We start from the raw sequence: 288,358 nt of genomic DNA, 5'->3' as shown, positions 1-288,358 counted from the left end.
CCCACCCCCATCAGTGTGACTTAATCATGGTGTGTGATCAGGGGCAGGGTATGGCGGCACAGGCCACACTGCTGCCCTGTTACAGGGCTAAACAGAGAGATGGCTAGCCAGAGGCATGTGTGTTGCGGGCATTTCGCTGACTGTAGCTGTATCTAAAGATGCAGTAGCATTGATACAACACCATGTTCAGACGGAGAAATTACACCTGCCATAGGGCTGGTGTAAGTTTCGATGTTGTGGCCGATGGTGCACGAATGATGCACCAAAACTGATTAACGCTGCTGCCAATGGGCATCACAGTAGGAAGATCATCAGTCGTGGCATTATCATAAAGATGCAGGTGCAGCTGCGGCACCTCAAAATAAGCCCCTAAGTGTAGAAGCACATAATGCCAAAGGAGTCCACTGAGAGTTTTAATACTGTGCAAGCACTAAGCAGAGTACTGTGTGTATTACAAAAGCATACAAGCAGACGTTATGCAGCAATAGTACAATAAACAATGGAAAAACACGGCACACCATAATAATAAAAACAGGAGAGTCTTTCAGCACAGGAAAATAGAGGACACAGATAAGTGCTCTACAATGAATATGCACAGGATATATGAAGAGAAATCTGCAGTTAGAATGATACATAAAAATCAATGGGTAAGGGAAACACAATACAACACTTGCTCCATTAAACCTGCTTTTCACCGCAATTTATTCATAATTTATCACCGGGGCAACTCCAGCCACACTGGCCGTGTTATCTATCATTTCAAAGGGTCGGTCTACTACACATGCGTGGGTTGGATTGCTGGTCCATGTATGCATAGTGAAGCTGAGAAAGTTTGTAATAAAAATAAAATCAATACCTAGCAAATAATGTGGTAGATATTATTATATAAATTATATTATAATATTGATATCTACCAATTGAAATAGTATTTTTTCTGTGTGAGGATCAGGGCAAAATCCCTAATTATTTTAAACAAATGACCACTAAAACTGAATGTATTGTTTTCTGGTAGCATCGTCCTGAGATTGTACAGATTGTTGCAGCTTCTTATGCATTACACTTGGACATACTGCTAACCACTGTGTTAAATGTATTAACGAGCTGTCTATGGGGCCTATTCATCAACACTAAAATAACTGTTTTAAGGATATTTTCCTCAATTACCGTTATTTTAGTATTCATGAAGACACTTAACATAGGAGATATCACCGATATCTTCTGGTTAAGTCCACCTGCATTAATTTCCACACTCCCAATACATTAGTATGGGGATATGGAAATTATGCTATTCATCAAATTCCAAAAATTATGTATTTTCGGAATTTGATGGAGTTACTATACGCCACTGTCAGGTGGCATATAGCAGGTTACACTTACCTGCTGTCAGCATGGGCAGGTCCTCTGCCGGCTCCCACCGTCACTCTGGTCGCTTCTCGGGCTCCCTCTGCTGTGATGACACTGTGTTCTCCCGGCAGAACACAGTAAAGTTTAGGGGGAAAAAAAATTTTTTTTTTTTCTTTAAACTTACTGTGCTCTGCAGTACTGCTTAGCTCCTAGAAGAAAAACTTGGCTTATACTTAATACCTGATATAAAGATGTTACAGCATTCTGCATGGCTACTCATTTGCAACATACACTGAGTGGCTGGTGAGTTCTATAGAACCCCCGTTTTGCTCCATTACATGTATCAGTGAATACGGCTGTACCTGCTATCTTTCAATAAACCAACACCACTGGTTAAATAACTGGGCTGTTCATAGTTTGATACATCCACCGCTTTGTGCCTAAATAACTCTGAATAAACAGGGAGTTTTGTTTTTGCAAGGGAGCAAAAACCATGTAGAAAACCTCTTTGTGGGTGCACTCTTTTAATTATCACCTCACCGAATCCTGCATTTGCCCCTTTGCGGTAATGAATACTGCACAGCATTCTGTATTAACCAATCAGTGCATCTGGAAATAGACTTATACCCTGCTTAATAAGTATACCCCTTAAAATGCATTGACATGGAATATCACTAAAAATTATCCTACTGTACAATAAATGTAAATGAAAAAAAAGCTGCTGGTATAAATCAGGGTTGTGGATTTATTTAATTTGATAGAGCATCTAAGCTTTCTATGACCACAGGTAGACCTATCTGCAAGAACAGGCGAGTATGGTTATGGGAACTCTTAAATTATCTCTGATCTAGCAGATTTTGGGAAATAATGTGTGTTTTAACAGGAATTCATATGTGAGTGGGAACAGACTTTAAACTGGGCTGTGGAAATGTAACTGATATCTATTGTTACATTTTTAATATCCCATTTCTTCTAAACTCCTACATTTCTCCTATCAGCAACTGTTCACCAAATTAAACAGAGTTACTTCACCCCCAACCCAATTCCTCTGAAATGTTTATATTGGCAAGTGTCCACTGCTTGGATTTTCCCCTATTAATCTGCAGAACACTACATTTCCTCTGTTGTTTTTTAAACTGAGCCAAAAGAGAGTTCTTGTTTAACTATATAATAAGTGTGTGAGTGTGTGTGTGTGTGTGTCTATCTGTCTATCTGTCTGTCAGTCTTTTATGCACGCCCAGAGTTTTGTACCTAGCTCCACTAAATTTGGCAAGGTGGTGTAGTTTGACTAGGATTAGGTTTTTGGCAATGTTTGAAGTTCATCAGGGCCTGGAGGTCTACATGGTGCCCATCAATTAGGTTGTGGAGTCACTGGTTTTAAATTTTTGTTTAAGCAAGTTCGCTCAGGATGGCTTCCAGTGCCTAAAACTGCACTGATCTGAAGGCACAGACTCATATGACTGATATGTACCAGTGGGGGGCAGGCAGAGCTCCAACGGAAGACCAGTGAGTCAGAGGATCAACTGTCGCCCTGTACCTGCACTGACAGTTACTAATTTCCTCCAATCACATTTTCATATGTCATGGTCTCCAATGTTGGTCTGCAGAGAATTCTGCTCGGCAATGATTTCTGTTCTGCACTGATTTCTGTTCTGCAGTGATTTTTGAAACCGCAGTGATTTGGGAGCTATACTGATTTCTGTACCAATTGTACCAATTGCACGGGTTGGTGCAATAATTTATCTGAAAAACAGGCGAATATGTCAGGACATCTAGGAAAAGATGTCTGTACCCCAAAAAAAGGCTAACGTCCATAGGAAATTAATTTAGAAGTGTATTAGTGGTCGTAATAAAAGTATTTAGGGTACTTAAATTGCGTCGGTTGGCTGCAATTTGTGTTTATGGAAATGTAGAAAAATTACAGAACACTTTTTTTTCAGGTAATTACTGCTGCACATAACTTGGGGGTACGTAAAAATGGGTGCAAGTATATTTGGTGTCGTAAACGAGAACTATTACAAAAAGTTTTAAAAAACACCTGCTGCGGCCACGTGCAATTTTTAAATTACTTGTCGCATCCATACAGGCCCCCGAAATACCAGACCCAATATGTTAAACCCATTTCCATTTTTGTTTTACCCAAAACTTGACAGATAATTTTTGGTCAAATTACGCAAATTACAAATACCTTTTGGGGTAATTTATCATTAACAGTGGGTGTCCAAATGGTTCTGAAAGAAATTCCCACATTTTTAGCCAAAGTAGGGATTTTGCTTTTTTTTTCACCTACTCTGAGATGAGGAAAACTTTTTGCCTGTTTCAGTTTATCCAATTATCGAGGGTTTGATAATATGGCGAAAAATTAATCGATAATTGGTCGCTATTATCGCCAGCGATATCATCGCCGCAAATTGAATATGGCCATTAAACTAAGGGCCTTATTTAGAGATTTACGCAAAGCCAATATTTTTACAGATCAAGCTATTGTTTGCAAATGCGCAGGCACAAAAGCCACACTGCGCACGTGCTGCGATTGCATTGAGATCACATCCGTACATAGGAATAATTTGCAAAGTGAGTGACAGGTAGTCAGCGTTTGCGGGTGGTATGGGGGGGTTGGTTAGAAGAATGCAGGCGTGTCTGACCATTTAAACGCCGTTTTGTGAGCGAGCATAAATTAGGCATTGTGATCTCCTGTGCAGCATGAAAGCTCTCTGCGCTGCATGTCAGGAGAGCTGCAGTGTTTGCGGCTGGTCAGACTTGCCGCATGTGCGATGATGGTACCAATGTTTACACTGTTGCACATCGTCCTATGGATATGAGAAGGCAGCAGTGGGCATCCCTATGCTCGGCTGTGCTTTGGAGGGCGTTAGCAACTGTTATGCATGAGAGAATGAGGTTGCAATTGCATTACTGTCCGTCTCTGATATTTTTTCTTATAACTGTTACCATTGACTCTGCAGGCGCACCACCTCTGTTTATTTGAACTGCTTGTACATTATTATGATATTCATTAGGTGGTTTCTATGAAAATACATTCTAACATACTCATCCAGGGGCAGATGTAATAAGCTCTGGAAAGTGATAAATTGGAGTGATAAACTACCATCCAATCAGCTCCTAACTGTCATTTTTCAAACACAACCTGTAACATGACAGTTAGGAGCTGAGTGGCTGGTAGTTTATCACTTTCCAATTTATCATTTTCCAGAGCTTAGTACATCTACCCCCTCCCCCCCCGTGCGGTAAACAAAACCACCCCTTTTATACCACTAACAGCTATTGTCTGGTAATCACCACAACATATTACCCTGCGCTACCCATACTTGGAATGGGAAATACAATCTGCTTCATATTTACTAATATACAATTGCAAATTGCCTGTCAAATGGCTTTATTCAAGGTTCCCTGACTCCTTCTCTGCTCTGCTCTGCCTGACATCTGACTGGCAGAGCAAAGCCCAGAGCCTATCAGTCTAGTGTGTATAGTCTGATCGTAGAGGTGTAGGACAGAAAAGAATAAACCTGCACCAAATGGCTGATCAGTAATCTCCTCTCTGTTACCCAATCATCTTATGTGCAATGCCCTCATTACCCCCATTTTTTTTTTACTGCAGTTGTTACTCTTGCTGACATGCCCAATGTTATCTGGAACTGTAGTTCAGCAAATTTTGTATTGTGGAAAGTGGGTGGCACATTTATGTAATAATAAGTGTTACCGGAGAATATTATTAGGATTTGCCACAAGCTGACATAAGCAGCCAACCTAGGGCCTGGCGGGTCCCAAGAGGCCCACGGCCACCCCCCACAAAACTAGATGGCACGAATCCATTCCTGTGCCTCTGTAAATATTCCCCAGAGGAGTACAGCATGCACTGTGTGTCTGTGTCAGTAAGTGTGTCTGTATCAGTGTCAGTAAGGGGTCTGTGTCAGAAAGTGGTATCTGTCAGTAAGCGGTGTCCATGTTAGTAAGGCAATGCGTGTGTGTGAATGCAGCTACTGTATGGGGGCAGTGTGGGTGTTTGGCTATAAGGGCAATGTGTGTGTGTGTGCTGTTATGGGGGCAATGTGTGTGTGTGCGGCTATGGGGTCCCAAACTGATATCTTGCTTAGTGCCCCATGAGGTCTAAATCTGGCTGTTAGCATGACATTATAAATATCAGACACCGCGGCACTCAAACACTGGGGAAGTTCCCGTCCGATTACAGGACAATGGTGACTGACAAGCTAGTCCTTACGTGAAACAAAACTCCCATGAAGTGAAGTAAACCTACAATCCTAAAGAATTTTTCTTGTAAGTATACCTTTGTCCGGGAATTCCCAAAGCACTGCATACCGGCATCACAGTTATTATCAGAGCCACATAGAAATAACCTCTATTTATTAAACAGTTTGAAACAATAGAAAAGTTAAAAACTATGTTAGGTTTCAGTAAAGCTTAGTTCAGAAGCACTGATAAGGATATTCTTGTCTGTTATTACATCCAAAAAAAACAATGAATCAGCATTATAAATCAGAATATTCTAACTATAGATATATATACAAAAATATCTGTTCTGACAAACAAAAAATAATTCAAATACGTGTGGTGTGCAATAGGTTTCTGGTTGTGAATGTCTGGTTGTCACAACTGTCACAACTGTTTGGTTGTGAACTGTAATCTCTGACTAAAGATCAGTGCACAGAACCATATATATAAGCAGCACTGCACACTGGAGAAATCAGCTTGTTCACATCCTTCAAGAAACCTGTTATGGAACTCAACAGAGGCCACTGGAGAGCCATGATCTTCTATGACTACAAGAGTGGCCGGTAACAGCAGGGAGTTTTGACCAACTGTGAGCTGCTTTTGGGGAGAAATCACCATCCCTAACCACTGTGTTTGAGTTGTTTGTATAATTTTGGCACAGTAGATGGCCCTTGGAAGATGAGGAGTGCTGCAGCCGACCTGTGTCCACCATAACTGAGGACAACGTTGTTGCCATGCAGGCCATAGTTGAGGTGGGGGCCATGGTAACAGTGGCACAGTTAGAGAAGGAGATAGGTATCTCATTGGGATCCATCCGCTGGATACTCCATGAAGTGCTTGGGCTGAGCAAGGTTTCTGCATGCTGGGTGCCCCATCAGCTGACTCAAGAGCAGAAGGAGGCTTGGGTGACTTGGAGCCGCAATATGCTGGCCACTGCTTAAACTCTGTCTGGGAGTTCATCAGTGAAGATGAATCCTGGATCTACAGTTTCGACTCCAAGACCAAACAACAGTCAGCCCAGTGGATCCCAGTTGGAAGTTGCAGCGTGAGCGCAGCGTCGCCAAGCAGATTGTAACTGTTTTTTTGGCTAAGACTGGTCATGTAGCTACCATACAACTCATGCAGCAGCGCAACATTACTGGGGACTGATACACTAACCAATGCCTGCCGCATGTGCTGGAAGCCATTTCCAGGTGCCATCCAAGAACTTGCATTTGTGGTGCCCTACTCTTAGAAACATAGAATTTGACGGCAGATAAAAACCACTTGGCCCATCTAGTCTGCCATTTTTTACCTTTTGGTAACCTCAACCCTATGTGATCCTCAGTTCTTTGTAAGGATAGTCTTATGCCTATCCCAAACATGTTTAAATTGCTCTGTCTTAGCCTCTACCAGCTCTGATGGGAGGCTATTCCACTTATCTACTATCCTTTCTATGAAGTAATTGTTCCGCAAATTTCCTTTGAATCTACCTCCCTCCAGTTTCAGTGCATGTCCTCGTGTTTTAGTACTTCTCTTCTTTTGAAGAATGTCTCCCTCCTGCAACTTATAAAAACCTGATATATTTGAAAGTTTTCCCTTTTCCTTCTCTGCTCCAAACTATACATATTAAGATCTTTTAGTCTTTCCTGGTAAGCTTTGTGATGTAGGCCATGCACCATTTTAGTTGCCCTTCTTTGTACAGTCTCTAATGTATGTATATCCTACTGGAGATGTGGCATCCAGAACTGAATACAGTGTTTTAGATGAGGCCATATCAATGACCTATACAGTGGCATTATTACTTCTTTCTTCCTACTACTGATTCCTCTCCCTATGCAACCAAGCATCTGACTTGCCTTTCTCATTGCTTTGTTACAATGCTTACCTGCCTTTAAGTAACCTGAAATAGTGACTCCTAGATCCCTTTCCTCCTCTGCAGTTTCCGTTAGAGTACCCTTAATACTATCTTTAGCTTTTGGGTTATTGAGACCCAGGTGCATGATTTAGCTTTAAACTATTGCCATGTTCTTGACCATTCCTCTAGTCTACCTAGATCCTCCATCATTTGTCTTACCCCACCAAGTACAATAGAAAAATGTGTAATTCACCTACTAGCTCTCCCCCAACACCAAATGCTCATAGGTAATAGGGCAAAAGGGATAATCACCATAAATCCACTCCACTTGTTATAAGATTATATAACCATGTAGATAAATCTTGCGTTCTTTAGTGGTATCAAAGCATGGATTTTCTTATCCTCCAATATTTTAAACGCTGGTCACAGCAAGTCTCACATATGGGGATATAGAGAAAATACAAACAGTGTAGATCCAAATAAAGTAAGATATATTTTAATCATAAGTTACACTCACAAGTTATAGATAAAAATCAAGCATGTAAAAATCCATTCAACATGGCACAGCAGCAGCATGTACGTGAACTCCCTCCTTGGATTCCTTAGATGGTAAAAGGGGGGCAAAGATACCTGTTCCGGATGCAGTAATATGCCCAAGGTGAAGCAGGTACAGCCAGACCTCTGCCAGTGATGGATATCGCCCTTAGAGCCCACGCTTAACGCGTTTCAGACCTCTTGGTCCTTCCTCACAAGCGTGTTTAAGGCTCATTCTTGCAGCATATATAAACCCTTCCTAATCAACCTTACACAGCAACACATTTACCGCTAATCGGCACTCATTAGTATAGGCACATGTGCATTCGCATACATATCCCGGAAGTAAAATGGCCGTGCGTTCCACACAGCAGGAAACGGTCATGTTATGCGTTCCACAGCCTCTGCGAACACGGAAGTAACAGTCTTATTGCGTTCCAGGCTGCCTTTGAATTAGCCCTTCAAGCGGAGACCAAGTTTGTGCATTCCATAACCTCCATATAGCCAGAAATAATGAGCGTCATGCATTCCAGAATCATTAGATATGAAATTAATGTTCCTCCTGATTGCCACATCTCACAGTCAGGATGACCTCTATAATACATTCAGTCCATCCTCACTCATCAATCCCATCAGGGAGATGATATTGGGTCCATAAATAACGTCCATACATGGATGAGATAAGTATAAATATATAAAAAAAGAAGAAATATATGTTAAAAAAGATAAAAATTAATAAAATATCATCTCCCTGATGGGATTGATGAGTGAGGATGGACTGAATGTATTATAGAGGTCATCCTGACTGTGAGATGCGGCAATCAGGATGAACATTAATTTCATATCTAATGATTCTGGAATGCATGACGCTCATTATTTCTGGCTATATGGAGGTTATGGAATGCACAAACTTGGTCTCCGCTTGAAGGGCTAATTCAAAGGCAGCCTGGAACGCAATAAGACTGTTACTTCCGCGTTCGCGGAGGCTGTGGAACGCATAACATGACCGTTTCCTGCTGTGTGGAACGCACGGCCATTTTACTTCCGGGATATGTATGCGAATGCGCATGTGCCTATACTAATGAGTGCCGATTAGCGGTAAATGTGTTGCTGTGTAAGGTTGATTAGGAAGGGTTTATATATGCTGCAAGAATGAGCCTTAAACACGCTTCTGAGGAAGGACCAAGAGGTCTGAAACGCGTTAAGCGTGGGCTCTGAGGACGATATCCATCACTGGCAGAGGTCTGGCTGTACCTGCTTCACCTTGGGCATATTACTGTATCCGGAACAGGTATCTTTGCCCCCCTTTTACCATCTAAGGAATCCAAGGATGGAGTTCACGTACATGCTGCTGCTGTGCCATGTTGAATGGATTTTTACATGCTTGATTTTTATCTATAACTTGTGAGTGTAACTTATGATTAAAATATATCTTACTTTATTTGGATCTACACTATGTTTGTATTTTTTCTATATCCCCATATGTGAGACTTGCTGTGACCAGCGCTTAAAATATTGGAGTATAAGAAAATCCATGCTTTGATACCACTAAAGAACGCAAGATTTATCTACATGGTTATATGATCTTATATCAAGTCGAGTGGATTTATGGTGATTATCCCTTTTGCCTTATTACCTATGTGCATTTGGTGTTGGGGGAGCGCTAGTAAGTGAATTACACCTTTTTCTATTGTGCATGTTCTATTGAGTAGTGGGTGGTTACTCGATTGTACTTTCAACCTTGCTGCACCCCTGATTTTATTGCGCACTTATTATCAATATTTTTGTCTATATTTTACCCCACCAGGTGCCTCTACCCTGTTGCATATTTTTGTGTCATCTGCAAAAAGGCATACTTTCCCTTTAATACCATTTGCAATATCACCAACAAAGATATTAAAAAGTACTAGCCCAAGTAAAGAACCTTGGGGTACACCACTGGTAACCTTTCCCTCCTGAGACTGCACTCCATTTACTACAACTCTCTGTTTCCTATTCTGCAACCAAGTTTTTATCCATTTAACCATCTTAGAATCCAGTCCCAAGTTTTTAAGTTTATTTATCAGTCTGCGATGTGGGACCGTGTCAAAAGCTTTACTAATGTCCAGATAAGCTACATCTACGGCCCCCCTTGATCTATTACTTTAGACAACCAGTCTAAAGATAAGATTTGTTTGGCATGACCAATGCACCTGCTCACCAGTCCAGGAAAGTGGTGGATTTTCTGGCCTATGAACGTATCCAGGAGCTTGGTCATCCGCCATACAGTCCAGGCCTGGCTTCTTTGGCATGTTTCCGTTAGCTTATCTACCAGCTTTGGTGGTAGACAAGGCAACAGTAGGATGTTTACTGCAGCTGATGGCTGAGCCTGCCAATGCAAACAGGTATCCAGTATAGGAATGTCTATTGTTCTAAACTGTTTCCCAATCAGCATCACAGAGAGCTTGTAAATCCAAACTCTTGGTTATTACAAACTTTAGCTTCAAGAAACTTGTACCCTTTAGTCATCTCAGAATAAGCATAACATCAGTCCAATGCTCTCCTTCAGAATCGATTGCAAATTGGCTAACATGACTGACTATGTAATGTCTGGACGTGTGCCAAAACTTGCATACATTAAAGTTCCAATGGCATTTTCATAAGTAACTCTGCTCATTTCCTCTATCTCTGCTGTTTGACACATAGCTTTTGTTATTTTTGTACTTTTATCATTTAGTGAACTGACTGGTTTGGTGTCCACCATTACCAATTTGATGAGCATTGCCTCAATGTATCATTGCTGGTCAATAGTAACAGTTCTGGCTCTCAAATTTACATAATTTTTAGATCCAGCAGTTGATGCGCCAGTTCAAGGCCTTTTAGTCTGAGCTTGTCATTCAACAACAATATTACTTCGCTATCTGGCTTTCTTGGCCTGCAAGCAATAGATCCTCTACATACACCACTATGATGAACAAACTTTTCTCTTTCCACTTATAGTACAGTGATCAGTTTTAGAATGTACAAAGTACATTTTTGACAATGCACTATGAAGCTTGATGTGCCAGCAGAGACCACTTTGTTTTTGTCCATACAATGATTTCTTCAACGGACATACTTTTCCTTCTGGAAATGCATTAATATTGTAATGTTCCGGGTGGCTCCATGTAAATCTTCACAGCTTTCTCACCATTTAAGAAGGCTGAATTAAAGCCTAGTTGGTACAGCGAACTGACAACAGCAGTAGACTCCGGACACTAGAGTGTGTCCAGAGTCTACTGCGCATGCGCAGTTCACTGGGAAAATGGAGCGGCAGCTATTTTCCCGGTGATTTCCTACTGTGCATGCGCAAAACGCCGGGAAGACGACGTGGAGGCCATTTTCAAGATGATTTGAGCAGTGCTACTCTGTGGGACATCAAAGAGGTAAGTATGAAAAAAGTATGGGTGCAGGGTGCGCGGTGTGGGCCCCCCCTGGACCTAGGGGCCATGTGCACTACACACCCTGCACCCATTATAAATATGCCCCTGGGTGTGTAAGCAAAGTTTGCAAGCCTGAGGAGACCTGTTGACATGTGAATAGATGCTTCCCTGACCAGGAATCGAACCCGGTCTCGGCAGAGAGATGCCGGATCGTACCCACTAGACCACCAGGGACGTCATTGTTGATAATGGTATTATGTGTGCAGCAGAGAAGAGTGTAGCAGTAGATAAATAAGCCTGTTACTTAATAATAATAAAAGCACTTTTCTTACTTGGTTATGTAGTCCAGAACACTTGCGTGGAAGATCTTGGCAGAAGTATTTACTAGGCTTGTAGTAGGTTTTCTCTGTAGTCTGGGAGCTCCCTAATGATGACAGGACTGGACACAGAGCAAATTACCTGTGTAACTTGAGATGCTGATTACACAAGAGTAGAATGTCAAAGAAGGCTAGTGCAGCATACACAATCAGAACTGCACCAGCAGGATAACAATTGATTGTGTCTGGAGCACAGTGAGGTTCACTCAGTAGGGACTGAGTTAGACATTGTACTGGTGACTAATGAGAGTCAGAAACTGAATAATATACACCGGGGTTAGCCAGGATTGGATGAGCAGCATCAGATGTTCCCAGCTGAGTCAGGCTGGCTAGTGATTGTCCGGTTCAATCCAGCAGTACTCTGGGGCTGGCTGGATGTGAGCTGCGGCCTAGCAGGCCAGAAACACTGAAGGCTGCATCTCACAGGGATGACAGTGGATGCATGAACTGAGCTCAGGGAGCGAGCTGGCTGGCCACAGGAGCGGTAAGTGACCCAGTAGCAGGGGTAACAAGCCCGGGTTGTGACACAGAAGATCCACTTGTTTTTGACAGTTTTACGATCACTCTGCCTGTCCGCAATGGTCAATGTGTCATTGTTGTTCAGACCTGCAAGCTCCTTGTGTATGGCTGATTTCCATTCTTCCTAGTTGCAAATTGAATTATTTTATAGTTTGAGGTTCACAGCAGACAAGGGGCCTCATTCAGACCCACTCGCAAGCGGCTGTCCGCTCGGAAGTGGGTCGATGGTGTGCACTGCGCATGCGCACGACGGAGGGAGCTCCGTCGTGCGCATGCGCCAGACGCGACGAGCGAAGGACTTTCCTTCGCTCGTTGTGTCTGATCAAAGGGGGCGTGCTGTCGATGTTGATTGACAGCACGCCCCCTTTGGTGGGCGTGCCGGGGGCGTGCCTGCCAGACGGAGGCGTTCCCAAGGGAACGCCTACCGTCAGAAGCCGGCCCCACTGACATCACTAGTGATGTCAGTGGGAGTGATTTTGGCTCTGATAGAGCCAAAATCACTCCAGGGCTTGTGGTCGAAAAACCCGGCCACAGGCTTCTGGTCGCACTGGCGATGGTCGCGATGGTCAAGACCATCGCGACCATCATCCTGCACGCTCGTATGTGCTGTGGGTGGTGACCCACAGCTATACGAGTGTCCAGGAGGACACTCCATTTTTATGGAGGACGGCCCTCATTCAGAGCGAGCGCTCTGCTCAGAGCGTCCGGCTCTGAATGAGGGCCAAAGTTAGCAAATTCGCTATATTTCTTAGACAGTGTCACGTACCCGGGCTGACTCTCAGATACAGTAATCTGGACCAGCTGGTTGTGGACAATGGTGCACCTGGGTCACTTGCTAAATTCATCCTGCCACCACGAAAGGGAATAATGGACCATTTGCGTTTAACAAACAAATTAGTAATATTTCACCATCAATTACACACGGTATGTAGCATGGGTCACACAAGCTCAGAGGTTTAAAAAGAATCATGGACAATATGCTACATTAAATGTGTTTAATCCAAAAAATGTTTTCAAGGCTTAGTTTTAAAAAAGACTGAATAAAATGACACACAGATTAACATGAAAATAATTTCAGAAATAAAAAAAAGAAAAACACAGAGTTCTAGGACACTTACGTCAGAGACTTTAGGACGTCTTTTGTGGAGGGGTTTCACAAATAAGAGATTTTGGTGCATTCACAGCAGTTTTGCTGCTCCCCAATGAATGGACATTGAATTTCGGATAGCATGTCTTTTTATGGACATCCAATTCTTTTGTTCCTGCTTAATCACGGTCTCCCTGTCCGGGTAACAGACCCTAAGATCAATGGAAGACCCCTGGGTCTTCCAATACAGGATTACCTGGTCAAACATAAGGGTCCCTGTCATAATGAAATGTGAGTGACTTATCCTTATGGCTGGATATATTTCAGATTCAGTGTTCTGCAAGATCATATAACCTTCTCTCTCTGAGGAATGCAAGCCAGTCATTGACTTCACAAGCTGTGTTACCCCTGCCAGACTCCTAGACTGGATACAATACTAGGTGAGATATCTTCCTGGCTCATGCATGCCCTGACACCCCTCCCCCCCTCCCACTGTGAAGAATCCACACATTCTGTTTACAGTCTGAGAGGTTTTAAGACCACATCCAGATGTCTTTTGGCTTAGTTCAATGACTAGGACTGATAATTACATACTTGCAATTGACATACAGTTTTAAAATAATATATTTTCCATAGAGAATATACATGGATACAACATACAGTTTGCACAATCCCATGTTTTGGGATCAGATACAGTGGGTGATCACGACAGGCAGTCTACCTTTGTTGCTGCTCATAGAGCTGCTTTGTGCTTGATCGCTTGCATTTATAGTCTCAGTTTCTGACATGCTTCCAGCGGTTGGCATATCTAGCATTACAGCTTGATACAATCTGTATCCTTTTCTCTCTTGACAATATCCAAGCATATTATATGAGATGGACTTGGGATCGTACATGCGTCTTCTCTCGTTAGGGATATGGGCAAATGCTTTACACCCAATGACATGTAGATGACTTATGTTTGGCTTTTTAATGGACCACAACTGCAAATGGTGTTTTACTTTTGACTGTGGCTGTAGGTGCTTGGTTCTTGAAATACACTGCAGTTATCACTGCTTCTGCCAGAATCATCTATCCAGTCCCACATAACTTAGCATAGTCCGTGCTTTCTCAACAATTGTTCTGTTTTCCTTTTTACTCACACCATTCTGCTTTGGTGAGTAGACATTCATCAATTAGTGCTGTATGCTATTCCCCTTGAGAAAAGACCACTGTTCTCATATTCTCCACCCTTGTCATACCTCAGCACTTTTATTTTTAGTCCTGTTTGAGTGTCCACTAAACACTTGTATTTAGCAACTTTGCTAGTTATATCACTTTTAGCTTTCTGGAAGTATACATTTGTAATCTTTGTAAGATCATCTATGAGTGTCATGAAGTAAAGGTTCCCACTCATTGACTCCAGTGGTGGCACCAGAGTCAGTGACCTCGCAGGAAGGGGTATGGCCTCATGGGAATGCTGTTATATTCTTCAATTAAAGGGTGTGACTTTGCTGGAAGTCCCATTTTACATCACTCTGGGGGCGTGCCTAGCAATCCCGGTGATGCTGGGCTTTCCTAGGGGACTGTACCTGCACCGTCAGCTCCTCCCCAGTGACAGGAGCTGTATGGTGCACAATAATGTAGTCCAGCACCTGGCTACCTGTCACTGTGGAGGATCTGGAATTTTGATGTCACCCCCTGGAATGGTGACACTGGGGGTGGTCCGCACTCTACGCACCTGTCTTGTGATGCCACTCATTGACTCCACCTCCACTGGTCCACACACATCTGTGTGCACTAGTTCCTATGGTGCCTTTGCTCTGGATGCTGTCTTTGGAAAGATGCAATGGTGTTTGCTTACCCTTCAAACAACTTTCACACACTGTCCTCTCTGATTTGTTCACAGATTTCTAGAAACTTCCATATGTTGTCATACCTTAGATGACCCAGTCTCCTATGCCATAGTTCCATAGACTAGTACTAATTTGAAAACCACCATCAAACAGCACTCCTCAGTGTCTAGGATATACTGTACAGTTGTTGGCACCCGGTTGCTGTTGCAATTACATTTCCTCTTTTATTATACACAACACACTGTCCCTCTATAGATTGGACCTTGTATCGCTTCTTCTTCAGTACACAGATAGCAATCAGATTGTTCCTAGATCTGGCACAAATAGTACATCTATGTCTGCGACAACTGTTTTGCCTTTCATTCTCAAGTGCACAGTAATTGTCCCGACGTTCATTGCATTTAGAATTGTATCTACTGTTTCCCTGATGTTTACAGGATCACATGACTTTAGTGACTTGAACCAACTTTACAGCTGAAGTGCCTTGTGGCTCTTGAGTACCAACAATCTTTGGGGGGACTTTCGACTACATTTAATTTTAACTCATTCTTTCTTATGAAGTTCCATTTGGTTCAATTGCTCTACATTCTGAGGCCTAATGTCCCACTTTGTGACACTTGATGCACTTGTAATTAAGCCAGTTGGGTTTCACACCCTTTGACAGTGGAATGGAATTCACAGCATGGTCTCAACAGGAAAGCACTTTTCAACCTGCAGTATTTTGGCCTGTACAATCTCCATTGATAGCTTAGTAGTGAATGACTCCAAACCTACTACTAGAAAATCTTACTCTGGTGTAAGGTTTTCCAGCAACCTCCTTGTTTTTTACTTAGATGACTACTGATGTCAATTGCAGCAATTGCTGAGAAATAGCCAGCATCCTATATATTCAATCATGTATTAGCATGCACTTAACTTAGTGTGCCTAAGGTCGATTCTTATCATTAAGCCTTTGTCTTCGTAAGATGTCTTCAATGCTACCTACATTTCAGATTGTGTAGTCATCTTCTTGTAAATGATGGAATATAAATGCTGCTCTACAGCTAAGCCTATGTTCCCAATGGCTCTATCCACATCATCTGTGTTTGGGTTATCCTGGGGATCGCTAGTGACATTCCAGTTTTTCCAGTTATACTGCATCTGCATGGCGAATTTCCATGTAACGTAATTCTCTTAACCAACAAACTTGGCAAAGTTCATGCTTGCTCCTGCACTGCACATTTTCACCCTTAGTATGAATAAAGGACTTTTATGTACTCACTCTTATCCTTTGATTCTGTGGTAATACAGCTTCTTTCTGTGTACCATTATTTTTCACACACTGGTGGTCTGGGAACCTTTTGGACTTGTCCCATAACCTATTGGCAGATATTAGTTGATATAGAGTAGGTGGCAGTGGTGTGAGATGGAGGTTAGTCCACAAGGTAGATAACTTAACCAGGATTGGTTTATTAACCAGGTATAATGAGTTGCAATATAACACAGAGTTAATGTGGTAGATATAGCATAGGCATATTTATAATGTGTGGAGGGTGTGCAATGCACTTGGGCCCCTGGGTCCCACACCATACACACTGCATCCAAGGCATACTGTACTTATATTGCTTCAACAGGTGGGTCAATCCTTCTCCTCAATGCAATCTTCCCAGAAATATCTTTGGGAAGATGACAATGTGCCAGAGCCTTTGCTCTCTTGTGCACATACACAGTGTAACTAGGGATTGTGGTGTTTAGCAGGGTCTCAAAGAGTCTCTGTCCCGAGACACTCGGGGACATGGTCTCTTCTATGGAGGACAGCACTGGAAAATTCATGGACAGCATCACATTGGGGTTAGAGATAATATTGTAACACAGCTCCTGCACTACAGGGTTCTGGCAGCAACAAATGAGGAGACACCACAGAACACCAGTCTATGGTACATGTCCAGTCACATCTGTGTGCACCCCACACTGCCATCAGACAGAGGAGCTGGCCACAGCACAAAGAGGACAGCTGCAGCCAGAAGACACAAGAGAATGCAAGTGTCTGTGTGCTGCGGGTGCAGGATGTGGGGGAAGGGGGGGGGGCTGGAGCTGGAAAGACGGAAGGGGGTGCTGGATGGTGAGAGCGAAGGGGGCTGGCTGGTGAGACAGAAGGAGGTGCTGGCTGGTGAGACAGAAGGTGGTGCTGGTTGGTGAGACAAGGGGATGCTGGCTGGGGAGACAGAAGGTATGCTGGCTGGTGAGACAGAAGGGGGATGGCTGGAGAGACAGAAGGGGGGTTGTCTGGTGAGACAGAAGGGATGCTGGCTGGTGAGACAAAGGGGTGCTGGCTGGAGAGACAGAAGGTATGCTGGCTGGTGAGACAGGAGGAGGGCAAGCTGGTGAGACAGAAGGGGGGATGTCTGGATCTGGAGAGAAACTGGGGGGTTGGAGAGACAGAAGGGGACTGGCTGGGGCTGTATAGACACTGTGGGGCTTAAACTGCAGAAACGCGGGGATGAGACTGAATAAAAGTGGTTGGAGATTATTCTGAACTGGCAGGATTACTGGCACATTATTAATTCCTTTGCTCCCCTAGCTGTGCAGGGTTGACATTAGCAGCAGCAACTTGGAATTGGAAGGAAGGCCCCTGGGGAAACCAACTGGGAGATGCAGGAAAAAGATTAGTGTGTTTTATTAATATTATTATTAGATCCATCATAAAATATTTTTTAATATGAAATTAATCTCTATTTTAAGTTTTTTTGTTTTTAACGTAATAAGTACATAAGTACAGTGTGTAATTATTCAGAAACATGGGGGGGGAGGGGGGGCACCCGTGCCTTACTTTGCCAGGGGCTCCTAGATACACCCCTGGTATTCTTAATCTGGTTTGTACCCCACAGATTTATTTTTTTATCTTGATACATGCATTTTTGTTTCACTCCGTTTGTTGCTATTTTGCTGCAGTATGAGTTGTGATATTTTGTACAGTGTTAACATTTGTAATAAAAACAGGATATGCCATATAATAATAATTGGATTTCCCATTCATATTTCCACCAGGTGCAATTCAACATCTATTTATTTATTTAACTTTATTTAATCTATTTGTGTATTGCTCCCAATGGTAGTAAACAGGAATTTCATATCAGATATGAAGCATTTAAAAGCGGAGCGAAAGTATAAAGAATATCTAGGGAGCTAAAGTATTTAATAAAGGCAGAAAGTTTCAGTGGTTACAAAATGCTGAACCTTATCTGCTATGATCTGATTTTAGTATTTGTTATGGCTAATGGATGAACGCAAAAAAAATGTTCGAGCCGGATTTTAGAATCCTTGTATTTGCCTTGTAACCTCCATAAAACATTTTGGTAATATTTGGAGTTTCCATGTCCTGACCCACATGTAGCAGTCAGCCACAGTCTCTGTCCTAGAACATTGACCAAAGCCTGATGCTAGATTACTCTGTGTATCAATAACCAGTCACTGTTGTTTACAGAGAAAAGGACTCAAGCATCTATGATTACATGCTAACTCATTAGGAGAATGCTGCACCTGATCAGACAGTTCACTTCCTCATTCTGGTGGTGCTTTAACGGTGGACACAGTTGCAGTAGCATATTTATGCTAATACCTCTGGCCGTCCTACTGACTGCGGCATGAATACGCCAATATGCATACAAAGACACACCATCAGGGCAACATTATCATCATTACCATCATCGGACATTGCATTTGCTTTTGGGTGCAGAATGTCCAAGTGACCATGGCCACTGGTGTCAGTGCACAGTTACTGACGCCAACATGCCTACTACTGTTACCCACCACCCAGTTACCACCCAGAAATGCCCATCTCCATGCAATTACGATCTGTGTCTTCCAGCAGAAAACATCAGAATGCATGCGCAGTGTGTCTCGGAGGTAACCAATGCTTTACCTGTGTCCACCTCTGAATCACCCCCCCTAAAACAGTTTATGAAAGTTGAAATTTATATAATATCTGTTATGGTATGATTCAGCCACTTTAGGGGAGAAGGCCCATTTAGGTGCACTAGCATTACCGGGTCTGACTCAGCAGTGCTAGTGCACCTGCGTGAACTAGGTTTCTCGCAGACATACAAATTACCCAGCATCCTGCGGAAGGAGACGGACAGGGGTGGAGAGATCTGAAAGTTCCTCTTCAGCCTTTTTGTTCCAATTTTCCCATCCTCCCTTCCTTTTTGTTTGAGTGGTTGGTTTGTGTTTGTGATTGGCAGTAGTTTTTACTTTTTTAAGTTGATAGTTTTAGTCTTAGTGGAGTATGTCGTCAACCAATTGTCCTGAACGGGTAATGGTTACACCACCTGAATGGGTGGGTATGAAATAAAAGGAGATTTGACCACCAACGCTTGGTTTGTGGGTGTTTGGTTTGATTGTTTGGCTGTCCTGTCAGTTGTTTTGGTGCCTCCACCATTGTTAATCATAATAAAAATTATAAATTTGTCAAGAATAAAATGTACAAAATTTTAAACGCCAGCACTGTTGTCTGTGTTTTTATTGTTACAGGCTTAAGTTTAAATAACACATTTAAGAAAGGTTACATTATAGGGTAACACAAGAATACACCATTAGTGAGGTTAGGGTGTGGGAGCAAAAGCTGCCGCATAGTACAGCTGAGCAGAGCCCTAGAGGACATCACCGGAGCACCGATCAGTGGAGGTAAGTGTAATTAGAGCGGGAGGGGGAACAGCAAAGGGAGGTTGCGGTAGCGCATGCGCAGACACATTCTTCCTGGAATTTTTCCAAAAATACAGGGAGAAGTGTACGGACGGGATTCGCATCGAAAGAGCTCTACCTGAAGCTCTGATAAATTCCAGATATTTCCTAAATTCGCAATGTGAATTTAGTCGGAAATATCACACCACAACCACATTTTAAATGCGGATTGTAGTAAATAGGGCCCTTAGGATGAAGAGTAAATCATCTGAGTAATAATTTATGCATGTGAGAGAGACAAGCTATCTGTGGCAGCAGCAGATGCATAATTAGTACCAACATAATTTTTAGGGACTCATTTTTGCTGGTAGACCGTAGATATCACAATAAGTACCTTGTATAATTGACATCTTTACTGAACTTGATTAAACAGGTTTTTTTTAGTTTCTTTTTAAATGAACCTTTATTGTATTGTACCTTAGAGAATAGGAACAGATAATGGCACAAATATGCAGACTGCATTATGAAAGATTTATAGTTTTCAATTTTTTGGTTTTATAGAATATAAATAATTTCTAGGGAGGATCATTTCAAATCTTTAAAACCAGCACTGTTGGATGGCATATTGGGACTTGTATAAGTCAACATCAAAATGGCACAGAATACTATTATTCAGCTAAAGGTGGCACAAATATAATATATTAGACTAAAGAGGGCAGAGTGCTGTGTCTGTGATCTGAGACTGCATAATATTATTCCATGTCTGTTGTAAAATGGCCACACACCTCCAGCTGTGGCCAAACCCACCCAATGGACAATCACACCTCTTCAGCGAGCACCTGTTATTGCATTTCCTTGGTGGACCTTCATGCTTCAGACTGACACTGATCACTGGAACAGCATATATAGTATGTCAGGGAAATCACTTGATAAACAGATGCAAGCAGCAAAGAGTTGAATCACAGTGTGAACAGTCCAGAATTTGTTACACATACATAAGCTTACCATACCATTCCTTTAAACTGGGACACTCATGAATTACACAGGTTCTGTGGCTGGCTGACTTCAAACCTAAATTCAACTGGTTTTAATCAGCTACAGAAGCTGTGCAATTCATGAGTGTCCCGGTTTAAAGGGATGATATGGCAAGCCTACATATACAGGAAGATATAATGATAAAGCAATATTGTAGGAAAGTCCTTTTTCTGGCTCTGGTACACAGATGTTCAATATCTAGGGCTAATGTGGGGAGTTTGTGCTTCTGTAAGTGAAAACCCATGCCGCAGTGACGTACCTCCCCACGGTGACACCCGGTGCGGGTTGTAGTGTGCTCGATGAAGCCACAGCCAGCAAAAAGGGGGCATGGCCTTGCAGGCAGGGAGTGTGGCCTCTCACCCCAAACACCTATTTCAGTCACTCCGGGGGTCACGGATGTGTGGACTGCCCCCAAAGACCACTCTGTGTTCAGTGCAGGCTCCCTCGCTGTGTCAGGAGCAGAGTTCTGCATGTATTGCTACAGGGCAGCACCCAGCATCAGTCACTGAGGAGTTTGCACTTTGGTGTCACCCCTCAACGGGTGGCACCCGGGTGCGGTTTGCACCCCCCTTGTAATGCCACTGCCATTCCGTCCATTAATTTTCACAACTATCATCAATAGTATCAGCACTTGCACTAGCCACATGCATAGTGCAAGTGATCCATTAGAAACAGGCTTCCCTTCACCATATGCACACATCAGAACAACACAAAGCATTAGATTCACGTTAACTACCAGTGCCAGCCAAAGAATCTTGGGGCCCAGTACAATGATGTCTCTGGGGGCCCCCCCATGAAACCCCCTCTACCCCAACACCATTCCCCTCAGCCTAAATACACTGATCCCCCAAACTGCAAGGTATATTAGATAGACTCACATAAATTCCAAGTTGATGTTTAGGGACATGTATCCTCTATACCCTGTTGCTGTGATTTGAAACGTCTTGATAAAGACTGAAGTACGGGCCGAAATGAGGACATTAGTTTATCTGAATCTTACAAATACACCTTTCTGGACTTGGTGAGTGCCCACAATGCTTCTTGTAGCCGTCTTGAAATATATTTATATATATATATATATATATACATATATATATATATATATATTGTATATACATTCTATATATATTTATATCCATACTATATATATATATATATAGTATATAAATTCTATATGTATTTTTATCTATATACTGTGTATATATATATATATATATTATAATAGAAGCACTGGTAAAGTGGTCAATGGCAGATACGTTTGTCCTAGATTTTTGGCCTATGTGTTCTAAAAACCCCAGGAGAAGTCTATTGTGCTAACAGACCAGAGTGTCGGCTTTTGATAAAAGCCGGATTGGGTCCTGGGGGTGTGGATGTGAGGAGAGGGAGGGCTCCATCCACAGGCCACTCCAGGTGTTGGGTCTTTCAGCCTGACAGCAGGCTCCTAAGGGCTTGCACCTGAACATGGCTAATATAAGCTGGGTTTGTTTGTGACTGAGTGTCTCACACCTGGGAGAGCAGGCAGACTAGCCTGTTCAGAGACACTTGGTTATAATCCTTGTAAGTACTGTGCACGTGTTTTGTTGATGGTGAGGGCAATAGGCCCTACCATTATTATAGAGAGGGAATCTGCTGTGTAGCTAGTGCCCAGTCGGGCTAGGACTTATGTTTTGTTTATGTTTATGTATTATGTATTTTGCCACACTAAAGACTGGTTCCGACCAGCTTGCACAAGAACCCCGGACTGATGTGCTGTTTCCTGGCTGCTGTGAAAAGAGGGAGTCTGTCTACCCCAAGAGAGGGACCCCTATCCCGGCCTTATCACAATTGGTGGAGAATGCGGGCAATCACACACTGAAGTTTGCAGCAAGAAAAAAATTTCCTTTAAAGTTTAAAGGGACAGACACTAAGTTGTGAAATCCATGAAGGTGGCATCAGCAGATGCTTAGAGAGGCCAGGTTCTGCTTTCAGCCTACACCTAAAGACAACATGGAGGACATTGCTAAAGCCTTGTTCCAAGCTATGGCAGCTCAGCAGGAAGCTACCAGGGCTCAGCAGGAAATGAACAAAATCCAGCAGAAATAAACCAGGGTGCAACTACTGGCCTTGGAGACCGCCCAGAGGCAACAACAAGTCACCATCGAGGAAACCCACCAGGCCTTAGCGGAAAACCGCCAGGCTTTAGTGGAAAACAGCCAGGCCATAAAAGAGGTGGTACAACACCTAGTAGCCCGGTCTGGAGATGCATCCGCTGACCCTCCAACCCACACTCGCTCCATACGCGCCAGTAATTTTTTACAGAAGATTACTTCAAGTGATGATGTGGAGGTGTATGTCACGGCGTTTGAGAGAACCGCAGAAAGGGAGAGTTGGCCCGAGGAACAGTGGGCAAGTCGTGTGGCACCCTTCCTGTCTGGAGAACCACAAAAGGCATACTATGATTTGTGCCTGGCTGATGCAAAGGACTATGTAAAACTAAAATGGGAGATCCTAACTCGCTTGGGAGTCACCTCATTTGTTTGTGCCCAACGAGTCCACAGCTGGGAGTTCCAAATGGAAAAGCCTCCACTCTCACAGATTCATGACCTTGTCCCTCTAACCACAAAATGGCTACAGTCCGAGACGCTGACAGGACCACAGATCATGGAAAGAGTCATGATGGACCGGTATCTGCAATCGCTACCTGCAACTCTGCGCAAGTGGGTGAGCCATGCAGACCCTAAGTCCGCAGACCAGTTAGTTGAACTGATGGAGAGGTACGTGGCGGCTGAGGAGCTGATGAGTGTGCCCCACCAAGCCCCGATGGTGCATCGGCGAACTCCCATTGACACTGGTAAGACTGTTCCAGGGGAGAAGGGTGCTGGGTGGTGGTATGCACTCAAGACTGGGGGTGTGGAACCTGGAGATGGGCCAGCCAGGTCAGGAAGGTTCCTACCCCGTAAAAGACTAGATATTAATGTGATTCAATGTTTCCGATGTGGTAGTTTCGGCCATATTGCGGCTAATTGTTCACTTACCTCTGAACCTATGCAATTTGATACTGCTCATGTCAACCGCAGGGTGTCTTTCTTTGCACAGCCACCCTGTACTGATGACCGGCAGGCTGAGACAGATAAGCACATGTGTGTACTCACTGTGGAGGACAACCGAGTAGAGGCTTTGTTAGATTCTGGTAGCCTGGTTACACTTGTGAAAGCTGAATTGGTGAACCCCTTGAAGCGTAAGGGGAGAACTGTTAGTGTGACCTGCATACATGGGTATAATCGGTATTATGTTACTGCAGAAGTGAACATCAAAACACCATGTGGTTCCGCGATAGTCTCTGTGGGTTTGGTACATGGCTTAATGTATGATGCAATATTGGGGAGAGACTTTGCTCACTTCTGGAAGTTGTGGGAAAGCCGATTTTGCACAGACGTAAATTACCCTGACCCATTTGAGAAAGTTACTGATGTAGTAGCAAAGGAAGTTTCTTCAGAGTCGGAGATGTTCCCTTTTTCTAGTATGATTGGCGAACTAGAGAATGCGGAGGGTGATGGTGGCTCACCAAGTGATGTACCTTTAACTGAGGTGGGAAGTGTTGTTGAGCTGGTTGATCGTCTGCCTGATTTAGAGGTCAGAAAAGAGGACTTTGCCATGGAGCGGTTAAATGATCCTATTCTGGTAAAAGCCAGGGAAAATGTCAAAGTAATCGATGGTAAACCCATAGACCCTGATAGTCCTTTGTCATATCCTCACATGACAGTAAGTCAAGATTTTTTGAATCAGGTGACTAAGAAAGGGGAAGGTGTTGTGGAACAATTAATAGTTCCCAAAGCATAAAGAAGAACAGTGTTAGATCTGGCCCATGGTCATATAACGGCAGGCCACCTAGGGGTAGAGAAAACCACTGAGCGAATTTTGCAGAGGTTTTTCTGGCCTGGGTCCATAAAGAGGTATCTGACTATTGTGCGTCCGTCCCTGAATGTCAGTATCATGCTCCAAGACCACATTTTAAAAGACCACTAGTCCCATTACCCATTATTGAGGTGCCATTTGAAAGAATAGCTATGGACTCGGTTGAACCCTTAATGAAGTCTGCCCAGGGCCATCAATATATTCTGGTGATAATGGATTATGCTACCAGGTACCCAGAAGCGGTACCATTGTGCAATATGTCAACCAAGACCATTGCTAGAGAGTTAGTCCATGTCTTTAGCAGGTTGGGAATACCTAAGGAAATATTGACTGACCAAGGAACCCAATTTATGTCTAAAGTCATGAAAGAGTTCTGCCGCCTGTTCAAAATTGAACAGTTAAGAACCTCAGTCTATCACCCCCAAACCGATGGGTTGATGGAGAGGTTTAACAAGATGTTAAAACATATGCTAAGAAAAGTAGTCGACAAAGATGGTAGAGATTGGGATTACTTGTTGCCTTATTTGTTGTTAGCCATAAAAGAAGTTCTGCAATCCTCCACCGAGTTTTCACCTTTCGATTTGCTGTATGGGAGACACCCAAGGGGGTTACTTGACATTGCCAAAGAGACATGGGAGGGGCAGCCCAGTCCATATAAAACCATTATTGAACATGTTTCCCAAATGCAAAAAAGAATTGCTGCTGTGGTGCCGATGATGAGAGAGCACTTGGAACAGGCCCAACAGGCACAGCAGAGGGTATACAACCGCAATGCTCGGTTACGCGTCTTTGCTCCTGGGGACAGAGTGTTGATATTGGTTCCCACAGTGGAAAGTAAAGTTCTGGCAAAATAGCAAGGGCCCTTTGAAATTTTAGAAAAAGTGGGGCAGGTTAATTATAAAGTTCACCAGCCCGGGAAAAGAAATCCAGAACAGATATACCACGTAAATCTTATAAAACCCTGGAAGGATAGAGCAGCTCTGTTAGCCGTCCGAGTCCCTCCAGTCAGCCCAGGACCCTCGGTTCCCAAAGTGATAGTAGCAAAAACCATGTCAGCAGTTCAACAGCAGGAAGTCAAGGAATTTCTTATCAGAAACAGGGGTTGTTTTCTGACATACCTGGAAAAACCACAGTCATTAAACATGACATAATCACTGACCCAGGGGTTACAAGAAGCCCAAAGGGAGTCTGTATCTAAAGAAATTTAAAAAATGTTAGAATTGTGTGTAATTGAAGAGTCGTATAGTGAGTGGTCAAGCCCCATCGTGCCTATTCCAAAGCCCGATGAGAGTGTGCATTTCTGCAATGACTTCCGGAAATCGAACAGTGTGTCAAAGTTTGATGCCTACCCAATGCCTAGGGTTGATGAACTAATTGAAAGGCTAGGATATTTAACCACTCTTGACTTAACCAAAGGGTATTGGCAAGTGCCATTAACTGAGAATGCCAAAGAAAAGATGTATTTTTTGGCACCAGAAGGGTTGTTTCAATACAAGATGTTGCTCTTTGGGTTACATGGGGCACCTGCTACCTTTCAAAGAATGATGGATAGGATTCTAAGGCCCCATAGACAGTATGCTGCTGCTTATCTAGATGATGTCATCATTCATAGTCCTGATTGGTAATCACTTGCCCAGAGTACAAGCAGTGTAGGGATGGAAGAGGTGAAATATCTTGGATACACCATAGGCAGAGGTTTGATAAAGCCACAGCTTATTAAAATTGAGGCAATACAAAACTGGCCAAGACCCCTGAATAAGAAGCAGGTGAGATCCTTCTTAGGGATTACTGGGTATTATAGGAGGTTTATACCCAATTTTGCCACCATTGCAGTTCCACTGACTGACCTTACCAAAGGCAAACAGAAAGTCATGGTGGAGTGGAGTCCTGAAGCAGAGAAGGCTTTTCAGGTGTTAAAAACAGCATTGTGTACCAAACCAGTTCTGGTAACTCCTGATTTTGACAGGGAGTTAGAGGTGCAAACTGATGCATCAGAAGTAGGTATAGGGGCGGTTTTGTCCCAGAGCAAGGAAGCTGAAGAACACCCTATTTTTTACTTAATTAGGAAATTAAATGTACATGAGAGAAACTATGCTACAGTCGAGAAGGAGGCGTTGGCCATAAAATGGGCATTAGAAACTCTCAGGTACTATATGGTGGGAAGGAAATTCAGGCTGATCACTGACAATGCCCCTTTGAAGTGGATGTCAGAGAACAAAGAGAGCAATGGGAGAATATCGAGGTGGTTCTTGGCATTGCAAAACTTTAAGTTTTCGGTAGAACACAGGCCAGGAAGCCAGCTGGCCAATACAGACGCTTTGTTGCACGTGTATTGTTTCGGGGTTGCAGTTGTTCCGCCCCACAGGTCGAAACAAAGGGGGGGATATGTGATAGAAGCACTGGTAAAGTGGTCAATGGCAGATACGTTTGTCCTAGATTTTTGGCCTATGTATTCTAAAACCCCCAGGAGAAGTCTATTGTGCTAACAGACCAGAGTGTCTGCTTTTTATAAAAGCCAGATTGGGTCCTCGGGGTGTGGATGTGAGGAGAGTGAGGGCTCCATCCACAGGCCACTCCAGGTGTTGGGTCTTTTAGCCTGACAGCAGGCTCCTAAGGGCTTGCACAGAAACAGACAAATCTCAGGTGCACAACTCCAAATTATTAATAATATATATATAAATACAATAAAATTTTGCAATCAATAGAGGTTTTTAGCATAATCATGGCCAAGGTTATGGGCCCACCCACCATATCCAAGTAACCTCTTTCGAGTGGGTCCCTAACATACTAGGGTTCAAATCCAGAGTGCAGGACCCCCCAAAACTGGCCCAGCCAAGCCACCCCAGGGCACCACCATAGTAAGAAAAGTGCAGTGTAAAGAGATAGTTAGGAGCAGCTGCATATAAAGAATGAAAATAAAAAAGTGAAGTACATATATATATATAAACACACACAGTGAAGGGTTAAAATGTGTTATAAAGGAAAATGTGTTATAATGCGGTGCCCTGAGACAGATTAACCAACGCTATCCAAGGGGACCCACATCCCAAAAATGAACCAAAGTTGCACTACAGTATATAACTTGTAGGACTTATCTAAAATTGTGCCTAATACAGTGTGCATATATATTACCATACTCCATGCTTTTAAACCAATAAGGAAGGGTGCTAGTCCAGAATGAGGGCGTCTCTTTTCCCTCAGAAGTGCAATAAAGCACATTAAATGGAGCATATGGGAAAGATTTCTGGACTGCAAAACCTGACTATATATATGATGGGAGATGCTACCTGATTAGACTAATTGCAGGCACAGAAACAGACAAATCTCAGGTGCACAACTCCAAATTATTAATAATATATATAAATGCATAATGCATAAGGACGCCCCTTATGTTTATGTTTTGTTTATGTTTATGTATTCTGGCACAATAAAGACTGGTTCCGACCAGCTTGCACTAGAACCCCGGACTGGTGTGCTGTTTCCTGGCTGCTGTGTGTGGAAAAGAGGGACTCCTCCTACCCCAGTAGAGGGAACCCTATCCTGGCCTTATCACACTTTATATATATATATAAATATATATATATATATATATATATATATACACACACAATAGGTGGCACTCAGGCAAACATGAAGAAATAATGACACGGAAGCCCCGCAGTCATCATTTTAATACATCAACGGTATTTTCATCAGGATGAGTACTTGGATCTATATATATATTTATATATATATACATCCACAGTTCTGCCGGCACTCAATGTATTCCATACAGCGTGGTCCTGTGCCAGAATATACCAAACGAATACCTCCAAAAGAGAAACGGCACTAGGACACCATATAAATGTAGAAAGATTCTTGTATTAGAAGACAACAGTTTCGGAGCAGCCGCCCCTTCGTATGGTACTGACGAAGGGGCGGCTGCTCCAAAACTGTTGTCTTCTAATACAAGAATCTTTCTACATTTATATGGTGTCCTAGTGCCATTTCTCTTTTGGAGGTATATATATAGATGTGATTTAACTGCAGACTTTCAGATTTAATTTGAGGGTAATTACATCCAAATCAGGTGAACGGTGTAGGAATTACAACGGTTTCTATATGTGCCTCCCACTTTTTAAGGGGCCAAAAGTAATGGGACAAACTAAACAATCCTAAATCTAACTTTCACTTTTTAATACTTTGTTGCAAATCCTTTGCAGGCAATTACAGCCTGAAGTCTGGAACGCATAGACGTCACCAGACGCTGGGTTTCATCCCTGGTGATGCTCTGCCAGGCCTCTACTGCAAATGTCTTCAGTTCCTGCTTGTTCTTGGGGCATTTTCCCTTCAGTTTTGTCTTCATCAAGTGAAATGCATGCTCAATCGGATTCAGGTCAGGGGATTGACTTGGCCATTGCATAACATTCCACTTTTTAGCCTTAAAAAACTCTTTGGTTGCTTTTGCAGTATGCTTTGGGTCATTGTTCATCTGCACTATGAAGCGCCGTCCAATGAGTTCTGAAGCATTTGACTGAATATGAGCATATCATATTGCCCGAAACACTTCAGAATTCATTCTGCTGCTTTTGTCAGCAGTCACATCATCAATAAATACAAGGGAACCAGTTCCATTGGCAGCCATACATGCCCACGCCATGACACTACCACCACCATGCTTCATTGATGAGGTGGTATGTTTTGGATCATGAGTAGTTCCTTTCCTTCTCTTCTCTTCCCATCAATCTGGTACAAGTTGATCTTTGTCTCATCTGTCCATAGGATGTTGTTCCAGAACTGTAATGGCTTTTTTAGATGTTGTTTAATCTGGTCTTCCTGTTTTTGTGGCTCACCAATGGTTTGCATCTTGTGGTGAACCCTCTATATTCACTCTTGTGAAGTCTTCTCTTGATTGTTGACTTTGACACATATACATCTACCTCCTGGAGAGTGTTCTTGATTTGGCCAACTGTTGTGAAGGGGTTTTTCTTCACCAGGGAAATAATTCTTCTGTCATCCACCACAGTTGTTTTCCGTGGTCTTCCAGGTCTTTTGGTGTTGCTGAGATCTCCGGTGCATTCTTTCTTTTTAAGAATGTTCCAAACAGTTGATTTGGCCACACCTAATGTTTTTGCTATCTCTCTGATGGGTTTGTTTTGATTTTTCAGCCTAATGATGGCTTGCTTCACTGATAGTGACATCTCTTTGGATCTCATATTGAGAGTCGACAGCAACTGATTCCAAATGCAAATGTCACACCTAGAATCAACTCCAGACCTTTTACCTGCTTAATTGATAATTAAATAACGAGGGAATAGCCCACACCTGTCCATGAAATAGCTTTTGAGTTGATAGTCCCATTACTTTTGGCCCCTTAAAAAGTGGGAGGCACATATTCAAACTGTTGTAATTCCTACACTGTTCACCCGATTTGGATGTAATTACACTCAAATTAAATCTGAAAGTCTGCAGTTAAAGCACATCTTGTTTGTTTCATTTCAAAACCATTGTGGTGGTGAATAGAGGCCAAAATCTGAAAATTCTGTCAATGTCCCAATAGTTATGGACCTGACTGTATATATATATATATATATATATATACATACTGTACTTACATACATGCACTTACACATATACACTGTTTATACACACACACACACACACATATATATATATATATATACATACACACACAACATAGCCAGACAATGTGTAGAACCTGCCTCTTGAAGTTTAGAAGTTCTTGGGAATGACAGTGCTGCCTATGGCCTGGGGAGGGTGTGTCATCAGAGCAGAGAGGAACTTCTGCTAGTGGAGCTGTCTGCTGGAGTTTGTCTCCGTTGTGGCAAAGATGGAGGCAGGGATAAAAGGGCTAGCACGGGCGCAACATCATACATAATGACGCGGAAGCGTCATTCATTATTATGCCACATCATTCATTTTACATACTATGCCGCATGCGCAGTGCACTGCACTGAACACTCCAGATGGGGAAGGTGTCTCAGGGGATCTAGCTGCGCCATGCCACGCAGACGGACAGCACACTCTGTATGTACTTAAAAGTCAAATTTAGCTTCAGTGGCCCCTTCTGTACCTTGGGGCCTGGGACAGGGGTACCCTTTGTACCCCCCTGTCGCCGGGCCTGTCCACAACACTACCAGGACACTACCATGAGGCTCCCACGCATCAGGGTGGTTCCATGTGCTCGGATTGTTGCCACCCAGTTGCCTCCCTGAAAAGTTTCATTTCACAGAAAGACAGTTCCGTATGACTTAGAATAGGAAGTAGATATGCAAAAATGCTTCAATTCACATCTGCACATGCACTTGCGCCCATGCGCTGAGAGCCATCCAACTCAGAATCAGCTCCTATGTAAAGTTACTACATCTGCAGCCCCACATACTCACAGAATCTTTGTACTGAAAAATCTCATAACCCACAAACTCCTCAGATACCTGTTCCCACAACCATCCAGAAACTTATGGGTATATTTACCAATTTACACTGATGATAAATATGGTAGCGATAGAAAATTTTGTTGAAGATAGGGATGCCAATCCTGGGATCAGTATCGGTGGGAACCCGGGATTTAGGGCAAAAAACAGCCGGAATTGGTGCCTCCAATCCTGGGATTTTCTGGATTAAAATATGCTGCTTTGTTGGCTTGTATTCAACTGGGAGCAGCACTGAGCACCAGTTCTGTCAATTTAGATGCTGCCCTCAGGCCTCCTGCAGCTGTGTGGCTGAGTGTGAGATCATAAAGATCATACTGCGCAGCCACACACCAGCCAACCCCCTTGTAGAGCCACACCTGCTAACACTGGAGTCTGTGTGCTGCGGGCAGCCAGCACTGATTAACTCAATCCTGGGTATCCCGGGAATCCCGGGATTGAGATTTGTCAATCCCGGGATTTAAAAAATAAGCATGGATTGGCCTTCCTAGTTGGAGAGGTGTGTTCCAGTGCAGTCTCCATCTCCACTTTAGTGAAGCCATTGAGCATCCTTTACCGAGATGAGCACAAAGGATGCTTCTGTGCATGTGCTGTGCCTTCTTGTCAATGGTCTGAGGACTGCACGGCAGGACCTCATTGTTTGTACCTGTTACCGCTGTTACCACAAGACCAGATGGTCATCTGCTGATTGACATTATCTACCTGTTACTGTGAGTACCGTTGTACCGCTGGATACTTCAATAAACATACAGTATATCAGAAGCGCAACATGTGAAGTCAAACAGTGAATCCTGTATTTACTTCAGCACACAGTATGTACATAGCAGCTGCATCCAACATGATTTTCATTAGACTCAGAGGTTCAGAAAACTAAACCACATGGAAGTTGCAATGGAGATGCAACTTAAGAGTGAGGGGCAATGGAAAATCACTATTAACCCAGGTTACAATCCTAATCCTGATGATGTATACAAAACCATGAAAACCATAGGCTTAAGTGTGGAACAACAAGTTTATTCCAGCACATAGCATGTGGATAGCCCTGTAAACAGCATACAAGGACAAACGTCTCATAAGGAGAATTAATCTGAGGTGAATATTGAATAATATCAAGTTGAGTGGATGCAAAAGTATGAGTGACTCAATAAGATAATGTCAGAAGTTAACATCTGTAGGAGTCCAAGTCAATGAAAAAAAGATTGTTTTGGTTATGCTGCAGACCAAACTGCTACAGTTCCAAGAACACAATTGGGCGCAAGGTTTAGTAATTACCTCACGCCCAATTTTGGAATACCGTGGGTATGCGCGCTCCCGCAGTATCCAATTTAAAAAAGTGGTCGCAGGGTTTTCAGGTCTGAAAACCATGCACAGTGTAAACAAAATTATAAGAATTCTGCAGTTACCTACCCAGTGGTCTCCGCAGCTCCCGGTGGCCTCCCCTCTATCTTTCTGGAGGGTTCACTGGGGTAGGCACACAAACCTGAGGTCACACACACACTCACTCATACACACTTACAAAAAATAATAAACACTCACACACACACTGACATACTCATCATGCTGCAGAAGACCCGGCTCCCGACGCTGGATGCAGAAGACAGCACTGCAGAAGGTAAGTAATTAAGGACAAATTAAGCTAATTGGTAACTTCCAGTTGCTTAATTAGTCCTCAGGGGGGGTACCGCCAGGGTGTTAGAGCAAGTCCCGGTGATTTTTCCTAAAATTACCGATTTTAGGAAAAATCACACTTGCTCTGGAGGTGTGTGAGAAAAAACCTCCAGGCACGTACAAAAATAAAAAAAATGCAGCTAATTGAATAGCAAAAAAAATGCACCTTCAGGAAAAACCTTGCAGGTGCGGGTTTTTTGCTATTCTCACACCCAATTGAATATGTCCCAAAGAGTATTAAGCCAAGAAAGTTTAAGTATAAGTGGTTTGTATGTCATAAAGTTGGACACAAAGCTTCTGAATGTTACCTGAAAGACGTGAATGTTACACTGATAAAAGAAGTGTAACAGTAAAAAGGAGTCGACTTTAACTGTCACAGATGCAGAAGAGATTGCTAGTATACAGACTCAGGAGCCACAAGACACCAGTTGCAATCAAGAATGGTTCACAACATTAAGCATGTGTAACACAGTAAAAGTCAAAGGAATAGGAAACAAAAGTCTTACAGCCACAAAAGTTGGGACAATCACAGCATGCCTAAATATAAGTCGTGAAACCAAAGTCACAGAACCTCATTGCCATAAGTGTCCTAGAGCAGAATGGATTCAAAGTTGAGTTTACAAAAGGAAAATGTGTTGTGCAGAATGAAAGAGGGACTGTGATAGAGGGCCTGACTCATTACGAATCACAACTGCGATTGCAATAGCAATTATGCATGCTAATCCATCCATTGCGATCACTATGCTGTCGCAGCACAACATAGGGACGCCCAATTTACCTTACACACTGCAAGACTGCGAAGCCATTGATAGCATTGATTATAATCGCAGCCTCATGCACACTTGCACAAGCTCTGACCTTACTTAGGAATTGCTATGAGTATTGAAGCTGCTTTCGGCATCGCAGTGGATAATTTATACACGCCCATGCAATGGCGTTCATATGCCCTGGTATGCCTGTCTTTCGCCAACCACTCCCTGTCACCTCCCATAAATGCCACTTTGTGTCAATCACTCTGCGATGGGTATGCGTAGTCACTATGACCGCAGTTCTGATCGCAGTGGCTGGTTCGCACACGTGCACTGTGATGCATACGCATGTGCAGAATGCAACAATTGGCTGATTGCTTGCGTAATCGCAGTCGCAATCGGTAGTGAATCAGGCCCAGATTCAGGAACCCAATACTGACAACTATATGTTCTAGACACAGAGGAGGGCTATGCGATAATGACTTCTGACTCATAATCTATTGAACTCTGGCACAGGGGCTAGACTACCTAGGATATGATAACATCCAGGAACTTATCAATGGACTGGTGATGGGAATAACCATAAAAGTGACACCTAGGAACTGATATGTAAAAGTTGTATAGTAGGCAGTGGCATAACTACCGTAGGTGCAGGGGGTGGAGCTGCTATGGGGCCCAGACTGACCCAAGGCATGGCCCTCCCCCTGCACCTACGGTGCCAGGCCTTGGTCTGCGGCCCCTCCCATCCTCACCCTCCTCACTCCCCTTTCCTTGAGTCGACTTACCTGCTCCATGGTCGCCCCCCTCCCCCATGGTCGCATCCTCCCATTCAGCTCCGCCTCTGGCTCTCCTGTCTTCTCATTGACTGATACTGGGAGGAGGCGTGACCACCTCCTCCAAGCATCAATCAGTGAGGACTGAGCAGATTGAGTCGACCGGGAGAGGAAGTGTTCCTGCCCAGTGCAGCGTGACCATGGAGCAGGTAAGTCTACTGTCGAGGAGAGGGGAGTGATGAGTGTGCCGGGGGAAGGTGTCCCGGACCTAGGGGGGCCCGGAAAAATTTTGCTATGGGGCCCCCCTAGGTCGTTATGCCCCTGATAGTAGACAAACAAGCCCATTACCCTTTTCTTAGATCTACGACCAGAGCTGAAGCACTGAAGCTTTACATTGGTACATACAGAAGTATCTGGTCCAATGAAAGTGAAGTGATACTGATACTTCATACCATTCATCGATGGCTATACAAATTTATTTCAACAGAGTAAAGAATATAGAATTGAGCAAGATTGCAGAATACAAAAGATCAATAGAATCTTAAATTTGTCACAAGCTGAAAAGCCTAAAACCTTATAATAGTGGAGAATATGAGAACAAAGATGTTACAGCCTTCCTAAGTAGCATGGCATTAAACACCAATTTACCATTGCATACATGCCAGAACAGAATGGTGTAAGTGAACATGCCGGCCAGCACATGATGCTGGAGGGAGGCAGCACAGGAGAGATCTCCTTCCAACTTCCCGCTCTTCAAAAACCAGCCTCAGACCTCTCAGCCTGGGCTGGTATTGCAAAATAGGCGGAAAAAAATGCGTAGGGTCCCCCCTATTTTCCAACAACCAGCACCGTTCTGAACCAGCAAAGGGCGATAATGCCATAGCAGGGGGTCGCTGATTTAAAAATGAACTATTTCTAGGCTTTTACACCTAACAAACTCTGCACAGATCATAGCAATCTGGACCTCATTCAGAGGCGGTCGTTAGTTGCAAGCGGTCGCTCTGAATCAGGACGGCCGCTTGTATCCTGAACGGCCGCCTCCTTGCCGATCGTTAAGCTGTGGGTTACCACCCACAGCTTAATGACCGACCAGGTTGATGGTCGCGATGGTGATCACCATTGCGACCATCGGGGCTTATGACCAGACCCTAAGGTTGGGTCTGGGCACTCGTAAGCCCCAGGGAGCTTTCTGGTCTGATGGAGCAGGAAGCTCCCCACTGACATCACTGATGATGTCAGTGCGGCCGCCCACAAAATGGTAGACGTTCGTAAAGGAACGCCTCCGTTTTGGAAACCACCCTCCTGGCACACCTACCAAACGGGGGCAGCTGTCGATCAACATCGACAGCCGCCCCTTTGGTAACGAACTCCGAAGCAACAGAGTTTCTCTGTCGCTCCGGGGCTTGCGCACGCGTAGTGCGGCCGCTGCGCGTGCGCAGGCCAAACCATCGAGTAGGTTACGAGCGCATCGGCGCTCGCAACTGACTCTGAATGAGGTCCTCTGTGCTGGGTTTTTGTTTGGGTGGGTTTGCCATAGTTTTTTCACATCTACTTGCAATCAGTTTTGAACTGAAAGTTCAAAACAAACAGACTTTAGAGCTGCGTAAAACGACTGCCATCGATGTCAGGTTTTAATTGAATCTGAAACCTGACATATTAGTAATTTTTTTAGACAGCTAAATGCAGTTAATGTTCATTGGTAACTTGTTGGTTTTGGTTTAGAACCAAAACTGACAGTGAGTAAATTTACAGTACACCCAAGGCTTGTGTGTCCATCTGCAAAGTAAAGAAGTAGAAGAAAACGTGCAGGGGCTTGTGGTACTAATTGTGATTTAAATATGTTTTGTTCAGTGAGGGCCATCAACATTACTACTGAAGATCACTTTATCAGGGCTTTGATGGGGAATACTTTAGTCAGTGCAGGTTATGTTTTCAGTGAAATGTTGAGTGAATGTTTGATTTCTTGTGCTCACATTTTTGCCTTACTGGAATGTGGACTGGAATGTGCTCAAAATGTTGATGCTTTGTTTTGCAAAATGTATTTGCCTAACCCTCAAAGTCTTCCATTGCAGGAAAAAGACATCAGGGGGCTTATGTAATATGGTGCGATCTGCAGCCACTTCGGGAACTCTTGCGAGCCTTCCAGTATTTTTAAAGCGGCAATCATTTGAAAGACAAAGCCAAGCTGGTTTGATTGGCGCTTTAAAAATACAAGCAGACTCGCAGGAGTTCCCGCAGAGGGTGCAGATCGCAACGTATTACATAAGTCCCAAAATGTGTCCTGTGATGGATGCCAGTCTTGAGCAAGGAGCGCTGCCTCACTCCAGCATCCTGTTAGTTACACTGAGCCAGCAATAACTAGGACCCACCGGAGCTCAGTCAGAAGGGGTCCAACCTCTGACATGCACTACTGTGCTTGTGCAGCATCTCAGCACATCTTTACTCCGTTGGGTCAATGAGCACAGGAAGAACTATGAGACTATCACGACGGCCAGGACCATTTCAGTGTCCAAACATAACAACGAGTATCCTATACCACCATTGATATACAGTAGGATACCAGGGCTAACATCCACCGGTGCATTAGCCCTGCTCTCACCAGGCGCACTACAATGCCCAGCATTAACCTAAACTCCAGGCTGCTATATTCCACGCAGATTGCCTACTGCTGTTACACCTGTGATATCCCTGTGTCATTTGTTACTTGCTGTTCTACCAGATTACAATAAATCTAAGAACTGGGTAAGCATACAACGTGTGGCCTAACTGCCACCAGCACCAACACCTACACAGACAGGGCCTGATTCAGAGCCGCTCGTTTGCTCTGAGCGATGTTCGCACAACTGCGCATGCGTATGGGTCGTAATGCACATGCGCAAAACAGTCATTGCGGTCGGAAATCGTGCGATCGTAAAACAGTGAGGGCTGCTAATTTGATTGACAAGAATGTACCGTTTGTGGGTGGTAACAGGGGAAGGTGCTTGAAAACGGGGGAGTGGAGATCCGAACGCAGTCGTGCCTAACGGTCAAAAGGGCGTTTAATGGGAGTGCATAATTAGTAAAGGAGCATCATCGACCACGTCACTTGGTTGTCTTTTAGCCTGAACTGCTCGCAGTGATAGCGGGAAGAAACTCCTACCACAAGCACTGCGAGCAGTTCAGATGCCTTTCGATGTTCCCGATTAATCTAATAAATACCGGAGATGACGTGTGATGCGAACGGCAAAGGGGCGTCTTTACAAAATAGTGAGCGCATTTTTCGGACGCTCGCTCAGGCATAGAGGCGTCATCACACTGCAAAGAGCGAGTGCTCAATTTAAATATCCGGCCCCTTTTTTAGAACGAGCATCCGCTAATAGCGTCCGGTTCTGAATCAGGCCCACAGTACGATCAGAACCTTGGCCAATACATGTGTACCTGGGTTTAATTTCTTATCTGGAGGACTACTGTATTAAGCACATTCCACTATGCATATGTAACAGCTTTACTCTGCTACTGCTACCTGCTGTCGCCATATTACTCTGCTAACATGTTGAACATTGCCAAGCCACTCCACCTGCAGGCTGCAGTAAGAGGTTGGGAGCAGGGGCATATCTATAATGGGTGCAGGGTGTACGGGGCAGGGGGGCCCACACCGCACACCCTGCACCCATAGGTAATTATACTTACCTCTCTGCCGATTCCTGAAGTGCTGCTCCGCAGCACAGAACCGGCGCTGTAGAGCAGCAAACACTCACTGGGAAAATGGCGGCAGCCATTTTCCCAGTGATCTACGCATGCGCAGAAAAGATGTCCCCGGGAAAGTAGGCACGGGCGCCATTTTCCCGGAGACCTGCGCATGTGCTGTAGATTCTGGCTTGAAGCTAGAATCTACAGCGCTCAGTGCAGCTGAGCCGCCGGCAGAGAGGAGGGGGCCCAAATGGAGGCTGCACACGGGCCACCTCCTCTCTTAAAACGCCCCTGGTTGGGAGGGCATTTGCAAGGCATCCAAACAGTACAGAGAGAAGCCGTGGCAGCCCAGCAGCCTAGGAAGTATTAGGCACGCTCCCAATGTGATAAAATATGGGTGTGTGATGCACGGCCACGTCCTCTAATGTGAAGACTCCAATGTGACACTTCCTCTTTACAAGGTGAGTGCATGATATCCCGTCCACACTATGGAGAAGACAAGTATGCATTAGAAGTTATGGGGCTCTGGCCCATACCAAGGTAACATAACAGCATACTGTGCTTAGGGCCCGATTCAGACCCGCTCGCTAGATGCATTCGCATGCAGCGAAAGTATGCAAATCAGCGATCGCATGGCAAGCCATTAGCACGCTCACTATGTCTTGGCGTGTGATCGCGGTGTGTATGCAGATGCCCACCAGCCTGTCTACTTATGCACGTCATCTCCAGGAAGTGTATGCAACTATCAGTAACATTCAGTACCATCAGAAGCGTTCGCAGCACTTGTGGTTGACCATACCCTACCGCAAGCCCTGCGAGTGTTTCAGTGTGTAAAACAACCAGGTGACATGTACTATGACGCTGCCTGTTAATTATGCACGCCTCTGTAACAGCGTTAAGATGCTCAGGCACGCCTGCGTTTGCACCACCACTCCCTCGTTTCCAGCGACTATCTCCTGTCACCACCCACTAACGGCTTCTCCTGTCACTCATTCAAGCGAGGTGTCTATGTGCAGCGAGCGAACACTTCGCGACCGAATGGACTGGTTTGCGGACGTGCACTGCGATGCGTACGCATGCGCAGACTGCAAACATCTGCAGGCTGAGTGCAAACACATTCTAGCGAGCAGGTCTGAATCAGGCCCTTAATGCCATGTGAACAATACATGTTCCCCGAAGTGCATCACAATACTGGAAAACATTACTCTTCTGATAACACAGTGTCCGCTTGTCTTGGAACAGATAATTTTGTTGATTGTGTTGTTTCCACCACTACAATGTTTTAATGTAGCAATGAGTAAAAATGAAATGGGTAGTTAGTTAGATGTAAATAGGACTGTGATTAAAAACATTTCCTCCCACCTGTAGAGTTATGGGAAGAGAATGTGCTGAGTTAGCAGTTGTAGCATGTGGGCTTTGGCAACTGATATTTCCAATCGTACTACAGTAGAGCCAGATGAGTGAAGACAGCACTTCCTGAGGAATGCCACAACAAGATGTTGGGGCTATTTGTTGAGAGCTAACCAGGATGGGGCTTGCTTATCTGTACACTTAGTTTATCATTTATAAAAGAAAAGGGAGACATTGGCAGCGCTAGGAACTGCACACTAAATAATCTGGAATATGTTTGCATGTACAGTATATAAACAATCATATGTATAAAGTGTATAGAAGAGCAGGAGCCAGGTGTTAGAAACCAGCAAAGGAATGTCTGATTACAGCTCCGCATGAAAACTTTGATGTTAAAGACTATTTTATTTATTTCACACTGAGACATTCTCATTCTTGGGGAGCTGTGATTGGACCTTCCTTTGCTCAATTTCTAACACTTGCTTCCTGCTATTCTGTATGTTTTATATATGTATTTATATGTATGTTTGGTTATATACATTCCAACATTTTTTTGTTTATTTAGAGTGCAGTTTTACAGTGCTGCCAATATATTGAAGTATCTCTTTGGCCAGTAGCTGTTAATTTCCATACTAAGCACAAACAGTATATTTATATTTGTATTTATACTTTATTTAGCATTTAAGGTTTTCTTCCCTATACCCATAAGCGTCAGAATGGGGAGAGGGGCAAGGGGGCATCTCGCTCCCCACTAACATATGAAAGGTGCTGGGCCGGCAGCGGGCGGTCATGGGCTGTGCTTTACAGCAATAGGCTGCACAGCCCCTGCACTGTAAGAAGGAGGAGGAGGCGTAATGTGCGGTCTTTAAGTTAAAAGATCGCACATTACACCTCCTCCACTGTGCGGTGCAGGGGAGCACAGCCCCTGACCGTTCGCAGCCGTTGCTCTCCAGACCTGACCCGGGCCTGACGTGACGGGGTTTTATGCCCACAGATCTCTGTCGAACAGGTGAGTTGAGGTTGATGTTGGGGGAAGGGGGGGCAGCAAGGGGAGAAATGATTTTATGTTTCCCCCCCAACATAAAATCGTTCCGACGCTTCTGCCTGTACCTGAATTTGTTATTTGTACACTTAGTAATGTAGAATGAAGTCACCTACATGTGCTAAGCATAGTTTTATGCCGAAAGGAGGTAATAAGAATATGGAGGGGCCTATTTTGCAAATAATATTTGTAGGAATTCCCCAGAAAACACCTGTTTTCAGAATGTACAAACAAATATTAAGTATCCCTCAAATGTAACATGGAGGGACCGCAGCAGAAACAGCCCCCATAGGTTTCTATGGGGGCAACTAGGTTGTCTGATTTACCAAGCTGCTGAATGTAAAGATGTCGCAAACCACTGCAGCCTACGGGGTACAATTTTCTGAAATTACCAGGATAATTGACATATTTGCTCCTTAAACTTTAGATTTTGGCAGAAAAGTCCAGATTTTCAAAGGGACTGGATCTGCCTATTTTTAATGGATGTTCATTAAAATGTTTTGGTTTGGCCTATGTGGCTGATGGGGCATGGCCAATTTGTCCCAATTTAACTACCCTCCTGAGAGTAGAGATAATGGACCTCATTCAGAGTCGGTCGTTGCGGCCGCTCGGTCGTAAGGTAAAAGGGGCCAGATATGCAAATGAAGCGCTCGCAAATTGCGTCGTTAAGATGGGATCGTTAGCTGGACGAGCGAGGGGAGGATGCGGCCGTAAGACTAAAAATACGCCCCCTTCTCGTTCGCATTACACGTCATCTCCGGGCATGTAAGGATTAATCGAGACCATCAGAGCTGTTCGTAGAGCTTAAGGTTGACCATACCCTCTCTTAAGCACTACGATCAAGATGCCGGAATCCAGGACGACGCGGCAGGGCCGGCTCTAGGGGTTTTCGACCAGTGCAGTCGAAAAGGGGCGCCACCCATAGTGGGAGCACCCTTCTCCAACATCACGATTTCAGCGGGACAGTACTGTCCCGCTGTTCCACCCATGGACCAAAGTGGCCCGCGGGTGGTGAAATCGGGAGGTTGGGGTCCCCAAACCGCCGCAGCTGTGCGGCGGTGCCGGACCCTGGAGTCTGAATGGATGCTGCGCGCATGCGTGCGGCATACATTCAGTGACAGGAGGGGGCTGGGGGAAGCCCAGCTAGTGAGGCTCCTCCGAGTCTGACTTTATTTGGAGGTGTGCCATGCGGGTACGCCTCCAAATAACGTGACATAGGGGGCATGGCCTATGGTAATCAGGTCACGTCCCATTTTTGAATTTCGGCGTGCGATGTGAGGGCGCTTTTTAATAGCTGGCACAGGGTGCTTCGAACCCTGGAGCTGGCCCTGCGATGTGGGACCGAATGAGGTAAGTCCGGGCGCCCGTCCTCTTAGCCGCAGGGGGGAGGTTAGGTTAGGGGGCTCCCTGAGGGACTTAGGGTTAGGCACCCCCCGGAAGGGTTAGGTTTAGGGAGCGGGAAGGGGGGGTTAGGTTTAGGCACCTCTGGGGGGAGGTTAGGATTAGGCACTAGCTGGGGAGGTTGGGGTTAGGCACCCCTAAAGGAGGGTTAGGGTTAGGGGGGGGAGAGGGGAGGGTTAGTGTTACTTACCTCCGCTGTCAGGATTTCCTCCTTTTTGCCTCACATTGTCGGGATTTGAACCGGTGGCTGAACAGCCACTATCTTTACAATCCCATTCCGTAGGACTAGGGTGCCCATGTGCAGACTACTCAGTACAGCCCTCTCCTCTCTGTGGTGCTGTCTGACATTGTACCAGAGTCTACTGCACATGCGCAGACCTCCGGTAACATGGCACCCGCGCTATGGTCCCTGTGATACCTTTACTGTGAGAACTCCCACATGCACCTTTATATGCATTAGAACCCCATCATGTTTCTATATATGCCTTAGAGCCCCCTAATGCCCCTGTATGCCAGCCCAGGGCTCCCTAATATTTTTTTATATGCCTCAGAGCTCCCTCATGCTTTTATGTACGCCTAGAGCCCCTGCATGCTCTTCTATGCCTGCCCAGAACCCCTTTATGCCCCTTTATATGTTTCGGAACCCACCATGCCTTTATATACTGATCAGACATAGCATTAAAACAACTGACAGGTGAAGTGAATAACATCGTTTATATTATTACAATGGCAGCTGTCATGGGTTGGGATATATTAGGCAGCAAGTGAACACACAGTTCTAGAACTAGATGTGTTGGAAGCAGGAAAAATGGGCACGCGTAAGGATCTGGGCGACTTTGACAAGGGCATAATTGACTAGATGACTGGGTCATAGCATATCCAAAATGGCAGGCCTTGTGAGGTATCTGCAAGTGTAGCACAAATTGCTGCATATGGGGCTGCATACCCTAAGAGTAAATAGTGAAGTACTTCCTAAGAGTAAATAGTGAAGTGATACACAAAATTTCGTATAAGAATTTAGTAGAAACTCAAACTTGTTACAAAACTAAAGACTTTAAGATCCGACAATGGAGGAGAGTACAAAAACTAAGGGGGAGATTTAATAAAGCTTGGAGATAAAATTGGAGATAAATAGCACCAATCAATCAGCTCCTAACTGTCACTTTACAGGCCGTGTTTGAAAAATTACAATTAAGAGCTGATTGGTTGGTGCTATTTACCTCCAATTTTATCTCTCTCCAAGTTTTATTAAATCTCCCCCAAAGGCATTTCAGACTTCATGAGAAAATATGGGATCAAGCATCAGCTAACCATGTTGTATGCGCCAGAACAAAATGGCGTAAGTGAGCGTGCAAATTGTACTATACTGATAAGAACCCATGCAGTTTTGGGCTGAGGCATATCAAACAGCGGTTTATCTAAAGAACATTGCACCCACTGTTGTAGTGAAAGCAAGAACACTGATTGAAGTCACTTAAGAGTATTTAGTTGTAAAACTTATGTAAATATTTCAAAACAAAGAAGGCACAAGTCAGACTACAAATCACAAGACTGTATTTTTTTGGATATTGTCTTGAGAGCAAGGGATATAGACTTTGAGACATTGTTAAATCCTGGGGGGATGTAGTCGGCAATTGCCTCTTACAAGGCTCTTCTTGTTGTAAAGGTATTTACTCAAAAGTCCAGAATTTACTTTGGTGAAGTGTTCTCCTCTGTCACAAGTTACAGTACCCCATGTTTAATAATTGCTATATCTGTTGTATATGACTTGCTATTATACCAACTAGATTTTGATTCAGTATGTCATACATTGAAAACTAGACTTAGGGAACATCATTTAAATATTATTTAAAGTTATCAACAACACAGTGTTCCCAACATTTCTGTACCATTCATAATGGGAATCCTAAAGGTCTTTTTATTATTGGTATTAAAATCATTAAGGAAACATCTAGAGGAGGATACAGATTTGGGATAGTGTGTTCTCAAGAGGCTTTCTGGATATTCCGTTTGCATACCCTCTATCCCAATGGTCTTATTGAGAACATTGATTTTTAATCTTTTTCCTGAGGAATAGAGAATGAAGGCATATTGCATATGGTTTTGGGCATGCAAGTTTTTTAAGCATAGTTATTGGGCAATAGTAATATGAGGCTTACTTAATGTTTATCTATAGCCAAATAGTGAGGTATTTCATCTGGATTACATATTTATGCATATGTAATTATGTGTGCATATTGTATTACTTGTTCATCTAACCACCTTAGTCAGAGAGTTTTCGTAATTGCAGGGGAGCAATCAACTAGTATGCAATTGGTATATATGGGGGAGAGGAGTAATTTGACTTATACTTTTATGCTTGATTTAATTATACAGTATTTACTTAGTGGCACTATGTCATTAGAGAGAACACAACAAGGATAGATCATTTTGTTGTTGTTGTTATTTTCGAGGGATATTATCAATAATATCTACCGTGTAATATGGGATTTAAAAGAGCTTTTTAGTAGTCATCCGATTTAGAATAATGTAGACCGTTTTATCATGGTAGTAATGAAAGGGTTATGAAATGGGTAACGAAATATATTTAAGATGTGGTATTCATAACTTTTTCTCTAAAGATATAAGTATTAGGTTAATCAATTAGAATATAAATTAGTGGAAAACTAGAGATTATAAATTTGGTGTCAATTTTTGGTTGTGGTGATTCAATTGGTATGCTACACTTGTTTGATGTCGTCAGTTTAATCAATATCAATGTTTTGTTTTTGGGGCTAAATCGTATACTATACTAATACTTAAAAAACGAAGGCCCTCATTCAGAGCCGTACGCTCTGAGCAGAGCGCACGCTCTGAATGAGGGCCGCCCTCCATAAAAATGGAGCGTCCTCCTGGACGCTCGTATAGCTGTGGGTCACCACCCACAGCCTATACGAGCGTGCAGTTTGATGGCCGCGATGGTCGTGACCATCGCGACCATCGAAACTGCGAGCCAGAGCCTGCTGTTGAGGTTTTCAACCGCAAGCTCTGGAGTGATTTTGGCTCTATCAGAGCCAAAATCACTCCCACTGACATCACTAGTGATGTCAGTGGGCTGGCTTCTGACGGGAGGCGTTCCCTTAGGAACGCCCCCGTCAGGGAGGAACACCCCCGGCACGCCCACCACAGGGGGTGTGCTGTCAATCAACATCGACAGCACGCCCCCTTTGATCAGACACAATGAGCGAAGGAAAGTCCTTCGCTCGTCGCGTCTGGCGCATGCGCACGACGGAGCTCCCTCCGTCGTGCGCATGCTCAGTGCAGAACATCGACCCACTTGCGAGCGGACAGCTGCTCGCGAGTGGGTCTGAATCAGGGCCTAAATCAAAAGTTGTCTGTTAGTAAATGTGTGATTTAGCCTCAGAAACACAACATCGATTTTGATCGATTTTAAATCAATTAAATCGACCTTTAGTAAATATACCCCTTAGTGTGTATTGTATTATTTTTCATTTACAGTTGTATGCTATGAACTTAATTAGCTATGTATGATTAATAAAGGCTCCTATAGTGTAGAGATTAGAGCAGACACCTTGCAAAGCCATGAAACAGAACTTTGATTCCCTGTTAAGATTAAATATAGGAGGTCGGGAATTATTAATATTCTAATTTTTTTTATTGTTATTAGATTTTTTATTGTTACTGTTCTGAATTAAATTAACTAAATCAGTCAAGTACTATATTGTAAATTGATTTTCTTTGTCAACGAATTAAACATTATCTCTTTTTTGTATATATACTTAAAGACGCTATTGGGGGTAAATTTACTAAGAATCGAGTTTGGGTGAGATTACAATCTTACGTGAGTTTAGGGATGTTTTTCAACTCACAAATTTACTAAAGACAAACTCGAGTGAATTTGGAAGAGAGTTCTCTCTTTTCACTGTGTGATAGGATCATTGGTAAAGTGGTCTGTGGCAGGTACATTTGTCCCAGATTCCTGTCTTATGTGTTTTAAACCCCCAGGAGAAAGTCTGCAGTGTAGCAGGCTTGAGTTTTGGCTTTTTGAAAAGCCGGTTTGGGACCTGGGGGTTGTGGGTGAGAGGAGAGGGAGGGCTCCACCCATGGCAACTCCAGGTTTTGGTTCTCTTAGCCTGGTAACAGGCTTGATTGGGTTCCCACCTGAGGGTGGCCAATATAACCCTAGTGTGTTGAGGGCTGATTGTCTCACCTGGGAGAGCAGACAGGGAGTTTGCTCAGAGACACTTGAAAACCTAACCGTGAGTGTTGTGCTGTGCTTTGTTGCTGGTGAGGGCATTAGGCCCTGCCAGGTTCTGGTAGTGAGGGAACTACCTGTGAAGTTAGTGCCCCGACAGGGCTAGGATTTACGTTTATGTTTTCTTTGTGTTATTTCTGACATTGCACAATAAAGACTGGCGCCGACCAGCTTGTACTTGCATCCAGTCTGGCGTACTGTTTCCCAGCTGCTGTGTGTGAAAGGAAGGAGTCCTCTACCCAGGAGAGGGACCCCCTAACCTAACTGTGTCACAACTGTTAAAACGCGTGTGAGATAGCAAACTAGAAAAAACTCACCATCGGCCAAACTAGGAAGCACTTTTCATGAAAAAGATACAACTCGGGAATTTACTAAAATTCCAGTTTATAATCTCATGTGAGATTGTAGCAAACTCACTGATAAATTGAAGTTTCAAATAGACCACCTCCTGAGCTGCGAGTTTGTGAGAAACATACACAGATCAGTGTGATTTGTGTATATTTCTGCCTGTATACCTAATGTAAAGGATTTTTATAAAAAAAAATGACATAGGATCCCCCCCCCCAAAAGCCATAACCAGCCCCAGACTTGTCAGCCAGTACTGATTCCAAAAATGATGGTAAACAAAACAAGCAGGGTTCCACCGAGATTTCTTCCCCTAGTTGCCATTTTAGTTGAGTTCTCTCCCCCAGTGATTGCGGTGTTTTCTCTCTGCCAAACTCAGCCGAACAAGCAGCCTGCACATATCAGTAATACCTCTTTTACACCAGAGCAAAAACCTGGGTTTTTGCTGGGTCTACCCGGGTCGCAGCTCAGTGTAAAAGGGTCCCTGAAAAATAACCTGGGTCAAGTGACCCTGCAATCCAACCCAGGTAGCTACCAGGGTTGGACCCAGGATGGACCCAGGTAATGGTGCAGTGTAAACGGTGCAACCCGGGTTATCTGACCTGGGTCATGCCTAAAATGAGCGGATTGGTGGTTGTGGAGCAGTCACCTCCCACTTTTTATGACCTCACAGGTTTAGCAGGGCAGACCTGAGTTCAGTGTGAACAGGGCTGACCTGGGAGTAACCCAGATCAAAGGTGCAGTGTAAATGGGTCTGACCTGGGTCTGACCAGGGTTGGAACCATGTCCAAAAACCCAGGTCGGACCTGGGTTTTTGGTGGAAAAGAGGTATAAGATATGTGAATGCTGCTTGTGTTGAACCTGTAAAAGACGAGTTCAAATTTAATAAAAAAAATTACGTAGGGTCCCCCCCAAAAGTGTAACCAGCCCCGGACTTGTCAACCAGTCCTGGTTCCTAAAATTACAGGGAACAAAACTAATAGGGTTCCAGCATAATTTAGGAACCAGCACCAGGCTGCAGCAGTGCCATAGCTAGCACTCCCAGCGACTGGTGCAGGCCATGACCCCTCCATATGATGTCACGTGGAGTGGGGCATGGCTTGCCCCTGGCGCCGGGATGCTCCGGGCTGCTGTACGGGCAGCATTGTGACCGTTTGAAGGACGATTCAGGAGGCACTGCTGCAAGATTGTGGCAGCAGGGTGCCGTTACAGGCACCCTGCAAGCCAGATGCAGGAGATGTGGGTGAGCGGCAGTGCCGCCCGCAGAGCGCTGTGCTCTCTGTGGCAGCACTGCTCACACACCCCTAGTTACGGCCCTCATTCTCAGCACACTGAATTATATACTTCTAATGGTCAATATATACTTCTAATGGTCAAATTAAGGACTACAATTCAGTGGTTTTATATTATTAAGGTATTGGATGCTGTTCTGAACCACTAAAGTTATTAAAAGTAATACTGTATAGAGATAATTGATTGTTTATGTATGGATGTGTATAAACACTTATTGTGATATTTTTAATATTTTCTAGGTGATTAAATGAAAAATTTTTTAGAAACTAATAGAGCCCTGACTGACACATTTTCTGCCATTTCACAATTTTGTGGTTATAGCTATTAGCGCAGTCTTTCACATTATTTTGATTATATCTTAATGGTGAACTAGCTGACGAAATATTTGTGGAACCACTAGAGTACTATGATAAAACTTTGGGCCTGATTCAGAGGCGTTCGCTATTTGTGAGCGCTCGCTCTGAATCAGGGCGGGGTGGTTTTTTTTTTTTATTCTGGCCTCCAGGCCGCTCACTAAGATGTGGGTGACCACCCACTGCTTTAGCAGGCAGCCTGGCGATGGTCGCGATTATCGTGACCATCGTGCTTGCGAGGAGACCCGGTGTCTAATAGAGCAGGAAGTCCACTAGTAGGGCCGCCCACAAATGGCAGGCGTTCCTTTTGGAACGCCTCTGTTTGTGCAGCCACCCCCCCAACCCGCCTACAAAACGGGGTGAGCTGTTGATCAACATCGACAGCCGCCCCATCTTGTAGCGAGCCCCGGAGCGAGTGAAGTTCTCACTCGCTACGGGGCTTGCACGCACGCATGGCACTCCGCGCATGCGCACTGGCCCACCATCGACCCGCTTGCGAGCACAATGTGCTCGTGAGCGGGTCTGCATCAGGCCCTTTGTTTCCAGAAAGAATAGTACGTGTATGCCTTCTTAAGCTTTATATGGCGTGAAGCAAAGTGGCAGATGTTAGTACATGAAACTAGACTGTATTGCAAGAAATGGACTTAGGGCCTTATTCAGAGTCGTTCGCAAGCGGCTCGATGCTTCTGGTCTGCGAATGCGCCGCATCCAGCGTGCGCATGCATGAGCCCCGGTGAGCGACTGAAGTTCAGTCGCTCCGGGGCTTGCTACAAGACGGGGTGGCTGTCGATGGTGCGTGACAGCTCGCCCCTTTTTCTGGGCGTGTAGGAGGGGTGGTTAGGCAAATGCAGGCGTTCCCTTAGGAACACCTGGCATTTGTGGGAGGCCCTATTGACATCACTAGTGATGTCAGTAGTGGACTTCCTGCTCTAATAGAGCAGGAAGTCCACTCGGGCTTGCGGGAGCCGAGACCCTACCACAGGGTCTCCTCGCAAGCCCGATGGTTGCGGTAATCGTTACGGACTCCAGGCCGCTCACACAAGCTGTGGGTGGTCACCCACAGCTTTGCGAGCGGGCTGGAGAAAAAAAAAAACACGCCCATCAGACCCTGCAAGCTGCCTCCGTCAGCGAGCGGGTCTGAATCAGGCCCTTAGAAAGTACAGAAACAGATCATTTGTCTATAGCACAAAACCATAGAAGGAAAGCTATTCCTTAAGGGGGGGTATCCATTCGGCGATTTTAACAAGCGATTGCATGATAACGACGTCGTTATCGTGCAATTGCTTGCAAATCGCGCATGCATCGTGCATTTTATGGTCGGAAGCGACCAGCGATGTGCGTGCCCGCTGGTCGCTTCCGACACCCGATCTCGTCAGGTTCAGCATGTGCGGGGATGGAGGGATGTGCCTGGACTGAACGAGTGAACGTTCAGTCTAGGCACATCACTAGATATACAAACGAGACCACGAATGTCGTAATCGTGCTCTCGTTTATATATCTATTAGTGGATACCCGCCTTTACTGTTGTGCAATTGGTTGATTTGCTACTAGCTGGTCAAGAAAGTCACATTGAAAATGTAAAAACCTAGGCCCTACAAATCATCTGCTGTGTATAAGGATTGTACAAAATCCCATCACCCTCTGCCTCTACCTGTCATACTCTGCTTCACCAGTTACCTTCTGCCTCTCCCTGCCACCCTCCGCCTCTCCATCACCCACTGCCTCTCCCTGTCACCCACTGCCTCTCTCTGTCACCCACTGCCTCCCCCATCATCCACTTCCTCTCCATCACTCTTAGCCTCCCCCAGTCACCTTCTGCCTCCCCAGTCACCCACTGTCTCTTCAGTCACCCTCTGCCTCTCCATCACCCACTGCCACTCTCTGTCACCCATTGCTTCTCTCTGTCACCCACTGCCTCTCCCTGTCACCCACTGTCTCCCCCATCATCCACTTCCTCTCCATCACTCTTAGCCTCCCCCAGTCACCCACTGCCTCTCCCTGTCACCCACTGTCTCCCCCATCATCCACTTCCTCTCCATCACTCTTAGCCTCCCCCTGTCACCTTCTGCCTCCTCAGTCACCCACTGTCTCTTCAGTCACCCTCTGCCTCTCCATCACCCACTGCCAGGGGTACAGGTGCCCTGTGCTGCTGACACAAAAGTGCAGTAAGGGGGGTGTCCTGGGTTGCTGACAAAGATGTAAAAATGATGCCTAACTGGCTGGCAGTAAGGTGGGTGCAATGAGAGGAGGGCTAGGGGGTACTTGCAGAGAGCTAGTGCTGCTGGCATGGGTATTAGGGCACTCACCATTGGAACATCCCCTCCATGTCATTGATCTGCTTTCTTCTGTACTCTTTGAACTCGGTGTAGTGGTTAAAGACCCTCATGCTCAGTGGCTCCCTCTCAGTCTCCACCATGTCCCCCATCCTCAGCTGCTGGTTCAGCCTGGATTCCAGTTGAGCTTGCCAAGCTCATCCGCTGCCATAGTCTCCAGCTATGTAGTCAGGAAGCCAGCGGTCGAAATGCAGACCGTCGGCTTCCCGACTGTGAAATCCCGGCATGGGACTAATGATAGACGTCTAAATACCGACGCCTATCATCAGCCCCACGACAAAATCCTGAAGCCCAGCATACCGAACGTAGGTAAGCCGGGCTCTGGAACCTGTTAGCTGCGGGGGGGGGTTAGGTTTAGGGACTCCCGGGGGGACTAAGGGTAGGCACCCCCCTTGGAGGGTTAGGATTAGGCTAGGGGAAGGGGGGGTTAGAGTCAGGCACCCCGGGGGAAGGTTAGGGTTTGGCAACCCCCACGGTAGGGATGGGTTTAGGGTGCGGGAAGGGGGGGTTAGGTTTAGGCAGCCCTGGGGGGAGGTTACGGTTAGACACTAGGGGGGAGGTTAGGGTTAGGCACCCCTAAGAGAGGGTTAGGGGGGGAGGGGAGAACTAGGATACTTACCAGGCGCCATCGGGATCTTCATCCCTGGCTGGCACCTGCTACATCACATTCGGAGAAGAGACGGAGCTGGCTCGGGGCAGCCGTCGTATGACTGCACCCACACTGGCCCCAGCATGAAGCACAATGTGATCCTATCCCCTGGCCATAGTTGACACCTCCAGGCGACGCCCCCCTCTCGACCGGCGCCCCTGGTGAGTGCCATCCCGGCCATTTGGTAGATACGCCCCTAATGGGCTGACTCAGAAACATTAATGTGGCTGCATGGTGTGATCGGAAATAAATGCAAACTTTGCCTGTATTCAGAGTCGTCCGCATCTATATGTCTGCTAATGAAAGTAGCAGTCTGAGATCAAATGGATCCCTTTGTACATTCACCTCTGTATAGCCCACAACTCCATCTGCATGCCTATGTAACACTTATTCTAAATGCGAACTCCCCATTACCACCTAGTGGCAGGGGCACTTACCAGCAGAGATAAATGGAACTGTGTATATGGGTGTAGTTGGTATTACTCATATTACTCATATCCTGACAGCGGCAGCCCGACAAGGGTGAAAATCCTGATCGTCCCTAAGGTACTAAGGTAAGTATAGCTAACCTAGGGGGTCATTCAGACCCACTCGCGAGCGGCAGTCCGCTCGCAAGTGGGTCGATGTTCCCCACTGCGCATGCGCACGACGGAGGGTGCTCTGTCGTGCACATGCGCGAGACCCGGCGAGCGAAGGACTTTCCATCGCTCCGGTTCTCGCACCAAAGGGGGCGTGCTGTCGATGTTGATTGACAGCACGCCCCCTCTGGAGGGCGTTCCGGGGGCGTGCCTGCCAGACGGAGGCGTTCCTATGGGAACGCCTACCGTCTGAAGTCGGCCCCACTGACATCACTAGTGATGTCAGTGGGAGTGATTTTGGCTCTGATAGAGCCAAAATCACTCCTGGCCTTGCGGTTGAGAAACCCGACCACAGGGTTTTTCTCGCAAGTCCAATATTCGCGATGGTCAAGACCATCGCAACCATCTTGTTGGACACTCGTATGTGCTGTGGGTGGTGACCCACAGCTATACGAGCATCCAGGAGGACGCTCCATTTTAATGGAGGTGGGCCCTGATTCAGAGCGAGCGCTCTGGTCAGAGCGTCCGGCTCTGAATCAGGGCCCTAATTCCCCCCCCCTAACCCTAACCCTCCCTTAGGGGTGCCTAACCCTAACCTCCCCCCGGAGGGGCCTAACCCTAATCCCCCCTTCCCCTAGCCTAATCCTAACCTCCTGGGGGGGTGCCTAACCCTAAGTCCCCCCCGGGAGCCCTAAACCCAACCCTCCCCAACCGCGACTGTCTGCGCCCAGCGCCCGGCATCACTTCTATCGGGATGCCTGGCGTCGGTCTTCCAGCGTCTGGTTAATGACAGGCGTCTAGATTTAGACGCCTGTCATTAGTACTACGCCGGGATTAGAACGTCTGGAAGCCGGCGGTCGGGATATAGACCGTTGGCTTCCAAACTACATCCCGTGTATACATGTTATCCAAACACACACATGTAAATAAATTTTGCACCTTTGTGAATTACCCTTTGTGACACCTAAATGGTTCCTGGTAGGGATGAGCGGGTTCGGTTCCCTGAGAACCGAACCCACCCGAACTTCGGGGATCCGGGGCGATCCGAGCCCAAGCTCGGATCTCCCTGTCTGCCCCGGATCCCTCTCCCGAGGCAAAACCTCGAGATCTGCTGTCGGATCTCGAGGTTTTGCCTCGAGCGGCCATTTTAAAAAAAATGCCTTTGCCTTTAATGGGCAAAGTGCTGATTGGCTGACAGAGCCGTCTGTCACGGCTCTCAGCCAATCAGCATTATGGTGCTCATTTGCATGTAGCACGGACTCGTGAGATCCGTGCTACATGCATCTGTGTGACTGACAGTGACACAGAGCACAGATGGGTCAGTGAGACCCGTCTGTGCTGCTGTGTATTTCAATGACACAGATGCACGCACGGACCAGGAGATCCGTGCTACTTGCATCTGTGTCATTGACACAGAGCACTGACGGGTCCGTGAGACCCGTCTGTGCTGCTGTGGTAAAAATAAAAAAAAAACCTGTGTAAAAAAAGAAAAAAATGGCGTCCCCCCCCCCCCAAAAAAGAGCAACCAGCCCCGGGCATTAGTGACCCAGTGCTGGGTGTGCTTAAATACAGGGGACAAACGACGTAGGGGTCCCCTGTACTTAAGCACAAACAGCACCGGGCTAGTCAGAACTAGCGCTGGTTGCCAAAATACAGGGGACAAACGACGTAGGGGTCCCCCGTATTTTGCGCAACCAGCTCTGGGCTCTGATCCGGTCCTGGTTCTGGAAATACAGGGGAAAAAAATTTGTAGGGTTCCCCTGTATGTTCCAGAACCAGCACTGGACTTTTTCTAGCGGGGGGCTGATGCCACAGCCAGGGGAGCCCTTTCACCGGGCCCCCCAGCCGCAGCATCAGCCCTGACCGCTAGTCAGCCCGGGCCGGGGATCCCTGGAGAGCTGGGGACCCCCCCAATAAAGGGGTCACCCTCTCCAGGGCACCACAGGCCCATGCTGATAGCCCGGGGCTATCCCCGCCACCCCTGGTGGCGGTGGGTGGCGGGTTGATTGTGTGGTGTGGTGTAAATAAAGAATATCAAACATTGTCTTTACAAGTAGAACTGCAAGTCCCAGCAAGCCTGCCCCGCATGCTGGTACTTGGAGAACCACAAGTACCAGCATGCAGGGCATTAAGGGCCCACTAGTACCTGTAGTTCACCTGTAAAAAAATGTTTAAAAAAAACACAGGACACACACACCGTGACAGTATAAGTTTATTAAACATACATACACACACACACACATGTACACATACTCACCTATGTAACCTGTAGCATCGGTCCACTTGTCCGGTAAAGTATAGCCCCGGGCTATCAGCCTGGGCCTGGGGTGCCCTGGAGAGGGTGACCCCTTTATTGGGGGGGTCCCCAGCTCTCCAGGTCCCCGGCCTGGGCTGACTAGCGGTCAGGGCTGATGCTGCGGCTGGGGGGCCCGGTGAAAGGGCTCCCCTGGCTGTGGCATCAGCCCCCCGCTAGAAAAAGTCCAGTGCTGGTTCTGGAACATACAGGGGAACCCTACTAATTTTTTTCCCCTGTATTTCCAGGACCGGATCAGAGCCCAGAGCTGGTTGCGCAGAATACAGGGGACCCCTACGTCGCTTGTCCCCTGTATTTAAGCACACCCAGCACTGGGTTACTAATGCCCGGGGCTGGTTGCTCTTTTTTGGGGGGGTGCATGCCATTTTTTTATTTTTTTACACAGGTTTTTTTTTTTTTTTTTTACCACAGCAGCACAGACGGGTCTCACAGACCTGTCATTGCTCTGTGCCAATCACACAGATGCATGTAGCACGGATCTCCCGGGTTCGTGCTACATGCAAATGGGCACCATAACGCTGATTGGCTTCCTGTCTGCCACTGCAGTGCCACTCCTAGATGGGCCACGTGTTTGTGCCGCCCACTTGTGTCGCTTAGCATAGTCATCCAGCTACCTCGGTGCAACCTTTTGGCCTAAAAACAATATTGTGAGGTGTGAGGTGTTCAGAATAGAGTGGAAATGAGTGGAAATTAATGTTATTGGGGTTATTAATAGCGTAGGAACAAAAAAAGGCCCATTTTATGTGATTTTAGCGTTTTTTTTTATTTTTTAAGAAAAAATCCAGATCCAAAACACAAAACCCAGAACCCAAAACACGGAAGGGTGGTTTTGGCAAAACCAATCCAGATCCAAAACACGAAGAAAGATCCAGATCCAAAACCAAAACACGAAAAGTGGCCGGTGCACACCCCTAGTTCCTGGGTGAGACTTTTGTCAGTTGTAAGACCCCTCAAACATTTGCACAGTCCCAGTTTAAATGAACTGACCAATTTCTACATCAGACGAGCAGCCATAGTTGAGATAAAATAAAACTATAGTTTTACTAAACGTAACTGCTTTTATTTTCTCTTTTTCCCATGTTGTTGCTCTGTAGATGATTTATGTATGGGTATATTTTTAGTCTATGAACTTTTCTTTTAATGAAGCTGGTATTTCCCAACACGTCATTACTTATTGTTTAAGAATTATAAAAATACTTTCACTTTTCTCATGACTGCATACAATATACCCGGCAACGTGTTATACAGGATGTACACACACTATCAAACTTAATGATAAAAAAACTTAGTGATAAACACACTATCAAACAAAAAATAGTACATTTCAGTATGTAAACTGAAATAAAAAGTTAAAAACAATTAACGGCATTATTTACTATGAGCTGCAGGCAGGATTGGACTGGCCCACAGGGGTACAGGAGAAATCTCCTGTGGGCCCCACTGCCTGTGGGCCCACCATCCTCTTCTAGGTGTCAGGGTCCAGACCTCAAATTATAGATTGTTACTCTAGACGGTCAATTGCCTGGAGGAGCAGAACCACTGATCAACATGTGGGCTTGTTTTTTTTTCTATAGAAACTACTGTACACCAAGATTTGATTAATGGAAAGTCAAGTGTCTGTGGAGGCTGGCCACACCCCCTCTGGTGGCTGGCCACACCCCTTAAGCATGGGCCCCTACCACTGCATTTTCCCGGTGGGCCCTTCATGCCCCAGTCCGACACTGGCTGCAGGATGTAAAATCACTTTCTTGAGCAATTTCATCTTTCAAAATTGATATAGGTGAGGAAAAGGCCTGGACTGATCTTTGCACAATTTATACGGAAAGCCACAAAAGCGATGCCTCATCAATACATTATGTACCAGCAGCAGGTGCGCATGGCATTGAAAGGGTTTTATTAGGGAAAAAGGGCTGGTGATGGCCAAGAACTTCAAAAAAATTGGACACATGACTCAATATTACCTGGTGCACCCCTTTCTCATATGTTCGCCACCACTATGCGGCAGTGCAAACACCAAGGCCTGTTGAGAGATATGCAGGTAGGTAGGTAGTGAGGAGTCTACGAGTGAGGAGTCTCCTATTTATCCTGTTTATGGGGATGTTTTGGGGCACATTAGAGCCTAGTTGGAGGGATGCAGCAAGGTGAGAAATGCGGTCAAACCCTGAAAATGCGGGTTGACCGAATTTCTCACATGCACCAAGCAACGGAATTCGATCCACTACGCATCCCGATTACAATGCATCATGCATCCCGCCCAGTATGTTGGATCTTGAGTCCCTGCATGTCCCAACACATTCTAAAAAAAATAAAAATATTTTTATTATTACTATTTTCAATTTACTTATATTATTCAGCATTGTACATAAAGTAAAGCACACATTTACCAAATGGGTTTATAATTTAAACCTTTGTATACACTTGTTGATATATAATTAGTTGGGACAACTAACGATTAGGGATGTGCGCCGGACCATTTTTGCCGGATTTGGATTTGGTTCTAATTCGTCGTCCGGCTTTGGATTTGGATTTGGATTTGCCAAACTGCGGTGACTGGCTTTGGATTTGGATTTGGATTTTTTTACAAAAATTGACAAAAAAAGCTAAAATCACATAAATTGGTCTTTTTTTTCTTCCTAGAGTATTATTACCCTCAATAACATTAATTTCCAGTCAATTTAGACCATATAACAGCTCATAATATTGTTTTCAACATTATTGGCCAAAGGTTGCAGTGAGCTGACTGGTTCCTAAGCGATAGAGCAGCGGCACAACGACACAGACACCACAGTATAAAGCACATCTATGACACATTGCCACACAGCAGTGGCAGAAATGAAAAGTAGTGCAACCACCCAGTGGGGTACGGCCAGCAGAGTCACAGTACTTGTTTACATAGTGGGCTACGGCCCAAGGAGTCACAGTGCACAATCTTATTCACATTACACCGCACGTAGGGCCTGATTCACATTACACCATAAAGTAGTGTCTCTTATTTATGTTACGACACACAGTAGTGCCCCTTTTACACAATGCCCACAGTAGTGCCCCTTTTACACAATGCCCACAGTAGCGGTGTTCTTTACACAATGCCCCCAGCAGTGGTGCCCCCTATGCAGTCCCCTTAGTAGTAGGGTCCCCTATGCAGTGCCCCCAGTAGAATGCCCCCCAGTAGAATGCCCCCCATTAGCAGGCCCCCCCAGTAGTATGCCCCCCATTAGCATGCCACCCAGTAGTATGCCCCCCTTTAGCAGGCCCCCCCAGTAGTATGCCCCCCATTAGCAGCCCCCCCAGTAGTATGGCCCCCCCAGTAGTATGGCCCCCCAGTAGTATGGCCCCCCCAGTAGTATGCCCCCCCCAGTAGTAGGCTGCCCCCAGTAGCAGGCTGCCCCAGTAGTAGCCCCCCCTGTAGTATGGCCCCCCTGTAGTATGCCCCCCCAGTAGTAGTAAGCCCCCCCAGTAGTATCCCCCCCAGTAGTAGTAAGCCCCCCCCAGTAGTATGGCCCCCCCAGTAGCAAGCCCCTCAGTAGTATGGCCCCCCCAGTAGCAGACCCCCCCAGTAGCAAACCCCCCCCAGTAGTATAGCCCCCCCCAGTAGCAGGTCCCCTCAGTAGTATGGACGCCCAGCGCCCAGTAGCAGACCCCCCCCAGTAGCAGACCCCCCCAGTAGTATAGCCCCCCCCACAGTAGCAGGCCCCTCAATAGTATGGACCCCCAGTAGCAGACCCCCCCAGTAGTATAGCCCCCCCAGTAGCAGACCCCCCCAGTAGTATAGCCCCCCCAGTAGCGCCCCCGGATCTTTGACAAGTAAAAAAAAAATAATAATAAAACTTACCTGATTCCCCGCTCCCGCGCCGTCCGCTCTGCTGTAACACACTGCGGAGGGAGCCAGAAGACGGAGCTCATGTGTGAGCTCCAGCCGGCTCCCTCCATACAGCAGCCAATGAGAGTCTGTGCTCTCATTGGCTAGTGCATCAGCTGGGTGAGTATACCCAATATGTCTGTGAACAGACATATCAGGTTGGCCATGCACCACAGCCGATGCCGATATATCATCCAGATATATTGTTACGTCTGACTGTGTGTGGGCAACCTGTACACTGGCCGACAGGGCTGCCATCAGAAATCGTGGCGCCCAGTACAAATGAGTAAGACAGGGCACTCCCCACCTCCTTGGTTCCTCCCCTCAAAGGCCTGGTGGACGCAGAGGTGCAGCGTTCAGCTCTGGTACCTGAAGCATGTGCATGCAATGAGCTCCCACCACGGTACTGACATGCCTCACATGTCCCTCAGACTCACACATACACGTGCAAAATACGAGTCCATCCACAAATGTAGAATAGGCAGCAATATTTGATATGGACGTGGCACAGCTTACAGATGGGTATGTACTTTACTAATACATTTATCTGATTGCATAGAAGAGAGTGCTGATTATTCTAGGTTTATGAATGGACTCTGCTATATAGATTATATATAAAATAAACAAATTAAGATATTTGCTTTAAAGATTACAAAGAAATAAAGGATTTTTTATAAAGTGAGAAAAGCCTAATGATTTAATAACAGAAGACTGTGCTTACCTGCCATCCTTAGATTCAGATACTGTATGTGGCTTTGAACACAGCACAGATATGGCAAGGGGGCAGAGGCACACGTGGGGAGAGGCACACCTTGGTAAAAGGGGCAGAGGTGCAAATGGGCAGAGGCCCACTTGGGTAAAGGACACAGAGACAGATAGGAAGGGAGCAGAGTCACAGGTGGGGAGAGGGCAGAGGCAGAGATATGGAGAGGGGGCAAAGGCACAGGTATGGGGGGACAGGAGCACAGATATGGGGGAGCAGAGACACATATGGGAAGGGTGCAGAGTTACAGATTTTGGGAGGGAGGGTGTAGATATGTATCCTGCAAGGACCCAGCAGGATGAGACTTTCCATGGGGCTATGATTGCTGGGAGGGAGTTGCTGTTTGTGCTGAGTTCAGTTACTGATGTTATTGTAAGTAAATGGTTATGCTACACTCCTGAGTCCATGATTCTTATCTGATATACAACACATCTACAGAGGGTCAGAGGCAGGATTCTGCAATAGTAAAATGGACAGTGGGGAAGATTGTATAGGGGTCAGATTGTATAGGGGGCAGAGGCAGGATTCAGGAATAATACAGGGGACAGTGGGGCAGATTGTTTAGGGGTGGAGGGGGCAGAGGCAGAATTCAGGAATAATACAAGGGACAATGGGGCAGATTGTTTAGGGGTGGAGGGGGCAGAGGCAGGATTCAGGAATAATACAAGGGACAGTGGGGCAGATTGTTTAGGGGTGGAGGGGGCAGAGGCAGGATTCAGGAATAATACAGGGGACAGTGGGGCAGATTGTTTAGGGGTGGAGGGGGCAGAGGCAGGATTCAGGAATAATACAAGGGACAGTGGGGCAGATTGTTTAGGGGTGGATGGGGCAGAGGCAGGATTCAGGAATAATACAAGGGACAGTGAGGCAGATTGTTTAGGGGTGGAGGGGACAGAGGCAGGATTCAGGAATAACACAGGGGACAGTGGGGCAGATTGTTTAGGGGTGGATGGGGCAGAGGCAGGATTCAGGAATAATACAAGGGACAGTGGGGCAGATTGTTTAGGGGTGGAGGGGACAGAGGCAGGATTCAGGAATAACACAGGGGACAGTGGGGCAGATTGTTTAGGGGTGGAGGGGCACAGGCAGGATTCAGGAATAATACAGGGGACTGGGGTAGATTGTTTAGGGGTGGAGGGGGCAGAGGCAGGATTCAAGAATAATACAGGGGACAGTGGGGCAGATTGTTTAGGGGTGGAGGTGGCAGAGGCAGGATTCAGGAATAATACAGGGGACAGTGGGGCAGATTGTTTAGGGGTGGAGGGGGAAGAGGCAGAATTTAGGAATAGTAAAGGAGGCAGGGGGCAGACTCACCTCTGTGTGTGCATCGCATTCGCTCTCTTACATTTTCTTCTTCAGTCAGTGCAGTGCACATAGTTACTGTCCAATGAGAGCAGGGGGAGGAGAGTAGGAGAGCTGAGGGTGGAACAACTATCGAGGCAGCAGAGGTGAAGAAGAAACTTAACTTATTTTGTGGGGTCCTCAGAGGAGAACCTGTCTGGGCCCAGTGCAACTAACTTTAGTAGAATCTTGTCCTCCTGCAGGTGCTTCTGATTCTATCAAAAGCAGCCAGACATTGGTGCCGGGTAGGCGTGTGCTTTAGCAGTGCTGCTGGCTGGAGAGTTAATGAATGACTCATCACATCACACACAGCGGAGCTGTGTGTGATGACTCATTCATATCTCCGGACATCACTAGCAGCTCAGCGTGAGGTTGAATAATTATCAATTAATTAACTCTGCCAGTTGCCGGGCCTCTCAGCTGTCCAGGCCCGGTACAGGAGTACTGGCTGTCACCCCCTGATGGCGGCCCTGCCTGCCGACACTTACATCACAACTGGGCGGGCAAATTGTGATGTCTGGCCAGACATATCGTGAGCTTACCAAATTTACTGCTCAGTCGGTGCATTGGCCAGTTACGCTGGGTCGGGTAAGTGTGTACCCAGCTTTAAAGGTATGGGGAACAATTGACACAAACACTCACAAAGTCAGCGTTTGGGGGTGGTAACAAGAGAGGCTGGTCAGAAAAATGCAGGTGTGTTGGACCGTTTAAATGCAGTTGCATGGGCGTGAATAATCTAGTCATTGCAATCTCATTCACAGCATGAGAGCTACAGTATCTGTCAGGATAGCTGCAGTGTTTGCGGCTGGTCAGAGTTACATGCTGCGTGACTGGCCGTTGTGCATCGATGGTACCAAGGTTTATGCTGTTGCACGTCATCGGGCGGATATGAGAAATCAGCAGTGGACATGAGAAAATCGTGAGAAAATGCAGTTGCAATACATCACTTAATAGGCCCTGATATTGTAATCCAATACGCAGTACAAATGGCTCCAGCATGCAGCTCCCATGGTTATTCTACGTGACTATAGGGTTACTCAGATGGACGATATTCAACCGATGTGCATCCGATGGTTGCGATCCCGTACGCAAGCAGAAGACTTCTGAAGCAGTCAGTGGGTGTCTCAATATCAGTGGCGTAACTAGGGTGGGTCGGGCGGGGTGCGTGCCCTGGGCGCCGTTGGACCGGCGGCGCAGGGGGGCACCGCCGGCCACAGTACCGGCCCGCCCTAGTTAGCCAGTGTAGCGCCGACCACAATGAGTGCGGTCAGCGCTACACATTTACACAGGACCGGCGCTAGGCTTCCAGCGCCGGTCCTGTGCTGCACGCCTGAGCCCGTTCCCTCCCCCTGAGCACTTGCCCAATAGCGCCAGGAGGCGGGCTCAGGCTGTGCATTACACACATCACCGCCAGCGCTGGCGGCGATGCGTGTGTTAAACAGCAGCCAATGAGAGTCAGATAGACTCTCATTGACTGCTGCAGCACCCACTGCAAGAGCCGGACTTCCGGGCACTACTATGGGCCTGCATGAGAGGGACCACAACTGCATACTGGGGGTACTGTATAAGGGGTACTACTGGGGTTAAGGTGCATATGGATAGGAATGTTCAGTTTGAAAATAAAGGGGTGTGTCATGTTGACACGCCCCATTTTTAAGTGACCACGCCCATTTTTTTTGCCGCGCCCGCCATTGGCGCGCTTACATGGGGGGGCTCCCTTTTCAAATTTGCCCTGGGCTCCAAATACCCTAGTTACACCACTGCTCAATATAAAGCCACATTTCTATTTTTCGTTAAGCACACTGGCAGTGCCGGATTACCAAATAGGCAGAGTAGGAACCGGCCTATGGGGGCCCAGCGACAACAAATCAAAATAACATTGATTTGATCTTGAAAGAAATTACGATCAAGCTTTCTTAATTTGTTTCCAAAAAATAGAAAAAAATTAATAAATTCAAAAAACAAAAACTTTACATTAAATACTCTATAGAGAAAATACTGTATTAATGTAATTTACCCATTAACAAGTTAAAGTACATAAACCATAGACATCAGAATCACATTACAATTTGTCAGCTCATCTTCTGTCAGCTGTCAGATGCAACCTACGTAAGGTTTATTAAGATTGTTGGTTGGTAAAATTAAAAACATATTAGGAGATAATTTGCGAGGGAGCCCGAGATTTCGACTGCCTACTGGCCTCCACAGGGATTAATCCAGCACTGTGCAGTGGGTACAGGATCGCAGCCAAGGAGCCATTTGCGGCCACCTCTGAATCAGGCCTGCAAAAAGGGAGAATCTTAAATATGCAGTATAAGTTATAGTAAAGATCTTTCTCTCCATGCGGCCATCTACTTTCTGGTATACAGAGACCCTAAGATAATCATACCAGGAAGCTTCTGTAAATGTTAATGTAAAAATATAATATTCTTATATAGGAGGATAAGGGTTCTCTATATAACTCATGTAATTATTTTAAGGACTTCTCATAAGTTGTAAGGTATATATAAATTTGGTTGTGGTATGAAAAACTGACAATCAGAATGTCAATACCAGAATGTCGATAGGTTCTGAGTCGACAGTAAGAATGATGACATGGTCATTAGGTCAACATTCACAAATGTCAAAATGTTTAAAAGGTTCACAAGTTGATAATGTCGACATTTAACATGTCGACTCCAGAATGTTGACATAGTTTTTTGCATATTTTAGCCAAACCCTAAACCTAAACAATAAGCCTAAACATAACCCTCAACATAACACAAACATGTACTGTCATTTTTACATGTTAAATGTAGCGGTGGCGACCACTTGTAAGATTTGTAATATCGACATTATGAACATATTGACATTTTAACAATATCAACATTTGTGAATGTCAACATTTTTCTTGTCAAGCTTATACCCATGTTGACATTATGACTGTCTACATTCTGACTGGATAAATTGTAGAGAGCCCTTATCATCTTATATCAAGAAATAATAAACACTAACACACATACAGTGTGATTTTATTGAATATAAGAATGCAGAAAACTCAAAATGGGAGGGGGGCTAGAACATAAAGAGAAATTATCAGGAAAGTATATGTATAGATTCAGTAATATAAACAGAATCTTTATGCACACAAGGTATCACATGTACATAACATGAAAGATATAGTTTATCCAGTTTTTCTGTTCTACAAACTTTCAGAGTATAAAAGGGGTTAAGTACAGAGAGAGTAGAGTAAATTAAGGTAAGATGACACTTCTTCAGGAAACTGCTGTGGCTTCTCCAACGGCTAGGAAGCCGTTGGAGAAGCCGGAGAGCCGGACACAGCACGAAAACTGCTGGTGCGGCTTGGGTGCCAATGATGCAGCAAGAGCCGATGGTAGAAAGTTGGTAGTAAGTGCTGCGGTTTTGAAAGCCGATGGCAGCACGGTAGTATTGGTGCGGCTAGGAAGCCGTTGGAGAAGCTGGAGAGCCTGAGACAGCACGGAAGCTGCTGGTGCGGCTTGGGTACCAATGATGCGGCAAAAGCCGAAGATAGAAAGTTGGTAATAGATGCTGCGGCTTTGAGAGCCAATGGCAGCACGGTAGTATTGGCGTGGCTAGGAAGACATTGGAGAAGCTGGAGAGCCGGAGACGGCACGAAAGCTACTACGGGAAAATTAGAATCTTCACCACGAGGAGAAACAGAATGCTGACCATGCAGCCAAGCTGAGGGAACCCACAGGAACCCTAAAGTCGGCAAGACGGCAAAAGGCCAGTGTGTACAAATAGGAGGACCATCCAATCACGCTGTGATAGTGATAGCATGTGACATCATGAGGCGTGCCGATCGCCTAGCAACCGAGGGAACTGGAACAACATCATCCAGGGAAGGTGACCTGCTCGAGGGAGACAGAAATATTGGGGTGTAATAAACTCAAAAGCGCAACCCAGCAGCCTAGAGTTGCAAAAACCAAGGTCACCCTAAAGACCTAATTTAAAATACATGCAACAACAATTGGTAATGACAATTCCTGGCGCTAATGACTCTAAAAATATATACAATATGAAATAAAAGTATGAACATACTTTCCTTCAAACTGATGTCTTTTTTCAATATTGATTCAGTTTTTCACCATAAAAAGGAAAAAATATAAGCAAACCGAGGAACCGCACCATCGGCATACAAGCCGCATCATCATCACACAAGCCACACCATTGGCACATTTGCTGCACCATCGGCTATCAAAGTCACAGCACTTATAATCAGCTTACTACCATCGGCTATTGATGCACCATCGGCACACAAGCCGCATCATCAGCACACAAGTCACACCATCGGCTCTCAAAGCCGCAGCACTTGTTATTAGCTTTCTACCATCGCCTCTTGCCGCACCATCGGCACACAAGCCGCACCATCAGCTCTCTAAGCTTCACCATTGACTCTTCCTGTTCTAACTTAATTCCTCATCACTGGATTCCAACCGACACTCCTGTAAGCTGCTACTACTCCGAGCAGTAAGTCAAGGCAGCCACCTAAGTACCGGTGAACTATTAATTAAGGATACAACGGGTGGTTGTTAGAGGCGGAAGACCTCGATAGCCTGAGTTCTAGATAGCTTACTAGGAGTGGTCACTGGAATTCATAACAGGTGGGTAGACAGACCTTTCCTGATGTTTCGTAAATGCTCTGATATTCTTATTTTGAGTGGTCTTCCAATGTAGGACAAACCACAAGTACATTCTACCAAGTGTTAGGATCTGCAGTTAAGCAGATCATATTGTTTGCAGTTTCCCGCTTTAGTTTCTTCTGAGGCACTGCACTAATTACTGCTTGTATGTGTACAGTATGAGGTGCACACTAATTGATTATCCTGTCTGTGCACAGCCCAGGTGCACACTAATCTGTCATTAAGGGAGGCTTGCTCTGGTTGGGCCCTGTTTCTGTTAAATTCCAGCCAGCCCTTCACTCCATGCCAGTGATAGCATTTCACATGTTTCTGGTTGTCATGTGGTCTCCTGTTCGCAGTTGAGTTTCCAGTATCAAGCCAGCTCCATTGTTCCTGCCGTTTGTGTCATCTAGGCGGCACGGTCTGCATTTGCTTCAGCTGCTGTTTGTGTCATCTAGGTGGCACGGTCCGTAATTGCACCACCTGCCGTTTGTGTCATCTTGGTGGCACGATCTACATTCCTGCCTTTGCCATTTGTGTCATCCAAGCAGCATAGACCGCACTCAGAGTTCAGAGTGCGCAACCCAGCATCCTGCAGCTTGTGTCAACCCGGTGGCACAGGCCACTCATCAGAATATGCGATTTTGTGTACTATCACTTGTGTCATTCCGGCGTCATAAGCGCACTTCAGCATCCTGTTTATGCAACTTTATGCTCTTCCGCTGGTGTCATCCCGGCGACACTGTGCGCACCTCAGTATCTTCCAGCCAAGTCTTTCAGCCATCAAGGCTGCTACTCAGCCCAAAGGCTGCTACACTCCTTACTGGCTGTATCTCGGCCCAGGGGCCGCATCCTGCCAAGGCAGCAACTCAGCCCAGAGGCAGCTACCGGCCCAAATGCCGTATCACAACTTACAGGCCCACAGGCCCATCCAGCCCAGAGGCTGCTTCCGGCCCAAAGGCCGCATCACAACCTATTGGCCCACAGGCCTCAACCAGCCCAGAGACTGCTACCGGCCCAAAGGCCGCATCACAACTTTACTGGCCCACAGGCCTATCCAACCCAGAGGCTGCTACCGGCCCAAAGGCAGCATCACAATCAATTGGCTCTTAAGCCACATTCTGTCCTAACAACTCCAGCCCTCAAGCCAACTACACGGCCGCATCCAGCCAAAATATTCCAGCCCTCAAGGCTGTGCAGGACTATTCCCCATTGCTAGTGCTGAGCCTTAACATCAAGTATATGACGTTTGGGATGCTGTAGGTAATAAAATCTTTGATTTTTAATTTTGATCCATTAATGGTAATTTCAGTGTATTTGGATATAGTGTCTTTTATGTTTTTACAACCTATACAAAGTCTGCAGCGATGAAAAACCTTGGTGCGGATCATGTTCTTTGATGGCATGGGTAATGTACTTTTTACTAGCTGATTTTTAAGAGTCTTTGATCTGCGGTATATGAAAGTCTTTTCGGGGATGATGTTACTAAGGATTAGATATTTTTTAAGTAGATACCAGTATTTTTTAAATACCATTTCTACTTGTTTGAACTGGACATCATAACCAGTTATTATTGCCCACTTTCTCATTTATTTGAGGGGTCAGAATTGCAATGGCCCCGCCTTTGTTGCAAGGCTTAATGATAATAGTTTCATCTTTGCTTAGATCTTGAATGATTTCTCTTTCTTTCTGGTCAATTTAAATTTGATCTTCTTTTTTTGAGTTTTTTGATTTCTTCCAGTACTACTTTCGAAAAGGTATCGATAAAGATACTCTTAATGTGAGCGGGATAGAAAGTAGATTTGCCTTTCTTGGTTGCATGAATTTCTGTTTGGGTTTCTGGATTTTCTACTGGAATATGCGTCATCTGGTCCTTTTCTTTTATTGCAAAAAAATTCCTGAGCGTTATCTTCCTATGGTCCATGTAAGTGGAGGCATAATTTAGTCCCTTTTTGTTAATACTCGTCTACTTAAATTGAAAATTTGACTCCTACCAGTAACAATTTCTGATCTCTCTTTGGGTAGTTTCTTAATTTTTTTTTTTTGATTCTTCATATTTTTGATCTTACCTGCTCTGCATCCTCTCCTTTTATGGTTTATGGTTCTTTTGGAAATTAAATTTATCTTTTTAGTTTGAGTTAAACTCTGTTTCTTCCTGGACTTCTTGGGTGTCGATTCGGTTCTTCATCTCTTTTCTTCTAAAAAAGGTGACCTACAGAGAGGTGTTCTATTTCGGGAGGTCTTTTTCCTTGTTATCCTCCAAAGAAGATGATTTCCGGAAAAATCTTCTATTTTGAGTAGTCCTTTCGGAAGGTACTGGTGTTCTCTGGTTAGTTGTGATATGTTTGTGTCTTTTTCTCTGTTTTTTATAGGGTGTCCATCTTTTGCGATACCAACGAGGTTGGTCATAAAAAGTTCTCCTGTTTGTGATATTTTCAAAAGAAAGTTGAGGAATTACCTCTTCTTTCTTTTTGTGGTGTTAAAAACCTTCTACTATGGTTTTCATTCCTTTTGTAGTTTTCATTTTGTGGTGTTTCTAATTTTATATTGCTATTGTACGTGAATATCACAGGCTTTTTTCTTCTGTCATTGGATGAAGTCTTGTTATGAATTCTAGTATTCTGGTGTTTAAATTTCAGTGCTGTAACTAAACTTTTTGGTGCCCTGTGCCTGAGAGAGCATTGGTGCCCCCCCCCCCATTTTTTAAATAGGGACATAAGATAGTGCACCTGAAAAAAGGGTCATTGCCTCATGGGGAAGGGCCAGGGAAGAGATAGGGGAGGCAAGGAGATGCTGGGGATAAAAGAAGAGGAAGCTGAAATTGACAGGCCCAAACAGTGCCCTCTGCCCTGCGGTGCCCTGTGCCATGGCACTGGTCGCACTACCCTAGTTACGGCCCTGTTAAAGTTCCTTTGTTGTAGTGGTGTATTATAGTCTTTGAAGCATCCGATAGATTGCTCTATGTTTCGCCTTCTTCTATAATAATGTTTTTTCTTGATGATATTTATGATTCTTCTCTTCTTGGAGTGTGGTTAAAATGTTTCTTCCTGGTTTTTTGATGTTGTGGTTGTTGTTGTTCTATAGTTTCTGGGGTGGACAATATAGGGTGTCCCTTATGTCTCTCTTTAATTATCCTAAACTTATAGTAATTAGATAGTCCGTATTTCTAGCTATTTTATCTGTTATCTCTTTTACTAAAACAATAAACATAGGTAGCTGATTGAAAGGCTGGATAAGCGTTTTTAACACATCAATTCTTTCTTTTATTTCTTTAAGCTTCTCTTCTTTCTCCTAGGATTAATTTAATTAATGAAAAAGAAGAGGTATTTAGAATATTGGCCCTCATTCAGACCCACTCGCGAGCGGCTGTCCGCTCGCAAGTGGGTCGATGGTCCCCACTGCGCATGCGCACGATGGAGGGAGCTCCGTCGTGCGCATGCGCGAGACCCGACGAGCGAAGGACTTTCCTTCGCTCGGAGTGTCTCATCAAAGGGGCGTGCTGTCGATGGTGACCATCTGAAGCCGGCCCCACTGACATCACTAGTGATGTCAGTGGGAGTGATTTTGGCTCTGATAGAGCCAAAATCACTCCTGGCCTTGTGGTTGAAAAACGCAACCGCAGGCTTTTGCTCGCAGTTTCGATGGTCGCGATGGTCTTGACCGTCATTTTGCACGCTCGTATATGCTGTGAGTGGTGACCCACAGCTATACGAGCATCCAGGAGGATGCTCCATATTAATGAAGGTGGGCCCTGATTCAGAGCGAGCGCTCTGGTCAGAGCGTCCGGCTCTGAATCAGGGCCATTGTTCCTTTCAGTCCAGAAGTTTCTGAGGCATCTTGGAAAGTGGGAGGTTTATTCATTCTCAGTCCCTTGGGTATGATTGGTTCAGCCATATACTTTTCCATGGTGGCTACCTCCCACCACAATCTATTCTCCTTTAGAAGCCATCACCTAAACGTTCCATAGCAGTTTCTAGCTTATCATCTGACATCTCTATATCCTCTTCATTAAAATTTATCTTGAAGGCTTCTCCTATTCTTGCTATTCTTGCTTATCGATGATGAAACATGATGCTGCCTGATTTTCCTTAGTTAGGATGGTATAACAATATGGCAAAAAAATGGAATTTAAGGAGAAAATAGTGGTGCTTACACAAAAAGTGGACAGAAGCTGTCTCTTGATCAGCACAAAGGGATCTATACCAAAAGATCGAAAGTAACTATAGAAAAATGGTGGTTGGTGAGGAAGATGGCACTAATGTCTGGTAAAGTAACATAGGTGGTAAAAAAGCAAGGTATACTTATCAGAAAAAAAGAAGTTGGTCGCTGGGAAGTTTTTATCCTCATTGATTGGTGTTATTGTTCTCCATAGAAATATAGATGATTTCATAAATATGTGAAAACAAGGGTTGTTAGAAACAATGTATAGTACAATAAAAACTGAATGAAATAAAATAAAATTCTCATATGAGAGAAAAGACGTTTCACAACCTCTAAATCAACAAGCAGAAGTCTATAGATGTCTAGACAAAAAATTAATCTCTTCAAAAATATAACTTTGATTTCTTCTTTGAGGTAATTCTTAAATGTGATACCGGTGGGGGGCGTGGCTTGGACGCTGAAGAGGAAGGCAGCATTGCGCTGGAGCTCTGCTATCTGTAGCTCCAAAGTATCACCTTCTGCCGTGCTGTCCCTATCCCTGGCACAGTCCCATAGCCAACTTCTACACTTGACCTGTGAATCTAATGGGACAATCACGTGAGAAAAATGCAGTCTGCAACCCAGTTTACTTTACATTTTCACAATTATATGTTCTTGAATTCAAATCAGTTTATAATACTTATGTAAATAGGCTGTTCTTTATGCTGTTAGCTTTTCAGATGTACTTAAATATTAATGCTATGTTTTCCCTATTGAAATTAGAATGAGATATTCTGATAGCTGATATGAGAATGTTAATTAATGTTATGCTGTATGTTATATAATTGTTTCTATATGCTGGGGTATGCTGAGCGCATACTTAAACATTTTGGTGGACGTTACTGCATCCTGATATGTTGAAAGTTCTTATATGCCCAACTTTTAGGGTACTTTGGTACCCTTACAGTTTTAAATTTTGTTTTTTCCCCCTTATTTGTGCTTTTTCTTCCTCATGTGTCTTGTCTTGTTTGTTTCATGATTTGATCTCTATGGCAGATCCCTGCAAGATGTTGTTGAATATGGCTCAGTTGTGGTTAAATTTTTTTTGTGATCCAATATGACTAGTCTTCTATATGGCACGTGGAATGTAGGCGGGCTTAACTCCCCGATTTAAAGGAAAACGATCCTATTATATATGAGAAAACTTAAATTGGATGTTGTTTTCCTGCAGGAGACACATCTCCCTCCTGAGGTGGTAAAATTGGACATGCTGGGTTGGTCGGTTTTGGCCTCCTCTACATATACTTCTAGGGCTAGAGGTGTGGTCATTTTAGTTAATAAATATCACCATACCATTATTCACTCAACCACTACTGACCCACATGGTCGTTATGTTATAACGGATGTGCCAATTAATACTTCTAGGTTTGTGTTATGCAACCTTTATGCCCCTAATGTATGCACTAATACATTTTTCTTACATATTCTTTCCAAACTGCATATGTATTCAGACGCCTCACTAATCCTGGGAGGAGATTTCAATTTAGTCACCTCTAACATGCTAGGTAGAAATAATATGTCTACAAAATCTACCCCCCTTAAGATTGGTATCCCCTATATGTCTGATCAGCTGGGATTGGTGGATGTGTGGAGGGTGTGCCATCCTGTAGACCGGAATTTTACATGCCTGTCTACGGCTCATGGCACCCTTTCACGCATTGACTACCTATTGCTCTCTAATCACTTACCAATTAATTTATCTGATCATGCTTTGTGTTGGATGAAGATATCAGTTAACACTGATAGGGACACCTATTCGCCAGTGGTGTTTTCCATCCTATTTATCCAGCTCCATTAAGTTCCGTAATATGCTGGAAGCAGCATGGAGTGACTATAAACATGATAACTCGGATTATGAACAGGATAATCCGCTTCTATTCTGGCAGGCTTGTAAACCTGTGATAAGAGGTGTTATTATGTCCTACTGCAAACTTAAAGATACACAGTTGGGTGCGGAGTATTTAGACTCTCAGGCGAGACTTACTTCCGCATACCAGGAGTTTAAAAGCAATCCCGGCATCGAAACAGGCATATTGTCATCAGAAAACTCTGTTTGACAATATTATGTCCTCAATGGAATCAAAATATACTTTCAATAAGGAATCGAGATTTTATAGTCATGGAAATAAATCCAGCAACTTAATAAAAGAGAATCAACCACCCACAATTATTAAAGCTCTAAGAGGCAACAATGGTAATTTAGTCAGATCCAATGTGGATATCACAGATATCCTTAGGTCATTCTATTCACAATTATACAGACAGGATATGGATGGGTCCAGGAAGGCGTAATTTTGGTCCAACATACATGTGCCCACCATGTCCACAGATCAGGCCTCATCGTTGATAAAACCGGTAACCATTGATGAAGTCACCGCAGTAATTTTCTCTTTAAGACCCAATAAAGCCCCAGGCCCTGATGGCCTCTCCAATGATTTTTACAGGATTTTATCCTCTAAGATATCTGAGCCCCTTGTGGAGGTCTATAATTCAATTTTAGCGGGTAATAGTCCTCCAAGATACTTTAATTCTGCTACTATTAGAGTCTTGCCAAAACCTGGACGTGACCCAGAACTCCCCAGTTCGTACCGTCCGTTTTCATTATTAAATACGACCGACAAAATTTTCACCACATTGTTGGCAAAGAGATTTAAATTGATTTTGCCGTCTATTATCCACGCCGATCAATCTGGATTCATTCACGGCCGCCAGTATGTTGCAAATATTAGGAAGGTGCTTTCGATCATAAAATGGGTGGAGTCCTATGGATGCCAGGATGCTAATGTAATATTATCATTAGACGCCGAAAAGGCCTTTGATCTAGTAACATGGGATCACGTATTTGAATCATTGCGGAGATTTGGAGCACCAGAGGACTTCATACACTTAATATCTAACTTATACTCTGACCCTATGACACAGGTGATGGGCAACGGGTATTTGTCATCCCCATTCTGTATAGAGAGGGGTACTCACCAGGGATGTCCATTGCCGCCTTTACTTTTTGCGATGGCTAAGGAAGCCCCTGGCGATAGCCTTCCGAGATTCCACACTCTTTAAGGGTATCACAGTAGGTAAAATAGAGGCTAAAATGGCATTGTTTGCAAACGACATGCTCTTATTTATATCTAATCCCATTACGTCAGTTCCGGCAATTATGTCCCTGGTTGGTGACTTTGGGACATTTGCTGGGTACAAAGTGAATTATACTAAATCGGAATTGCTACCTATATCAGGAGATGTGACAAGGCTTAGTCTTCACCCGGTATTATCCCTATTCCCAGTTGTTACAAATGCACTGACATACCTGGGAATACGGATTCCCAGAGCATTAGTTGATCTATATACTGTATATCTAAGCTATTGACGGAATGGATGAATCTGCCTCTGTCCTTGTTAGGCAGAACCACGGTAATCAAGAGCATAGCCTTTCCTAAACTGTCTTATTTATTACAAATGCTTCCCCTGAGTCTAAAAAAAAACAACGCATCTTATATAGACTCTGTATTCTGAAAAATTTTTATAGAATGAAAAAAAACCAAGGATAGCATATTCTAAATTGCAATTGTCTCGTTCGGAGGGAGGAGTAAATTTACCTGACCTATAATCTTTCAGTAGGGCTTCAACTTTCAGATATATATTAGACTGGTTTTGGGGTCGGTCTATGTTTGTGAATTATGATTTAGAGGTAGAGTTGTTCTCTCCATTTTCTCCCAGCGCATTGCTTCATTCCCCCAAGAAAGACATCCTTGTTAAGATATTCTCTAGCTTCCTATTTTTTGATACATATCACTCTTGGAGGTATACAAATATATAATTACAGAGGAACACATGCTCTTCCGGGTTCACAACTTTATGGGGAAACCCAGCTTTTTGTGCCGGGCCTATGGAATGCCTTCTTTAAGGGGTGGAGGAGGGGCGGAATTGCATCAATTCGGGATGTTTTTGATCCAGTTAGGATACTGATGTGTTTTTCTTAATTAAAAAGCAAATTTAATTTATCAAATAGCCATTTTTTTTATGTACCTGCAGATTAGACACTTCGTCAATACACTACCCAAACCAATGTCTGATGATGAAACACCTGACCCTATGCAGACTATCTTTTCCTTTTCTCGCATTAGTCTCTTTAGACTTAAACATTATAACATGTATCTTAAGACTACACAACGTAATAAACTCTGGGGTTGTACATTTAAAAGGTGGTCAGAAGATATTGCGACCTCTCAGACCTAGACGCTTTACTGGAACATAAAGTAATGGTATTTAAATATCTTCATTCTGCTTCATTGCAGGAAACATATTTTAAAACAATGCACAGAGCATTTATTTATCAGGCTCAGAGAGCACATACCAGTATGGTCCCAGAAGAAACTGGCAAGTGCCCAAAATGCATAATGCAAGGTGCCACTTTCTTCCACAATTTTTGGCAGTGTGGAAAGATAGCTGTATTTTGGAATAAAATTAATTATATTAATCAAATTTTTAAATTAAACCTTTCTTGAGACCCAATAGCATTTTTATTTGTGAATTTCTCTGTATGGGATTTGGGTGTGCTGGGAAGGGAGATTACTCCTGCCTTTACTGTTATTCTTACTTTGGCGAAAAAAACAATTTTGAAATTTTGGATTAAGGGGTCTACTCCCTCTTTGGCTGACGTGAAGATTGCTCTTATTCGTGTTATATACTTTGAAAGACGAGCTACCATTCCTGATATAGAAAATAGTATTATAAGATTTCACAAAAAATGGGAGCACTACATCGCAGCTCTTGATGTTTCGGTCCAGACACATATTTACAAACTATTTGAACCCACTTCTTGGTTTCTGCATAGACAATTAGATTCTCATGCCTCGTAGTCTGAATTTTAAATAGAATCCACACTCAAAATTACAGAGTACTATACATAAGTCTCAGAAGCAGGAAATATGCCATAAACAATTGTCTACAAATTGTCTCCCCCCCTCCCTTCTGTGTCTGTCTCTATACTAACCCTTTTATGTTAGTTTTATTCTGTATTATTATTTGTAAAAAATTGATGCTATGATATTATATTCTGTATGTAGTTACTACAGGTATATATAGTTTTCGTAAGTTTTGAGGATATGTACTGTATCTCCATATATTATGTTAAATTTTTTGTGAAATCTAATAAAATGTCTTTAAAAAAATAAATAAATAAATGTGATACCGGTATTCATACCTCACTTACATTGAAATAATGAAGACAACATGTATAAGGGTATCTTTTTATCTGCAGCTCAATATATGTCTTTCTTAGAAGTATGGTGCAGAGTACATACCTTACTTACACAAAATAAAGCATATGTACCGCACCAAACCAAAAAAGATGTGGATGCATACCAATACTCACAACAAATGAGGTGTGTTCACTCCCATCAAGGTTTCCTTATGGTTTATATACTGTATATAATATTCAATCCAGCCAAGTGAAAAAAAAATTGGGGTTTTATTAACATGCTATTAAAAATTTCCATATAAATAAAAGAAGTATATCACAAGAAAATATGTACGAAAAGCATTATTAGGTGGGGACTAGTCCTCCACCCAGAGACAAGGCACCAACCCCAGTACAACAAATAGCCCAGCAGCTCCGGTTCCCGTGTGGCTAATTTGTGTTAAAAGGTAAACAGAGATCGTACAGCAGTCTGGACAGCAGTAACGGAAAAGACCACCCTTCAAAGCCTACTCTGGCCGACGCGTTTCGAGAGATAACCTCTCCATTTCAAGGCAAGGAGGGAAAGGGGTATCAATAATACCTGTTTTTATAGAGGAACCCACACTGTATCCTGCACTATATCCAACACTATATCTGACCTGCACTGTATCTAACCCAGAATGTATCCCACACTGTATCCAACCCACACTGTATCCGACCTGCACTATAAACTGCACTGTATCAGACATGCACTGTAACACGAATCACACTGAACCCTGCACTGTATCCGATCTGCACTGTATCCAACCCACAATGTATACCACACGTTATCCAGCCTGCACTGTATCCAACCCACATTGTATCCCGCACTCAGGGTCTGATTCACTATGGATCGCAATTCTGCTTATACACACGCACCACAGTTGCTAATATTAGCAGTGCTATTTAAATGTTTGCATTCACATTACGATCAGAGCCTGACATAAGAACGCCCACTTCCCCTTACTCACATCCGTATACTAGGGCAACATAGCGAAACAATCAGTAATATCCAGTAATATCAGACCCATATGCACACTTGCATAAGCCCTGACCTTACTCAGAAATTGCTAACAGCCACGCACACTATCAGTACTTTGGCTGCTTATGGCCACGCAGTGGATAATTTATGCACACCCCTGCAACATCATTGAAACGCACTGGCACGTCTGCTTTAGACCGACCACCGTCCCAGTCACCACCCACAAACAGCATTTCCTGTCAATCACTCTGCTCTGGGTCTTATTAGCCTGTGCAATCGCAGTTCCGATCGCATTTGCTAGTTCGTGCATGTGAACTGTGATGCATACGCATGCATGAAATGCAATAATTGACCGATTGCGTGCGTATTAGCAACTGCATTCCTTGCTGAATCAGGCCCTATATCAGACCAACACTGTACCCCACACTGTATCTGACCTTCACTGTATACAAACCACACTGTATACCGCACTGTATCCAACCACTCTGTACCCCGCACTATATCAGACCCGTACTGTATCCCACACTGTATCTGACCTGCACTGTATCCAACCCACACTGTATTCCGCACTATATCAGACCTGCACTGTATCTCGCACTGTATTTGACCCATACTGTATCGAACCTGTACTGTATCCAACCCGCACTGTATCTGACCTGCACTGTTTCTGACCTGCACTGTTTCTGCCCCGCAGGTATGGAATGCTGTTTTTATGGTTGGGGAGATTTTGGGGAACTGCTCAACAAAAAGGCTGATTGAATGGGACTTTACGTGGGCACAGAGTGCCGGTCATCAGTGGCCCAGCACCCCCAGGAGGGAAATACAGAATGGGCACTGAGAATAGGCATGTGCTGGGGACTTGTGCACTTGTGTAGGGGGCATTCATGTCTGCTGTTGCTATTTACACCTGGTTTAGGAGTTTTTTTGTTTGCTGCTTGTTAACTACGACTACTTGTTTTGAGCAAGGATATTCCAGGCACGATTTTCAGTAAATTTCTGTGTTGTATTGTTTTCTATTGAACATACTTGTGAGTTAGTTTAAAGAAAAAAGTATGCAGCGCTAATAAATTCACAAATTTTATACAAAACAATGACTTAATGCACAATATATGAATGCAGCTGCGAGGCTTATCTTCCTTGCCAAACGTTAATCGTCTGCTGCCCCGCTCTGTCAGTCCCTCCATTGGTTGCCAGTTTTCTACCGTATTCAATACAAAATACTGTTACTTACACATAAGGCCATTAACCGAATTACACCAACATACATCTCTTCACTCATCTCAAAATATCTCCCAACCCGACCTCTCCGCTCAGCACAAGAACTGCGTCTCTCATCCCCACGCATTACTTGCTCCCATTTACGGTTACAGGACTTTCTTCGGGCTGCACCCACTCTATGGAATGCCTTACCACACACAATAAGACTTACCTCTACTCTTCAATCCTTCAAGCGTTCCCTGAAAACTCACCCCTTCAGACAAGCTTATCAGATTCCAGAACCGACCACATAACCTTCATAGCTTCCATGTCTTATCACATCCCCTCTCACAGTCCACACATAACCTCACATATTGTCTTTCTTTCACATACTCCTGACATTTTGCCGACATTCCTGTGTGACTGGATCATGCAGCCCACCAAGAAACTCTGCATTCTGGCCAGACCAAATTGCAATATATATAGCACCTATCCTTGTGTATCAATGCCTGTTTCCCTATAGATTGTAAGCTTGCAAGCAGGGCCCTCTTACCTCTATGTCTGTCTGTTATTACCCTGTTTTGTTCTATCAATGTTTCCAATTGTAAAGCGCAACGGAATATGCTGCGCTATATAAGAAACTGTTAATAAATAAATAAATAAATAAAATATAATCATACACAAATGGGTGTGGATTCACTGAAATGGTTATAAAAACAAATATATCATGCATTATATTAACCCTGTAGGCACTGATAGCTGCAGCAATAGTATAGGACATGAACATGGATGAAGATGTCTTTCAGGAAAAACTGGAGTTTAGTTGTAAGTCCAACAATAGGGAAATGGTTGACCAGCTTAAGTCCAGATGAAGTGAGGATCCTATAATTAGCGATGGCATCACAACCGGCGAACATCCAACGCAAGGAAATACCTCTGGGAAGTCAATGCTGGAACAAAAAAGTACGTCCCAACTCCAATGTAGGCTCCAGTAAAAATCCTTAGAAGTGTCCAAATAGTAAGTGCCTAAATCAGGGAGAACCACCAACACGTTTCGCTACCATCAGGTAGCTTTTTCAAGGTGTCTCTATAGCTGTCACACAACCCTTTTTATACCACCTTTCATTGGGCTTAATCATCCGCAAGTGAATCCAATCAGCTTATGCAAGTTACACAATTGAAAAATAAAATGTAAATGAATACAGACAATAGGAGGCAGACATAAACACATATTTAATGAAAAGTTTGAAGGAATAAAAGTAAAACTTAAAAGAATTACCTCTTTTACTGTCTAAGAATAGCTCCGATACTTGATACAACGGACCACCCCAGATGTTTAATTATTGGTCAATAGTGGTCATATGACCAAATCGTATTACTGTGTGGAACGCTACCAAATTACACACTGCGTTCCAAGCCTCTTGTTCATAGCCGATAGCAAATTAGCAAAGGTCACCTGACTGGATCACGTGCCGATCACTAGTCAACAAGAAATCGCGTGACCGGATCAGACGCTACAGCATCATGCGCTGCGTTCCACACCTCCAACTGAAACTGTTTCCTATCTGAACAGTCCTGATGATCATATATGTTTCATTAGATTGGAACGCAGCGTCCTCATACGCTGTGTGTCAAATGAACTATCGGATCTAATAAAGTATTTGGTCTCAAATTTCTATGTAAAATATTAAGCCAAACCTTATAGAAATCATTCATGTTTAAAACATATAGCAGCCTCATACGGGCTGTATGATTATATAGCAAATTGACAATAAATTTTGAATAATACACATGTAATCCAATTTAGAAATATCAACAAAGATATACTAAAAAAATATTTTATAAAGAATTAGTATTGATTATATATTAAGCCCAATAGACGGATCATGGGCAATCTATAACCATGAATACACATGAGCTACTGAATTAATTAAATAAATAAATGGACCTTTGGTCCTAATTCATGGAACACACTACGGTTTGAAGACCATAGAACACATGTAAGGAAACAAAACAAAAAAAGGGGAGATACAGGGATAATTGATAATACAAAAAGGGGGGGCACCAATAACCTACTAAAAGTGGCCCCTCTAAACCCCTAATTTATAAAATAGCATCTAGTGCTTCATTTAGTCCACTGGGAAATAAAGAATTAAGTTGAAATGTCCAGTAAATCTCCTGTTGACAAAGTTTTCTGAATCTATCACCTCCTCGTAAGGTTGGAGGGATAAATTCTAAACTTATAACTGTTAATGAACTTGGATCATTGTTATGTTTCTCAATAAAATGTTTTGGAATACTATGGTTACATTTTTTATTTAAAATGTTCCTACGATGTTCCATATACCACACCTTGAGGGGTCTGGTAGTTCGACCCACATATTTAAGGTGACAGCCACATTGAAGGAGATAGATTACCCAACTAGTATTACAGTTGATGAAACTGGTGATTCTTTTTTCCTCTCCTGTCGTAGTAGAAACAGATATAGTTTTATTCAACACATATTTACAAGTGGTACACCTTGAACCTCCACATCTAAAGAAGCCGTTAATTCTTGTACCTAACCAAGAAATATTACAATTATCTGGATTCTTAACATCAGAGTCTGATTTCATAAAACTTGGAGCAAGGATAGTTTTTAGAGAACGATTCTTCCTAAAGATGAATTCGGGATGGGTGGGAAGAAATTGATTAAGTATAGGATCTACTTTTAATATATGGTAATTAGATTTTATAATTTGTTTAATAGTATTTGATTGGCTATTAAATTTGCTAATAAAGGCCAACTCCCTTGGTTTTTTATTTGTATTATTATTATTTTCATTTTGTTCTTCTGACACAGTCTCCTTTTTAGATTGTAACAAGGAATCTCTATCCATCTCTGATAATTCCTTGAATGCCCTCTCTAAAATGTGTTTAGGATATCCCCTGCTCATTAAAGATTCCAGCATCCTATTGGATGCTGGAATTGGATGCTCAGAATCCTTCTTCTGTTGAACAATTTCTCCTAATCCTGAGAAGTTGTCCTTTGGGTATGTTGGTCTTCCATGGCATATGATGGGCACTACGAAAGTGTAGGTAAGCATCTCTCCCAACATCTTTATTATAGTTAGAGGTGACTATTTTGTCACCCCGAATCTCAAGGGTCACATCCAGAAAGTTTATTGCATGCTTATTATAGTGGTGAGTAAAATTCAAATTAAAAGTGTTGGTGTTGAGAGAACGCACAAAATCAAAAGCTGTGTCCGAGTCCCCATCCCAAATAATGAATAGATCATCTATGTAATGGCCATAGAGAACCAGGTGGTCTCCGAGCCCGTCCCCCCACACGAGTTGGTCCTCGACCCGGCCCACATAGAGGTTAGCGTAGCTCGGAGCAAACCTGGTTCCCATGGCCGTACCCATAGTTTGTAAGTAAAAAGTGTTAGAAAAAAGAAAATAATTGTGAGTAAGAATAAAGTGAATTGAATCTAATAAAAATTGTTTGTGTCTGTCAGTAAGATCTCCATCTCTATTAAGAATGTCACATATAACCTGAACACCAAATTGATGTGGAATATTGGTGTACAAGCTTTGTACATCCATGGTAAGAAAAGCATACGAAGATTTCCATTTTATATCTTGAATTAATTGTAAAAAATGAGTCGTATCACGTATGTGTGATCTCAACTGACAGACACGTGGCTGTAAATAAGAATCCACATAGGCAGAAAGAGAAGAAGAGAATTAACACCCGAAATAATGGGAGTCCAGGGGGTGAAGTGAGGGACTTGTGAATCTTTGGTAAGTGATAATAAATTGGCACAGTAGGAAAAGAATGTGAAAGAAAATGATATTCCTCTCTGGATATGACCCCATCATTCAACGCTTGTATCAGAATGATCTCAAGTTCGGCCAAAAAGGAGGCAGTAGGATCTTTCATGAGGACCGTATAAAATTGGGCATCCTCAAGCTGTCTAAGGGCTATATAATCGGCCTTGTCTTGGATGACCAAGCCTCCCCCCTTATCGGCTTCTTTGATCATAATACTTGTATCTTGTGTCAAATTTCTAAGAGCCCTCTTCTCACCCCTAGTTAAGTTACCATGTTTGCCAACATTAGTGGACTGAGACGAACAAAGATTCCTGAAACCCTCTAAGGTGGTTTTATAGAAGGTTTCAACACTACTACTCTTAAAACTAATTGGAAAAAAATCTGATCTTAACTTACAATCACTCTTGTTGACATTAAAGATTTTTTGTGTTTTAGAAATATAGTTATCGGGGTCACCTTCTTGTTCTAATTCTTCTAGTATATTCAAGACTGGATCGTCATCTGCATCTAAGACTACCGGAAAAGGAGCATCCTCATTAGCTGTGACAGCTTTAATTGCTTTATTAGCAAAAAATCTCTTCCTACAAAGAGTACGAATAAACCGGTTAAGATCAACATAGAGATCAAATATATTTGGTGGAGTTTGTGAGTTAGTTTGATTGGTTATTGATAATACATTACTAATTTGCAAAACATTTGTAAACAGAAATAACTGCCGTGTGTTTGTGCCGCTGCTCTGATGGTTGCTTATTTTAGCAAGCCAGCCTTTGGCCTATGTTGGTGAGCAATATTGTGAGCTGTGAAGTGGTCAAAATTGACTGGAAATGACTGGAGATTAATGTTATTGAGGTTAATAGTACTCTAGGAACAATAAAAAAGGCCCAAATTACAGTATGTGAGTTTTATAAATTTTTGAAGAAAATACAGATCCAAAACCAAAACACAAAAGCGGTTTTGCAAAACCAAATCCAGATCCAAAACCTTGAAGGAGATACAGATCCAAAACCAAAACACGGGGGTCGGCACACATCCCTAGTAAGGATAAAGGTCACTGAAATTCATAGAGCAATATGCCAATATAAACAATTAATAACAATTTATAACCATAGTTACCATAAAATAACTGAAATTCATTTTGCCATATGGCAATAATAACAGTTGGTTACCATATATGGTGCAAATATTAAATCAAAGAATATGTACAGTAAATAGATAAATAAGTTAAAAGTTTAAAGTTCATAGGACACTTAAATAAGTCGTTTGTTACACAGCTGTGTAGGATAGACTGAAACTTGGTTTAATACACTTCGAATGCTTTCTTACTTCGAATGCACATAATAAATTCGGGATGTAGTTTAAATCTCGGCGTTCGGGATGCCGGCTCTTAGAATGCCGGTGCCGGAATCCCAGCACAGGTCAGAATCCCGATGCTGGCATCCCGATGGTAAGTAGTAGAGATGAGCGGGTCCGGATCTCAGAGATCCGAACACACCCGAATTTTGTAGATCCGAGTCAGAACTAAGCTGGCTCGGGGTTTCCCGCCTGACTCGGATATCTCAAATCGAGGCAAAATCATAGAGACAAAATCTCGTGGCTCGCAAGCTTTCGTCTATATATATAAGGCATGCGGCGGGTGCCATTTCACTCCAGCTGTGGAGACTGAAAAGGGAGGGTGGGTAGTGTAGGGCTGGGGAGAGGTGCTGTGCTGTGCTGTCTGCTGTGTCCTGGGCTGGTGCTGATCCATTCTGGGCTGGTGCTGTGCTGTCTGCTGTGTCCATTTGGGCTGTTGCTGATCCATCTGAGCTGGTCGTGTGCTGTCTACTGTGTCCATCTGGGCTGGTGCTGATCCATCTGGGCTGGTGCTGTGCTGTCTGCTGCGTCCATCTGGGCCCAAGTTCTGTACCCCCCCCCAAAAAAATATATATATTGTCAATTTATTTTCCGTGTGTGTGTGTGCGTGTTAGTCTTAGCTGCACAATATACAGCAAGTTGCAACCTAGTGCTGCCTGACTCCAGTCGTTATCAATATGTGCTCTGGGCCCAAGTTCTGGAGCTGAAAAAAAAAAAAAAAAAAAATTGCCTTTTTTTGTCTAATAATTGTCTGTGCGTGTTAGGCTTAGCCGCACAAGATCTAGCAAGTCGGCAATGCAACCTAGTGCTGCCCGACTCCAGTCATCATCAATCTGTGCTCTGGGCCCAAGTTCTGAAACTGAAATTTTTTTTAAAAAATTGTCTTTTTATGTCTAATAATTGTCTGTGCGTGTTAGGCTTAGCCGCACAAGGTCTAGCAAGTCGGCAATGCAACCTAGTGCTGGCCGACTCCAGTCATCATCTATCTGTGCTGTGGGCCCAAGTTCTGGAGCTGAAAAAATTGTCTTTTTTTGTCTAATAATTGTCTGTGCATGTTAGGCTTAGCCGCACAAGATCTAGCAAGTCGGCAACACCACCTAGTTCTGCCCAACTCCAGTCATCATCAATCTGTGCTCTGGGCCCAAGTTCTGGAGCTGAAAAAAAAAATTTTCTTTTTTTATCTAATAATTGTCTGTGTGTCTGTGCGTGTTAGGCTTAGCCGCACAAGATCAAGCAAGTCGGCAACGCAACCTAGTGCTGCCTGGCTCCAGTCGTCATCAATCTGTGCTCTGGGTCCAAGTTCTGGAGCTGAAATTTTTTTTAAAAAAACTTGTCTTTTTTTTGTCTAATTTTGTTCTGTGTGCGCACGACTGCACGTGTGAATTTTGTAACCGCACCTTGGCTACATTGGTGCTTGTGACACTGCTTCAAGATGGCAAAAAATATGGAGGGCTGTCACATGACAGGAGAGCAAGGCCAAAAACCACATGTTGTAGCTACCACCAGCAGTGCAAGGCCGTCAACTTCCTCATCCTCTATGAATGCCTATGCACCAGGGCTTAAGTCACGCCATCAATATGGTAAAGCTACTTTTACTGAAGTTAAGAAAAAAAAATAAAAAATAAAATTTGCCTTTAGATAAACAAAAAATTGGCAATATGCCATTCACTACATGAAGTGGCAAGGAAAAGATAAGGCCTTGGCCTTTCTTTATGAAGACTGCTGTTTCTGATTCTGATAGCCCTTCGGAAAAAAAAACTGTGTGTCCTGAGAAATCGAAATCACAAATCCCAGAGGAAAGTGCAAATGTGTCCGCGGTTGCCATGTGTGAGCCAGACCTAAATACTAGTGTACTGGAGGATCCTCCAAGTTCCAACATTTGTGTGCCCTCTGTAAATGTGGGGAAGGGCAGTCAACATCTTGCAGACATAGTCATCGAGGATGCTTCTGTGAAATTGCACATGGTAATTGAAGGTTATAAGGATGATGAGGATGTTGATGATGAAGATGTTGGTGATGAGGATGTTGATGCCAAGGATGTCCTTTAGTTAAGTAAGGCAACAGCTGTTGCCCATGTATTGTTGTCATGCCGGGACAATAGACAAAAAATCCACGTCTCACGTGCGGAATTATTTCCACCCCGATCCAGACAACAGTTGTCAAGCCATATGTGACCATTGCCAAGCAAGAGTGAGTAGAGGGAATGACCTAAACCACCTAGGAACCTCCTCCTTGTTATGTCACTTAGAGCGCATTCATCAAATAGTAAAGTGTACATCGCCAAGTTCCAAAACTCAAAACGTAATAAGTCCCTTGTCACTGACCTGCTCCCTCTCCGTGAGACCCAAGTGCCTTCGATCTCCAACACCAACACCTGCATCATCAACATCCTCATTCGTCATCGGGAGTAGTCCTGCTGCATCCAATGTTGGTATTCGAAGCATGATTGACTCCTCTCCTATCCGTGAGTCCTCAGAAGGATCCTTGATGACTACGCCTGCTGCTGTTGCTGTGAGTGGATCTTTATCCCAGAAGGGGACCAGGAGGAAGACTACTTGTAGCGTATCCTCCAAAAAACAATTAACTATTAAACAATCGTATGCAAGGGCAAACAAGTATGACAGCAATTACCCATTTGCACAGCGGATTACTGACGCCATAACAGCTATGCTGATATTAGATGTGCGTCCAGTATCCGCCATTACTACAGTGGGTTTTCAACAGTTAATTAAGGTCCTGTGTCCTCTCTACCAGATCCCTTCTAGATTCCAATTAGCTAGAACATCAATTCCAAGTCTGTACAAGGACATTAAAAAATATGAGATATGGTAAGAACTTACCTTTGTTATCTCTATTTCTACAAAGTCCATAGGGTTCCACAGGATACCTTCGGTATAGGTGATGACGTCAGGCATCGGGCACCATAGAGTTAAGTTTTCAGCCTCCCAGGATGCACTAGGGTCCCCCTCCTATACCCCGCCCCTGAGCCAAGGCATCTCAGTTACGTATCAAGCCATAGGCCGGAGGAGGAGAAGGAAGAGAGAGAAGAAAGATCTTGACACACACAAGAATCACATTCTCACCAGAGGAAGACAGAAAAAACGGTGACCAGAGTAAAGCCCATCTGCAGCACAGGTGCGACAGGGCGGGAGTCCCGTGGAACCCTATGGACTTCGTAGAAATAGAGATAACAAAGGTAAGTTCTTACCATATCTCATAGTTTCTACATTAGGGTCCATAGGGTATCCACAGGGTACCTTGGGGATGTCCCAAAGCAGTATCCTTCAAGGGTGGGGACGCTCCTGTGCTGAAAGGAGAATCCGCCGCCCAAAGGAAGCATCCCGAGAGGCAAAGGTGTCAAACGCATAATACCTCACAAAGGTATGGACAGAGGACCACATGGCAGCCTTGCAGATCTGGACTGCAGAGGCACCACGTCGAGCTGCCCACGAAGGACCCACAGACCTAGTGGAATGAGCCCTCACAGAGGATGGAACCGGAAGGCCTTCATGAAGATAAGCTTCTGAAATCCAACCTGCCAAAGTTTGCTTTGAAGCAGGCCAACCCTTTTTACGGAAGCCATAGAGGACAAACAAGGCGTCTGACTTCCGAAACGAAGAAGTGCGGTCAACATAAATCCTTAAGGCCCGCACAACGTCCAAAGTGGCCTCACCCACTGAAAGATCAGGTGAGTTAAAGGCCGGCACAACGATTTCCTCATTGATATGGAAACGTGACACAACTTTGGGAAGAAATTCAGGACAAGTGCGCAGCACTGCCCTGTTCCCATGAAAAATCAGGAAAGAGGGTCTATGGGAGAGAGCCCCTAAGTCAGAAACACGTCTGGCTGAAGCGATGGCCAGAAGGAAAATTGTTTTAGCTGTCAGCCATTTAAGGTCCACTGAGCCCTCAGGACCACAGCTAAATCCCAAGGTGCCACCGGTGGAACAAAGGGCGGCTGAATTCGAAGAAAACCTTGCATAAAGGTGCGCACATCAGGGATTGTAGCAATCCTATGATGGAACCAGACGGACAGGGCAGACACCTGCACCTTCAGAGAAGCAAGGCGAAGCCCATGGTCTAGTCCCGCCTGTAGGAAAGCTAAAACTCTAGACAGACGGAACTCCCGAGGGGCATAACCTCTCGGTCGACACCACTGGAAGAACGTATGCCACACACGATGGTATATCCTTGCAGAAGATGGTTTCCGAGCTCTTAGCATAGTTCGCAGAGCTGGGAAACCCCCTGGACCTTAACATGGCCGTCTCAAGAGCCACGCCATCAAAGACAGTCGAGTCAGGTCCAGGTGAAGACAAGGACCCTGTGACAGAAGGTCCGGTCGTAACGGCAACCGCAGAGGAACGTCCACGGACAGCCTCTGTAGGTCTGAGAACCAGTGCCGCCTGGGCCACGCGGGAGCTATCAACAGGAGTGTCCCTCCTTCCTGTTTGAATTTCCGGATTACACGTGGAAGAAGGGTTAAACGGAGGAAATAGATAAGCAAACCGGAACATCCACTGGACAGACAGAGCATCCACCAGAGACGCCTTTTCGTCTCTTGTGCGAGACCCGTACACTGGCAACTTGTTGTTGTGCCATGATGCCATGAGGTCGATCTCTGGAAGACCCCACCTGTCCACGAGAAGTTGAAAGACGTCCTGGTGCAGAGACCATTCCCCCGGACGAACGTCCTGGCGAATGAGAAAGTCCGCCTCCCAGTTTAGGACTCCCGGGATGAATACCGCTGATATGGCCGGGAGATTGCGCTCCGCCCAAACCAGGATTCGGGACACCTCTACGAGCGCTGCCCGACTTCGGGTTCATCCTTGCCGATTTATGTAGGCCACAGTGGTGGCGTTGTCCGACTGTACCTGCACGGGGCGACCCTGCAGAACCCGATGTGCCTGCTGGAGAGCATTGAAAACCACGCAGAGTTCCAAGATGTTTATTGGAAGCTCTGTTTTCGCCTGAGTCCACCTGCCCTGGAACAAGTGTGGACTCGTGACTGCTCCCCAGCCCAGAAGGCTGGTGTCCGTTGTCAACAGGACCCAGTCCGCCACCCAGAATGGACGACCCTTGTTGAGATGGGTCGTCTGCAACCACCAGGCTAGGGACAGGCGAACTGCCGGAGTGAGCACCAACGTCTGGGACTTTAGACTCTGAGGCAGTCCATTTCATTTGGACAGGATCAATTGCTGCAGAGGTCTGGAGTGAAACTGGGCATATTCCACCATGTCGAATACTGACACCATGGAGCCCAGTAACCTCATGGCCGAGTGCAGAGATACACGGTGACTCTGCAGACAACTGCGCACCCTCAACTATAAGGCAGAGATCTTTTCCCCCATCACAAAGATCCTTTGCTGCCTGGAGTCCAATAAGGCTCCGAGGTTTAGAATCCTCTGAGATGGGATCAGGGTGGACTTCTGCCAGTTTATTAACCAGCCGTGCCATTGCAGTACCACAATCATGTGGTCCAAGTGGCGTAGAAGAAGCTCCGGAGATCCTGCTACCAACAGAAGGTCGTCCAGGTACGGCAACATGCGGACTCCCTGCAGCTGCAGGGAAGCCGCCATGACCGCCATAACCTTGGTGAACACACGTGGTGCTGTCACAAGGCCAAAAGGTAATGCCCGGAACTGGAAGTGATCATTGCGGATTGCAAACCTGAGGAACTGTTGATGGCGCAAAAGAATAGGGACATGCAGGTAAGCGTCCTGTATGTCCAACGACACCATGTAATCCCCAGGTTCCAGCGCCAGAATGATGGACCGTAGGGTCTCCATGCGAAACCTCGGCACCCGCAAGGACTTGTTGAGTGCTTTGAGGTTGAGGATCGGACGGTACGACCCATTGGGTTTCTGCACCAAAAACAGATTGGAAGAGAAACCCAGGCCCCTCTGGGAGAAAGGAACAGGCACTATAACTCCAGCCTGGAGCATAGTGTGCAAAACCTTCTGCAGTTCCGTGGCTTTGTTCTAATCTGATGGAACACCCATGGTGAAGAATCAGGATGGGGGCCTGTGCCGAAAGGAGAGGGCATACCAGTGAGAAACCACCTCGTGAACCCAACTGTCTGTCATGGTTACCGACCAACACTGGGCGAACTGTAGCAGGCGGCCTCCCACTTTGGGATCCCCCAAAGGGAGGCCCGGACCGTCAGGCTGCAGGCTTGTCATCAGATTTAGGGACCGGACGTCTGGTACTCCAGGCCTGCTTCCGGGGCTTGGCCAGCCTGTCGGGGAAAAGACTGTGCTTTAGGCCTACCCTGGGCCCTGTAAGGCCGAAAGGACGTACCTGAACTGGAAGGAACTGCAGCAGACGGCTGCCACCAACGTGGCTACAATTTTGTCCAGATCCGGACCAAATAGGACTCTCCATTAAAAGGCAAAGCTTCCAAGCCCATTTTGGAATCAGCATCCGCCTTCCAAGATCGCAACTTTAAGGTGCGACGAGCAGCCACAGCTGCCGAAGAAATCCGAGACGTCAGGGTACTGATATCTAAAGCCGCTTCATTAATATAAGTGGCCGAATCCCGGAGAGCATTACATGTGGGCGAATTCCAACACATCCCATTTTTTCCTCACACAATTAATTTGGTCGTGCAACGTTTTTTAAAAACTGACACGGTCGTGCAGGAGATGCTCTTGGTGGCCCGCAAAATATCCGGACATTTTAGACATTCGGCGACCGCTTGTTGAAGATTGCATGACCAGCAGGAACTGTTAAATTTGTCCTGTCATAGCTGAAGCAAGAAGTAGTAACTCGGTGGAATTCTACCCTCTATATGCTTCAGCGGATGGAGGAACAGCAAAAGGCCATCCAGGGCTATAAAACAGCCTATGACATAGACCGTGGAGGGGGAATGCACCTTACTCAAATGCATTGGAGAATAATTTCCGTGTTGTGCAAGGTTCTCAAACCCTTTGAACTTGCCACACATGAAGTTAGTTCAGACACTGCCAGCTTGAGTCAGATCATTCCCCTCATCAGACTTTTGCAAAAACATCTGGAGAAACTGAAGGAGGAGCTGAAACGGAGCGATTGTGCAAAGTATGTCAGACTGGTGGATCAAGCCCTTGATTCACTTCCCCAGGATCCAAGAGTCATCAATCTATTGAAATCTGATAAATATATTTTTGCGACCATTCTGTATCCTAGGTTTAAGTCCTACCTTGTGAGTTTTTTTTCCAACAGACCTAAATCTAAAACTATGCAAAGAGCTTTTGGTAAAAAACTTGTCAGCTGCAGCCGCACGTGCAACGCCATCATCTCCTCCTTCAGTTTCTGCAGCTGCCAGCAAAACACTAAATTTTCCTTAAAGAATGCCTGCTGGTCATGCAGATCATTCACCAAAAAATGACATCTGGTTGGGCCTGAGAGAACTGCCTTCTAGTGACATGTCTTCTACTGCGATTATGTGTGATGCGGTCTCCATTCACAGAGTGGTGGAGAACTATATCAGAGATAACATCCTAATAGGCATGTCAGATAGTCCCTTTCAGTACTGGCAGAAAAAAGAGGCAATTTGGAGTCCCATACACAAACTGGCTTTGCATCACTTAAGTTGCCCACCCTCCAGTGTGTACTCCGCAAAAGTTTTCAGTGCAGCTGGAAACCTTGTCAGTGATCGGCGTAGGTTACTTCCTCAAAATGTGGAAAAGATGATGTTCATTAAAATGAATTACAAATCCACGAGGAAGACCTCTACCAACAATTACATCAAAAAATTACAGAGGCGCCTATGATGGATTCCAGTGGGGACGAATTAATATTGTGTGAAGGAGAGGATGTACACACTGATGGGGATGATGAGGATGACAACAACTTGTAATGTAAAGTCAGTTTGTGTATGGGATTATTTTAATTTCCATGTCCAATGCACATTGGCAGCTTGTTTTATGGGTGTCCAAACAAACCAATAATTTCAGCCACAATTGGCAGTCCTTGTCACTGAAATGATTGGTTTGTTAAACTGTCCTGTTTCATATACAACATAAGGGTGGGTGGGAGGGCCCAAGGATTATTCCATCTTGCACCTTTTTCCTTTCCATTATGTGCTGGTTGGGGCATTGCTGCCTAACATTTTAAATTAATGTTATGGTTGGTTTAGAAACCAATGATTTATTTTTAAATGTATTATCAATTTTACAGCCAGGGGCTGTACCAATGAATTTCTTTTTATTAATTATTCAGCCAGGGGCTGCACCCAATGAATTGTTTTTAAATAAATTTATTATCAATTTTACAGCCAGGGGCTGCACCCAATTAATTGCTTTTTTAATTAATTTATTATCAATTTAACAGCCAGGGGCTGTACCAATTAATTGCTTTTTATTAATTATTCAGCCTGGGGCTGCACCCAATGAATTGTTTTTAAATTAATTTGTTAACAATTTAACAGCCAGGGGCTGTACCAATAAATTGATTTTTATTCATTATTCAACCAGTGGCTACACCCAATGAATTGTCTTTTAATTAATTTATTATCAATTTAACAGCCGGGGCTGTACCAATGAATTGCTTTTTATTAATTATTCAGCCAGGGGCTGCACCGAATGAATTGTTTTAAAATTAATTTATTATCAATTTTACAGCCAGCGGCTGCACCCAATGAATTGGTTTTTAATTAACTTATCAATTTAACAGTCAGGGACTGCACCAATGAATTATTTTTTTAATTAATTTATTATCAATTTTACAGCCAGGGGCTGCACCAACTATCAATTCTTCAATCCTCAAGGGTATCCCAACCATCATCTTTGCACAGACCGCAACTCTATTAATAATGATATCAATCAGTTTTGAGCCAGCAAGCTGGATGCAACCTTTTGGCCCTATAACTAGATGAAAAAAATCAATATTGTGAGCTGTGAGGTGGTCAAAATTCTTTGGAAACAAGTGGAAATAAATGTTATTGAGGTTATTAATACTGTAGGAACAAAAAAAGGCCCATTTTATGTGATTTTAGCTGTTTGTTGTTTTTTTAAGAAAAAATCCAGATCCAAAACCAAAACACGAAAACAAAACACGGAGGTGTGGTTTTGGCAAAACCAATCCAGATCCAAAACCAGGGGAGATCCAGATCCAAAACCAAAACACGGGGGTCGGCGCACATCTCTAGTAAGTAGTGGGATTAGTGGCAGTGTTAGGCTTAGGCACAAGGGGGAGGGTCAGGTTTAGGCTATGGGGGGATGTTAGGTTTAGGCACTAGGGGGGAGTTAGATATAGGGTGCAGAAAGGTTGGGTTAGGAGTTAGGGGTAGGGTTAGGACACCTACCGACAGGTGTCGGTATTCTAAACCTGTCTGGATTCTGGCATCCCGTACCCAACCCGATAAATTCATATTATGTTATTATAACTAACATTGTATATATTCAACATACAAGATATGCACCTTAAAAACCTACATCTCATTACATATAATTAGTTAATCATTTTGTGGCTGTGTAGTAGCCCAACAGGGCAAAGGCTGCATGCCAACTATACACAAAACAAAAACACAACACACTAGATACTGCAAAACATCTCAGAGGAGCACAAAAACCACATTCAAGATCATTTATTGTACACAAGCCATCTGGCAATAGGTTTTGTATGACACACTGATTCCTAGGAATGGCTTTTTTTTATTAAACACTAATGGCCAGGTTCTAAAAAGTACACTTCTAACCAGTGTATGGCATACATACATACATATGGGGAGGTCGTAGAGCGGCGTGGATGGGAGAAAGACGGTGTAGTGCAGATAGACGGTACAGAGCAGCGCAGATGGGTGGAGAGACAGAGTGGCATGGATGGTGGGACTATAATTTGTGTTTTATAACTGCGATCACTTCCATCTCTGAATCATGCCCTCAATCCATGAGTGTGCTGAATTTGCAGTTAACCACAGGGTTTGATGATTACCATATCTGTATTGTGCAAGGAACACATCCATTAACATATAAGATAAGAGCCAAATAAAAGTATAAATCATGTGATTTCAAATATAAAAGCTGACGATGTACATGTCCAACATGTTTTACACATTCTGATATGCATTCTCAAGGCTCGATGATGATGGCTGCTTCCTTCCCAGATTTCAACATATCAGATTTACTGGACTGTTGGGGGTTGGGGTTTCCTAAAGTAGTATGGTTGAGACCTTACCGGTTTGTAGCCATGATTAAGCAGGTATGGCATGGTTGCACATGTTAGGCAGGAGCGGTTCAAGGGGAGAGCTGATAGGGCACTCGCCTGGGGGCACAACCGCAGTCACCTCGCCACGCTCTACTAGCCTGGTGCCAGGGGCGCAGCTTCACTACCAGGCCAGATTTATCAATGAATTTTATCACACAACTAGTGATAAAACTTATTGCGTATGATACATGGTGCTCCAGCCAATCAGCTCCTAACTGTCAGTTTTCAAACAGATAACAGTTGGGAGCTGATTGGCTGAAGCACCATTATCATATGCAACAAGTCTTATCACTCATTGGGGGAGATGTACTAAAGGGGAAAATGCGGTGAAACCTCCAAAAATGCCATTTTCGGGGGTTTTACCGCATTCCCCCTTATGTACTAAGCATTCTGCTGCTTTGCGTCACTAGGTAACACCACCTTCAGCCTATGGGCTTCTTAATGCAACGCTCCTGGCTGGAAAGGATCCAATCGGATCCCTCCCATGATCCCCCGCGGCCCGTGCCCTTCTGTACATGCGCAGAAGGACTTCTGGGTGTTCAACCCGGAAGTACCTCTGCCCGGCAGCATTGCAAAGGACAGCTCTTATCGGGAGAGCTGTCCTTTGTGAAATCCTTAGTACATACCGTGGTAATGAACCGCGAAGTCAGGGGGGATGTACCGCATCGTGCAAGCGATGCTTAATGCATCTACCCCATTGTGAGTGATAAAACTTGTTGATAAATAAGGCCCTCGGTCACCACTATGGCAACCAAAAAAAATTTACAGGGCAGGAGTTACAGCGCTCCACAGTCCACCCGACTTAATAAAAATTTTTTTACCAGACCCCCTGCTCCTGCCCATGTGTCCCGCTGTAGAGACACTCTGCTGGGAGAAATCTTTGCCTGTAGCTCACTGGCAGCAATTGGAGAGGGGCTGCTGCTGCTAAGCAAGCATGTGTGCAGGGCTTGCACCATGATTGATGCACCCCTTTTCCCAGACTGAGCTGTGGCTACAGTGCAGGATTTGCCAGTGATGATGTCATACCGCGCACAGTCTCTTTGTGTGGCTGTGCCCTGAATGCCACAAAGATGAGCCGAGGAGGAGCAGGCAGCGCGCATTCTGCTGGCAGGAGCAGGAGGATGCCGAATTGCCTGAAAGTAAGAGGTGCAGTCCAGTTGTCAAAAAAAGAGAGGGGGCTGAGGGTGCGAGTTGGCTCTTGAGGTGACACAGGGGGCAGGAGATTGAAATAACACAGTGGACTGGAGGGGACACAGGGGGAAAGAGGCTGGGGAGATGTGGCTAGAGGGGGCACAAAGAGCAGGAGGCTGGAGTGACACAAGGGAAGGAAACTGGTAAGACACCGGGCTGGAGGGGATGTAGAGCAAGAAACTAGTGTGACAGAGAGGACAAAAGGCTGGAGAAACACAGGGGGCTGAAGTGACACAAGGGGCAGGAGTGACACAGGGAAAAGGAGGATGGCAAGACACAGAAGGCTGGAGGGGAGACAGAGCGGGAGTCTGGAGGTAACACAGAGAGCAGAAGGCTGGAGTGACAGAGGGCACAAGGCTTGAGTGACACAGGGAGCAGGAGACTGGAATGACACAAGGGGACAAATGGGGCTTGATGGGACACAGAGAGCAGGGCATGAAGCTGTGACACAGGTAGCACAAGACTTTAGTGACAATGGGGGAAGGAATGCCAAGCGTGTGCCTGTGTCCCATAAATAAAGGGCCAGCTGGATTGACCGCTAAAGGGTGCTGTAACCCCCAAAGGGCACTCCAAACAAAATAAAAAAATATTTTCTGTGTTTGTGAATTGTGTGCACTGTGGCTGCACGTGCATCAACAAAGGAGCAGCGCCAAGCGTGCGCCTGTGTCCCATAAGTAAAGGGCCGGCTGGCTCATTTCTTAAAGGGTGGTGTAACCCACAAAGTGCACTACTCTCCAGCAAAAATAAAAAAATATTTTCTGTGTTTGTGTGCACCTTAGCCGCACGTATATATCAATATAACATAAATGGAGGACAAAACTTTCTCCGATGAAAATAAAATAAGGAAAGATCAAGAACCACTTCCTCCTAGTGCTGTTGCTGCTGCTGGGAGTTGTTCGTCATCCCAGAGTGGAAGTAGGAACACCACTACTTTTACTAAACAATTGACCTTCCAACAGTCTCTAGCGAGGAGGATGAAGTACGACAGCAGTCATCCTGAAGCAAAACGTATAACTGAGGCCTTGACTGCTATGTTGGTGTTAGACGTGCGTCCGGTATCCGCCATTAGTGCAGTGGGATTTAGACAATTGATGGAGGTAGTGTGTCCCCGGTTCCAAATCCCGTCTAGATTCCACCTGCATCCTCAAAGCAGCAGCGACAAGCATGCGTCTGTCTGTTAAAGGGTGGTGTAACCCTCAAAGTGTGCTCCACAAACAATAAAAAAAAAATTTTTTTTTCTGCATTTGTGAAATGTGTGGGCAGACACTGGGTGAGACTCAGAGATTAGGAGGCTGGAAAGACAGGAGGCTGCGGTGACACAGGGGCACAAGACTACAGTGACAAGGGAAAAGGAGGCCTGGAGATACACAGGGTGCTGCAGGGTACACAGAGAGCAGGAGGCTGGAGTGACACAAGACATGATGTTGGAGCGATACAGGGAGCATAAGGCTGGAGTGATACAGTGATCAGGAGCCTGGAGTGATACAGGGGGAAGAAAGCTGTAGAAACACAGGTGGAAGGAGGCTGGAGGGGACACAGAGAGCGAAAGGCTGGAGTGACACAGGGCAGGAGCCTGGGTTGGCACAGGGAGCACAATGCTGGAGTGACACAGGGGTAAGGAGGCTGTAAAGACAATGGGAGTATTACAATACAAGTAAGGGCAGTAGTACACACAGAAACCCCCCCTGACATACTGGAGTGCAGGCACCATGTTCTTAAGCCCGGCCCCCTCCCGGCAAATTGCCGTGATTCGCTGGTCAATATGGAGGAAGTGGAGCCAATATTACACAATTTCATTAGAATTTAGTCATTTGGCCCCGAACCCCCCGATTGACCCGTGAATCGAGATAATTTGCCGCAAAGAGGCAGGGCTTAAGAACATGGTGCCAGCCTGCTAGATCCTGTACCAATCAGATCTGCTGCAAGGTAAGTTTGTTTGTAATGTATGTGTGACATATGTGTGCATATATGTGTGTATGTAAGGTATGTGTGACAAATAGTATGCAAGTGTGTTTATATATTTGTGTGTGTTTGTGTATATATATATATATATGTGTGTGTATAGCTATGTGCATGTATATTTGTATGTGTATACACACATACATATATAAATATATATTCAGTATATAAGTATATATATATATTAGGGGTGAGCTGGTACGGATTTCTGAAATCCGAACCCCCCCCGAGCCCCCCCGATCAAGCTCGACTTTTCCCGCCTGACTCGGATCTGAAATCGAGGCAAAACATCATCATCCCGCCTTCCGGGTCTCGCGGGTTTTGGATCCTATATAAGGTACCCACGTCGGCGCCATTTTCTCACTCGGCTGTGGACAGTGAAGAGGGAGGGTGGAAGTTAGGGCTGGCTGGGCTGTGTAGTGTAGTGTAGTGCAGTGTAGTGTTGTGCTGTGCTGTGCTGCGCTGTGCTGCTGTTGTCCATAGGGGCTGTGTCCACTACTTCAAAGTCCATAGGGGCTGGCTGGACTGTGTTGTGCAGTCAGTTGTCCATAGGGGCTGTGTCCACTCCAAAGTCCTGTGCAGTGTCCCAGTCCTAAAGAGGTGCTGTAGTGTTGTCCAGGGGGTGCTCTGTCCATCAGGGGTGCTCCCCCCAAGTGCAAAAAAATATATATTTTTTCTGTGTTTGTGAATTGTGTGCACTGTGGCTGCACGTGCATCAACAAAGGAGCAGCGTCTATTGCTGCTGCTGGGAGTTGTTCATCATCCCAGAGAGGAAGTAGGAACACCACTACTTTTACTAAACAATTGACCCTCCAACATTCTCTAGCGAGGACGATGAAGTACGACAGCAGTCATTCTGAAGCAAAACGTATAACTGAGGCCTTGACTGCTATATTGGTGTTAGACGTGCATCCGGTATCCGCCATTAGTGCAGTGGGATTTAGACAATTGATGGAGGTAGTGTGTCCCCGGTTCCAAATCCCGTCTAGATTCCACCTGCATCCTCAAAGCAGCAGCGACAAGCATGCGTCTGTCTGTTAAAGGGTGGTGTAACCCTCAAAGTGTGCTCCACAAACAATAAAAAAAAAAAATAAATTTCTGCATTTGTGAAATGTGTGGGCTGTAGCCGCACCTGTATCCTCAAAGCAGCAGCGACAAACGTGCGTCTGTCTGTTAAAGGGTGGTGTAACCCACAAAGTGCTCCAAAAAATAAAAAACTATTTTTTTTATGTGTTTGTGACTTGTGTGCGATGTAGCCGCACGTGCATCAACACAGTAGCAGCGCCAAGTGTGCGCCTGTGTCATAAGTCAAGGGCCGGTTTAGACATCTGGTCCAGACTGAAGGACGTGCCAACAATTTCTGACAAGTCTACTGTCACTGCATATGATACTGTCCTCAAAGCAGCAGCGACAAGCGTGCGTCTGTCTGTTAAAGGGTGGTGTAACCCTCACAGTGCGCTCCACAAACAATAAAAAAATTCTTCTTTTTTTTCTGTCTTTGTGAAATGTGTGGGCTGTAGCTGCACCTGCATCCTCAAAGCAGCAGCGACAAGCGTGCGTCTGTCTGTTAAAGGGTGGTGTAACCCTCAAAGTGCTCCAAAAAATAAAAAACAAATTTTTTTATGTGTTTGTGACTTGTGTGCGATGTAGCCGCACGTGCATCAACACAGTAGCAGCGCCAAGCGTGCGCCTGTGTCATAAGTCAAGGGCCGGTTTGGACATCTGGTCCGGACTGAAGGACGTGCCAACAATTTCTGACAAGTCTACTGTCACTGCATATGATACTGTCCTCAAAGCAGCAGCGACAAGCGTGCGTCTGTCTGTTAAAGGGTGGTGTAACCCTCAAAGTGCGCTCCACAAACAATAAAAAAATTCTTCTTTTTTTTCTGTCTTTGTGAAATGTGTGGGCTGTAGCTGCACCTGCATCCTTAAAGCAGCAGCGACAAATGTGCGTCTGTCTGTTAAAGGGTGGTGTAACCCTCAAAGTGCGCTCCACAAACAATAAAAAAATTCTTCTTTTTTTCTATCTTTGTGAATTGTGTGGGCTGTAGCCGCACCTGCATCCTCAAAGCAGCAGCGACAAGCGTGCGTCTGTCTGTTAAAGGGTGGTGTAACCCCCAAAGTGCGCTCCAACCAAAATAAAATAATCTTCTTTTTTTCTGTGTTTGTGTGTGAAATGTATGCACAGTAGCCGCACCTGCCTCCTCAAAGCAGCAGCGACAAGCGTGCGTCTGTCTGTTAAAGGGTGGTGTAACCCTCAAAGTGCGCTGCACAAAAAATAAAAAATTCTTTTTTTTTCCTGTCTTTGTGAATTGTGTGGGCTGTAGCCACACCTGCATCCTCAAAGCAGCAGCGACAAGTGTGCGTCTGTCTGTTAAAGGATTACATCAGTGACAGCATCCAAGTAGGCATGTCAGACAGTCCGTACATGTACTGGCAGGAAAAAGAGGCAATTTGGAGGCTTCTGTACAAACTGGCTCTATTTTACCTGAGTTGTCCCCCATCCAGTGTGCACTCCGAAAGAGTGTTTAGTGCAGCCGGGAACCTTGTCAGCATCCTCAAAGCAGCAGCGACAAGCGTGCGTCTGTCTGTTAAAGGGTGGTGTAACCCTCAAAGTGCTCCAAAAAATAAAAAACAAATTTTTTTATGTGTTTGTGACTTGTGTGCGATGTAGCCGCACGTGCATCAACACAGTAGCAGCGCCAAGCGTGCGCCTGTGTCATAAGTCAAGGGCCGGTTTGGACATCTGGTCCGGACTGAAGGACGTGCCAACAATTTCTGACAAGTCTACTGTCACTGCATATGATACTGTCCTCAAAGCAGCAGCGACAAGTGTGCGTCTGTCTGTTAAAGGGTGGTGTTACCCCCAAAGTGCGCTCCAACAAAATAAAATAATCTTCTTTTTTTCTGTGTTTTTGTGAAATATATGCGCAGTAGCCGTACCTGCATCCTCAAAGCAGCAGCGCCAAGCATGCGTCTGTCTGTTAAAGGCTGGTGTAACCCTCAAAGTGCGCTCCACAAACAATAAAAAAAAATAATTTTTTTTTTCTGTCTTTGTGAATTGTGTGGGCTGTAGCCGCACCTGCATCCTCAAAGCAGCAGCGACAAGCGTGCGTCTGTCTGTTAAAGGGTGGTGTAACCCTCAAAATGCGCTCCACAAACAATAAAAAAATTATTCTTTTTTTACTGTCTTTGTGAAATGTGTGGGCTGTAGCCGCACCTGCATCCTCAAAGCAGCAGCGACAAGCGTGCGTCTGTCTGTTAAAGGGTGGTGTAACCCTCACAGTGCGCTCCACAAACAATAAAAAAATTCTTCTTTTTTTTTCTGTCTTTGTGAATTGTGTGGGCTGTAGCCGCACCTGCCTCCTCAAAGCAGCAGCGACAAGCATGTGTCTGTCTGTTAAAGGGTGGTGTAACCCTCAAAGTGCGCTCAACAAACGAAAAAAAATTCTTCTTTTTTTTTTCTGTCTTTGTGAATTGTGTGGGCTGTAGCCGCACCTGCATCCTCAAAGCAGCAGCGACAAGCGTGCGTCTGTCTGTTAAAGGATTACATCGGTGACAGCATCCAAGTAGGCATGTCAGACAGTCTGTACATGTACTGGCAAGAAAAAGAGGCAATTTGGAGGCCCCTGTACAAACTGGCTCTACTTTACCTGAGTTGCCCCCCCCCCCTGCGGTGTGTACTCTGAAAGAGTGTTTAGTGCAGCCGGGAACCTTGTCAGCAAAAGGCGTAGGAGGTTGCTTCCACAAAATGTGGAGAAGATGATGTTCATAAAAATTAATTATCAACTCTTCCAGGGAGACCAGCCTCCAGAACGTACAGAGGGACCTGTGGTAGTGGATTCCAGCGGGGACGAATTAATACTCTGTGAGGATGAGGATGTACACAACACTGAAGAGGGTGAGGAATCGGTGAATGAGGAGGATGAGGACGACATCTTGCCTCCGTAGAGCCAGTTTGTGGAGGGACCGATTAATTGCCAGCTTGTTTTGTGGGGGCCCAAACGAACCAATCATTTCAGCCACAGTCGTGTGGCAGACCCTGGCGCTGAAATGATTGGTTTGTTAAAGTGTGCATGTCCTGTTTATACAACATAAGGGTGGCTGGGAGGGCCCAAGGACAATTCCATCTTGCACCTCTCTTTTTTCTTTGCATTATGTACTGTTTGAGGCCTAGTTTTCAAACTGCCATCCTGTCTGCCACTGCAGTGTCACTCCTAGATGGGCCACGTGTTTGTGCCGCCCACTCGTGGCGCTTAGCATAGTTATCCATCTACCTTGGTGCAACCTTTTGGACATAAAAACACTATTGTGAGGTGTGAGGTGTTCAGAATAGACTGGAAATGAGTGGAAATTAAGGTTTTTGAGGTTAATAATAGCATAGGAGCAGAAAAATCAACACATTCTGTGATTTTAGCTGTTTTTATGCTTTTTAAAAAAAAAAATACAGATCCAAAACACAAAACCCAGAACCCAAAACACGGAAGGGTGGTTTTGGCAAAACCAATCCAGATCCAAAACACGAAGAAAGATCCAGATCCAAAACCAAAACACAAAACACGAAAAGTGGCCGGTGCACACCCCTATTATGTACGCACCTAAAACGGCGTTCCAATGCACAGACATGCCTGCGTTCGCCGGACCAGCTGTCACCACCCACAAATGGCACTTCCTGTCAATCATTATCTGGAGGGGTCTGTGTACACGCTGCATGTAGTCTGCGTACGCTTACCCCATCGCACTGGCTAGTGGGCACATGCGCAGTGCGATGCATACGCATGTGCAATACAAAACCATCGGCCAAGTGTGTGTGTTCTCTCCTGTGCATTGCTTGCTGAATCAGGCCCTATGTACTAAGCCTTGGAGAGAGATAAAGCGAATAGAGATAAAGTTGATACTTTATCTCCATCCACTTTATCTCTCTCCGAAGCTTAGTACATAGACCCTGCAATCCCCTTAGGAAATGTTGGCTGTTTTGCAAGTGCTTTAACAGACTATTAAACAGATATATGGAAGACAGCCCTTCCTCAAGTACTGTAGCTTCCAGTTTAATTAGGTTATTGGAAATGGCATGAAGGCATGTTCAGACACCTGCACACACACACAGTGGTTTGACAAGAAGGAATCCAAATTAAAGCATTTTAATAGTATTCACGTATGCAGATAAAACTCCAGGGCCGGAATAACAAGGCAGCTGATGCTACAATATTGTTATAAATGCCCTAAGGCCAAAGTTCCTTCTAGTATGAACAGTCAGACTGTACACAAGTCGCAGTCTGCAATGTATCTCTAGATCAATGTATAACTGGCACATGGGGTTGTTTCTCTGCTATACTGTATATGAATTATAGAGGGGTAATCTATATGAAGTATAAGGTTGGCAGCAAGTATTATCTCAGACAAGAATCTTTTTCATTTTTTTTTTTTTTTTCAGAAAATACAGGTCCAATACCCTTTTAATTGTTCTAGTACACTGTTTCCAAGTTTTTATTGTATCTATTCATTTATGTATATTTTATATTTTTATCTTTTTATGTGAAATATACAATTTATCTATTTATGGGAAATATACATCTTTTCTTCTGAAAAGCAATTCGATGTGCAAAATTTTTTCTCTCCGTTAATAAATTTAAATAATTTTAAATATCATCTGTAGTGCATTTTATGATTACTTTTAAATATTCTCAGTAATGCACTTAGTACAGTCCTTTAAAACCCATTTAGAAATTTACTACTCATTGGAAGATTTTTTGTGTGTACATTATTTATTTCAGAAGTTATCATCATAGAGAAGTCCTGGGAATAAAAAGAAACCGTGGAAAGAGGAGAGAGAGGAAAGAAGGGAAAAAGGGGAAAGGAAAAGGAAAGGAAAGGAGAAAGGAAGGAAAAAGGAAAGAAAAAAGAGAAAGGAGGGAAAAGGGAAAAGAAGGAGAGGAAGAAAAAAATATATATAATTTTTTTCTTTCTAAAACTACAGAATGACATCACTTCCGGTGAAATTAGAACTACAAAGTGACGTCACTTCCGGTCACGGATAAGCCATGCTATAACAACATCGTTGGTTTCTTCTGAGAGGATGGATTGAGTTGGCAGAGGATATACCTCATTGGGACTTTAATACGTTTAGCCACCATATGAGTTTTTTCACAAAGAGGATGTAGAAACTTGACGGACCACAACTTCCTGTTTCCGGCCAGACAGGAACAGGAAGTGACAAACAATCAGGCTATTTAAAGCCACATTTTAGAATGGAGCCTCCATGCCTTGAAAAGGGGACAAGGGAGTCCCGAAACGCGTTGGAAACCAGGAGGAAAAAGGGGACTGTGGACCAGGACGGCTAAAGCAGTGGCAGAGAGGACTAAGGTGATCCGGACCACCTGTCTTCAAAATACTAACACCAATGCCCGTTTAAACCGATTATCTGGTAAAGCAGCCACCCTGGCAAAGTTTTATTAATTTATTTTACCTTTGTCTTTATTATAATAAAAGGTGCTTGTTTTGATATCTATGACACTGGTCGGTTCATTGACATGCTAATTATAACCACATAGGAGTGGTATATATGTAATTTTAAGTGATTTATTTTCAAGACTTGTCCATCAGTTTCAAAGGTAGCGCCTAGTGACTACATTCACACCACAATTCATATGCCCCTAAACCATGAGACACTGCACCAGGACAGTGGACCCATGAAGGAGACTCGTCTACTCGTCTGGTACTCCTGTAGAGCTCCCTGAAATTTACAAGTATCCTGGATAATCCAGGAGAATTGTCAAACATGATCTACAGTGTATCCGGAAAGTATTCACAACGCGTCACTTTTTCCACATTTTGTTATGTTACAGCCTTATTCCAAAATGGAATAAATTCATTTTTTCCTCAAAATTCTACACACATTACCCCATAATGACAACGTGTAAAAGGTTTTTTTTGCGATTTTTGCAAATTTAATAAAAAATAAAACAACTAAGAAATCACATGTACATAAGTATTCACAACCTTTACTCAATACTATGTTGATGCACCTTTGGCAGCAATTACAGCCTCAAGTCTTTTTGAATATGATGCCACAAGCTTGGCGCACCTATCTTTGGGAAGTTTCACCCAATCCTCTTTGCAGCACCTCTCAAGCTTCATCAGGTTGGATGGGAAGAGTCGGTGCACAGCCATTTTCAGATCTCTCCAAAGATGTTCAATTGGATTCAAGTCTGGGCTCTGGCTGGGCCACTCAAGGACATTCACAGAGTTGTCCTGAAGCCACTCCTTTGATATCTTGGCTGTGTGCTTATGGTCGTTGTCCTGCTGAAAGATGAACCATCGCCCCAGTCTGAGGTCGAGAGTGCTCTGGCGCAGGTTTTCATCTAGAATGTCTCTGTACATTGCTGCATTCATCTTTCCCTCTATCCTGACTAGTCTCCCAGTTCCTGCAGCTGAAAAACATCCCCACAGCATGATGCTGCCACTACCATGCTTCACTGTAGGGATGGTATTGGCCTGGTGATGAGCGGTGCATGGTTTCCTCCAAACATAATGCCTGGCATTCAAGCCAAAGAGTTCAATCTTTGTCTCATCATTCTCTGAGAGTCCTTCAGGTGCATTTTGGCAAACTCCAGGTGGGCTGCCATGTACCTTTTACTAAGGAGTGGCTTCCGTCTGGCCACTCTACCATACAGGCCTGATTGGTGGATTGCTGCAGAGATGGTTGTCCTTCTGGAAGGTTCTACTCTCTCCACAGAGGAATGCTGTAGCTCTGACAGAGTGACTATTGGGTCCTTGGTCACCTTCCTGCCTTTCTCCCCCGATTGCTCAGTTTAGACGGCCGGCCAACTCTAGGAAGAGTCCTGGTGTTTCCGAACTTCTTACATTTATGGATGATGGAGGCCAATGTGCTCATTGGGACCTTCAAAGCAGCAAATATTTTTCTGTACCTTTCCCCAGATTTGTGCCTCTAGACAATCCTGTCTTGGAGGTCTTCAGACAATTCCTTGGACTTCATGCTTGGTTTGTGCTCTGACATGCACTGTCAAGTGTGGGACCTTATATATACAGGTGTATGCCTTTCAAAATCATGTCCAATCAACTGAATTTACCACAGGTGGACTAAAATTAAGCTGTAGGAACATCTCAAGGATAATCAGTGGAACAGGGTGCACCTGAGCTCAATTTTGAGCTTCATGGCAATGGCCGTGAATACTTATGTACATGTGATTTCTTAGTGTTTTTTTTTTTTCTATTAAATTTGCAAAAATCACAAAAAAACTTTTTACACGTTGTCATTATGTGGTATTTTGTGTAGAATTTTGAGAACAATAATGAATTTATTCCATTTTGGAATAAGGCTGTAACATAACAAAATGTGACGCATTGTGAATACTTTCCAGATGCACTGTATATGAAATACAGTAAATGGCTTGACACTGGGGTAGCTATCTTCAATGTACTGTTGTAAAGAGCATGCAGCCTCTGTTCACTACAGTGAACGTGAAATACCACCCGGCGATCATTTGCTGTATAGGAGCATGACAGTCTTTTGATGGGTAGAAGAATGCCAGCCACCTACTGCAGAGGGTACATTAGTCATTAAATGTTGCAGTACTGCTCAATATAATGGTCATTAGGTTGTAGGGTTCTCTGCATACTCATGCATCCTGTGTTTTATAGTGCTTTGAAATGGAAATGGTTCAATAGTTTGTGTGTAAAACCATGCCCACTTCCAGAAAGCCACACCCCATATTTCAGTGCAGCGCTTAATAGACCTGTCATCAGTTTTGGCTCTGATCACAGGCCCTAAACTAAGAAGCCCATACAATATGAGTGCAAATTAGAGATGTGCGGCTCGGCTCTCCAGAAATCCAAATCCACCCGAATATTGTGAATCCGGACAGATCTGAGCCGCAGTTCTAATCTCCTGAGGAGATCCGGGTAAATCCGAGTTGCGGTCCTAATCTTTTCACTGCTTTAAAAATCGTTATATCAATATTGTATTATTTTTTTTTAATCCAGATCTAAAACCAAAACACTTGTGGGTAATTTTGCTAAACCAAAACAAAAAAACAAAGATGAGTCCAGATCCAAAACTTAAACACGGGGGTCAGCGGACATCTGTCGCTCCGGGTCTCGCACCAAAGGGGGCATGCTGTCGATGGTGACTGACAGCACGCCCCCTTTGGTTGGCGTGCCGGGGGCGTGGCTGCCAGACGGAGGCGTTCCCATGGGAACGCCTACTGTCTGGGTCCGGCCCCACTGACATCACTAGTGATGTAATTGGGAGTGATTTTGGCTCTGATAGAGCCAAAATCACTCCAGGGCTTGCGGTCACCGAGACCCTACTGCAGGGTCTCGTGGCAAGCCTGATAGTCGCGATGGTCTTGACCATCGCGACCATCTTTTTGGCCGCTCGCATATGTGGTCGGTGGTCACCCACAGCTATGCGAGTGGCCAGGAGGCCGCTCCATTTTTATGTAGGAGGGCACTGATTCAGAGCGAGCACTCTGGTCAGAGCATCCGGCTCTGAATCAGGCCAGAGTGAAGAGTACTGGCTGACTGAGGAGCTGGAGTCTGGGGACTGACTTCATGGAGGCCGGGAAAGCTCCGCAGCTTGATTGATGGCCGCTACTGGAGGCAGAGCCGGGGCGGACCATAGGAAAGCCGAGACAGCCTCCCCACAGAGCAAGTAGGCAGTCAGGAGGCAAGTCAGGGGCGGCGGCCAAGTAAGGAGGCTGGGACCTGAACGGAGTAGCTGGCTGGAAGGGGCAGTGATTGCCCTAATGTCACCATTACTGCGGAAGAAGTCTGGCAGCTTCATCATTAAAAGAAGGAGACTGAATTGTGAATCTCAGGAGGGAAGCTCCTATCGCTTGACTACTGGGGAGGTCTGTAAATAAAACCCACACCATCTAGCATTACTACATCACTCCTCAACTGTCCGTTTTATAGACTGAAATGCTGCTTCAGGATATAAAGTGACTTCTTGCAGCATTGTGTTAGTTATAGCGTTATAGTCAGGTGACCAGCTTCTTACTTGAAATAGACTAAGGGCCTGATTCAGACCCGCTCGCAAGCACATTGCGCTCGCAAGCAGGTCGATGGTGGCCCAGTGCACACATGCGGCATGCGCAACGCACGTGCACGAGCCCCGTAGCGAGTGAGGCCTTCACTTGCTCCGGAGCTCGCAGCAAAACGGGGCGGCTGTCGATGTTGATCGACAGCTCGCCCCGTTTTGTAGGCAGATAGGGGGGGTGGATGAACAAACAGGCATACCTGAAGGAACGCCTGCCTTTTGTGGGCGTCCCTACTGACATCACTCGTGATGTCAGTAGTGGACTTCTGGCTCTATTAGAGCTGGAAGTCCACTCGGCATTGCGAGTGCTGAGACCCTACCTTAGGGTCTCCTCACAATGCCAATGGTCATGATAATCGTGACCATCTGCTGCCCGCTCGCACTAGCTGTGGGTGGGCACCCACAGCTTAGCAAGCGGACAGGAAAAAATAAATACTCCCCGCCCTGATTCAGAGCATGCGCTCGCAAATAGCGAGCAGCTCTGAATCAGGCCCTAAGTAATTAAAGCAGTCACTTAGGCAGCACAAAGAATTGAAGCTAGCTGCTAGCCTGTCATCGGGTTGCTTATTGCATTGCACAGTAGACAGCAGGCTCAGCAGTTCCTCATACATAGTCATGGACTGCCATTAACCCATTGCAAGTATAGAGAGTGCCCAAGTCCTGGACTCAGCAATTCTTTATAGAAACAACACTATTACAGACTTAGGGCCTGATTCAGACCCGCTCGCGAGCGCATAGTGCTCGCAACCGGGTCAATGATCGGCCTGTGCTCACATGCGGCATGAGCAATGTGCGTGCGCAATCCCCGGAGCGAGTGAGAACTTCACTCGCTTCGGGGCTCACTACAAAACGGGGCGGCTGTCGATGTTGATCGACAGTTCGCCCTGTTTTGTAGGCGGGGAGGGGGGGTGGCTGGATAAACAGAGGCATTCCCGAAGGAACAACTGCCATTTGTGGGCAGCCCTACTGACATCATTCATGATATCAGTAGTGAACTTCCTGCGCTATTAGAGCAGGAAGTTCACTCGGGCTTGTGGGAGCCAAGACCCTACAACAAGAGTCTCGTCACAAGCCCGATGGTCGCAATTATCACGACCATCACCAGGCCAGTCGCAAAAGCTGTGGGTGGTCACCCACAGCTATGCGAGTGGCCTGGAGGTAGTTTTTTTTAAAACAAAATCCGCCCTGATTCAGAGCGAGCGCTCGCAAATAGCGAGCGCCTCTGAATCAGGCCCTTAGAGTACAAAAAACCCTATTACTATTAATCTGCAAAGACAGTGATGTTACAGTCAACCTTATTCTTTGTACAGCAGCAACATTGTATACAGTGCATCAGACAGAGAGGAGCATAGATCCGAGTCAGCAATTGTGCACCACCTAAAGAGAAATAGATGGCCAGCAACTGCTCAAATGTAATGACTCGAACAGTTATAGTTAGCCATTAAGCTTATGTAACTTATCTGTTGTACGAAATAGTACTGATTTTTGCCTTATGTCTTAACTTCACTATTTCAGTTTCACAGATGTACAGCCACAGAGACAAGACTGTTACTGTAAAATAAAGTTTAAACTGGATATATGTATTTTCTGTATAAGTACAGGTGTGTCTATATACTTACCTGAGTTGTGCAAGAGTATTTGTACCATTGTTCAAAATATTATATGTTGTTAATGATACTGTGAATAAAGGAAAAATGCTAAGTACCAATTGGTCCAATATTACTAGAAGAACGGGTTAAGTGACATATCCCAACATCAGGCAATTTTCTGAAGAATCCTCCCAGACAGCATACATTAACAGGGTGTTACACAAAAAGTCCTTTAAAGTGATATATGATAAACAAATAACAAAGTGCAGTTAACCAGTATGGTCTAAAAATTTATATCTGGTACGGGGGATGCCACTGGGGATGTAACCAGAACTGGAGATACAGCCGAAAGCAATATCAATGGTGGGAGAGGTGAGAGGAGAGCCACTGCCTAGCTTATGCCTTGCAAATGTCCAGTCTCAGGGGCATAGGAACTGTGGGGGCAAAAGGGGCCATTGCCCTCCCCATGATTTCTGTTGGGTGGGCAAAGACTGTGTTTTGCTCCCCCATTAACTTTTACACCACAGCGAATGGGGATGAATGAACTGAAAATGGGCATGAAGCCATAATAACTTTATTGGAACTCGCCAACTGTTGTCATTTCTGTTTACAAAAAATGTAATTATCTTCATGTTTGTTCTGCGTACATTTTCTTATTGCAAAAGCTTTTTTTTTTTTTTCTTAGAAGTCCCACTCATTTTGCTATCACAATTTGCAGTAAGCATAAGCAGATACACGAGACCAGGAAGCTGCACTTCTTCTTGTAAGCTGGGTACACACTGGAACGATATCTTTACGATTTGGCCAAATCGTAATGACATATCGTGCAATGTGTATGCACAATATGTACACTCCCGCGGTTGCTGCACATCAAACCTGACGATATCACAAACGGACCCATTCATGTTAATGAAGGAGGGAACAAGTGGTCGATCCATCATTCATAACATCGATCTAATGTGTACCCGCCAGTGTACCTAGCTTAAGTTGTACGACAATGGAACAGAGAGCGAAACGTTAGCAACAGTCTCATTGTCGCCAGATCATAGTACATACCAGATATTATAGCACATGCCAATACCAGTGAGGCAGTGACTATAGATTTAAAAATACTTCCAATTAAATGAGATTAGGGTGCCAAAGAAATCTGAATAAAAACTAGGTTAATGACTATGAAAAATGTAAATTTTAGGATGAACAATTGAATTTATTTATCTTTCTAACAACTATTGTACTAATTGGTAGTTAATAATATTAATAATAATATTTAATAATGTATACATTTTTATAGTAAAATAAACAATTAATCTGGGGTTGGCCAACCCCAGAAACACTGACAGAAATGAACATAGGATTGGGAGTCTTTGTATATCTACAGTCACTGTTACAACTGTTGTAAAATTAGATAACAAACGCCTTATAGTAGTCCTTCGCCTTTTGACCCCATAAAAATTTTCATACCTACGCCCCAGGATGCAATTCAGGTGGATATGGCTAATAAACAGGTTTTGAGACACCGTTCTACCGGGATGTACTGTAGTTGGGATCCCGGTACCAGTGTCCCAACTGCCGGCATCCCAAAGGTAAGTATCGGGGTGTTAGGGGGAGGTTAGGGTTAGATAGCGGGTTTAGGGTTACGCATTAGGGGGAGGGTTAGGCACCGGGTAGTGAGTGTTAGGATTAGGGTGCCAGGAGGTTTAGGCACTAGGGGGAGCTTAGGTTTAGGCACTGGGGAGGGGGTGTTAGGTTTAAAGTGTGGGGAGGGGGAGGTTAGGCTTAGGCACTAGGGAAGGGAGGTTAGGGTTAGGCACCGGGGAGGCGTTAGGGTAGGCGTTAGTAAAACACTTTCCTTTACTTCCTATGGGTGTCAGGATTCTGACTGTCGGGATGCAGCTGCCGGTATTCCAGCGGCACCCAGACAACTGAAAATTCTTACCCAAACCCGTTCCACCATGGTTTTTATGGTAAATATAGCTATATGGGAGTGCACATCCCTATTCACCATAGGAGATATTTTGGACTTGGAATTTACATGGGACAATTGCTCCAGATTTGTTTACGAACTGCGATTTTAGCAGTACATGGTGGATCATACTGTGACATTCTATTGTGGTTTATTGTGCATTCAGATACCACTAAGAAATATTTTTATACTTAGCATTTATTTATCTGTATGATTAAAATTTATGCTTATTATACATGTTGATTGCATTTACATTATTTTGAGTGCTGGTATATTGCATTGTTTTTCCATTTTGTGGAGGGATTGACTATCCCTTTTTTTTCCAGCTGCTCTATTGTTATTTGAGAAAACATTCCTGACAGCGCTCCATTGGTAGCTGTTGTTACTTTTTAGATGTTTTTATGGAGGCATGGCTGAACAACTCTGTTGTTGAATCTGCTATACAGCTTGCGGATAGGGCATAATTTAGAGCAGACACAACCCAAGAACCTAGCAAGCTTAGAGGCGGTGGCCTATTCAGTGTATGTGTATATATGTATATATATATATATATATATATATTTATATATATATATACATTATGTGTATATATATATATATATATATATATATACATAGCGTGCATCCGGAAAGTATTCACAGCCCTTCACTTTTTCCACATTTTGTTATGTTACAGCCTTATTCCTAACTGAAATAAATTCATTTTTGTCCTCAAAATTCTGCACACAATACCCCATAATGACAATGTGTAAAAAGTTTTTTTGCAGATTTTGCAAATTTAATAAAAAAAAAACTAAGAAATCATATGTACATAAGTATTAACAACCTTTACTCAATACTTTGTTGATGCACCATTTTCAGCGATTACAGCCTCAAGTCTTTTTGAATATGATGCCATAAGCTTGGCACACCTATCTTTGGGCAGTTTCACCCATTCCTCTTTGCAGCACCTCTCAAGCTCCATCAGGTTGGATGGGAAGCGTCGGTGCACAGCCATTTTCAGATCTCTCCAGAGATGTTCAATTGGATTCAAGTCTGGGCTCTGGCTGGGCCACTCAAGGACATTCACAGAGTTGTCCTGAAGCCACTCCTATGATATCTTGGCTGTGTGCTTAGGGTCACTGTCCTGCTGAAAGATGAACCGTCACCCCAGTCTGAAGTCAAGAGCGCTCTGGATTATGTTTTCATCTAGGATGTCTCTGTACATTGCTGCATTCATCTTTCCCTCTATCCTGACTAATCTCTTGGTTCCTGCCACTGAAAAACAACCCCACAGCATGATGCTGCCACCACCATGCTTCACTGTAGGGATGGTATTGGCCTGGTGATGAGCGGTGCCTGGTTTGCTCCAAACAACATCTGGCATTCATGCCAGAGTTCAATCTTTGTCTCATCAGACCAGAGAGTTCTTCAGGTGCATTTTGACAAACTCCAGGCGGGCTGCCATGTGCTTTTTACTAAGGAGTGGCTTCCGTCTGGCCACTCTAATATACAGGCCTGATTGGTGGATTGCTGCAGAGATGGTTGTCCTTCTGGAAGGTTCTCCTCTCTCCACAGAGGAATGCTGTAGCTCTGACAGAGTGACCATTGGGTTCTTGGTCACCTCCCTGATTAGGACCCTTCTCCCCCGATCGCTCAGTTTAGACGGCTGGCCAACTGTAGGAAGAGTCCTGGTGGTTCCGAACTTCTTCCATTAAGGATGATTGAGGCCAATTGTGCTCATGGGACCTTCAAAGCAGCAGATATTTTTCTGTACCCCTCTCCAGATTTGTGCCTCGAGACAATCCTGTCTCGGAGGTCTGCAGACAATTCATTGGACTTCAAGCTTGGTTTGTGCTCTGACAGACACTGTCAAGTGTGGGACCTAATATAGACAAGTGTATGCCTTTCAAATTCATGTCTAATCAACTGAATTTACCACAGGTGGACTCCAATTAAGCTGTAGGAACATATCAAGGATGATCAGTGGAAACAGGATGCACCTTAGCGCAATTTTGAGTTTCATGGCAAAGGCTGTGAATACTTATGTACATGTGATTTCTTAGTGGTTTTTTTAATTCAATTTGCAAGAATCTCAGAAAAACTTTTTACACGTCATTATGGGGTACTGTGTGTAGAATTTTGAGGACAAAAATTAATTTATTCCATTTTGGAATAAGTCTGTAACATAACAAAATGTGGAAAAAGTGACGCGTTGTGAATTCTTTCCGGGTGCACTGTATATACAGTATTTGTGTGTTAATGACATGTGGTGCTGAAATGCTGCCCCCATTGAGATTTTCTGCTCTGTGGATGTGGAATGTTTGATTAATGTAGACCCATCCAGCTGCCCAAAGAAATTTCAATAGCGATTGTTGCTGCTGTTTACATCCACCTCTCAGACAAACATGGATTGAGCCTTGGACATTTTATATAATATCTAGTCAATGCAACAAAGCATTTATGTGGAAGGAGCATATATAGTGGCAGGTGATTTCAGTCAAGAAGACTTAAAATTAGTACTGCTGAAATGTAATAGAACTGTCACCTGACAAATGCTGAAATGTAATAGAACTGTCACCTGACAAATACACTGGACCAGGTGTACACAAACCCTCAAAGAGGCCTATGAGAATGTTATATACTCCCATATTGGGAAATCACAAGTGTCCTTGTTTATGATTACAGCATATAAGCCCTGGTAAATGCATATGTAACTGTTTGGCCGGGTGTGGTATAATATGTTCGACATTCATCATGTATACAGAATTGTCCTTGGTGGCCCAGCTGGGACTTACCTTGCTCCCGACGACTGCAGCAAGATCAGAGCAGTCCCGGCGGTCATATGACTGTGACTTCCAGGTCAGAGCTGTGATCCTCTGGCATTGCGGTGAGTATTTTTCCCCTACACCTAACTCTAACCCTCTCTCTATTCTCCCTCTATAGCCTAACTCTGACCCCTCACCACCCCCGCCCCCGCAGCCTAACCTCCCCCCACAGCCTAACCCTAAACTCCCCCCGCAGCCTAACCTCCCTCACAGCCTAACCCTAAACTCTCCCCACAGCCTAACCTCCCCTGCAGCCTAACCCTAACCTCCCCCGACAGCCTAACCTCCGCAGCCTAACCCTATCCTCCCCCCGCAGCCTAACCCCAACCTCCCCTCACAGCCCAACCCTAACCTCCCCCCGCAGCCTAACCCTAACCTCCCCCCGCAGCCTAACCCTAACCTCCCCCCACAGCCTAACCCTAACCTCCCGCCATAGCCTAACCCTAACCTCCCCCCACAGCCTAAACCTAACCTCCCCCGACAGCCTAACCCTAATCTCCCCCCCGCAGCCTAACCCTAATCTCCCCCCCGCAGCCTAACCCTAACCTCCCCGCACAGGGTTTCGTGTAGGAATTAAATATGTTTTATTCTCATTTTGACAGGGATTATAATGTACTTGCTAAGACGTTTATGACTCCAAAAGAATTACCTTTGGGACTAGACGAAATGGCCGTGTATAACTGCTTGCCAGCATTAACCCTGGCATGCCAGCAGGTCCTGATAGGATGGAAAAGTTCTCAGATAGTGTTCTGAGCAGCTAGTAGCAAAAATTACACTGATTTTCAATTTATCATTAGTTCAATGTCTGGTTTCCAAATACCTTGAACAAATCAGAGGTATCTATTGCAACATAGCAAAAAAGAAGTGTGAGATCGAGCTGCGAAGGGGATGAGTTGGACTAGAAGGGCCAAGTGGTTCTTCTCTGCCATCAAATTCTATGATTCTATGAGTTGCAATGCTGTTACTGCTATTTCTATGCCATCGCAATGGCAACTCGCCCCCTTCACAGCTAATTGGGTTGAGCCCTTTATCAGCAACTTGTAGATGTAAATGACTCACATCCTCATTCTTTCCTGAAAATAATGTGACCAGTGCATGTAATAATAGGTGGAATGTCACCGTTACCTAGACTTCCTGTGTAAATTATATATAATACCAATGTTTGACATTGCTATTAATTTATATTTCTAGGCTCTTTATAATGCATAATGATATGCTTATCCACAAAGATCCAATCTCCTTTGTTTTCAGTGCATGTTGTTGACTTCCAAAATCCTGAGGGGAAAGGCGAGTACATTTATTTTGCCACGTTTGAACAATGTTCTTGTGCTATAGTAAGTAGTAACATCGGTAGGATTATCTATAGAACACATCGCAATTTATTTTTATGCGTATGGAGTTTAAAAACATTGTTGTTCATAATTCCAATGACTCCTTAATATTCTTTTGACACTTTATTATAGCCCCTTCTCGCTGGTTGAATATGTACACCAGAATGACTATGTATGGACAAAAGTTACTTTCTTTTGTAACTCAATTTTATACGTTTGCTGCATATATATACAGTGGCGTAATAGGTATTTGAAGGCCCCATAGCAAAAGTTTGTATGGGCCTCTATGTGCCACCCAATGGTGAAAAATGTATATAACACATGTAACTTGGACAAGGAAGATGGGCCCCTCTCAGCTCTGGGCCCATTAGCAGCTACACCCCTTGCACCCCTGACCACTGGTACATGCATGGTCTGATAACCATGCATGCACAGTAGCAACGGCCATCCGCCTGACCAGGAAGTAGAGATGTGCGCAGACCTCCGAGTTTTAGTTTTGACTCTAAAGGCCGTATTCAATTAGCGTCGAAAATAGGAGTTTTTGGCGAAATTTTCACAAAAAAACAGATGAAAACGGCAACAGGCGAAGAAAAACTGGAGGAAAATTTTCTCCATCCCAGACCATGAGAAAAAAAAATGCAAAATCCCTATTTCTTGACTAAAAATTTTGGGATTTCTTTCAGAACCCTTTAGATAACCCCTACCCGGATGATAAATTACAGTGGAAAAAAAATTTGTAAGTTGCGTACTTTGGCAAAAAAAAACGACCGCGCAAATTTTGGTAGAAAAAAAAAATGAGTGAAAAAAAAAATAGCAGTTTTTTTCCCATGAAATTACTGTTCCACGTAGATTTTGGGTACGTTAAAATGGGTGCAAGTATATTTTCATGTCGTAAAAACGCAATTTTAAAAACTGTTAAAAAACTGCCTGCTGCAACCATGTGCAATATTTAAAACACTTGACACATCCACACCACCCCTCGAAAAATCAGACCCAATATGTTAAAACGATTTTCAAATAATTTTATTTATTTTTTTTCGCCCCAAAATTTGCGTGGTGGTTTTTCGCCAAAGTACGTAACTTACAAATATTTTGCTGTAAATTTTGTACATTTGTATCACTGCGATACTAAACGAAAGATACCCATGGTATTTAGCTTCGTTAATAAATGGGGCCCTAAGTGAGCAGATCAATGTGATCAAAACTATTGCTTGTAAACATTTTCACCCAGTCTACTAAAACGAGCCCAGAAACTGTCCTATCCCCTCACAGCTATGTGGATGTTTGGCAGAGCCGGCCCTAGGCATAGGCATTATAAGCAAATGCCTAGGGCGACTGGAATGCCTAGGGGCATCCCAGCGCTCTGCCACTGCCCCCTCTGCCTCTTTTCAATATAAGATGCAGCATAGAACAGTGCAGCATGCACTGGGGAACAAATATTTGGCCCCCACGTGCATGTCCCTGATAGAGACTCGGGTGGCAGCCAACTTGCAGGCATCTGAATGGCTGCTCAAAGTCCTGACAGGCTACTGTCAGGTCCCTGAACAGCCAGCCAGATGCCTGCAAGATGGCCGCCGCCCGAGTCAGTATCACTGGCAGGGTAATGTCTAAATCCCCTTCACGGAGAGGACCCTGCCATTACCAGTTACTGTCCAACATCATTGCCTACCATACAAGTGGGCATAGAGGGTGAATATAACCTTGTGGCGAGCGTAGCGAACCACCAAGCCCAAAGCGTTGTGAGGGCAGCGAGTCCGCGAGGGAACAACTTTCTTCTTTAGGTGGCCTTAATGGGCATGGAACTGCACTTCCGCCCTCACTCACGTCACTTCCAGGTCCCTAGCACGAAGGGGAAATAAGCTCAACCTCACTGGCAATCTCAGTCAGGCTGTACTTTCCTTGGGCAGGGGCAGAGTTACAGCATACCACAGTTCCCCCAGCCCCTACTCAATTCATCCTTTTTACCAGGATTCCCCCCTCGGCTGCTGCTGCTGCTGATCGGGAATGTGGACAGGGCCTGCGCCGTGATTGACATGGGGTCTGCATACTGAGCTGAAGCTGCAGTGTGGCTCCGGGATTTCCTCTCAGTGATGACGTAACGTGGCACACGCTCTCTGTGTGCAGCTGTGTCAAATTCTCGGGAACAGGAAGAAAACGAGCCCGAGGAGCAGGCAGCGCGCATTAAACTGGCTGCCTTGGTTGGAGCAGCAGGACACCGAACTGCCTCAGAGAAAGAGGAGCATTCTGGCTGACAAAATAAAGGTAAATTGGAGGGGGCCGGAGAGCGGGTTGGCTGTTGAGGTTACTCAGGGGGCTGGAGCCTGGAATGACAGGCGGCTGGAGGGGTCACAGTGAGCTGAAGGCTGGAATGATGGGGGGCTGGAGGCTGAAATGATGGGGGGCTGGAGGGGACAGAGGAAGCTGGAATGAAAGGGGGCTGGAATGACAGGGCTGAGGACACAGTGGGCTAAAGCCTGGGGCTAGAAGCTGGAATAATGGATGCTGGAGGAGACAGAGGGGTTGGAATAACAGGACGTTGGAGGGACACAGAGGGCTGGAGGCTGGAATGACGGGGCTGGAGGGGATACAGGAAGCTGGAATGACAGGGAACTCAAGGGGACACAGGGGGCTAAAGGTTAGAATTATGGGAGCTGGAGGGGACACAGGGCTGGGGTCTGAATGGAACACGGGGCTAGAGGCTGGAATGATGGGGCCGGAGGGGACACAGGGGGCTAAAGGCTGGAATGACAACATGCTGGAGGGGACAATAAACAGGCATCTTCCGGCCAATGTGAATTACAACGTGAATAGTGACTACTGATTAAAGAGCTCATTCAGACCCGATTGCTAAGCAGTGGCCGCTCGCTCTTGCCGGTAATCGCACATCTGCGCATGTGTATGGTTCACAATGCATGTGCGCAAGCCAGTCTTAGCGATCGGGAATCAAGCGCTCATTGCACAAAGACTACCCGCTACTTTGAGTGACAGATAACGCCGTTTGTGGGTGGTAACAGGGGAAGGTGCTTGTGAACGGGGGTGTGGATGTGCGAACGCAGCCGTGTCTGGACGTCTTAACGGAGTTTAACAGGTGTGCATAATTAGCAAAGTAGCATCATTGAACACTTCACTTGGTTGTTTTTTAGCCTGTACTGCTCGCAGTGCTTGCGGGAGGGTAGGGTCTATCACAAGCGCTGCAAGCAGCTCCGATGGCCCTCGTCCCCGAATAAATACACACTTCCTGGAGATGACGTGTGCAGCGAGTGACAGGTGGGAGGTTTTATAGTCCTGCATACGCTCACTGCCATCGCTCTCTAGGACATAGAGGGCGTCCTTACACCACAAAGTGCGATCGCTTGATATGCATACCCAGCCCCTTTTGCAAGCGAGCGTTCGCAGCTTAGCGATCGGGTCTGAATGAGCTCCACTGTCTGCCCAGGGAGGATCAATTTCTTCAGAGGTTCTGCGTGGCCGAGAAACCACCATATAGGTAAGGTGATTTTTTATTTAGTACACATAAAAAAACATTATAGTTTCTCTGTGCAGGTGCAGCTCTGACATGCTTTCTTGCAAACTCTAAGCAAGGTGGCCAAATAGTATTAGTTCCCCCAGCGCAAGTTACGCTGTACTATGTTGCATGAAGCATAGATTATATTAAAAATAAAACCTGCAAAAGCACAGCAATCAGGCATGGCGGCCAAACTGTATTATTGTCCCCAGGAGCGCAAGCTGCGCTGTACTATGTTCAAGGCTCACATCATTGTGATGGCCTTCGACTCCCCTTCCCATGTGTGTCTCTGACTTCCTCCTTCCCCATGTGTGCCTCTGCACCCCCCTGCCCATGTGTGCCTCTGAACTCACCTTCCCATGTGTGCCTCTGACCTCCACTACCCATGTGTGTCTGACTTCCCCCCTACCCATGTATGCCTCTGACCCCCTCTTCCCATTTGTGCCTCCTCTGATCCTCCCATACCCATGTGTGCCTCTGACCCCCTCCTCATCTCTCACTGTAATTCCAACACCACTATCTCCAACTGTGCCTTTGCCTTCGTCCTACCCAAGGCTGATGGCTGACGATCAGTAGTAGTGTGGGTGAACAGACCGTGTTTGACGCTGCATAACTCAACATAAAGACGACAGGTAAGCACAATTTTTCATCTTTCTAAAAGCATTGGGGGCCCCTTCATAATTAATTTTATGTGGATCATATTTTTTCTATGTATTTTATGTGGATATGTTTAAAAAAAAAAATATTGGAAGCTGGCTTTTTCAATAGATTTTTATGTGGATCTGTTTTGTTTTTTAAAAAAATATTGGAATCTGGATTTTTCAATGTTTTTTTATGTGTATCTGCCTTTTTTCAATGTTTTTTATGTGGCTCTGGCTTTTTCAATGTCTTTTTTATGTGGATCTAGCTTTTTCTTAAGTATGTGGAATCGATGTGTCTTTATATATTTAGAATTGATTTTGGTTTTCTGTTGGTGTGTATGTGTATTTACAGCAGTTTCTTTATCCTATATTTCTGTATGTGAATAGTGGGCCTGATTCAGAGCCGGACGCTATTTGCGGTCGTTCGTTCAGAAAAAAGGGGTGGCTATTCAAATGAACCATTCGCTCTTTGCGGTAAGTTCACGCCTCTATGTCTGAACGAGCGAACAAAACCTGCGGTCGTTTTTTGGATAACTACGCCCCCTGGCCGCTCGCATCCTACGTCATGTCCGCTATTTATTAGATTAATCGAGTACATCGACCAGCGTATGAACTGCTCACTATTCTTGTGGTTGGTTTTTCCTACCACAAATTTGCGAGCAGTTCTGACTATAAAATAACCCAGTGACGTGGTCAGTGACGCTGCTGTATTAATTATGCACACCCATAAAACGCCCATTTTGACCTTTAAGCAAGCCTGCGTTCTGATCTCCACTCCCCGTTTTCAAGCACCTTCCCCTGTTACCACCCACATACGCCTCCTCCTGTCACTCATATTAGCAGGCATTCGCTATTTAGTGAACAAACGATTTTCGGCCGCACTGACTGGTTCGCGCATGCGTATTACGATCCGTACGCATGCGCAGTTGGGCAAACATCGCTCGGAACGAACGAGCGGCCGCTTACGAGCGTCTCTGAATCAGGCCCAGTGTTTTATATTATATGATTGACACATTATAATAATACCACCACCCAACACAGCCCAAACCTTGATAATTTAAAAAAAAATTGGTTTAAGCACCAATTGATGCCCCACCCCCTCTGTAGCTGGACCCACTTTAGCCATAGCTCCACCCACATATGCCTCCCTGACAGGAGTTCCTGAACCTATTTTCTAGAAATATAGCACTGTATATCATACTTGCCGACTATCTGGCTGCTCCTTCCGAGAGGGAGCAGCCAGATCGGCAGAACAGGGGGCGTGGCCGGCAAAAGGGGGCATGGCCAGGCGGGGTGAATGCCTTTTCCGGGTGTGACAGGGGGCGGGGCCACACGATCGCGTCATTTTGGCCCTGCCCCCACTACACAATGCCGAAATACAGGCATTGTGAAGCAGGGGGCGGGGCCAAAATGAAGCGAATCGCGTCAGCGGCCCCCCGCTGAAGGGGGTTTATCAGGTACTGACGGGGGGGGAGACAGGGGATCGGCGGCATGCGGGAGGCTTGCCTGCCTTTCCGGGGGGGCGGGAGCTGCACCCGTTTATCGGGAGGCTCCCGCCTGAATCGGGAGGGTAGGCAACCCTGCTGTATATACTCCTCAGTAGTTGTAAAAAAAAGTTATCTGCTAGGGGGCACCAGTCAAAATTTTGCCTAGGGCACCAAATTGGTTAGGACTATTTGATGTTAGGACTATTGTATCTATGAAACATATTATGTAAGTCATCTATTGAAAATTGGCTAAAATATATTTTAGCTTCTTTGCATTAGTTTTCCATGAAAGGTAAGGTATTTTCATGAAAATGTCAGGTTGCACTGTGAAACCACTTTTCTGAGATAACTTGAGGTTATTTAACAATCCATTTAAAAAGGATTTGGGGAGGGCACTTATCACTCCAATAAATATCCATCTGTATTTTGAGTCAGGGCTGCTTTTAAACATTAGTATAACATAGGATTTGATATCAGAAAGATCCTACAGGTTCATCTACAGTAGTCTATCCTTTTTTTCTTGTGTTTTTTTCTTGTTTTATATACACTATGTAGACAAAAGTGATTGGACACTGACAAGGGCGTAGAGAGCCCTGCCAGGCACCAGGTGAAGATGGGGTGTGGCCTAACTGTGGTAGGCGTGACCATGCCCCCTTGAGCAAAAAAAACCTACTTTTGCAGCGCTGCAAAGCGGCGCTGCGCGCTGGGAGGGGGGCGCTGTGAGCCCCTCAGCCCGGCACAAATCCAGGGGAGGCACGATCAGTGTGATCGCTCCCCCCACAGGCAAAGGAGACTGCTGTGGCTGCTGCTTAGCAGCTACGAGCAGTGTCCCACTGCAGCTCAGCACACGCTGTGTGCTGGGCTGCTGTGAGGGAGGGAGAAGGGAGAGGTGCGGCGCCGAGCCCCTCAGGAAGCCTGGGCCTGGGTAAATAGTACCTGCTCCCCCCCCTCTCGGCGCCCCTGGACACTGACAGCAAATAGATCAACAAGATTTTATTGACGTTAGTACTTTGTAGGTCCACCACGTGCCGTGATTACTGCAGACACCCTTCTTTACAAACTGTCCACAAGTTCCTGGACAACAGCAGGCAGTATGTTTTGCCATTCCGCATTAAGTACAGTGACTAACTGTGACACTGAAGAAGGTCGTGTTGGCCTAGAAAGCACCCATCGCTCCAATTCATCCCAGAGGTTCTCAATAGGGTTAAGATCTGGACTCTGAGCTGGCCAGTCCTTCCTGGTTACCGAATTTTCTGTATACCAGTCCAGCATCGCCCTGGAAACATGACAGGTGGCATTGTCACCCTGATAAAAACATTTGTTATTTCCGTAGTACTGCAAGTGCAGGGGCCTCCTTACGAAGTGTTCTTGTCGAAACCGCCACATTAGTGGCCATTTGGAATTTGTGTGCAATGGAATGCATGGTATGTATTTCGCTTGCGCAGAGCTGTAAGTCACTGTTGTCTACATAGTGTATATTTAGATCTAATCCTTAATAATGGCCATGCATAATAATATAAATAATTATAGTATTCCTTTCACTATATGAGTCATAATCGGTAGCTTGCAGACAAAGGCTTAACCACACCCACCCAATACATGTCGCAAGTTAGTGGCAGCACATAGTTTATACAAAGGCAAGATATCTATGGTCCTGACCACAATTGCTGCGATATGTTTAAGAACCAGGTGTCAGATCTGAAGGACAGATTTAGATGTCATGTACTGGATATTCCATCATGTTAAATTCTATTATAGAGAATGCTGTTCTTTAAATGGAAACTGCTGTTAACCACAATGGAGGACACAGTGAACAATTGTAATGCTAGTCAAGTGATTCATATTGCAATTATACGACCTGGTAACATAAATTGAATAAAAAATGTTTAAAGAAATGGCCAGCACATCCTTGATGAACCTGTTGTCAACATTTCTCTTCATTATAAGACTTAGAACCCCCTCAAGAGTGCTCTAAGTAGGGTTTCTTTAATTTAATTAACAGCCTTGTATAAAGTATACACTGATTCATCAAGAGCTATTTATAGTTGACAACTAAAACAAATCCACTTATTTATTTGACGTGATCACCCACAAGCAAATCCATACTGCCGCGTATATTATAATTTGTCTGACTGGTTGACTGTTGTTTTTTTTTTTATTTTAAATTTATCATGTTAATGGTTTATTTGAACATAATTTCAGTAAAGATTTTAAATATATTATTTTTTACCATTTTTATTTAGGACAACATGTACATAGAAACAATAGCATGATGCACACTACAGAAACTATACCCATAAACAGTGAATAAATAAGCACAATAACAACCTAGACATAAATAACATGGTGATAGAGACAAATGAAATAAACAAGTGTATCAATAACGTATGTGGTTAATGGAGTGGTGAGTGCGATGTTGAAATTCTTTGTTTAATTGATGCAAATTGTTTCTGAGAAGAAAGTACCAGAGTCCTGAGCTGGCAGGAACAGGTGGTGCTGAAGGAATGGATTTCTATCTGCTCTGGGGCAACTATTCCCTTGTATCTTCTCTCCTGGCATATGAATTTCATTATCAGTGCAGATACTTGTCCTTCAGTTCTTTTTATTTAATAACAAGGATTCTGACTACAGTCTTCATTTACATGCAAATGCATGTTTTAGTGTATAGCATACTTGTCGGGATGTAGTCTGGAAGCCGACGGTCTAAATGCCGATCGCCGGCTTCCAGACTCTCTAATCCCGGCGTGGTACTAATGACAGGCGTCGAAAACTCAACGCCTGTCATTAATCATATGCCGGAAGACCGGCGCCCGGCATACCGAACGAAGGTAAGCCGGGCGCCGGACGCAGACAGCCGCAGGGGGGGGAGGGTTAGGTTTAGGGCTCCCGGGGGGACTTAGGGTTAGGCACCCCCAGGGAGAGTTAGGTTTACGCTAGGGGAAGGGGGGTTAGGGTTTGGCACCCCCGGGGGGAGGTTAGGGTTAGGCACTTAGACGGGGGATTAGGGTTAGGCACTTGGGGGGGAGATTAGGGTTAGGCACCCCTAAGGGAGGGTTAGGGTTAGGGGGTAGACATATCGTTCAGTGAAGGCACTGCAGGGGAAGTGGAACGACTATACGATTACAATGTTGTAATCGTACTGTCGTTCCACTATCTGCTAGTGGATATGCACCTAAGAAGTTTACAACAGTGCATATAAAGCATCCTAGAAAGAGAGACTATTTCAATTCCGATTTATTTTTATAATAGCCAAGATTATGGGACTGATTCTGAGTTGCACGCTATGTCGATGTTGGACGTAGTTGAGTATTTTTAGTTTTACTGCGTATGCATCTAAGTCGCACCGCGCATACATCCCAAATGTGTTCGTACAGAGTCGCAGTTGCGATTTCAGACACACGCATGCAGAAGATAATTGAAATTGTATTGGGCAATCCTGTAGGTGTGACTGGGAGGTGGCTATTCAGATGCACTGAGGGACTGTCTTAAGCTGAGTGCACACTGGGTCGATCTGCCGATCTATCGGACGATTGGTAAAGTGTATACACACTTACCAATCGATCTGCCGATCTATCGGACGATTGGTAAAGTGTATACACACTTACCAATCGTCTGCCCGATGTGCAGGGCTTGACAGCTCATTGGGGTGGGCATTTAATTTGCCCGCCCAGTTAAGCTGTCAATCACTGCCGGGTACCAGCAGAATGTGTACAGGCGGCCCATCTGCTCGTCTGTATACACCAGCAGATGACCGATATATCTTTCAGATTTATCGGCCATCTGCTGTGCTGCACAGCAGATCGGATATGTCTGTGAGCAACATAGTTCACAGACATATCCGCTGTACACACTCGGCAATGCACTATAGATAAATCGCCCGTTCAATGTAATGGGCGATATATCTATCAGTGTGTACCCAGCTTTCTGGCTGTGCTATAGGAGTGTCACGGGCGTGTAGCGGAAGTGTTTGATTACACATACGCTTAATCGCTCACATTGGAGGCCATACTTAGATGGAGATGGCGCCCCCTGCTTTACAGTGCCGGAAATCTCTGCATTGTGTAGCGGGGGCGATAAGCGATCACGTCGCCACACTGCCGACCATTGCCGCCAAAAGGGGGCAGCCAGAAAATCGTCATTCATGACACATGGAGGCTGCTGCATCCAACTCAGAATTAGGCCTTGTGACAGCAGTAAAGTACCACACTGGAGAGAGGCCAGAGGTAGAATTAGGTAGGAGTTAGTGCAAAAAAGTGGAAACTCAAACCATCATCTTGATTTAAAATAAATCCATATAAATTATTAAAATAACTGTATAAATGACCCATAGCTTATATAACTCTTAAATACATTTATAACAATAAAGAATTTACATTGAAAAGCCAGAAAAATCCTGTCCCAGGAGCACCCTTGATTGTTGGTTACTTCTGGCAAATGCCTTTTTGACTCTTTGCTAAAAACACCCCAACATGGAGTACACCTTAGAGACACATTACCTGTTCTGTACCTTAGAGACACATTACCTGTTCTGTACCTTAGAGACACATTATCTGTTCTGTACCTTAGAGACACATTATCTGTTCTGTACCTTAGAGACACATTATCTGTTCTGTACCTTAGAGACACATTACCTGTTCTGTACCTTAGAGACACATTACCTGTTCTGTACCTTAGAGACACATTACCTGTTCTGTACCTTAGAGACACATTACCTGTTCTGTACCTTAGAGACACATTACCTGTTCTGTACCTTAGAGACACATTATCTGTTCTGTACCTTAGAGACACATTATCTGTTCTGTACCTTAGAGACACATAATCTGTTCTGTACCTTAGAGACACATTACCTGTTCTGTACCTTAGAGACACATTATCTGTACCTTAGAGACACATTATCTGTTCTGTACCTTAGAGACACATTACCTGTTCTGTACCTTAGAGACACATTACCTGTTCTGTACCTTAGAGACACATTACCTGTTCTGTACCTTAGAGACACATTACCTGTTCTGTACCTTAGAGACACATTACCTGTTCTGTACCTTAGAGACACATTACCTGTTCTGTACCTTAGAGACACATTACCTGTTCTGTTCCACATAAAGCATAAGGGTGTATGAGCAACACACTGTGCTGTTGGCTTTTCCTCCTCCAAGGCAAATGGCCAAAAGCTTCTGAAAAGCATCTGTGGAAGGATTTTATCAGTGGGCGTACCTTCAAGTACAGTGGGGTCTCTGGCATTGTCATACACATACATTATAAGGCAAGTTTAGGGTGGTGTAAATGTGACACATTAAGCTGTCATCTGCTTCAGGAATTGTCCTTTAGCATGATACACGAGTCCTGTATTAACTGCAATAATTCAGTCTGTAAGAGTAATAGCAACATCCTCAATCGGTTAATTTTAGTAAAAACATTTCATTTCCGTCAAGAGAAAAATCATCTACAAATGGATTTTCTATTTCCTACTGTGTTTTCCTGCTATAAACACATTAGAATTCTTTGTTTTTCTCCTAATACTGGCTCTAACAAAATAAAACCATTGACATATTGTGGAACCCATTTTTTGAGAATGCAGCACACACTGTCTGATTACTTAGCTAGAATATTGTTTTTCCAAGAAATTCTGCACTGGCAGCTGCTGTAAATAGTACACGTTGCATTATGAAAATATCAACCTATGTTGCCCACCGTGGGCTAATTTACACCGGCCCATGGAGCTGAGAGGGGATGAATGCAGAATGTTTCCATAGAAACCGTCAATACAAAAGTGAGAACAGAGGCAACACATAGTCAAGAATAAGCTTTGATTTCTGAGTCAGATGCTCTCCTGATATGTTGCATCTGTCCCAAAGGATCATGCAGAAAAGCCATGGATAAAACACCACTCATGGGTCAATTTGGGAAACTGTCTGCACTGCTGGATCGGCGCCGTTTCCAGAGCTTTTGCATAGTTCTCCTCCAACTACTGCTCGGAAGGACCTCCTGAACTCTTCGTTCTTCCAGGTGTAGATGAAAGGGTTAAGCACAAACAGAAGACAAAGCAAGAGCCAGCTGCCTATCTCAATGCTTTGGGGTAGTGGCTGGAGCAGGCCATAGAGAACTGACCATGCAAAGGGCTCTGTGGTCATTGCGAAAACACAGCATACAATCAGGACATATAGACCCAGACGTTTATCTTTGCGAGGACATGAACAAGGGAGATTGTGAACCACTTGGAAGTTGAGAACACTCACCCGCTTCAGGCTGACCTGCACTTTTCTGAAAATGCGGAAATAACAATGAAAAAGGATTATTGTTTGGCTAAACACGGTGACCGCAGAAAGTATGCCTGTATAGAAGCTAGACACTGGGACCTCATGGCCCCAAAATACATAAAGCTTTAGTTTTGGGCATGGGAGGGTAACTTCAAGCGCCCTCTGTCCAAAGAGCCAAGGAAGGAGAAATGCAAGAGGCAGAACCCAAGCCATGGCAATCATCCACTCTGTGTTCCTCTTCTGATATACAGTATGGTACACTGTCGGCAGTTTGGTGATGAGCACAAAGCGGTTTAATGCAATGAGAGAGTGGGATAAGAGGGAAACGGTCATCCATAGGAAAAACACCCCCTCCATGAACACCCTGTAAGTGGGGTTCTCCAGGCGACCAGTTGAAATTAATATGGCTTCTTGTGGCATCCAAAAAGCGCAGACTAGAAGATCAGAAACACATCCATTCACAATGAAGGCATTACTAGTTGTCTTGAGTTTCTTGAAGGAGCAAACCAGGTAAATAACCAAAATGTTGGCCAAAGTCCCGGAGACGGAGTAAACAGAGTATGCAGTTGCCACCAAGACACGTGTCCCCAGAAGTCTCTCACAATGGTCCAGGGGAGACGTGATGTTGGTCATCCTGTAGAAAATGGAGCAGCCATCCCATGAGCTGAGGCACAGAAGGAGAAAGGTAAAAAGGACACAGAGGGAAAGTGGATGTGTGAGAGAGAGCAGGAGAGTGAAGCAAGCAGTGAGAGAGGGAGAGTGTATACAAGACTGAGGAGGGGAGGGGGTGACGGCTGTGACAGCTCTTAGTGTTATACTCTCAGCTCACTTTATGTCTTTGTGACATTATACTCTTAGAAAAAAGCTTTTGTAAAGGATTATTCAACAGGTTCTGAGGTAGAGAATAGGGAGTTGATTCGACAGTAAATGTAAAATGTTTCTCTTTCTTCTATATCTTTCACCACAGTAATGTGAGATGTAGATATAGAAAAACAACTGATGTACAAAACATCCAGCGTTGCATTTAAGCAAGGAAATGAGAGAATTGCTAAATAAAACATGACACTTATTTGGCAATTATTGCACATACTTGGGGGATGGTGAGCGATTACTACGCCAGTTTGCGTAGAAAATCTTGCAGACACACATATGCGCTGTGTAATTTTAGCACTTACGCCAGCCTGTACCCGGAGTGCGGGAAGGGGGAGGGAAAGGCGTTCTAATGTATGATGTATACAGTAAGAGCGCCGTTACACAATTGCGAACAGATGCAGATCAGGACACAGATGCAGGGAGGCAAAACAAATGGTTAAAAAAATGAGCGTGTGTAAGTGTATGACTGGCGTAAGCTGGAGCACATGACACAGATGACAAGTGGCGCACATTTTGTGATGCTTACTCATCAGCATATGGGCATATTTACAATGGTTTTACATGCAGCTATTGTAGGTGCAAATTATGCCAATTTGTGACCAACTCTGCATCTAGTCCTAATAGTGTATTAGATTCCTGAAGTTCTATTACATTGCTATTGTTATAATTGAATACTTATATTGTACTTATCTATTTATATACTTATAATTAATAAATAATGGTGGAACAAGTTAATGGTTGCTAAGTAGCGACATTGGGCCTAATTCAGTGGTGGACGGAAATAAAACATCTGACGCAAGCACCCAACATTTTAATTGTGCACATGCATCCGTGACGACCTGCGTATGCGTCCTGATGGGTAACGCTGGGGCGCGTATATTGGAATTGCATGGAGAACCATGCAATTCTGATGGGCGTTCCTGGGTGGTATCTGGGGGGTAGATATTGGTGGCGGGAGTGAGGGTGTCAGGCACTGCGGCAAGATTCGCAGTTCCACTGGCACTGGCGGCAATGTACCTTAGGCCATGTATCACAGAGTTCCTCTAAAGTCCAGTGATGTGCCGGCTATTTGCGCACAGCGAAGGAATAGAGGCTCAGTCCTTGGACGTCTTAGTAGGAAGCCCATCGGCTGCAACTATACCATAAATTCGCAGTTGTCGCCGTCGCTTCAGCAACTCTGTCCACCTCTGAATCAGGCACATTATCACTTCAGTATTTAAACTCATTTAGGCCCCCATTTACTAACGAGTTTTATCACCAAAATGAGTGATACATTTCATTGTGTATGTAAATGGTGCTCCAGCCAATCAGCTCCCAACTGTCATTTTTCTAACAGTTGGGAGCTGATTGGCTGGAGCAGCATTTATAATACACAGTGAAATGTATCACTGGTTTTGGTGATAAAACTCGTTAGTAAATGAGGCCCTTAACCCTTTCAGTACCACCTTGCAATTAAGAATAACTTAAACAGTGACTAAAGTAAATCTAAATACATAAATCTGGCCCTCTGCCGTGCAAAATGGTTTTGCCAAGGTGTAAAGTTTGTTTTTTTTTGCTTTGCTCCCAACTCTGAATCAGCCCAACAGAGTGGAGAACGCTCTCTGGTGCCACGCTCAGTGTAATAACATGAGTTCATCCAATCACAGCACAAGCAGTAAATAGTGATTGGAATATCAGGGGAATAGTAATACATAAGTGTATATCTTGTAATGCTAGGAATTAAGGTATTATGAAAGGCTTATAATAACAGCATTGCAGGAATGCATCATTGCTTCAGTTCTCTTGATCACAGAACCTTGTACCTGTGTGCGCTGTACGCTGCATTAATTAGCTATAGAAACAGAAACAGGAGGCTGATGCAGGGTTGCACACAGTACATTTTTCAAATAGCTCTTCGGGATTTTCGGGAGCCTCCCGGCCAATCTCAGAGAGTAGGTAAGTACACTGCACATGCTCCATAGCGGAACACCCGCATCAGTGGGGGATTCAGTCATATGCAACATCTCCACTTGTGGTAAAACTGGAATACTGGGGTGGTAATAGGGTGCTTGTGCAAATACTACGCATGATGTGTCCTGGGCGCGTAAATGGGATGGTTTGATCTATCTGATTTCAGATGAACCTAGTGTAGAGCTGGTGCAAGTACGCACTGATAATAATGATGGCTATGATGATCCCAAACGGTCAGATAGCGGAGGTGCAGTTGTATAGATATGTACAACTCAGAAGTCAGAATATGGACAAATATCTACATTTAGGGCCTGATTCAGACATGGACGGTCGGTAATGCATACGTAACTGCATACTCTTGCGGATCGCAGTAGCTAAAATATGCTAATGCAACAGGCGGCAGACTTTGTATTGAGACGCCCACCGGAGCCCTCATAGCTGCCCCCGACTGCATACACAAACGCAGCATTGTACGCAGATCTTCAAAACATTGACAGCTGGAGTAAGTCTACGATCACTCAGAATAGCTGTGGTAAATGAGAACCTGGAGGTTCGTTCTGTGCATACGCAATCGCAGGCGCTGGTTAGTACACACACAGGAAAAGGCCCCCACACGCCCGTGTTTTGGCCGGAACTCCCTGTAACCACCATCTTAACGGTCTCTTCCTGTCATCGATTGCGAGTGAATCCTCACAATGTGTGCATGTGTGCATTCGCAATTCATTTGCAGCGTGTGTGCAATGCAGCTGGGACGCATGTGCAGACCATCAATACTTGCTTAACTGCGTGAACATCGGAATAGTGTTCAACTCTGAAATCAGGCCCTGAAGGCTCATACAGACTAGACAATGTGCGTTGTGAGTGATATTGATGAAAGAATTCCCTTAAACTTGCAGAAGTGCAGGACAAATGATATTAGGTGTACACACTGATCGGTATCGTTCAGTGACATCATCCTGCCACAGGCACTTTCTGACGATATTGTCAGATTGGCCTTCATGTATGCACGACAGCAAACATCATTAATGACGTACGAGAGCGCGCATCATTCGTTGTTTGGTGCATACACACTGGACGATATGAACGATATATTGTTGAAAGATAACGCTATCGTTCATATCGTTCACTTTTATCGTCTAGTGTGTATGCAATGTGAGTGCATTTGCTGACGACTTGTTTGCAAATCTAAATCGGTCCAGACCCCTATATGTTTTAGTAGTTTGGACAGTAAAAATGGCTGCGACCCCCTGAAATGTCACTATTGCATGTCACAGGAGCATCTGGAAGCAGTTTTATAGCAGGAAAAGGACGGAATCAGGGTCGGTGGTCCCATTAGGCAACCTTAGGCTTCTGCCTAAGGTGCCGGCCACTGGAGGGCGCCGCTGAGTCCACAAAAAAAAAAAATGAATCGCATAAGTCATGGTTGAGTGGCATATTAAGAATTTGCAGCAGTGTTCTGAGGTACATTATCATTTTGGCGCTATGCTGTGTGCAAAATTCTATATAGTATATTATGAATTTTGGACACTGCTGTGTGGCATGTTATTGAACTGCGGAGACTGATGCGAGGCATATTATGAATTGGAGGGAGCAGGGGCGGTTGGTGAAAAGTTGCCTAGGGCGTCTGGAAACCTTGCACTGGCCCTGGACGGAATATGACAAAGCTGTGGTCCAAACACAGAAAAAGTCTTGTTTTTTTTTTCTTCACTTAATAAATAATTATGCAAGTATGTCCCTACCCCATACATTGTAAGCTCTTGTGAGCATGGCCCTCTTATCTCATGTACTCTTCCTTTCCTTACCTACACCATCATCTCCTCCTGCTTGGTATTTGTTTTGCAATCAGTGGCTCATACACTTGTCTGCTGTGACAATCAACACGGGTAGTGATTCAGCCAGCGCTTGTGCTCTAGTTACTACTACCATGTATATATTTGCGTTTTGTAACTACATTGTTTTATTATGTACTTTGTATGGCTCTGTGGGCCCCTCAAGTCCAAATAAAAGATAATAATACTAATAATAATTATGTGTAGCCTGACACCAGATATGACCAGCACAGTCCAAACACCACAGAATCAAGATCTTAAATCAAACATTGTTTTGAGTAACATATCTATAGTTTTATATATTTATCTGGCACAAATTGGAATGATACAGAATGGTGTACACATGTAACATGACTGCTCATATGATGCAGTCGTGGACATCTAGGGGCACTTGGTGGATGGAATGGCAGAAATCACCATTTACTTCATTTTACAGATATCTTTTACTTCATTTGCAGGAGTCGCACGTATATATTTACTAAAGTGCTGATTCTTAGAAGTGGTGATGTTGCCCATAGCAACCAATAAGATTCTACTTAACATTTATCTAGCACCTTCTACAAGATAAAAGCTAGAATCTGATTGGTTGCTATGGGCAACATCACTTCTAAAAACCCACTTTAGTAAGTATACCCCATAAAGTCTACTAATATTTTACTGAACTACATTATTATCCCCCTTAAAACCACTTGAATTGTATAACTGTAACAGATCTATGGTCTTAAAACTCTATAGTGATTTATTTTGATTTTATTTTGAACCATTATATAATACTCATGGTACAAGAACCTCTGTATATCAGTGTCCATCTTATGGCCTGTGACCTGCACTGGGTTCAACGCAAATGGAAGTAGAACAGAAATGGCAATAGGGATCATTGTATAAGCTCTATTTCCAAAGGGCAGAGCAAAGTATGTATTATTTATATACTAAACTCTGCTAGTTCTATTGCAGGCATGAAATAGGTTAATATGTGAGGCAGCTAAACATTAATTTACTGTGAGAATGAAGAATCTCTCTGATCACACAGGTGCAGCTGTAGCAGTAATATACTGTGCGTGCTCTGTACACCACACAGTGCTAGCTCTGTACTGCTGAGGTGAAAATGAACAAGTTCTCTCTGTGAAGCTGATTGAAAAGAATATAATGAAAACAGAGGCCTGTTCCTGTGCTCCTGATTACTTGACTTGTTCTTTCACCATGATATCAACTTAATTTCTTCACTTTAAACTGGTGACTAAAATACACGAGCTATCCAATCGGGTTTTGTCATTTGGCTAAATCGTCCCAACCCCTTTCACAGCAATTAGATATCTCAGCCATGGAGGCGATCCTGGTGATACCACACAGGAAAAGGAACCAATCCCTAAATGTTTAATTCATTCTCCTGACTACCAATATGTTTACTTGGTTCTCAGTGGTAGTGGTGTGCCACTCCCTAGGACTTGCAGAGATATCATTGGAGTGCTATATAAAATGGTAGATCAGGTATTATGGAATAATGGGACATACCATTTCTATTGTCTAGACCAGCACTTCTCTATTATTCCTTGCTCTGACTTTTCCCTCTCTTTGTTGAGACATAAGGTCTGATTCACTATGATAACGCAATAATGCGTACACACGCAGTTTCACTTCGATAGTATGCGAATCCATAGCGATCGCAGTGCAGCCGCAGCAATACATAAGGACGCCTACTTTACCTTACACGCACATCCCGTAATGAGTAGCAAGACTGCGAAAACATCGGTACAATGGAGTACCATCGAAGCCTCACGCACAGTTAAGGCAGGTCAGACCTTATTCAGCAAGGTCCACACCAGCAACAAATGTCATTTTTATTTTCTAAAACTTCTAATTATCATTTAGCCGGTTGGTGATCAATCATCCAGTGAAACATTTACCTTTGCGCAGCAATAAACAAATATAATATTCATTAGGCTACAGCACTTATAATATGCAGCTTTTTATAACATTGTTTATCTGTAATTGGCGTCTCTCACTTTCCCAGTACCTATGATTTAATCAATTCCTGTGCTTAATTAGATTTACAGTATTTTCATTTTCATTTAATCAAAAATAATATTAAATAGAGGAGTTCTACAGCTGGGGAAACTCTTCTTAACAAAAGCCATATAGAGATCTCACCAAGCACCCGTTCCAGTCAGTAGAATTACAGATAATTAAGTAGCAGGAGAAAAATAGTACTTTACTTTGCCATGTTTGTGGCAGATTCCTCCATTGTTCTGTTAGAACTTCACTGTGATTTCAAAAATGCTATTTAATCTCATTATATGGCAATCATAATCCATTAGACTAAATGCACAGAAATGGATGTGCAGAACTATTTAACACCCACTCTAAGGTACTTGGAAACATCTCAAATATTATCTAGATATACAGTATATGTACTGTATGTGTGTGTTCGTATATACTGTACATATGAGTTGGAGACCCGAAGTCTCGGCCACAGCCTGCCAGTAATCCCAATGCCTTTGCATCATTTAGGACAGTTTGCCCAGCTTGTGTTCTGTATAGAATACCATTGGGTGGGATGTACTAAGCATCACATCCACAATGCCGTACATACTGCACATTATGGGGTACATGCGATATTATCGCCGGTATGTACCTACAAAATCGCAAGGACAGCTTTCCCGGTAAGAGCTGTCCTTTGCAATAGAGAGACTTCCGGGTTTATGATGTAGAAGTCCCTCTGGCGTCCATTTGCGCATGCGTAGAAGGACATGCACGCTGATGGGGGAGCTGGGATCTGCATTTTCGGGAGTTTTACTGCATTTCTGCCCTTAGTACATCCCGGTTCATGTGAGTGCATTTTTATCTCATGGTCCTCTGAACAACAGCGAAGGCCACACACCTGTGGCACTTTGTACGTGCCGCATATGCATTATCATGAATATGGGCCATTAATCCCTGCAGCTACATACATAAAGCATTAAAAGTGATGGGCCTCGACCATTACTTTGTGTAATTTCTAACAAGCCATCTAAATTTTAATACGCAGTTATCAAAACATATCCCTAATAATATATTACAGGAATCCCAGCAGTTTAACGCACACAAGAGAACAAGTGAAACACATTGTGACCCTCAATCCACATTGTGAAAAACAACCACATTATGGGCCTGATTCTGTGTCTCACGTTATGTCTATGTCCGTCGAAGTTGTACAATATTACCGTGAGGGCCCGATTGTGTTCGTACAGAGTTGTAGTTGCGATTTCTGATGCATGCACAGAGAAGTACATTGAAAATGTATTGGGCATTCATGGATGGCGAATGGGAAGTGGCAATTCAGTCGCACGGAGATTGTGTGTTATGGGAATGTTGCAGACGTGTCGCTGAAGTGTTTTTGCGTACACAGACGCTTAATAGCTCACACTAGAGGCCATACACAGGCGGACAATTTGCACCTACAATAGGGCAGGTGTAAGTTTCAATGATGCAACCGATGGTGCGAATGTGGTGCCTAAAGACGCACCAATCAGTATTTCAGTGTCTATGGATGCTGAAACTGGGCGTCTTAGTCCTTGCACATGTGGACACACGGCTATACACCAGGGAAGGGCTGTGTAGCGGCATTCACATAAAGTTGCAGATGTGCGAGCAGCAAAAGAGGTAGACGTGGCTGCATCCAACTAAGAATCAGGCCCTACTTTCCATTGCGAACAGACTGATGCAGAGTTCTAGCAATACAATGGGCGAGTTTGGCTATCATTTGGTTGGTCAGAGTGATGCCATTCTACACTGTTTTTGTAAATGAATGGACACAGCGTTATAATGGTCAATTCATTCGACTACGTGGTGTGGCTGGGGCAGGACTGAGAACAGTGAAGGCCAAATTTCATTAGTAAAACAGGCAATTTTTTGTGGACAAATACATGGTTAATAATCACCTACAAACACACAGCCATTTTGTGAACTAGGAAGCATGTGGTCTGCATTTCCTCTTTACAATATTATTTTATCATGTAGTGCAGATTGTGAGGATCTTTATTTATACTTCTTTACTTTCTGTATAATTAAATATTCACCTTACGCTGTATTTGGGTGCATAATTTTGCATACTTAACTTGTGGCATTTGGCATTTATTTTTTTTATTTATTTTTTACAAGGTACTGGCTGGTGCAAAACTGTGGAGTTTTGTATACATAACATTATTACCATTAACTAGATAGGTGTACAAATATCTGGGCAATACTTTGTGAAAGCAACAGGTGTGTATTTGATTGCAATAGGAGGTGTAAGATGGCTGGTAAGCTGTGAGACAGGCATCTGATAATTGGGGTGGCTATTGGTGAACATACTGTAATAAAGTGGAATTGTGTATAGTAGGGCTTTCCAAACTCCCCCATTAAAGTCCAGGTTTTAAAGGATATCCATGCTTAAAGGAGTCCAGATGGTTAAATCCAATTGACTGAGGTACTAATTAAGTAATCTATGCTCAAGCATGGATATCCTTAAAACCTGTACTGTAATGGCAGAACCTCTGGTGTATATAATTATTATTAAGTTATTACCTATATATTTCAGCCTAATATATTGAAGATTTATGTATCTGAAATACTCTATTGTAAACAATGAGGCTCCTTTAGGGTTGGAAGTAAGTGTTCTTACATGTATATGTTGAGTTGGATGCATCCCAAGCAGGGGCATCTTTAGAGAGGAGGAGGCCCATGTGCATCCCCCGACACGGCCCCCTCCTCGCATTCCAGTGGCCGGAGCCGACTGACGCGGCTGCCGGCCACCGCAGAATCAATAGAATCTGGGCACTAGAGTGTGCCCAGTGTCTATTGCGCATGTGCAGATCACCAGGGAAATGGCACGGCCGCCATTTTCCCGGTGATCTCCTCACATCGCATGCGCAAAACGCCGGAAAAATGGCCATGGGACTTCGGAGAGGTAATACAAAGTATGGGTGCAGGGTGTGCGGTGCAGGGCCCCCCCTGAACCCGGGGGCCCGTGTGCACCACACACCCTGCACACATTATAGATACGCCCCTGATCCCAAGTGAAGTCCAGTGCAAAAACAGTAGTATTTTGCGCCACACGAGTGTGTATACTTATGACAGCGATAGCAAAAAGCTGTGACTTCACGGTTTTAGTATTAAATGTAAAAGTAGTTTTACCCTATTAGTGCACAATGCAATAATGTAATGAAGTGTCATATGAACTACAGAGTATATTGCCTTGAAAGGCCAGTTACACTGTCCATATAAAATGGAATTAAACAGACACCTCAAAATCTCTAGTTTACCCCTTTAAAAATCAAATGAGAATTTTCTTTCCTGCAGTCTTCCAAATTGAAATGTCAATTAATGCAAATAGATGGACTGATGCAAAATATCTGCCACATTAGTGCTTTAAGGACTATCAGCCAATCAGAAGTGGCTAAATCATGCTGCATGTAGTCATCAACATCATCATCATTGTGCCTCATTGCACCAGACCTCCTACACCCACAAGAAATACACCCGCTCCTACGATTTTTAAAGGATATACATGCTTGAGTCCAGAAGGTAAAATCAATTTGACTGAGGTATTAATTAAGTCACCTATGCTCAAGCATGGATATCCTTAAATCCTGGACTGTAATGGTAGAGTTTGGGAACCTCTGGAGTATAGAATTATTATTACTAAGTTATTACATGTATATTTCAGCCTAATATATTTAAGATTATGTTATGTCCCTTTCATGGCTATTGGTGGTACTGTAATTTACAATTAAACAGTGTAGTTTTAACGTGAACACCTTCTATAGTGCCCTTACACCAGTATTTCCCAAAACCCAGTCTTCATGGCCCACTCACAGTCCAGATATTAGGGAAATCCCTGCTTCAGCACAGGTGGGTATATCAAACTGACGGAGGTAAAATTAAGCCACCTGTGCTCATGCATGATAACCTTAGTACCTGGAATGGGCCACGAAAACAGCGTTTAGGAAACACTGGACAACTGCGCATTTTGGAGCTGTTTCAGACCTTCTCACTAGGATGCGAACGCTCGTAGTTGACCGATAGTTGCAATCTCCGCATGCGTAAGCATCGCAATGCGCATGCGTAAACCACTGAGAAAGATCAGAATGCATTCGCTCGTTGAGCATAGACAGCCCAGCAGAATGAGAGATAGGAGAAGCCATTTGTGGGTGGTGACAGGGGCAGGCCACTATAAACGGGGGAGTAGAGGTGCGAACGCAGGCATGTTACAATGCCGTTTCAGAGGCGTACATAATTAAAAGGCGTCATAGTACACGTCACTTGGTGGGATTTCACACTGAAGTGATCGCAAGTGCTTGTGGCAGGGTATAGTCAACCTCAAGTGCTGCGATCTCATCCGATGGTGCACGATGTACCAATGTATTCATGCACTTCCAGGAGATGACGTGCTCATGTGGGCGTCTTATGAACAGCTGGTGGGCCTCTGCATACACAAAGTGATCACACGCCAAGACATAGTGGGCGTGCTAATGCCTTGCCGTGTGATTGCCTGCCTTGCTGGGCGTGCGCTGGATTTGCATACGCAGGCTGCAAGCGAACGCATCTAGCGAGCGGGTCTGAATGAGCTCCTTTGCCCTGCAACATCTCTGTGGGATATGAAGGCATATTGTTGTCACACTACTTGTAAGGAAAGGTACAGGAACAAGAACTCCACTGAAATCAGAGGATGACAATGTTACATCTGAGACAATACTAACAATTAAAGACTTTTGTACAGTGAGTGAGCTTTGCAATGCTACACAAATGTGAGAACTGAAAGTTGCTGTACCCTGTGCATCTATAGTATTTACATTTTCCTTTGATGACATTGGCAGGCAGGTTTGTGCTCAGTTGTAATTAATGATGCATAGTAACAGCTCTGTAGGCTTCAAAGCCCTTATTGTCCTAAGCAAACAATTGCTCTTTGGCACAGATCTTGTGCGCAGCAGACCAAGGAGCGAGTTTGCAAAAAAACAGGTTTGTGACAGGAGAAAAAAAATGGCCATTTTGTGAAGCACTGCGCTATTTTTCTTTGCTTAGTAAAACAAGCACTATTGTCAGCAGACATACATTCGTTCAGGGGAAACGCTATTTTGGCGATGTACCTAATTACCGTTGTCACTGGAGCACTGATTATGTACCTCAGATATTAATAAACTTTGTATCTCACCTTGCAATCATTTCTCTAACATTCTAGTTTCTCATCTTTAAAATTAAATAGCCCTAACAAATGTAGGAATATATCCAAAGAGGTAGGTATTGTGCTTCATTTAATTGACAAAACTAAAACAATATTGTAGTGTGATTATCTGATCTTCTAAACTTGCAGATATCATCTCTATGTATGGTGAGCTGTCTCTGCTAGCATTGTAGTGTACAGATGTGACCTCATGCACCAAGCCTCAACATGCCATACTGAGCAAGTGAGCCGTGCCGAGTGGTGTACCAATGCAGCTTTTTCTTTAAATTTGCGTCTCATTGGTGACTGCACCCCATACACTACCCTTAACTACATTAATGAAAGCAACATTGGAACCCGGACATTACTCAAATATCCCCCACTGCAAAATTCCACCATATGCCACTTGCTCCAAAATTGTGTCACATGCCATAAAAAGCCCCTTACCCCCAAAAGCTTGCAGAACTCACATGTACACTAAAGCCGCGTATCCACTTGCAGATATAAATGAGCGATTGAACGATAATGGCATCGTTATCGTTCAATCGCTCAGTAATCATGCATAAATCGGGTCGTTTCCGACATCAATCATCGCCTGAACAGGACGGTCAATCTGGCCATGTTCAGGGATGAGGGAGGGTGCCTGCACTGAATGACATATCGTTCAGTGTAGGCACTACATGGGATGAGGAATGACTTTACGATTACAATGTTGTAATCATACTGTCGTTCCATTATCTGCTAGTGGATACGCGGCTTAAATCTCCCCACATATCACTCAGACTTCCCTACATGCTACTCACATCTAATAATGGCATACTTGCCATCAGTTCTTGCAGACAAGCAGACCGCTATTTTGAGAGATGATATAATTTGCACAGGTGAATACTATCCATCAAATCCTATTCATCAGCTATTACATTAAAGCAGTAGTGTACAATAGCCCTAAATACAGTAAGGTGCCAGACTGTTTTAAAGAGATTATTCACCTTCAGATCGGTTTAAGATTATGGTTTGTACTTTCCCCCTATAAATTTTACTAAGTATAGAACTTTACATCCTTCTGTGTTTTTTTTGTTTCACCAACATCTTTTACATTATCTTTGAATAATTATTTATTTTAGTTGCTCTTAGATACAACAAAGAACTGCTCTGTGGATTACATTTATATTTTTTGTACTGAGATGAGTTTTGTCATATTCAAGGGCAAGAAATGTAAAACAATTCATCCAATGATATAGAAAGGCCTTGGCAATTAGGAGATAGTTGAAAAAGACATAAATATATTTAGAAAAGGTTGCAGTAAGGCATCTACAGACAGTAAATGTTTTTAAAGGTTTAAAAACCCTTTAAATTAAATTATGTTAGCCCATTTTACAATGTACAGATCCTCAAACCATTGCATCATTTTAATCAACCCAGTAAAACTCCTACAAGACTTTAGAAGATTCATTACAAAAGTATGTTGAAAACAGCCAATATTTTACATACTTTGCATTTGAAATATAGACAAAGAATTAACTTATTTATAACGAAAAAGATTTAATAACATCCTTTCATAAAAACATGCTTAATATTTGAGTGTTATGTCATACTGTATGGCAATCATTTTTTCAAGACAGGCATTAATTTGTATTCACCTAATCATAAATTATTGCAGATAAAAAACAAATGATAGCTGATGCAAATAAACAAAATTCAATAACTTAATAACATGGAGAGAATACATCAAATGTGCTGTAACCTACTATAGCCAACAATGTTAGATTCATTGAACTAGGCAGTTCCCAGCTAAAATTGCACCATTTATATGTTATGAATACACATTCTGGATTTTTTTAAGACATAAATTATTTTGTAAATGAAAACATAGATGCCATGAAATGAAACACAGATTGGGGAGTACAGCATTTTGCCGAACTACGTCCCCCATGATGCACTTCAGTGATCTTGGTGCAGACATATCAAAACTACTAAAAAGGAAATTTAAAGGTATTGCCCTTAGCAATCAATCAAATTCCAGCTATAATTTTCTGGAATGTAGTAGATAAATAATAGCTAGAGGGGCCTATTCATTAAACCTAAAAATTCTCTGGAGATAATTAGCTTTAGAACTCTCATGGAGTTCTAGCTAATTATAGGTGGAATTCATCATTCCACCTCTCCATAAGTATCTATTCCGAAAAGCTGTCATTTTTGCGATGACAGCTTTTCTGGAAATAGATACTTTTCCCTGCCTACACTACCTTATCGCATCTGGAAACAGTGCTGCGCATGCGCTGTTACATCTGTAAAACCAGCGCATGCGCAGCACTGCCTACAGATGCATTAAGTTTGTGTACCCCCCCCGACCCCCCCTCACCCACCTCCCCCCTCCGCTCACCTCCCCCCCCGACTTACCTGTCCGCGCAGCAGCCTCCGGCTCCGTCCTGCTGGTCTGTCATGTGGTTTCCCAGCAGACCACATGACAGATTAGAAAAAAAAAAATTATTTTTTTTTTGTCTTAACTTTCTTGTGCTCTGCTGGGGAGCACACATGTCCGACCAGCCTCCGGAGCCTGAGGACAGAGCAGAGCGCCGGAGGGACTCGTCGGGGGACCTGCACACGCGGATACAGGTAAGTTTCACCTGCTATTCGCCACCTCACAGTGGCGAATAGTAACTGCATCAAATTCCGAAAATTGATAATTTTCGAAATTTGATGAATACCACAATTTCCACATCCCCATACTAATGTATGGGGAGTGTGGAAATTAACGCAGGGGAACTTAGCAAGGAGATATCTGTGATATCTCCTGTGCTAAGTGGCTACATGAATACCAAAATAACGTTATTTAAGGAAAATGTCCTTAAAAACGTTATTTTAGTGTTGATGAATAGGCCCCAGAATCTGATTGGTTGCTAAAATTAACAACTCCACTATTCATATTTAGAAGCTTTGATGAATCTACATCATAGATCAACAGAACCCTGGTTACCCAAGTGCCTCAATCTATGAAATCCAAAATATAAATTCTCTTAGTATATAAAGAGCGCTTATAAACCTCCCACATCCCCTAAAACCAGCAGTTTCTATAGCCCTATACCTCAGCTTATCCAAATTTAAATTTTGTATGTTTTGTTTGCACAAGAACACTCTCTCAGTAAGAAACAATCTGACACTGCAAACATTATTACAAAAATATCATCCTAGACAGAAAAATATATCTTCTGATTTTTGGTTACAAAGAATTTCTAATGTGAAAATATATTCTGTAATATAACACATCCACATGAAGTTATATCTATCTAATATATATATATATATATATGTATGTATATATATATATATATATATATATATATATATATTTATTTTTCTTTAAGACCAACTTATATTTTAAGAACATATATATACAAATCATGATAGATTTCTAGAAAAAAAAAATTCAATATAAAATTCCAATTTTTAAAATAAAAAAAAATCATCAGAGATGATAATACAAAAATAAATCAGTTAGCAGCCTAGCAGTTTATGTGAATAATAAGTAGATATGCTTTGTCTGGGATTTAGTATATTTCCTGGTTTGTCGGTAGAGGAGGTTATCTAGACAATGGATTCCTTCTCTTCGTCTCTCCTCCAGTTTTCCATGGTAAAGGACTCATGATCGGGAAAGGATTAATAGGTACGTTACCACCTTTAGAACTCAGCAGTGTCAGACTGAAGGGACTGGAACAAAACAAATGTGCATTATGTTATTATCTAGAGTAGCATCACCATCAACAGAGATGAGGGGAACCTTAAAACTTTGTGGGAAAGGAGTGGGACAATAACAGACTACCAGACTACCTTGGCAGTTCTATTAAGTGTTGAATAAATGTCAACATTAAACCTTGAAAAAAAGCATACAAATTCATTTATTACAGAGGTTCACGGGATACAGCTGCACAAAAATTTTGGAATCTCTCCTCCTGCTACTCCTCTAATATATAAATGTATGATGATATGCAAGATAGGTATATATAATACATATAAATGTGAAGGTACATGGTAACAAGTTTTGTAAGATGTCTTTGTGCACAAACCTAAGGACCATCACTGCTGTCATCAAATTTGGCAAGTCTGCCCTCTGCTGGAAACTCTATATTGGAGGACTATACTCTCTACATAAAAATATGTTAGCAGGACAGATAGGTACCACTGAGGTACATTTACTTTATATTTACTTTATGTTCTATAAAACAATAACCACTTTTACATCTAGTTTACACCACTTTTTTTTTTTTTTTTAGAAACTGGAGGTAAAATGTGGTGTTTTTTTCTTTTTAATATGAAATATAGAGTTAATTCTACTTCATGTCACTATACATTCTCTGAGTAGAATGTTGCTGAAAGATCTCAGGAAAATTAGTCCAAGAAATGGTTTGGTTAAGTTATTTTCTACTGCTGTGCTCTTTCATAACGCTACGTTACATGGTAATTGTACAAAATGGGTGAGTACATATTGTGTTTGCCGCCTCATAAAGCATGCTAACCATTATGAGCCAGAGGCTGCAGTGCATCATGGTAAAATAATGATCACTGAATTGTCAAAAATTGTTCTTCACTGGTCCAATGTCTGGAGCAATTAAGTATTCCTTTACATCTTTCTACCAGACTTACACCTCACTTGCTTATTTTCTGCCATAATTTACATCCTCTCGTAAGTTATCTTAATTGATAATCAAATAAAAAAATCAGTGCAGATTTATTAGGTCATAAGACATACAAGCCAGAAAAGCATTAAGAGAAGCATTTGTAGGGCTGTGGAGAATCAAGTTTGTTAGTAGGCTGCTGTATGCACTGTGGTAGTTAGGGTACAATGTCAGGACACTTACAGGAATAGAGCGACTCAGGTAACGTGCAGTGGAGGTGAGGCTTGTGTATGAGGGTCGGTAGGATCCATATGAGTCATTGCCAGCAGCAGATACATTCCAGTTACGGTTGTTGTTGAGTTCGCCTTGGCTTCGACCATGAGGACTGGAGGGGTACAGGCTGGAAGGGTTAACCGGGGAGAGGCTGGGGCGGGAGGGAGAGGAACTGCGGGTGCTGTCTAAATCTTCCAGAGCAGAGTTCAGATTCCCAAGCGAGCCAGCAAACCGCGTATTTACAGAGTAACTGAGAGGAAAAAACACGAGGAGGGATATGACAGACTGAGCACTGACAGAACGTATGTACATGCAGGAAAATGACAAGCAGCCCAATCCTCTGAGTGATAACATGCATATACTGGAATGTGCACACAAAAAATACATAAAGATAGAGCTATTTAGTAACATGCATAAGCAGCATGCTGTTTTTACTGAAACTTTACCCACAGATTACAATGAAACATATAGTAAAATAAATCACACGTTTAGCATATCCAATCACTAGGAACTAGTGACATCACTGAGGTGTGGGGTACTCTGCTGAATTATGGATTGGCACTTCACTGAACTACAGATGAATGGTCACAAATGTTTGTTCTGTTTACAAAATAGCCATGTACAGTGTGTGCAGGTAACCGGTTCCCTTTAATAAGCTAACATATGAAATGAAATTGTACATCATTGAGGTGTGGTGCAATTTGTTGAATTATAGATTGGCACTTCACTACTTCACACTGGACCAAGCTGAACTGACATGACTATTAGTTCTGTGCACAAAATGGCCGCCAAGAGTGTGTGCAGGTTCCTTTTAATAATCAATATGAAATAAAATTGAATGAAATAAATATAATGATAAAACTGAAAAGCAGTGGGTTTAAATGGTTAAAGTTGTACAAGTTAAGCATTCTTTCATTCCTTGCAGATAATAAATCCATGAGAGATGAAATTGTGTTTATTTACAGTGCCAGATGCTGTAATAATAAAAAATTCCCTAATCTGTGAGAATGAGCAGGGCACTGGATTTTCCTAGTCATGTGGGAATTTCCAGAGAAAGGAGAGCAGTCAGAGGCGGAGGAAGCATTGTCTTGCATGGCACAGACACAACACAAATGCTTGTTATTTGTTATGTGACCCCACATCTCCAGGGTACAGCTGAGTCTATCGGAACAGTTAGCTCTACACACTATGAATGACAGATTTTGCCATAGTGCATTACTGGGGATTTGTTAAGCAGCTATATATTGAACAATTCTCAACTGCAAGGGTTAGGCACTAAGGGGGGAGGTTAGGGTTAAGCACCTCCCTGGGAGGGTTAGGTTTAGGGTGCGTGGAGGGGAGGTTAGGGTTAGGCACCCCTGGGAGGAGGTTAAGGTTAGGAACTAAGGTGGGAGGTTAGGCACCCCTAAAGGAGGGTTAGGGAGGGAGAGGGAGTGTTAGGTTACTTACCTTTACCTGTTGGGATTTAGATCACCCGGGCTGACACTGTTGTTATTTGATCCGGCAGCTAAACAGCCGCCGGCATCACATACTGATTCCAATCAGGCTGCGTCCCCGGTCGCAGTGTCAGGGAAGCTAGCTGCAGCTTGAGTGACAGGCTTCCGCTTCCCTGACACTGCGACTGCAGCTGCATCGCAGCACATACGCAATGTGGTTCCGGCATATGAGCAGTCAACACATCATAGGAGTTAAATGCAAATCATTGGGTTTGCGTACAACTCTGAATCAGGCCCAATGTACCCAATAACGAGATTATGCAAGTAATAACTATGATGGAGTGTTGTGTGGACCTTCTGCCGTGTGGACCTTAATGGGAATTATTGCTGTGCTGATTTAGAGTGTATTGGGGCAAACACTCCATAACATAAAACAAATACATTTACCATCCCCCCAGTGTATTACTGAGGCAGATCACTGCTAACAGAGTCATTAGTACAATGACACAATAATATTGTTACATGAAAGAATAGTACATTCCCACGCAGATATTCAGAATTCAAGAGCACAAAAAGGTGTTAACATTTTAACTGCCAGTCACTGGTACTTGTTCGTTACCCAGATCATAGGTAATAAACTTCCATTTCTTTCCATTTACACCAAATAAAACATGTTCTAGACACATCTCGTGTTCCCCTTCAAATAGCTTGTTTCATTCCACATTTCTTCCACTTTACTCCTGCCTATGGGGGTAACTACAATAGGTGCAAGTGGTGCAACTGCTATTGGGCCCAGAGCTGAGGGGGGCCCATCTTCTTTGTCAAAGTTACATGTGTTATATACATATGCGACCGAGGACGCAGCTTCGCATCATCTTCGATCCCTTCGGCTGGCAGACTGACCATGGGGTCACGCAAGCCGGCCGCCGCAGATGAGTCAGCCGACGGAGATCCTCGCCTCTCCACTCCCACCAACAGCAGCGGCACGCATTTGTTTTGGGAAATGCCCAGAAACAGCAACAGACTGTCAATCACTGACAGTCTCCTGCCAGAATATGTGCAGGATCGCAGACCCGTACTGTACATGCGCAGTATGGGTTAGGCGCATGCACAGATTCCCGATAATCAGGAATCTGCATGATGCCTGTCACTGCTTCCGCAGCTGAATCACCTCCTGAAGTAACTCTGCAGACCAACATTGTACACCATGTTTAGCAGGGCTGCCATCAGGAGGGTAATGTCGGGACAGGAGTCCCATTCCCGGACAGAAGGTAGCCCGTCCACAGTGGTACTGTGTGGCTGCGATCAATCTCCCCTGCTGTTTGTAATCTCTGTATGCTAAGATGTGCCAGGATCAATGATTGTGGATTGATTATGCTGTCTGCCACAGTCTGAATGTTTGGAGTGCTGAGCTGCTCATGAGTGTGGCCTAATCCCAGGACGTTGTGTGCTGGGCTGCTGTGAGGGAGGGGGGAGCGGCGCCGGACCCGGGCCCCTACCGGGCCCCTCAGGAAGCCTGGGTAATCTGTACCCGCTCCCCCCCCCTCTCGGCGCCCCTGGCTGTAAGATGACAAAATGAGGGAAATGCTAATAATGCACACTGTTTAATGTCAAAGTTTATCGTGCAAACTTACTCTGTATTTCATATATGCAGCTGTTGAAAAGTGTTGTAACACAGCACTTTGGATGAGATGAGTGTGTGACAGTGTGTGTATGAAGTCAGCCCAAAAACCCGTGTAATGTAAGAGTGTCCCAGTTTTATGAGATTGTGTGACAGTGTGTGGCCCTGACAAAGTTCAAACCTAGGCAAAATCTATCTATCTATGATATTTAAACTGCTATGTGTATCTATCTGCGATATATATTCCCCTATCTGTAATATCTATCCCCCTGTTATATCTGGTATCAAACCATCGGGAGAGATAAAGTGGACTAGTTTCCCATAGCAACGAATCCGCTTCTAACTGTAATTTTTCTAGCACAGTTTATAAATTGACACATGGAAGCTGATTGGTTGGTGTGGGTCACTTCTCCACTTTATCTCTTGATGGTTTGCTACATCTAGCCCTATAAGTGATAACTATGGGCCTGATTCAGCAGCAATCTAAATGCAGCTACGTACGCATATCGAACGATTGTTAGCCATTGTGCATGTGTATAAGCCACACTGCGATCACGAGCACACAGAGGCATCCATTGGAGTGTGAGTGACAGGGCAGTGGTCGGAAAAATGCAGGCGTGCCTGTCCGTTTGAGCGCCGTTGCTTGGACGTGCATACATTAGCCACTAAGATTGCATACGCAGCTTGAGAGCCTACTGTGTGCGAGGAGACCAGACGTGGTATAAATACTGCATACCTGTGCGATGTGCGTCAATGGTACAGATGTTTATGCAGAAGAGCGACATTGGACGGATATGAGAAAGTAGTAGTGGGCATATTAATGCTGGCTGAGATTTGGAAAGCAGTAGCATATTTTCGTCGCTGCGTTTCCGCGGGAAATCGCAGATCACATTAGCGATCGCTGCTGAATCAGGCCCTAAATCCCTATTTATATCCATCATTTATATATATCTGTGATACATATCCCCTATGTATAATTATCTATATGTATCCCACCCATAGCTCCATGTACAGAAGGAGTAACAATAATAATTGATAATAATGCGTTAGGTGTCATGGTGAAGAGTACATATAAGAGGCATGATTCACATTAGAGACTTCTTTCTTCCCGGATTTTCTATTCACCATCCTAAGTAAGTCTGTATAATCTCTATTTTACATTGCCTCATTTTCCTTTTACTGGAACTGTACATTCTTTTCATGGATCCTTTCATACCTAATGCACTTAGATGGAAACATTTGCCTGAATTTATACAACCTTTCCCTTCATTATACTGCAAGTCTTCAATACAGTGTAGTAATCCAGCAATGCAGAGATACTGTACTACACTACACTATATCTTGTATAATACTGGTACAGATGTGCCCATACATATCTTTGCTACAGTCCCGCTAAAAAACTCCACTTGGCGCGCCAGGTTCGGTAAGACTCTACTAGCAATGGGAGTCCTTTTTTGCAGAAAATGCCGGGCCGTATTCAAATAGCGGCGAAAAGTCCAAATCCGTGGAAAAGTATCGCAGGTGACGTCATTTAGCCAGGTGGAAACTTTTCACCCTATTCAATTGCAAAGACTTTTCGCGTAAGCGGAAAGTCAATGCAATGTAATAGGCGGACAAGTTTCGCCTATAAATAGTAGGCGGAAAAAAGTGCAGAATTGCGGTAATTGGGGAAACCACCCTGCACCCTTGGGACAGGTCCCCAAAGGTTAACTGTGTCAAAAAAATAAATAAAAAATTAAGGAACACCCCAAAACATGACATTGAAAAAGGGGGAGAAAAAAAACAAAGTTGGGGTACAAACTTAAAAACTAGCAAAATAAGCTTTAGGGGGGTCTGCAAGTATGGGGGAGGTGTTTTTTTCTATTGCAGGTGCTTGCTGAAGGTACATTTTTCACGGTTTTTAAACTTAACTTTTGCAATTTTTAACCATGCTTGCACCCATTTTCATGTACCCCAAATTTGCTGGGACTAGTTATTTTCTCAAAAAAAACCTGCTAAATTCTATTCTTCACTACTTGTGCAAAGACGCTAATTAGCAGCTATTGAGAGCATTTAAGTACCCCAAATAGCTTCAGTAGGGCTATTCGGGGCAACTACATTGATCCCCAATGTTAGTGCATCTTCTGGGAGGTGTCAGGCTGATTTCCCCAAATCTGACAGCACTTTTCACCTGTTTGCGATTTGCTGGGTCCCGTTTTCGTGTCCTTTGGCATTGAATGGGGCGAAAAGCGGGGGCGCGCCCGATAAGTTTCCGCCTCCAAAACATGCGATGTAGGCGAAAAGTACATTTCACCGACGGTGGCAAAATTATTGCGGCTAATTGAATACGGCCCTTAGTCGCAATGCGATGCAACTAGGACGCACCAGCAGACTGCGCTGATTAATTTGATATACTACACTTGTATATCTGTATGCGAGTCTGTGCTACAATGTAGTGGCCGCAGCTTTTGTTATTCCAAATTCCATTGTGCTTCATATACAGACTCAGGTGCACACAGATATACAAGAGTCACATATCACATTAATCAGCACAGTCTGCTGGTGCTCCCTAGTCACATCGCATTGCATCACATCACATTGCATTTTCTGCAACAAAAGACTCCCGTCTCTAGGAGAGTAACACGGGACCTGGTGGGTCACTCACACCAGGCAAGTATTAAGGCTAGATGTAGGAGGACACATCTGTACAAACCTTCTAAAGAGGATAAGTGGAGATGCAACCAATCACATTCTAGCTATGATTTTATAAAATGTACTAGATAAATGATAGCTAGAATCTGATTGGTTGCTGCATCCAGTACTAGTCAATATATAGGTGGACAAATAGCATGGAGTCTCTCCGAAAATGCTGCTACCAGTAATAGGCTTAGACAGACTGGACCCTTTAGGTTAGCGCCACCTTTAGATGTCATTAGTTGCGTCGTGACAGTGAAGGCATCCTCGAAGGAGAGGTTAATTTTTGGATCCCTCTCCCGCTTTCATTCTCCTCCGTAGCCAGGGGCGTATCTATAATGGGTGCAGGGTGTGCAGGGAACACGGCCCCCGCACCGAACACCCTGCACCCATAATATTACTTACCTCTCCGGAGTCCCACGTCGGCGTGGGGGTCCGGTGCTGTAAAACGACTAGAAAATGGCCGCGGCGGCCATTTTCCCGTCGTTTGCTCATGCGCAGTACAGGAAAAATGGCCGCTGTGGCCATTTTCCCGGTGACCTGTGCATACATTATAGACTCTGGGCATACTCTAGTGCCCAGAGTCTATAACTCCGGTGCTGGCTGCGCACAGCTCAGTGCGCTGCCGGACGCCGGGCGGAGAGGAGAGGGCCTTGTCGGAGACTGCACACGGGCCCCCTCCTCTCTAGAAACGCCCCTGTCCATGGCTATTTCCAAAATGACACTGCCACTTATACAAGGGGTCAGAGAAGGAAGTGAACTGATAGTGATAGCCATTACTTCACTGCCAAGATCTTTACAGGAGATCTTTGCAAGATCCGCTTGATACATAGGAGATATTTAAGTGAAAAAAATTAGAAAAGTATATGTGTCAATCTGAACTGATAATAAATCTCAGAATTACTGCAATTATTCATACATAGACCCCTTATTATCTCATGTTATCATTTTATTCTACACATTTTGTTTTTCATGGAATGTATATCATTTAGTAAATAGTTTACTTGTTGGAACAAACTATTTAACTAAAGATTAAATAAATTGCTGAAAAATCACCAGAACAATGCCGCTTTCAAACATAAGTTACTACAAGTTTTAGAGGGGTATTCAATATGAAACGTTAACTTCACTGTCAAAGTTAACGTTTCATATCGTGGCAGGCTGCACAGACGGTGTAATGTTTAGCATTACTGCCTCACAGCACTGAGGTTGAGAGTTCGATTCACACCATAGCCCTAACTGTGTGGAGTTTGTATATTCTCCCTGTGCTTACATGGGTTTCTTCTGGGTACTCCGGTTTCCTCCCACACTCCAAAAATATACTGGTAGGTTAATTGGCTCCCAACAAAAATTAACCCTAGTTTGTATGTTTGTGCGTGTACATGTGATAGGGATTATAGATTGCAAGCTCCACTGGGGCAGGGACTGATGTGAATGGCCAAATATGCAGCGCTGCGGAATATGTGTGTGATATAAATAACTGGTAATAAATAAATAAATCTGGCCTGTCATCTAGGTTAAAAAAATAGAAAAGAAAAATTCTAAAAAAATAATAATAATAATTAAAAAAAAAAAAAAAATGCGTAACCTTCCTTGGAATACCCTTCCAAGGTATTGCCACCACTATTCAAAATCTAGGCTGACAGCATGTTCCCAGCATCAGCTTGGGAACATGCAGCATGGGATCCCCCTGTTATAATGTCCTCCAGCCCCAGTCTGTTCAGCACTAGGGGAAAATTATACTAACCCACTTCTGACAGTACTGAGCAGTAGGTGTGGGGTAAAAATTAGAAACAAAAAGTTTTTTATATTTTAATGGCGAACTACAGGTTCCAGCAACTACAGGCTCCAGTTTAGTTAGTGGGCATGATTGAACTTGTAGAAATACAAGTACCAGCATACCAGGGCATGCTTTTTTGGGGAACCCTATGCTGTTTGCCCTCCCGATTTTGCAGCAACAAGCTTTGAGTGCTAGTGCTGGTGACACTTTGAAGGGAAGGAGGTCACCCTTTTTCTTTAAATGTATTCATTTTGTTAAAAAACAAAAACAACAGAGCAGGCAAATCTACCTGTGATTTGTGGTTTTAAACCCACCGTCGACATCAACTTCCAAATTGCCAGGTATTGCATTCCTTCCACAGTCTAAAATATGGCTTGTATGTTTTTCCATAGCTTAATTTTTGGGGTATTTTTGGGACTTTTCCCTCATTATACATTTGACCAGATTTTATTTTGGGTCCCTTAAATAATGTAAAATGGTTTAATCCAGAATAACATGTGATTATCTTTCTCCCCACTCTACGCACTGGGTCCTGGCACTCACCTTTTCACCTTGCTGCTTGACAACCCCGAACTCTGCCCAACCCTCTTGGCAACTGCTGATGTGGATGCAGATACTCTAGAGGACTTTAATGGGGACATGGAGCCCTGTGTACTATTAGAGGCGATGATTCTAGAAGAGACACAAGAGGGCTTCTTACGAATCTAAAAACATTACAGAACTGACAATTATAGCTTGCTATAACATGTTTAAACTAGGACATTACAATTACAGATATACTGGATAGCGTAAATATCATTCTGCTTACAGACCAACTTTAGGCCAAAAATTATGTTAGGCCCAACACGTCTGTGGATATCACAGGGCAGGCAGCAGCAGAATAATCATGGCAAATGAAGGAATGTGATTGAGAAATCACCTGAAAGGCTGTGACGTGGACCTCAGATGTGGTTTCATTTCATCCAGTCTGCAATAAAAAATACAATCTTCCATAAATTACAAGATTAAATACTGGGGGACACAAAAATGCAGGAGACGTCAAATGTTGGGAAACTGTTGTTCTGACTTTTGTCCCACAAACCTTAAAAATGAGTGGAAAGAGTTTAGGTTATGATGCGTCTAACAGATAGAAAATAGAGGAACAGCAAGTAGAAAGAATGAGAGAATAGGTGCATTGTGAGGTCTAATAAAGTGAGAGCAACCCATGTCTCCAAAGTTTTTCCCTGCAGGAGTAGCAGAAGGACACTACAAGACACAGGGGGAGATATACAGTGTCAAAACATGTAAAAAGTGTAGAAGTTGCCCATAGCAACCAATGAGCTCTTAGCTATCATTAATCTAGTACATTCTATAAAATGATAGTTAAAAGCTGTTTAGTTACAATGGGCAACTTCACCGCCTGTCCTCTTTAAAAGGTTTGATACATCCCCCACCATAGTATGCCATGATACAACTGCTTGTTCAGAATACTTAAGTACACTCACCGTAGAGCTCCCGTGGTAGCTGACCTCGGCTGTCTTCTGCTTTTTAAGGCACGCAGTTTGTCTCCCTGGGTCAAACCATTTCTCTGATCCAACTCATCCTCTGAATTATTCTGCAGATGAAAACATGGTTTACTTAAATCATGAAGAATAATGTTAGTAGATTATCTTGTGAAAATGATAACATAGCAGCAAGAGGATTAGATAGGGAGGAGGAGCAAGTAAGAAAAATAAAGGAACGTTTAGAAAGCATGCAGAGGGTGATCGAGGAGTAGCATAAGGAAGTTCAAAAAGAAGAATATATAAGAAAAGGAGGAGAAGAAAAGGAATACAGTAGAAGAGGATAGGATATGCCATACCATGCATAAATATGGCTCTTATGTGACAGGAACAACAAAAAGAAATAAACAGGCCCAGGAAGCATGCTGAGCAGTACAGGGTGATGAGGAGAAATAAACAGGCCCAGAAAGCATGCTGAGCAGTACAGGGTGATGAGGAGAAATAAACAGGCCCAGGAAGCATGCTGAGCAGTACAGGGAGATGATGAGAAATAAACAGGCCCAGAAAGCATGCTGAGCAGTACAGGGAGATGAGGAGAAATAAACAGGCCCAGAAAGCATGCTGAGTGGTACAGGGAGATGAGGAGAAATAAACAGGCCCAAGAAGCATGCTGAGCGGTACAGGGTGATGAGGAGAAATAAACAGGCCCAAGAAGCATGCTGAGCGGTACAGGGTGATGAGGAGAAATAAACAGGCCCAGAAAGCATGCTGAGCAGTACAGGGTGATGAGGAGAAATAAACAGGCCCAGGAAGCATGCTGAGTGGTACAGGGTGATGAGGAGAAATAAACAGGCCCAGAAAGCATGCTGAGCAGTACAGGGTGATGAGGAGAAATAAACAGGCCCAAGAAGCATTCTGAGCAGTACAGGGTGATGAGGAGAAATAAACAGGCCCAGAAAGCATGCTGAGTGGTACAGGGTGATGAGGAGAAATAAACAGGCCCAGAAAGCATGCTGAGTGGTACAGGGTGATGAGGAGAAATAAACAGGCCCAGGAAGCATGCTGAGTGGTACAGGGTGATGAGGAGAAATAAACAGGCCCAGGAAGCATGCTGAGTGGTACAGGGTGATGAGGAGAAATAAACAGGCCCAGGAAGCATGCTGAGTGGTACAGGGTGATGAGGAGAAATAAACAGGCCCAGGAAGCATGCTGAGCGGCACAGGGAGAGGAGGAGAAATCCAGGCCTAGGAAGGGCAGCACAGACGGTGTAATGGTTAGCATTACTACCTCACATCACTGCGGTTGTGGTTCGATTCCCACTACAGCCCTAACTTTGTGGAGTTTGTATATTGTGCTTGCGTGGGTTTCCTCCCACACTCTAAACATACAGTATACTGGTAGGTTAATTGGCTCCCAACAAAAATGAATCCTAGTGTGTAAGTATGTTCATGTACATGTGGTAGGGAATATAGATTGTGGGCTACACTGGGGCAGGGACTGATGTGAATGGATAAATATTCTCTGTGTAGTGCTGCGGAACACAGAAGAAAATGAAATTTAGGCCTGACTGCTTCATTTTTGGTTAATTTGCACTTTAGAGCATAAAGGTCAACCATTGTCTTCAATGACTACAACAAGTCAGGCTGTAGGGCTATATCTCCTTGAGATTAAATTTGCTTGTAATTATGTTATGTAATCACTTCTCTTGGTTACTGCATTTTCTGCAAAACAGGGATATAAACCCCTGAACTATATCGGTCACCAGTTAAAAAAAACAGCAGCATAGAGGAAGGAACCACAGTTTCTGCTGGGCCTGTCCTATAGTAGGAGAAAAAATCTTGAATGGGCAGGAAAAGAGATTGGTGCAGTGTGAACAGAGATGGAGATACTGTAGCTTGGTAAGCAGAGGAAGTTTTAATAATCATGAAGAGAGATCAGTAAGAGGACAAGAGCGATGTAACTGTGTGATAAGAGCAACACATTATTAGTCAGTAGAGCTCTGGGAATATCTGTCATTAATAAGGATAATGGCTCCATTATGTTACACCGGAAGGAAAATGCTGATTGTCAGGACAAAGTGATTAGAAGGAGAGAACTCTCACACTGAGTCCTCTGTGCCCCCGCAGTACACTTATACGTACAAGTGTGTGCACTGCTAGAAGCTGACAAATGCTGAAATAACTTAGTCATGCAGCAGCTTTCATATGTCTGCATAACCTATGTCCCTTCCCAGCAGAGAAAGCATCATCACTTCTTACCATACACGACACAACATATATACTATTAATAAATGTGCTTCAATGACAACTATTACCAAAATCTGATTCTAAATTGCACAAAACTATTCTAGTACTGTTATGACTCTGAATTTGTCACTGTATATACTGCCCCTGACTAAAAGCTATTTACAGACGGCAGCACAATACACAACAGAGGGGCTCATTCAGAGTCCACTGCTGAACGCACATTCCCGACTATCGGGAATCTGCGCATGCGCAGGACCCATTCTGCAAGTGTGCAGAATGGGTCCTGCTAACACGCACACTAGCCCTTGAATGCCTCTGGCTGATTGACAGGCAGAGGCATTTAAGGGGCGGTGGGGGGCGGCCGGCGTTCACGGAAATGGGGCGCTTCCGCCCCGTTTTCCGGGAGTGGCCAGCCCAGAGACTGCGTGGATGTACTCAGTCTGCTGGGTTCGCAAGCCGGACAGCCTGAGTAAGCCTGAGGCGCCATCCACCATCGCAACCATTGACCGACGATGGTCGCAATGGTGATCCCAGCACTGCGACCTCTGTCGCAGTGCTGGGATCGCAAATGCAGCAGGGGGTGTCATATACTTCCTGCTGGATTTGCATGATTGCAAGGATCGCATTTGCAAAGCTGCCTGCATGCATACATCATATATCTATAGCCTGCGTGCAGCTTTGCAATTGCGATCCTTGCTGAATTAGGCACAGAGTCACCCAACAAAATCATAAATATAATGCAAACAAGGCAGTAGCTATCTCTTGGTGCAAAACCAGGAAGACAACAAGTGTACTACCGTCTAAGTATGCAGTCAGATTGCCGACACCAGAATGTTAACATTGTTAAAATGGCGACATAGTAAATGTTGACACCTGAAAAATGGACAGACTGTCGATATAGGAAATGTCAGCTTTGTCGTAATGTCGACATTAGGTTTAGGGGTTAGCGTTAGGATTAGACTTACCTTAAAACCGCATTGTTGAGATGTCTGACCATGTGGACATTTCGTCAGTCGACATGGTTAATGTCAACATGGTGAACATGTCGACAGGCTCGATGTCAACATAATGACCATGTTGACATTATAAATGTTGACATGATGAATGTTGACCTAATATACCTAACTCCACAGGAACATGATTAAAGAGAACATCATAAAAAATGAGTGTGAAACGGGTCCAAGACTCCAAAACAGATCTGCCAATCTTGAAAGGCCCATCATTTTACTAGTAACGGTCTGCAAATCTGCTGATCGTTACCATACACTAGGAATATACAGCCCCCATTGATATGTGAAATCCATCATGTTGGACAACCTGATTTACCAATTCCAATTAATTTTTGGTTGAAATCTGCGATCTGTAAACCCCATACATTGCAGATTTTTTTTTTTTTTTTTTTTACGCAATCATCAGCAAATTGCAGAAATATAACAATCGATTGCTGAGCATAGCAAAGGGTTAGGATATCACAGTCACACTTAAGGCCCCCATACATCAGCAATCGATTGTGGCAATTCTGCGTTCACTTGGCCTAAAAGCTTCCAATCCTGGGATTCGGGATTGGCCATAAATGGCTTTTTTTACATGCTGGACAGCGCTGAACACCTTCCCCCAGCTTGCACTGTGCAGCGTGACGTGAGAACAGAAGTCACGTTGCGCAGCGCCGGTTGGAGGGTCCCACCCCCTGTCCTGGGTGGTTATTGAAAGCCGGGAGCCCTGCACGCCACCCAAAATCCCCGCTGCCCGGGAAGTAACTGTGGAGGCTGGGTGGGGTTTTTTTTCTTAGAATGAGGCCAATCCTGGCAATCCTGAATCCCAGGATTGATAAAATGGCCCAGGACTGGCCTCCCTAGTTACTAGTAAAATGATGGGCCTTTCAAGATTGGAAGATCTGTGTTTGCTAAAAATGATCTGCATATCACTGAAAAAGATCTGTAATCTATGGGTTCAGATTGCTAAATTGGGAAATCCTAAAATCAGGCAACGAATCTTCAAATTGTTCAATTGTTGTTTTCTGATTGCTGATGTATGGGGGCCTTATCTCTTATTATAAATGCTCTTTCATGGAAAGAAGACATAATGAATAATACACCTGGAATGGAACTATTGCAGGCATATATCTAATAGATAATCACATATTCTACAGGTGATCCTCAGTGCAAGCTGTGAATCATGTGTGTAAGGAGATAATTAAGTCATGTAATTAAAATAAAGAAATAGCATCTGTCAGTGCAGATGGCCAGTATAACTCTGCTCAGTGTGAGAACGTCTTCAATGTTATTAGCGCATACCTCAAATAAAGCCACATAATGATAACAAACAGTTAATTGAAACTATGGGGTAAATTCACTAAGATTCGATTTGGTCCCGATTTGTCCCGTTTTTCAACTTGGATAAGATCGTTCAAAAACGGCCGTTTTTTTCACTTAAAAAATCGGGAATTTACCAAGCTCCCGGTTTTGACAGTATCGTTTTGATTGATGGTGTATTTGGTCGATCCTGTTCGTTTTGAAGCCCCGATTTAACTGGCCGAATTTCTCTCCCGAACAAGCAGCCTGCACATATCAGTGAAATATGTGCAGACTGCTTGTTTATTTATTTTTTATTTTTAGGGTTCATTTTTTGGAAAAAATTGACATGGGGTCCCCCCTCAAAAGCCTAACCAGCCCTGGACTGGTCAGCATGTTCTGGTAGCTAAAATGACTGTGAACAAAATGAGTAGGGTTCCACTGTAATTAAGGTACCAGCACCAGGCTGCAGGGCCAGTCCTGGTTTTAATTATAGGGGGGAAAAAAAATGCATAGGGCTCCCCCTATAATTAAAACCAGCACCGGACCCTTTCTAGCAGGGGGCTGATGCCACAGGCAGGGAGCCTTTCACCGGGCCCCCCAGCGGCCAATTAATGTTCCGCATGCTGGTACATGTGTTTCTCTGAATACCAGCATGTGGGGAGGCTTGCTGGGACCTGTAGTTCACCTGTAAAAAAATGTGTAAAAAAAACACAAAACACACACACCATGAAAGTACAGTTTTATTACATACACACACACACACATTATCAGGAGCGGTCCCCTTGTCCAAAGTAGGCATCCAAGGTCTTCTTAAAATAAAAAACGAAAATCACGATCCATGCAACAGATACCAACTAGGATGGTTGATATCTCGGGAAAGAAACGCTCAGACGCGGCTTCTGCCTTTATAGAGCCGTACCTAAGCATTCATTGGCTGAGAGGTGAGCCCCCATCTCTCTCAGCCAATGAACGGCTCCTCCATAGAAGTCAATGGAGAGCCGCAGGTTACTAAAGTTTATTCTGCAGTTCCCACCATTGCCTGGTGCTGGTACCTAAATTACGGTGGAACCCTACTCGTTTTGTTCCCCAATTAATGTCCCACATGCTGGTACTTGTGGTTCTCCAAGTACCAGCATGTGGGGAGACTTGCTGGGGACCTGCAGTTCAACTGTAAAGACAATGTTGATACTTCTATTTTTTTTACACACCACATACACTATTAACCCACCACCCACCGCCCAGGGGTGGCGGGGATAACCCCGGGCTATCAGCCTAGGCCAGGGGTGCCCTGGAGAGGGGGACCCTTTTATTGGGGGGGTCCCCAACTCCCCAATGATCCCTGGCCTGGGCTGACTAGCGGTCAGGACTGATGCTGCGGCTGGGGGGCCCGGTGAAAGGGCTCCCTGGCTGTGGCATCAGACCCCCCCCCCCGCTAGCAAGGGTCCGGTGCTGGTTTTGATTATAGGGGGGCCCCTACGCAATTTTTTTCCCCCTATAATTAAAACCAGGACTGGCCCTGCAGCCTGGTGCTGGTACCTAAATTACAGTGGAACCCTACTCGTTTTGTTCCCCGTAATTTTAGGTACCAGGACAGGCTGACAAGTCCGGGGCTGGTTATGCTTTTGGGGGGGGGGCGTTCCCTACGTAATTTTTAAAAAATAAATTAGCACTTGCAAAACACTTTCCATTAATAATCATACACAAATCACTCGGATGTTGAATGACAACTCACAGCTCAGGAGGTGGTGCATTTGAAACTTCTATTGAGTCCCCGATTTGAGTGTAAAACGCCTGACTTTTGCAAAATGAATAATGGTAAATTCCCGATTTAGGCAGAAATAAGTGAAAAGTATTTCCGAATTGAGCCGATGGTGATATTATTTCTATTGGTCAAAACAGCCGAATTTGTGGCATTAAACCACCCGATTTCAACACCAAAACTAACACAAATCACCCGACTTTAATGATAGTAAATTCCCGATTTGCAAAAAAGTTATATTATCACCCGAAAATGCAAATCGAGACCAACACAAATCATAGTAAATTTACCACTATGTGTGAAATAGCATGAAAACGAATATTTAATTGAACTAACATTCTATTACTTAACATAATTATTAATGGAAACAAGATAATTACCTTATCTTCTGATAAAAAAACACAAGGTACATGTGGTATTAGGTGAGGACTGAAGGAAAACGGTATAATTATTATAGCTCGGGTTTGTGAATTATGTGAACTCGGTTTGCAATGCGATAATGGTCAAAACATAATATGTATTAATATAGATAACTGATTCAACTCTGTACTACGCAGTGAGAGGCTTTTAATAATGTACACCGTGCGTGATCACAAGTGCTAAACTTAAATTTAATATTGGAAACGGTTAAAATAATGTATGAAAAATAATGGTGAACTAGTGGTAATTTGTTAGTGCAAATGATCATTCTGTAATAATCCTGCTCCATGTGATAGTAAAACTTTTATAGTACAAGCCACATATAACAGGACATTACTAACATCCAATTAAAGCCCTAGGTCTTATTAGTAATGATGGTAACATAGCAGAATTAAACATTTCTTTCATAAAACCCTTAACTATAGTTGAATGTATCACTGCATGGTGACATCTTCCCAAAGATGTTACTGGGAAGATGACAGGGACATGAAGTCAGGGTAGGCAGAGCCTCCCCTGTCATACTCCTGAGATTTGATATAAAAATTATTAGAATAATACAAAGAAGAAATGTATAACTTATACACATCTTCTTTGTTTATAGTAATCATTTTTAAAGTAAACACTCACCAGCTTTGTGAAGCTCCCTAGGACTGCAGGGAGACGAGAGATGAGGCAGCAACAACTCAGCCTCGCTTCTGTATAGTCAGACACTGCTTTTAAAGCTGGGGGCCGGGACACACCACGGGCAGTAAGCTGCACAGGAAGAGAGCTAATATAGGCATGCCTCTGAGTATGGGGGGGCGTGCCTTGAGCACTGATGGACACTTTGGATGTGTCATGTGACCGGGAAGTGCACTGCAATGTTTAGAGATCGGAGCACAGTCAGAAGCAGCAAGAGAAGACACAGTGATACAGGTAGCAGAACTAATGGACACTGAAGCTTAGTGTAGTGAGGAGAGAGTTACAGTGAGTAGGGGGTGAGGCAGGCTCACAGCACTCAGACCCATCTCCATGTATGCCTCCCCAACCATTGACCTCAAGTCACTGGAAAATGGTGCCACAACGGAGGAGGGACCCACTTGCTGGGGCCCCCTGCACCCACTGTAAAAACACCTATGCATCTCCAATTGTAACTGAAGAGGCATAACTGGCTTTAACGGGGTTCTCTCATGTTGGCAAATTTCAGCAACAGCATGTGGACATCATTGCAGGATATGCACAGTTGGATGTATGCATACACATGCAGGATTGCAGGTGTATCATGTGCACAAAGTATAACCACCCTGATAATAATGAGGGTCAAACCAAGCGTAGTGAAGGGGGCGGGTGCACCACAAAGTTATGTACAACTCTGCCTACAGGTGAATATATGCATTTAGGGCATCATTCAGCTAGGATCGCAAGTCCACTGCAAAATTATGCAAATGACTGATATCGCACCATGATAGCAGCACTATATCAAGACACCACCAGCTTATAAAGCCGCCCACTTCCCACTACATACATCTGCAATTCAGCGAAAACATCGGTAACATCGGACCCATATGCACAGTTGTGGTTGAGCTTGACCTGGCTCACAAACTGCGAAACTTCCTGTCACCATCTAGACCTCTGACTGCGTATGCCATCGCAGGGGCTTAATTATGCACACCCCTGTAACGGCATTCAAACGTCCACCCCCCCTCTCCACCCCCAAACGGCACTTCCTGTCAGTCATTTCTCTGTGGCTCTGCGTATCCACTGTACTTGCTTTAGCGATCGCAGCAGCCGGTGCACGCAGTCACTCTACAGGGCATACCATGCGCAGAACACAAACATCGATCGGATGCGTGCATCCGCAGACTTGTTAGCCTAGCTGAATGATGCCCTTAGTTCTATGCACAAAATAAAGGAGCACTCATTGACAACTTGCGTTCACCTCAGCATCGGGTCCGATATGTTTTGATCCTGTTCCAAACAGAGGAGCTCATTCAGACCCACTTGCTGCTGCCAATAGTATGCTTTGTGTATGCATTGTGCGTATGCATCACAGTGCGCGTGTGCATACCTTAGCGAAAGTACACAATGCGTTCGCTCGCTGTGCATAGACAGCCCAACAGAGTGAGTGACAGGGGAAGCCGTTTGTAGGTGGCTACAAGGGCTGGCCATTGAAAATGTGGGAGTGGAGGTGCAAACGCAGGCGTGCCTGAGCATCTCAACGGCGATTTAGAGGTGTGCATAATTATAAGACAGCATCATAGAACACATCACCTGGCTTGTTTTTACAATGAAGTGCTCGCAGTGCTTGCGGAAAGGTATGGTCAACCTCAAGCGCTGTGATCGCATCCGATGTTACCCGATGTACCAATGGTTGCATACACTTCCTGGGGCATGATGTGCACAAGTGGGCGTCTTAAAACAGGCTGGTGGGTGTCTGCATACACTATGTGATCACTCTCTAAGAAATACTGGGCATACTAATGCATTGCTCTGCCTACGCAATTTACATACACATCGTGCGAGCGATTACATGCACATTAATCACCATGCTTCCTTTAACGATTACCTTACTGTAAGTAACAGAACGTGCCTTACTTTAATTTATACCTCTTTTCCACCAAAAACCCGAGAAACAGCACCATCAATCTGGGTTATTTTCAGGTCAGCCCGTCACACTGAACCTGGGTCTGCCCTGCTAAACTTGTGAGATCATAAAAAGTAGGAGGTGACTGCACCACAACCACCAATCAGCTCATTCTAGGCATGACCCAGGTCGGATAACCCGGGTTGTGCCCTTTACACTGCAGCATTACCCAGGTCCATCCTGGGTCCGACCCTGGTAGCTACCTGGGTTGGTGTAACAATTCCTGAAGGGAATCGACGCCAATGACTGTAGAGCGAAGGATTAGGTAAAAAGATAGGTTTTGGGTACCCCTTGTAGACTGGAGATGATAATTACTGAACATAACAGGAAAGTCCAGCTACAGCCTTGAGGGCTGGAATACCTGGCTAGCGGTGGCCGTTTTGCCTTGAGGGCTGGTGAGGTGTTGCAACCTTGAGGACTGGCAAGTCTGGGTGAAAAGCTGCCTTTGGGCTGAGTAGCATGATGCGGCTTTGGCCGTGTAGCAGCCTTGAAGGCTGGTAAGCCTTGGCGAGAGGCAGCCTCTGGGCTGAATATTATGCGGCTTTGGGAGTGTAGCAGCCTTGAGGGCTGGTAAGCCTTGGCGAGAGGCAGCCTTTGACCTGAATTGGATGTGGCTTTGGCCATGTAGCAGCCTTGAGGGCTGGTAGACACTGGCGTTGGTGCGCTAAATTGCGCACTAAGGATGTTGAGGTGTGGCCAATGTCGCTGGGTTGACACAGGCATTGGTGCACTGGATTGCGCACTTAGGATGTTGAGGTGCGGCCTATGTTGCCGGGTTGACACAGGTGTTGGTGGATTGGATTGCGCACTCAGGACTGCGGGTGCACTCTGTGCCGCCGAGATGACACAAGCGGCTGGGAGCAGGAATGCACACTGTGCCGCCTAGATGACACAAGCGGCAAACAGCAGATGTTATGCGGACCGTGCCACCTGGATGGTACAAACGGCAGACAAGGAAAAAGCAAACAAGAGAACTGGAACTCAAATGACACAAACAGGAGACTGGCCACAACCGGAAACACATGAGAAACGCTATCACCGGCATGGAGTGAAGGGCTGACTGCAATTTAACAGATACAGGGTCCAAACAGAGCAAGTCCTGCAGGCCTCCCTAATTACAGACTCCTGCACCTGGCCTGTGCACACAGACAAGACAATCAATTAGTGTGCAGCTGATACTGCACAGAGACAGTAATTACTGAACACATGAGATCAGCACACAGACAGACAGGAATTAATGCAGTATCCCAGCAACAACTAAGCCTGGGAACTGCGACCAAAATTATCTGTTAACCGCAGATCCTAACAGTTGGATTGCCGGGTCACTTGACCCGGGTTATTTTTCAGGGACCCTTTTACACAGAGCTGCAACCCGTGTAGACCCCGCAATAACCCAGGTTTTTGCGCTGGTGTAAAAGGGGTATAAGTGTTTGTGATCGTGCTAATTCATAAATAATTAAATTCAACTGTTTATGTTATTATGTGTCTGAATATCAGATATGTACTGAAAACAATTACGTTTTCACACTGAGCAGAGTTATACTGATCATCTGCACTGACAGATGATAGGTCTTTATTTTAATTGCATGTTTTAATCATCTCCATACACTCATGGTTCACAGCATGCATGGGACAGTGTCAAGATGGTCACCTGTAGAATATGTGATTATCTGACTTATTCCGTTCCAGGTGTATTTTTTTACGATGTCCTTCTTTCCATGTACAATAATTTACAATAAGAGTTAAGCTGGGTACACACCTTAAGCTGGTACCAGATAAAATGCCTGTCAGACCGACAGACATTTTATCTGTCAGCCCGCAGATGTCGACAGCATACACTGTCAAGATATCTCACAGTGTATTAGCCCCGACATCTGCGCTCCACCGCCGGAGGAGGAGACATTTCCCTGTTCCTTCCATGGGAAGGAACACAGGAAATGTCTGTCTGTCGGCCGCGGCTGGGCATACACTGCCCGATGCGGCCGACATTTTAACTCACAAATATCGCAGCATACGGGCATGCTGGAAGATCCGGCATGCCCAACCGAGCGATATTTAACCCTCGGTCATCTGCACACACGCTACAATTATCGGGGCGATCCGCGGATATCGGGCGGATCGCCCCGATAATTGTAGAGTGTATACCCAGCTTTACAGATATATCTGTAGATCGAGTGATCTGCAAATATATCTGCAGATGATGGTTGTTCATACGCACTGAAAAACCAGCATCTGTCATCTTGCCAAGGGTCTCGCTGGCCGGGGGACCTTGTCGCAACCCCCTCCCTGCAGCCTCTGCTGCAAGTGTTGGTGCGGTGGGCTGATCTTCCTTACACACAGCGCGATGACCCAATATATCTGCAGATATATTGAGCATCGGCTGTGCAGCACAGCCGTCGCGATATGTCTGTGAATGACGTCTTTCATAGACATATCGCTGGTACACTCTGGTAGACGCACACAAGTTATATTTGCCGATCAATTGATAGGCCAATGTATCTGCCAGTGTATACCCAGCATTAGAGTCCCTTCAATATCCTATGTCTGGTTTCTTACTACACAGAGCTTAACGACCACCAGTGGTGACAGGTGTCTACTTTATGTTAATCATGCAAGTTTGAGTTTGGTCCCTTTTCAGATTCTTTTTTTTTTTACGTTCTCTTTTATCATGTGCCTGGAATCATCCTGTTGCTCATATCGAGTATTTCAAATAAGAGACAGTGCGCCTGTAATTATCCTGCTTTATATGTGGTTTACCAAAATACAGAGAAGTGCTGTAACAATGACCAGCAGTGACAGCTCAGTGTTAATGGAATTTTGTCAGAAGTAAAGGCTTTAGAAGAAATATACTGTGACGTTTTTGATCATGTATTTATTTATAAAATTATTTGTTAATGACATTCAAGGATGTATTATGTATGCAAATGTTTGCGATACCCACACCATGTAACAAGAGGTCATCCAATCAGACAACACTAGGAACTTTCACATCCCCTGCTAGGACTATTATTGCTGTGGACTGTTAATGAAATGTGTAACAAGTGGCTACACTCTGTAACAACAACGGGATCAACATTTACTGACTCTCTGACACTGCAGAACAGGATAGGATGTCAACCTAATGTGTGCGTTCCAATGTCTGTCTTGTTTGCGCGTTCTTTACTTTTGAACTCTCATTTTAACTATTACAGTATTATACTATTTTAAGCATTTTTGTTGTAGGGGAAATAATTCATAAATACATTGATTGAAGACTGAAGGAACTGTTGTCATTTGCCTGCTACAAGGCTCTCTTAAGTAGAGTGCCTGCTGATTTTATTCTAAGAATCTCCTTACTTATACTGCACTACTGGTACTTTCGATTTTTTTTATCTGATGTTTCTGCTTTGCTCTCTCCCATGGGAGACTGACTGATCAAACAAGGCAGATTTTATACATGCCTGAGGTCTTCTTACTGAAAGGAGAGAAACTAGAATCTAAATTACATTATCTACTCTGTTGATAAGGTCCACTGAAAGAATCCTTCATATTGACTGCTGGACAAGAAAGTTGGGTCAACGCCAGTCAAATCTATTGACTCTACATAGCTCTCTCTCACACATTGATAGGCGCTGAACTGAAGTTGTACAAAGGAAATTCTATTACAAGTCAGATTTTCCAGGGGAGGTCAATTTTTAACCTTGATTTTATTTTAGTAATTTTTTAAAGCACTGAAAGAAACACATTTTGTAATATTTTAAAAGAAACTTCATATATTTGGCCCTCCAGCCAATAGGTGCAAGGGTGAAGAATTTGAACAGCACTTGTCTACCATTTCCCTAGCAAAAACAGCAAACCTGCTCAGACTGCAAGACAGTGGCGTAACCAGGGGGGTCGGCTGGGGTTCGTGACCTGCGTGCCGCCGGCCGCAGTCCGTTAAAGTCAGTGTAGTGCGGACCGCAGTGAGTGCGGTCTGTACTACACAGTAACAAACACATCGCTGCCGATGCCGGGTACTACATTCGTACTACTCGGCAGCGCTGTGTGTGTTTTAGCAGCCAATGAGAGTCAGACAGACTCTCATTGGCTGCTGCACCCACGGCCGGAGCCGGGCTGAAGCTCACTCATGAGCTCCGCCTTCCGGCTCCCGCAGTGGGTGATGGGAGAGGCATCATGACGTCTCTCCCATAGTGCCGAGCGGGAGGACGGAGGAGCACATGGCGGCGGCGGCTGCAGGAGTGGGGTTTCAGGTAAGTATTTTGTGTATGTTTATGTCTGTGTATATGTATTATGTAAGGGGCACTACAGGCCGGGGGCACTGCATATGGGGACCACTACTGTGGGCACTGCATAGGGAAACCACTAGTGGGAGCACTTTATAATGGGGAGACCACTACTGGGGGCACTGTATAAGGGGCACTGCATAGAGTGGACCACTACTTGGGGCACTGTATAAGGGGCACTACTGGGGGCACTTCATGGGGTGGGCACTACTGGGGGCACTGTATAAGGGTCATTGTATATGGGGAATTGTATAAGGGGCACTACTGGGGGCACTGCATAGGGGGACCACTACTGGGGGCACTGTATAAGGGGCACTACATAGAGGGGACCACTACTGGAGGCACTGTATAAGGGGCACTACTGGGGGCACTTCATGGGGTGGGCACTACTGGGGGCACTGTATAAGGGTCATTGTATATGGGGAATTGTATAAGGGGCACTACTGGGGGCACTGCATAGGGGGGACCACTACAGGGGGCACTGTATAAGAATGTACTACTTGGGGCGCTGTATAAGTGTGCACTACTGGGGGCACTGTATAAAGGGCACTATTGGGGGCATTGTATAAGGGGCACTACTGGGGCCACTGTATAAGGGGCACTACATAGAGGGGACCACTACTGGAGGCACTGTATAAGGGGCACTACTGGGGGCACTTCATGGGGTGGGCACTACTGGGGGCACTGTATAAGGGTCATTGTATATGGGGAACTGTATAAGGGGCACTGCATAGGGGGGACCACTACTTGGGGCGCTGTATAAGTGTGCACTACTGGGGGCACTGTATAAAGGGCACTACTGGGGGCATTGTATAAGGGGCACTGCATAGGGGGACCACTACTGGGGGCACGGTCTAAGGGGCACTGCATAAGGAGAACCACTACTGGGAGCACTGCATAGGGGGGACCACTACTGGGGGCACTGCATAGGGGGGACCACTACTGGGGGCACTGCATAATGGGCACTACTCGAGGCACTGTATAAGAAGCACTACTGGGGACACTGTATATGGGGCACTGCATAGGGGGGACCACTACTGGGGGCACTGTGTAAGGGACACTGTATAAGGGGCACTACTGGGGGGCACTGTATAAGGGGCACTACTGGGGGCACTGTATAAGGGGCACCACTACTTGGGGCACTGTATGGGGTCATTGTATAAGGGGTACTATTGGGACACTACTACATGGGGCACTGCTGCTGAGGACATTGCATAAGGGGCACTACTACAGTGGGCATTGCAAGAGAGGCACTACTACTGGTGGCATTAAGGTGCATATGGAATGGAAAGGAATGTTTCTTGAGTGACGAGAAATGGTAATGTGTCATGTTGACACGCCTCCATTTTAGAGCTCCAAATACCCTAGTTATGCCACTGCTGCAACATTATCATTACACAAATAGCAAACCTTATTTTGAAAAGAAAAATACATTTGTATTTCCTCATTGATTTTTTTTTTTTATGAAGCTAAGGTGCTTGGCTACAGCCGTGTTATAAAGCAGAGGAATTTAAGATACCTTACTGTATAGTGATAAGATCACTTGCGGTCACAGATGCTGTCTGTATTATATGGAGTTCCCTGTTGCTGTCTGTAGTATATGGTGGCCACTAATGAATTGTAGAATATGGCGTTCATTAATGCTGTCTGTAGTATGTGGTGGTCACTTATGCTGTCTGTAGTATATGGTGGTCACTTATGCGGTCTGTAGTATATTGCAGTCACTAATGCTGTCTGTGGTCACTAATGATGTCAGTAGTTTATGGCAGTCACTAATGCTGTCTGTAGTATATGGTGGTCACTAATGCTGTTTGTAGCATATGGCGGTCACTCATACTGTCTCACTAATGCTGTCTGTAATTAATGGTGGTCACAAATGCTGTCTGTAGTATATAATGCTATCTGTAGGCTATGGCAGTCACAAATGCTGTCTGTAGTATATGTAGTAAATGGCAGTCACTTATGCTGTTTGTAGTATATGGTGGTCACTTATGCTGTCTGTAGTATATTGTGGTCACTAATGCTGTCTGTAGTATATGGTGGTCAATACTGCTGTCTCTAGTATATGGTGGTCACTAATTTTGTGTAATATATGGCAGTCACAAATGCTGTCTGTAGTATATGGTGGTCACTAATGCTGTTCATAATATAGGGCGATCACTAATGCTATGTAGTATATGGCAGTCACTAATGCTGTATTATATGTCGGACAATAGAGCTGTCTGTAGCATATGGTCACTAATGCTGTCTGTAATATATGACAGTCAGTAATGCAGCCTGTAGTATATGGCAGTCAGTAATGCTGCCTGTAGTATATGGCAGTCAGTAATGCTGCCTGTAGTATATGGCAGTCAGTAATGCTGCCTGTAGTATATGGCAGTCACTAATGTTGTCTGTAGTATATGGCAGTCACCAATGCTGTCTGTTGTATATGGGAGTCACTGATACTATCTGTATTGAACTTTGTGATGGTAATAAAGGTAAAAGTTTACTACTATCCACTGGGATGGGGATGGTGGGTGCCATCATGAGTTCTTGCCCCGGGTGACAGAAAGGCTAATGTCATCCCTGATGTATTCAATTTTTGGTGCCCGTTCCTACTGTCCAGTTATAGTGTAGCAATGGCCTCGCTGCACAGGTCAAATTGACACAGAAGCAAAAAAAATTTAAATTGCCATCGTAGTAAAAATATCAATTCACATTATAATGCTTTGTGGGGTTTATAGCTATGTAGTAAGCTGTGCTTTTTATTACTTCGGGGAAATTCAATTTAGCGTGACATACTGCCAAAAATCACTGCTTACTCTACTCATCCTCAGAAAAATATCCATTAAATTATTTCAATTTTTTTGCAAATATACCATCAGTATTGTGAAGATGTATGCTATGTATGTGTGTATTTGAGGCACACTTGAAGGTGAAACCCCCTTCTCCTGGGCTAGCCAAACATGTACTAAGAACCTTATTGAAAAAAAACATGTTCATTGTTGGAGTTTATTATATATATATATATTGATAATCAGTATTCTTAGTGCTTAGAGTGTGCATTTGCATTTCCCCCATTTTTCATAATCTTTATGAAAATAAACACAATGTAATAGTTTAAATCTTCGCATTGTGTACATTCTTTCTATAAGTGAGTATAATCCAAAAGTATTCCAAATGTTGGAAACTGCATTAATGGACAAACAATACAATATTTTATGTAAACATTAAAGGCTACTATGTCAGGTTGATACTTGGCACAAGGCAGCAAAATATTTAGCATAAGCCCTGCAGGTATGCAGACTATTTATAACACCCCCGGTGATCTCAACTATTGCATCATTCTAGGTGGGATCTTATATAGTACCGTATGTCTATGACAACATATTTGTATAAGCATTCAATAAATGTTTCATGATTGTAATAATGTGCCTTCAAAGCTTATGTGTCATTTCCTATTACTGTCAGCGCTTGGTTAAATGTATCTTTCTACAACACTCAATACCTGTAAACAGATTAAACATGTTCTGTGTTTGGATCTTTCCTCTTCAAGTGATAACTCACCCAAACATATGCTAGTTTGTGCATACACTGATTTCATGGTGTAATAGTATACTGTTGCAGGTGGTTTGTACACTTTTACGGGGAATAAATAATAGATAATTCTATCTATCTATATCTATAATAAATCTAATATTTGCTCAAAAAATGTGTGTGTTTGTATTGTACCATTGTGTACCCAGAAAAAAACATCCACGTAGCAGGTTCTGGTTTTGTATCTTTTCAAATGTAGCCCTATCAGTAAAATAAGCAGCCTGCAAGAACTGTAACAAACTACAAATCCCATCAACCACTGAATGCACGTATCCAATAGCAACACTATGTTCTGAAACATCACCAAACTGCTTGTAATCTGCATTAGCAAATGACTGAAACATGCACAAAGCTAATAGCTGCAGAAAAAAAAATACAAAATAAAGTTTGAAATGGTACAGACAGATCAGACAGTCACAAGACTGCATAAAAGTTTAGGTTACCCTTAGCCACAAAGCTGAACAATATTAGTCCACACAATGTCAGGTATTGCTAGAACGTCTAAAATTAAACTTACAAGTACCATGTTATATTGGCAAAGATATATGTTTGGTCGAATATATTTAATGTAAGTTGTAGTACTTATTATGGACATACAATGTAAGTATGCTGTGAGTGGTCTGTGAGAAGTGCCTAAGGAATGTTGAAAGTCGAAATAAGTGCAATGTGGTTTTATGCTGCGCAATTAGGAAATTTGAAAAAGAGTAAGATAATAATATTAATAAAAGGATAAGACAATAATATGTAATGGGGTTGCTGCACACTGAAAGAACACAAAAGGTGCAGGGTTTATTTAAATAACCGTGATTCAGTATGAAAATTTGCATTTAATGTTCCAATAAAGTAGATTTTAGCATTACCGCTGCAAAAGTGTATAGACGCAGACTTACCTCTCCTGATCTATCCAAACTGTGATGCCGACTTAGTCTGCTGCCCACAGACAAATCCTCAAATTCAGATAAGATCCGGTTTACTGTTCCATCTTCCAGTCTAATCTGTTTCTGTTTACTTCTGTGGAGATCTCCCTGCAGCCACAGCCAGGTCTGCTTCCTAGGAATAAAGGGCTTTTCATATAGTTTTGAATGTCACTCACTTTAACGTAATGCACTTAAAAACATGCTCCCTCTTTTATGCAGAATATTTTCTCCCAAGAAGGGGCCTCCCTAACAGTCCTCGACAATGAATATACATCACTGCTGCCCCATGTTGTGCAATTTATGCAACGAGACGAAGAAGGGTCAGGGGTCATAAACGTCTTTCTAGCTGAGCTGCTACCACTGTCTTATAGGTTATCTTTGCGGGCATGGCTCACTAACATTTCTGTATGTTATGGCTTTCCAGCTAGAAACCTGCATCCTCCGGGGGTTAAAAATCATCATCTAGGGGGGTGGGCAATAAGCGGCACTCCTGCTGTTGTTGAACTATACATCCCAGCAAGCCTTGAAACAGTTTTAGCATGGTCAAATATCAAAACTATGGCAGGGCATGCTGGTATGTGTAGTTTTACAACAGCTGGGGGGCCGCTTATTGCCCACCCCTGTTAGACAATACATTACATTGGATGGGGAATGCAGTACCCATGGCACACAGAAGCATGTCCGCCATGCTTCAGCTGTTATATGACTTGTTGGGGTATACATGACGACGGAGATCAGATAGAACCCTGCTGATATTAAATAATTATCCAGCTGACTTCACTTTCGACATAGACTCTCAATTCTAGTGGAAATAGATGTGTAGTAAGAACATTATTTATGGCATGCTAGGTTTGTAGATGGTTTTGTGCAGAATTGTATTTAATGTCTCTATCTTGGCTATCAAAATCATTTATGTTTATAGTTTATGTGCAATCATTTGAAACTAAATTAGAATGTTTTAATTATACATTAGCTGTTTAGCAATACTTTATGTTATATTGCATAATAATTTCTATTGCTTACATCTAAATTTATTATACTGTAAAAGCATGATATATTTTTAATATATTTGTGTTATATTATTGCCCATGAATTTGTGCTATGTAAGTGGCCATCACCTGTACATGCCTTTGCCTTGTACTAGCAGGCAACACTTGAATGTGCCTGACTGACAAGGAGCAGGGCTGTGACAGACTAGAGAATGGAATGTGGTGGGGATAAGAGCATGGGTACATTCCATCACTTCAAAGCACCATGAACTTCACAGCACAGATGATGATGGCAACCCATGCTAGCTACAAGGTTGGCATAACAGCTCATAATAGACAAGCGGACATACACTTAACAACAAAGCAGGACAAGTCTAAGCAAAAGATGATGCACAAAATAATATTAATTGGGAATACAGGGTATAATGTATAGAGACATGACTTGTGGTTTCCGTCACTGCTCTCATGTTTCAATAAAACTATGAAGGAATTGCACTGATTAGCAGAGTGTGGTGTTGTATCAATGGACATGTACTTACTCCTCTAGGAAGTGCTGCTGGGGGCCGATGATGGAACCGGGTCGGCATATCCTGATCCATGCTATGGCCTCCGAGTGTGTGAACCTGTAGTGCTTCATGATGTAACATGCGATCAGGGTGCCTGTTCTGCCTAAGCCAGCTATGGGTAATAATAAAAGCAGACAAGGTCAGGAGCTTTGTCAGGGTTCTTCCGGGTACGAGAAGTGGTGCAAGTTGGTGATTTTTACTGTAGCCATTTGCTCTGTTTATGGTACAGAATTTTATATACTGCTTATTATGCAGCCAACCATTATAACTGGACTTTATACTTTTATTATAACAGTTGCTAATATACTGGGCACACTAAGTTTATGTTCTCATGGGTAGTTGTAGATGTACTTGTAGATTACTTTTCCGTGCTGAGAAACATTGTCTACACCAGTGGTGTCAAACTCGGGCCCTCCAGCTGCAGTGGATCTACACATCCCAGCATGCAGTGCCACAGTTTTGCTATTATGGCATACTAAAACTGTGGCAGGTTATGCTGACATATGTAGTACCACAAAAGCTGAAGGGCCCGAGTTTGACACCACTGGTCTACACTGACTGCATGCTGGATGGAATCAAAGTATAGCAAGCTGCATTCAGAGTCCATCTAATACTTCACCGAGAACAGATAAAGCAGCCTTCACAGTGATCAATAGCTCACAAATTTGAGGTCCACCAATGACACCATCCAGTGAATGCAGTCCAGAGCTACGCACCTCAGATGCATATACATACACCCATGAGTACAAGCCCTAATTGATTAAGTTAGTCAAATTCATAAAAATTACAAAATATATATTTAGGGAATAAGTAAACACAACATTATATCTTGCACTACTTCCGATTACTAAGCAAACTTCTTATCAGCTAAATGGACTACTGCTGGGAAATCATGTGTTCCTTTTTCATATCTGTGCTTGCACAATACATAAAGCAAGTTTTAGCATATGGTCTGAGATGGTGGTACCAGGGTTTGTAATGAATAAGCCATTGCACACAATACAGACACCACATTATAGAATAAAAACACACACAAACACAAAGATTGAGCTTGAAACAGGCTTCTGCCACTAAAAGAAGGCGAATAGGAGCATGGACAGCTGAGAACCACAGAAGAGGTACGGATTATGACTTCGTGAAGCCCAAAGCAATCTGTGGGGTATAGAGTTACTAAAGTGCAGGTTTATAGAAGTGGAGATGTTTCCCATAGCAACCAATCAGATTCTAGCTATTATCTTCTAGAATGTGCTAGATAAATGATAAGTATGATCTGATTGGTTGCTATGGGCAACATATCCACTTCTATGAACCCACACTTTAGTAAATATACCCCTGTGACTCTAAAAAAGAAAGAATCCAGCACTAATATCACCATATCATCACGAACATTCATACTATTCACAAGTAGATCAAGTACACCTAGGCTCCAACTACTGTTTTAACAATAAATAAAATAGACATTGTGTATTAATGGCTGATACATTTCTCTGTGTTACAGTAACATGCATTATGAACTATTAGGGGGAGAAAATTGGTCAAAACTATTTTATTTTTCTTGATTGCCACGGACCAGTAATGCATTGCTTAGCAGCTAAAGAATTACAGTCCTCTGTTCCAGGGAGATTCTAGAACAAAATACACATTTACCATCCAATGGTTATAATTACATGACTGGGAGCCAAGGAGCGTGTTAAGTGCACATTAATTACTTTAGCATAAATAGAAATATTTACTTGAACAGTCTCTCGAGTCCACTAATAGAATGAAGTGTGCACATTAGTGTAATTAGAGTAAACAGCACAGCCTGGTGGACACAGGTGATATTATAAAGTGTAAGAAACTAACGGACTTGATGGTGCTTTGAATGCATTATGCAGGTGTGCTGTACATCTCCATTTGCACAAATATGCCTAAACATATTCGCACATAACAGACCACATTCACAGGACATATACAGTCTGGATTTTGGCCATGTCCAAGTATCTCTGCACAAACTGTTATGTGGGTGTAGCTGGAAATATACATGGTCCAAAGAGTGAAACTCTAGCTTCATGATTCTTGTTACATTTCACTTTGCAATTTACTTACTGCACTAGAATGTGCCTGTTTCTTGTTTATATTATTTTTGCTATTTATGTATATGAATATACTGTATGTGAAATAAGTTGTTTTATTTCCTTTACAATATTCTTAATATTTTTCTCTGTTTATTAGTACTGGTTACCCCTCTTCAACATTGAATACAGCAGCTTTATATACTGAAGATAGCTATTGCAGTTAGATTATTGATGCCCCATATAAAGTCTGCCTGGAAGGTGCACAGAGTGTCCTAGTGGCTGAGGTCTGATGTCCATCCCCTCCAGATTTCTGGCAATGGTTAGAGAGGAAAACTTTAGCATTTTATTGTTTTACTACAAAGTGTCTTGTGCACAATGTAGAGCCTGATTCAGAGATGTGCGCAATGCTGATGTTTATGGAGTTGAGTGATTAACAGTAAACCGCGTCAAGGTACATTACCGTAGCCGTATGCAGCAACATTTTACTCGCAGTGTTACTGACAGGCGGGGGAGGTAACGGGGAGTGTTGGCAGAGAACGCAGGAGTGAACTGACCGCTTCAGGACATGTCACACCCTACGTCTGAAATCCTGTATGCAAGAAATATGGCTCCGGCATCTCAGTTCCAGCGGCCATTCTGCGGGATCATAGGCTCACTCACAACTCTGAATCAAGCCCATGGTTAAACACCCCCCAAACCAACAGAATTTCACCATGTGCTCATTATACGTAAAATGCCAGAATCCTCCATACTGCACTGTAGGAGACCTGTGAGAAAGCCAGCCTGGGAGTGAGGATAGTGTAGCCTGATAGCTCCTCTCTGCTTCATAGTTATCCTACTGTGCAGTGTGGAGGAGAGATTAGCGTATATAAGGGCTAATTCAGCATTGCATGCAAGTGCAATGCTGAATGCAGATTCCCGATTATTGGGAATCTGAGCGTGTGCAGGGCCCGTACTGTGAATGTGCAGAACATGTCCTGCAGGATCACACGCAGTCACTGCTATGCATCTTCCTAATTGACAAGCAGAGAATTTACGTGACGGTCCGGAGGCGGGGCTGGCCGACGTCCCCAGAAACAAGGCTTGTCGACCCCGTTTTCCAGGAGTGGCAAGGCCAGGGGCTGCAGTTTCCTGGCTTCGCAAGCCGGCCAGCCTGCGTAAGCTGAGGCTTACCCGATGGTCGCGATCGTGATCCCAGCCTTCGACTTCAGTCGCAGTGTCATACACCTCCAGCTGCATTTGCACATTAGCAAGGAGGGAATTACAAAGCTTCTTGCGTGTAGCTTTGCAATTCTGTCCTAAGCTGAATCACCCCCATAGAGCAAGCCCAATTCATCCAAAGAGCCATTGCTCATAAATTATTACAGATAGGATCTCAAAAAATCTGCACCAGGTACATAAAATGACCTTCAGTTCCAGTTTTGCACAACTTACACAAAAAAAAAAGCACTTGCCAACATGTCTGTTTTAGTGTGATTGTTGGCCCCCTTCTAGCGTGTTGGTTTCACCAAGCAAATCCTCACCACCACACTGTATTGCTCTGCTTCTACTCAATGTGTAGAAGCATTGTCCAGAAGCATGTGTAAGTTCCAGCGCTAACCGAAAACATATTAGGTTGGCGGGCAGAAGTGGTACAATGACCATGTGTAGGGCCTGGAAACAATGTATTGCCAAGACGCTAACGTGGCAGATTGCGTGCTCATTATTGGGTAGGGTGCCACTAAACTACGATAGACTAGTAAGCATTTTTTTTATGAAGCACAAACTTGGACATTGACTTCAACAAGTCACAAGTCAGATTTAACAAAATTGGCCTTCTGCTATATGTTATATCACAGCAATGCCCCCAGGTAGTATTGCTGCCGCTTGGTCCCACTTGTTAAGCATACCTTTGCAGTGTACAGCAATAGCACCGTCTGTGTTTTCACATAGGTTCAGGAACCTCCGTACTATGCCATCACTGGGTGTGCTCCCATCCACGAAGAACAGATCGTAGTGATCAAACCCTGCATCTGTAAACCGCTTGGCATCGTAAATCTTCTTGTTCAGCCGGATGACAGCAGTGATATTGTTTTTTCTAAAATATGGGAAGTACGCTTCTGGTGCATGAAGAGGGTAACCTTCAGGGGAAAATAAACAAAAGTGAATTAGTGCATTAAACATTGGACAGCAGTGTAAAAGAATAGCAAAGATAACCTAAAACAAGCTGATTATGACAAAATATTACAGATAATATTTGCAATTATATTTACATGTTACTGGCGAAGTATTAAAGGAAGAGGAGGCGACCTGTCACTCGTGGTATTATTTATTCTTTATAACTGATTTCTGATCATTAACGATAAAATGTCTGGATATTATTCTTTGTATGATACGAGTATGAAATGATCATCTCTTAGCATAAAACTTGGCACTAAAATTGAAAGTACAGACTGGAAAGGATGGCAATATTGATAATCTGTACACCAATCGGATATAAGTGCATATGCGGTAATCAGACAATCCCACTGAAATGATGAGGTATTGTGCATGTGTACTGCGGGAAATAGCTGGCAGCATCAGGCTTGCCACAGAAAATGGTACTTTGCATGGGGTTATTATTTGGTTTTAAATGAATGTTTCTTCATCATATTTTACAAAGCTTAAAAGTGTATGGTGAAATTTGGATCGGTGTATGGCGAAATCTGGATCAGTGCATGGTGAAATGTGGATCAGTGCATGGTGAAATCTGGATCAGTGCATGGTGAAATCTGGATCAGTGCATGGTTAATTCGGATTTGGCTAAAGCTGGATACACACTTACCCGATGAAGCGACAGACCAGCTGTAGCACCCACTGAGCGGCCGATTTGATAAGCTATACACACTTACCGATCGGCCGCTTGATATGTTGGGTCAGACATCACAACTGGGTGGTGATTAAATTTGCCCACCCAGATGATGTCAGTGTCAGTGGTCTCTGCAGCCAGTGTAGTGGTCAGCGGGTCGCCGTACACACAGTCAGCCAGGCATCAACTGTGCTGCAGGGCCGACCTGATATGTCTGTGTACATACCAGCTGATTCTGTACCGATATATCGCTCGTCGTTCGAATAAACAAACTATATATTAGTAGTGTGTACACTGCATTAGATATTGATGCAATCTTTCTAAGGCCACAGATAAGCATAAATAGAATGATACCTGGACAACAGCTTTTATTCAGAAAATAACAAAATTCCATACAATGTTACATATTTATTTTCCCTTGCTATTAGTTTATGTGAAATGAAGAAATGGATGTGTAATAATGTTAATATCTTTCTGTAGAAGGAATGGGCAAATTCAGGAGTTTTCACCTAAATACATCCAAAGTCACATAATGCAGATCCCCCCATGACAAATAGGCCTCTACCTGCCAGTAGGTCACAACCTCTAACTGCTGTATTGTGAGAGGATTATCACACGTGGATACATCTTATCCATGTGTGGTTATAGGAGGAGATAAGTAGATTATGAGACAAAGGTTCTATAAGCAAGCTAAACTCTGAAAGGTAATTTAGTAACACATCTACAGCATGTAGGAGAATTCATGCAATAAAACTGTTCTAGTGCATTTAACTCCTGTCATAGTATAGAACCTTCTTAGACCAGGTTTACTTAAGTTAATGCTTTTCTCTACAGCTTAATGATTTAGGATCTTAACGTGTGCAGGACACTGGAGCATGTAACATTTTGCAGCAGTTATTATGTAGGTATATTTTCCTCATTATACATAAAGGGCCTGGTTCTGAATCGCACACAGTATCGATGCTGCACGCAGTTGGCCGATGTTTTCATTCAGCGAATGCATCCCAGACACCCAGTGCATGCATCCCGATTGTTAGCACCCATGGCCGCAAAACAGAATCGGACGCACGGTCTGTGGGATTCAGTGGGCGTTCCCCTGAGGAAACGGGGGTGGCTAAGCAGATGTGGGTGTGTCGCTGTAAGTGGCAGCATATAAATCGCTTACACAGGAGGCCATACTCGGACGGAGAAACTGCACCTGCCAGGGCTGGTACAAGTTTCGATGGAGTGTCTGATGGTGCATCTAAAGACGCACTGTAACGGAACCGCACATCCGCCGCAAGACGCTACTAGTGGGTGTCTCAATAGTAATTAAATCGGCCGCGGAATTACCATAAGACGCAGATGCAGCAAACGACGCAGTCACTTCTGCATGCAACTCAGAATCAACCCCAAAGGAATTTCCACAGACACAGATTTGAGAAGAAACACTCTAGGCTTATGGAAAGATAAATGCTACAGAGATTATGAAGCCACATCACACAGCATTTGGGGACCAGTTCAGTTTGGAGCAATGTGTCATTGGCATGGCGTGGGAGCGTTAGTAACGGTGGCGCATCGTGAACTCATCATCGCTGGTTTTATCTCACATCCCCATAGGGGCGAGTAGTTAAATGACCAATGTTACGCTACTGGAAGTATTGGCGATGTACCCAGCCAATGCTTACACCATATATCGCTCCAAATTGAATTGCCTCCTTAGACAGGCAAAAGTGAGACAAAATAAGCTCCACCGAAACCCTGCTCTGCTTTGTGCATTTTGGATGACACCCCACCCACTTTAGTGTAAGCTCCACTAATTTTGAGATCTGTGAATTGGGAGTGTCCTGATAAAATTGGCACAGTTAGAGGGTATTATTAAGCAAAAACAGTAAAAAAAATGTCAATATATGCACAATTTAAGTTCAATTAATGAGCAGATGTCTAGTTCTTGATATATTCTTGTTAAGGCCCATATTAATTTACAGCTCAACTAATAGGACACAATTATTGTGAAGGTATAGCTTAAGTGAGAATCTGATGAAACTTTGCAAACTTATTAACCCTTACCATTTTCAATTTTGCTTTTTGGATGAGGGCCGCTGAATGCCAGAAACTTCCCTGGGACGATCCAGTTGAAATCTCCATTTTCCACCCTCTGTGAACAGAAGAAGTGTCCTATGAAATCTGAGAGCGCCATCTAGTGTTCCTCAGGCTCAGTCACAACTAGATGTGTCATACAAGACACACAACACATATTCCTATAGTGTAAATACCACCCTTTGCCATTTCACAGAGCTCCAAGTGACTGAAGCTTGCTGTAGTCATTAGGGAGATAAACCCACCTCATAATGTTCATATTCATCCACGTCAAAGCTTTCAAAGTTAAAGAAGCCGAGGTGCAGCGCCTGGAGAAGAGACACATATATTAAACAATATCAAACATACTTTCAGTTATTATTCAGTTGTTTTATATGAGTAACTTGTTAATGACCTGACAACTACATGAACCAATGTGAAATGAGGGCCTGATTCAGCATGGATCGCTACTGCAATAGCGTACGCAGCTTGCAGATTGTTGAGTACTGAACATGCGTATGCACCGCAGTGTGCGTGCGCAAGTTAGCATTATGATTGCTCTGCGATCACTCCCGCAGATACAAAGCCATCGCAGACAGAGGGACGGGACGTCAGTGTTTGGGGGTGGTGACGGGGATGTGCTAGGAGAAAGCAGGCGTGCCAGTCCGTTTGAACGCCGTTGCATGGGCGTGCATAAATCAGCCACTGCGACAGCATATGCAGCTTGTGTACTGACTGTGTGCGACGAGGTTAGCAATTTCTGAGTAAGGTCAGAACTGTTGTAATTGTGCACGAGGGGCCGATTTTACTTGATGTATACGCAGGATTGCAAAGTATTACGGATGTGCAAAAGCGGTAGTGGACGTCTCTATGCTGGCTTTGGCCGTCTCTATAATAGCTTTGCGATGGCAGTCATTACCATATTTTCGCAGCAGACCTGTGTGTGTGTAATTGCAGCTGCGATGGCCTGGCTCAATACAACATGAAGCAAGAAGCACAGCTTTTACTGCAGCAAGCTAACGTCACATTTCAGGATGGCATTAGCTATACTTGGCTTAGGGGACCTGCAATAATGCCTGTCTGGATGTAGTCTTAATATAGAATTCAACTACAAACACAGACCATGCTCACCGAAACACATACAACATTATACACTGTGCAAACTGAATATTGCGCAGGTCTGCACAGCCTTATACCTGACTGAACAGCACTGAGTGTGACGTTAGGAAATGTACATGCCCTGTGGTGTTCCCTGGCAGTCCAGCACTAGCATCTGGGCCAAATTACAAGCTGCCTTAGTTTAATAAATAATAAACATACCCCATTTACAAATACTAGAATGCACTGTATGATAAATACACAATTAAGGGCCAATAAAGAGGTGAAGCATGTGAAAGGCAACACATAGCATATTCTCGCACATCCATAGGTGTAGCAGCATTAGCATATAACTCTGAATCAGGCCTACTGAACCTAGAGTGCTTCCATTGAGGAAAACCACACACCTTAAGGAATGTATTGTGGAATTAGATGTGTATATGTCACTGATCATCTGTACTATATGCAAATATGTAACTACATTGCAGGAGCAATTCATTGTTTGAAATCCATTTAAATAGTAATCATCTGAGCCAGTAGCTAATCCCATGAGTATTCAGAGCATAACATGGGTATATGCTGAGGCAAAATACCATCATTAGCCTGGATTCCAATATTTCCAGAGGACAAAAAAATAATAAACAAAAACTGACCATGACCCCGATCCACCTAATCATACCTCAATTTTAAGATTATGCCCCTAAAACTGTAAATTCTGCTTCGTTTTGGTGCTACAAAAGTGGGCCTGCTTTAGTCTAGAGCTCAGTCATCATAGTAGGCCCCAGTATGTAACGTGCTAAACAGACATTCTCACTGAAGCAATGGACTCATGATTAGGGAGACTTTTGAAGTACACCCTAGTGACAACATAGAAATAATTGCTGCACATGCTTAGCAGACAACCCAGGCCCTATACCAATCAGCCTCTAATAGCACAAAACACTTTAGGCCTCATTTAGAATTTAGCATGAGTCAATTTGTTTGCGGAAAGTATGCCTTTCTGTACAGCGTGTGTGCACCACAAATGTTACTGTATTTCTCTGTACACATCAAGATTTATTTATATCACCTGGAGAGGCCGAATGGGTCCAGGCCCTACCCAGCAAACATATGCTGAGTACAGTAATTGCATGTTCACGTAAGTGCTACATAATTAGAAATGGATGAATCCCCATGGGAGGTGTATCCTTTTTGGATACTGCCTGGAGTAAAGATAATGGTGCCTACACACAGGGGTGTATCTAGTGATCCAAGCGCCCCTGGCAATGTAATGGACTGGCGCCCCAATATGCAGTGCATCCAATAGTAATCCCCCCTATGCTGCATTGCCCCCAGTAGTAGCCCCCCTATACAGTGCCCACAGTAGAAGCCCCACCTATACAGTGCCCCCAGTAGTAGTCCCCCATACAGTGTCCCCCAGTAGTAGTCCCCCCCTATACAGTGCCCCCAGTAGTAGTCCCCCTTATATAGTGGCCACCCCCTAAATTGCCCCCAGTATTGGACACCCCTATACAGTGCCCCCAGTAGTGGCCACCCACCCCCTAAATTGCCCCCAGTAGTGGCCACCCCTATATAGTGCTCCCAGTAGTGGCCACCTCCATAAATTGCCCCCAGTAGTGGCCACCCACCCCCTAAATTGCCCCCAGTAGTGGCCACCCCTATATAGTGCTCCCAGTAGTGGCAACCCCCATAAAGTGCCCCCAGTAGCTGCCACCCCCTATTTCAGTGCCCCCCCTGTAGTGCCAGGCTTACACACACAAACACACACACAAAGAACAAAAAAAAAATCAATTTACCTGATCCCCGCTCATGACGCGACCGCCGCTGTCTGCTCTGAGTCCCGGCCGCTCTTCTCCTGCATGGGAGAGACGTCATGACGTATGACGTCTCTCCCATAACATGCTGCGGGGGGAGCTGGAACACGGCTCATGAGTGAGCTCCAGCCGGCTCCCTCTGCGGACGATGCAGCAGCAAATGAGAGTCTGTCTGACTCTCATTAGCTGGCTGCTATTACAAACACACAGCCGCTGCTGGCGGCTGTGTGTTTGTAAACGGTGTAAGGCAGACCGCTCTCACTGCAGTCTGCCCTACACTTGTGGGGCCGGGGGACTTGTCCACTACTTGGCTACTGGTGGCACTGCTGGACGGCGCCCCCCCTTTGGTCGGCGCCGCTGGTGAGTGCCATCCTGGCCAATGGGTAGATACGCCGCTGCCTACACACTTGGCGATCTGCTTACGATCCGACAATGTGTTCGATTTCCCCTTGAACTCTCCCGAGCAGCTCCCCGGCAGTCGTGGGCACGATTTGGTGTTAAAAAACTGTGCAATGTGACAAACGATCTATTGTGCCTCCCAGGGGCGGATTGGGATGGAAAACCAGCCCAGGAAATTTTTGGAAGTAGCCCTAATGAAGGTGGGGTTTGTCTAGGGGGCGTGGTCTGTAGAGGGGGGGTTAGAAAACACCTTCCTCATAAGGCCTGATTCTAAGTCGGAGGCAGTCGTGCTGATCCTTTTGTGTTTTGCTGCAGTGGCGTCTGTGACTTTATGCTGGTGCTGCTACAAAGCCCTTCCCTGGTTGTCAGCTGTGTGTCTGAATGTGCAAGGACTGAGACGCCCACTGTCAGTGTCTACAGACGCTGTAATTATACTTTGTGCATATTTATATGCCACCATAGGTCGCACCATTAAACTTGCATCAGCCCTATGCTAGATGCAGATCATCTGTCTTCATATGGTCTCCAATTTGAGTGATCCGGTGTATCTGTACGCAGCCACTTTCAGCAACACACCCATGTCACTCAAATAATGCCCATACTATGCTACATCTGCGTCCGATAATTAACATTCTAATTAGCCGCAGACGCTGGAGCAACTCATCATTGCTCCGGTGCGGAGACAGCTGATGCGAAAATCAGCTGTCTCTGTGAACAGCTTCACTGCTCCTTTCTTAGCAATGCACATGCATGACCTTCGTGTGCACAAGAGCCCTGACGTCCGGCGGAGCTCTGATTCAGCAGAGGACGGAAATGCAATCGTAACTGCATTCTCTCACGGATTACAGTTGCTAAAGCATGCTAATGCCTACCAAAGCACAGCCGATCATAGGAAAGCGCACTGCTGCCTTCTCATATCCGTCCGACGATGTGCAACACCGTAATCATTGGTACCATCATCGCATATCGGCAAATCATTCAGCATGAAGTCTGCCAACCGCAAACACTGCAGCTGTCCTGACGCGCATGCAATCTCTATGGCTAATTTATGCATGCCCATGAAACAGCGTTCATACACTCAGACCAGTCTGGGTTTTTTTGACCACCAACCCCCCCAAATTCTGAACTTGTCACTCACTTTGCGCATGGATCCTCTGTGCGAACGTAATCGTATTGCAATTGCTGTGCATGCGCAGTGCGGCATTCGCGCATGCGCAATAGTAAGCAATTGTTTGCTCTGTGTAATTTCACCATTGCGTCCTCTGCTAAATCATTGCATCCTCTGCTAAATCAAGCCCAGTGAGCACGGTTTTTATCCAACTTTATACAGGCAATGGCTGAGAAAGTGAGAATAGTACATTAACCTGCACATAAAATATGAATGTAGTGTCAGACATCGCAAGTGAAACTTTTACATATACATATTTAAATGTTATTTGCTGTTTTATTTACTACCTGTGAAGAGAGCAGGAAGCCGGGAGAGTCAGTGCGGTGAGGAGGGGATGCAGAGGAGGCACAGCCACAGGCAGTGAATGAATCAGCCCAGGAGGCAGAAGCAGGAAGAGGAGGTTGGCTGGTCCCTGGGGAGGGGCATTGGTCCCTGGGGAGGGGCAAGCCAGTGTAAACCAATATCTGACCGGCCGGCCCCTGTCCCAGATATGGCTACCGATGGGTCATTCGCTTTGTGGGAGGCCGCCCACAGCACACAGGCAGCGCGGCTGTCAGCACCTTTGGTTACCGCGGCTCCGGCTTGAAGAGCATTCTGGGCATTTGCAGAAGTTCCTATCACAGCAGCCGCAGTTACAGTCATCGGCCAGCCATGGGGGAAGGGAGCGCAGCGGCACGGCCCCAAGGGGAGCGTGGGGCTCGGCCCAGCGGGAAATGGCCCAGCGTCCCGGTGGCCCAATCCGCCCCTGGTGCCTCCTAACTATTCCAGTGCATCGTGACTGAGATTGGCAAATCTGCCCTACAGCACGGCAGATCTGAAGATGCGATGTACGACCTGTGTGAGTGAGTGAGTGGAAACTCACAATTTGGGCATATTTTACACAATTTGTTGCCACAATTCGTCGGAATCGTGGCAAATCGTGTAAAAAAATTGCCCCTTAAGAGATGATGACCATCAGCAGAAATATATTTGCAGTCACTCTAAACAGCCCCTCTCGGCACACCAGGTGCCGTGGGACTCTGCTAGCGCTGGGCGTCTTTTTTGTGCCTTTTTAGCCATCACTGGGCCTAAGTCACAATGCGAGAGATTAATTTAATATGTGACAGTTGTATATCTGTGTGTGACTGAGTCTCTGAATCTATATAGGAAGTGCTATAATCGGCCGCAGCCTTTTTCATTGCAAGTTCCGTTGTGATTCCTATACAGACTCAGGTACCCACAGATATTCAAGTGTTGTATATCAAATAAATCAGCACAGTCTGCTGGTGCGACCTAGACACATTTTCTGCAAAATAAGACACTCAACGCTAGCAGAGTAGTGTATTGAGGTTAGATGTATGAGGACACATCTTTACTGACCTCTCTGACCAATACAACTTAATTCATTAGCACTACGGCTTTCTTATATTTAGTCTCAGCCATCAATTCACATTACTGTGTCTTTTCCACTTTTCCCTAGGTACAATCAGTGTGTAAATGCATCAACTACACATGAGGCCCTTTATCCGTTGGTATCCAGTGGATATTAACATGGCCAGGTATGGTTTCAAAAAGAAAATTCAATCCTGTGCTGGGAACAATAATTTACATGCAGGATGTAATACTTTACATTATATCTACAGGTATTTGTATGCTAGTGTACTTAAAAATGAAGTAAATCACAATCACTGTAACGTTACCTTCCGGATCCCCTGCAGACAGTCTAGTATGGTAAGGTTATAAGTGCAGTTCCCAAACGAGGCATCTCTGCAAGAGGGAGAGAACAGGGCTTACTGTAACAACTCTTTGTGGGAGGCAGTGATTGTTAGAACAATTCAGGAATTAGACCAGAGGAAAACTAATGGCAAACATTTTAATTACTTGAATACACAGAAGGATTAGCTGTACTTACATTTCTTTAAAAAAAAAAAAAAAAAAACCCAATGCATGAAAAGGGAATACGTACTGCTAAAGTATAGGAGATGTATGTACACAAATCAAAGGATGACTGAGAAATGTGTCATCCTTTGGCTTGTGAAGTAGAAACGTATTGATAAAGACACCTATGTGTGTATGTTAAGGAAGAACGAAATAATCAGACACAGTTAAATTCAGCATTGGGGCATGATTCAGAATTGGACCAGATTACAGAGCTGCACACAAGCTAACATCTCTGAATCAGGCCCTTGGGGCCAAATGTCATAGGTAGTCAGTTTTAGTAACAGTACAAACTTGCACTTTCTCGCATTTTTAAAAAGTGCGAGTTTGTACTGAAACTCGCAAATTCAATAGCCTGCGAACTTTTCAGCTCGAGGCTACTGCATTTGCGAGTGCAGGCGAGTTTAGGACAATGTAAACTGACACCTTTTAATGCGAGTAGCATTAAAAGGTGCGAGTTTTAGAGAAGCCATCACAGATCAGTGAGATCCGTGATGGCTTCTGTGTGTGTTTAAAAAAAAAAAAACGTGCACCCCCTCCCCAAAAGCATAACCAGTCCCGGGCTTTATAAAGCCTGTTCTGGTTCTAAAAATACAGGGGCCAAAATGCGTAGGGGACCCTGTATATTAAGAACCAGCACAGGGCTTTGTTGAGCTGGTCCTGGTTCAGGAAAATCAGGGGACAAAACGAGTAGGGGTCCCCTGAAAAATCCTGAACCAGCACCGAACTCTTTCTAGCAGGGGGATAATGCCACAGCCAGGGAAAACCTTTCACCGGTTTCCCCGGCCAAAGCATTATCCCTGACTGCTAGTCAGTCCAGGCCGGGGATCCCTGGGGAGTTGGGTACCCCCCCAATAAAGGGGTACCCCTCTCCAGGGCACCCCAGGCCTAGACTGATAGCCCGGGGCTATCCCCGGCACCCTAGGGCGGTGGGTGCCGGGTTGATAGTGTAAAGTGAAAGTGTAAAATTAAATTTACCATATTGTCTTTATTTGGAGAACCACAAATACCAGCATGCGGGGCATTATGGGCCCGCTGGCACTTGTAGTTCCACAACTAAAGAAATACGTAAATAAACAAACTTACACCGTGAAAGTATAATTTTAATAAAACATACATGCACACTCACACTCACACTCACACATACTCACCTATTATCCGAAGTAATCCATAGGGGTGTACCTGAAAAAAAAATCCATACTCACCTCTCCTATGCGTAGATCACGTCCTCTTCTCCAAGTAGGCAATCCAGGGGTTAAAATTAAAAACCGAAAAAAACCCGATCCATGCCGGACTGAGCAAAGGTATGTGTGTACACATACCTTTGCTCCGCGTAAATGACCGGGGCACACGTGTGCCCCGTCAGTGCAGGGGCCGCCAGCCAATCAGGGAGCATCTCCGTCGGAGCAGCTCCCTGATTAGCTGAATGCAGCCAGCCTCTGTGTCCCTTAGACGTCTATGGTGAGAAATCCCCATAGCGCGTCTATGGTGAGAGCCGCTACATAGTAACCGCAAGATTAATTGATGTTAATGTTGCGAATGATACAATGTCGCAACATTGTATCATTGATGTAACCACAAGATTAACATCAATTAATCTTGCGGTTACTATGTAGCGGCTCTCACCATAGACGCGCTATGGGGATTTCTCACCATAGACGTCTAAGGGAGACAGAGGCTGGCTGCATTCAGCTAATCAGGGAGCTGCTCCGACGGAGATGCTCCCTGATTGGCTGGCGGCCCCTGCACTGACGGGGCACACGTGTGCCCCGGTCATTTACGCGGAGCAAAGGTATGTGTACACACATACCTTTGCTCAGTCCGGCATGGATCGGGTTTTTATCGTTTTTTTATTTTAACCCCTGGATTGCCTACTTGGAGAAGAGGACGTGATCTATGCATAGGAGAGGTGAGTATGGATTTTTTTTTCAGGTACACCCCTATGGATTACTTCGGATAATAGGTGAGTATGTGTGAGTGAGTGTGAGTGTGCATGTATGTTTTATTAAAATTATACTTTCACGGTGTAAGTTTGTTTTTTTACGTATTTCTTTAGTTGTGGAACTACAAGTGCCAGCGGGCCCGTAATGCCCCGCATGCTGGTATTTGTGGTTCTCCAAATACCAGCATGCAGGGGAGGCTTGCTGGTACTTGTGGTTCTACAAATAAAGACAATATGGTAAATTTAATTTTACACTTTCACTTTACACTATCAACCCGGCACCCACCGCCCTAGGGTGCCGGGGATAGCCCCGGGCTATCAGTCTAGGCCTGGGGTGCCCTGGAGAGGGGTACCCCTTTATTGGGGGGGTACCCAACTCCCCAGGGATCCCCGGTCTGGACTGACTAGCAGTCAGGGATAATGCTTTGGCCGGGGAAACCGGTGAAAGGTTTTCCCTGGCTGTGGCATTATCCCCCTGCTAGAAAGAGTTCGGTGCTGGTTCAGGAATTTTCAAGGGACCCCTACTCGTTTTGTCCCCTGATTTTCCAGAACCAGGACCAGCTCAACAAAGCCCTGTGCTGGTTCTTAATATACAGGGGCCCCCTACGCATTTTGGCCCCTGTATTTTTAGAACCAGAACAGGCTTTATAAAGCCCGGGGCTGGTTATGCTTTTGGGGAGGGGGTGCACGTCATTTTTTTATAATTTAAACACATTTTACATAAGTACACACAGAAACATGTACATATCTCATGGATATGTGCATGTTTCCGTGTTAATCTGACCTGCTCAGGATGTACTCGCTAGCCTGAAGCAGGTCTATTATTTGGGGACTTTTGGTAATCTTTTTTTTGCGAGTCTGAAACAGACACTCTATTACATTGGGCGAGTTGATTGTTTTCAATGTGAAAACATCTGGATGCAAGTTTGAGAATGGAGAGTTTTAGTAACTCTGTTCACTAAAACTCAAATTTTTCAGACACCCTATTACATTGGAGAGTTGTGAAAAATTGCGAGTTTAGCACCAAACTCGCCATTTACCAAACCAGACTACCTATTACATTTGGCCCAATGTCTTTAATGCTGACCTTATCATTGGAGGTGAGTAAAAAGATTAAAGAGAGAATTAACCAACTGAAATGGTTGGAAAAAATGAGTTCTAGAAGTATTAATGTAGACAGAGCGACATTTCCGGAAAGGACACCTGAGCAACAGATTTGCAGGATACATTATTGGAGATATGACCAACATCCCAAAGCCAACATCTGTAATGTCAGAAAAAAAATGCTTAAATATATTACAGCAGACTCACACTGCATGACTGTGACTGACAGGCTATGAATTGTTCTGCACACAGATGCTTACTTGTGGCCACATAATATCCATGTTAGAGGTGCATGTGTGTATGGCGATTATAAAGCCAGAGGGGGGGACAGCAGGACTATACAATGCCACCTAGTCCTTCAGTGCCCTCTACTGGACATACGTTTCCTCTATGTCACTTTCTGCTCTAGACACCAAGCATGGAAGCAAACAGAAAGTACAGAAGTGCTATATTATAATCACCAGCCTCGTTATAATACAGTTGTGGCCTGTGGGCCTGATTCAGATACGGACGCTAATGCGACCGCAACTGCGCCTCCGTATGGAACGCAGTTGCAAAAATATGCTAATGTTAGCATAGATCACCTGAGCATAAAGACGCCCACTACTGCATTCACACCTGCGTACAACTACTCATACCTACTTAAACATCCGTACCATCGAAGTTCATCGGCGGCCATTTTACCCCTGCGTCAGGTCTGACCTGACACAGGCCAGGGAGTTCTTCTGCCACGCAGCGCTGCGTATGCAATTGTAGTGGCTAATTTATGCATGCCCATGTAACGGCGTTCAAAAGGCCAGGCACGCCTGCGTTTCGCTAACCACCCCCGTGTCTCCACCCCCAAATGGTAATTTCCTGTCAATCAATCTGCAAATGGGCCTTTGTGGTCTGTGTGAACGCAGGGCAATCGCACTGATGCCTTCGCACACGTTCAGTGCGATGCATGCGCAATGGTAAACAATCGCTCAACCTGCATACAATTTGCAGTTGTGTTCATCTCTGAAGCAGACCCTGGGCCTGATTCAGAGCCGCTCGTAAGCGGCCGCTCGTTCGCACTGAGCGATGTTCGCACAACTGCGCATGCGTACGGTTTGTAATACGCATGCGCGAACCAGTCAGTGCGGCCGAAAATCGTTTGTACGCTATATAGCGAATGCCTGCTACTTTGAGTGACAGGATGAGGCGTATGTGGGTGGTAACAGGGGAAGGTGCTTGAAAACGGGGAGTGGAATTCAGAACGCAGGCGTGCTTAAAGGTCAAAACAGGCGTTTTAAGGGTGTGCATAATTAAAACAGCAGCGTCATTGACCACGTCACCTGGTTGTTTTATAGTCAGAACTGCTCGCAATATAGTGGCAGGAAAAACCAACCACAAGAATAGCGAGCAGTTCATACGCTGTTCGATGTACTCGATTAATCTAATAAATAGCGGACATGACGTATGGTGCGAGCGGCAAGGGGGCGTATTTTTCAAAATTTCGACCGCAAGTTTTGTTCGCTCGTTCAGACTTAGAGGCGTGAACAGACCGCAATGAGCGAACGGTTCATTTGAATAGCCACCCCTTGTTTTTGAACGAACGACCGCAAATAGCGAGCGGCTCTGAATGAGGTCCCCTGTGTTCCATGCTGGGATGGGGCAGGAAGAAGCATTGCTGTGATATGATGTTAGCACTTAGCATAGGAAACAGATCAGTTATTATTACATGGGGCAGAGGAAATTATGACATAAACATCCTTTGTGTCACATGTAATAGTTCATATCTTCCTCATTTCAATGCACATTTGCAACCTGTTAATATGTAAATGTCATGGCAAATGAGACAACCCTTGTGATTTACTCACATGCTAATACCAATGTAATGTCATGACTAATACTAATAAGCTATCATAAAACTAATACAGAATCCTTGTATAGATACATACAGTCGGTGGTACGGTCAGGGTTTGGCTAATGGAGCATACACACGGTCAGATTTGTCAGATGAACGATTGAACGATTTGAACAATTTTACCAAAGATTTGAATGATTTGAACGATTGAACGATTTCTGACTGCATTAAAATGAATGGAATCGTCCAAGTCTGACTGCAAACCCATCAGATGTCAGATATCGTTATCTGACCATCAGGAACGCGCATCGTTCAAATCGTTCATCTGACAGATCTGACAGATATGTCAGATTTTCCTTCAGATATGAACGATTTTTTAAATCGTTATCGTTCGGATCTGAAGAAAAATCTGACTGTGTGTATGCACCATTAGACAACATAAATCCACTGATCCATTCTGCCTTGTGTCAGTGCTTCAGGCTGGTGATGTAATGGTGTGGGGAATGTTTTCTTGTCACATATTAGACCTTTTAGTCCTCCCAAATATGCAAAAAGTAAATGTTACAGCCTATCTGAGTACTGTTGCTGACCATATGCACCTCTTTATGCACACAGTCATAATGGCTACTTCCAGTAGGATAATGCTCCAGGCCACAAAGCACACTTCATCGCAAGCTGGTTCCAAGAAATATGACAGCGAGCTCAGTGTACTCCATGGCCTCCACAGTCACCAGATCTAAATCCAATAGAGCACTTTTGGGATGTGGTGAATCAGGATATTCACAGCATGAATGTGCAGATGACAAAGCAGCTGTGTGACGTTATCATGTCAACGTGGATCAGATTCTCTAAGGAATGTCTCCAGCACCTTGTTGACTCTGACACCAACACATTAGCTTGTTCTGGGGTCAAAAGAGGGTCCTACCTGGTTCTAGAAAGATGTACCTAATAAAATGGCCACCAAGTGAATATTCCACTGTCAGTTATGTAGTACAGTCCGTATTATACATTCTTAGTGTCGTACAAACACATCATTAGGTTTATTCTGAATCATTAGGTTATTTCTGGCCAAAAGACAGCCAAGCAAGATACGACAAGCCGAACAGTCAGAACAGCCTGCACCTGCAATGCTTGTCAGGAGCCTTCAGGGACAGAAGAGTCTACGAGTAGCGGTGTTGGGCTGGCCGCTGGAGGATACTTATGCACAATGAGTCACGGGGGAAAATAATTGAACTGATATAGCCTCTAATACACTAACACTGTGTGACGCCAGAGGTTAGGAATCCCTGTGTATATAAGGAATCCCTGCTATAGGCTGCTCATGATACACCAGTTGACTAGATCAGGGATTCTCCAGCAGTTACATTGTTTAATGCCCATGCTTATAAATGTTGCAAATTTTGTATTGTATACTTATAAGTGAATGCCATTTGAAATTATATATAAATGTCCGATGTAGCCCCCGGGGGACTGCAGGTGCAGACCCTAAAGTCTACTTATATTCCTAGAAAAGCAATATTTGGCAGGACACAGTGTAAGGAGGTGTAGGTGTATACATGTGCTGACAGAATATTGCACTGGATTATGGGTACCCAAGCACATCTCATGACTCATACCCCACTTCTCACCTTCCTCATTCACATATCTCACATTCTACATGCTGGAGTTGAAAAGTTCATGTATTCAGACAAAACTAGAGGGAAATGTGATCTGTATAAGCTGAACCCACGCAGTACCACGAGGGAATGAACAACATAGAGGGCTATATTTAAAGTTGATCTGTCATACTGAAAAAAAACTTGTACTATTGTTTGTACTGACATCTAGACAAAGCCTTATTTGATCTTTTCAGAGGAAATGTATGCGGAGCAAGGTAGCAACCAATCAAAAATAAGCTTTGATTTTTATAATGCAAGGTAAATATTGAAAGCAAACATATGATTGGTTGCCATGCGATTCTACATTACAGTTTTACATCACATATGTAAATTAGCCCCAGTGCCTTAGAAAAACGAATGGCATGAATGTTTGTATGTTTTGATTATATCCTTAAAGGATAGGTTGCAAATTTCAATTAATGTACTATACTATGTGTTAAATATACATCTATATGCCCATTGAATGTATCTCATCCTTTCCCTTTGAAAGTAAGGCAACTGGCATTTTAAGAAAGGAAATTAGGGAAATATAATTTCTTCTATATATGTGTAATGGGACACAGAGTTAATTTTAATTCATGCCATATCAAACTGATTATGGACCAAATTCAATTACACCTGGTTAAAAAAATTTGCTACCATGTGTTAAATGAATGCACATATCGTCCGGTAATGTCGCTTAATGCGTGTATGTGCTCCCTCTAAAATGCGCAATTCAATTGGTAAAGGCTGATTCTGGCATTCTTGCTGGTAATACCTGCGTTGGGTGAAAATGGGGAAATCAGCCTGTAAGCCATAAAAATGCAAACTAATATTGGATAACAGTCTAAAAACAGTTACAATATGATAGAAAGCAAGTGTTCTTCTGCAAAATAAATGCTCTAGATAAATTAGGGGTGCATACAAATGCTTGTAAGTAGATATTTGTGTCATTTTAAGAAACTTTTAAAAATGTGTTAAAAAAAGACACCTGTAACTCCAACCTGCAAGCTTAAAAACACCTGTCCCATTCAGCACCCCCTTATACCTGTCCTACATCTTGTAACCCAGTGATTCTTGAACTCGGCCCTCAGGACCCCACATACTGTAGGTCACGTTTTCCAGGTCACCCAGCAAGTGCACAGGTATATTCATTACTCACTGACACATTTTAAAAGATCCACAAGCAGAGATAATCATTTTACTTTTGATTCTGTGAGGAGACCTGGAAAACATGCACTGGTTGGGGTACCAAAGACCGAGTTTGAGATGCTGTGTATTTTGCAGAATTTCACCCCAAAAATGATATTATTGGTCAAATTGAGCTGATTAAAACTTCCAAGTGCCTAAATAATCATATGGGAGGGTGTCCCAGTATTTTTGAGCCCCCCACATTTGTACCTTTAAATAGGGATTTTTCTTAACTTTTCTGCTTCTCAGGGGGTCGGAAAAAATAAAAAAGGCGCATTAAATACTATGGGGAATTAATGCAGGTTAACTAACACGGCTAACTGAATAGCTTGAAATTCATGTCGCCTGTAAAAAGTCACATATACACATGTAAATGGGTTATCGCGGCTAATTGAATTTGGCCTTATGTCTTTTCTCATTCAACCTTAAATAAAATGATATATCCAAAAGAGTGACATATAAAACATAAAATAGATTAAAGAAATAAAATGCAGATAAACAGTGTTGTATCATCATATGCTGGTGTGTATTTACATAGAAAGATAAAATTACATGTTACAACAATAGAACGCTAAGCAAACTCATAATTTTCTCATTTCAATAACACTATTCACACACAGGCAGATAAAAAAGCTTATAAACAGTGATTTTATGCATTAGGAAGAAAATATGTATAACAACAAGAGTGAACAAGTTGTCAATGTGCTGCTGGATTAGTAGTGATGGAACAGTTAACACTTGGTGCAGGAACCCTTGGAGGGGGGGAGGGGGCATCTGTGTACAAAGCTGGGAGCAAGCATTACTTGTAGTATCTGCCTGTCAAAGCCAAGCACTTAACTCAGTGGTGGAGAATGTATTCACAGAATGAGCAGCAATGCTTTTACTCACCACACAGACCAACAGAGAACAAAGCAACAAACAGCCTGGTGTGAGGCTCATGGTCTGTCTAGTTTATGCACTCTTGGGCATGATTCTGAGTAGCTCACAAGTCCAAAAGTGGGCGCATCGAATGGATATTTGCAGACTACGTATGCATCACATGATACATACGCTTACAGAAAGTCTATGAGAACATCCAGTTTATTCCATGTGTGGCTGAGTCTCTGTCCGTGACATTGGCGCTTATTGGCGGAAACGGTGAGGCTACCACGTGGATGCACGGAAAAGGTCCATTGTGTGGGATTGTTGTGCGTGAGTAGCCAGACTTCTGTGCTATTATGAGGCATGTGTATGACAAAAAGGAAGCCTGTTTTTGACAGATCTTTTACACCCAGCATGGGGTAGGTGTCATTACTAATGACGACAATTGTGGCTGTGGACACACAATATACAGGATCCTCACCAGGACTTCTTACCTAAAAGGAAGGTACTGTGGGCTTGAACCACTTAGTAGTGCTCTGTACGCCTCTTCTGGAATATTCTTCAAATAGATCACCTATGTCCAAGACAGAAGGGAGCACATTAACATGAATTACTTAGTAATACTGTAACCGACCCTGCTGGCATCACAAAGGACAGTGCTAATAGGCTTCGCTGACTGACTAGCAGAAGAGCAGTGATTCATTAAGTGAGCAGCTCACAGTATCACGTTTGCAAAGAAGTGAGCGGGGTTTTGGTTTTTTTAATCACAACAAAAGAAACGTTCACCACAATCTCTCCAAATTGCAATGCAAAGAGGATTGCAACAAATTACTATAAAGAAACATAAAAAATATTTATATATACAGATATGCCCTCATACATCTTTACTGTAGTCGCGCCAAGCAGCCCCTCTTGGTGTGCCAGGTCCTGTTCGACTCTGCTAGCGCCGGGCGTCTTTTTCGCTAGAAATTGCATCCTAGTCGCAATGTGATGAGGCTAGGCTGCACCAGGGGACTGTGCTGGTTCATTTCATATGTGACACTTGAACATCTGTGTACGGCTGAGTCTGAATCTGTATACGAAGTGCTACGCTTTTTTCCACGCCATGTTCCGTTGTGCTTCGTATACAGACTCAGTCGCACACAGATATACAAGTGTTGCATATCAAATGAATCAGACCTGGTGTGCTAGTCACATCATATTCCGACCAAGACACTTCTTCAGGTGAAAAAGATGCAAAAAAGACGCCCAGCGCTAGCATAGGCGCACAGGACCTGGAGGCTCACTCGCGCCAAGCGTCTCGTGCCACATGGAATATTGAGGCTACATGCATGAGAACACATCTGTATATATCAAAGCTTTTGATGTCAAATAATTTAATAAGGCATTACCCTAACTTTATGGGGTTGCTTTGTCGATGAGGTCTCTAAACAGTTGACAACACATATATAAAAAAATCAAATGACCAAAAAACTCAATGGAATAAATGAGGGCCCGCTATTCATAAAGCTGTTTTTAAAGTCATGACTCTGCTTTTGCTCACAATCAGAATATAAAGCAAATATATTAGCAATAAGGAGCTGGATGTACGGGTGTGATGCTTGTGAAGTGTGGGCTGGGAGCACTCATGCACTTTTTATTGCACTTGTATGCAAAAATGAGATGTGCTGATAACACATTTATACTTGTGTTCCCTTATAAGTCTACACATAAGAACATACATTTTACATGTCTCTGGTGGTTGCAGACATTGTGCCTCTATTTTCAATGGGACCTTTTGGCACATCTAAAAGCAATAGTGTTAGAAGGCTGGACTTTGAAACAACGTTTCTAGACTTTGAAATTACATTTCTGCTCTTTACCTTCCGCGTATTTTGTGCTCAACATGCAATGCCAAAAGCAAATCCAAACAATGCCAAGTAGGCACAACACATTATCTAGGGCAGCGAAATGTGAGCATGTACCCATGTGCATGCCAGGCAGATAAACAGGCTAACTGCCACATAATGAGATGCACTGAGGAGGGTAATATTCCAGGTTCATAACTGATCCTTCAGTCTTTTTGGTAAAGTATCTTCATAACTGAAATTACGCACAAGAACTTGCAACACTTTTAAAAGTTGAGTAACAGGAAAAATGTTTTTTTTATAACACACTTTTGCAAATGCCATTAGTTTTTAAACCACATATACACCTAAATATGCATCCAGTGCTTTACAACCCTGCACATTTATTTATTTATTTATTTATTTATTTTAAATGTCTTTTTTTTTATTATTTTTGTTTGGCACAAATTCACAGTATTACATTGTTACATAATTATTTTTGAACAATATGAAATTATTACAAAGCAAAAACAATTTCTTTCTCTTCTCTCCTTCCCATTCTGACATTTAATTAACCATTGCACAATCCTAGGACACAGTGATTGTCTGTTAAATTATGAATAAATTACTCCAACTGTCATCTGGAGTAATAGTGTCTTGTTTAATCTTTATATTACTCATCAGCTTTATTTGTAAATAATTTCCTCGTAAATCTACCAAAAGGAGAAAGAAGAAAAACAAAAACCATACAAATTTTTAAATCATTAACATTAACACTTGTCTTGTCCTACACATTAAAAAAGGTGTTTGACCTTCCATAACTGCTAAACTGTACCAGGTTGTCCATTGAAAACTGCGCTTGAGAGCGCACATTTATTTTTTAATATCATGCTATAGGAAATGATAGACCATTGTCATTTGGTTGCCTTTCTTATATAGAAATAAAAATCACTTGCACATTTGTATTATACATTTCTGTAAGTGTGAAAGTGATGTAGACTGTGGAAATTGAAATTGTATACACTTCACATTATTCCCGCACAAAGGCAGCTGGTCCAGTCTCAGATTGGGGACACCCCTGACCGCAGTCATAACCTGCTGGGGAAGAAATTATTGGGTTCCACTTACACTAGAACCGGTAACTCAGACCATCTGACTCTCTGCGAGGCCAATCACTAAATTTAATGAAGACATATTTTGGAAAGATGTTCAAGTTAAACCAATGAAATTTGTGCCAAGCTGCACTTTTATTTGCTTAGATGCACAAAATTAGAGGTCACAGACTCCCAGGCTACCAGGACTTATTGATTTTCTGTAATGTAACCTCTTAAATATAATAATCTCAGACTAATCTGGCACGTCCTTGGAACCACCATCTATAAACGCCAGGTATTAAAATAACAGAACTTGTTCATCCACAGCTCATAACTTAGAATCTGTGTCCTGATGCGTAGTCCTAGTTGTTTCTCTTGCCAAATTTATCATTGTATGAAAAGTACTCTCAGAAATTGTTACAATAGCAGAAGCCCTTCCATACAAGTCAAGCAGAACGTAACATGCTTTTAATCTGCAACGTTTCTGGCATCTGAAGTTCACAAAGGCTGAGCTGGACCCTGACATATGAGATCTGCTCTGTTTATTTCTGTCCTGTCATAAAATATTAACAAGGCAGAATTAGAACCTGTCAGACAATGAGAGGATCAGATCGGAGAAGTAGCTGTAGAAGGTCACGAACATAACAACATCCACACCTACGCAGGGGACAGAAGACAGCCCCCTCCCAGATCAGACAAGTGCAGTACTTGCAGCAGGTCAGAAACATAGCAATGTGCACACTTATGCAGGGGACGGAAGACATTCCCCTCCCAGATCAGACAAGTACAGTACTTGCAGCAGGTCAGGAACATAGCACTGTGCACACCCATGCAGGGGACGGAAGACATTCCCCTCCCAGATCAGACAAGTACAGTACTTGCAGCAGGTCAGGAACATAGCACTGTGCACACCTATACAGGGGACAGAAGACAGCCCCCTCTCAGATCAGACAAGTACATTACTTGCAGCAGGTCAGGAATATAGTGATGTGCACACCCATGCAGGGGACAGAAGACAGCCCCCTCTCAGATCAGACAAGTACAGTACTTGCAGCAGGTCAGGAATATAGCACTGTGCACACCCATGCAGGGGACAGAAGACAGCCCCCTCCCAGATCAGACAAGTGCAGTACTTGCAGCAGGTCAGAAACATAGCAATGTGCACACTTATGCAGGGGACGGAAGACATTCCCCTCCCAGATCAGACAAGTACAGTACTTGCAGCAGGTCAGGAACATAGCACTGTGCACACCCATGCAGGGGACGGAAGACATTCCCCTCCCAGATCAGACAAGTACAGTACTTGCAGCAGGTCAGGAACATAGCACTGTGCACACCTATACAGGGGACAGAAGACAGCCCCCTCTCAGATCAGACAAGTACATTACTTGCAGCAGGTCAGGAATATAGTGATGTGCACACCCATGCAGGGGACAGAAGACAGCCCCCTCTCAGATCAGACAAGTACAGTACTTGCAGCAGGTCAGGAATATAGCACTGTGCACACCCATGCAGGGGACAGAAGACAGCCCCCTCTCAGATCAGACAAGTACAGTACTTGCAGCAGGTCAGGAACATAGCACTGTGCACACCCATGCAGGGGACAGAAGACAGCCCCCTCTCAGATCAGACAAGTACAGTACTTGCAGGTCAGGAATATAGTGATGTGCACACCCATGCAGGGGACAGAAGACAGTCCCCTCTCAGATCAGACAAGTACAGTACTTGCAGCAGGTCAGGAATATAGTGATGTGCACACCTATGCAGGGGACAGAAGACAGCCCCCTCTCAGATCAGACAAATACAGTACTTGCAGCAGGTCAGGAATATAGTGATGTGCACACCTATGCAGGGGACAGAAGACAGCCCCCTCTCAGATCAGACAAGTACAGTACTTGCAGCAGGTCAGGAATATAGTGATGTACACACCTATGCAGGGGACAGAAGACAGCCCCCTCTCAGATCAGACAAGTACAGTACTTGCAGCAGGTCAGGAATATAGTGATGTGCACACCTATGCAGGGGACAGAAGACAGCCCCCTCTCAGATCAGACAAATACAGTACTTGCAGCAGGTCAGGAATATAGTGAGGTGCACACCTATGCAGGGGACAGAAGACAGCCCCCTCTCAGATCAGACAAGTACAGTACTTGCAGCAGGTCAGGAATATAGTGATGTGCACACCCATGCAGGGGACAGAAGACAGCCCCCCCTTAGATCAGACAAGTACAGTACTTGCATCAGGTCAGGAATATAGTGATGTGCACACCCATGCAGGGGACAGAAGACAGCCCCCTCTCAGATCAGACAAGTACAGTACTTGCAGCAGGTCAGGAATATAGTGATGTGCACACCCATGCAGGGGACAGAAGACAGCCCCCTCTTAGATCAGACAAGTACAGTACTTGCATCAGGTCAGGAATATAGTGATGTGCACACTGAGGTGACTGATAACAGCCCCTTCTCAGATCAGACAAGTACAGTAGCTACAGCAGGTTAGGGACACAGCACTGTGCACACCCATGCAGGGGACAGAAGACAATCCCCTCTCAGATCAGACAAGTAGCTGGAACTTAGCACTGTGCACTCACATGTAGGGGACAGGACAAAATACAGCTGCCTCTCAGATGAGAAACTGTGGACAGCAAACAGCCTTTTGTGAACTGCAAATCCCTCATAAATGTACCGCTGCCTCCCCATTAATAACACTCACCGCATAAGCTCCAATCAGGAAAGCAGCATTGGCTCTTTTTCTTTGATCATAGCTGGTGTAGTGAACTATTTTCTTTCTTGACAAACTGAAAGACTGAAAAAACATGAAACTAAATAATAGGGAAAAGAAATCCTTGTTATAACTCAAACATAAGCTTAGCCACAAAGATAAAGCACAACACAGCATCAGAATTTATAATGTTTTTCTAGTAACCTTACTTTGAAAATTTAAATAAAATGTGAATGTGAATTAAAAAGTTATTTTCTGACTTATAGTGAAAGCCAAAAACATAAACAGCAGTCTGTTGTGCAAACAGTGAGTGATGCTTACAGCATGAAGTTAGTGGGAAAGCATGAACTGTTGTTGTACCTTAAGTTGAAGGACCTTCAGATTGGTCCATAAATTCTATAATATAAATAAAACCCCTGAGTCTTAGGGGTCTATGTACTAATAATCATGGCGCGATTATTATGTTACGAACTCGCCGGGGATATTTTCATTTTTAATAAAAATATCCCAGCTATATACTAAGGGGAACTCGCAGGGACAGCAGTTGCGGTAACTGCTGTCCCTGCAAGTTATATCCCCGGCATTTACCAGAAGTCTTTCACAGAAGTGAAAGACTTCTCCAGGGGAAACTGACACTGCGCACAACGTCAGCTTCCGGAACTGGCCGGGGGTTATGGGGGAGAGATCGAAAGATCTATCTCCTGCCCATAGAGCCCCCATAGGCTTACAGTAGTTTACACCATCTGAAGATGGTGTAAACTACCTGTGCTAAACTCAGAAAAGCTTAGCTTTTTGGAGTTTAGTACATAGGGGTCAGATCATAGTCCCCATTGATAATAATGGGGACTGTGATCTGAAGTGCTATTGTGCTATTAGTACATAGAAACAATACATGAAATTATGCAGAGTGCAGTTTCTGCACAATTTTATGCAAAAAACAGCTTGATACATATGCCCCTTAGACCCTGACAGTTACCATGTACATAGCAACCCTCAAGGAACCATTAGGCAGCTTGCTCTACATATGCAATACAAATGTACACATTTTAATGAGACAAACGTGTGTGGTACAAAAGATCGACAGTGTCAACAGGTTGACACCAGATGGTTGACAGTGTCAAATGGTCGACAGTTAAAAGGTAAATGGGCTAAGGTTGATAGGGTCAAACTGTCAACAGGGTCAAAAGGCCGACAGACAAATGTTGTTTGTTATTTTAAACCTAATCCTCACTTTAACCCTTCCCCTAGTGCCTAATCCTAACTTAAAGCAGGGGCATATGTATAATGGGTGCAGGGTGTGCGGTGCACAGGGGCCCCCAGGTCCAGGGGGGGCCGTACTCCCTGCACCCATATTATGTTCAACGTATCTCTCCGAGGTCCCGCGTCGGGTCTCCCAGCGCTGTTCAAACGCCGGAAAATGGCCGCCACAGCCATTTTTCCAGGTGTTTTGCACATGTGCTGTGAGGAAATCACCGGGAAAATGGTGGCCGCGCCATTTCCCCAGCGATCTGCACATGCGCAATAGACTTCAGGCACACTCTAATGCCCAGAGTCTATTGATTCTGCGGTGGCCGGCCAGCTGCGTCAGTCGGCTGCCGCCCGCCGGAGTGAGAGGAGGGGGCCCGTGACGGGGGAAACAATGGTTTGAATTCCAGAAAATGCACTTCTCCACATAATATTTCATTGTAAATGACTTTACCCTGAGTTCTCTCTGGTTTTCAAACACACTATTATTTCTTTATGATTATGAGCTTATTTATTGCAATATTTCATCATAATGCAACCTTGAGCATCTGTGTCACCACACTAAAGAGGGTGGGAACCAATGTTATAGCGTTTACTATGGGAGTTATGAGTTTTACAGCCATCTGAAATGTTGGGAAGGAATTATAATCTGTCAACCAGGAGACTTACACACACATACAGTATATGTAATGTACAAACCTTATTAGTAATTCTCGACTATAAAGAAGCCATAATATTATCTGGTCCCCCGTTATAGTAACAAACAGCACTAGGTATGATCAGTAGAGGGCTAATACTCCTAAAGGAAGGCTAAATTAAACAGCATGCACCAACCACTAGAGGTTACATGCCCTGTGTTACATAGGTGGGACTAAGGTCATTTACAAGATTGGGACCACGTGGATGGGCAAACATTTTGGCCAAACCTGTACTAAGAACCTCACTTATACTCCATTTTAACTGTAGAGTTCATCAGGATTATTTTGACTATTATTGTTCTTAGTACTCAAGAGTGTGCACCTGTATTCTTTGCCCCCTGCATTGTACTACAAGTCTCAACATGGTAACACCTCTTATTATGTTTTAAAATTAAGGTATGCGGTCCAAGCCCCCTCCCCCTTTCCAAGATTGGGACCTCTGAAGGGACAACATTGCCACTCCAATGGTCCCAAATACTGGATAGTAAAAAATAAACACACATGCTCCAAAAATATTTTGTCCACAACTTTATTAAATAAGAAAAAAAAGATTGTAAAAAAAATCCCCATAAAAGAGAATCACCCTGTACACAATTAAGTACATATGCTAAATGTTAAGCTATGTATTTCCGAGGAATCACAAGTGTTATGTAGGTGGCGAGTCCCAATTCTGGAGAGTTATTCTTATTGTTATTAAAGTCTGTAGTTTGTGTGATCGGGTGGGTAATTTTTTATAAGGATAATTTAGGGAGTGGCTTCATACTTTTGGAGGATATGTACTTATTGTGCCGTTATAGCTCTTCCTGCCACACCTCTTATCAAGGTGAAGCAGGAAGCAAAATCTCCCTACTCCGGTGATCCCTGCAAGTCCCACAGCGCATTAGCCTATTATTATTATTATTATCATTTATTTATATGGTGCCACAAGTGTTCCGCAGCGCCTTTCAAAGTACATAAACAAGTTTTAGACAAGCGACTTACAGAACAATACAATACAGGACCAGGACATGGATAATATATATTGCTACATTAGCGATCATAACACCCAGATAAGCAACAGAGCATAAGCAACCAAGTGTTAGGTGCCCTAGTGGGGAGTAAGAAGTAGATGAAACTAAAGTAGGGAGAAGCACAAGAGGGTAGAGGGCCCTGCTCGTAAAAGCTTACATTCTAAAAGGGAGGGGAAGACAAACAGGGATGACTCAGATGTGGTACATGGGGAGGAAGGAGTATGTAGCAGGGAGTTAGAATGATAGCTGGAAGGCTTTGATGTAGTAGTGGGTCTTGAGAGCCCATTTGAAGGATTGCAAAGAGGTGGAGAGTCTGATGGGGAGTGGGAGAGAGTTCCAGAGGTGGGGAGCAGTGCGGGCAAAATCTTGGAGGCGGGAGTGGGAGGAAGTAATCAGCTGGCATGAAAGGCGGCGTGCATTCGTTGAGCGAAGAGAGCGGAGCCTAGTTCTGATGCACCGAGTCTTTCCTCCTGATCTGCAAACACCACAAGATCTCACAAGCAAACGGACACCCACAGACACCGCCACTGGTTAGCTATCGTTAAATGTTTGTATTTAAAAGTTTATTTGCATTTATCTGCATTTAAATGTTTATCTGCTTTCATACATGCCAATTTAAGTGTCAAATAGCCTGGTTTAGAACATTTCACACTTATCACCTCTTCATCCTGTACATATCTCCCTTTATTCCAAACTTGTGAAAATGGTAAAAAAAAAAAAGGGTTTTGGTTGTTCATTCAATTTTTAATCATAAATGTGGGTTTTTGTTTTTTTTACACTTTATTATGCGTAGTGGTCTTAGGATCCCTTGTCCATTACTCAGTCACCACTGTGGTGGTATAGTTGCTACTCCAGTAGTCCCAGTCTTGGTAATTATCCTGGCAGTCAACAATCAAGAGGGATCAGGTAGAGCTCCAGCGCTTTTCGGCATGACCTTGTGGAAGCCTGTAGGAAGGCAGCATGTTGTGTAGGTCCATCCTCTGCTAATACGGCATGATCCTGCACATGGTTTGCACTTGTGTGGGTTATGTAATAGTTTCTGAGATTACAGAACCGTAGTGCTTTCACCGAGTTCACAGCTAAATGTAAAGTAGCAATCAGTTATACTGTAAGGCTGGTTTTGTCATATAACGGATTGCCGCTTTCAGTTTAGAGGTGAACTCGTTGAAATCCCCCACTTCCGTAATCTTGGAACCTATTACATAACCCATGTGGCCTATGTGCAGAATTGCAAAGCTAAAGCAGAGCTCCAAATTTTGCCACAAGTTCACTAACTTTAGCTAGAGCTGGCAATCACTAGACTGTAAGAAGGACATCCATAACCATTACTTGCACATCTAGATGTATTATTTAGGTCTACCTTATATTTTCCTGTTTTATGTATGCTTTGTTTTCCCCACTGTCTGGCATGACAGAGCACTCTGGCGCCTGCAAATAATTACAATAATAATCTATTTACAAAAAGAAATTTATACAAAAACACACCTGTGCTTCCCTTAACGCAAATATGGATGTGATACATGTGCATACACAGTGCTTCTTATAGAGGTTACATATGGAAAGTTTAGCTTTCATTAAACAGGAAGGGAGCACAGACTGCCTGATACCAGGCTAGATGGTTTATTTATCTTTATTCAGATGTGATAGGTCAGCTCTCTCTTGGTATTTCCTCACACTGAAGAGTCACCATCCTCTGTTTATTCATGAAATGCCATTTCCCTGTTTCCCAACAAATAAGCTGTGTCTCATGATTTGTATATGTACTCCAGTTGAATTGCAGACTGTGCCAGGTACATATAAAGTTTACAATATATTTTGTATTATCTGCCAGTCTTGTGCTGCTAAAATGGCCAATGCAATATATATCATTCTACCACCCACAATAAATTATTCCTAACACATAATTTGATATACTGTATAACAACTAGATGAACTTACTGTACTAACTTGCCTGTTCTTGCATGTTATTACATACTATTACCTCAGAAATTACCCAAAAGTTGCACAACACACACACTCAGGGCAGTTTCTAGGGTCTGAGGCTCCCAGTGCGAGCAGTCAAAATGCGCCCCCCCCCCCCCTCGAAGCAGTAATATTGTGGAGTGGGCGTGGCGTCATCGTGAGGGGGTGTGGTATCACAGTAAGGGAGCGTGATCTAGAAAGACCACAGAATGACAGCCACCGTGACTACTGAGTACAAGGGTGTCTAACCTGTCAGAGGCAAAGCGCTGAAAAATATATGTAGCTAAATAAAAGATAGACAGCATGCTCAAGAAATGGGGTGTGGCCTAGCTGTCACAAGCCCACGCCGCATTTCTGTGTGCATGCCTGTGGTGTGACATTTGCAGAAGTATGACCTTGCATCACACCCGGTTTTAGTCGCGTTGGGAGCGAGCCCAGCCAGATCCACATAAAATACACTGCAACAAACCACTTCCACATAAAATATATTGGAAAAGCCAGAGGCACATAAACTACGTTTTAAAACCACATCCACCTCAAATACATTATTAAATCCAGAACCACATAAAACACATTGAAAAAACATGATTCACATAATACACACTTCATTCCAGCCCCCTCCCTTACCATTCTTTCCCCTCCCTTACCATTCTCTCCCCTCCCTTACCATTCCAGCCCCCTCCCTTACCATTCCAGCCCACTCCCTTGCCATTCCATCCCGACAGGTCTTAGGCTTCCCCCCCACTGGCTCTCAGGCAAAAGTGCCCATTATGCAGTGCCCCCTGTAGTTGTCCCCATATGCAGTGTCCCCTGTATTTATGCCCCCAATAGTAATGCCCCCTGTAGTAGTGTCCCCTTTATAAATGCCCCAGTATTAATGCCCCTGTATCAGTGCCCCCAATAGTAATGCTCCCTTTGTAGTAGTGCCCCAAGTAGAAAAGCCCCAAGTAGTAGTGCCCCCAGTAGAAGTGCCCCTGGCCCCTGAGTAATGCCTCCTAAGCAATAACCCCAGTAGAAGTGCCCCCCGAGTAATGTCCCCAGTAGTAGTGCCCGGGTGCCCCCAGTAGTGGTGTCTCCCCCAGTAGAAGTGCCCCCAGAGTAATGTCCCTAGTAGCTGTGCCCAGGTGCCCCCAGTAGTGGTGGCTCCCCCAGCAGAAGTGCCCCCAGTAGTAGTGCCTCCCCCCAAGTATTGTCCAGGCTGCCTGCACACACACACACAAAAAAAAAAAAACAGTAACACTTACCTTCAGCCCCGCTCTGGCCCCAGCTCTGGCGTCCGCTCCGCTCGGCTGCTCCTCTCTCTGCACTATGGGACAGACGTCATGACGTCCTCCCATAGTGCACATTGTGGGAGCCGGAAGACGGAGCCTCCGTCTCCGTCTCCGGCTGCTCTGCTCTGCCGGGCGCCCGCTGGTAACTGAATCTCAGCGGGCGCCCGGCAGTTAACATGCTGTTTCTACAGCAGGGGTAGGAGGCAGCGCGCCCAGTGCGATTGCACGGGTCGCCTGCCCCTAGAAACGGCCCTGCACACACTTCTGAGAATGTTCATTTTACTTGTATTATTAGATTCTTATTATTATTACCAGTTATTTATATAGTGCACACATATTCTGCAGCGCTGTACAGAGAATATTTGTCTATTCACATCAGTTTCTGTCCCAGTGGAGCTTACACTCTATGGGGCTGATTTAGAGATGCACGGTAACCCAATGGTTAGCGTATATCTCCGATGACCAGTGCTGTGTGCAGGCGCATGACCCGTACTGCTCATGTGCATTGACAGTCTGCTGCTGTTTCTGGGCAGGGAGGGGGTGGCGAAGGCCTCGGTTTCCCCAAACTGAGTCGTGTTGCATCGTTGGGGGGGGGGGGGAAATAAACTAGGGGGGAGATTTCCTGGCCTCATTTGTACATCTGCAACGGTCGGCTTGAGTGACCCCATGGTCACTCAGCCAGCCGGGGATCACCTAGATGATCTCATTCCGTGTCCATGGACGCAGCTCGGACCAGTAATGCATGCAGGAGGAATGTTGCCTCCTGCTGTATTACCATGATAGTGCTATCGCAGCTGCTACCATGTTAGCAGCTGCGATAGCAAAACCGTCTGAGGCTGAATCACCCCCTATATTTCCTATTAAATGTTCACACACAGGTTGGGATGCAATATCATCAATAATACGGTCAAACCCTTGAAAATGCCATTACCGGAGGTTTGACCGCATTTATTATAAACACCAAGCTTGGACCCGATAGGTAATGCCCTCTTTAGATGGCATTACCCAATAGAAGCCTATGGGCTTCATTCCGCAATGTGCTGTTAGAGGGATTCCTCCCACCACTCCTGGTGGTGTACGCAGCGTTTTGTGCATACACAGAGGGACTTCTAGGTCATAAACCCAGAAGTCCTTCTCTCACGGGAGAGCTGTCCTTTGCGTTTTCTTCATCCATACCGGCGTTATTAACATGCGATGAGTGGCGGGATACGATGCATACAAAATGCAATGCTCAGTGCATCCCATCCACATATGGAATGGGTATCAAATCCTGACGCCGGAAGCCCAAACGCTGAAGATCCCGACAGGGGTGGTAAGTATACCATCCCTCCCCTAACCCTCCCTGTTTAGTGCCTAACCCTAACCTCCCCCCGGAGGTGCCTAACCCTGACCCCCCCTTACCACACCCTAAACCTAACCCCAACCTCCCCCTGGGGGTGTCTAACCCTAATTCGCCCACCCCATAGCCTAACCCGAACCCTCCCCGAGGGGTGCCTATCCATAATCTTCCCCCGGGGGTGCCTAAACCTAACCTCCCCATCCCCGGGGAAACTGCAATACTTACCGGGATCCGGACGTTCGGGATGCCGACGCCGGTATCCTGATCTCCTTCGGGATATCAGCATCTACATTTTGCTGGGAGGTGGGATTCCGGCGTCGGTATTTCGCAGGCAATTTAATTACATCCCCAACAAACATACTCACTAGAGTTAAGTGAAGTGAAAGTACTTTCTGACCGGATACCAAGTAAAATAAATATATCAAGCTTATTTGTATTAGATCTTTAGGGATGTATTAAATTTGGTTTAAACCATCATACATAATGAATATTTACAGTACGGCAATGACCCTTCTATGCAATTCCTAGTCAATAAAAGCGGACTTTGTAAAAACTAATGTCAGTAATAGTACAATACCTATTTCATAATGTTACGGGGGGGGGAATAGTTAATTCCCTTGTGCCCACTACGAGGCTACTGCTGATTTGGGCATACGCCCATTTGTTTAGTGTAAAATATGCATATTTGTACTGGACATGCTCACAAAAATGTGAATGCAAACGTTCACATGCTGAGTGTTTTGCATCTGACACTTGCTCCTCCTACGGCTGCAGAATCAGGCAATGGGAGTGAAGGGGTGAGGCAACGCAGACCATGTACAGCATGTAATTGCTACTGAAGCAGACCAACATGGAGACATAGAAACGCCAATCAATGGCCATATCACTCGTGTGTATCTGAGGGCTGATGGAAACACACACTAATCAACAATGATGATGACAACCAACACCAGAGCAAAACTGCCATTTGCCAGTCTCGCCCACAATCATGTGATATCATGCAAGGGGGCAGGGCCATCGGCAGCAGAAAGTAGAGAGCTCCTTTGGACATGCCGAGCAGCATTGCAGCAGCGCTACTGACCGCTGGGTGCCATTCCAGGCACCCTGCTAGTCAGCTGCAGAGACCCTGGGCGACGGCACTGCTCGCCCACTTCTCAATATGGCCAGGGCAGCAACTATGTGGGGCTGGAGGTGCACGTGCTCTAGGGTGCGCCGCTGCAACTGCCACCAGTGTCCTCCACCCCGGTGCCTTAGGGGGGGCTCCAAGCCGGACGCCCGCTGAGATTTTATTACCAGTGGGCACCCGGCTCCTTCCCTGCAGCGCCGCGAGCCCAGAGTTCTCTCCTGAACTCCAGCTTCCAGCTCTCCCCACGGGCACTATGGGAGAGACGTCATGATGTCTCTCCCATTGTTCCGAGGAGCAGCCAGGTGGACCGGACGGCGGCGGATGCAGGAGCGTGGTATAAGGTATGTATTGGGGTTTTTTTTGTGTAAGCGGCACTACAGGGGCATTACTATAGGGGTATTACCATATGGGCACTACTACAGGGGTATTACTATGGGGGCATAACCATATGGGCACTACTACAGGGGCATTACTATATCGGCAGTACTACAGGGGCACTACTACAGGGGCATTACCTCAGGGGCATTACTATAGGTGCACTGCTGAAGGGGGCATTACTATAGGGGCACTGCTGCAGGGGGGCATTACTATGGAGGAATTACCAGGCGGGGCGCCAAATTACTGTCTTGCCCCAGGTGACAAAAATCCTAGTTTCGGCTATGATATGGCCATGATGACAACTATTGCCAGGGCTTGCTAGCTGCTTTTGATTGTGATTCACCTATGAAGCTAATAGTGCTCTCTTAATTGCTAATCCTTATATTATATGATTTTTTTTTTCTTTTGAATTGTAACATTATACCTACTATATTATAGCGGTGTTTTCTATTTTTAAGGGTGGTTTAATAAATAAGGTATTAAGACCTCTCAATGAGTAAATTTATTCAACTGATACATATACGTATAATCAATAGTATGACCTTGGTACAGATTCTTTTTCTACATAGTCCCCATACTTGTCAAAGCATGTGTTCCAATGGCACACCAAGGCATCTATCCCAGCATAGAAGAAATCAGTGTCAAGAGCCTGAGGCCAGAACACGAAGGTTTGGTAAACTTGATAAACTTCACCATCGGTTGCGAATCACCTTCCACCCAGGTGCTTCTTTGTAGGGAGGATGATCCAGTACCTCCTAATGGTAGCGCCGTAACAACTCACTCATGCGGTTGGCTGATTGCGGCCTGGCATTATTGTGCAGCAACACGTCGTCTGTTCCCTTGCAACCCAAGTAGTTTTTGACAAATTGCCCTCTGCAATGGCTCAATGTGTTACAGTAGCAGACAGCATTCACAGTATCTCCCTTGGTCTCAAACACGGTCGCCATAACATTTTTGCTGATGGAGTTGTTTTGAATTTCTTTTAAGGTGGGGACGATGCGTGTTTCCATGTCACGGATGCTTGCTTCATCTCTGGTCTCACATGATGCACCCACGTTTCATCGCCTGTAACAATATGCTGTGGGTACTGCACTCCCTCCTAATGGTACCATGTCAAGTGCACGAGAGACAATCCCATCCTATTGGTTCGGTGAACTTTTGTGAGTTGCTTTGGTACCCAGAGTGAACACTTTTTCCTGTACCCCAGTTGCAATGTTCAGTTCGTCAGCAATATCACTAACTCTAATGCTTCTGTTCTCTTGTATCAGACTTTCAATGCGGCACAAATTGTCATCTGTAATGGACGTGCTTGGCCGGCTGTATCGCTGCTCATCTTGAACATCTGTCCTGCCGTTATCAAAGGCAATGCACCAAACCTGTTTCTGTGATATGATGTTATCACCATACACCTCCACAAATTGGTGATGAATTTCAGCTGCTGATGTGCCCTTTAGATGCAGAATCCTGATCACACTACGCACCTCAATGTTTGTCCATTTTTCTGCCAGCCCCGCCATCTTTCTTACACCTGATGTTGGGACAGAATGACTGATATGAGGCGCAGTCTAATGGCTGTGAGGGAAGCAGTGGCCTACCTGCTCTGGCCTGGCGGAAAATTAGAATGATATAGAGAACATTACACAAGTTAGAGGTCTTGTTACCTTACTTATTGAACCACCCTCATAAATCAAACCTAATAGCAAATGTGTTTGTCATTATTAAACAAATGTTAAAAAACTTTTCATTTGCTGTGTGGTTGGCTGTATAGTGTATAACATACACCTGGTGCATATGTTACTGGTGCAGACTTCAGCATTTCTGGAGATGCATCCATGAGTATATGTGCATAAATATGCTATTTTTAGTTTTCCTTTTGGATGCACATTTGTGTAACATGCAGCCTCAGATCCAGCATACAGTGCTCTGCTCAGCAAAAAGATTTAGCTTTTTGTTTACAGCAATGTGTGTAGGATTTTGGTTTGTCAGTTAAATTCACAAAGACATTATCAAAGCTGCTAATGTACCAAAACCGGACCCAGCTATGTCCCTGGACAGGAGAATTTGGCCAGCCAACAGAAGCTGAAATATGTGCCATTTGGTATTTGTAATCCAGTGATAAATGAGACAGATTCTCAAACATTTAGGAGGTGCTTTAGTCGACACATATACACTGAAGAGGATATTTACTGAACATTAGTAGAAATGTAAACATACTTTGTAAATAATTATCACTTGCTCCACCCACAGTGCAACAAGGATTTGTTGGGGTGTAAAATTTCATCTTTTAGCTGGATTTACTCTTAACTGTAAATGATAATATGGATAATTTAGCCTTGATGATTATGAAAGAAGGATGGTTGTATCTCAACTGGCTAGGAATGGAAATAGAATAATGGAACATCAGAGCCATCAATGGTTTCGTTCTGATGTTCAATGTTTTTGCCATCCATGTTGAGGTTCCAATGTTTCCTCACCATCAGTATTTTTCTTCTGATGCTCTGTCACTGTTTGTTGATTGGCAATGACCCTGCCTGCCCTTTCCTGAGCACTCGGGAGTACTGGAGAAAACATATGCAGGAAGTCTCTTAGGGGTCTATTTACAAAGCTGTGTAATGGAGCGTGCACACTAGACGATATGCTCCCTGAGCGATATCGTCTAGAGTGTCCCCGGCAGGGTGTGCTCAATGTCGTTCATGACATTGAGCACACCCGCTGAACGATATCATTAACTATATCGTTCAGCGCCGGGCTCTCTCCCCCATTCCCCAACATGCAGCAACCTGACGACATCATCAGGTTGGCCTGCATGGTTACTCGATGAACGATAATGACGAACGACCCGCGGGAATGCACGTCGTCATTATCGTTCATCGTTTTGATGTTAAAAATGGACGATAAAGTGGATGACTGAATGATAATGATATCGTTATCGTTCAGTCATCCGCTTTAATCGCCCAGTGTGTACGCATCTTTAGGAGATAAAGAGAACGGTGATAAGGTACCACCCAACCAGCTCCTAACTGCCATTTTTCAAACACAGCCTGTGACATGGCAGTTAGTAGCTGATTGGCTGGTACCTTATCAGCGTTCACTTTATCTCCTAACACAGCTTAGTAAATAGTCCCCTTGGTTTAGCAATCCCATTCCTGCATGTGATAATACTGCAATATTACTGCACCCCAAGCTGCATTTAGATACGGGAGAATGAAAAACACACATACCCACTAATAGCTACCGATGTTTAAACTTTGAAGTTTTTTGTCCGATCATCAATGTTTAAAACACGGTCCCATTCCTACAACTGCCTTAAAAGACTGATATGTGAGCAAGTTTAGTGTTAGAAATATTATCTGTGTATAGATATTGGTGCTTTAATGATGATAGATTTGGGGGAAAATGTAATAGTCTGTGAGTTTCTGCCACATTGTACCTCGCAGCACGTCATGTCAAGTTTCCAGTGACTTTGTTCTGAAAGTCGCAGAATGTATTAGGAAGCGATTTGCAGGCAATCTGCCTGTGATGTGTGGCATGTTATGAAGCAGCAGGTCCCACACACTGACCAATCAGAATAGCCCCATTTATTCCTATGAGAGTGCCCCAAGTGACTTCTCATTCACATCGGGTTCCCATAGGAAAAAGTTGCATTGTTTTGGAGTTTTTTGCCGGGTACCCTTGGATGCCGACATGGACGGGGACCTTTCCCATAGTATGTTTTAAGTAATGAATGGGTAAAAAAGGGGTGTCGGGCAGTTTTTTCTTCTTAATATTAATATTCTATATTGCTGCAAGCATGGAAATCTTTAAAACCAGTACCATAATGGCAGAGTTTGGGAACCTCTGCATTAAATGAAATGCTCTATAAACTGACATATTTTGTGGTATATAAATGACCTTTCATGTGTGAATGCTATATCTCTGCAGTGACCACTTAACATTGAGTTCTGCTGTGTCCCCACATACCACCCTAGTCATTATTGAGACATTTGATCACATACATAAAATTCATGTTTTAAATCATAATTGATATACTACACCACATGTAAGGAGAGATGGATTTCCCTGCTGCTGAAAATAGGTCGGCAATAAATAATTTCACTCAAAAGTGTAATAGAAGATTAAAAACTGGAATCTTCAAAAGTGTGGTTCTAATTCCGGATCCCCTAGCATGAAAGTTTCCCCATGAGCTTTAGAAGAACCAATCCGTGAGCTATATTGATATAGAGATGTCCATCCAGTATGATTTCTCAATAGAACTTTCTTTATTGGAGTAATTTCCACAATGTCACATCTGAGGGGTATGGTTCAACACTCCCAGGAACATGTAATAGATACAACATTCACAGTATCACAATGTAATGCTGAAAATTGATTTTGAACCAACACAAATGGGGAAAAAAATAGCATATGCAGTTAGTTAAAAAAGGCAATAAAAACAAAATAAAGCATGAAGTAAAAAGTAGTTAGTCTCACTTTCAGATGTGATACTTTTATGTGACTCAACAGTATGCTACCTCAGGCAGTAGGACATTCTCTATATTAATATACCTCACATACATTCTTTAAATGTTCTCACACTTTTCAGTGAAATTATTTACTGTGGATTTATATCACAGGGCCAGAAAAAATCTCTCTCTTCTTACATATCTGTTGGAACTCATTGGGAAGTTTCATTATTCTGTTCTACGCTGTGAACCGCTACAATAACCTAAGCATTGGCACCAGCCAGAAATACTGTATATTGCATACAATACCACGAAGTATAATTTGGGTTCCCTAATTACAACCTCTGGAAACCATTTATTTTGAAGTGCTGATTTATTTGCTTGTACTTAGTAGCTTCAGGAGAGCTGCTGAAAAACATGATTAAAAATACATTCAATCTAATATATGGTGTAATGCAGTGTAATGAGCGACCGTCCCACCAACTGACCGTCTCATCAATTTGGTAAGCTATACACACTTACCAATCGGCCGCTCAATATGTCTGACCGGACTTCTCAACAGGGTGGGCAGTTGTGATGTCAGAGTCATCAGTTCCTATGACCAGTGTCCTGGTGGTTGGTGGGTCATCCGTACACACAGACAGATGTAACAATATATCTGCATCGGCTATGCTGCAGGGCCGACCCGATATGCCTGTGAATGATGTTGTTCATAGACATATCGTCTGTATACATCAGTGGCGGATCCAGGGGGGGGCGATTGGAGCGATCGCACCCCCTAGCACAGTCCGCATCATGCACTGAGCTGAGCAAGCTGTGCTCAGCCTGTGCTGTGATCAGAGCCTGTGTAATGCACTCCCACCCTGTCTGGGGGGGGTGTCAGTGACATGCTGTTATCGAGTAGCCGAGGAGGGAGAAAGCACAGCCGGCTCCCCGCACTCTGCTCCGCATGCAGGACTGACGGCCGGGTGACAGGCAGAAAGTGCTCTCAGTAGTTCCGACTATAGCTTGTGGCTGCACACTGAGCAGCGCTCCTTCCGTGACCGCTCCACTGCAGGGGCTGTACTGGTACACTTACACTACCTTTCTCTCTGTGTCTGTCCCTTCCCTCGGGCTCCTTCCTGTCCCTGGCTAAGATCCCGACCCCTCACCGGGAGGCCCCGCCCCCTCTCCTACCATGTCTGACTATATTAATCTATATTCTCCTGTCCCTGCTGAAGATCCCACCCCCTCACCCCAAGTCTCCGCCCCTTCACTAGTCAATCCTGTCTGAATCATCTCTTCCTATACCCTGGAGCTCTGATGCTCCCTGATCTATCACTGTGAACCTCTCTATATTATATGGCACATCTCTATTCGACGCTCTCTGATCTGACGGTCACTTCAAACCAGTGTTGCATAAAATTGGATTTTTAAAAGAAAATCAAAAACGGATTTATTTGATTTAAATCAGGTTTTTTGGAATTTAAATAGGATTTTTTATTTACATTTTTTTTAAGTAAACCTTTTAAATTTTCAAACATTTATTTATTTATTTTTAAAAAAAAACTATTTAAATCAAATAAATCTGTTTTTGATTTTTTTTAAAATCCAATTTTATGCACCCTCGTTCAAACATCTCTACATTATATGGTACATCTCTGCGACGCTTCCTGATTTGACAGTCACTGCGAGCCTCTATTATATGGCAGTCTCTGCGAAACTCTTTGATCTGGCGATCACTGAGAACCTCTCTGTATTATATGGCAGTTTCTGAGATGCTCTCTGATCTGGCTGTCACTACGAACATCTCTGCATTATCTGGTAGCCTCTGGTTTCTGGTTTAGGATGGGGCTGGTCATAGTACTTGTTTATAGCTCTTTGACATAACAATTTTTTATACATTTCATTGACTATTTAAAGCACACCCACATTAAGCAAACCTTACCTACAGAGGCTATTATCATGTGTCTTTTCCCCATTGCAATGCACTGGTGGAGAAACCGGACCACTTACTTGTGTCTGCCAGCCTAAAAGTTGCAAGCCAGCCCCTGCTGCTTCTGCCCCTGCACAGACGAGGGGGCAAGGCTTCTGCTGATCTTGGACAGAGGGAGGTGGGGAGCAGGGAGATGGGTGGGGGCAGGGCTGGATTAAGGCTTGTGGGGGCCCCAGGGCAACTAAGTTGCGGGGACCCCCTTCAAGCCACACAGAGCCGAGCCCAGCCGTACCCCCAGTAGCAGTCCCCCCTCTACGGTAGTCCTCCCAGGAGTACCCCTAGTAGTAATCCCCCTCAATGCTGTGTCCCCCAGTAGTGGTCCCAGCGGTGTGCAGTGCCCCCAGTAGTATCCCCAGCAGTGCCCCTAGTAGTAGTCCACCCCCCCCCCGGCAGTGCCCTTAGTAGTCCGTCCCCCCCCCAGCAGTGCCCCTAGTAGTAGTCCCGTCCCCCCAGCAGTGCCCTCAGTAGAAGTCTGTTCCCCCCCCAGCAGTGTCCTTAGGAGTAGTCCGTTCCCTCCCCAGCAGTAGTCCTTTCCCCCCAGCAGTGCCCTTAGGGGTAGTCTGCTCCCCAGCATTGCCCTTAGGCGTAGTCCATTCCCTCCCCAGCAGTGCCCTTAGGAGTAGTCCGTTCCCTCCCAAGCAGTGCCCTTAGGAGTAGTCTGTTCCCCCCCTAGCAGTGCCCTTAGGAGTAGTGCGGGAGCCGGAAGACGGAGGCTCCGGCAGTGGGCCGCAACGCAGCAGCCAATGAGAGTCTGTGTGACTCTCATCGGCTAATAAAACAAACACACAGCTGCCGGTGCCGGCGGCTGTGTGTTTGTGCTGTGTAGTGCGGACGGCACTTATGTGCCGTCCACACTACCGCCCTGCCCAAAGCTGATGCAGCAGCACTGAATGTGCTGCTGCATGCAGTAGTGTGGGGGCCCTCTGTGTGTGGGGGCCCAGGGACGACCGCCCCTGTCGCCGCCCCCCCCCTTAATCCGGCCCTGGCTGGGGGAAGGGGAAGCAGGAATATGGCTGTGGGAGGGGGGAGCAGGGAGATGGCAGCTGGTGCTAAAACTGTGTATTCACACAGTTTTAGCACCATAAACATATACATTGTAATAATCAATGTGGCAAAAAAAAAAAAAAAAAAACTTGTAAAGGGGAGGTGTTGAGACCAGAAAGGGGAGGTGCCAGTACAGGAAAGAGGAGGAGTCATAATTAATCATTAAATAGACCCCCTAAAAGAACAGTCTAGATCCGCCCCTGGTACACATGGACAGATGCCCTATGCGATATGTCGTTCGTCAGCTGTATGAACAATATATCGCCAAGTGTATAAGTAGCTTAAGACAGAGGTGCCAGACAGAACGGAACAAATACTACAATGACAGGAGGTTTTTTTCGAGTCAGAAAACACTTTACTCCTCTGCTGTCAGTTACCCCTCTGTAGCCGCTCTGATAGAGCTCTGATAGAGTCAGAGAGAAGAGACACCCACAAGAGTAAACCTCATGCTTGGCAAAATGCTGGCAAATCACACACAAACTCCAAAAGGTATCATGATCAAATCCACCTAGAAAAACATCCAGCCTACCGAGTAAATTTTCTGTCACATGCTCCGCAGGGGTTCATAATGTTACTGTTGTACGCTCTGATGCACTATTGTTCTCATTGTAAGAAAAAATGTATAGCTCAATAGACATGAAAAGAACTGCCCATGCAATACTTCTGAAATCAATCACAGTAAATGCAAGAAACAAGCCCATAAAAATAATATAATGGATGAACAGCCCATCTCACAGCCAAAGCTTACTAGGTTTTTTTTTTTTTAGAAGTTGAGCAATTATAGTTTAGCTGCTCTCTGACTATGACTACAGTACTCATATTTAAAATACTATTATGAAAACTTTGTGTTATCAAATAATAATGAAACATATTGCATCATATTAAAATATTGGAGCAAATAAGCAAAAGACTCTTTAGGATGTACAGCTCCTCGATATGTTCTGGACTGGTTACCCATTCCCTGAAACAGGAATGACAAGAGGGTCATTATTATTTGACATACCTAATTTTCACTTTAAAGTGTGCATACACTGGAAGCATCATACCCCTTTTCCTCCAAAAACCCGGCTCCAAACCGGGACTCTGAGCACAAACGGAGCATGGGTTGAAGCCGCCAGCTGGACCCAGCTTGTTTCCCGGGTCCAGCCGTTCACACCAGGCCTAGGTCTTCTGTGACCTTGATCTTCCGGCATTACAGTGGATGCTGGGAGTTTATGTCAGCTTCAAGCGTTACTGAAGCCAGGCAACCCACTAGTTTGAGGCATGATCCAGCTAATCGTGACCCAAGTCATCAGGACCCGGGTTGCGCCGTTTATACTACACCGTTACCCGGGTTCTTCCTGGGTTCAACCCAGGTAGTGACCGGGGTCGGATTCCTGGGTCACTCGACATGGGCTGTTTAACAAGGACCATTTACACTGAGCCGTGACACGGGTAGACCCGTCAATAACCCAAATTTTTGTGGCAGTGGAAAAGGGGAATGTAATGTCACTGATTCTCTATACTGTTGCCAAATGAACAAAACCTAAATTCCTCATAATTCAAAATTAGGTCAATGAGATTAATTGACTCAGCAGTTAGTGTATGCAAGTGTAAAGGAACAGCCTCACTGTCACACAACATGCTAAGGGCAGATGAGCAATCACACATAAGGCATGCTTATTCAGGATCTCTGTACCCAGTCCATATTACAGCACAAACACTTGACGTATTTTACTATTGAAAGGGAGCTGGCTGGGTGTAAGCCTAAAATCTCATACAGGTCCCTTGGCATAGCATGCAGGGATCTCTTATCAGTGGCTGAGCTTCCTCCCACCCTTCAGGGCTGTGACCACACAACCCATTTCCTTGGTGATCTCCAGGCAACACACACAAGCCAAGCAGCTTTCAGAGCACAAACTTTACCTTCAATTTCCTGATCAAAGAACAGCCGCCCCAAACACTCTGCACAATAAGACAGGAGATCTTATTACTGCTTTCTAGGCCAGTCACAAAGCTGGTATCATTCTTATAAACAGTTTTGCCTCATCCATATGTCTATAATCAACACTTATAGTATAATATTTCTGCACAACTTATAGCATTCCTAAATACACCAAGGCCTCATTCAGATGGTCGACATTCAGACTGTCGACACCATGTTGACAGGTTCTGAATGTCCGCATCACTCATATGTAACCAATGATTCTCTATACTGCTGCCATAATGATCAAAAACCTAAATTCACCATGGATTTTATGGAGACAACTAATATGTTGACATGTTCATAATGTCAATTTAACATGTCGACACCAGAATGTAAGTGCGGCATACAGCCGCACATAGGGCCTGATTCAGATTCGGGAATAGCATAAGAAAGAGCAAGTAACTGTGCACATTGGTAAAACCCATACTTACCTACTTTACTTATCTGCTCCCCGGGAGATGCCCAGTTAGCAGACACTGGTGACCGGCTTACTACGTCATTAGGCCCCTTACAAATTATGTGTTTTCGCATCATTTAGCTCCGTTCTCTCCATATGGAGCCGTGATTCCTGGCATTTATCTCCCCATCCTGACCGCTTCACTAGGAAGTGGGCGGGATGTGGGAGATGTGGATACTCTTCCGGGGCTGCGGAGGGCTCCCCGACAATTCGGGAGCCTCCCGACACTTCCAGGAGGGTAGGGAAGTATGGTAAAGCCATGCTGCACTGCAGGTGGGGCAGATTTGATGTGCAGAGAGATGTAGATTTGGGAGGGGTGTGTCCAAACTGACATCTAAATTGCAGAGTAAAAATACAGCTGTCCAGCATTTGTGAGCTACATGCAAAAGCAGCCAGTACTTACCCCACATGCAAAAAACAATATATGTATTTGCACTCCTTGCACTGCAACATGGTTTGTCCAGGTACACAGTTACTTGCTATATCTTACTTATTCCCAACTCTGAATCAGGTCCTTACTCACGCCACGAGGGAACATGTACCTAATTGGATTGAGCCCTTTCTACCCTCCACACCCCGTTCTGTGACCAACAAAAGTTGCTGTTTAGTTCCAGTGGAGCTAATTAATTTATTGTGCAGGGGTCATAGAGCTAGGGCCCTTGTCACACTGCCTATAATCAAGATTTGTCATTACAGTTAATTGCTAAAATGTCCATCCAGAATCCCTAAAGGTGCGTTGCCACTAGCAGATAGTGGAACGACAGTACGAATACAACATTGTAATCGTACAGTCGTTCCTCTTCCCCTGCGGTGCCTACACTGAACTATATGTCGTTCAGTGTAGGCACCCTCCCTCATCCCTGAACATGGGGAATCTGTCGTTATCAGCAGATTGAACAGCATGTTTAGGCGATGATAGATGTCAAAAACGACCAGCGGGAGCGCACATCGCTGGTAGTTTTTGACATTTTCATGCCCGATTTGTGAACGATTAATGAGTGATTGAACGATAACTATATCGTTAAATCGCTCATTTTAAATAGGCAAGTGGATACCCACCTTTACTTCGTATTTTCTTCTGCAAGAATCTTTTATTTTGTTTCTGCCATTACTGTCAAAAAGTTAACAGTATATTCACTCCTTATTAATAATACTGCATATTCTGTTTTAATGACTAAACATTTAGAGTTATTGATCTTCCTATGAAAGAGGACCTGTCTAGTAAACATACATGAGGCAGCCATTATGTAAGTTGAACTGATATCCAGCCGTTCAATTTACTAGGAAAATTGTGACCTCATTGTGGAATGAGACCCATGGAGCTTCAGGTCACAATAAGGACATCAGGTCCTCACAAATTGATAAGCTGTATTCTCATGAATATTTGTTACATTCATAAAATTGCTCCTTGTACTTTGGGACACCTCTCCAAAGTCCAGGTTCAGACAGGGCAATCCCACTATGAACTGAAGGCTTTTTACCAATCGGGCTGGAAGGTTGGGAGGTGTGCCCCCATTCACCGCTGGTCTGCACTGGAGGAACGGATGCCGCATGCACCTGCCATGATGTAAGCAGCATTCAAAAAGTGCTTTTAAGGGAGGAGAATGAGACATGGTGTGGGTCCAGCGCATAAAGTGCTATACATGCCCTGTTCAAGCTTAATATGACATTACTACTCAGGACTTCATAATGCAAAACACCTTATGGTCAGCATGCTTATAATGTTCTCAGCAATATGTAGTACAGGTTCTCTAACATATACATTTACTCCATAACTCACATTTAGTTCCACATTCAGGGAAAGCTCAGAAACCATCACACTTTATGTTTAACTATTAATGAGTTCATTATAAAGTGTTCAATATAAACAATTTCTTCTGTAAATTGTTAATAAAAAAAGATCAATATACAGTTTCCATTTGCTTCTTGACAGAACAGGATTATACTTCAAGAAGCAGTTGTAGATCACTTGCTCACACCACACGTATATAAACCTGTTGATTTAATACGAGGGTTGTCCAAAAAGTAATGCCTATATGCTCATAACTCTGAAATAATATGCAACATTTATTTGAAACTTTGTCAGTTTGTACTTTAAAATGTCTGCTAACTATGGCCCTGATTCAGAGCCGGATGCTCTGACCAGAGCGCTCGCTCTGAATCAGGGCCCACCTCCATTAATATGGAGCGTCCTCCTGGACGCTCGTATAGCTGTGGGTCACCACCCACAGCATATACGAGCGTGCAAAATGATGGTCGCGATGGTCTTGGAACGCCTCCGTCTGGCAGGCACGCCCCCGGCACGCCCACCAAAGGGGGCGTGCTGTCAGTCACCATTGACAGCACGCCCCCTTTGATGAGACACTCCGAGCGAAGGAAAGTCCTTCGCTCGTCGGGTCTCGCGCATGCGCACGACGGAGCTCCCTCCGCAGTGGGGAACATCGACCCACTTGCGAGCGTACTGCCGCTCGCGAGTGGGTCTGAATGACCCCCTATATATGTCGTTTTGTTTAGGTAGTCCAAGAAATACCATGGAATCCAAGATGAAACAAAGAGCCGTCATTGAATTTCTGGAAAAAGAAGGCTCAGTGCTACAGAAATCCACAGAAGACTGAAAAAAGTGTATGGTGAGCGTACAATTGATTATAGCAATGTCAGAAGGTGGATAAACATTTTCAATTGAGAGAATCGTCCGTGTACGACAAACCTCGTGGTGGCACACCATTAACTGCAGTGACAGCAGAGAACTGACACAAAGTCGATGCCATGAGTCAGAAAGACCATTGTGTGACCATCAGAGATATCAGTGATGAACTTAAATGTAGCCATAGCACTGTAGAAACACTAATCAATGATTTGGGATATCGTAAAGTGTGTGCTAAATGGGTTCCAAAGCAATTAACCAGGGATCATAAGGCCCAGAGGGTGGAAGTGTGCAATGACCTTTTGACCAACTTTGAAGCCAACCCTGAGATGTTTTTGGAAAATGTCATTACAGGAGATGAGACCTGGGTATTCCTTTATGACCCAGAAACAAAGGCCCAATCAAAGCAATGGAATTACCCACATTCACCTAGGCCAAAAAAGTTTAAATCATAGCAATCCGTAAACAAAGTCATGGCCACATTCTTCTGGGATTGCTGAGGTGTTATTCTCATCGATTACTTGGGGCAAAACCAATCAATCGACAGTGATCGATACATTATTACACTTAAGAAGCCATCCGCAAAAAAAGGTCAACAATTCGACTGTCAAATGTCATCTTACACCATGACAATGTCAGACCTCACACATCGATGGCAACATCTGCGGCCATTGCCAAAATGGAGTGGGCAATAATGCCACATCCACCATACAGTCCTGATTTGGCCCCTTCTGACTTTCATCTGTTTGACCCTCTCAAATACTGTCTCCATGGTCAACATTTTGAAGACATAGAGGTTGTTAAAAACGCCATACGTTCCTGGGTCAAACATCAACCACTGGAATTTTTCCAAAGTGGATTCACAGCTTGGGTTGAGAGGTGGAGAAAATGTTTGAGGGCAGATGGTGAATTTTTTGAGTGGAGTCATTCTGTTATTAAGACTTCAAAGTATTTTACTGCAAATTTTCAAATCTGTATCTATAAAAAAATTTGAGTTGTGAGCATTTTAGGCATTACTTTTTGAACAACCCTCGTATATGAACATGAATTCTGACCAAAAGATGTGGTGAACAAGTACCATGAAATTCTTCTCTCATTTTTTGGGGGGCCATTTTGGATTGGTTTAAAGTCCATTACAACAAACTATGTCTATGGACCGTGGACTTCTTATTATAGTGTACATTTAAAGTTAAATCAGATAGATGTGTTTGGTACAGCAGCACAACAGAGAAACTTTACGCTTGTCTATGGTCTACAGTATTGATCTGGAGCCATGGTTCCCAAAGAGGATGGTACTGATAGGCGTACCTAGGAGTTGGGGTATATTGAATTTTGCAAAATGTTGAATTATAGTCATTACTGTGTTTTGTTATTATCTTACACAAATGGTTGGGGGTGCTATGGATGAGTTTATAGAACCAAGGTAGCAGTGGCCCCAAAAGTTTTGGGAACCACTGTCCCAGCGTATTAATGATCCCTAAGGAAATCTAGGTTTTTGAGCTCACTTCTGGATACAAAAATAATACTCCAGTCACCCTGTATAGTATATTATGATGAAATAATAGGAAAGGTCTTTACTAAATAATGCAACAGTAAAAATTATGTATTTCAGTGTATATCTGCAAATTTGTCATTTCAAATATTTTTTAAAGATCGGCAACTTTGCAATACTGAAAACACATTGCAGAACAAAACTTTTAAGAAATACATTTATATAGGAGGCTGCCGACCCTGCATTGCCCAGTCTGTCTAAAATATTTGTTTAGCTGTCTACTTTCCATAGAAACACATTGTTTTCCAGACTAAGCTTCAATGATAAGATTGTTTGTACACAGCCCTGCAAAGCAATAGATTAAATCTGTACTAATTGCTAGTGGTTTTCTCTCTGAGACATATCCCTGTGAAGCACTGCAATTAGCAGAGTAAGATCTTAACTGTATAAGTGAAGCATTACATACATGGATCCCAGCATTTTAAAATAGTTTCCAAAAATATTTTGATGCCGAATTAAAGCATCAACAGCAGCAGACTGTCTCACCAGACCCTGGCATACTGCGATCCCCTTCATGCCACGGTTATTAGGTTTGATTGTAACTTTATATACTTTTGCATGTTATATACTTTTTTCAATAAATATTAACTTGTGAAAGCTAGAGAATAAGAATAAAGGGTAAGAATTGCATCTAACATGCAGTCAAATAGGAATTTTACTGTGTAGTTGGTAAATATTATATATAGGGACATTTCCATGGGAAAAAAACTTTAAAAACTGGGACTATCCATGAAAATCAGGGACAGCTGGCAACTACCATAGTAACCCAGAATAAATTCAGTTATAGTGCTGGTACAATAAACAAAATGGTATCAAACCTTGGGCGCTGTACTGCACAGCTGCTGGGATAAATTTGTGTACCAATTCAGCCCAATTGGTTTAGTATAAACATAGAACATAAAATACAACCTTATAATCCAGTGCTTGTGGAAAATTCCAACATATGTCCAATAATCCAATTGTGTGGGATCAATACATATATAGAAAGTGAAAAATAAAAAGGTACTAATTATCAGTCCTTAAATTGAATAGATTACACCCCTGGTGTAATGATGGGGAATGGGTGAGAAAATAGTCCAAAGATTCAAAGGATGTCCAGCCTCCCAGATGTAGACACCCCACACGTGACTTGATTGAAAACAAGTGCTCGCATGTATACTTACTTGTCATAAGCTCTGTAAATACACGTAGCAGTTTCTTTATATTCACCTCTAATGTGTCCAATAAGGGAACTCCACATCCGAATGTGTAAAGCCCCAAAAATAAAATATAAAATCACCAGAACTGTTGTGGAAAATTTAACAATTTATTTAAAATGTAAACAACATATACACATACCCTATAGTGTATCCACATGTACTGTGGTGAAATATGGAACCCGTGTATACCACCTATCAGGACAGTGGTTCGTTAAGGGTGGGCAAAAAAGATGTTCAGCTAATGAGACACTATCAATGCAATTCGACACTCTGCAGTGTCTTTATCAAGATTCGTGTCTCTATAATCAAAACAAAGGCAAGTTTCTCAAACAGCCACCATATTGGATCCGGAATCCATAGTGCTGGTACAGTTCAACTGGCAAAAAAAGAATGAATGAGGTAGGTAATAACAATAAATATATAGTAAATGTAGTAATAATGTACAATACTAGAAATAGAATATCATTGTCTTGAAAACCATTTTTTTTGGGCATGTCCGGGATGATCTGATTACTCTTTTGGGTAATTCAGTGATATAGAGCTAAATTATCAAGATATCTGCTTGTGTAGCCTGCATAACCTGTAGCAACCTTTACCCACCTGACTTTAGAGTTATGGCATAAATAAGGCTAAATAAAGTTTTGATAGTTGCTATGTGTTACTGGATTTATGCGCTTTTACATTATTATCCCACTATCACTGTTATTCTGCCCCAGCGAACCTTATTTCTCTTCATATTTACATTATTTATTATGAGTAGGAGCGGCTATCTTACTTGCTCTGAAGATATAAAATGAAACATCTGTAGAGGAGCACACAGTCATCACATTGTAAACACAGTTCTACATTGGAATGCTTTGTATTACTCAGAAATAAACCGTACAAAACTAGTTTGTTTCCTAAACAAATAGTGTTTGTGTAAATCCATTTCAGAGGCTGTTTATTCTCAGAATTGCCTGGTCAGGAGGAAAGAGGTTCCTGATAGTATAAGAGGCAGGAAGGCTACGTATTCAGAAATATTTACTAGCCGGTTGTAGTGAGTTTGTTAAAAGGATTCTCATCAGATTTCATAGCTGCGACGCAGAGGCTTGTCTTTTGTGCAGAGCACACGGATCTCAGATTCCTTGCACAATCAGAGCGAAACAAGGAGGGGACAGATTATACAATGGGGGAAGGGGAATTCTAACACTGGCTCATTTCATTTCAAGAGTGTGGCCACTTTATTGCCAGTTCATCTCCTGGATACAGCCTGATAGACTCAGTAATAGGAAATGCCATACGATAGGTACAGTCAGGCAAGTCTGATCAGGTGTGGTGAAACTGTGAATCTAGAGCTTGCAAAGAAGCTCTTGTTGACCTTTAACATTGATCACCAGAATTCAACCTCAAGCTCTTCAGGTCATGTGTACATTAATTTGTCTTTAGGCAAATTCAATTACTTGCAACTTTGCTGCCATAGGGTTAACATGGTTCAATTCAATCATAAATCTGTGTCAGTTTAACAAGGCTGTCAATGGCAGTGAACACAGCTTTTAGTTCTCACCTCTTTAGTAGGTGAACAGTTGGTAAAAATCTTTATTTTAGGGTAAAAATGTTGGGACTTGTTGCCGAACCTCTGGTACACATCCCCAATGAATAATAATGCATTGAAATAGTAAAATCTGGTCAATGACATGTCATTATTCAGGTCAAATTACCTGCCAGGGACTGTACATCAGAGAGGGCTGCATGGGAAAAAGGGATTTAGTTTTTAAGAACTTCAGATATAACATGAGAAAACCAAGCATCACCAATAAGAGTTTTACCCATATTTGGCTGCCTATAAACTGGTGTAAAAATTCTGCATTTAAGATGTGTTTCTTAAGAAAGTTAATTGCATTTAAATTGATGTGGAAATAAAAATCATAGTACCAAATGGAAAGGTATATAATTGTTTTATTTTTCAGCTATATTTAACGTTTTTTCTGCCGAGGCAAAGGCGAGTGTATTGCACAATATGAGCTGAAATACGCTATTTCTCCATGCACTTTTTTCTTTTCTTTTTTTAAGCAATTTTTCGCCAATTTTACTACCAACTCTGCATGAGCCCCAATGTGTTTTATATGCATCTTTATGTGTATTATAAACACACAGTGAAAACACACTGCAAATGCCAGTTTATATGTAGCATTGCTACCGTGTCAGCAGGGTAATAGTGGAACTAGTCACATACTGAATGAATATTCACTCACCTTGAGCTTCTTGTTAAGTTTGCAGCAGTACCTGTAGAGCAGTGCAAGGTTCAGGGGCCCAAAATCTGCATAGAAACTGAAGAAAAAAAAACAAACTGTGGTCAGACACAAGGTACCGGCTATTTAACAGAAGTATTACTCTCACATCACTGTCACATTAGGAACACTGTTTATGCAGAGTGTATATAATAGGAGCCTCATTCCTTGACTTACACACACACACACAAATATAATATATATATATATATATATATATATATATATATATATTTACTTAATCTCTACTACTGCCACTCCATACAAACATACAAATTAATTCCATAAAACAAACTAGACAAGACTATAGGGATAAATTGATATGAAAAAAAAAATAAGTTGGCTTATATAACTACAAGAATAAAATATTGACCAAAATAAGACATTGCTTTGGCTGAATTAGCATTAAATTGTATCCTGATCACAATATATAACTGCTTGGAGAACAAAGGTTTACAGATTGATATGAAGAGCGCATGCATGGATAAAAGCCTTTCATTTGTGGTGTCCTCAAACTGCACAATAAAATAAAAAACTTGATAGGACATTACTTACCAAATGTTATGCTTGAGAGACTACTGTTAGTGGACCGACAAAATATTTTGTTATAATGTTTCTAGTTACTCCACAGAACATACAGATGCTGCTCGTTCTATACAAATCAGCATATGTACTTGTAGATAATGGGATGCTACTGCAACAATCCATTAACTGCAATGCAGTCATTTCAGATTCAAATGACACAAAGAGACAATCTGAGTGGGTAAAACTCAGAGAAAGATACACATTCTCCTATCACTGATTTCTTGGCTTTATTAATGATTGCAATCAAACTTAACAATTACAAATGTACTTCAGATCATTATAATCTGCTACACCATCAAATTCAAATTCAAGTAAATCCCCCATAGACTGCTCTCCAATTGGCTAAATAACAAGGAAAGGAACAAGTTAAAAGGGTGGAGACTATATTTTACTGAGCGTCATAGCAGTGGCCAGAGAAGGGTTACAGTCATATGTGCAAGATAAGGTATTAGGTCAGATGCAGGAAAGGAAATAGGGATCAGTTAAGTTATGGAAAAACTGGGTAGTGATAGAAGAATGGGAGTTAGGGGAAGTAGAGTATAGGAAGTATAACAAGAACAGAGATTGGTAACATCCGTAAACTATTATGTCTTTGATAAACCATTTCTTCCCCCAATGTTCACTGCTCAGCAATGCATTCCCAAGGGCTTCTCACACAGACTTGTCACTGTGTTACAAAGAGAAACAATGACAATCTCAGGTCAGGAGAGCTGCAGTGTACAGTATGCCTCTCCTGTATACCCTTCAGTGTGTAAAGTACAATCCCAATCATGTGACCTGGATGAGCACATGGACAGTTGCACTAATCAGAAAAGGATGTAGCCGGCATCCCGGCAGTCGGCCGTACCCAACCCATCAGAAAGCAGAAGAGTTAATATGTACTAAAAGATGTACGAAACTTTACTGTACATATAAGACATGTTACAGGTCAAAGTATTTATTACAGCAAAGCATCTATAAATGACATCTATAGGTCTTTAAAATAAAATAAAAAAAACAAGTGACCATATGGTGGCATTGGGATCTCTCAGTCATTGTTTCACTGTCAGGGCATAATCCCTAAGCCACAACATTTCTCAATGTATTTATGGCTCAGCTGCATTGATCTGCAACAACTGGGAAATACAAGGCCTAGATCCCATCACTGGACATCTGTCTATTTGTTTGTATTTCTCTTAGATTTATTGAAATAATAAAGATGCAACTCTTATCTGAAGGCAATCTAAAAATGGAAATTTAATTATAAATCTTTTTATTTAAAAAAACAAAACACTGTTCACGCACTGCTGACTGTAAAGGTAAAACAGGGCTGTAATGGTACCTGATATTCAGGGGCCAGGAAACAAAATTGTAAATAATACCTTCTCGTACACTGTTAAAAATAGCTTAACTCCTAATAGCTTCGTATTTACACAGGTCTTCATAGGAATCTGAATGTACAAGTACGGAAGATATACTGTTTTGCAGAATGACCGTGAATGTGGCTTATTATCAGATTACACCTGTGCTGCAATAACTGTACAGAGTAGGGTTTCCTCAGGCTCTCTTCTGATTACTTCTTCCTATCTTTCCTTTGTTATTAATGTTCCTGGGCTACTGCTCAGCCTCCACAGGACAATGAGATCTGTGCTTAGTGACAGCAACCAATTGACTCGCCAATGTTTTAATTATGCTTGGCACAATATCATCTCGATATCACAATGCATGCTGGGAGAAAACAACTCTGACATCAGAAATGTATTGGTGCCTGCCTTTCTCCAATAAAACAGTCAATGATCCTCTTCAGATCAGATCTCATTGGATTGTTTTAATTTGTGACTGCACTGCAATGTTTCCATTTATTTACTGACTGCTCCGCATTGGAGGCCGTATGATCTGGTTTTTGAGAAAAAAAAATAGCAGGACTACCAAATCAGGGCAATTTGGTCAAACACGGTTGGCCAAAAATGTGCTCAGTTCAGGAGTCATTTAGAGATGGACAAAAGCCCCTTTTAAGAGGAAAATACATTTTTGTACTTCACATTTTAACAAAACAATGCATATAGTTTTGCCCTTATCAAGATTTTTGTGTATCCCTGACTTACATGTGGACAGGCAGAACAGGGGATGGCAGAGATATATCAACATAGTCTGAGCATGTACAGTAAAGTTGTATTTACGTATTTGCCCTCTAATTAGAGGTCGAGACAAGTGCAGATGTGCCTGTCAGGAGAAGTATCTGCAGCAAGTACTCCACCCCTCAAACAAGATCTGTGATGGTGATGATACATAAATAAATAAAAACCGGTGCATGACCCCCAAATGTTCCCAGCACAACCAAAGCTCATAGCCAGGGCTAGAAGCAGTCACATGAAAGCTGCTATCAGCACTAGAATATGACTGGTTGCGCTGCTGGGACAAGAAAAGTCATAGTATGTGTTTCTCTGTCTTATGGTCACTTGGCCGTAGCCTGTTCAGCATTTGGCTGAATTTCCTAGGGGAGCCAGGCCTGCAAAAAAAAATTGCCCAACTCCCCAGGCCAAGTACCAGCAAGCACTGGTATACCTAAACTGTTTGGACACGTATAAAAATACAAGGGCCAACACACAGATAGCTGCCAGATTATGGTGGCACTTCTACAACTATGCCATAGTATCCAGCGTCCACTGAGACTTGTAATTTCCACACAAAAAAAGTACTGGGAGTTGGAGGGAAACTTCCCCTTTGCTTACTGCTAGGAAACAAATAAGAATTTGGAGGTGCAGGGTAGTCTGTCAGCTTCTAATCAAAACAGACCGGCCTCACTCTAAATTGTGAGAGCGTGGGAAAGCTGCTGTGCTGCTGCTGATTGGCTAGTAGGGTGAGAATTTACCACTAACTACAATCAAGGAGTTTGCAGATACATTGCTTTGTAATTATTTGTTTCTGTGCATATGGTGCCTACACACATACCGATTCTTTTACCTGATCTGGCCGATTCCGACGCATCGGAACGACAGATCATGTAAAATATGCCCAAATCGTGAGTCCCCACTCACGATCACGATGCGATGCGTGTCCCTGCTGGCAGGGCCAGCTCCAGGGGTCAGAGCACCCTGTGCCGGCCCATCAGCGCGCGACCAAATTTGGGTGTGTGGCCTAATTACCATGGGGGACACCCCCTACGGGCCTAATTACCATGGGCCACACCCCCTATGTGACGTTATTTGGAGGCGTGCCCGCATGGCACGCCTCCAAATAACGTCAGGCTGGGGGTAAAGCCCAGCAATCCGTCACTGGCTGGGCTTCCCCCAGCCCTCTTCCGTCAGTGAATGAATGCCGCGCGCATGCAGCAGCATCCATTCACACTCCGGGGGTCCGGCACTGCCGCACAGCTGCGGCGGTGGGGGTCCCCAACCTCCCAATTAGACCACCCGCGGGCCACTTCGGCCTGCGAATGGAGCAGCGGAACACTACTGTCCCGCTGAAATCGGGATGCTGGGGAAGGGTGCCGCCCTCTAGGGGTGGCACCCTTGTGCGACCGCACTGGTCGAACACCCCTAGAGCCGGCCCTGCCTGCTGGTCACACATCGCATCATCAGATCTGCCGTGCTGTAGGGCAGATCTGACAATCTAGGACGCGATGCACTGTATAGTCTGGATGCAGGAGAGATCGTATGAAGATTGGACACCAAAATCGTATGCAAATCGTGTGCAGAGCTGCCGGGGAGAGTTTCCAAGAAAATTGTACACTTCGGCTGATCGTGAGCACATTGCTATGTGTGTAGGCACCTTAAGAATGGCATAAACAACCTGTTATCCTGTACAAGCTTCTCAGGCATTTCTACCCAGATCACATGATTACTGACAGCATTATTGGCAGGGGAACATAACTTGAACACGTAAATGAGAAGACATGCTGCAGTCTGTAAAGTTGTTTACTTTTAAAACAGTCTTCGAAATCAAATGAGACCCAATTATCCCTCTTTAGACATCACAGTAACAAGAACACGCTACATGGGAAAGTTGTTCTTCTGTAGTCAACATTGTTTTTAGATCATACGGGATCGGTATGAAATACCTATGTCCGGCGGTTCAAATCCCGAAGCTGGAAGACGGCACCAGTGAAGATCCTGACAGCTGTAAAAGGTAAGTACTAACTAACCTAACCCCCCAATGCTACTTTAGGGGTGCCTAACCCTAACCTTCTCCCTAGTGCCTAAACCTAACCCTCCCTCCCCGCAGCTGCCCGCGCCTGGCTTACCTTCGATCGGTATGGTATGTAGGTCTAATGACAGGCGTCAGGATTTTGACGCCTGTCATTAGTACCTTTCCGGGATTTGACAGTCGGGAAGCTGGCGGTCAGCATTTCAACCGTCGGCTTCCTGACTGCATCCCAATCATACAACATAACTGCTAAAGTGACTAAGCAGTGTTAGGAGACAGAGTGAAAAGTGATAAGGTGCCAGCCAATCAGCTCCCAACTGTCATTTTTCAAACACAGCCTGTGAGGTGACAGTTGGGAGCTGATTGGCTGGCACCTTATCACTTTTCACTCTGTCTCCTAAGATTGCTTAGCAAATAGACCCCATAATGAGAAATATTTTGGAAAAGTTGCACGTATAGACACTGCACTATCCAGTGTATAACGGCGCTATGTGGCATGACATGCTGCAGAACAGCAGATGGGACAGAACGACCATGGCTAACGATGGATGGCGAGTACACACTATACTATGTGTACAATATATCATATATTGTGCACCCTGCTTCATATTTCCTATATCTAACTCTGGTACACAGGTGACAATATGGGGAAAACAAGAGCCCCTGCAGTAACAACGTGGCCTACGTCAGACAATTCAGTAATGTGATTGTATAGCATCGACTATGTTACCAGAGATCTTCAACCATTCTGTTACCAATTTCCTCATTATATCTCAATATTTTGCAAGTTCCCTTACCCCATATTTGCAACAGCCTACCCTTATGTGTATAAACTTGTACAAAAAAGCATTAACTCTTAGAGGCAGGGCCGTAGCTAGGGTAGTGCGGCCGGTGCCATCGCACAGGGCACCACAGGTCAGGGGGCGCTGTTTGCGCCTGTCAAATTTCTGTTTATTATCATTCTTGCTTGTAGATTCCTCTTATTTCATCCCGAGCATCCCCTGGCCTCCCCTATCTCTTCCCTGGCCCTTCTTCACGAAGCCATGGCCCTTTTTTGGGTGCATTATGTCCCTTTGAAGAATGAGGGGGGCGCCAATGCTCTTTCTGGCATAGGGTACCAAAAAGTCTGGTTACGGCTCTGCTTAGAGGTCAATGCAATTGGGAGTGAGTTTGTGAAAGTGAGTTGGTTTCATGCACTGATTAATTTGATATGTAACACTTGTACATCTGTGTGCGAATGAGTCTGAATATGTATATGTAGTGCCACAATGCAGCGGCCACTGCTATTTTTCACGCCATATTTCTATTTCAGCGAATTTCTGTGCGGTACAGTGTTGTTTTGCTGTATCATCAGTGCGAATAAGGCGTACAATTTAAAGTAAAAGTCGCTAAGCTACACCGTTCTGCGTCTCATGCCGCATGGGACATTGAGGCTTGGTGAATGGGGACACATCTGTTTCAGTGTTTTCATATAGGTTTGTAAAAAGTGGGAATACACACTTTTTCTCTTATCTGGAAGTTCAAAAACCCCTCTCCCAATTATACAACACCTCAATATACCTATCTCACATAATTTACACCTCCACATACCTGTCCTACATAATTTACACCTCAGCATACCTGTCCCACATTATTTACACCTCCACATATCTGTCAAACATAATTTACACCTCGACGTTCCTGTCCCACATCATTTACCCCTCCGCATACCTGTCTAAAATCATTTACACCTCCACGTACCTTTCCCACATCATTTACACCTCCGCATACCTGTGTAAAATCATTTACACCTCCGCATACCTATCCCACATCATTTACACCTCCACATACCTGTCCCACATCATTTACACCTCTGCATACCTATCCCACATCATTTACACCTCCGCGTACCTGGCCCACATCATTTACACCTCTGCATACCTATCCCACATCATTTACACCTCTACGTACCTGTCCCACATCATTTACACCTCCGCATACTTGTCCCACATTATTTACACCTCCACGTACCTGTCCCACATCATTTACACCTCCACATACCTGTTCCACATTATTTGCACCTCCGCATACCTGTCCCACATTATTTGCACCTCCACATACCTGTCCCACATTATTTACACCTCCACATACCTGTCCCACATTATTTACATCTCCACATACCTGTCCCACATTATTTACACCTCCACATACCTGTCCCACATCATTTACACCTCCACATACATGTGCCACATCATTTACACCTCCGCATACCTGTCCAACATCATGTACACCTCCACATCCCTGTCCAACATCATGTACACCTCCACATACCTGTCCCATATCATGTACACCTCCACATACCTATCCCACATTATTTACACCTCCACATACCTGTCCCACATAATTTTATCCATTATTGAGCTTTTTAAAGATATTTAACTGAAAACTGAAATTATGTTATTTAAACCCCTCCAAGTGCATGACTATTAATTGGGAGGGGTATACCAGAGGTTCTGGCCTGTGTTCTACCTTTTCTCCTGCTCAAAAAGGTGGACTAAAAAAAAAAGCAAACTTCCTCTGAAAAATAAATGCGCGTTTGGAATTGAATTGCAAATGTAATTTGTGGTGCAACTTGCACTTAATGAATTGACCCCTTATAGTGAGTTATGCTAAAAGGTTGATTTCCACTAGATTCCATGTGAACTACACTGAAGGCACACATACCACAAGTACACCATAACTAAGCAATCCTGCACTAGGCCACAATTTAGCCTCTGTGGAAAGTCCAAATTGTCTTGTCCACTGCAACAAATATGACACATACTATAAATTAACCCTATGGAGAACAAAATGATTTTAATCTTTCACTAATTTCTGTACATTCCCATAAACGTTAATAATTTGGCTGCTTTATAACTATTTGTCAGTGTGTAACAGAAAATGTCTAAAGATTTTTTTTTTAAATAGTAAATCTGTAACATAACTTAGACATGTGACTATAATTTACTGTAGTGCCCATAAGTTTCTCATAAGGATGGCATGCATATGATAATTAAATGTCTCTCATATAAGTCACACAGAAGAGCCCATAGAAGAAAGTTTACAAGGAGGCTAATGGTAATAAAAATCCCTGATGCCTTTCTGACCTCACACCACATACCCTGTAAAACTGTGGGTGTGTGTATATAATAGAAATACCAGGGTAATAGCAGTCAAACCAGGGCCTAAATGTGGAGTGTGCAACTGGTGCCATTATCCAGGGCCAAAGGGCAACACTGTACTTTTTGGTGAGGTATCTGGAGAGGCACCACACTACCAAAAAAGATCCTGTGTGTTTCCACAGAATGGATCCTGCACCGATCTTCCTGCTACCTTGGTATTGTTTAGGATCACCATGATATAAAAGTGCCATAATGGTTGGGGGTGGCAGCCCAGGGCATCCTTCTTCCCTACTATGGCTCCAGTCATGCCCAATTGGTATCCTTATTTATCATTAGGTACCAAATGTCACTTTATCCAGCTACGTTTTTATTAACGCCTTCTATAGGTAATGCGGACATGACAAGTACCTGTCCCCCATCATATTCAGATGTAAGAAGGGTTATTATGTTGGCCTATCGTGTTCCTATAGCCCATTGTTCTACACAGATAAGATTATTGGATAATCTCATTAAACTTATGTAGTCCAATAAGCATCGGTTTTCCAGGAGAAAGGTGTGGCTACTGTTGAGGGGAGTTAAAGACCTAATGATGGAGATATACTATAGCTGTGGGTGAGGCTTTAATTCAGATTAAAAAAGAAGTTACTGGAGAGTGCTATACCCGTAAGGCGGGACTTTTGTAATACCAGTGGCGTAGGGCATCTATTAAGCAGGGGCCGTTTGATATGGTGTACTGAATGAGCAGACTTAAATTTGGTAATGTTCCCTGATCTGCGCATGTGTCTGAGTCATACGGAGTTTCATTACAGTCGGCAGTCGCAGTGAGGATTTCCTCGCAGTGTGATGAACAGTCAGGGACTAATTGTGGGGGGTCATGGGACTGGCGTCTCCTATGTTCTTTTTTTTTTATCCATTCTGAGTAACCATGCTGCACCTTTGTACACAATCGCTTGGATTTGCAAAGCAGTCGGTTGGCGTATTAATACAAAGATACAAATCCCAGCGGCTGTGACCTTTGCATATCTCTGAATCAGGCCCTGTGTCTGGATCCCAAAAGAGCTCTATTCCCTGTATAACAAGACAGGGTGATATTAAGCTACTCATCTGATATCACCTAAAACGACTGATGACAATAGTCCAAATTACTTGGACATATAGCTACATTTATTTGGAGGCTTACTGGTTACTATTAACGCTGCAGTCAAAAATAAGAATTTCATTTTGGAGGCTTTCCGCTAATACAAGAGAAAATACAACTTATTTCCCCTTCATCCAGTTTATCCTGATCCGGAGGCACCCCCGGAAGGCTCTAAGGGATCCATTTAATTTGATGCGAGTTTGCAAAAGTGAACTTGCAGCATAAAATCTCTCATACATCTCAGCAATGTGCGCACCCAAGAAATATGAGATAAAATTAGAAATGGTGATTTGCGGGCATCGTGGCGATGTTGCGCGATTTTTATACAAAAAGAAAGAGACATGGAAGGAGTGCATGAAATAGTGAGGAAATCATCCTAAACCCCCCAAAAAATTACGACTGAGATGGCAGGACCATATAGAAGGCTGTTAGTAAATTGCATGATCTTAAAAGGTGTCATATAGTTGATTTTTACATGTATTTATTTATTAATGGTGGAAAAATTATAGACAGCAAATGGTTTTTCCGGATATAAGTCTTTACAGTATTTTAGGGTACAATAAAATGTGTTTAATGTGAATTTTCATGTTTTTATAGCTTGTAAAATGTTGGGAAAACACTTTTAGCTCCCATCTGCAAGTTCAAAAACCTCTTTCCCATTAATACAACACCTCCACATATTGTACCTGCCCCACATCATTTTAAACCATTATTTAGCTTCTTAGAGAGAAAATTACATGTCTTTATTGGGAAAATCATACTATTTATATAAATTAGGAAGGGTGTACCGGAGGCTCTGCACTGAGTCCCAACATTTTTTACCTTGAAATAAAGACTTTCCCTACCTTTTCACCTACTCAACGGATTAAGCACCAAAACAAAACTGCGATTTTGCTGGAAAAATGGATCACAAATTTGGAACTAAAGTGCAAATTTACTGGCAAGACCCAACTCGCTCCTAATTGAATTAACCCCTAATTGTCCAGAGCTGCAATCCTCTCTTCTCCTAAGCGAGCAGTTTTGTCACAAGATTGTGAAATTTATGGAGAAGGCGATCCAGTCACATAGCCACGTAAAACAACAACATACTCAGAATGCTAACGGTTAGGGGTAGGCACCGCCGGAAGGGTTAGGGTTAGGCTGCAGGGGGAGGTTAGGGTTAGGCTGCTGGAGGAAGGAGGAGGTAGGCATTAGGAGGATGTTAAGCTGGCTACACACTTAACAACGTGTGTACCCACTGATGCGGCACACGATCCAGCTGCCGACCGGCCGACATCAGTGGCAAACGCAGGATTTACAGAGGGGGGTTTCCAAATGCTTGATTTTAGAGCGAGTGTGGCCAGTCCATGAAGAGGGTAGAATTAGAACTTAACCAGCTTTAATGTGCATCATACAAAAGTGTTGTGTGTCATAATTCCAGCATATACAGGACCAGCGATCACAGTAAGCCATTAAATGCGGCAGTAGGGCCATCCTGCCTGAGCTGAATGTTTTTAATTTCGATGTAGGCACCATTCCAGAGTATTAGAGCAAGTCTGGGGGAGCAGCAGAATAACCTAGCACTGCCCTGGACATACATGTACATATTGGGCTCTATAGCAGCACATCCCTAACAGTGAATATTTTCCAGATCTCCTAGTTGGTGCATAGGTGTACTTATTACTGACTGATACATGTTAAAATATCCACAGGTGGTGCTAATTATTTCATTTGTGATACTGTGAAGAAATTGCAGCACTAGTAAAATTCTATTACATTGCTATTTCTATTGTGGTCACAGTGTGGGCTGGGGAAGGGGGTTTCCAGGCAGATGGAAACCCCCCTGCGTTTGCCTATGGACATATCGGGTGGTCCCTATACACTGGGTGATCCGGTGCCCGACCACTCGATATGCCGCCCCCCTCTGGCTGCATAAGATCATCAGTTACACGGCCTGAACTTACTACATGTACAAAAGATCAGGTGATGAGGCTTACGACCCCACGGAAGAACGTACTACACGATGTAGTGCATACACACTAGTCATCTTTAACTATTTGTCGTACCGATGTGTCAGAAACGGCCAAATTGTTCAAAATGTTGTGTAGTGTGTAGGGGCCATTAGGGTTAGGGGTAGGGATTAGGCTGAAGAAAACTCACCAGAAGGCCGCTCCTCAGATGTCTGCAAAATTGCTCCTCACTTCACCGCCGACACCACTGGGATCAGGTAACACACCACTAGACCACCACTCCACCAGAAACGGTTTGTCAGCAGTCTATTATGCTGACATGTCATCCGTGAAGACATGAAGAATCTCGACATGGTCACTGTCGCAATGCTAAGCATGTCGATATATATATATCCTTATGCATGTCAACATGATAACTATCAACCAAACATACCAGATCCATTGGGAAATACCCAGCGCATGACTATTGGAGCCCTCAGGGAAACCAATGCAACCCCACTAAAGGTAAGTAATACTGTGTTATCTTTGTGAACACCACCCAAAACTAAATTTACATTTCTCACAATTTTTTTCTGTTAAGAACTGTTCCTAATGTTTCTAATTTTGCAAATAATTATATGTATTTTAAACTGGAATCAATAAATGAACAACGCATATAAAATAAATGCACAAAGATCATACAAATATGTGAAATAAAGCCATACTTACTTCTCATAAACAAGTTCTTCATCAGTACAAAAATAGTGAGTATTTACTGTACTTTTTGGTTTATTCCTCAAGGTTGCAAAATACAAGCGATCTGAAAGGAAGAACAGATCATTACACAATGTTACAGTATTAGTAACAGTCCATTGTACAAGGAATGTAGTGTTTTCTGTTATGTTATTGTTGAGGTATTGAGCAAGGTTTGGGGTATGTGACTCATCTCTCTCCTCTCCATTATGTTCTTACCTACTGGTAGTGCACCCAATAATCTCACATCACATAAGACTGGTTACCCACTTGCATAAAAATCCCTAATAAAAGCATGACTTCTAATAACAGTAAGTAAGAGGCATAAGGATTTGTGAGGGGATTGTGGGACATAAACTATAACAGTGGTTCTGTTAGAAGGGTTTTGATTACCTAGAGTTAGAAACACCTTGTACAATAAAAAATGTATATCTAATCAATTACCCTCAGTATAAGATGAACATACAAAAATTAGTATAAGTGCAGTGGTGAAGGAGCTAATTTCACATACAACACACAAGTCACAGACACATGAAGCGTGCATGTTGAAACGTATGTTTGGGCTGGGGGCGGTCGTGGTGTAATCCCCTTGCTATTATACTTTTGTTTATTTTCTGACAGATATTTTAATGTTTTGCCAATTTCTTTCCATATTTACAATTTCTATGTTTCTGTACCATTTTCAGTGAAGTATACCAACAGGATATATTTAAAGTATTAGTTTTTACCATTATTAGTCACTTTATACATTATTTTTTGTAAAGTAATTATACATCATTACCATAACAATTAAATTATGTGTGTATTTATTAATATAATAATTTAGAAATCGCAGATTTATTAGCTTTAGGCTTAGATCTTTTTGAAACTCACATTCCTGTTTTGTATGTGGTATTATTTTATTACATATCATGACCTATATTTTAATATATATATATACACATATAAATATATATATATATATATATATACACATATAAATATATATATACACATATAAATATATATATACACATATAAATATATATATACACATATAAATATATATATATATATATATATATATATACACACACACACACACACACACTCACACTCGTAGCATAGATGGCGGCACTCGAGGCTATAAAGAAACGACAATGGAAACTAGAGAACAGACGGTGTAATGGTTAGCGTTACTGCCTCACAGCACTGAGGTCATGGGTTCGTTTCCCACTACGGCCCTAACTGTGTGGAGTTTGTATATTCTCCCTGTGCTTGCGTGGGTTTCCTCCGGGTACTCCGGTTTCCTCCCACACTCCAAAAATATACTGATAGGTTAATTGGCTCCCCACAAAAAAAATAAAATTTATCATAGCGTGTCTGTGCGTGTACATGTGGTAGGGAATATAGATTGTAAGCTCCACTGGGGCAGGGACAGATGTGAATGGTAAGATATTCTCTGTAAAGCGCTGTGGAATATGTGAGCGCTATATAAATAACTGGTAATAAAACAAAATAATAACCGTCAAAGTCGACGTTTCAATACAGCAGCATTTTCATCAGGATATGTATCCAGAACTGTGAGCGGCACTCTATACAACTTAGGCTATACCCGGGTGCTCATCCATGCAGCAAATTCGCTCAAGGATGAATCATGAGACGAGGATGGCATGCCTGGGTTTTCAACAATCATAATGTCTCACTGTCTCATGATACATACATATATATATATATATATATATATAGTGAGCAATCAGCTATTTCTTTTAACGGGTATATGTCCATTATATGTTGCCTTTATATGTTGTAGATTGTCAATACTATGGGGCATATCCATTTAGCCGCGGGGTAATTGTCGCACTGGTGGGGATTCAATTAGCGGGGATTCCACGCGCGGGTGTCCCCGAGACCCCGCGCGCGAGTCCCTGCTGTCGGACTTTACCTTGCATCTCATGTAGGTGCGAGGTAAAATCTGCGTGAGGCCTCCGTATTCGGCCTCACGCGAGCGGGTAAAACACACTGATTCCGCAGTTCTCGCGGAATCAGTGTGTTCTCACGCAGGAGTCCCGTTATAATGACGCGGGGAAATAGCTATTTATTTGAATAGCTAATTCCCGCATCGCGGGACTTTTGCTTGACAATTAGCCGCGGGTTAAATCCCGCGGCTAATTGGATATGCCCCTATATATAATATTTTATTAAGTGTGACTAATTTTTTGTACTACCACCTGCACAGGTTATTGTGTATTAAAATATAATTATATAGTAATCTCTTAATAATTACTTTATACAACTACATAAAAAATAAAGTTACAGTGTCTTTTTGCTTTTAATGCTGAGTGTTTATAGCTCTGTAGACAATTATGTTTTTGCTGGAGTTAAGGGGTCTATTTACTAAGCAGTGTTAGGAGACAGAGTGAAAAGTGATAAGGTGCCAGCCAATCAGCTCCCAACTGTCATTTTTCAAACACATCCTGTGAGATGGCAGTTAGGAGCTGATTGGTTGGCACCTTATCACTTTTCACTCTGTCTCCTAACACTGCTTAGTAAATAGACCCCTAAGACTTTTGCGGGCATTATAAATAGACCACTTATACCCATTTCAGACATACTGAGATTCCCGGGAATTTGGCCTGCCTCAGCCAAATTCCCTGGATCTCGTGTATGTCTGAAAGGTACCTACCTGGGAACATGTTCCCAGGTAGCCGAGCTTCCAATTGACCAGGGAATTTCCCGGGAGTTAAGTTCCGGGAAATTACCCTGCTCATATCTGAATGGTGCTACCCGGGAATTTACTCCCGGGCTGCACCAAGCAGCTTTTACATTGAGAGGGCAACACAGAGTGTCCTATATGACGCTCAGCGCTGGCGCTCACCATCCCCCACGCCGGTGGCTGTGTCGCTGTAGATCAAGTCAGCGACACAGAGGACCACAGCCGGACGCCGGGGACACCCGCCTGCGCTGGAGACCGCTGACGGGTCTCTGCCATAGCAGGTCATCAGGGCAATAAAAGAAATAAAACAAATAATTTAATAATAAAATGAAATTTAAAAAAAAAAAAATGCTGCATTTTGATTGGCCGGCTGTCTGCTGCACTTTGATGACATCATCACCGGCAGCCGGAGAGGGGATAGGCTAGGAGGGGCAGACGGCTGAGGAGAGGCAGGTAATATGAAAAACCCAGCTTATGTCTTAAAGGGGTCTACCTGGGAATTTCCCGGGTAGACGCTGTAGTGTGAAAGGGGGGCCTCGACCAAAATACCCGGGATTTTGCACAGGAGAAATTTCCCGGGTCGGATGTCTGAAAGGGGTATTATAGTCCTTGTGAATTTGCACAAGGGTAGTAAATATAGAGGTTATACATTGTTGATTAATTGTCATACATTTCGGTGATAAATTACTATGAGGGAGATGTATTAAAAGGGCAAATATTGTGACGGCATATAATTTCCTGCTTCACTGCATTTCGATACTAAGCAGGCAGCTATATCAATCCTTAATTGTTTGAAGCGGGGCACAGAAAACTGATCCCACCACAATCCAATCCTGTCAAGGAGCACATACACAGTACATCATTTGACGATGTTTCTAAACGGGATGTAGTCGGCATCCCGGCGTGTGGGATGCCGACGGTCTGAATACCGGCAACGAAAATCCATCTAAACTGTGCATGCGTGAGATGTATGGGTTTCACATTGAATTTTAAAAAATTAAATAACTTTATTGAGAACTAGAAGACTAATGATGACCACTGCTGGGCTCACTGCACATACCTGCAAGTAATCCTACTGATATGTAAAAAATGGTTAGCCACAAAAGAGGACTTATAATTTTTTAATAAAAGCTCCGTATTACTGTCGCCACGCAAATATACAGCGGTGGCCATTTTGTTACATGTATGGAAAGACCGTAAAGATATTTGATCTTCTGTACGGTATCGGCCGTAATACATGTTGAAGATAGATACAAGTAAAAAATTGAGCTGGAACTAGCGCATTTCACTCTTATCTACTTACTCCCCCTAATCAACTAGCACAGGCTATTAAAGCATGCTGGAACTGGGGCAGGGCATGCTGGGATGTGTAGTCCCAAAGCAGCTGAAGGGCCACAGGTTGAATACCCACTATTTTTCTTTAATTGAGCGCTTGTTACGTCAATACTAGTACATAGTAAAAAATTATGTTTGGCTTCAGACAGTGAATTCTAGCAAATACAGAATTTCAGATCACAACCAATTACCTGTTTTTGTACACTAATGACAAGTAGAGAAAACAATTGTGTTACACTGAAGGTGTATAATGCGCAAGAAAGCAAAAGAGATCAGACAGACAAAGCTGTTTTACACAACTGTGTAGCAAATGCAGAACACACATGAGGGTACAGAACTGCCTGCCTCTGCAGGGAAAGCGGCGTGGCAAAGTAGTCCTCATCAAATCGCCAATTTCTATTTCTCTGAAGAATTATGTGAGGTGGTTGTAGGTAAAGCAATTTTTTTTATTACAGCAATGATGTAATTGCAAAATATACTATAAAAATGTATTTCCATTACTGAAATGTATAAAATCACCGGCATTGTTATGTAATTTCATTTTATGACAATAAAGAGCCCACTTTATTCCCTCACTGCAAAATTACAAAGCAAACATCCAGCAGAAGGTGCCAATATTTGGAGGTCCGGTGGTGTCTAGGAGGTGTCTAAGAGGTCTATCAGGGCAATAGAATTTTTTTTCTGTTATTTATATAAAAATAAATACAGTAGCCAGTGCAGTACCCCGGTGATACTAAACAGCAGCAATAACAGTGCCTTACCACATCACATGCCAGACGGTGTCCCAACAAGGGACGTGCGGTCAGGGTAGGCAGGGGAGGTCATACTCCCTCCCCTATCATACTCCCTGTCATGCTTCAGAGTTTTGATATAAAAACTGTTTTTATACAAGTGTGCCTCCACAGCCATTGACCTCACAACACTTCACTGGTCCATACAGCAGTCATGTATGATCTGGCCTTGCGATGTCTGACATGCACATGGCACCTGGGGCTGGTCTCATGTTTCCTGGATGCAGTTCAGATGTCTACTGTACAGTTACTGTGTCGACAGGAGAAAGCTGGAGAAGGGATCCCAACAACATGGCTTTTTCATGTCTACATAGTCACTGTCGACATAGTGACTGTAGACAACCACACCGAACCAATGGCTTCCAGACACAGACTCCTTGAACATTTTAAATATAATAAAAAATATAAATATAAATATAAATATATATATATATATATATATATATATATATAGTACAAAAAAGAGGGGCACTCACCAGGCTGAAAAAGAGAAATTAATCCACCTTTATTCAAGTGACGACATATAAAGGTACTTCGACGTTTCGGTCACAGTGCGTGACCTTCCTCAAGAGTCACAACATAACACAAGTAGCATAACCTGCAACCACCATGTAGGATATATATATATATATATATATATATAAGTGTCCAGGGTGTGCTGTCATGTAACAAGAACCATACCCCATATATATATATATATATATATATATATATATATATACATATATACAGTGTCTTGCAAAAGTATTCACCCCCCTGGCTTTTTCCCTTTTTTGTTACATTACAACCTGTAATTTATTTTATTTTTTTAATCTGAATTTTATGTGATGCACAAAATAATCTAATTTGGTGAAGTGAAATGAGAAAAATATATTTAAAAAATAATCTTTATAAATAAAATTCTAAAAATTGGCATGTGTATATGTAATCACCCTGTTTGCTATGAAGCCCCTCAAAAGTTCTGGTGCAACCAATTACCTTCAGAAGTCACATAATTAGTGAAATGAAGTCCACCTGTGTGAAATCTAAGTGTCACATGATCTGTCAGTATAAACACACTTGTTCTGAAAGGCCCCAGAGGCTGCAACACCACTAAGCAAGAGGCATCACACCATGAAGACCAAGGAGCTCTACAAACAAGTCAGGGACAAAGTTGCTGAGAAGTACAATTCTGGGTTGGGTTATAAAAAAATTTCCATATCTTTGATGATCCCCCGGAGCAGCCTCAAATCCATCATCATCAAATGCAAAGAATATGGTACCACAACAAACATGCCAAGAGAGGGCCGCCGACCAAAACTCACAGACCGGGCAAGGAGGGCATTAATCAGAGAGGCAGCACAGAGACCAAAGCTAACCCTGAAGGAGCTGCAGAGTTCCACAGCAGAGACTGGTGTATCTATGCATGTGACCACAATAAGCCGAACACTACATAGAGCTGGGCTTTATGGAAGAGTGGCTAGAAAAAAAATGACTACTTAGTGATAAAAATAAGAAGACATGATTTGAGTTTGCCAAAAGGCATGTGGACGACTCCCCAAATGTATGGAGGAAGGTGCTCTGGTCAGATGAGACTAAAATGTAACTTTTCGGCCACCAAGGAAAACTCTATGTCTGGCGCAAACCCAACACATCCCATCACCCCAAGAACACCATCCCCACAGTGAAACATGGTGGTGGCAGCATCATGCTGTTAGGATGTTTTTCAGCAACAGGGCCTGGGAAACTGATTCGAGTCGAGGGAAAGATAGATGGTGCTAAATACAGGGATATTCTTGAGCAAAACCTGTTTCAGTCTGCCTGTGATTTGAGACTGGGACGGAGGTTCACCTTCCAGCAGGGCAATGACCCGAAGCATACTGCTAAAGCAACACTCAAGTGGTTTAAGGGGAAACATTTAAATGTGTTGGAATGGCCTAGCCAAAGCCCAGATCTCAATCCAATTGAGAATCTGTGGTCAGACTTGAAGATTGCTGTTCACAAGCGAAAACCATCCCACATGAAGGAGTTGGAGCAGTTTTGCCTTGAGGAATGGGCAAATATCCCAGGGGCAAGATGTGGCAAGCTCAAAGAAACTAATCCAGAGCGACTTGCAGCTATAATTGCTGCAAAAAGTGGCTCGACAAAGTACTGACTTTAGGGGGGTGAATAGTCTTCTGTTATGTTGTTATGGTGTCCTAAATGTTGTTTGATTCACAATATTAAAAAAACACAACTTCACAGTTGTAGGCATGTTCTGTGAATGAAATGATGCACACCTTCAAATAATCCATTTTAATTCCAGGTTGTGAGGCAACAAAACATGATAAATGCAAAGGGGGGTCAATACTTTTGCAATGCACTATATATATATATATATATATATATATATATATATATATAAAATATATATGAGGGATAAGAGAAAGCACTCAAACAGTGGTTAGCAAGGGGGTGCATGGTCCTAAACAAAATTCATATGCACACTCACTTTCCCGGCAATGAGAAAAGTAAAAAAGGACCAGCACTCACGTTTAGATGATCAAGAATTTATGCGTATAGTCATAAATGATGATTTACACCAGTGGCTGCTGTAAATCATCATTTATGACTATGTAAATAAATTCTTGACCATCTAAATGTGAGTGCTGGTCCTTCTTTACTTTTTTCATTGCTGGGAAAGTGAGTGTGCATATATATATTTTTTTTTTATTAATTTAATATGCTATAGTTTTAATGTAGACAAAAATGCTCCATTTTACTAATAAAAATGTTTTCTCCTGCTTCAGCAATCACCATGCTGCTACTGCCTCTTCTGCCGCTGTCCTTAAACATGCAGTAACTAGCTTCCCCATTCTTTGCCTGGGGAAGCTATCGCATTAGATCCGCTGCAATTGCCACTGCCGGCTGCAGGGAATAATATATAGGGAAAATCCTTAAACGCGCCAAAAACTATAGTTTTTGCCAGATTTAGGGATTATCTTCATTTGATAGGCCCTTCGGCCTGTTACCCACTGGCATTAAGACTGCAGTAATAATGCCTTTCATCCTCAATAACACTAGTAAAAGCATGATTTTTAACATCAGTGGGAACCTTGTCTTCATTGGCTGACTAATTTTGATTAGGGCAGGTACAATGAATTGGAAGTTCTTCCCATTTAATTTGTGAGCAATGCAGGAATAACAATGATATAGGTGTCACACAATTCTAGATGTATGGATTAATGGAAATGTACTGCACAAGTAAAATAGTGTGGACATTTACATGTAATCATCCAAAATATGTAAGTCCACATGCATATGGCCTCATGCATTAAGATGGTTACATAACTCCCCAGTGACTTCTAACAGCTGTATATGACACAGCTGGCACATTATCCAGTATAAAAACTTGTAAACTAGAACTTTTGCCTATAGGCAGCTTATGAAGCGACTGACAGCATAGCATGTCCTCATCAACAGTCAAACAACTCTTTTTACAAAATTATTAACTAGTCACATGCCTTGCATTATACAGCATTAAATAAAATATTAGCGCTACCTAAAACTATACATGTAATAAATAACAGTATAAATAAATATAATAAAGCTAGTTTCTTTAAACAGGTTATGCTGTTTTGTGTATAGTTCTATTTCATCCATACTTGCCTACCCTCCCGATTCGGCCGGGAGCTTCCCAAAAATCAGCTACCGCTCCCACCCCCCTGAAAAGGCAGGCAAGCCCCGTCCTGCGATTACAATATAAACCCTGGCAGCGGGCAGGACGGTGATGCGATTCACGCTGAATCGCATCATTATGGCTCCGTCCTCTGCCTTACAATGCCGAAAATCTCGCCACTGTGAAGAGGTGGCGTGGCCACGATGACGCGATCATGCACTCATGCCCATGCTCCGCCCCCAATGAGTCATTGCCGCATCACGGCCCCTTTAACCACAACACTCCCCTACCCCCATTCCCTGCTGTGAAAGCGAGATGGGAGCTAAAAGTCGGTAAGTATGCTTCCATCCTGAAATGAAGTCTGAAGTGTCAGCCATGTTACAAGCAACTGTGTTATAACTAGAGATGTGCGGGTGCGGTTCTTACAGAACCGACAACAACCGAATTCAGGGCTTCAGAGTCGAGTCGGAAACCCTTTGGGGTACCAAGACGAGCAGAGTCCCGGTTCGGATCTTCCTGCAGTCTGGAACTTGGATTTAAAAAGCGAACTCGGGTTTTGGACTGCATGCTAACAGGTCAGAATTACATAATTTTAGCGTTTTTTTTTTTTTTTAAATACAGATTCAAAACCAAAGCCAAAACACGTGAAGGTGGTTTTGCAAAACCAAAACACGAGTCGACAGCAACTGATTCCAAATGCAAATGACACCCCTAGAATCAACTCCAGACCTTTTACCTGCTTAATTGATAATGAAATAACTAGCCCACACCTCTCCATGAAATAGCTTTTGAGTTGATAGTCCCATTACTTTTGGCCCCTTAAAAAGTGGGAGGCACATATAGAAACCGTTGTAATTCCTACACCATTCACCTGATTTGGATGTAATTACCCTCAAATTAAATCTGAAAGTCTGCAGTTAGAGCACATCTTGTTTGTTTCATTTCAAAGCCATTGTGGTGGTGAATAGAGGCCAAAATATGAAAATTCTGTCAATGTCCCAATATTTATGCACCTGACTGTAAATCCGGAACCAAAACCAAAACACGGGTGCCAGCGCACATTTCTAGATAAAACACTTAAAATTGTGCAAGAGTTCCCCGGAAGCGAGAGGGATGCTACAATATAAGAATTTTAAATATCACTTGCATTGTAGGAATAGGTAATGCAGAAGCACAGCTGTTTTTCTTCGTTGATTTTTACTAAAGTGGACTACACATATAAATCAGTGACGTGTGGTGAAGTCAATGACTGGGGGGGCACACATGGAGATTGGTCTGAGTGCTGGGAGCCTGTCTCACTGTAACTCTACCCTCACTACATTAAGCTTCAGTGGCCATTGATTCGCCTACCTGCATTACTGTGTCTTCTCTTGCTGCTGCTGACTGAGTTCCGATCTCTAAACACTGCAGTGCACTTCCTGATCACATGCAAGGTGTCCATCAGTGCCCAAGGTATGCCCCCATACTCAGAGGCATGCCTCTAGTAGCTCTCTTTCTGTGCAGCTTACTCCCTGTGGTGTGGCCCCACCCCCAGCTCTGCAAGCAGTGTCTAACTATACAGAATGAGCTGGTTCTGCCTCATCTCTCGTCTCCCTGCAGTCCCAGGGAGCTACACAAAGCTGGTGAGTGTTAACTATAAAAATGATTACAATAAACAAAGAAGTTGTTTATAAGTTATAAATATCTTCTTTGTATTATTCTACACATTTTTATACCAAATCTCAGGAGTATGACAGGGGAGGCTCAGCCTTCCCTGCCTACCCTGACTGCACGTCCCTGATATAAATGCAATACAGGATTTAGCTTATATAGAGCATTTGTACAACTAATACCTTGTTCTTGACAAGGACAGGATGTTGCATGACCTCTTTTATTAGTTCTATGTTAATGTTACACACACAAAAAACGATTGTGTTTAGTGGTTATTATGTTGAGGATTGTTTAGCGTATCACCTAAAAATCAAAGAGAATGGCATGGTTTATATGTATCTGACCAATAGCAATGTATTCTTGGAGACTAATCAACTGTGTGTTATGTAGGTTGGGCTGAGATACCATTGCAGTGTTATGTGCATACACTATGATGTAAAATTGTGTATCATGTCAATTTAAAGAATTGACATTCAAAACTATTTAATAAAATAGAAATTAAGGTCTGAAATGTGCATGAAACCCTATGGTAGCTCTAATTTACAACAGTTCATTACATTCCACATAAATATTGTCAACGGTAACATTAAAAAAAGATTGTGGAATGGCTTGTAGCAATGCATTGTTATTTAATATGCATGGCTCGGCAAAATGACTGAATTTTAAAAATAATCTGAATACCTTTGCTCATGAAAGTGTGTGTGCATCTTGGCTGACCAGAGGCAGTGACAAGGCGAAATTCCGCAAGCCCTTCTGTGTTTTGTTACTATGGCAACAATAAAAGTTTGAGACTACAAGACACACAAATCAGTACGTGGACCCATTTGACCGTGTTTATTGTGGACAAATTATCTGACACAAACTGATCTCTATTTAAAAATAAAAATGATACAATATTAAAAAAAGTAACCAAAGAAGTCACAGCAAATACCACTGAGACACTACTTTGTGCTGAAGGCTCAAGTCATCCGCACTGAAACTAAGACTAAAGAGTACACAGTATTTGTTTACTTTTAGTGTTTGAGATATTACTTGGGCATTAATCATTTTGTGATATTACGGCCTGATCGGACGACACATCGTCTAGCGTGTACCTGGCATTAGGCTACAGGAATTGAAGAATTGTAAATAAACATACTATTAGGTTTGTAGTACAAGAAGTGATTTTAGGGTATCAGATGTTGAACAAAGGTTTGGGATGCAGAGGGTTACTTGGTGTAATACTGTAGCTATGATTGGCCATAAAATCAGTGTCTTTTTGTGGCAGTACACACTGGTATACAGTATTGGTACCTTTTTTTTTTGGTCTGAATTTTACATTCTATACAACAGTTGCACAAACAGAAAGAAATCAGCAAAATAATGTCAGAAATTAATAAAATTAGTATCCGCACACTTATCCGGAGTCTGGAAGCTACTATAAACCTTGTATCAACTTTAGGTGAGTACCAGCACCTTGTTTCTGAGTAATGGCACTGCATAAAAGATCTATCATGTTGGGCCAAGTGACAAGGTATTAGGGACAGCTAATGCGGATCTGTGTGTCAGCATGGGTCATGGGCTCTGCTCACTCAGGATAAAGATGTAGTAATGGCAGTAAGTGGAAGATGCATATAGCAGTGTGTATGTCATTTATATACTGCATGGAGCTGGTGCAAACACAATACAAGGAAACCTGTCTTACTCTAATGAAGTATTCTAATAACTCATATAAGGGAAGGCGATAAGAGTGCCCTAGTACAGTAGGGGGTATAATGGAAGGAGAGAGAGTGCACTAATGCAGTAAGGAAAGGAGATAGAGTGCAGTAGAGCAGCAGAGGGTATAAGGGAAGAAGACAGAGTTCAGTTGAACAGCGGAGATTGAGAATATAAGAGAAAGAGATAAGAGTATGAAGGTGATGAGAATGCGGTAGTGCTGTAGGATTATGAAAGGAAGGAGATAAAAGTGCACTAGGCGGTTGTTCAGTATGAACAGAAGTAGATAGAGTACAGTAGTGTAGTAAGGGCTATAAAGGGAAGGAGATAGAGTGCAGTAGTGAAGTGGGGGTATAAAGATAGATTGCAGTAGGGGGTATAGAGAGTGCAGTATGGAGTATAAGGGGAGGCGATAAGGTGCAGTAGTGCAGTAGGGGGTATAAAGGGAAGGAGATAAAGTGCAGTAGGGGATATAAAGGGAAGGAGATAAAGTGCAGTAGTGCAGTAGGGGATATAAAGGGAAGGAGATAAAGTGCAGTAGTGCAGTAGGGGATATAAAGGGAAGGAGATAAAGTGCAGTAGGGGATATAAAGGGAAGGAGATAAAGTGCAGTAGTGTAGTAGGGGATATAAAGGGAAGGAGATAAAGTGCAGTAGGTTAGTAAGGGGTATAAAGGGAAGGAGATAGAGTGCAGTAGTGTAATAGGGGGTATAAAGGGAAGGAGATAGAGTGCAGTAGTGTAATAGGGGGTATAAAGGGAAGGAGATAAAGTGCAGTAGGTTAGTAAGGGGTATAAAGGGAAGGAGATAGATTGCAGTAGGGGCTATAGAGAGTGCAGTATGGAGTATAAGGGGAGGCGATAAGGTGCAGTGGAGGGTATAAGGGAAGGAGACAAAGTGCAGTAGGGGGTATACAGCAGGCAGCAGTCTCTCACCCTTGATAATCTCCGCTGCGCTGATCAGCTCCTGATTCTCCATCCCTGGCTCACAGGGAGAGCGCTCCTTCTCCGGGCATCGCCCTCCCCGGTGATCCTGCCGCTGTCCCGTTACACTCTCAGGTTACTCCCCCCGTCCCATGGTTTCCCTCCTCCCGTGCTATCTCTCCCCCCAGGTCTCTGCTCTACCTCTCCCCCCAGCCTCTACACTAGTCTCCCCTGTCTTAAAGTCGCCCGTCTTGGTAACCGGCAACCAATCCCAGCACAGGCCCCGTTACTAAGGCTTTGTTCCGTCTGACCAATCAAGAAGGGGAGGGGCGTGCCCAGACTGTAACCCTTACCGTGCCGCGCCGCAGCCATCTGCCAGGACAGGGCTAATGACAGTTACCTCATCTCAGGAACCCAAATTATATGTTATTAGTAATAGACAAGGAATTATCTATCACTATACTTTCTATTAGTCACAATATAGAACAGATATCGCTGATAATTCCGTCATTTCACAATCGTAATTATAAAATAGTAATTACACGTTATTTACAGCATAGGAGCCAGCTTTGTAGATGAGCTGCTGCATATATTTTGTATTGATACTAACCTTGTCTATGCATGACACTTTTCAGTCATAATGGTATCTATATACCAGTGATGTGCGGTCAGGTGCGGTAGAGTTCAGTATACTTCACAGTTTTGACAAAAATTATAAGAAAAATGTATAGAAAATATTCTATTATTCTAATATTTTTTATAGTCAAAACTCTGGAGTAAAAAGTGTATGGCAGGTGAGGCACTGCCTCCCATGTCTACCATTTCCGCACATCCCTGATCAAAACCAGCACTATATACTCATACTTGCCTACTTGTTTCTTTCTCTTCCCAGGAGAAGACCGGATAAGAGAAGCGGGAGGGTGGCGATGGGGGGCAGAGCCTGAAGAGTCACGCCATTAATCCCCGCCCCTCGTGGGAAATTGCCGCAATTGGCTCGAATTTACATAGGAGGCGGGGCCAAATAACGCAATTCATGAAGGATCGCGTCATCAAGCCCCGCCCCCTACACGGAGATCCGCGATCACTGCGGAAATGCTCCCCATTGGGCAGAAATGCAGGAGAAATGCCTACCCTTCCGGAGGTGCGGGGGGGGATTACCCAAAAAATCGTGAGCATCTCGCAAATTCCAGGAGGGTAGGCCCGTATGTATATATTGCTGCGCCTTTGTATAATGCCCACATGAACCCTCAGTTCAGATATAGGTATCTGTAAATCTGGCTCAGATACTAGCTAGTGACTCCCCAGCCATCTACCTTACCGCACAGCACTGCATGTATAGTATAATATAGGTAAGTGTCCTTTCCTTTTCTGGCAACGCTATTTGTAACTTGCTCTACAGTTTTCGAAGATACTAGGACACAGGATTTAAGGCTTTTTCCAAGACAGTAGCCATGTAAGGCTTTTAATGTTATATAAAAGTGTTCAAATGTGCCCAATTAGCTGCCCTACAGATATTCCATGTAGACACATGTGAAAAAGATGCCCAATATGTGTCTGTCTGCTTCCCTTGTTGAATTGTCTCTAACCTTGTGAAAGATTTTTCTCTGCAGATTTGTATTTTAGTCACCTTCAAAATGCATGTAGCAACTGTTCCCAGAAAGGGTACTTTATTCTTTCTTAATAATTTTTTTCTCAAGACTTCTTTCATCTCTACCAATGATCGAGGCTACTGAGAGTCAAGGTGCCAACCCAGGGTGCATGTAAAGGCTAATGGGTATGTCCGCACCCTTACTATACAACCACAGCATTCTTTATTGGTCCACACCGACACAAGTCACATTCCCTGCTTATATTCTGGTTCTGGACTGTGGTTAGGCAGATTAGGTCCCCACCATAACCTCCCTGGATCCAAAGATAGACCAGGGTACTCTTTACTCCTTCTTTCTTGGCGCCCCTAAGTGTGTCCTGTTGAGGTATCAGTGACAGAGGAAAGTGGCCAGCCAAATTATTTCTTGATGATCAAGAATTGAAGAATCCACTTTAGGTGGAACGTCCTGCATCAGTCACTTTTTTGACAGCAAAAAAATAATGTATATCCATCTGTTCCAATTTCTGGTACCAATAACTTTGACAGAAAATTATGAACTTATTTTATCTCTCCGGACGCCATCACGTCTTCTTCAAGCATCCTCCATCCCTAAACAATTTGCGTGAAGTAATGAAGATTTGAAGCTGATTTGTTCCTTTATGGGAAGCGTCTGTTGAGCTGAGCTGTAATATATTTGTACCTCCATGGAAGAACTGACTTCAAATTTTCTATGTCACTATCTGTTTAGCAAAGTTATGCTCCCGGTACCACATAGTTTTCTGATGTACTGAACTGTAACTACACTGTCTGGAGTTTGGCTGATTGACTACAAACAATGTAAACAAATCAGGAGCCTAGAAAACTGCACTCTTTTATATAATACTCAAAGGGAACATTGTCCAAATCAATGGCCATAGACATCCTCCCCACACATAGCCTGATTCTGAGTTGTAGGCAATATCGATGTTGGACGCAGTTGAGTTACTACTTTCTTCTGTGCATGCATCTAAGTCGCACTGCGCATGCGTCCAGAGTCCATGCATCCAGAGTCCATGCGCACAGAGTGGCAGGTGCATTTGAGACGCGCTGTGAGGTGGCTAGTCAGAAGCACAGAGATGGTCTGTCTTATGGGTGTGATATGGGAGTGTTGCAGGCATGTCGCTGAAGTGGTTGAGAACTCAGACGCATAATTGTTCAGATTGGAGGCCATACTCTGAGGAATAAACAAAAAAGAGAGTTCAAAGCGCTGTCAGATGTCTGAATTTAATTATATAAAAAGCTATAAGAAACTTGATATTAATAGTTACATAGCAATTACATCAACATAAAACATATAATACGATAAAATAAAATTTCACTTATAACAAAAAATCAGTCATGATTAATATATGTCTGCATAAAATAAAAGAGAAAAACAGTTGGGCACTGTATTGCCAGGTAGTTGAGTCCTAAATAGATTATAACACAGATATTATTCTGTATCCACTTATGTATACAAATTGTGTCCAGTGTTTCTTTGATTGTTAAAATTGACACATCTTAAGTTTCATAAGATACTTTGTATAGAAAGATATTTGACAAGCTGGATGTGCTGAAAATCTCCAATTAGTAGTGCAGACTCTCATTCAGTCGTCATTATCTCTGAAATAACGACATGTGTGAGATGGTAACTGTTAGTTTTTGTATCTAATACATGAATTCTTGTGTCACAAAGAAAAATATTTTCAAAATTAATATATCTGATGTTGTAAGGAATAACTGAACATTGTTACAGTCTGCCAGTTAACAAGTGTCCTGCTTTCCCACAGTACTTGCACTTAATATATAGTGCTTATCAGTAGTGAAAAGAGTCAAATGACTCTGTTTTTGCTTTCACCGTTGTTGCTACTGATTTGCGGCAAACATTGTGCACAGCCGCAGGGTTTAGAGGGCAGTGATAAGTATTAAAATATATAGTATCTCACCGCCGTTGTTTACTCTTTCATGGCACAAGTTGTATTCAGCCTGGGATGTTAGTGGCAATGTTTCCCCCAGCTGCCACTCTCCGTCTGTGGCTCCAAAAGTGGAAAGCCCTGTGGGATATTGACAGTGTTGACCGGTCAGCACTTCTGAGCAAAGGAACAAACTGGAAGAGGTCTCTACGCATTTCTCCGCCTCCAAAAGTATCAACGGCTTCCTCAGGAGACAATAGTGCTTCCTCAGGAGACAATGCGGCTTCTTTTCTCCCTGTACTTTTATACACTGCTCAGGCACTGTACCTTGCTAGTCAATCAACAGGTGGTGCTCGCTCCCCCATAGAAGAATCTGCACCTAGCATGGAACTCGTACAAGTTTCAAAGGTGCTACCGATGGTTGCATCTAGATGTGCACTAACCTGTATTTGAGCATCTAAAGATGCTCAAAGTGGATGTCTCAGTCCTTACTAATTCAGTCGCACGCTTGTACACTAGCCAGGTAAGGGCTTGTAGTGGCTTTTGCATATAGTCGCAGCAGCATTACTGGCAAAAGACGCACACAGGAACACTGCAACATGTGACTGAGAATATGCCCCACAATGAGCTTCCCAGTCTTTCATACTAGCATCTGATATAATTAAAATCCATTCCCTTGTCCAAAATGTCATAGTTTTCCACACTGTACTCTCTCTCTCCTACATTTTTTACATTTTTGCTACATTACATCCCTGAGACAAATCGACATGGTTCCATTTTTATTTTTACATAAAATACGCTTGTAACCTTTTCTGATGCCATCTGCCCTATTTGACTTTAATAGTGTGGTATCAGGAAGGTTATTATTTCCTCAGTGACTCCAATAGCCTTCTCTGGATTTCTCTCTTTTTCTACTGATTAATACAAACGTTTTTGTTTGGAAGCGATCATATTATTTTTACTATGTAAAACAGAAGGGGAGGATCATCATCTAGTTTGCTGTTCTTACCAGTAATAAGGCAAATAAACTCCTTGTTTTATGGCTCATACACACTAGACGATGTATGTATGAGCCGATATCGACAGTGGCGGGCCGACATCGGTAAGCATATACACACTTGCTGATGTCGGTCACAACGAACGATGGTGGGGGGCAGCGGGGCCATGGCATTGTTAACGATATCCCCAGATTTGGCTGCATGTACAGCTGAATGGGAATATCGTTAACAACCCGCAGTATCGTGCATCATCGATCATTCAGTGCATACACACTGGACGATATGAACAATATATATAGTTGAACGATAACGTTATTGGTCATATCGTTCACTGTTATCGTCCTGTGTGTACGGCCCTTTAGAACCATCTGAACTGCTTCATCAATTTCCATGCATGAACATTCTTCCATTTGATCACTGTGGGAGGGCAATTTGAACAAGATTTTTCAGAGAGGGCAATCGTGGAAGACTCAAAATTAAATCATCATAATGATGTATCAAATGTTTGAGAGGGACAAAATGGAGAAGTTGCCCATAGCATTTTATAGATTGTGCTAGATAAATGAGATTTAGAAGCTGATTGGTTGCTTTGGGCAACTTCTCCATTTTGTCCCTCTCAAAGGCTTGATACCTCTCTCCTTTAATCTTCAGAATCCAGTTTGTGAACATTTGGGATCATATGAAGGACTTGGTATCTATTCCTGATGTTACCATACATGTGCGTCGGCCATTGCCGGGTAGGGTTTTGGAGGAACACTCTCCTAGTAAGTTTTGTGAATGTAACCCATAGGCTACAGCCAGTAGCGGCTCTAGGCACGGGCAAGCTGGGCCGCTGCCCGGAGCGCCATTGTATCCGGCAGGCGCTAGAAACGCCCACCCTCCCGGCGCTATTGTGATTATGTAACTTCATGGGGAGGGAGCGGAGGAGGGAAGGGGTGGCAACACAGGACGGCACTGGGCGCAGCAAAGCCTAGCACCGGCCCTGGCTACAGCGGCTAACGCCATCTTCAGATGGAATTAGCTGCCAGGGTCAAACTCCAGAACCCTTTGCTGTCTGAAGCTTGGTAAATCTGACATGTTAGCAGCCCCATAAAAATCTATGGGGCTGCGGCTACTGTCAGAAATGGAGGGACCGCAGAAGATATGGGGTGATAACTAATATTTGCGGTATCCCCAGGGGATTTGCCACAAATATTGTTTGATAAATAAGCCCCTAACTGAGAAGAAAAATCAGCACCAAAGAGGGTCTTGTTGAAGACAGATAAAGAGAATAAGCCTGAACAGGAAATGGAGCATTCATATGAGAATGGAAGGGATTAACCCCTACTGTATAATGTATATATGTGGTGATGTAAATATTACATGCTTACATGCACATGATCAGCTGCAGAATGTTCCTGAAAATTCTGTTAAAATGTTGTAATTTAGCGTCAGTAACTATAAACATTTTGTGTTTATATAAAACAGAAAGAAAAAAATAAAACAACAAATGAGAGAAAACTGAAGCATAAAATATTTGAAAAGGGCTGTTCCTAATACCCAGAAAACAATCACATAACACTGAAAATCTGGCTCCATTTCAATACTGTCAGTTATATGAAGTATCTGAGGCACTCCCAAAGGTCTGGCATTGCAATGACTACTCAGCAGCTTACAGAGCAGTGCTAGTCAGAAAATGACAAGGCTGCAGGAGGCAATGCTATGAATGACCCCTCCTCCGCACATTACTATCTTTTGCTATTTTTTGCTTGGCACTCTGCCCACTCCAGCCCAGGTATTGGTTTCCAAGTGTCTTCAAGGTAGGAGAATAATGATAAGTAGAGATCATTAAAATAGTTTAATACATAATTAGCCATTCATCATAATCAGAATAAATTATGTAGCACGTGCCATCCTCCCTGTGGATTATATGGTTTATTCATTTATTACATTTCATATAATGCAGTACTGTCCATATGGGGTTGCTAATGTATTGTTGTGGTAATTAGCATTCCAGTAAAGTTACATTGCTTATATTATTGTATCTGGGATTTTGTAGTTTTATTATTTTTTTAAATTAGAACATATATCTGAAAACCTTGAACAGTAGTGGCACAATATATACAATGCAATAATAATATGTTTCATTTTGTCTTGCATGGAATGAAAATTTCGACTGACAAGTGATATGGAATAAGAGTCATGATGTAACACTTCCATCAGTCAGTTAACTAGAGCATAAAAATAATCTCCTGCAATCTGATGGGATTTTACTGAGCGTTATAATATGAAAGACAGTTTAATTTCACAGTACAGTACAGTGTATGGTATGAGAACATCACAGCCCTTGTTAATATATGGGCTGGACCCTGTAGAATTTGCATCTCCCCAGCCATTACAATTTAAGGGGTATATTTACTAAAGTGAGAGTTTTTAGAAATGGAAATGTTGCTCATAGCAACCAATCAGATTATATTTAACATTTAACTAGCACTTTATAGAAGGTAATAGCTAGAATCTGATTGGTTGCTGTGAGCGATATATTCACTTCTACAAACTCTAACTTTAGTAAATATACCCTTAAAAATGTTGACACAAGTGATACAAGCAGCATATATGATCTGTGTTAAATGTGTACTGACAATCCTGTAGTGATCTCCAATTTTAGCAGCCATTCTCGCTGTGCAGTTAATACCATTGGTACAAAAGAAGATCCCAAGTGTATCCACCCTCAGCCATGTTTGTAGCTATCCATAGTTTGTCCGCAATCAGACAACTTGAATTTACTGTACCTCCCTTCTTTCAGGCCTCTACTGATGCTCAGCCATGTCTTTTATTATCAGCCAAAGTTCATTTTCTTTGGCCTGAGATACCACACAATTTTATTGTGTTATTTGCATTAGACACTGGCCCTGATTCAGAGCCGGACGCTCTGACAGAGCGCTCGCTCTGAATCAGGGCCGTCCTTCTTGATTTTTAGAGCGGCCTCCTGGCCGCTCGTATAGCTGTGGGTGACCACCCACAGCTATAGCGAGCGGCCAGGAAGATGGTCGCGATGGTCAAGACCATCGCGCTTGCGATGAGACCCTTGTGGTAGGGTCTCGTTACCGCAAGCCCCAGAGAGCTTTCGGCTCTAACAGAGCCGAAAGCTCTACCACTGACATCACTTGTGATATCAGTGGGGCCGGCCCCAGACGGTAGACGTTCCCATGGGAACGCCTCCGTCTGGGCAGCCACGCCTCTGGCCCGCCCACCAAAGGGGGCGTGCTGTCACTCAACATCGACAGCACGCCCCCTTTGGTACAAGACCCGGACCGACAGCTTGCCCGTCGCTATCTGGGTCTCGCGCATGCGCACGACGGAGCCGGCACCGTTGTGTGCATGCGCACTGGGCCACCATCGACCCGCTTGCGAGTGCTCAGCGCACGCGAGCGGGTCTGAATCAGGCCCACAGTTTTATCTAGAGGGCAGTTTGTGACACAGATAGACGATCAGCAAACGATGCAATAGATTTCCCTTGAACTCCCTGACAAACAATAAAGTGTATACACACTATGCAATCATCCAAATGACCAAACTATATATCTTGCACCGTTTTGTGGTTAGATTATTAACTATATAATGTTAACATATCACCTGGTCATCTGGTAGCGCGTACACACTGCACGATTTGTGGGAAATCATTAATGAGATTGTCAGATTGAGCTGCATGTAGGGTTGACCTGAAGATGCGACGGATGACACTGCGGCAGATTGAGCTGCATGTAGGGTCAACCTGAAGATGCGACGGATGACACCGAGGGAGCGCACATAGTGCATACACACTTGCCGATTTAAATGATTTATCGTTCTGATCCGTCGGAAGTGGCCAAATCGTTCAATCATCTAATGTGTACCCAGCTTTACACTATCTATTTGTGAAGTTGAGAAAAGTCCATTCTCTGGCAGAAGAGAGAGCACTTATTTCAAAAAGATCTAGGGGGACAACGGCCTGAGACTATTTTATCATGGGACTGAAAGTCATAGTATCTCAGAGTGGTGTTAGCAATTCCCAGCAATGGGGCCAGTGGTCTGACAAGCTTGCTTTATCCTCACAGGGTCAAACTACTATATGCATCTGATGTCCACACATGTAGATATTATTGGAACTTTTCACCAGCAACGTTAGGCTGCCATGGGATAGAAAACGCCTCCTCTTAGTAGTAGGGTTTGTGCTGGGGCACTAAAGAGTGGCACAACTTCAGTCTGCATCATTGTAAAAGACAGTAATATACCATGCCTACTGAGCCACTAATGATAAATAGATCCCTAAATAACAGTCTGTGACTTTTTTTCTGCATTCCTAACATCAGTACACTGGAATAAGCGACATACAAAGATAACCTCACAGGTGCTAAAAGTATTAGATAAACCAGCAGCTGTATGAAGGTGTGTTAAGCCTTTTATTTTATCCAACAGGGATGTTCACTTCAAATTGAGCTAAAACAACTTTTTCTCCCATCGCTAACGTAGTAAATTAAAAAAGTATAACTTAAGGTGCGTACACACGTAACAATTTTTTGAACGATTTAACTATAGCGACGCCGTTATCGTTCAATTGTTGAAAAAATCGTTCAATTTGTGAGTTATAACGATGAACGATTATCGTTCATGCGCGTTCCCATTTGTAGTTCATTCTGACTGACCAACTGAATGATTTTCATTAAGGGAAGTTACAAAAATAATTTGTACAGTAGTTCAAAAAAATCGTTCATTACACTTTAAAAAATCTGACAGATAAAATCGTTAATATAATCGTTGGTAAAAAAAATCGTTGTGTGTATATGCAGCTTTACTCTTTCTGTAGACTTCAATATTACACATTTGTAATAAAACATATTCAAACTTCAGACAATAATAAATGCGATAGATAAAATTACTTTTAAAAGCAGCAGATATGCGGGACACTTTGTAGAATATTCAGACTTATATGGTACGGTATCTCTTTCAGAGAAGTGGTCACTGAATGATTGTAAATAATGTCCAGCAATGAAGATGGGAGAAAAAGTTAACAGTCCTAGTGCCAAGTAGAGTCCCATGAGCAGAGAAGACTACATTTTTGAGCGAATGTCACCTCAGAAGACCTAACGCGTCTCCTTGTGACAAAAGCCGCAGCTTTTTCAGAGGCATATACCTCTGACGAAATTGCGGGTTTTGTGGCAAGAAGACATGTTGGTCCTCTGAGGTGACACTTGCTCAGACATTTGGCCATTAAAGATTAGTTTCCATCACCAGCTAATTGGGACTTATATCCCGATTCTACATCCGAGGAAGTTAGGAGGCGATTTTCTGCGCTGGGGTGGCACCGTTGTTGCTCCACGCTCCGTGCATGTGGCTAGCAGAGTGCCTGGAAAGACGCCCTGCGGCCAGTAGCGCTGTCATAGTGCTGTCTAGAGTGTCCAAAGGAAACTCCGAACATGCATCCTGAGGTATGTAGAGCCGCCCAAAGCATCCAGGCAGCTACACACTATCTCCTACGAGTGCCCCGGCCCCACCCCCACCCATGGTGCCAATATCTGAGATAATCTCCTTTAGAGGTTTAATAAATAGTCTCCTTGCCTAAATTAGTGGTAATAATGGGGAAACCACGGTTTCCGCATGATTAATGGGGCGTTTAGGTCTGATGAACAGCTCCTTTATGTAAGTATATAAGTGAGCAGGTCATTGGTTCTTCCCACAGGATCAGCACACTCATCTCTAAAAATAGTCTGTTGTGAACATTCTGAATGGGCTAAGGTTGTTCTAAAGAATCCTCACTACTTCAAAACTTTTAATATCAGCAGGAGATGAAAATAGACTACAACTCAAGTTCATATAGACCTGAGTTCCATGGAGGCCTGCTCCAGGAAACTACCGATAGACCTCCATTTCGGGCTGCCAAGAGCGCCACACGATTTTCGGGATCCTCCTAGGCGTTCTGGGACGGTAGGAAAGTATGCTTTACATGTTCAAAACAGGATAAACTGCTTAAAGAATGCTAACAAGAAGATGATAAAACCCTAGTTAACACACCTTAAAAACATGATTTTTTAAAGGTTAAAAAGACTTTTTAATTGTGAGTACATCTATCTGTAAAAGAGTAATTGGAACAAAGCATGTATACAGATCATTAATACAATCATTAGGCTTCAAATTACTATCACATTTAGAGTTTATGGATTAAAACATGTTATACCTATAGAAAAAAAATAGTTTTCATTTGATCTATGTCTATCAGGCTGTACACCGTTTCCAGCCTTATATTCATCATTACCAGAAAAGAAGATAGGAACATCTTGGAGAAACCTCTCAGTCTTAATTTCAAAGATGAGTGAATCTTGAAGTACACAACTGTCATCAATGAGAACTCCAAAAGTGACAATTACAGGAGATGACATTATAGGAAGAAGCATCCAAGGTTCATGTTCCCAAACTATGTTATGTACACTTAGGGGCCTATTTATCATTAGCACGATATTCCCCGAAAACTGTTGTTTTCGGGAGAAGGAGGAGGGGAAGGGTACCCACAAATATTATGTATCCCCCAGATGTTCTATAACGGGATCACAGCGTGATCCATCCATTTTCATCCGCAAATGCAGCCTCGTTAGTGAATTTGCGTGAAAATTTTGTGTGAAAAATATTTATCACATCCTCATTAATAATGCTGATTGTGATAACTATGCCCCTTAGCATAAAAAGTACCCAGTACTAGGCTTTACCAGCCAGGGCTGTGTTACTAGGGTGACACTATAGCAGGGTGGACAAATGGATGGGGTGACCCCGGCACAATGCAACCAGCATTCGAAAGGTCAGCATGGGACTGGAAACTAAGGAAATCGGACTAGCAAAAAAAAAAGTGTTTGTGGCATTCTTCTAAGACCGTTCCCTGATGGTGTGAAACTGCAAACAAGACAATTGTGTATTGATCGGAGCTGCAATGCACCGGATTTAAGTGTAATCCTGCTTAGAGTTGGCAGTATGATCCAATATTCTGGACAACCTAGAGATGGGCTACGTAGAGCGGGTAGCAAAACTGGATGTATCTTATGAATAGCCTATTCCCATCCATATGCTGTGGTGTACACATATTGAGATGTACTTGGCTCTGCATCTATAGTATATGCTTAATGTCAGGCAGACGTTACATGCATTTCCGCACATGTTTTTAATAGTTTACTTTGCTTGCAAAATACATATTCACTGTTAGGAATCAATAAAACTTAAAGATAACTATACAGTACAGGAGAAATAACTCCCTGGGCCAAATGTAATAGGGTGAGAGTTTAGAAAATGTGAGAGTTTAGCAGTAAACTCTCACATTGGACAAGGTTTATCTTCAAAATAGGAAAACATCTGGATGAGAGTTTAAATCGTGAGAGTTTTTCGAGTCTGAAAAAATGCGAGTTTGCATGTTCTAAAAAGTGTGAGAGTTTCCTGCTAAACTCTCACATTGTCTAAACTCTCACCTATTACATTTGGCCCCATCTCCTGCGGAGAAAAAAAGAATATATATTCCTGAGAAATGAAGAGAGCACCTATCAGCATCAGGGGATCATGCATAAGCAGCAGATGACAAACATTTCGCTGCTGCTCAGGGGCATATTAAGAGGGGGGGCGGTGCAGACTTCATCCGGACCCCTCCTCTCTAGCTGGCTGCACAAGTGACTCTGACTGGCATTGTGCCAGAGTCTACTGAGCATGCGCATTTTTCGCGCCAACTTTTCTACTGTGCAAAAATGAAAATTGGCCGACATTTTTCCACTGATTTCTACAGCACAGCTCTGGAGAGGTAAGTATTCAAGAATATGGGTAAAGAGTGTGCAGTGTGGACCCCCCTGGACCCATTATAGATACACCACTGGTGCTGCTGCCAACCATCATAAGTGCAATTGCCCCTGACCAATCGCAAACAATACAACTTTCTTAGGTACATATGCACTGTATATACATCTGGTTCCAATCTGCCTGTGGGCCTGATTTAGATGTGCACACTAATGCTGCGATCCTGTATGCATCTGCTGTACGAAAATACGCTAATGCGTGCAGCCACCTGGAAATGTAATGAGACACCCACTGGCCGCTTCACAGATCCAAGCAACTGCGTACAATACCACAGCGGCAGTCACAGATCCTTCAATAATCCACCATCTGAGTAAACCTATGGTCACGCAGAATGGCCGCTGCTGCCATATTATCTGCGTATGAGATCGCAGGTGTAGGCAGATACACAACCCGAAAAAGGTCACAACATGCCTGCGTTTTTGCAGCTATTCCCAGTTCCCACCCCCAAACGGTTCCTGAATGTCAATCACTTTGCAATTAAGGGGTCTATTTACTAAGCTGTGTTAGGAGATGAAGTGAACGGTGATAAAGTACCAGCCAATCAGCTCCTAACTGCCATGTCACAGGCCGTGTTTGAAAAATGGCAGTTAGGAGGTGATTGGCTGGTAACTTATCACTGTTCACTTTATCTCCTAACACAGCTTAGTAAATAGACCCCTAAATCATCACCGCGATCAGCATCACAAAGGTAATCGCTTGCTCAACTAAGTAAGTATCGGCATTGCACCCACATCTGAATACGACCTGTGGGCCTGATATAGCAAGGATCGCTATTCTGCTAGATCGCACGCACCGCAGTTGCTAATATTGCGGTGAAATACAAATGTTTGCAATCGCATTGTGATCACAGCTTACCATAAGGACTCCCACTTCCCCTTAAACACATCCGTATACTTGGGCAACATAGCAAAATAATCGGTAACATCGAGTAACATCGGACCCATGTGCACAGTTAAGGCAGGTCAGACCTCACTCAGGAATTGCTAACTTCAGTACATGCTATGAGGCTTCAGGCTGAGTATGGTATTGCAGTGGATAATTTATGCATGCCCCTGCGTTGCAACACTCTGTTCTCCTGACCCCCCCCCCCTCCCCGTCACCACCCACAAACAGCACTTCCTATCAATCAGTGTGCTCTGGGTCTGCGTAGCCTCTACAAATGCATTTCCCATCACAATTGCTAGTTTGTGCACGTGCACTGCGATGCATGTGCATGCGCAATGCAAATTACTCGACCGATTGCGTGCGTCTTTGCTACTGCGACCCTTGTTGAATTAGGCCCTGTGGACCTGATTCTGTAAGGATTGTAATTGCAAAGCTCTACTCAGGCTATAGATATGATGTATACACTCAGGCAGCTTTGCAATTGCGATCCTTGCAAATATGGTAATACACATGAGGCATCACGCCCCCTGTGCATTACCTAACCGAGCTGTGTTTTTTAATACAGCATCTGTAAATCATCTGCTGGCTGCGGTGACCCATAGGGTCCCACAGACGGCCGCCGCACTTTAGAGGTAGAGGCCAGGAAATCTCCGTCACCCGACGGAGATCCTGCCTCCATTTCGGGTAACGAAGACTGTCGCCGCCCCCTTCCCGCCCCCAAACAGCAGCAGACTGTCAATCACTGACAGTCTGCTGCCAGTTTGCAAGCCGACTTGCAGATCCGTTCTACACATGCGCAGATTCCCAAACATCGGACCCTGTGTCCGTAATTTTCTTTGATCGGCCTAGTTTATCACCTCTGTCACTCCTCTCCAGTTACTGGCAGGCATAGGTGCCATTTTATTGGTATGCACAGAGCAATATCAAGCAAGATATGCTGCGCAAAATGACCTGGGTCTATTCACTAAGCTTTGGATGGAAATAAAGTGAACGGAGATAAAGTCCCAACCAATCAGCTCCTAACTGTCATTTTTCAGCCTGTGACATGGCAGTTAGGAGCTGATTGGCTGTTACTTTATCTCCATCCAAGGCTTAGTAAATAGACCCCATAGTGCTGCATCGGGCCCAGAATATTTTATTAGTTACACAAAGATAATGAACCATAAATTATTATAGTGCTGTAGTAGTAATATAGAGGTAAAACATGTTGATGCTGCCTGTTATAGCATTATGTACAGGTAAGCAGTCCCTTCTGGGTACTCTACTTTCCTCCCAGACTGATTAAAAAACACACCAGTCTCACTGTAAGAAAGGCACTATGTAAAGGATTATTATCACGTGTCATATGAATGCTTGCATTGATATTGGTGTTGTTTAGAGCCGAAGGGTTAATTGGGTGGCTTGTACATTCCCAGTTGCAAGTGTGGGATGCACAGACCACAAAGCTGGTGCAACAATATCAAACCAATTAAGGGAGCGGTTCAAAGCTTCCTTGGATACGGTTGTGATGGAGAGGCTTGGGACAAACTTTGTGCCTGTGGGAGGGAACTAATGGAATGAATGAGGAGAGGCAGAAACAGATGAGTGGGAGGACAGAAGCAGTCTGTCAGTCAGGCTGCAGTCCTTCCAAGCCAACTGCCCTCTGCCTGCCCACTGACGGCAAATCAAACTGGAGACTTACCATTCTTCTAAGCTTCCTGCCACGGGAGGGACAGTCTAATAAAAGGAGATCAATTTACAGCTGTTGTGATCCATTTTATTTTATTGCCCTATTATGTTCTTGCTAAGGAGTGCTTGCCTGGTAATGCTGAACAAAGTTATTTTCCACTATGTGAAGCTGATCTATTAATTTAGGGGACTAGCGGTAAAATTGTCATTTTTTTATTTAAATAAAAACGACAGTATTTGCACAATTTTCCTCAGGTATAATTACTCCAGTTGTTTATACACGTGCCAGCACTTCTGCAGTTGGGAGTAAAGGGGCCTATCCGTTAGGTGACCTGAAAAACTGAACGTCTAGCGTTCAATCCTTCAGGTCGCCGGGTGCGGTTACCGCACTGAACAGCGTTGACTGAACTTCACTCATTGCAGGAGACTGACCTCCCTATCTGTGAACATGTGGAACCTGACGAGCGTCGTCACGTTGACCAGCATGTTCGGCATCGCTGGTCCTTGCCGGCTTTCCATTACCCGACTTTGTGAACAATGTGACCAAAACTTCCTTGTTTTGGTCGGATGAACCTATGAAAGTTTTTAGATGTACTAATAGAGCTGTCTTTATGGATTTATTTTTGTGACCACAGGATTCTGTGGGTTTGATCTCCTGACAACATACTTACATAATGTTACCTCACACTGTATAAAGGCAGCAGCACAATGTGTGTGAGAGTAACAGTCTGTATCAGTCCACTGTGTCCCAGTCATCTACTGCTGAGAGAATAACTATACAAACATGCACATGTTTTTCTTATTGTCATCAATTAACATACCAAATGAAAACATCATACGGGTGTTAGCATGTTATAAAAGGTAAACATATTTATGAAGTATAAATATGGCTAAAGCCAGGGTGTGCACTGCCTCCTTGTGTGGGTGCGATGTCCCAGTCATGCGTATGACATGCAGGTGATAACTCCTAGGGAATGTGTCATCAATATGGAAGAGATATCTATCATAGCTCATTATCCATCCCTGTACTCCGTGTAAAGATATAAGGGCCTATTTATCACAATTCACATTTTAAATGCTGTTGTGATGAGATGATTTCAACTAAATTCACAAAGCAAAAATTTATATTTTCACTTGAAATGAGCAAACTTCTCTTGCCGGGAGATGGGCTCTGATAAGAACCCGTCCATGACTATTTGGAAGCAAATTAGTAAACTATCACTTTGCATTAGGGTATATAGCAGGGGGCGTGGCCGGCACAAAGGTGACAGACATCTTACCCGACATTTGTGGGCGAAGCGGGGCGTGGCCACGTGATCACATAATTTTGGCCCCGTCCCGCTACACAATGCAGAGATTACCGTCATTGTGAAGCAACCGACGGGGCTCCCGCTACCGGGGTTTACTTTGTTACTGCGGGGGGAGGGGGAGGCGGAGGGGTCAGCGGCCGCCGGGAGGCTTGCCTGCCTCTCTGGGGGGCCGGGAGTGGCACCCGATTTTCAGGAGGCTCCTGGCCGAATCGGAAGGGTAGGCAAGTATGGGCTATGCTATGCGATCATGGGTGCTAATTTGGGATGTGCGCTGACTTCCGTGTTTTGGTTTTGGATCTGTATCTCCTCATATTCGGATCTGGATTTGGTTTTGTCAAAACTGCGACTTGCGTGTTTTGGTTTTGGATCTGTATTTTTTTTTTTAAAAATCATAAAAACAGCTAAAATCACATAATTTGGTCTTGTTTTTGTTCCTACAGTATTATTAACCTCAATAACATTTATTACCAGGCATTTCCAGTCAATTTTGACCACCTCACAAAGGTTGCATCCAGCTAGCTGGCTCACCAAGCTAAGCGAGAGCAGTAGGCGGCACTAACATGTGGCAGTTCAGCTTCGAACATGGCACAGAGTGGTACTGCAGTGGTAGACAGGATGACAGTTTAATAAACTATATGACCCCTAGGAAGTTTAAAAACCAAGAATGTTTTCCTTAACTAGGTCAGAGGCCCGACGGAGTTGGAATAAGTTTACTGAAGACAGGTGAAGGACGGAAGGCTTGATTAGTTTCTAATTTATTTATTTAGTTTAATATTTTGATATTTTTTTACAAAAAATTATGTTTTGATAATATTAATTTTATTTAACTTTTTTTTTTACACTGGAAAAGAGCACCCCTGAATGAGGCAGCAGCCCCTTGATGAACAACACAGACAGCACCCCTTTTTTATGGACAACAAAGCACCCCTGCTGAGTGCGGACAGACTACGTGCAGAGTCACAAATACGTGGACGATAAACTGCGGTCTGGCCGGCAGTGTCACCAAACATCAAACAATAATAGCGCAGCTAAGTTGCTAATGCACACACATACACAAAAAAAGCACTTTTATTTTGTTTTACACTGGGGAAGAGCAACCCTGATAGACAGAGCACCCCCCCTGGACAACACAACACCCCTTTATGGACTGCAGCCCTAGCCCCTTGATGGACAGTACAACAACACAGCAGCAGCCCTTATGTATAACACAGCAGCAGCCCTTTGATTGACAGGACAAGTGACACAGCAGCTGCAGCACCCACTGAAGCCTCCCTTTATATACTGCAGCATCAGCCCCTTTATGGACAGCATAGCAGCAGCCTTCAGCCCCAAACCCCGACAGGACAAGTTGGACATCACACTCACACAGACAGTGACAGCAACACTATTTGGGATGTGGATGAACACTCAGCACATGATTTTGTTACTTTTCTAAATTTAAATGATTGGAATCTTAAGAGTTAGTACACATTTGAACACAATTCAGTGGATTTTTTGAATCTTACTATTTTCTCGGAGGGCTCCATAATACTAACAAAAATTATAAAAAGACAGTGGATACTAATAATTTTTTACATTATTCCAGTGAACATTATAAGCCATGGATTAGGAATATTCCTCAAAGTCAATTTAATTTAGGTTCAAGTTAAAACCATGTATAAGGACTTTGTTATTAGGGGTTATCCACCTGCCATTTTAGATACAGCATATAGTAAAAGCATAAAAAGAGATTGAGTGGAACTATTGGTTCCTCATACTAAGGATCCAGGTTCACAAATTGGGGAGTCCAATATTTGTTTTATGTCCAAATTCAACAATAAATCTTCCCAGATTAGGAATATCTTGAATTCGAATTTTAATATTTTGAAACAAGACGCCATATTGAATAATGTCCTGAAAACGAAGCCCAAAATAGTGTTTAGAAAGAACAATAACCTCAAAACACACTTGGCCCCATGTGGTTTAAGGAAGATTACCAAACCTGTTTTGGAAGAAGAAAATACGGTACATGGTTGAATAATATCAAGGGTTGTTTCAAATGTGGTAAAAACAGGTGTATAACTTGTAACTACATATCCAATCGAATGGGAACAGTGATATCTACTTTCAATCAGGAGAGATTTCCAATAACAGATTTAATCAATTGTGATTCTAAGTACTGCATCTACGTATTGCAGTGCCCTTGTAGCCTGCAGTACGTAGGTAGAACAACACGTACTTTGAAAACAAGATTCAGGGAACATCTGTTAAACATTTTAAATAGGTTTCAACAACATAGTGTTTCTCGTCAATTTAGTGCTGATCACAATGGAAATCCAGAAGGTCTCTCCATTACTGGCATCAGAACAGGGGTGGGGAACCTCCGGCCCGCAAGCTGTATACGGCCCGCAAGGTGAAATAATCCGGCCGGCCGGCTGTCAGTGGCAGCAGCAGAATCAGCATAGTGTAGTGGCTGTCAGTGGCGGCAGGTAGCGCAGCGGAGAAGAGGGAATGTCAGGATTGTCATCGGCGGCAGGTAGCACAGCGGGGGAGAGGGAATGTCAGGATTGTCATCGGCGGCTGGTAGCCAATGACAGCCCTGACACACCCCTTCCCCCCGCTGCGCTATCAGTGGCGGCAGGTAGCACTGCGAGGGGAGGGTGTGTGTGTCAGGGCTGTCATTGGCTATCAGCGGCGGGAGGTAGCGCAGCAGTGCAGGGTGTCAGGGCTGTCATCGGGCGGATTAGTGCAGGGGCTCTCTCCTTATCAGCGGTGGCAGGTAGCACAGGAGGGGGATCAGGGTGTCAGGGCTGTCATTGAGTGACATGCAGGGCTCTCTCCCCATCAGCGGCTACAGACAGGCAGCCCACAAGGGGGGGGGGGGGATCAGGGCTGTCATATGGCTGCCATTGAGCTGGTTAGTGCAGGGGCGTGCAGGGTCTCACCCTAACAGCGCGGGCAAGCAGGCAGTGTGGTGGCACAGCAGGGGGTGTGTACTGTCAGTGCTGTCATCAGGCTGGTTAGGACTGAGAGGACCCCAGGGCTGCCTTATCAATCTGCCTGTCACACATCCATAGGGACTGCCCCTCCAGACTCTGCCTGGCAACATACCAAAGAGAAGCAGTTACTTACAGCCATCGCATTAAGGGTGAGTTAATAACGTTTTTAACCAAATATAGGAGGCAAATTTTAAGTTACTAATTTTGTATGGCCCCCAAATGATTTTCTAAAAATCAAAATGGCCCTTGGCAGAAAAAAGGTTCCCCACCCCTGCATTAGAACCATTAAGAAGACACAGGAGATAGATATAGGCAGTTATGTTCCCAAGAGGCATTTTGGATATTTCGGTTACATACTCTTTATCCTGGTGGCCTTAATGAGAACATTGACTTCAAATCATTTACTTAAGTGAATTCAATGTTCTCTCTTGTTTGCTGAGCCTAGGTGAGGTGTATGCAATCCACTGTAGAGGACGCTTATCCTTATAGGATTTATAGTTTGGTTCAAGTCAATTTAAATTAGATCTGGGTAAACTACATAGTTATGGGTCCGTGTAGGGGTAGTTTTTTATGAGTATATATTTGTATGCATGTATATGTGTATTTATGTATATTTTATGCACACGATATGGAAGGTATACAAGATCTAGAATGAATGAGATTAGATTTAAAAACACACATGTATTATGCATGTTTTATGTGTATGCATACATGTGTGTGTACCGTAATTCTATATGCCTGATTGATGAACAAAATTTGTTGATGAGCTGCGAATCCTTAACATATATATATATATATATATATATATATATATTGTGCAAAGGTACTGGGTCTAGAGTGACTGATGTATATTGAACCAAGTAATGTGCAAGAACAAATGAATATATAGTGTGAACGCTACAATCAGCTAATATTTAAAGATACCATGTATCAATTTAATAAGTATAAAAACAAAACAAACAAATAATCTTTAGATGCAAATAATCGTATATGCAGAGAAGGCCAGCAGATCTACCTCCAGTTCCCAGGAGTCAGCCGTACAATTCATATAAGCGCAAGAAGTGCAAATAATGTGTTACATAAAGTGCAAAAAGTGCTAATAAATATTTAAAAGATGACCAAATTACTAGCCTAATAGCATTTAAAATGGAATTACATCAATTAAATGTAGCTAAAAGCACAGGATAATATACATGGACAAACAAGAAATCGATAAACAACAGTTAAAAACTTATAAAGATATTCTAAAAAGTTTTTTAAAACTGTTTCAAAATTTATATTAGAATGTCTTTGAAAAGTTCATATAGTGCTTATCTCTGGTAGTTCATAAAGCAAGATCCCTAGGGATAAGACTTTCTGATAAAAATTTTGAAACAGTTTTAAAAAACTTTTTAGAATATCTTTATAAGTTTTTAACTGTTTTTTATCGATTTCTTGTTTTGTTTCTCCATGTATATCCTCCTGTGCTTTTAGCTACATTTAATTGATGTAATTCCATTTTAAATGCTCTTAGGCTATTAATTTGGTCATCTTTTAAATATTTATTAGCACTTTTTGCAACACATTATTTGCACTTCTTGTGCTCATATGAATTGTACGACCGACTCCTGGGAACAGGAGGTAGATCTGCTGGCCTTCTGTGCATATAAGATTATTTGCATCTAAAGATTATTTGTTTGTTTTGTTTTTATACTTATTAAATTGATACATGGTATCCTTAAATATTTGCTGATTGTAGCGTTCACACTATTTATTCATTTGCTCTTGCACATTACCTGGTTCAATATACATTAGTCGCTCTAGACCCAGTAGCTTTGCACAATTCACACGAAAGGGCCCAGTCACACTAGGTTCAGCTGACACCCTGCACTATTTGGGAGTACGTATTTTACACCGTTCATATACTAATCCTCTAATGAGTGGATAAGTTGGCGCCAGTACCTCTTTTTATCTAATATACATATATATATATATATATATATATATATATATATATATATATATACATATATATATATATATATATATATATAGAGAGAGAGAGAGAGAGTTAGTTTGCTTAAGGTTATTTGCATATAAGTTCAATAGTTCGTCCAATACACATCAGTCGGGAGGATATGTAGTTGTTTTTTCTATAATAGGTTGGTTCTAGTAGTTTGTGCTTCTATATTAGTCTTGGGGATGTGACCTAGGCAGTTGGGTTTAATCAAGAGGGAGTTCATATTTAGATCCAACAGATGGGGTACCAGATTGTGAACATGAATATAGTACGTCCAATATTACACAGGATGTCAGTGATTAGGATGATATATATTCGAATTCATCTGGTTAAATATAAAAATTTATGATATATAGGCCCAGTATAGTAATCAGCAATCTATGTCAGTATATGTGAAATACACTGTGGATGATGAACATTGTGTTCAATCCTGTAGTGTAGAGGTAACAGACAGTGGTCTATGTTTGGAACGTCAGTGGTTCGATTCCCGGGTCAGGAATTAAGAATAGTACAATGTGCAGTCATGTACTCCGTTTATAGGTTTAATTTTGTATATATGCAAATGGATTTATTATATGTATTTATATTGATTTATGTTGCAAACAAAAATCAGACAGTACATTATAAATGTTGTTGGTTTTTATCTAATATAAGTATTGTTTTTTATTTGGATATGTGAACAATTCACATGGCCTCAGGTGTGATACACCTGAGATCACTAATTATCATTAGCAGATGCTCCAATGGATTTTCAATTAGTGCTATATACTGTAAGTACAATCGGTCTATGTGGTAGTCACTCTGTGAGAAAGCCCCCATTCTATAGGGGCAAAATGCGTCAGTGGACCCCCTGGTTGTGAACATCTTCAAGTGTGACAAGCTTTCCTGGAGGAATATAGTTGAAGCACCAAGCGGCATTTATTGATGCAAGTATCTACCAAGCCTGTGGGGTCGTTAACAGGCTCCAGTCCGACTATCACGGCACGCTCAGCTGACGAGCACAGGAGACAGAGAGATATAGGTGGTGCAATGTCAGCCCGGCTATGGCGGCTGCCTAATCTATACGGTAAGCCAGATCTACCACCCGCTTTAATAATATATAAGGTACATTTGCCAACATCTAGCCGCTGGTACTTTGTGCTTATCTCACTGTGACAATTCAGCTTGTCAATTCTAAAGGATTCCCTTGGATATTATTGTGGAACTTTAAAATTGGAATAATTATTATTATTACCAGTTATTTATATAGTGCACACATATTTCACATCAGTCCCTGCCTCAGTGGAGCTTACTATATTCCCTACCACATGCTCACACACATACACACTTGGGTTAATTTGTGTTGGGAGCCAATTAACCTACCAGTATATTTTTGGAGTGTGGGAAGAAACCAGAGCACGCGGAGGAAACCCACGTAAGCCCAGGGAGAATATACAAACTCCGCACAGATAGGACCGTGGTGGGAATTGAACCCATGACCTCAGTGCTGCGAGGCAGTAATGCTAACCATTACACCATCTGTGCTACCCAATTACCAGCTAATTGGAGTTTTTTATATCCAATTCAACATTGCAACAAAGTAATGTGTGTACACACAAGAGACTTTTAATTAGTATTTTTACTATTTCTTACTATGTTATTATTTTTCATTTCTTTTATTGAATGTGTATTTACATTGTGAGAGATATACTGTATATGTTTTAAGATCTTATTTGTGATTAAATATAATATGCTTTACATTTCACGGAGCCTTGAGTGCTATATATTCTTTCTGCCATATCACAATTTAGAGATTTTCATTAGCGCAGTCTTAAGAATTTTTATTTAGTGACAGCAACACGTCTGTTCACCATCCACACCCGGGGCGGGATGCACTAGCATAGTGCAAAACTTACCGCCGAATAACACAATTGTACAGATCGCATATACACTAACATGCACTAAGGTCTAAAGACAGGTGTTGATATGCCGACACCTGTCATTAGACATACGCCGGGAGCCCGATGCCCGGCATCCCGATCGAAGGGGCGCTGAGAGCGGATAGCTGCGGGGGTGGGAAGGGTTAGGTTTAGGCTTCCCGGGGGGACTCAGGTTTAGGCACCCTCCCGGGAGGTTAGGTTTAGGCTAGGGGAAGGGGGGATAGCGTTAGGCACCCCCGGGGGGGACTTAGGGTTAGGCACCCCCCCGGGGGACTTAGGTTTAGGCAGCGGGGAAGGGGGGGTTACGTATAGGCACTTAGAGGGGGGATTAGGGTTAGGCACTAGGGGGGAAGGTTAGGGTTAGGCACCCCTAATGGAGGGTTCGGGTTAGGGGGTAGAAATAGGTTAGTATATACTTACCTTAGGACGATCGGGATTTCCTCCTCTGCCGGGATGACGCTGTTGGGATTCCAACCGCTGGGCATGGGTCCGGCAGTAAATCATACCGATTCCGATTGGCTGGTACCTTATCACTTTTCACTCTGTCTCCTAACACTGATTAATAAAAAGACCCCTATATGGGTGCAGGGTGTGTGGTGTGGGCCCCCCACACACCCTGCACCCATTATAGATACGCCCCTGACTGTAGTAGTTGTGAACTCAGAATTGTTCACATTGCAGGTCATACTCTGGCAGACAATCCGCACCTTTCATGGGTTAGCTGAAAGTTGTGACGGTGAAACCGATGGTGGCATCTAATAACACACCAAGAGGTATTTGAGGGTTAAAAGACGTTCAAAGTGGGCGTCTCGGACCTTGCACATTCAAATGCACAACTGTACACCAGGGAAGGGCTTGTAGCATAATTTGCATAATGTCACAGACACAGTGCTGTAACTTTGAGTTACGAAGTCTGCTGCAAGTCACGCCCCTCTCAGCAAATTATGTCATGCCATGGGGGGAGAGGCCACAAGCAACCGTAACAACAGTGCCGACTGGAGCATCCTTAGGATGCTCCGGGGGGTTGTTATGGCTGCAGTGGACACTCCGGGCAGCACTTCACCTGCGATTCTTGCTGCAGGGTGCCGTTCCAGGCAACCTGCTAGCCAGATACAGGGACCGTGGATGGTCAGCAGTGCTGCCCACAGAGCGCTGTGCTCTGTGCGCTAGCACTGGTTGCCCATAGCTAGTTACTGCCCTGCACGGTCATGCAACCTTCAAATGATGTAGTCATGGATGCCGATCCATTCAACTCAGAATCAGCCACCCTATTTATTAGTTTTGTTACGGAAGAGTAAACTTAACATGTGTGTTTCTTATTGTTGCCAAATTTACTTTTTATTTCATCAGTTAATCATATGTTCTATGTATAGTGGGCCTGATTCAGCTTGGATCGCAGTGGCTAATATGCACGCAATTGGCAGATTGTTATGCTCTGCGAATGCATCACAGTGCGCGTGTGTGAAATAGCTATTGCGATCGGGACTGAGATTGTAGAGGCTACACAAACCCATGGCAGTGTGATTGACAGGAAGTACCATTTGGGGGAGGTAACGGCGGGGTGGTCGGCCAATGCAGGCGTGCCACTGCGTTCGCACGCCGTTGAAGAGTCGTGCATGAATTATCCACTGGGATACCATATGCATCCTGAGGCCTCATAGCATCCATGGCTGTTATTTTTAATTCCTGAGTAAGGTCAGGGCTTGTGCAAGTGTGTGTATGGGTCTGATAGTACTCAATTGTACCGATAGTTTCACTATGTTGACAAAGTATACGATGTGGGTAAGGGGAAGTGGGCGTCCTAATGTTAGGCCGCGATCGCAATGCGATTGCAAACATTTACATATCCCCAGGGGCGTATTTATAATGGGTGCAGGGTGTGCAGGGCACACAGGCCCCCGGGTCAAGGGGAGCCCCACACCGCACACCCTGCATCCATATTATTTAGCACAGGACACCGGAAAAAGGCAGTGGCGGCCATGTTTCCGGCGTTCTGCGCATGCGCAGTAGACTCTGGGCACACTCTAGTGCCAAGAGTCTACTGCTTCTGCGGTGGCCGGCCAGTGAGAGGAGGGGGTCCTGCACGGAGAATGCACCCGGGCGCCCTCCTCTCTTAAGACACCCCTGCATATCCCCGCTGATATTAGCACGCATATAAGCAGAATAACTATCCATAGTGAATCAGGCCCAGTGTCCCTTTAAATATAGGTTTAGTTATCAGAATTGTTTAATGTATATTTATACTGGGCCCACCTACCCTTCAGTATCTGGGAATTGCTTCTTCCTCATTCCGTGCACCATGAACACTTCATGATAATACATTATGTGCCATGTGATGTCCTCTGACATGAATCACTGCTTTGTGCTCAGTGGTGGGACACGTTGTTTAGACACCTTGGACAAACATACCAAACTCTGCCTCTTCTCTAGTATAACATTATCACAAGTCTTCCTCATAGTAATGCTGGGTATTTCACCTGCACAGAAAGAAGATGCCTGTTCTGCTTACCATTCGCCGCTGCACTATTCATAATCAGTCATTTTTACTCGTCATTCGACTGGTTGCTACTAACTATTGTGCAGGGTTTCTTTTCTCTGTTCCAATACCTTCCCATCTCCTTCCCCCATTGCTCTCCCCCATCTCCTATTCATCCTCGCTGTATTCAAGACTGTTGTCCTCTGTACTGAAACACAGGGGGTCATTCAGACCCATTCGCGAGCAAAGGACGCTCGCAAGCGGGTCGATGTCGTGCGCATGCGCGAGACCTGGCGAGCGACGAGGAATACGTCGCTCGGGGTCTCGCACCAAAGGGGGCGTGCTGTCGATGGTGAGTGACAGCACGCCCCCTTTGGTGGGCGTGCCGGGGGAGTGGCTGCCAGACGGAGGCGTTCCCATGGAAAGCCAAAATCACTCCTGGGCTTGCGGCAGCGAGACCCTACCGCAGGCCATCTTTTTGGCCGCTCGCATATGCTGTGGGTGTATCCTTCCCGTTTTCCGGGAGTGACAAGCCCAGGATTTGCGTTGATCAGTATTCTGGGCTCGCAAGTTGGCCAGGCTGAGTAAGCTGAGGCTTACTCAGCTGTCCAGCCGCCCGGCACCATCCGATGGTCGCGATGGTGATCGCAAATGCAGCAGGGGGTATCATACACCTGCTGCAATTGCATTATTGAAAGGGCGCAATTGCAAAGCTACCTGTGTCAGAGGCGGATTGAGATCTCATGGGGCCCTAAGCAAGACACCAATTTGGTGTCCCCTTCCTCAAACAATCCATAACACTCTATTTTCGTTTCTAACTTATTCCCCTTACATAATTTGGCATTTTTCCCCCTTATATTAAACTTTTTAAAACTTTATCAGTTCAAGACTTTCCTACCACAATTGGGACAGTTGGTAGCAGCAGCAGCTCCTACCCTCTTGCATGAGGAGGGCTGCCCGGTCCCGGCGCCTGCACAATGGCACTAGCAGGATCAGCGGTGACGGCGCGCATAACACCGGCTTCTATGGACTGCTTTGGCTGCAGCCCCTAGAAGCCACGTAGGGCTACCCGAAAGGCGAGCAGCGGCTTCCACTGGAAGCCACTCTCTACTAATCGCAGCCCGTACTGGGGATACTTGTCCTGTGTGTGGTTGGTAGGTAGAGCTTCCAATGGGAAGTCACCTCCAGTCACAGTGTAGCCAACTGTGCAACTGCTCACTGAGGTGACAGATTTTACTGGGGTGGCTACAAGCTGTGCAGCCCCTAGGTAAAATCTGCCATTGGTTGGGAGGTATTTACAGTTTATTCTGTCTATCTAATATGTTTCCTAAACACACAGACATTGCCCCCCCTGGACTACTATAGTGGGTGTGCAGTGCTGGTAACTTCACCCCCCCTGTGGGTCACGGGCGCCCCCCCCCCCATACTGGACTACTTTAATGGGTGTGTAGTGCTGGAATTTACATTCTCCCCACCCCCCCTTCTCCCAGTGGACTACACTAACAGGCGTGCAGTGCTGGAATCTCCACGCTGCCCCTCCCCCCCAATGGGTGCCCTCCTTCCCCCAGTGTACTACACTAACAGGTGTGTAGTGCTGGAAACTACACCCCCCTCCCCCGTGTGTTGCACTCCCCCTCACCCCTGACTATAGTAGCACTGCCACGGGACTTACCATATATTTTGGTAGCCTCTCTAGCAAACCTCTGCTTCTTCGAGCATTTTCTCTGCTCTCCCTGTGCGTGTGACATCACACGCAGCACACAGCGCAGGGGAGAGGAGAGTGAGCCATAACGGCACCCGGCAGCTGTTCAATGTGCCGACAGTCTGCCGGGGCCGATACTTTGTAACACAAACATACATTATATAGCCCTGCTGGCGGCCCTAGGCAGTCGATTGTGCTGCCTAGTGGTAAATCTTCTACTGGACTGCGTGCAGCTTTGCAATTGCGTTTCTTGCCAGAGTTATTCCCATATAGTGGAGATCTAGGGCTTGATCCTGAATCGCACACACTGATAATTTCCGACACAGTGGATAAAAATTTTCTTCTGCGCATACACCTATGTCACGCTACGCCAGATAGCGTGCGCAAAGAGTCGGAGTTGTGATTGAGGTGCACAGGAGACACACAGCCTCAGAAAAGTCTTGTAAATGTATTGGGCATTCCTGGATGCAGGGGCGTAGGGAGGGCAGTTCCAGTGGAGTGCAAACTCCAGGGGCCAAAGGTGTCCAGAGGCGCCGCGCGTCTAAGCGGCAGCTGTCTAAGCTGACAGCCTGCCGGGTGCCAGTATCAGAGGCACTTCCGTCTTGTGCCTTCCCCACTGCAACTGAGGGCCTGATTCAGAGCCAGATGCTATTTGCGCTAGCTCGTCCTAAAAAGGGGGTGGCTACTTAAATTAACCGTTCGCTCTTTGTGGTCTGTTGACGCCTCTATGTCTGAGCGAGCGACCGAAACATGCGCTCGCTATTTTGTAAAGACGCCCCCTGGCCGCTCGCATCCTACGTCATCTCCGCTATTTATTAGATTAATCGAGTACATCGAAAGGTGTCTGAACTGCTCGCAGTGCTTGTGGTTGGATTTTCCTACCGCAATCATGCGAACAGTTCAGGCTAAGAAACAACCAAGTGACGTGGTCGATGATGCTGCTTTGTTAATTATGCACACCCTTAAAACGCCCGTTTTGACCATTTGGCACGCCTGCGTTCGGATCTCCACTCCCCGTTTTCAAGCACCTTCCCCTGTTACCACCCACAAACGCCTCATCCTGTCACTCAAATTAGCAGGCACTCGCAATTTTGCGAACACACGTTTTCCGACCGCACTGACTGGTTGGCGAAGGCGCATAACGACCAATACGCATGCGCAAATGTGCGAACATCGCTCGGAGCGAACGAGCGGACGCTTACAAGCGGCTCTGAATCAGGCCCTGTGAACGCTGGCCTCTGAAGTGATCGGAGGCTAAGGAAGCCTCTGATCACTTCAGAGGCCAGCGTTCCCAGTGAAAAAGTGTGCAGGTGACGTCATGACGTCACCCGCGGCTTGAGGAGCCTGCGCGGCCGTGCCTGCTGGATTTAGTTACATCCAGCAGGAACGACGGCCGCGAGGGTTCAGGTAAGGGGACGGGCACTACTTTAAGGGGCAGAACTACAGGGGCAGGGCTGGATTTAACATATTGCAACCTAGGCGCCCACCTAAGGCCCATCAGGTTCCAAGGGGCCCATGGCCGGGCCCCCACCACTCGAAATCTGGCCCTGAAGTGAATCTGCTGAGTTGTGCTTTGAAGTTGAACTGCTGCTGCTACTGGCACCGGGCTGGAGAGGGGTGACACACAGCCGCAGCACCATCCAGGGCCCTGCCCCTACTATGCGAGTCATAAAGTCAGTCAGTGTGAACTGCTGCATTTACACCTCTCCTCTGCGGTCTCCTCTGCGCCTCCACCCCCCGCAGTGTAGAGTAGCCAGCGCCTCCTCCACACAGCATCTAGCGAATCACAGTCAGCCGCCCCTTTCTGCAGTCACACACATGTGAGTGCAGCCATCTTCCTCCTCCATCACCACCCACCCTCTGCAGTATGGCAAGCAGCCTCCTCTGGCTCCAAGCATCCGACCACCTGCCCCTCTCCCCTCCACTCGCTGTGAGGCAATCAGCCTACTCTGGCTTCGTCAACTTGCCCCCCTCCCTCTCTCCTTCCGCCGCAATATGGCAAGCAGCCTCCTCCGGCTCCAAGCCTCCGACCACTTCCTCCCCCGTAATGAAGCAAGCAGCCTCCATCGTGTCCAACCACCAGCCCCCCCCCCCCCCCAAGCAGCCACCTCCGGCTCCAACTACCTGCCCCCACCCCCCCAAGCAGCCTCCTTTGGCTCCAACCACATGCCTTTCCCCCCCAAAAGAGCAACATCTTCCTGTTCTGACGACTGGAGATCTGCCAGGTGCAACAACATGAACCAACTGGGTAAGTTTAACTGAAAAAATATTCTTATAGTGTTAAACTACACAGCTCTATCTAGCTGTGTTTATATATATATATCTTGTGATATGACCGGGATAGGGGGTCCCTCTCCTGGGGCAGATGGACAGCTCCCCACACACACAGCAGCCGGGAAACAGTACACCAGTCCGGGAACTCATGCAAGCTGGTCAGAACTAGTTTTTATTGTGCCAAATGGATAAACATAAACCAAAGCATAAACATAAAACCTTAAAAAGCTTATCTGTCTCAGCCTGTCGTTCAGCAGTACAGGCTGGCTGTACAAAGAAAGACACTCTGCGATTGACATAAGCAGTATCACATTGCACAGGTCCAGAGGTAAGTGAACAATTAGCAGCAATATGGCCCAAACTACCACATCGGAAACATTGAATCATACTATTACTCATTACTCATACTATTATCAAGTCTATTACGGGGTAGGAACCTTCCTGGCCTGGCTGGCCTATCTCCAGGTTCTAAACCCACAGTCTTAAGTACATTCCACCGCCCAGCACCCTTCTCCCCTGGAACAGTCTTACCAGTGATCATGGGAGATCGCCGTTGCGGAAACAGGGCTCGGTGGGGCACACTCAACAGTTCCTCAACCGCCACATAACTCTCCACCAGTTCAACCAATTGGTCTGCTGTTTTAGGGTCTGCAGGGTCACCCACAGGGTCACCCACTAGGGTCTGTAGGGTCACCCACTTGCATAGAGTTGCAGATATCGATCGCAGATATCGATCCATAACGACCCTTTCCACGATCTGTGGTCCTGCATTTGAGAGTGTGGAGGCTTTTCTGTTTGGAACTCCCAGCGGTTGACTCATTGGGCACGAACAAATATGGTGACTCCCAGTCGAGTTAAGATTTCCTGTTTCAGTTTATTATAGGCACAAGTCATAGTATGCTTTTTATGGTTCTCCAGACAGGAACGGTTCCACAAGACTTACCTACCACTCTTTAGGCCAATTCTCTTTTTCTTCTGTTCTTTCAAAGGCCGTAAGATACGCTTCCACATCATCACTCTGGGTCATCTTTTGCAGAAAATGACTGGCCCGTATGGAGCGAATGTTGGTTGGAAGATCAGTGGAAGCATCTCCAGACCGGACTACTAGCTGTTGTACCATCTCTTAAGGCCTGGCGGGTTTCCTCTATGGCGACTTGTTGTTGCCTCTGGGCTGCTAATAGTTGCACATTGGTGGATTCCTGCTGAGCCCTGATGGATTCTTGCTGAGTTCTGGTAGCTTCTTACTGAATTTTGGTAGTTTCCTGCTGAGCTGCCACAGCTTGGAGCAAGGCCTTAACAATGTCCTCCATGTTGTCTTTAGGTGTAGGCTGGAAGTGGAATCTGGCTTCTCTAAGCATCTACCGACGCCACCTTCATGGATTCCATAAAACACAGGTTGATATCGAAACAACAAATTGGTGTCTGTCTCTTTAAATTTGCAATGCAAAACTTTTCCTCTTGCTGCAATTTTCCATGTGTGTTGCCCACATTCTCCACCGCTTGTGATATGACCGGGATAGGGGGACCCCCTCCTGGGGCAGATGTTTCCCGGCTGCACACACAGAAGCACACTTTAACAAACCAATCATTTCAGCGCCAGGGTCTGCCACATGACTGTGGCTGAAATGATTGGTTCGTTTGGGCCCCCACAAAACAAGCTGGCAATTAATGTGTCCCTGCACAAACTGGCTCTACGGAGGCAAGATGTCGTCCTCATCCTCCTCATCCACCGATTCCTTGGATAAAACAGGATAAAGGGATTTAGGTGTTCCTGGACTGCTTACGGTCTTAGCCAAAGTTTCTGAACTTGACAGTAACTTTTTATGAACGCGCTGCAGGTGCCGTATAAGGTAGGATGTTCCTAGGTGGTTAACGTCCCTACCCCTACTTATTTCACCTTTACATATGGTACATATGGCAAGACAGTTGTTGTCCGGATTTGGATATAAATATTGCCAGACCAAAGAGAATTTGGTCTTCTGCCCAGGCATGACCGTGATAGGCTTTTTCATCCCACGGACAACAACTGTCTCCCCCGGAGCCTGATTTAAACAAACCACATCACCATCAGAATCCTCCTCGCCAACTTCCTCTTCAGCTCCAGCTACACCAGTATCCTCATCCTGTTGTACTTCAACAGTGACATCTTCAATTTGCATATCAGCAAGTGGACTGTGGGTGCTCCTTTCAGCACTTGCAGGGGGCGTGCAAATGGTGGAAAGAGCCACCTCTTCCTGTCCAGTGCTGGGAAGGTCAGGCATCGCAACCGCCACCACACTTGGACTCTCCTTGGGGATTTGAGATATCTTCTTAGAACGCACAGTTCTTCGCTGTGCTTTTGCCAGCTTAACTCGTTTGATTTTTTTAGCGGGAGGAGGGCTTCCATCGTCATGTGAAGCTGAACCACTAGTCATGAACATAGGGAAAGACCTTAGCCGTTCCTTGCCACTCCGTGTCATAAATGGCATATTGGCAAGTTTACGTTTCTCTTCAGATGATTTAAATGTTTTTTTAAGGTCATTTTCCTGAACTTTGTCATTTGGGATTGTATGTGCCCTCTACATTGGGCATCGGCCTTGGCAGACGACGTTGATGGCATGTTATCGTCTATGTCATGAATAGTGGCAGCAGCTTCAGCACTAGGAGGAAGTGGTTCTTGATCTTTCCCTATTTTATTTTTATCGGAGAAAGTTTGGTCCTCCATTTATGTTATATTGATTTGATATATACGTGCGGCTAATGCGCACACAAACACAGAAAATATTTTTTTATTTTTGCTGGAGAGTAGTGCACTTTGTGGGTTACACCACCCTTTAAGAAATGAGCCAGACGGCTCTTTACTTATGGGACACAGGCGCACGCTTGGTGCTGCTCCTTTGTTGATGCACGTGCAGCTACAGCCCACACAATTCACAAACACAGAAAATATTTTTTTATTTTGTTTGGAGTGCCCTTTGGGGGTTACAGCACCCTTTAACGGACAAGCCAGCCGGCCTTTTACATATGGGACACAGGCGCACGCTTGGCGCTGCTCCTTTGTTGATGCACGTGCAGCCACAGTGCACACAATTCACAAACACAGAAAAAAATTTTTTATTTTGTTTGGAGTGCCCTTTGGGGGTTACAGCACCCTTTAGCGGTCAATCCAGCCGGCCCTTTATTTATGGGACACAGGCGCATGCTTGACACTACTTTGTTGATGCACGTGCAGCTACTGCACACAAAATTCACAAACACAAAAAAATATATTTTTTTATTTTGTTTGGAGTGCCCTTTGGGGGTTACAGCACCCTTTAACGGACAAGCCAGCCGGCCTTTTACTTATGGGACACAGGCGCACACTTGGCGCTGCTCCTTTGTTGATGCACGTGCAGCCACAGTGCACACAATTCACAAACACAGAAAAAAAAATTTTATTTTGTTTGGAGTGCCCTTTGGGGGTTACAGCACCCTTTAGCGGTCAATCCAGCCGGCCCTTTATTTATGGGACACAGGCGCATGCTTGACACTACTTTGTTGATGCACGTGCAGCTACTGCACACAAAATTCACAAACACAAAAAAATATATTTTTTTATTTTGTTTGGAGTGCCCTTTGGGGGTTACAGCACCCTTTAACGGACAAGCCAGCCGGCCTTTTACTTATGGGACACAGGCGCACGGTTGGCGCTGCTCCTTTGTTGATGCACGTGCAGCCACAGTGCACACAATTCACAAACACAGAAATTTTTATTTTTTTTTGCACTTGGGGGGAGCACCCCTGATGGACAGAGCACCCCCTGGACAACACTACAGCACCCCTTTAGGACTGGGACACTGCACAGGACTTTGGAGTGGACACAGCCCCTATGGACAACTGACTGCACAACACAGTCCAGCCAGCCCCTATGGACTTTGAAGGAGAGGACACAGCCCCTATGGACAACAGCAGCACAGTGCAGCACAGCACGGCACGGCACAGCACAACACTACACTGCACTACACTACACTACACAGCCCAGCCAGCCCTAACTCCCACCCTCCTTCTTCACTGTCCACAGCCGAGTGAGAAAATGGCGCCAACGCGGGTACCTTATATAGGATCCAAAACCCGCGAGACCCGGAAGGCGGGATGATGACGTTTTGCCTCGATTTCAGATCCGAGTCAGGCGGGAAAAGTCGAGCCTGACTCGGATCGGCCTCGGATCGGGGGGACTCGGGGGGTTCGGATTTCAGAAATCCGAACCCGCTCACCCCTAATATATATATATATATTATATATATATATCAATCTATGATGTGTGTATATAATTTGATGTGTGTATCTTGGTCCAGTGATACCTACTATAATCATACTTGCAGACTATCTGGCTGCTCCTTCCGGGAGGGAGCAGCCAGATCGGCAGAACAGGGGGCGTGGCTGGCACAAGGGGGCGTGGCCGGGCAGGCTGAAGGCAGTTTGCGGGTGTGACAGGGGGCGGGGCCACGCGATCATGTCATATTTGGCCCCGCCCCCGCTACACAATGCCGAAAAATAGGCATTGTGAAGCAGGGGGCGGGACCAAAATGACGCGAATCGCGTCAGTGCCCCCCCGCTGCGGGGGTTTAGCAGTTACTGGCGGGGGGAGACGGGGGATCGACGGCATGTGGGAGGCTTGCCTGCCTTTCCGGGGGGGCAGGAGCTGCACCCGTTGATCGGGAGGCTCCTGCCCGAATCGGGAGGGTAGGCAACCCTGACTATAATATATGTACAGGATTGTTTGGGGGTGGTGGGCCCCAAACTGGTATCTTGCCTGGGGCCCCATGAGGTCGAAATCCGGCTCTGTACAGTGGCACAACTTTAAGGGGCAGAACTACAGGGGCACTACTTTAAGGGGCACAACTTGAAGAGGCAAAACAAGAGGGGTACTACATTAAGGGATAGAACTACAGGGGCACTACTTTAAGGGGCACAACTTGAAGAGGCAAAACAAGAGGGGTACTACTTTAAGGGGCAGAACTACAGGGGCACTACTTTAATGGGCAGAACTACAGGGGTACTACTTTAAGGGGCACAACTACTGTGGGCACTGCATATAGGCACAGCTACAGGGGGAATTACATATGGGCACAACTACAGGGGGCAATGCATGTGGGCACAACTACAGAGGGCCCTGCATAAGGGCTACAACTACAGGAGTGATACGGAGGCTGGAAAGCTGGGGCAGGAGGATGGAGATCCCATATGGACCCGCCTCCTCCCTGGAACACTTGAGGGGGGTCGCCATAGCATGCACGTGCTCCGGCACCCTGGCTACACACCACACCTCTGCCTGGATGGCAGTATGGAGGTGGTTTAGAAGGCTTACGGAGATGGTCATCTTATGGGAGTGTTATGAGAGTGTTGCGGGTGTGTCGGTGAAAGTGGTCACGTTCCAAGACGCTCAATTGCTCACACAGGAGGTCACAGGGCTGGTGCAAGCTTCTATGGTGGGATCGATGGTGGCGTCTAAAGAAGCAGCAATCTTTGGCTGCTGACAGTGGGACCCTCTGTCCTTGCACATTCGCACGCATGGCTTTGTAGTGGCATTTGCATAAAGTTTGTAGGCAGGTGATTGCCAAATGATGCAGACATGGACGCGGCTGCATCCAAATCAGAATTAGCCCCCTAACCTCATACTCATGTAATAATGAGGAATGGATGTATAGACAAGATCAGCCAAAGAGTTAGCAAGGTAAATATATTTTATTAAATCAAATAATCAAAGCACAGATGTGGTCACATCATCTGTCATCTGGCCGCGGGTCCTGCTGAACAGGGGGCCTGTCGAGACCTCTCCCCGCAGCCTCCGCTGCAACTGTATAGATGGTCGGCTGACCGCATGTACACACAGCACGATGCCCCAATATATCTGCAGATATATTGGGCATAGGCTGTGCAGCACAGCAAACACGATATATCTCTGAACGACGTCATTCACAGACATATCAATGGTACACACTGGCCGACACACACAAGATATATTGGCCGATCAATTGCTCGGCCAATATATCTGCCAGTGTGTACCCAGCATTAGTTTACATGAACTCTTGAATCTGTGGCTATGTTGAATAGATACATGCTATAGGGTGTATAAGAAAACGTATATAAAAAAACAAAACTTCCATTTATTATTTATGGGAGCTAAGGGCCTGATTCAGAGTTGGGAATAGAGCGAAATAGCAAGAAATAGCTTCATTAAGCAAGGAACGCAGTTGCGTATACGCACGCAATTGTTCGATTAATTCGCAATGCGCATGTGTATGCATCTCAGTGCGTGTGCGCAAACTAGCAATTGCGATGGGAACTGCGTCTGCAGAGGGTACGCAGACCCAGAGCATAGTGATTGACAGGAAGTGCAGTTTGTGGGTTTTGATGGGGGTGGTTGGGCAAACACAGGCGTGCCAGTGCATTTCAAGTTTCAACGGCATTGTAGGGGCATGCATAAATTAGCCACTGCATTACCTGACACTTCCTGAGGTCTCATAGCGTGCGCAGAAGTTAGCAATTCCTGAGTGAGGTCTGGGCTTCCTTAACTGTGCGTTTAGGTCCAATATTACTCAATGCTATCGATTGTTTCACTATATTGCCCTAGTATACGGATGTGAGTAAGGGGAAGTGAGTGTCCTTATGTCAGGCTGTGTATGCAATGTGAATGCACACATTTAAATAGCACTGTTGATAGTAGCAAATGTGGTGCCTGTGTATAAGCAGAATAGCGTTCCTTGCTGAATCAGGCCATGTGCATCCTGGTAATACCATGCTGCACTGCAGGTGGGGAAGATGTAAAATGTGCAGAGAGTTGTAGATTTGGGAGGGGTGTGTCCAAACTGAAATCTAAATTGCAGTGTAAAAATAAAGCTTTCCGGGATGTGGCTATGGCGGCAAGGTAGTGAGTCGTGAGTCCGGAGAGCTCCCCGGCTCAAGATCCTTTCTTGTAATCCTGACCCAGCAGACCTGGTGTATTGGACCTCTAAGTGTAAGGGGCACTTTTGGGAGTGTTCCGGTGTGGTCCCTGGTCGCCGCTGTGAGCCGCTGCTCTGCTCTAGTCCTGCTCCCCTGCAGCACTGTGTGCCTGTGCTGATGTGCTGAGTGCGGCTGAAGCCCTTTCATCCTGATGCTGGGACAAGGTTAGTAGTGGGGAGGGCGGTGAGACCCCAGTCTTTCTATACAGAGGTGGCCTGCCTTTCACATATAGTATGACTTCCATCCTCTCTCTTCTCTGGTCGATGACTATAAAGTGGGCGTGGTCTATCAGATCTTATGGCATGGACTCTTTCACCTTACAATTTGCTGTGGAAAGGGCGCACCGTGTTCCTTCCTGCCCTCTTCCGCCTGGTGCTCCACCCCGTTCCTTTGCAAAATTCCTACACTATAAAGACCAGGATGCTGGTTATGGTTGGGATGCATTAAAGGTCCTCTGACTATAAATGGTGTGAAGATCTCTGCTTTCCCTGATTCCACAATGGTGGTCCAAAAGGATAGGGCCCAATTCCTTCTATTAAGCATAGACTTAGGGACCTTAATTTATCTTATGCTATCCTGTTCCCATCCAAATTCTGGATTGTGGTGGACGGGCAATCTAAATTTTTGTGAACTTGAGGGAGTCGACTGCGTGGCTGGATCGTTATGCTCCTGGGGGCCAACAATTGGCTCCAACCTGAACTTCTTGTATAATGCTGTTATGCAGTAGTTCTGCGCCCATTTAAGATGCAGGTTCTGTATTTGCTAAGTCATATAACAAAAATTATGTTTATGTTTTCTGTGTTTGATATGTGAAGTTCAGAATTTTTTATATGTGTCTATTGCACTGGTTTTCTATTGCTGGAGGGGGGCCTCTTTGCAATAGTAGCTGCTACACTCTTTTGCTCCCTTGCGACTCTGATATCAGTTTAGTTCTTTAACTTGTGTGTGTTTGGGATATAGGAATGCCGATGTTGGGGGTTGTATATGGGGTGGGTGGTAGGGAAGGTTTGGGGGTTCTGGGAGTTCTTGTTGTTTTTCTTGTGGTTTTTTTTTGTTATTATTATTTTTATTTATGTTGTCACACCAGGTGATATTTCTAATTATTTTTGTATGCTGGGTTTGAGGGGAAAAGGCTGTGAGACTCGCACTGTTATGGGTTCTACAACGTTATATGGCTAAAGTACATTTTCATACATGGAATATTCGTGGAGTCAATTATAAAGTTAAACGCTCTCTAGTACTGAAGTTGGTTAAACAGTATAACTCTGATATTAACTCTGATATTATTTGGTTAACAGAGACCCATTTAGTTGGTAGTAGACACCACTCTCTTTGGCGGCTGTGGGAGGGCTGGGCATACCACACCTTTCACAAATCTTCGTCCAAGGGGGGTCTCCATTTTAATTAAAAAATCTGTCTCCTTTGTGTTAAATTCAGTTAAATCTGACGCCGATGCCTTTGTTTTTATTACAGGTCTGCCATCAGAAATTGTGGGGCCCGGTACTGATAAAATAGGTAGCCCCCCCTCCGCTCCAGAGGTATGTGGCAGAGGTAGGCGGAGCTATGGATAATGTGGGTGGAGCTATTTTGGGGGTGCGGCATCAACAGGTGCATTAACCAGTTTAAAAATTCTCAAAGTTTGGGCTGTGGGGGCAGTTGTTAGGGAAGGCTCATTGGACTGGGGGGGTAAAGAGCAGGGAAATCCAGCTGGACTGGGTGAGGAGCAGCGCAGGCAGGCTGGCTGGACTAGGGGGACGCAGGGAAGGCTGGTTGGACTGGGGCAGGGCAGGGAAGACAGGCTGCCTGAACTGGAGCAGGGTTGGAAAAACAGGCTGGCTGGACTAGGGGTAGGGAGCAGGGAAGGCTGGCTAGACAGGGGCAGGGTGTAGGGAAGGCTGGCTGGACTGGGGGAGGGGCAGGGAAGACAGGCTTGCTGTACTAGAAGGATGGATGGACTAGGGGTAGGGAGCAGGGAAGGTTGGCTGGACTGGGGGATAGGCAGAGAAGGCAGACTTGCTGTACTAGAAGGCTGGCTGGACTGGGGGTAGAGAGCAGAGAAGGCTGGCTGGACTGGGGCTTGGCACAGGGAAGGCTGGCTGGACTGGGAGAGGGGCAGAGAAGACAGGCTTGCTGTACTAGAAGGCTGGCTGGACTGGGTGTAGGGAGCAGGGAAGGCTGGCTGGACTGGGGCTGGGCGCAGGGAAGGCAGGCTTGCTGTACTAGAAGGCTGCCTGGACTGGGGGTAGAGAGCAGAGAAGGCTGGCTGGACTGGGACTGGGAGCAGGGAAGGCTGGCTGGACTGGGGGCAGAGAGCAGAGAAGGCTGGCTGGACTGGGACTGGGCGCAGGGAAGGCTTGCTGGACTGGTGGAGGGGCAGGGAAGGTAGGCTTGCTGTGCTAGAAGGCTGGCTGGACTGGGGGTAAGGAGCAGAGAAGGCTGGCTGGACTGGGATTAGAGAGCAGAGAAGGCTGGCTGGACTGGGGCAGGGCGCAGGGAAGGCTTGCTGGACTGGGGGAGGGGCAGAGAAGACAGACTTGCTGTGCTAGAAGGCTGGCTGGACTGGGGGTAGGGAGCAGGGAAGGTTGGCTGTACTGGGGGAGTAGGGAAGGCAGGCTTGCTGTAGTAGAAGGCTGGCTGGACTGAGGGGGTGCGGGCAGGAGAAGGCTGGCTGGCTGGCTGGGCTGCGGGGGCGCAGGAAAGGCTAGCTGGACTAGAGGTGGGCACAGGGCAGGGTCAGCATACCTGTTTTTTCTTAAAAACTAACTCAGGCTCCGGCATTTTCTGAGAGAGAGGGGGCTCTGGTAGCAGTGGCGAGGAATACACAGGTGGCAGGCACTAGCAGAGAGAAGGAACAACAGCGCGGCAGCGGAATTTGAAATATGGAGCTGGCCGCAAGCCAATCAGCTCGTGGAATGGCAGCCGCTCCTGAGTGGCTGCTGTTCCGCAAGCTGTGATTGGCTCGTTGACGGCTCCATATTTCTAATGCTGCTGCCGTGCTGTGTCTGGTGTGCCAATGCTCCTTCTCCCTATCAGTGCCTGCTGCCTGTGTATTCCTCCCCGATGCCACCCGGGCCCACTCTCTGTCCAGGCCTGGGATTGGAGTCCCGGCAGTCCCCCCTGATGGCGGCCCTGGCTGTATAAACCCCCTCCTTTTTCATATGAAGTGCTAAAGCGTGCAGCTGAGTTTGTGGCTGTATCTACTATTACTCTGATAATTTATTTTGGGGGATTTTAACAATCTCCTGGACCATTCTGTAGACAAATGGTGTGCAACCTATCATACACAGTTGGGTGGAGGAAAATCAGGTTTTGCTAGCTTTATAGGGAGCCTGGGGTGGGTAGATGCCTGGAGGGTTAAAAATCCCGGTTTACAGCAGTTCTCATGTTTCTCCGCAACTTATCATTCTTTTTTCAGAATTGATTTGGCCGTAGTCTCCCCCAGTCTGCTTCCCAAAATATGTCACATTACTTATAAAGCCAGAGGGGTGTTGGATCATTCTCCCCTCATGGTGTCCTTGGAGGTAGATAGTCCTAGGGGACAAATATTTTGAAAACGACATCATTACTGGCCTTTTCAAATGAAAGCAAGTTCTGAGTTAGAGGCTCTGTGGGATGGGTATTTTGCGGATGATGTTGGCTC

At 44.0% G+C, this 288,358-nt stretch overlaps 2 protein-coding genes across 6 annotated transcripts; both read right to left on the bottom strand.

Moving 5' to 3' along the window:
* Nucleotides 1-123,060: 123,060 nt before the first annotated feature.
* On the bottom strand, nt 123,061-125,012 carry GPR88 (G protein-coupled receptor 88). Its single transcript, XM_088451301.1, has one exon. The coding sequence runs from the start codon at nt 124,943-124,945 to the stop codon at nt 123,944-123,946; it is 1,002 nt and encodes a 333-aa protein (XP_088307427.1). The 5' UTR covers nt 124,946-125,012; the 3' UTR covers nt 123,061-123,943.
* Nucleotides 125,013-138,536: 13,524 nt separating this feature from the next.
* CDC14A (cell division cycle 14A) lies at nt 138,537-248,363 on the bottom strand. Of its 5 annotated transcripts, none has more exons than XM_088451293.1 (17): nt 248,198-248,363; nt 235,437-235,527; nt 223,756-223,831; nt 223,222-223,248; nt 197,208-197,300; nt 192,069-192,148; nt 182,774-182,840; nt 176,882-176,944; nt 176,607-176,694; nt 173,620-173,850; nt 169,647-169,785; nt 168,092-168,251; nt 150,022-150,131; nt 149,457-149,504; nt 149,081-149,209; nt 140,998-141,277; nt 139,729-139,849 (listed from the first exon to the last, which is right to left on the bottom strand). In XM_088451293.1, the coding sequence occupies exons 1-17, from the start codon at nt 248,238-248,240 to the stop codon at nt 139,820-139,822; spliced, it is 1,755 nt and encodes a 584-aa protein (XP_088307419.1). In that variant the 5' UTR covers nt 248,241-248,363; the 3' UTR covers nt 139,729-139,819. The 5 variants fall into 5 exon arrangements, with proteins under 5 accessions (XP_088307417.1, XP_088307419.1, XP_088307415.1 ...); XM_088451289.1 differs by lacking the exon at nt 223,222-223,248 and adding an exon at nt 215,612-215,650; XM_088451291.1 differs by lacking the exons at nt 140,998-141,277; nt 223,222-223,248 and adding an exon at nt 215,612-215,650 and having other exon boundaries at nt 138,537-139,849.
* Nucleotides 248,364-288,358: the final 39,995 nt, after the last annotated feature.

The sequence above is a fragment of the Taudactylus pleione genome, unplaced genomic scaffold (assembly GCF_031769625.1).
Source record: "Taudactylus pleione unplaced genomic scaffold, aTauple2 ptg000546l, whole genome shotgun sequence".
NCBI lineage: Eukaryota > Metazoa > Chordata > Amphibia > Anura > Myobatrachidae > Taudactylus > Taudactylus pleione.
The sequence above is the reverse complement of the archived record's forward strand: the minus strand, read 5'-3'. Positions and strand labels throughout refer to the sequence as shown.

What these genes read in the sequence shown, in the direction of transcription:
- GPR88 (XM_088451301.1), bottom strand. Translation starts at nt 124,945, where the DNA reads ATGACCAACATCACGTCTCCCCTGGACCATTGTGAGAGACTTCTGGGG.
- CDC14A (XM_088451289.1), bottom strand. Translation starts at nt 248,240, where the DNA reads ATGGAGAATCAGGAGCTGATCAGCGCAGCGGAGATTATCAAGG. An exon ending in CTTTGATCAGGAAATTGAAG is followed by an intron (nt 197,301 to 215,611) that starts GTAAAGTTTGTG and finishes ATGTTTTTTCAG; the next exon opens with TCTTTCAGTTTGTCAAGAAA. An exon ending in ACCTGAGTCGCTCTATTCCT is followed by an intron (nt 139,850 to 140,997) that starts GTAAGTGTCCTG and finishes GTTTTGTTCCAG; the next exon opens with TCCCTTCAGTCTGACACTGC.